At 39.9% G+C, this 288,358-nt stretch overlaps 6 protein-coding genes and 1 non-coding gene across 13 annotated transcripts; 4 read left to right on the top strand and 3 right to left on the bottom strand.

Moving 5' to 3' along the window:
* The first annotated feature begins 2,588 nt into the window (after positions 1 to 2,588).
* On the top strand, positions 2,589 to 8,994 carry ZNF396 (zinc finger protein 396). 4 transcript variants are annotated; one of them, XM_033087503.1, is made up of 4 exons: positions 2,589 to 2,675; positions 4,676 to 5,166; positions 5,421 to 5,583; positions 7,844 to 8,994. In XM_033087503.1, exons 2-4 carry the CDS (start codon positions 4,747 to 4,749, stop codon positions 8,314 to 8,316), a joined length of 1,056 nt encoding a protein of 351 aa, XP_032943394.1. In that variant the 5' UTR covers positions 2,589 to 2,675; positions 4,676 to 4,746; the 3' UTR covers positions 8,317 to 8,994. The 4 variants fall into 4 exon arrangements, with proteins under 4 accessions (XP_032943394.1, XP_032943396.1, XP_032943397.1 ...); XM_033087505.1 differs by lacking the exon at positions 2,589 to 2,675 and adding an exon at positions 2,913 to 3,178; XM_033087506.1 differs by lacking the exon at positions 2,589 to 2,675 and having other exon boundaries at positions 3,240 to 5,166; positions 7,844 to 8,275; positions 8,478 to 8,994.
* On the top strand, positions 8,278 to 8,351 carry TRNAM-CAU (transfer RNA methionine (anticodon CAU)). The gene has a single exon. It is a non-coding gene; the product is annotated as a tRNA-Met (tRNA).
* A 6,451-nt stretch (positions 8,995 to 15,445) lies between the features above and the next one.
* ZNF24 (zinc finger protein 24) lies at positions 15,446 to 22,345 on the top strand. Its single transcript, XM_033087502.1, has 4 exons — positions 15,446 to 15,594; positions 17,461 to 17,959; positions 18,137 to 18,284; positions 20,512 to 22,345. The coding sequence occupies exons 2-4, from the start codon at positions 17,540 to 17,542 to the stop codon at positions 21,045 to 21,047; spliced, it is 1,104 nt and encodes a 367-aa protein (XP_032943393.1). The 5' UTR covers positions 15,446 to 15,594; positions 17,461 to 17,539; the 3' UTR covers positions 21,048 to 22,345.
* Positions 22,346 to 30,493: 8,148 nt separating this feature from the next.
* Positions 30,494 to 41,759, bottom strand: LOC117011804 (zinc finger protein 271-like). The gene is given in 4 exon segments (XM_033087499.1): positions 30,494 to 31,916; positions 31,919 to 33,778; positions 40,443 to 40,674; positions 41,363 to 41,759. Coding segments are annotated over 3 exon segments (2,001 nt in total). The 5' UTR covers positions 40,543 to 40,674; positions 41,363 to 41,759; the 3' UTR covers positions 30,494 to 31,875.
* A 10,723-nt stretch (positions 41,760 to 52,482) lies between these two features.
* Positions 52,483 to 59,684, top strand: LOC117011675 (zinc finger and SCAN domain-containing protein 30-like). Its single transcript, XM_033087179.1, is given in 4 exon segments — positions 52,483 to 52,633; positions 52,636 to 52,889; positions 53,168 to 53,341; positions 59,235 to 59,684. Coding segments are annotated over 4 exon segments (1,029 nt in total).
* A 3,399-nt stretch (positions 59,685 to 63,083) lies between these two features.
* ZNF397 (zinc finger protein 397) lies at positions 63,084 to 71,900 on the bottom strand. 2 transcript variants are annotated; one of them, XM_033087500.1, is made up of 4 exons: positions 71,823 to 71,900; positions 70,071 to 70,565; positions 69,676 to 69,814; positions 63,084 to 66,589 (listed from the first exon to the last, which is right to left on the bottom strand). In XM_033087500.1, the coding sequence occupies exons 2-4, from the start codon at positions 70,482 to 70,484 to the stop codon at positions 65,544 to 65,546; spliced, it is 1,599 nt and encodes a 532-aa protein (XP_032943391.1). In that variant the 5' UTR covers positions 70,485 to 70,565; positions 71,823 to 71,900; the 3' UTR covers positions 63,084 to 65,543. The 2 variants fall into 2 exon arrangements, with proteins under 2 accessions (XP_032943391.1, XP_032943392.1); XM_033087501.1 differs by lacking the exon at positions 71,823 to 71,900 and adding an exon at positions 71,255 to 71,806.
* Positions 71,901 to 144,893: 72,993 nt separating this feature from the next.
* Positions 144,894 to 287,042, bottom strand: MAPRE2 (microtubule associated protein RP/EB family member 2). Of its 3 annotated transcripts, none has more exons than XM_033087320.1 (8): positions 286,975 to 287,042; positions 268,001 to 268,062; positions 203,916 to 204,043; positions 179,145 to 179,290; positions 175,739 to 175,952; positions 153,728 to 153,867; positions 149,363 to 149,521; positions 144,894 to 146,869 (listed from the first exon to the last, which is right to left on the bottom strand). In XM_033087320.1, the coding sequence occupies exons 3-8, from the start codon at positions 204,034 to 204,036 to the stop codon at positions 146,795 to 146,797; spliced, it is 855 nt and encodes a 284-aa protein (XP_032943211.1). In that variant the 5' UTR covers positions 204,037 to 204,043; positions 268,001 to 268,062; positions 286,975 to 287,042; the 3' UTR covers positions 144,894 to 146,794. The 3 variants fall into 3 exon arrangements, with proteins under 3 accessions (XP_032943211.1, XP_032943210.1, XP_032943209.1); XM_033087319.1 differs by lacking the exon at positions 286,975 to 287,042 and adding an exon at positions 285,480 to 285,724; XM_033087318.1 differs by lacking the exons at positions 268,001 to 268,062; positions 286,975 to 287,042 and adding an exon at positions 233,722 to 233,983.
* Positions 287,043 to 288,358: the final 1,316 nt, after the last annotated feature.

The raw sequence follows: 288,358 nt of genomic DNA, 5'->3' as shown, positions 1-288,358 counted from the left end.
TAAAAGTACCATAATTAATAAAGTGAAATGCTGAGAAAATAAGGACTAAAATATGTGAATTAGATTTAGCAATAGGGAAGGCAAGTGAAGGGGTGGGGGTGGAAGCCTCAATATAGAAGTCTTAAAGGGGAATGGAGGTGCAGGTATAGTTTACTCTCTGTAAGTGATGCTATAATATGCATAATTTTTAAGTCAAATGGACCTAGAATGGACAAGAGCAGTCCCTCCCCCATCCTACCACCAAGTCCTGCTCCCCAGGGCTGTATCCACATCCCTAAAAGCTTCTAATTAAGGGAAGGAATATAGTGATGAAGGAGAATCGAAAGTGGAGGAGTGACTGTCTCTATAATGCCATTATAGAGTGCTTGCCCTCCTCCTTCACTGTGTTTATAAATGGTTTATGAAATTCATAAGGAGTTTAAATACTCACATAGGGGAAGCATTTAGATATAGAGCATGTTTGATTGATTTTCACATAATCTCACAAAATGTCCAGTTAAGTACAGGGTATTGATTATAGAATCTTATTCAGCCTCAGATTCAATCTATCAAAAAAATCCCCTCAAGTGTCCATATAAGCCACTATCAAACTTACTCATAGTTTTTTTTTTTTATATACTTCTCTGAAATGACACACTATCTACCCAATCAACTATCAGTATATCATCCAAGCAAGCACCAGCCTCCCTGAATCTGCCTTTATCCTTGCTCCCTCTGCATTAGTTCAGACCTCCATCCATTACAGACTGGATCCTCGCAATAGCTTCAAAGCTGGTCACCCTGCCTTAAGTTTTGTCTCCCATCAAACCCGTCCTTCTTGCTGCCAACAGAGAATTTTATCTGAATTACAGATATGCTTGTGCCACTTCCTCAAGACCCTGCTTAATATTTTAGTTCACAGCCATTCACCCAGCCAAATCTTTTAAAACTAGACTCTTGTTTACTTCTTCATTCTCATCCTCAGCCACTCAAGGCTTGCCATCTCTCAATCCAGCAAACTAAACATTCCACACTGGTCCCTCAGTTAGAAATGCATCAACACTCAGTTTTCCCCATCACCTCCAGTTCCAGCCTATCCACCCCTATCACCAACACCTCTCTTTCTTTGGGCTTTTATAGCATCCTGCAGACAGCTCTATCAGATCATCTGCTACTTTGTTTAGAATAGTCAATTTATACACCCTCCTCCTTAATTAATCTATCCTAAAGTTCCTAAAGAGCAAGTATCTTACATTTGAATTCCCTGTGTTTACCATGCATCTGGTATATAGCAGGTGCTAACTCTACTGGGACTCTGTCCCTGCAAATTTCTTTCCAATCTACCCTCAAACATTAATAAAAAGCAAACAAACAAAAAACCTGCCCTTTAAACTCACTGTGAAATTTTTATAAGCAACCTTTTACATTTGCTCCCTTTTTTAAAAAAAAAAACTTTAGTTTCTTGGATCTGGCTATTTGGTGGATCAGAATCCATGAATTCACCTCTTGCCAAATCCTATGGGTTTTCACAGTTCCTTATTCTCCTTGCAGCTTTCAACTGCAGTCCATTTTCTCCTTAAACCACCTTCTAAGATTTCACACCGTTGTCAGTCAGCACTGCCCTTGAAGAATTGTTTCCATTCCTCATTGCCTTGAATCATTTAACCTACTATCAACGTAAACACATTCCTTCTGCAATTTGTGTTAGCACTTGCCTCAGCAACATGTCTTATCCAGTGAAAGCCCCTGTTGAAATAAGAATTTCTTCAAATTTAATGTCATCGTAAGTTCATTAAGATGCAAGATTCTCCCCTAAACCCCTAGGTCTAGTATAGATTGACTAAACCAGCCCTTTTTCTTATTACTTCAGACTCCAGTACTAACATACTTTTTTTTGGTCATACCAGAAGAGTTTTTTCTTGTTATTATTGTTTATTAATTAGCAAGTGGTTTTCAAGCATCTCCGTCCTCTCCCTATCTAATTCCTCACTTCCCTCTACAAGTATATTTCCAAGAGTCCCTGGGGAACGTGGGTGGAGAAGGAAGACAATATGTGCCTGTGGCCTTTAGCTCATTTAGCCTCAAATTTATTTTTAAATTTTCTTAAGAGTCTGAGGAAATATATACCTATATATTAGTCCCAAAATGTGCGTGAGCAGGTTCTCACGTTTTGAAAGGGCCTTAGGTTCTCTTGTGAAAACACGGGGGGCGGGGCGAGGGTTAAACCTGTTACTTAAAACTTCTATACGTACTTGGAGCATACCCCACCTCAGTAGCAGGGATGGTAGGTACTACAGGGAAGTTGTGCTTAGCGGTAGCAAGCACAGGAGTCTCCCCTCTCTGTGACCACGGGCAAGTCACAGAATCCTTGGTTTTATTTCCGGTGAAATAGGAATAGCCTTACTGGATGACTGAAAGAGTAAAGTTAACAACGTAAAGGTACTCCGAGAACTAACAATGCTGGTTTATTTGAACCGGGACGCGGAACACGTGGATGCCCACCCATCGAGGTTATACCCTTCCCCTAGCTCAGGAGCTGCCTCTCCGAAAGCCGGAGGTGGCGGCAGTTCGTCTCCTTGGCAACCGCGCTCGTCCCAGGCCCCGCCCCTAACACGCCGCGAGGACCGGAAGCAGCTTCCAGCTTGGCGCTTCCCGGGCTTCTCCCAGACACCGCGGTCGTCTTTCCCGGCCCCGAGGTGAGAGCCGAGACCTCTTCTCCGCCGCTAGGCCGCGGTGAGAAGCGTCCGTCACCCCGGAGGTGCGGCATCGCTTGGTGACAGCCCTCCCCTCCCTCCGCGCACCCCCTCTTTACACGCCCGCTCCCCGCCCGGCGCTTCTCGGCGGTCCCCACTGTCCTCGCGTGTCTCTGCCTCTCACCGCACGTCCGCGCAGCCCCTCCCCTTGTCCTCCCTCGCGGCGCCTGCCCCCTCGGCGGAACCCACTCCCATCCCCCACCCCCCGCGCGCGCTGACCAGCTTCCGCGCACCCTCCCCTGATGGCCGCACGCCTCCTGCTGTCTCGCGGAGTTTGGACCCTGCCGGGGAGGGGAGCGGCGCGGTCGTGGGGCCCGGCCGGGGACTACTGTTAGGGGCCGGAGGTCACCAGCCATCCCCGAGGGGTTTCGAAGTGAGAGTCGGTTCTTTCCTCAAAGAGACCCCGGATCCGGAGCTCTAGGCGAAGCCCGCCCTGCGGGAGCCCGGTTCGTTACAGGCCCTCGTGGGGGTGTTGGGGGTATAGTTCCCTGGTCTCTTGTGTAAAGCTGAGCGCAACTGTGGAGACTGCACAGGTTCGAAGGCTGCTATCTCTCCTGAGACTTCCCGAGGTTGCTTTACCTTAGGGGCGCTCAATGTAACGCCCCAGAAAGCACTAAATCCTTGACCTCAACTCTTCCCGCCTCCCCTCGCGCCCTCCCACCGCGTCTCTATTCAAGACTATTCTGGCCCAGGGTCTGCTGCTGCTTTGAGCTTGAACTCCTGCCTCCAGCCTCTTGACCACGCAGCATGGTGGATAAGTGTGGACGGCCGGGGTTTAGACCCCAGCCAGCCCGGATTTCTCATCTACAACATGGGGATGGAAATAACTGTACAGGGCTTTTGTGAGAATTTAAATGCGTTTCTGTTTAAGGTGTTCAGAACAGTGCTTGGCACATGTTAAATCCTCTGCGTCAGCTGTTATCATTTGCAGGGTGTCACATCACTGTGTAAGTTGTATGAAGCCACACGCTTTGCTCAGGTCCCCGCTGTATCTTCAGTGCCTAGAACAGTACTTGGTGAAGTGGGGGGAAAATAGGCTACACAAAGGAAAAATAGGGGCATGTATAAGAGATTTTAGTTATCATTTAACTGCTGACTAATTAAAATGGTACTCAGTAAAATGTTATTCTAATAAAAGTGTCTTTCCACCCACTTCCTGCAAACATCTAATGATACTTGGAGAAATTGCTGCCCTTTGTACATCATTATGTTGCTGGTAGCATTGTGAATTGATAGTCTTTTCTGTAATGTATGTGACAACTCATAGCAAGATAGAATTTGCCACTCTCCTTTGGCCTCAATACCGTAAAGGCCTTGGGACATGCTTGAAGAAAATAATTTGAAAGGAAAAAAGTAGTATGTTCATGAAGATGTGCCTCCCACCATTATTTATAATAGTAAAAATTAGAAACAACCTAATGTTCTACAATAGAGATAGAGTTAAGTAAATAACATACATGTTATGAATGGGAAGTGGAAGTGAGTATGAAAAAATGGAAATACATTAGGATGGAGGAATTTGCTGTTACGTTTGTTTAATGGTTCCTTTAATGTCAAAATAATATTGTTTTTAAAATTAGTAAACATTGAAAAAAATCCACACAAAAATACTTCTCTCATTAAGACTTTCTTAGAGCTCTTAGCAGCAGGGTAGAAAAAAATTAATTGGTTTCCCAATTTCTGTGTTCCAGGAGCTCCTATGCAATCCTGGTTGGTCTCTTATTGTGATATTTGGCTTCGTGGGCATGATTTTCAGAATAATTGGGAATTACACGTATGAATTAATGGCTCATAGCTTTTTTATTCTTTTAAAGAAGGAAGTATTCTTTGAAAGCATGGTTTATGTTAAGATTAAGAGCAGTACTTTCTTGTTTCTAATCTTAGTTGTATTGTTCTAAGAAATGTTTGTCTTGTTTCCACTTGTTTCTTTAATCATATTTAAGGAGTATCCATAAGGAGAGCTTTGCCTCCTTGAAAATTAAAGCCTAGTGGTTCTGAGCTATTCCCAATTCAAATGTCTGCAAAATTGAAACAGTCATCATCACTCCTTTCACACACTTCAGAAGAGCCTGACAGCATTCTGGTAGTGAAGATGGAAAAGACAAAGGAGGCCTGTAATCTGGAATCCAGCCTCCACTGGAGAAGCTACTATTGCCCAGAGACTTTCCGCCAGCGGTTTAGGCAGTTTGGCTACCAAGAGTCACCTGGGCCCCGGGAGGCTCTGAACCGGCTCCGGGAGCTTTGCTGTCAGTGGCTGAGGCCTGAGGTGTACACCAAGAAGCAGATCCTGGAGTTGCTGGTGCTGGAGCAGTTCCTGGCCATCCTGCCAAAGGAGCTGCAGGCCTGGCTGCGAGAGCACCGACCAGAGAATGGAGAGGAAGCTGTGATTATGTTGGAGGAGCTGGAAAAAGAGCTTGATGGACCGACTGAGCAGGTAAGAGGGCATCTGTGAGAATGAGTGAGTGGGCTGAGTTAGGACCTCTGGCATATCATTGTGGGAGAGCTCTCAAATCGTACTTCCACGCAGCACATTTGTTTGTGCAGCGGGGTGAAATGTTCTCCCAGCTGTGCCAGAAAATAGAACATGGCTCTGCTCTTTTTCCTCCCTTTTCCTGTGCCCCAGGATATTGTCTACATAGTTTCTTCTCTCACTTGATCCTGAAATCCCAATCTGATTCCCTTCGTCAGCCTCAGGTAACCTGTTTCCAGATCTCTGGACAGAATGAGGACATGCTTGCAGAGAAGCTAGCACCTTGGGAAATCACTACGGAGTCACCAAGTGGCCAGCTCAAGCCTGCGAAGCAGCAGCTACAGTGTACATCCATGGAGCTTCAGTCCTCAAGACAAAATGGTGAGGGGCAGGATTTAGTTCATGGTGTAGGGCAAAGGTGGCCTCTCAGCCCACTACATGCATCTTGGCTGCTTTCTGCAAGAGGTCTCAAATCACCCCTTCTGCTTCCATTTCATTGTAGGAACTTCCACCACTGTATGCCGTGCTAATGAACATTCTCAGTGTTTTGTTGTTTCTCTTAGATTCTTATAAAATCTGCAGATTTTAAAAATTCTTGACATCCTCTCCATCAGGGTTTTCAAACTTTTTTAAGCAGCACGACACTTTTCTCAAATGAAATTTTATGTGGACTTCCAATATATAAAACAGAGAAAAACACTCTGAAGCAGGAGCAAGTAGTCTCAGCCCACAAGAGCTCCAACTCGGCTTTGTTCCCACCTCTTTTATTTTCAGGAGCCCCTGAGGCCCTTCTGAAGGACCCCAAGGTCAGTCTAAAGACCACTGATCTACATCATCATTTTCTGTGTAACTTCTTGCTCAGTTACTGGTGGGATCTAGTATCAAAATCGCCATATTGCTGCTAAGATGACTTTGCTCTCTTGCAGTGCTTTGCATATACATTTCTCTGCTCCCTCCCATTTTAAACTAGTCTCTGTTGCTCTTTGCTTCACTTTTTACAGAAGCACTCCAAAATGGCTGGCATAGCAATCTGTTCTTCCACTGCAGGTACTAAAATAATAATAATAATAAATATAATAATAAGTGCTATAGGGAAACCATGAAGCAGAATAAGGGGGATACATGAAGTGGGGACAGGGTCTTATTAAATAGAATAATAAGAAGAATAAGAAGAATAAGAAGAATAATGGAGAAGGCCTGTTTGATGAAGTGACAGTTGAGGGGCCCTCCTAGGTGATCATCCTGGATAAAATGGGAGGTGGAGATGAAGAGGGAAACCCCAGTTAAAGGAAGCTCCTCCCCCTCCCCTTCTGTATTCCAGGGGTGGCTGATCGGCTAAGCAAAAATAATTTTTTTCAAGGGGATTTGATAAGGAAACTACAGGTGAAACAAAGAGTATATAAGAATTTAGAGAGACATTTAGAAAAGATTTCTCACTCTTACTTGACAAGTATATGCTCCAGAAGGCTTGTCCTGGGCACTTACCATCTCCAGTCTAGCGATTGCCTTGGCTTCCCTAGGTGAAGTGTCTTTTCACACTCCATCAGGATAGGGCTGGAAACCACCCCAGGCTCAGTGGCTTTGTGTGGTGATGACCAAAGAAGTGATTTGCGACAAAGCCAGGTCCTGGGCTCTTGTTGGCAAGAACCATGTTCTTCCTGGGACTATCCTCACAGAGGCCTTTCCTACATTTCTTTTAGATACATAGAACTTTGAAACCAAAAGCAAAAGCCCCAGGATCTTGCAATTCAAGGCAGAAAGAACCAGAATCATGATAGGCTAACGAAACCATTTCTTAAGGCTGCTCACTACATGGTTTCTGTGGTACAGTCATGTCTTATCAAAGCTTCTGCAGATGACCTTGGTCTCCATGCTAGCAAGTGCTAACTTGCCAAGAATTTGATAATAGAGACTAGACATTGAGATCACTTTGGATTTTGAGCTATAAAAAGTGAATTTGAGACAAAATCATTACCATTAATAAGATGATTTCTATTTAAATAGTGCCATTCAACTAGTACTATAAAATACATATAAAAGCAGAGGTTTTTCATAGACGGACACTGTACTACCCTTCATTTCTTGAGATGTCAGTTATCCTAGTCTAGATTCCCTGCCAGCATCCCCCCTTTTTTTTTGCCTAACTTGTATTTTCTGACCTTATTTTCCATATTCTTTTTTGACTGTTGGCTTTCTTCATCTCCTTTCTTTGCTTAATTAGTGATTCATTTATCATTATTAAACTTGTTGATTGACACTCTTATTATTACTGCCACATTTGAGTTCTCTCTTGCAGTTGCTCCTGTTTCTCTAATAATTCCTCTTCTTTTAGGCTGTTTCTTTTCTTCCAGACTTTCCTCAGTCTGACATATCTTTTTACCCCTACTCACCAGTCTGTCGTTTGCATAAAGGTTTTTAGCTTTCTATTTGACTGCCTCCTCAGACTATAAACCTTAATCTTTTGCCTTACGATCTTCTCAGCATTTTCTGTCTTACTTTCCCATCCTCCACATCGTGATGCTATTGTACAAACATGCTAGCTAATAAATAATTCATATATATTTCATTTGGATTAGACTATATTTCTTTCTTTCTTTCTGAACAGAACTGGTGACATTTGCTTTTCTCCGTATTATTTCAGATAAAGACATCAGAACTATAAATGTGAAATCAGCTTCAAGGCAAAAGACTTCTTCAGGCACAGAACTGCATTACGATGTTTCCAACACTGTTCATATGAATACTTCTCCCAGTTTCACATCTAGAGGAACCTGTGAACAAGATGGCAGGTTTGAAAGAAGACATAGAAACCCTTCTCGAAAAAAACAACACAAGTGTGATGAATGTGGCAAAACCTTTAGTCGGAGCACAGCTGTTATCCTACATCAGAGAATCCACAGTGGAGAGAAGCCATATGCATGTGATGTGTGTGCAAAGGCTTTCAGCCGAAATGCAGCCCTAATTCAGCATCGAAGAATCCACACTGGGGAAAAACCCTACAAGTGTCCTGAATGTGGGAAAGCCTTTAGTAAGAACTCGAATCTTTTTAGACATAGGAAAAGTCACACACGGGGTGGCCGGTTGGCTCAGTTGGTTAGAGTGCAGTGCTCATAACACCGAGGTCGCTGGTTCGATTCCCACATGGGCCAGTGAGCTACACCCTCCACAACTAGATTGAAAAGTGACCTGACTTGGAGCTGATGGGTCCTGGAAAAAAACACTGTTCCCCAAAATTCCCCCATAAAAAATAGAAAAAAGAAAAAGTCACACTAGAGGAAAAAGTCCCATCAGTATCGTGAGGGAATCAAAGCATTCACTCAGAACTTTTTCAACAGAGGAAGAAGACACAAAACACAAACACCTTCTTAGTATTGATCAGTGGTTTTAATGGGCACCAGTTTCCTTTCAAAAGTCATAAAAGCCACAGGAAAGAATATGGACTCTTATGTCAGCATTACTTGCCTTTCTGCTTACCAGTACAGTGTCAGTTCAGATGTTTGAGGTGCTAAAGCTTAATTCAGATTTCCATCCTTAGGGTAGCTCTTGAAAACACATTCTCAGATATGTTCTATTTCCACTGTTAACACAAATAATGAAATAGTACCTTTGACCCTTGGACAACATGACAAGAGACATCCCATGGCAAGAGACATCCCTGACCCTCCTTACGGCTATGGTTTTTATTAGTTAAGCTTTTTAATATGGGAATAAGGAGGAATATTATTAGTTCTCGAAAGAATGGGTTTTCCCAGGAATTTGGAATGCAGCCCTAATTTTTTGTCCTCCTTTTTTGTCCTTATGTGGTCCTCTCCAGAAGTGTCATGGCACTAGTGGGTGTGTCATTTAGCATGGAGATGTATTACAACTATAGTTTAATGCGGCTGGAGGTTACTTGGAGGTGAATCTTGTTGCCATTTTGGTCTTGGCTGGTTCTGGCTGGTTTCCTTGTTTCATCTTGATTTACTGACCGTTTTTCGTTGATTGGCTGTTAATGGTTTTTCTCGGAGGCCCTGTCCCAGCCCTATCTCATTCCCCCCTCAGCGATTTTACTCCCGTATTCTTTATGGGAGATCGAGGGGCAGTGGTCCGTCTTCTGGAGCTGCTTCATAGCTGGCGAGGGACATTGACCCTGCCTGGCATGGGAGTGAAAATTTCTGGATCCCTGACTCAGGTCCCAGGGGCAGGATCTCTCAGATGGTGTCTTCAACCAGGATGGGTCAGAAACCTTGCATGAGCATCATCTTTACATGGAATAGTTGTAATCTGGAAGATACAAACTTTACTAAAATGTAAAATATGCAGGGCCAAATACTAGAATGAAGATTACGAGCGGCACTACAATGTGCAACGGGCTCAAGAGATGTCTGAACCAACCAGTAAGGGTATTAAAGATCTCTCCTAAGAATAATGTTTTGAGTCCATCTGTCTTTTCTAAAATTTCTATATTGTTTTTCAGGATCGAGATGTTTTCTTCTATCCCAGAGGTATTGACATAAAAACAGCATTCCTCCCCAAGCATAGCACAGGTCCCACCTTCTACAGTGAGGACGTCAAGGGCCCTCCTGTTTTGTAACACAAGGGACTTAAGGGATTTTGTTGTGCATCAAAGATAATAACTGGCCTTCCATGATTGTTGGATAATGATGGATATATTTCGAATGGATTGTTCTACCAGAGTGATACCCGAAAACCAAAAGAGTCCACAGAACATGGTGAGGCCTATGCCCCCATGAGAGAGAATGGGGTTATCGGTGGCCAGGATTCTGAAGTTGAGAACCTTGAAAACAATACTATCAGTCTGAAGATTCAGAGCTTTTATTCTGTGTCCTCTCACTGCTTGGACCAAGATACAGGCATAGTTGAGAGAAGTAAACAGTAGAGCAGGGAAACTACAACCCCCGTTTTCTAGCTGGAGGATTAGTAAGAGAGGCCTCAGGGAGCCAGAAAGTGTTGGATTTGTTGCAAAGAGGAAAGAGATCAAGTGTGATCCCTAAAAGTAGTGTGAACTCCTTATGCTCACCTTTAAACTGCACTTGCATGGATCTGACTAAACAGCATAAAACAAGTATTGAGAACCAAGCAGCAGAGTAAACTACCACCCAGGATCCAGACTGGTTACTGGTCACAAAGGGCAGATCCAAATTGCACTGGAAGTGTTTGAAAACTGAGCTGACATTGGAACTGTAGCCCACACAATGTATATCAGAACTTGTGGTCTGACCCTAACTAAGGCAATTGCCTGCGAAAACAAATCAACCTTCTCCTTACGGTTTATATGATACTCAGAGTCTGATAACATAACTTTCAAAATGTACAGGATAAAATGTACAATTACTAGGCATAGAAAGAATGGAATTATCTCAATTTGCAAGGAAAAAGAAAATCAAATTGGGGCAATGCCTAGATGATAAAGATGTTAGGATTATCAAAAGAGACTTTAAATCAGGTATAACCATGCTTAGGAAGTAAAAGTGAATTAATGGAAAGATAGAAAATCTCAGGAAATAAATATGATATAAATAAGAACCAAATGAAAATTTAAGAGCTGAAAAATACAACAGCCAAAATGAAATGTTCACTGTATGAGCTTAAGCTCATACAGGTGAGAACAGGTGACAAAGGAAATAGCTATAGATCAATAGATATTATCCTATTTAAACAGCACAAAGAATAAAATATTGGGGAAAAAAAAGACACTACAAAAAAACTACAATCCAAAATCCTTAATGAATTTAGGTGGAAAAAAAAAATCCTCAAAAAAATATTATCAAATTGAATCCAGCAATGTGTAAAGAGAATAAAATACCTGCATCAAGTGGGGTTTATCCCAAGACTATAAGTTTGGCTCAGTATTTAAAATCAAAGTAATCCACCAGATTAGTAGTTTCAAAAGGAAAACCACATGGTCATATCAATTGATGCAGGAAAGTATTTGACAAAATTCAAAAGAGAACACCAAGTTCTGGTGAAGGTGTGGAGCATCTGGAACACTGGTTGATGGGAATGTAAAATGGTACAGTCACTCTGGAAGACAGTCCAGCAGTTTCACATAAAAATAAGCCTGTACTTACCATATATATTACTGACTTCCAGCTGCTATAACAAAATAGCATGTACTGAGTGGCTTAAATAACAGGAATTTTTTTTTACAGTACTGGAGGTTGAGAAGTCCAAGATCAAGATACAAGCTGATTTGGTTCCCAAGTTAGGGCTTTCTTCCTGGTTTGCAGATGACCGTCTCCTGTGTCCTCACATGGAGAGAGAGAGAAGCAAACTTTCTATGTCTCTTCTTATAAGGGCACGAATGCCATCATACAGGACCTACTCTCATGACCTTATCTAAACCTAATTACCTCCCAAAAGGCCCATCTACAAATACTATCATATTTGGGGGTTAGGGCTTCAACATGGGAATTTGGGGGGCAGGAACAAACATTTAGTCTATAACACTATATGACCCAGCAATCCTACTTTTAGATGTTTAGAGAAATAACTTATGTTCACACAAAACCCTGTCTGTTAGTATTTAAATGGCTCTCCTCATAATTACCCAAATCCAGAAACAACCCAAAAGTTGTTTAATGGTTGAATGGGTGAACAAATTGTGATACCTGGAGTGAGATACTACTCAGCAATACTCAGCAATATGAACTATTGAGACATGCAACAACCTAGATGAATCTTAAAGTCATTATGCTGAAAGATTAGAGGCATTATGCTAAACGAAAGGTTTGTGAAAGGTTATGTACTTTATGATTCCATTTATATTACATTCTGGAAAAGTCAAAACTATGTGTGATGGATAATAAGTCAGTGGTTGCCATGGGTTAAGGATGTAGGAAAATTATGAGTACATCCTGAGGGAGTTTTATGGAATGATGGAAATATTCTGTATCATGATCTTGGTAGCAGTTTCACAAATCTATACATGTGTTAAAACTCACAGAATATATGCCCAAAAGAGCCAATTTTACTGTATATTAGTGTTTTAAAAGGAGTAGCCCTCCATGAAATAGCAAACAAATAACAGAGCAAATAAAGCCAAAAGTTGATTCTCTGCAAGATTAATAAAATTTGTAAACTTTAAACAAAATTGATAAAAAAGAAAACCAGAAATCACCAATTTCAGAAATGAAAGAGGGACATCATTACTGGTCTTATAGACATTAAAAGGATATTAAGGAAATATTGTGAGCAACTTTATGCCAATAAATTTGACAATGTATATGAACTAGATAAATTTCTTGAAAGACCCAAACTACTTCCCCTTACATCCCATTGACCATTCCTAGCTTCCAGTGAGGCAAAGTATCTGGCAAATGTAATAGTCATAGATGGCTTAGTTCAATCACAACTTATTATCTATGGCTGGGCACAGTGTTGCACCCTCCCAATTCAAAAAAATCAGGGGTGTATCAGAAGTTAGGGGAGTGTTTTGTGTAGGAAAGTAACAATGCCTACCACAGTTAGGTTTTTGTCACTTGCAATCAAGACTCCTGGTGCAGTGCATTTATCAGCTAAAATGAAATCTTTAACCAGCGTACTTAAAGTGCATACTTTTGAGCTGAAGGGAGGGACTGAGAGCGCCACGATAATTGTTAGAGAAAAGCCTAGAAAAGATTATTCTTAGAAAAAAATCTGATAACACCAAATCTGAAGGTCTGTGCTGCTTTTCCAAAGTGAAAACTTTTCTTCCCTCCCTCCATCTCAGGTTGTCTCCATTCCCCCTCAGTGCAAGAGCTCATTTAAGTGCCCCTACTGGTATTTTGTTCTTCTCTACTGAAGCATTTCTCCACTGTCTTGTAAATACTTGTTTTCTTGTCTATCTCCTTAATGAGATGGTGATGCTAAAAAAAGGAATCATGACTTCATTTTAGTCATCTTTAGTTCTCTGGAACCTACGTAGTATCTGTTTTTTGCTTGTTTATTTGTTGTTGTTGTTTTCCATTAATGAATAAGATGCTTTTAAGGCAAGGTTGAAAATTTTGGCTAGTAAAGAAACAATGAGTCCTTTTTAGATTTAGACAGATTATTGCTTACACAGACAGTGAAAGCAAGAGTAGCCATAAGTACCAGTTCCTCATGAGCTTTTGTCATACAACAAAGCAAAAGGAGCTGGATGATTGCAACATGAGTTGTGGAATGCCTCGGTGCTGAGGGGCTAATGCCGAGCTGCAGCTAAGCCTTTTTATAGTCTGCAGCTGTACTGTAGTGGGAGTGAAGCAGAAAGCCTTATCACAGGAAGCAATAAGAAACTGTCTCATGACACCCTCCTTGGAGGACAGGGAACTAAGTGCAAATGGCCTTGTAGCAGCTCCTTACAAGCCATTCATGCTCTCATGTTCCAGAAGGTATTCTGCCAAGACTCAGATTCGCCTTGCCTATGTAGCCTATGTAGATATATGCAAGGTTATCCAGCACTGGCATGAAGCTATTCCCTACACTCAGGTTGCCCAGGGGAACAAGAAGCTCTATCTTGACTAGATCTTGAAGATGGCAACGAGGACCACCTTTCTGGAAAGAGTCCACATAGGGGGGCTCAGAACTATAGTGTTTCAAAGTGGGTGTTGGTCCCTGTCTTCAAAAGAGTAAATTAGAGAGGAAAACCTCATTGTAGTATTTACTCTCTTAGAAAAAAATAGGAATTACAGAAAGGAATCCCAGGCAAGGGCTTTGTAAAAGTTTGCAACATTTAAAATTTCCTTAAGTATTTCTATTTGATTTTTTAAATCTTTCCTGTTTTCCAACATTAATTAGATGTAAAAACTCTTAATGTAAAACAAAACAAAATAAAAATGCCTTGAGCTAGCCATTAGGGTGACAAAAGAGGAAAAGGTAGAAGAGTACCTTTCTCTTCTTTCAAAGGTGGGTTGGTGGCAGTAGCCAAGTAGGAGAGTGAAGCCTGGATTTCTGAAGCCTCCTAAATGATCAAAGAAAGAAGAGGATGAGAGTTAGCAGGGGATCTGTGGAGAGGAAGTTCCAGTCAAAGTGTAAAGTAGCATTTTATCATCAGCTGCTTGCTGACTTGTTCTCTCATTCACAAATCCATCAGATGCTGAGGGTACTTTGCAGAGGTCACTGTCCTGAACGAGGCAGAAAGCCAAAGCCTGCAGATCTTGCACTGTCTGGAAGGCTGGACCTACACTTCTAACATAGACCTTAACAGGGATCTTTTGTGTGGTTTCTGATGCCTGACATGTGACCGAGCAAAGGCAGGAATGTAGCCAGCCCACAATTCACTCATTCAACAAACATCCATTGAGTTCTCTATGTACCTGGCAGTCAGCATCCTAGGATTAGGTGGGGATACTGCAGTGAACAAGACACAAGTTCTCTGCCCTTATGGGACTTACAGACAAAAACAAAAGAAAACGAAACAAAACACAGGGTGAGATGATGCTGCAAAGGATGCCGGGAGGAAAGGTGGGCAGTGAGACTGAGGACGCTGGGCCATGGTGAGCCTAAGCTGAGGTCAGATAGGGAAGGTAGGGAACAGACCACAGGGGGCCATGCAGGTGGATGTAGAGTTTTTATGTCATACTTAAGGCAGCGGGGATCCATTGAAGGCGTTTAAATAGGGAATGAAGTAGTTTGATTTACGTTATTAAATGATCACTCAGCAACTGTTTTATGGCATAAAATGTCCAGCCTGAAGTCAGAAGATGACCGTGCATTCTGCAAATTCAATGTTAGATCATTGCCAAAGCTCTAACATGTCTCATCTTGTTTCCCTAATAGATAAATTGGTTAAAATAAAGCTCTGTAGCTTAGCCAGTGGGAGCCAAAGGCTGGAGTCATGCTTTGGTTTCAAATTCTGCTTCCCATTTAATAGTTAATGAGCTCTTGGCAGGTTATTTACTTCTGCCTTAGTTATTTCAGCTGTGAAATGGGGATAATAAGTGGCTCCATCATAGGTTTTTGTGAAGATTAGTAACAATACACGTAAAGCATGGTGATGGTGCATGGCACAATGTAGTAAGCATTCATAAATATTACCTTTTATTACTTCTTTCAGAGGATTACTGTGAAGACGACATGAGAAAATGCATGTGAAAGGGTTTGTGAAACCGAACAGACTATCCTAACGGCAGAATTCTCTTTCTTTTCCTTGCCTTTTAAGCGGAACACAGAACATTGGGCTATCTGAGGAGAGAGGCACGAGGCCAAGCCAAACCTCAAAGCGGTCATTGTCGTTAGGCAGCCCCTCCCCCACCCGGAGCGCATCTCCATGGCAACGTGGGGCTTCGCCTCTCCCCGCCTCCTGGGGCCCGCAGACCGGAAGCAGCCCGCGCAGGGGGCTTCTGGGAAACTGCTTGTGAGCGGCGTTTCTGCGTCTGCCCTGGACAGCGAAGCTGCTAAGGTTCCTGAGCCGGAGGTTTGCGCCAGACTGAGGTAAAACCGTGACGGGGACGCTGGGCTAGGGGTTGCGGGCTGCTTGGCAGCAGCCAGCGAAGAAACCTGGCAGGTACCTTCCTCGGGTCCCCGGGAGGTGCGGCGCACAGGCCACGGTCTCGGCGCCCAGCAGTTGCGGGGCGTGAAGGGGCAGACGAAAGGCCAGCTCGGGCTTTGGGCACCCTCGGAGAGTTCTCCATCCTGTGTCCTCCGCGACCCTCGCCTTCCCCCTCCCCCATCTGCCGGTTTTGTTCTATTTCGAGGCGCTGGCGTCTCGCGGAGAGTTCTGGGACTCGTTTCGGGAGGAGGTGGGAGAGGGCGGGCCCTGCGCGGGAGCTGCCGGAACTTGTAGTTCCCCGGGCTGCGGACGGAAGTGCAGTGTCCCCGACGTTGTTGTGGCAGGGTGGCCTTTGGTCATCTGAAATACTCCGCCGCTACTGCGGAGAAGAGAGTTCGGGGGACGTCGGGGCGGGGACAGAGTTCGCAGCGGAACTCTGCAGGAGTGAGGTGGGGAGATGTGGAACGAGGCTGCCCACCCAAACACTGTCAGGACCGCGGGCCTGCCCTCCCGGCACCTCCTTCCCGTCCTTTGATCAGAGTGCGGGATAAGAACATAGAAGAGATTTCTTTCATATAGAATGCTTGAGCCATTGCGAAGGTAGCGTTCTGGAATAGGAAGGAACGAATCTGTTGGCTGAATCCTATTTGTAAGGCCACATTCCAGAGTAACCTTGTATGTGATACCTGCCTGATAAGATCTTTTCTGATCCCTGGTCTTCATCTGGATAGGATTACAGTTAAGTTTTTTTGAAATTAGTGGTTTTCACATTCTGGGCCCTGAACAGATAAATTGAGTAGCTGCATGTCTCATTCTTAATATGTGTTGTAAACAGTGCCACTGGCATGACTGTGCAAATAACTAAGGGAAGCATCAGAAGTAGCACAAGGTTTTCCCTGAAGGTAGAAGCTGGGAAAACTGTGAGTCATCTAGTATAAGGACAAGATTCAGGTCCACTGTAAGAAGTTACGGTGGTTGTGAGAGTCTCTTTTCTACGTAGAATTTGTGGTCATTAATGCCTGTAATGATAAGTTTAAATGTAGTTAAGGTGTGGGTGACTATAATATTTGCATTGTATGGCTCCGGGAGGCTAATTTTTTCCAACATTATGTTATCTTTTCCTGAGCAAGTGAATACTTTTTCACATATATTTTAAGTCTAGGGAGTTCTTAAACATTTAAAAATATCTTTCCACTTTAAAAAACACATTTGGTCTTAAAAATGTTTTCCTTAAGCAGATAATAAAAAAGTGTCCTTGTTTTTGAGTTGACCTAAGGTTGGCTGGGAACGCCAGTCTTGAATTGCAAATAAGGTGTTCCAGGGTCGAATGCATTTAGAAAACTCTGAGGTGGGCTGGTTCTTAACTTGGATTCTTTTGGTTATTGAAATAAGGTTTATTGCTTTTGTAGGTCAAACTTTAAAGGGCCAGATAGTAAATATTAGGTTTTTTAGGCCAGATAGTCTCTGTTACAACTACACAACTCTGCCACTGTGGTGTGAATTGTGAACAAATAAATAAAATTATTTGTGGACATTTTAATTTCATATTTTCACATGTCATGAAGTATTCTTTTGATTTTGTTTTCAACCATGTAAAAATGAGAAAACTATTCTTAATACAAGCATTGTACAAAAACAGGCAGCAGGCCAGATTTGGCCATGGGCTGTAGTTTGCCAACTTCTGGTGTAGGTTATTGATTGGAATTTTTAAACCAGTAAAAGAAGAAATATTTTTACTTCCTTTATTAGCATGTATCCAAATTCTTAGGATATTTGGTCATTTATAAATATATGTTTTTGTACCTCAGGAGAGACTGTGAAGAAAAGGAGTTATTTCCCAGAAGCCTGTATCCTGCCTTATCTTTTTTTGAAGTGTTATAAATCAGGATGTCTGCACAGTCAGTGGAAGAAGATTCAATACTTATCATCCCAACACCGGATGAAGATGAAAAAATTCTGAGAGTGAAGTTGGAGGAGGATCCTGATGGCGAAGAGGGATCAAGTATCCCCTGGAACCATCTCCCTGACCCAGAGGTTTTTCGACAGCGATTCAGGCAGTTTGGATACCAGGATTCGCCAGGGCCCCGTGAAGCTGTTAGCCAGCTTCGAGAACTTTGCCGTCTGTGGCTCAGGCCAGAGACCCACACAAAAGAACAAATCCTGGAGCTGGTGGTGCTGGAGCAATTTGTTGCCATCTTGCCCAAGGAGCTGCAGACTTGGGTTCGAGAGCATCATCCAGAGAATGGAGAGGAGGCAGTGACGGTGCTGGAGGACTTAGAGAGTGAACTAGATGACCCTGGACAGCCGGTGAGCCTGCTTGTGTCACTTTTCCTGGGTGAGAAGCACTCACATAGCAGTGGGCAAGGCTGCTTGAAACAACTCCGCTCAACTACAGTATATGTTTTGTATGGTTTCTCTTATGTGTGTTTAGCTCTAATTTTCATAAAATTCCTCATCAACTGAATCAAATCTTGTTATTTCCAGGTTTCCCTCCGTCGACGAAAACGGGAAGTGCTAGTTGAGGAGATTGTATCTCAAGAAGAAGCTCAGGGATTACCAAGTTCTGAGCTCGATGCTGTGGAAAACCAGCTTAAATGGGCATCCTGGGAGCTCCATTCTCTAAGGCACTGTGGTGAGGACCAGAATTCCATGTGGACTAGAGGATGAAAGAGTGTGGGCCTTTTGTCCAGAACCCTTTGTTTATCCGCGCGTGTGTGTGTGGCGGGGGTGGATTATCACCTTCACCTGATTTCTTAGACTAGACACACTGTAGGAGCTTGATTCTTTTCTCATAACAATTGGTCTGTTGGCCTCAGGTTGGTCCCCTCCCACCCCATAAATTAACATCAGCCTTTTCTTTCATTTTACCTCTTTCTTGAAGACCTGCCCATTTCAGGCTGGCATTTGCCTTACTACTGAGCCAGCACCTTCCTATAGAGACCGGGTCTCTATTTTGCATGCAGTATTGCTTTTTTGTCATCCATGTCCTTTGAATTTCCTGCCTAATCTTATTGGTACAGTATTCTTACCTGAAGCTTCTTCAAGTCTATTCTTTTTTCATTTGTTGTTTATCACTGAAGTCTTTGTAAATTTTTAGCTGTTTTTGTTTTTTCTTTAACATCTTATCTAGAGTCATTTTTTCCAAAGAAGGTTCTTTTATAGAAATGATATTTGGGTAAAACTCTTCACCTTTTCTAAGTATACAAAAATAGCCTCTCTAGCTATATTAAACTAAATACAAAAATTAAATAAATAAAAAACTCATAATTCTAATAATTCACTTAGACGGGTTTTTCCCAATATATTGGCGATTAATGCCACATACTTATTTGTATATTTCGATACAGCCCAGCATATTCCTAAAAGTGCTAGATTTCTTTGTCATATGTACCAAAATGAAATTCTGTTTGAGACTCCTTTGGGAGTTACTCCTTGAGGTAGTTGGAGTATCACAGAATGAGGTCTGAGCAGGTTTTCTTCCCGTCTGCGAGGGGCAGTGCTAGTGAATCAGAATTGCTGGGATGGGGCTGAGAATCTGCAGTTTTATGTTTCACGGGACATTCTTCTGTGCAATAAAGCTTGAGAACCACTATCCTTATTCTTTGGAGGTGACGTCTTCTTGGGTGGAAATCTTCTCCCTTGCCTGAATTTTAGAATCCTTTTCACCTATTTTTAAATATCTCATTTCAACAGTCTAGACTCTGCTGAACCTGAGAACTGAACTTCTTTCTGTGCCGTTTGTCTTCACTTAACCTACACACTCACTTCCCTGTTCCTCAAGTCTCCAGGCCTCGCTAGTCCCCTCCACCATTCAGTCTCTCTGTCAGCCATCTTTCCTGACTTTATCCCTTTCTTAATCATTTATTACAGATCTGTTCACTCTTTACCACTTTTCTGAGTGCTGCTACTCACCCTGTAGGAACTGTCTTCATTCTTCAAGGTTTGAAGTTTCAGTATGAGACTTGCTCATACAGCTGCCTACAGATGGGTAATGGTATCTTATGTTGGTAAAGGCTTTTCTTTCACTAGAGACATGTAACTGAGGCTTAGAAATAACAACTCATCTAGGTACTACGATCAGTAGGTGGCATGACCTGACTTAATACAGGATGTCCCCAACTCATCTTTAGCCTCTTCTTATCGGGACTCCACCTGTGTTCTGCTTTTAGTGTAATCTTGGCTGTGACTTGCCTTGTCTTGCTCATTTTAGAAGTAGTCACTTTTGGGTGGCCGGTTAGCTCAGTTAGTTAGAGCGCAGTGCTCTTAACAAAGGTTGCCGGTTTGATCTCTGCATGAGCCACTGTAAGCTGTGCCCTCTACAACTAGATTGAAATAACTACTTGACTTGGAGCTGATGGGTCCTGGAAAAACACACTTTAAAAAAAAAAAAGTAGTCACTTTCTCATTGTTCATTTTCTACACCATTGTATTTTGATATAGTTTTATCCCTTTTTCGAAGCAAAATATTATGATTTCTTAAGGGCAACTTTATTTTTCTTACAATGTTTCATCCAGATCTAGCTGCATCATTCTCACTGTCTCCCTGACAGGCTTAAGATCTACCATTTCTCTGTTCTTTGTTTTATGATTACCGTTTATAATTCACTCTTGTGTGTTACAACTTTTTTTCAGATAGAACTTTTATCCCTCATGTTATCGTGCCATTACTTCATTAGCCTCCTAATTATTTTATTTTTTTTCTCTGTGAGAGTAGGCAACTTTAATACCAGTTTTCAGAGTGCTGTTTATAGATGTATGCAAGCTGTTTACTTTTACTTCATGAAAAAAATTTTTTTTCTTTAGGTTCCTTTCTCCTAGAATAGGAAATAAGTGATGTTTACAATTTCTGTTTATTTCAGATGATGATGCTAGGACTGAAAATGGAGCGTTGGCTCCAAAGCAGGAGATCCCTTCAGTAGCGTCTCATGAAGTTCCTGGCACTCTCAATATAGGTGTTCCTCAGATTTTTAAATACGGAGAAGCCTGTTTCCCTAAGGGCAGATTTGAAAGAAAGAGAAATCCTTCTCGAAAGAAACAACATATATGTGATGAATGTGGAAAACACTTCAGTCAGGGCTCAGCCCTTATTCTTCATCAAAGAATCCACAGTGGAGAGAAGCCCTACGGATGTGTTGAATGTGGGAAGGCATTCAGCAGAAGTTCTATCCTTGTGCAACACCAGAGAGTCCATACTGGAGAAAAACCTTACAAATGTCTTGAATGTGGAAAAGCCTTTAGCCAGAATTCTGGGCTTATTAATCATCAGAGAATCCATACTGGGGAGAAACCTTATGAATGCGTTCAGTGTGGGAAATCCTATAGTCAAAGCTCAAATCTTTTTAGACATCAGCGAAGACACAATGCAGAAAAACTTCTGAATGTTGTGAAAGTTTAAGAAATTAAAAAAAAAAAGTCAGCACTCAGGTCTTTTTTCTTCAGAAATGAAGACAAAATTAAAAACATGGAATGATACGTAATAGTTTTGTTTCCCTATAGACTTAGAAAATGCACTGGGAAATGTAGGAAATTGTCACCCACCATTTTTAATTTTTATCTTGAAAGAAATGGTGTCATACCTGCCTAGAAACGGAAATTTTAAACTTAATTCAGGTGTTAATGCTTAAATCTTCCATGTGGTGTTTATATTCTTACTATTTTTTCCCAAATAATGAACTACCTGATTCTTTGCCCTTTTCTTAAAAGTTTTTTTTAGACGGATTTATTCCTATGTTCATCATTGAAATGTTCTTTACAAGGATACATTCCCTTCTACATTAAAAAGCAACATTGGAATTATAAAACCATCTTTTCAGAATTGACTCTTTTTTACCAAATTTGGATATGCATTTCAGAAAATAGAAGATAAGGGATGACTACAAGCTTCAAAGTAAGATTAGAAGTGATAAAACATCAAAAAGTGAATGGGACACCTAGATTGGAGAAGATAAATGATAACTTTGATCCAAGAATGGAAGTTTATCAAGCATCTATCTAAATGTAATTATCTGCCTGCTGGAAAACTAAAAAATGGAGCATCCTGTCTGTAATTTGGAGGCTTCCCACTAATGAAAATAACATTCTTCTATATATCATTAGAAAGGGGGCAGCCTAAACAATAAAGAGTCGTAAACTATGAAAGAAATAACATTAGGGGAGAATTTGCAGTGCATGGCAGTGATGAAGGGCAAATGTAAAAGGGTAATGGTCTGTCTTGGCTTTTAGGAAAAAAAAAAAGACTTGAAGATCCAATCCATTATTTTGCCTTCATTTTTATTAAGGATACAAAAATCCCTAACAGGCAACAAGTATTAGGTTTGGTATTTTATTCCTTTGGTAAAAAAGGGTTGAACACCAGGCTAACAAAGCAGCCATGCGTTCATTTATTATTAAACATTTTCTACCGACAAGGCACTGTGCTAGGTACTGTAACCCTACCATAAGTAGGTAGGTATTTCTTCCACTGTAAATTATTGGGGATTTGGTACAAAGCTCTTTCATGTGAGTTAGCCTCTTGCTCCCTGTGTTAGCAGTCCTGGGGGAGCTCACCTCTGAAATTCCCAGAGCCATAGTTCTCTTACCAGAGTGTTACACTGGGGGGAAAGGAAGACTCAGCTCAAAGAGCTAGCCATCTCTCCAGGATTCTTCAGAGGTGAGTCCAAAATACTCTGTATCACAGTTTGGAGGTTTGTGGGTCTTTTAAAAAAAAAAACTAATCAATCTCTAGTAGCATTGAGGTTGTACTTACATGTTAGTTGAATGGATTGTTCTATTTAAAAAAATAAACAGCTAGGTTATTAACAACTAGTTTATTAACTATCAGAATTGATTCAACTATTTTTTTTAATTTTAAGTCTTAACACATTTTTAAAAATGTATAAAAGTAATACATTGTAGTAGTAGGATTATATACTCTTTGGCTGAGAATTCCAAGTACTGTGGTTCTACTGTTCAGTGGAAAACTCTGGAAGTTAAAATACAGAATATGAGAACAAGTTTTTCTGTAGTGGGTATCATTGTGTGGAAAATGACCCATGTGAATAAAAATATTTCATAGTTCCAGAGATTTTGGTTACATCTGTTGCTTGGATCAGATTTGAAAGGAAGGTGAGATTTGCATGAGCCTGTTAAAAAGCATAGTAATAAATGCAAGGCCAGCTGGTGGAGAAGGAAGGCAGAATGGAGCTTGTTTATAGATTTTTCTGATAACAGTTAATTATAAGAGATGTGCTTTATAGATTAAGATTTATTGAGGTATAAATATGTAGTAATGATATAATGTATTTTAAGTTATACAAGAAAATGTAGGGACTTTTATTTGGGTCTTTTTCTCTGGCTGAGAGGAAACAAGTCAATGTCCAATAAAGGTATAAACTCCACTCTAAGATAAAACAATCTTGAGTTCATTGATTTATTTATTTATAACTTCTTTCGAAGTAGGCTTTGAGGTGGCATATTTGGAATTCTTAGAGTAGGTAAGAAGGAATCAAGCTCTCGGCTGAAATTTCATGCTTTTTCAGATTTTATGTCTTTCCTGTATGCAAAGAAGCTTCCATGTGGTAGATTTGTCATAAATGCCAAAGATGTTTGGTATAATATGAGAGCTTAGTAAAAGTAGTATTAGAGTTGGCAAATATGTGTTTGTATTGCCAGCTCTGATACCTGTGGGTTGTCTAGAAAAGATTCTGAGACTAAGGCAAGGCTCTGTGGGGAAAATGGCTGGATCCAAAAAGACTGGATGATGGTACACAGCAAAAGGAAGTTGTCTCTACTTGGCAGCTCTGATTAGGCTGAGTCCCCAGTAGGCAAATTGATTTAAAGTAACTAGTGATTTATGATTTCATCTATGCATTCCTTTATACCCTCACAGATAATCATAGCAGTTCTGGGGGCTGCCCATCCTCTGATGAAGTGGTGATCTGGCAGTTGCCAAGCGTTGGCATCTGTTGGTTAACAAATGAGTGCTCAGTGTTAATGGCATGCAGACTGCTGATACCTACCCAATAACCACTGAGCATTTGCTCATTACTGCCAAATTCTCTTCTGGTTTTCTTGGGGTTAAGCTCCCTACATTGACACCCAGTTTGCACTTGATCATTAAGCAGTGATACTGATCATATCACATTTATGTAAGTTGAAGGGATGGTTATATGTATTGAAATAATCTGCATACTAGGCATTGGATTAGACACTAGACATGTCACTTAGATTTGTAGCCTACAAAAGCAAGATTCAGAGATCATGTGACTAGCATGTGGCCAAGTAGAGTTAAAACTCAAATCTAGTTCTGTGAACTTGAGGGACACGACATTTTTCCACAGTGTCATGAGTGGTGGCTGTTAAACCTTGATTTTCGGTTTTATCTTTTATAGCTAAGATGCTTTTATCTTTTATGGTTAACAAATGTGAAAGCTATTAAATATGCTCTGTAGTACAGAAATTTTCTGTAGTACAGAAATGCAAAAAGGACATTTCGTCTCATAGCCCTCAGAAGTAATAATTATTTGGTTTGTTATTCTTTCAGACTTAGGCATATACAAATTTAAGCAAAAATGTGTTAACAGCTGACACTTGTGGTTGCTGTATGCAGGTGTCGTTTGAAGTGCTTTACTGTGATTTAACTCTAAATCCTCACAGCAACTATATGAGGTAGGTACATATCCCCATTTTACATGTACTACACTGAAACTTCCCACTTTCATGTAGACATTGGTTTTCACAGGTACATACTGTTACATTGCATGAATATATTGTAGTTCATTTAACCAATCCCTCTTGGTGGACAGTTTGGTTCTTTCCAATTTTTTTTATTGCAGATAAACATAGGTTAGTGCAAAAGTAATTGCAGTTTAGGTTAAAAATAATTGCAAAAACCGCAGTTACTTTTGCACCAACCTAATAGTTAACATCCTTGTACATATATTTTGCTGCCTGTGTGGGTATTTCTGTAGGATAAATAGAAGTGGATTTTTTGGGTCAGAGAATGTATACATTTAACATTTTAAGAAATGCCACCCAAAAGATTGTACCAATTTACAGCTCCATCAATAGTAAGAGTGTCTGTTTGCCTACACACCCCAACCCTGAATACTTAAATATTTTTTTGCCAATCTGATAGGCAAAATTTATTTCCTTTCTTTGATTATTAAGGAGGAACATCTCTGCATACGTTTATTGGTCATTTGTATTTCCTGTTGTGAATTGCATTTACCCATTTTTTTAAATTATGAAAGTATAAATGATAACCAATTCATTGTACAACACTTAAATGATAACACATGTATAAGAGCAAAGAGATACCCTTTTCTCCAGCACTTCCAATCACATTCCATTGCCCACAGTTTAGTATACATCCATCTAGTCCCTTTTCCATACATTTCCACATGAATATACATAAACTTGTAAAAGCTGTTTTTACATAAATAGGGTCATATATTCTACAGCTTGATTTTTTTTTTGTCTGAAAAACCTATCTGTAGGTCTTTAATGGTTGAATAGGATTCAATACTATGAAAATACCATTATAGAACTATTGCCCCCCCTTTTCCCTCTTGCTATTACATTGCCAAAGTAAATCTTCTTTCATATGTTTTTGTGCATGTGTGTGAATATTTTTTTAGGATGGAGTTGTAAAAGGTGAATTGTTGGATCAAAAGGTGTGCCCTCTGATAGACCCACTTCAGCCCTTCCCAAAGGCCTTCATAATGTTACATTTTTACTAACTGTATGGAAAATGCTCATTTCCCCATATAGCCTTACCTACAGTTGATAGTTTTAATCTGATGGCTAAAAAAAAAAATCTTTAATTACATTTCCCTTGTTAATGCTGTGGTTGAGGTTACTTTGATGTGTTCATGTTTGTTCATGTCCTTTACCTGCTTTCCTGTTGGGTTATGTGTGGATATGTGTTTTTGTTTGTTGAGTATCTCTTTCCCCATCTTCTAGTAACTGAATCCTTATTTATTGTGGGGAACCCATTCATTCCCTGTGGCTTAGGTGAGTATATGACCAGGTCTGGCCTTCCTGAGTCCTGCTGCTCCCTAGCCACAGTGATTAAAGAATGGGCATGTAACTCAAGCCAGGCTAACGAGAGCCCTCAACAGAACTGCTGGAACGATTGGAAAGAAGGCTCTACGGAGATCCCACACGCTAAGGACCATGTAAGCCTGAATTTGTACCACGTGGAGAGAATCTGTCTGAGGAGAAACTCAGAGGCTAGCAGAAAGGAAAGAGAACTAAGTTCTGATGTCATTTTTCTGGAGGCCCTAGATCCAGCTGTGCCTAAAGCCTGCCCTACCTCCGGACTTTAAAGTTTTGTGAGCCAATAAAGTCCCTTTCTTGTTTAAGATAATTGAATTGGGTTTCTGTCCTGATTAATATAGGTTATTTGTATTTTCTTATTGATTTGTAGAAAACCTTTGTAATTTTAAATTCTAGACTTATACTTTATGCACTATATAAATTAATAAAATTAGCATGGCCTTCCATGATTTGGCCTCTGTCAACCTCTGCCATTTGTTACTCCACTCTATACCATGTACCACACACATGATCGCATACTTTACAGTCCAACAATAACATTGGCGTTGGGAATGTCTGTGGTTGAAAAGCTTTTCCCCCAGTCACATCTTTGGCATTTTTCTTCCTATCCTTCATTTACCTGAGACTCTGAGACTGGGGATTACGCTGATGAGTCTATGCTGTACCCACTTCCAGCCATTGCTCTTGAGGCAATCCCCTCAAGTATCTCCTGTATGTGACCCTTGGAGCCCCTCCCCATTACCTCCATTCCCCCTTCCATGGTTCTCCGGGGGCCCCTCATTTTATTCTCAGGACTGGATTTGAAGTTGTTCAAACCCAAAACTCTCCTGGGGTTTACATCTGATTGCTTCTCTGTGTGGAAACTACACATGGCAGTGGAAAAAGAAAAACATTGTATGTCATGAGTGGTAAGGAGAAAATAGGTTGAGAAAGAAGGAATACAAAACATTGAGGAAAGGTATTGCAATTAGATAGGTTGTCCAGGGAAGGTTTCACTGAGAGAGTGAAATTTGATGAAAGATGAATGAGTATAAGGAAACAAGCTGAGTGGGACTAGAGGAAAGGTGTTCCCCGCATCTGAACAGCATGTACAAAGGACTTGATGTGGGAGCAACACCTGATTTCAAGAAATGCAAGGAGGCCAGTGTAGCTGGAGCAGAATGAACATGGGGGGAGGTAGTGGATGAAGCCAGAGAGAAGTGGGGTGAGGGCGGTGGGCAGGGCCAGATAATGGAGGACCTGGTTAGCCATTTGTAGGACTATGAGGGAAGAAATGACATGACGAGGTGCTGAACATTAAGTGTCCAGCTATATAGTTCCTTAAATTGTTAAAAAATTTACATACTTTCTTTTTGAAGGTAATGGGAAAAATTTAGAAATAAGCTAACTTTTAAAGATTAATAAAATTGATAAACTTTAAGCCAGACTGATCGAGAAAAAATATTTAGTATCAGGAATGAGCGGTGTGACATGACATCACATAAATTTCCACGTAAAGAATTGGAATTAAGTTGCTAACCTCCATACTGCTGATTTCAGTACTCATTTATTAGACTTACATTGCTTGATCCATCAGCAGTATTTTGCATAACTGACATACTCATTTGGCTTCAAGAACAACGGTCAGGTTTTTCTCTACTTCATGGGATGCTTCTCAGTCTCCATGCTGGGATTTCCTCATTTTTCTGGACTTCTATGTATTGGAATGCCTGAGAGGTCAGTGTTCAGATCTCTTCTATTTTTTAGCTATATTCACTTCCTAGGTGATCTCATCGGGTCTATGTCTTTAAATACTATCTCCAACTCCAAAATGTATGTCTCAGCCTAGGCTTCTTAACTACAGGCTCATGTATCCCCTTTGCCCCCCAGACTTCACTTTGATGCCAGCTTTAGTCTGGTTTCCAAAGAAAACTGCCTAAGGTAAAACCTTATTGCTGAAACTTGATTGAGATGATACAGTCCCAGAAAAGGATGACCATAAATGGTAGGTGAAGCAGGGAAAGAGAACAAATAACAGGTAGAGGTTACTGAACATTCTACAGCTCCTAAAGAAGCACAGCTGTTTGCTTAGTCTTGACCATCTTTAGAGTGCAAGTGGTATGAATTGCCTCCTCTTCACCTCACCGTGGGTAGGTGGAGGGAGACTTCAGACTGCCCTCTCCCTCTGGTCAGTTCCCACCCCAGCATCAGCTCCAGGTGGCACCTTGCAGCCTCTCCAGTAACAACCACTAGGAAGTCAGGCTCCAAGACAACACAGCAGCACCGTGGCAGGCCAGAGATCAAGTGGGAGTCCATTGCTCCCTCTACCCCCAGCCTCATGGGTCTGCACTCAGGCAGTCTTAGAGGGTAGGGTCATCAGTCTCATAGAACAGAAGCCCTGGCCCTGCAAATAGGAGGCTTATAAATGGCTTAGCACAATGACTAATTGGGCATCTTAAACCTAATATGTCCCCAAACAAACTTAGTTTCTCCCCAGACATGTTCTTAGTGTTCCTCATCTTAGAAAGTAGCAATTTTGTCCTAGTTGCTCAGGACAATAGTCTCCCTGCATTCCTGGTTGTCCTACTTCATTTAGTTCTCAACAGCAGCTAGCTCATATAAGTGAGACGATGTCACCTTTGTTCAAAATCCTCTTCCTTCTTGGTCTATTTAATAAACACCAAAGGGGCATTGTGTCTGCAACTTACTATTCAGAAAAAAAAATGACATACGTATCAAATACATGAGGCAAAGTTTCCACCATGCGTTTACATGGTGGAAAGTTCACGAACTTAATTGTCAGAACTTCGTATAGGTAGATATTTGGCCCAAAATACCAATAGTACCGAGGCTGAGAAACCTTAAAGTAGTTTTTGCCAGGTTTCTCTACTGTAGTTACTGTTTTTTCCCCTTTCATATGCTCTTCCTTGGAAGTGAGTCAACAGGTCCAGTCTCCTCTAGGGGTGGCAGGTTGGGATTAAACTTCACATCCTGGAGGGAGCATTATTTGCAATTATTCCACAAGGAAGATTTGTCTCTTCTCCCGTATTTATATCAGTATAGACTCATGTATATTTATTTGGTCTTGGAAGCTCTTTCAGGTTGACCCCATGTCCCTTTGACATGAATCCATTGTTTTGTTTTTTGAGCTCTTACTTTCTGGTACTAGAAGATGCTCCAGCCTAATCTTATGTTTTCCCTGTCCTAGCCCTAGAATCAGCCATTTCTCAAATGAGCCCTGGTTCCTTTTATTTGTAAAATGGTATTCACAAATCATGATCTGGGTATGCTCGTTGATATTGGAGTGTCATTACTTCTAGGTCCTCTCAGAGAGCACAACTAGATGATAATATGTACATATACTGACCCATGTATAAACATTCTATAATTGTTTTTGTGTCTATCCAACTACACACGTGCTCATGTGTAAGTTCATATTGATGTCTGTGACTGATGATTTTGGTAATTGATTGAACACTGGATATTATGCATGAAAAGTTATAGTACCATTGTCATCCTCCAGATAGGATTCACCCTATGTTCTACCCGGAAGCTAGATTAGGAGCAGATAACTTAATTCATGAAAAGGCTGACCGGAGTTGAGATTGTGTTTCAGACTGTTTTTAGACTTGGTCTGCACAGGTTTCATTCTCAGTTCTAGGGTATAGCCTCCTAATATTTACACTGAAATTGTGGGGTATTTACCAGCCATGTTTTGTACTCCATTTTTTACTCCCTATCATAGTGAGTGTGCTGAGAGCTCCACTTAACCTTCCAGTGTCCTTTGGTTAGATTTCCTAGCCTCTTGCGCTCTACCAGTTTAAGAATCAGAAAATACTTCAGAGAATCAACTGGCATAAAATGTCAGGCGCCATACTCTGTATTTCTCTTCCTTTTTCACTCAATACTTCATTATTGGAATTATTACAGTAAGTAATTCACTTCTAAAACCTAGTGAGCAATCGGATTTCGAAAACTGGGGGAGAGTCAGTCAGGAGTGTAGGATAGCTACATTATTTTATCTGGATAGCAAGGTGTTTAGTAGTGTAATTTACCAAGGTAGGGAATTCAGAAAGAAGACATCATGCATGTGTGTGTGTGTGTGCATGAATTGAGTCTACCTATACGACACAAGACAGATGTGTGTAGTAAGCAGTTGGCTCTTAAAATTTCTCAGGAGAGATGGCTAAACTTCAGATATAAATTTGATCATCCTATTTTTCTTTTTCACTTTTTAAAATTCCCCAAAGAACGATTGTACACTTTTCTTTCTACTCACTTCTCAACCTATCATGTCAATGCCTACAAGCTCCTCTACTTCTGGACCTCATGATTTTATTTCGGCTTCCAAATAGTTTTCCAAATAGTTGTCTCTTTCCTCTTTTTTTTTTTTTTTTTTTTAAAGATTTTATTGGGGAAGGGGAACAGGACTTTATTGGGGAACAGTGTGTATTTCCAGGCCTTTTTTCCAAGTCAAATTGTTGTCCTTTCAGTCTTAGTTGTGGAGGGCGCAGCTCAGCTCCAGGTCCAGTTGCTGTTGCTAGTTGCAGGGGGCACAACCCACCATTCCTTGCGGGAGTCGAACTGGCAAGCTTATGGTTGAGATGCACTCCAACTGAACCATCTGGGAGCTCAGCGGCAGCTCAGCTCAAGGTGCTGTGTTCAATTTTAGTTGCAGGGGGCGCTGCCCACCATCCAGGTCCAGTTGCCGTTGCTAGTTGCAGGGGGCACAACCCACCATCCCTTGCGGCCCACCATCCCTTGAGGGACTCGAGGAATTGAACCGGCAACCTTGTGGTTGAGAGCCCACTGGCCCATGTGGGAATCGAACTGGCAGCCTTCAGAGTTAGGAGCATGGAGCTCTAACCGCCTGAGCCACCGGGCCGGGCCAGTCTCTTTCCTCCTTTTAATCTTAGACTCTTCTTAAAGCAGGGAGATGATCATGTCATTCCCTAGATCAAAGACCCTAATGGCTTTCCATTAGCTTGAGAGCAAAATACAGAAATATAACTACTACAACCATACCTAGTAATCTTCTGTTTTACAGATGACACTAAACCAGAAAGACAATTTGAATTTTTATTTTTTAAAAAGCTTTCTATTTTTCAGTTGAAAACTGCATATAGCTTACTATCAATACGTATGTCAGAAATCAAAAGAGTCTGATGAATGTTGCCACTTAAAATCAATAGGTATGTTTTAGACAGAATATGCTATACAAATTAGTCATGTGGATATTACTTCAGCTATCGTTCAATCTATAGGTGACAAGATAGATAGTAATCTTCACTTTGACATATGGAGTTCATTTTTTAAAAATTGTTTCACATATTTAGAAGATGTGATTAAATGGTAGTATTGGAGAAGTGATTTCAAACCACTAAAGTTTATGGGTTTCATTATTGAGAGCAAAATATATCCATATTTTCTGTGACCATCACAGGAACTTGAAAACTCATTCTCACTATGAAAACCAAAACCAGGCCAAGAAAAAAAAATTCTGAGAAAATGGGCCACTGGAATTATGTAGTTAATAAATTTAGTACCAAAATACCATAGTATGTTCACACACATGGAATTTAATTAGGGTTAGCATAAGGTAGAGCTCTCCAGCTGTGAGGAGATAAGTGTAATATCAGTGTGAATGCCAATTAAAATATGGAAGGGATTTATATTTTCCCCACATTATCTAAAATACTCTGATACACAGTAAGTAATTTGGGCTCGAGTGAAGAGTTCGAGTGAATAGCACTAATATATTTCTGCATTCTGATTGCCCACCCCACAACACTGATTTTTACAATACGTGACAAGGTTCTGCATTAATGTTGTTATATATTTCTTACAGTGATAAAACTCTTTTGGATCGTATTTGAGTAAGACTAGAGCTTTTCTTACATTATAGCAGATAATGAATTTTTTTCCATTGTTGTTGACATTTAATAAAATTTTTATGCACATTGAATGTTTCCCCACAACTCATAGGATTCCTTCTCAGAAATTTTCTTAAGTTTGTAATGTCTGAGCTCTGAGTTAAAATTTCATTATAAAAATGGAATTAATGTTTTCTCTCCAATATGGACTTTGTTTTTAATGTAGCACAAGAGTTTTAATCAATTGAGCATTGATTAAAACCTTTTTCATAATCAATAGCATTCATAAGACTTTTTTCTGGTATAGTGTCTCTGGTACTGAATAAAGTTGGCCTATACACTAAAGGTTTTCCCACATTCATTACATTTATACTTTCTTGGGCAGAATGGTCTTTCTCATGATCAGTAAGATCAGAGAGCTGGGTAAAATTTCTACTGCACTGAACACATCTGTGGGGTTTCTCCCTGGTGTGAATTCTCTGGTGTTCAATAAGATCAGTGCATGTGCTGAAGGCTTTCCCACATGTATCACATTTATATGGCTTTTCGCCAATGTAGATTCTTTGATGATTAATGAGATCGGAGCGCCGGCTAAAGCTTTTGCCACACTGATCACATGGATATGGTTTCTCCCCAGTGTGGATCCTCTGATGTAGGATAAGAGCTGAGCACTGACTGAAGGCCTTTCCACACTCATTACATTTATGTGGTTTTTCCCCAGTATGGATTCTTTGGTGTTTGGTAAGGTCTGAGTTCTGACTGAAACTTTTGCTGCACTGTGTGCATGGGTATGGTTTCTCTCCAGTGTGAATTCTCTGATGAAGAATGAGGTCAGAACTCTGACCGAAGGCTTTCTCACAACTATCACAATGATAGGGCTTTTCCCCAGAGTGGACTCGCTGATGTTTAGTGAGGTCTGAGCTTTGACTAAAACTTTTATTGCACTGATTACATGCATATGGTTTCTCTCCAGTGTGTATTCTTTGATGTTTAACAAGATCTGAACGACGACTAAAACTTTTAGTACAATCACTACATGGATAGGGTTTCTCTCCAGTATGGATTCTCTGATGTAGAATAAGGTTGGAGCTCTGACTAAATGTTTTCCCACATTCATCACATTCATAGGGTTTCTCACCTGTATGAATCCTATGATGTTTAACAAGATCTGATCTTCGACTAAACATTTTACTGCACTGGTTACATGGGTAAGGCTTCTCTCCAGTGTGAATTCGCTGATGATTAATAAGATCTGACAGTCTACTGAAATTTTTGCTACACTGATTACAGGGATAGGGTTTCTCTCCAGTGTGAATTCTCTGGTGCAGAATAAGGACTGAGCTCTGATTAAAAGCTTTCCCACACTCACTACATTTATAAGGTTTCTCTCCAGTGTGGATCCTTCGATGTTTAATAAGGTCTGAGTTCTGACTGAAACTTTTGCTACATTGATTACATGGATATGGTTTCTCCCCAGTGTGAATTCTCTGATGTAGAATAAGATCTGAGCTCTGACTAAAGGCTTTTCCACACACGTCACATTTATATGGTTTCTCACCAGTGTGGATTCTTTGATGTTTTATAACATCAGAACTCTGACTAAAATGTTTGTTACACTGGTTACATGTATAAGGCTTCTCTCCAGTATGGATTCTCTGATGTTTAACCAGGTCTGAGCGCTGGCTAAAACTTTTACTACAATGACTGCACTGATAGGGTTTTTCGCCTGTATGGATCCTCTGATGTATAATAAGATCGGAGCTCTGACTGAAGGCTTTCCCACATTCATCACATTTATAAGGTTTTTCACCAGTGTGGACTCTTTGGTGTTTAATAAGGTCTGAGCTGCGGCTGAAACTTTTAATACACCAATTACAAGGATAGAGTTTCTCCCCAGTATGAATTCTCTGATGCAGAACTAGGGCTGAGCTCATACTAAATGCCTTTCCACACTTACCACATTCAAAGGGTTTCTCCCAATGGGTTCTCTGATGCCTAATAAGGCCTGTACTCCAAGCAAAGCTTTGTCCACATTCATCACAGCTATGCTGTCTTCTTTTAAAGAGGTTCTGATCCTTTTCATTTAATTTATCTACCAATTCACAGAATTCTCTGCATTCAGAATCCTGGAGAACGTTGTCTTTGGGGTTTCCACACTCTTCAGTCAATGGTTTAGGTTTTGCAGTAATTTCCTCCTCTGAAGCCAGCTCTTGAATCTTGGTCTTAGTCTCACCATCTAAAACAATAAAATTCAAATGGAATGTGTTCTCCATATTGTAAGAAAGTTTCAGGTGAAACGGATCAGTATTTATTTATAAAATGTAGTCACAATTTTATGGAAGTGCTCCAAAACACTAAAAATTATCCTCTGAGAGGAAAACTAGGAAGAATCAACAAGTAATGGATCACAATAACCATTTATAGAAGTGGCTTACCAGATATGTTCTGTATATGTTCATCACAGGAGATCTGGGAATACTGAAACCTAATCACAGTGGTTAGGAAAGTTTGAGTAAATTAGAGTTGATACATAAGCAATTGATACATAACCAATTTATTAACACATGTAAAGTAAGCAGTGTGTACAGAGTATGGGGGATGGGGAGAGGGAGGGTAAATGGGGAGAAGGCAGCAGGAGGCCAGAATATCACTGGCAGGGTATACCAACCCGGTTTGTCAGAGGCCATTATGGTAAAGAAAGAAGCATCATACTCAGGAATGGTCAGGACAGAATCCTGAATTTTCAAAAATAGGTCTATATAATTCTCCACCTCTTCTGTCCTGATTATTACCAAGGAACATGATCCCTTCTTGGGAACAGCCAAATTCTTTGGTCAAACTTCTTTACTAAGGTGTGTAAACGGAAAAGGTTTAGAGAGGTGGGGTCAGAACTCTCTTTTGAGTTGGTTTTTGAGGATGCCATTCCTATGCTCAACAATATCAGAAGCCTGCAATGGTAGGAGTGTGAGAGGTCCACTGAATTTCTTGATTGTCAGCCCACTGTTACGTGGTGTTTACTATAAAAGACACACCACTGTCAGACTGCAAATGATCTAGAGAGCTGAGAACATGAAACAGATACATTTCAAGGGCAAAAGTCCAAGTCTCCAAGTGGGAGCTTCTGAAAAAAGTAAAGTTTCTGGGTAAATCTAAATGTGTACTGACTGATTTAAGCAATATGCATGTCTTATAGAATTTATAATATAGAGAGAATTAAAATACATGGCAAAAATAGCACAATGGGAGGGAAGTAAATCCAACTAAAATATTACAAGGTCTTTGAATTATCCTAGAAGTAGTAAATTAAGATAAATTTCTAAGGCAGCCTTTTTAAACCAGAGTTCCATAAGAGAATAAAACATAAAATGATTTGAGTGACTGTTTTCTTAATTCTACCAAAGATGGTACACAGTACCACAACAGATATATAGGAGAGACATTAGTACATTACTTACAATGGAGCCTTAAAGTACTTGGGCTTAATTCTCTCACAGAATCACATCTGACAAAGGCTGCTATGAGGCAACCATTAAATAACAATGAAAAAATGTAAAAACAATAAGCTAATAGGAAAAAAAAAAGGAAAAACAAAAAAACCCAGTAATGTAAAATTAGGTTAAAAAGGAGAAAAAGAAACAAAACATAGGATAAACAAAAACAAATAAGGTGGTATATTTAAATCCAAACATTAACTACATTATATGCAAATTAACTACTCCAATAAAAAGCAAAGAAAAACCAATAGCTAACATCATAATTAATGACTAAAGTTGTTCTTCTAGGAATAAGGGAGCAAAGCAAGGATGCCCTCTCTTACTACCTCTAGTCAACATTGTACAACTTCTATTCACTATCCCTAGCCAATACAGTAAGACATGAAAAATAACTGAAATATGCAAATAAGAAAGAAGTCAAATTGTCTTTACTCATAGACTACAAATCAGTATATAGAAAATCCTATTGTCTCAAAGTTATTAGAACTTGTAAATAAGTTTATTAGAGCAATACAAAAAACAATTATAATTCTGTATACTAGCAATGAACAATTAGAACAAAAATTTAAAACATTTTTATCAACTATATCAAAAATGAAATACTTAGAAACAAATTCAACAAAATATGAGCAATATTTGTATAATAAAAATTATAAAACATTGCTGAGAGAAATTAAAGATGACCTAATAGAAATATATCCATCATTTATGGATAGGAAGATTTAATATTGTTAAGATGGTAGAATTCTTGCCAAATTGATCTAGACACTCAATGTAATCCCAATCAAAATCTCAGCAGGCTTTTTTGTAGAAATTGACAAAATGATTCTAAATTCTATATAGAAAGGCACAGAAGTCTAAACAACTTTGAAAAAGAACAAAATTGGAGAAGTTACACTATTTGACTTCAAGCTCTACAATAAAGTTACAGTAATCAAGGCAATGTGGTATTAGCATAAGGATAGACATGAATTAATGGAATAGGATAGAGTCTATAAACAGGTCCAAACACATATGTAGAAATATCTTCAACAAAGTTGCCAAGATAATCCAGTGGTGAAAGTGTCAGAACAAAAAATGTTAGAACTGGATATAATGACAAAAATTAACCCCAACTCCTTATGTTTCACACAAAAATTAACTAGAAATGTAATATAAACCTAAACATAAAAGCTAAAATTGTAAATGTTCTAGAAGAAAGCACAGATGACCAAAATTAATGCACACAACTGTGAGAAAATAATATATGTTGTTTAAGTCACTCAATTTGTGATTTTCTGTTATGGTAGTCCTAGCAGACAAATATAGCGTGTTTTTGAACTTTATACATTCATGGAATTATACCACACGCCTTCTGTGACATGCTTTTTTGTTCAACATTATGTTTGGAAGATCCATCCTTATGCATGTGTATAGCTGTAGTACATTCATGTTCACTGCTATAGTGTGACACACACCAAAATTTATTTACCCATTCTCCTTCAATGGACAACATCTTCCTATTACAAACCATGCTGATATGAATATGCTGGTGTATCTATCTCATTGCACATATCTAGTTTCTATAGGTTATAGAAACTTAGGATCAGGATTGTGTATCTTGAACTAGATAGTTCCAAAGTAGTTAAACCAATTCACACTTCCATCAGGAGTGTATGAGTTCACACTGCTCTATATTCTAACCAACATTAAGTCTATTCTTTTTTATAACCTATTGCAATCAGGCTTTTATCTCTATAATATTGAAACTATATTTATTAAAGTCTCTAATAAACTCTATCATGACAAATCCAATGGTCAATTCTCAATCTTATTCTTGATTTATTTGACATAGTTGATTACTCTCAAAACATTTGCTTTAGGGTGGCTGGATGGCTCAGTTGGTTAGGGCGCAAGCTCTTAACAACAGGGTTGCTGGTTCGATTCCCACATGGGCCAGTGAGCTATGCCCTCCACAGCTAGATCGAAGACAACGAGCTGCCACTGAGCTTCCGGAGGGGTGACCAGATGGCTCAGTTGGTTAGAGCGTGAGCTCTCAACAACAAGGTTGCCGGTTCAATTCTCCATCCATGGGATGGTGGCCTGCGCCCCCTGCAACTAAGATTGAAAATGGCGACTGGACTTGGAGTTGAGCTGCGCCCTCTACAACTACATTGAAGGACAACAACTTGGAGCTGATGGGCCCTGGAGAAACACACTGTTCCCCAATATTCCCCAATAAAAAAACAAAAAACAAAACAAAACAAAAACATCTGCTTTCTTCTTGCTAACTTACCTTTCTCTTATTCTCCATATAACAGTCAGAGCAATCTTTACATATTATTATATTGTGTAAAATGTTCCAATGCTTCCCATTACACTGGAAATAAATTCCAAATCCTTACTATGGCTTAGATGGTTCCACATGATCTGGTCCCTTTCTCTCTGCTCTCATTTCATTCCATCACGCCTATGACCTGTCTACGCCAGGCTCACTCTGTTCCTGCTACATTCAGGGACCTCTGGCATTAGCTATTCCCTCTGCCTGGAACACTCTTCTCTCAAATAGTCACAAGGCTTGTTCTCTCGCTTCAATCTCCAACCATTTTTCACCACCGCAGAGAGGCACAATGCTTGGTGGGCCCACATTTTTGAGGCGATACCACAGTTCAGTGTACTGAAATGAGCAATTTGAATAACTTATAAGATTGCTACTTTTGAGTGAGACTCAGAGTAAAAAAAAAAGGTTCTGCAGTAGGTTCAGGTTGCAATTCAAGCAGTCCTATCACATAACCTTATTAACCAGGATAATCAAAGGTATTGGAAGTATCTGCAGCTGTCAGAGATGCTGTGTGCAGCCTTTCGTAATCCTCTGTAAGAGAACCACAGTGAAGTAAGGACATCCTCTCTTCTGCCAACAACAATTTTCTATGTGAAAAGCAGATCTTAGGTTGCTCTTGGGTACTAATAGAGACTTCATGCTTCACCACAGAGTACCACGTGACTACTACAAACTGATCATTGTATGCTAGTTGTTCTTTGGTCCTCCAAGTCATAAAATTGGATGTACAAAGCAGCATTCCACTGTAAAAGCAAGCCTGGAAGACAAGTAAATTCCATGTGCTAGTGATTCGGATTCTCATAGTTACCTGTCCCTGTTTCTACTCTTTCTTTTTCTCAACCTATATTCAGGGCCTCATGGGAATTCCCTATTACCAATCAGCAGACAAAAAGAAAGTATAGAACTGGTTTACAGCTGGGCCTGCCCAGTGTGTGGGCATAAGCTGAAAGTGGAATAGCTTTCACTTATACTCAGGTGTGGCCTCAAACACACCAGTGAAGGTAAATCTTCCCAGTGGGCAGAATTTCAGATATATACCTAGTTGTCCACTTTCCATGGAAGGTTTCTTTTAGCAAAGGCCACATCACCTATTGGGCATACATTCTCTAGGATCTGGTCATCAATCTCTCCCCTTGTAACTTAAGGCCTAAAGGTAGTAACTGCTTGTCACTGTTGTTTGCCCAAGGCTGTTCTCTAGTCCTTGTTGACCTGTGTAATCCTGTCCAACCTCTTCATGAGACTTTGAATTACACCATTTGAAAGAGCCAACTGTTTCCTGCTAGAATACTGACTGACAGATACATCCTGGGTTAGTTTCTCCATAACCATTATCCCTATATGATACTATACTGCTTATTTATGTATTTCCAGTTTCCCCCATAGAAGGTAAGCTCCTCGAGGGCAAAGCCTTATCTGTTCAGTTCACTGCTATATCCCCCACACTTAGAGCAGTACCTGGCACAGAGTAAACCCTCAATAACTAAAAAAATATTATATGGTTAATAATAAGCGATTAATAAAATTTATAACAATAAGTATTTATTGAATAGTTAAATAAATGATCTGAAGGATACATTAATGTTAGCAGTGACTATCTCTGGATGGTGGAGTTGCAGGTTATTTAAACTTTCTGTTTTGTGCCTTTCTACACTTATATTACTCTATAATAGTTATTTTATACACACTCTATGAGAGACAAACATGCAATATGTATATCAATTTATATAAAACTGCAAAGGAAGAGGCCCACTTCTGCAGTGATTCTCAGGAAAGATGACAGCTAGATGCCTTAGAACAGATTCTTAAGGAAAGACAAATTCTAAATACAGGAGAGAGAAACTAAATAAAATAAAATAAAATATGCTCCAAAACTAAAAAGAGGCAGAAGATTTAGACTAAAAGGAAGGGATAACAGAAGTTGAATTCGTAGGCAAAACAGCAGCAATAGAGAACGAAAATAAAAATAACAGCAAAATATGATGTGGAAATTAGACCCTACTGAACATCTGAACCAAGTTGGGATCAAAATGATTTTACTAAAAATAACAGGGCTACCATTTATAAAGAATTTACTATCAGCCAGGTCTGTTCTCAGAGTTTTATAGACAGGATCTCATTTAGTGCTTGTAGTAACAGACCTCAATGAACCCTATCTCTCAACATCTATATTCTTGAATAGTTCTTGCTCACTATAATTCTGGAACTGGTCATGTGACTTGCTTTGGTCAATGAGATATTAACAAATGTAACGCAAACATAGGTTAGAAAAGTGCTTATGCATCCCAGGCTTGTCGTCTATCTCTCTGATTTTTGGAAATTACCTGCTCTGAGAAAAAGTCTAGGCTAGCCTGCTGGAGATATGTGACCCAAGTCATAGACAGCACCAAGAGTCAGACCTACATGATTGATTCCAGCTTAGGTCCTAGCTGAGCTACTAGATGACTGTATGAGTTATCCCAGACAAGACCAGAAGATTAAAAAACTGCCCAGCTGAACCCAGTCCAAGGTGATGACCTAGAGAACCATAAGAAAATAATATCATTTAAACATGTCTGATGTTTTAGGTCACTAAATTTTGGGGTCCTTTATTATGGAGTAATAGACACAATCCTCAACATAACCTCTAAGATATGAATTATTATACACTTACAAAGTGAGGAAACAGAATCATAAAAAAAAGTAAGTAACTTACTGAAGCTAGTAAATGACAAAACTAGTATTTGAATCCAGGCTGTCAGACTACAAAACTTTTAACTACTCCCTTATAGTAAATGAGAACTATAACTTGAAATGATTTTCAAGTGGGACATACTAAACACTGACAGACTGGTGATAAGGTGATTATAATGGGGGAAAAATGGATAATTTGGGGGACTTAAAGGAGAAGAATTCCATGAGAATTTGATTGCCAGAATTCACAATAAAGTCATATGACTGTGCTTGCAGCACTAAAGAGATAGTACTGCCTAATAGAGTGAGGGGAAGGCAATGAAGAATACCAACAGTACTTGAAGACACTAACATATCAAAAGTAATATCCCCCCTTTGCCCCCACTTCCTGAAACCAAAAAAGATATACTGCTCACCTGACAGAAGGTGGTGTTCTTGAGATTCATAATTGAACTGGATCTCCATGGGCTGCAACTGGATGCTTGACACCTCAGGGAGCAACTGGAGAATTACCATTTCCTCAGTAAGCTTTTGTTGTCCAGGTAGGGGTCTGAGACCTGGAGGTAATCGGGCACCACTGGGCTTGGAAGGGAATCATTGCTGTGACTGGAGATATAACTTCTGACACTAGACCACCAAAAACATCCTCTAAATATAAAGGAAGTAAAGGAGAAAACAAACTCTCATTTACTTTCAAAGTTCTTTTCTCTCAGAATTTTTTTTTTTAAATTTAAGCAAATGCTACACTTTAATAATAAAAAACACAACCACAGAAAAGCACTGTATTTTCCCTCTGTTATATTAGCAAATACACAGAAGAGCAATTTAAAAAATGGATTAAAGCAGTGGTTCTTACACCCACGAATATATAACAGAATTACTTGTGCAAGTCTTTAAACATAGTTATGTCTAGACCTCACTCTTAAGCAGATATTCTTTTTTTTTTTTTTTCCTAAGGAGGATGCAGCTCACAGTGGCCCATGTGGGGATTGAACTGGCAACCTTGGTGTTACCAGAACCGAGCTCTAACCAACTGAGCTAACCAGCCACCCCCATCTCTCAGGATTTATTAAGCTTCCTCTCATCATCCAGGAGTCAGGCATTACCCCTCTTGGGCACACATTCTCCATTACAAGTCTAGAGATCGTCAAACATCTTGGGGGTTAATGCTACCAAAATGAAGATGTAACTGGAAAAATAAAGCAGGGGAGGGAATCTTAGAATTTTGTCTTTGTGGTTAACACCGTGTGATTCGCTTCCCTTCCTATACCAAAGTGACACTGCTGATCCACCATCACCACCTGTCTTTCCCTCTTTCCCTTCTACTAGCACTCACACATTTAGGTTGCTCTTTCCCTGCACCGTCGGCTGATTGGCGTGGATGCGTCCACGCTCCTGATTCCACCCGTTCCCAGTTTCCGGTGCTCATTCAGTTGAACCCAAGGCCCAGCCAGGATCGACCGGGTACCGACGACACACTAGGCCAATAGCCGCCTAGCTCGCCATTGCCAGGGGCCGCGCCCACGGGCGACCCCGGAGGCTTTGACTCTCCATGGTCTCGAGAAACCGCACACGACTCCCTGGCAGCGTCGCGAGGCCGCTAGAGAGGCGAGGTCACCTAAGTTCCTCGGCCTTCCGAGAGCCAACATCATCCATACCTCGACGTGTTCTCCAGGGCTCTGTCAAGCCTCACGCGCGGCGAACCCGCGCTTGCCCGCTCCGCTCTAGGAATCTGGGAGGATCGCGCCGCTCTATGGAGCGTGGCCTTGCACGTGCGCACGCGCGGGCGGCCGGGCAGGGCTGCGGGTGGGTGGGGGAAGCGGAGAGTCGGCGCGATTTAACTCCTCCACGTCCGCGGAGCTGTTCCCAGGCGAGCCGCTACGAGGGAGCTGGGTGGCCGGCGATAGGTCCCTTGCTGTCCAATCTGCGGTTCTTGTGAATGTTGGAAATCATCTTTCAGGAAAGCTCTCTGGGGCAGGGTAGGTTTTCTGACTACATAATGAGTTCTTCCTTAGTTTCCCCCCCCCCCCCAACCCCTTTCTTTCAATCACATTTTCCGGTGTACTTCCATTCTAACTTTCTTCCTGCCCCCTTAGGTTTTCTCCCCAGAACAGTGCCTCCGAATACCCTGGAGGCCTGTTGAAATCCTGATTGTTGGGCCCCACGGACTCTGTAGGTCTGGGGTGGGAGCCCAGGTTCTCAGGTGATCCTGATGCTGTTGGCCCTGGGACCCCATTTGAGAATCACTGCCGTAAAAATAAGTAATGCTCAAAAGGTAATCCCTGACTTACTGAGAGGAAGCTGGTTTTCATCTACTCCATCATCAAGAAAGGGCACAAGATGCCTTTCTTAGAAGTTTGCTTGCCAGTACATGGTGACTAAAGGATCAGGATGAGAAGAAGGACCTGAAATGGGGGGTGGGGGTGGGGGATTGGCAGCAGGTCATCTAGGTAGGAAAGGATATTACTGTTTTCTTGGAAATATCTTGGGAAATAAGGGAGGAAGTAGAAGAAAGACAGACAGGTGAAACATGGGATGTGGGTTAAAATGCTTAGAAGCAAAGGTACAGGTATGATAAAGTAGTGGCTGGCTGAAGTGATGGTTGAAGGAGAGGAAAAGGGCTTCCTGTCCAAGCCCAATGACCTCTTCTAATATATAAAATGTTCAAGATGAATGAATGAGACCCTGATATACCTGTAAGGAACTTGTTTGGGTCCAGCACTCACAAGTAGGGAGTGCAGATGCTTTTTGAAAAACAGTTTTACTGAGATATAAAAGACATATAATAATCAGCAAATATGTAAAGTATACAATTTGGTAAGTTTTGTCACATTTATACAACCGTCAGTCAAAATAGTGAACACATCCGACAACACCCAAATTTTACTCCTTCCCTTGGTAATCCCTCCCTTTGCTCCCACAGCCCCGGACCACTGTTCTGCTTTCTGTTACTACAGATTAGTTTTCATTTTCTAGAGATTTCTTTAAATGGTCTCAGAGAATGCACTCTTTTCTGGTCAGACTTCTTTCACTTATTTTGAGATTTATCTATATTGCTGTGTGTATCAATAGTCCGTCCATTCCATCTTGTTGCTGAATAATATTCCATTGGATGTATATGCCACAATTTGTTTATCTGTTCACCAGTTGATGGATATTTGGGTTATTTTCAGTTTTTTACTATTACAAATAAGGCTGCTATGAACATTCAGACATTTGTATACAGCCTGTATATGGACATATGCTTTTTCTTCTTACATGATAGGTTTTGGAGAGTTTTTACATGGAAAGTTTTAACATTTTTAGAAACTGCTACTCTGTTTGTATTGGCTGAACCATTTTGTATTCCCACCAGCAGTGTATGAGAATGCCATAGTCGACATACTACTTTTTAACAAGTTTCTAGTAAAACAAAATGATAAAGTTAATCAAAAGTTAATTATCGTGTACAAAGGTAAAGGGTTTTGTTAATCTTTGACCCAGAAGTGATAATGTGAACATAGATCTTCTGGGTGTTTAACCAAGGAAACCAAACTGTTCTTTCAGATTACACTAGATTTGTTCCTTTGAGGAATCTTATCAGAGATGTTACATTCTGTGTGTGAATCTGAGAAGCCAGTTTAGAGTTTAACAGTTTGTTGGATTGGCCAAAACAAACCTACACCCAGCTGACATCGAAGAGATTCCTCTTAGTGAAGTAAAGGAATTCAGAGGTGTCCAGAAAGATCAGGAATGATAATACAAGGCATGGGAAATGATAGGAGATTCTCAGGAATGAAACTTATAGGCCATCTACCAATATTCTATCCGATTTTTATTTCCTATTCCATTTCCTCTTGGTGGAAACTACGCCAAACTAACATATGTCTGATTTAGATTCTACAGCAGTGGCTAGTAATTTTTTTGAGATAACGTACTCCTTTGAGAATATGATGAAAACTATGGATCTTCCTCAGAAAGTTGAACATAAAGTCCCACATGTGAACTTTTGCTTATCATGTATTGTATTGGAAATAAATTTCATTTGATATTTAAACTATATAAGCAATTTTCACAAAGAAATTTCAATGTAAATATCAATTTCTAGTTCCAGGTAACAAAGGGACATAAATCCAAATTGTGAAACCACATACAATTAACTTTCCTTTTGATCAAAGAAATATTAACAAATAGACTGCTGCTTTTTGTTTTGAACAAGACATATAAATTATGGACAATATGACATCTTCATGTACATGTCCAATTGACTTTGACTTAAAAACAGAACCACTGTTGACAAATCAGATTCGGAAAGGGAAATAATGGCCAATACAATCAGGGTTCCCAAAGTTCACTTTGGTAGAGACAGGTAGGGTTGTATAAAGAAATAGTAGGCCTTTTTTGAGCCGTGCTTTTGCTCAGGGGCCCGCTCCAAACCCTTTGGAGTGTACTTTTTCTTCTAATAAACTACTTTTTCACTACTTAAAAAAAAAAAACCCAAAACAGAAAAGAAACAGCAGACTTCCCCAAGACCTTTAGAATTGAATTCAGATCAGATTATTTCCTTTATCTGCCGTCATTGAGGTCATTGGCATCAGTTTGAAAAGTCTTCAATTCTAAGTAACTGAAAATCAAGTCACAGTAATTTAAACAACTCTTGGTTTGTACTTATCACATTGTTGTGGGTTGAATCATGTCCCCCAAAAGGATGTGTTCAAGTCCTAACCTCTTGTCCCTGCGAATGTGACTTTATTTAGAAATAGGATCTTTGTAATCAAGTTAAGAGAGACCATACTGCATTAAGGTGGGCCCTAATCCAATGACTGGTGTCCTTATAAGAAGAGGTAAATTCAGGCACAGAGGAGACTCACAGAGAGGAGAGGGGACAAGTGAACATGGAGGCAGAGACTGAAGTGATGCACTCACAAGGGAACTAATGCCAAGGATTGCCAGTAACCATTGGAAGTTAGGAGACAGGTATGAAAAAGATCCTTCCCTAGAGCCTTCCAAAGGAGCATAGCCCTGCCAGCACCTTGATTTTGGACCTCTAACCTCCAGAACTGTGAGAGAATAAAAATTTCTATTGTATTAAGCCACTCTGTTTGTGGTGCCAGAAGTGTGGTGCCACAAATACCTAAAAATGTAGATGTGGTTTTGGAATTGGGGCTGGCTCAAGGCTAGAAGAGTTTTGAGACTCGTGATAGAAAAAGTCTAGGATGGCTTCAAGAGATTGTTGGTAGCAATATGGACATTAAAGGTGATTCCAACAAGGGCTCAGAAAGAAGTGAAAAGGACAGGAGAGAAATGTTCTATCATTTTAGAGAATACATATATTGTCATGAACAGAATGTTGCTAGAATAATGAGAATTAACAATATTTCTGGTGAGGACTTGGGCAGAAACAAGGAAAACATTTATTATTGGAAACTGGAGCAAAGGTGATGCTTGTTATAAAGTAGCAGAAACTGGCTGAATCATGTTCTGCTTTTGGCTGGAAAATAAAATTTGTAAGTTATGAACTTGGATATTTAGCAGAGAAGATTTCCAAGCAAAATGTGCAGGGTATGGCCTGGATTTCCCTTGCTGATTATAATAAAATGTGAGAGGGAGGAGATAAATTAAGGAAGGAACTGTTAAGTAAAAATGAATCGGCACTTGATGATTTGGAAATTTGCAGCCTGTCCAGATAGCACGGAGGCAAGGCCATGAGAGTAGCTGGACAGCCTTTTGGTGAAGAGATTAGGTGTGTGATTCATAGATCTATGTAATCAGAAAGCAGGAATGGAAATGGAGTGATCCAGGAAAGATCTTGCAACTGGATCTTCCTTTTGGAAGATCCTTGCAACTAATTGTGTGGCTCCCCTTGATTTGTATGGAAACCCAACATGGTTCTTGAGAATGTTATATCCAGAAACACTGCCGGCTTGGGCTGAATTCGACAGAGACAGAAAGAACTGAAGGAAGGCTATCATATTTCTGGGATTCTACATGTGGGAAATGTGGGGCCACTACTGAGGGCTGAGAGACCAGGGCCACCTCAGCTGACAGTGGCTCAAGGACCAATGGGACCTATGTGGCCTAGAGACTGGAGTTGATGTGGTCTCTGTGGACCCAGAAGCTGTAGCTGATGTGGTTTCCACTGGCCCAGAGGGAAGATTGAGGCACAGAGTAATTTGGGAACTTTACAAGCATTTGGAAATTAAACAACACATTTCTAAATAACTTACAGTTTAAAGAAGAAACCACAAGAAAAATTAAAAAATACTTGAAACTGAATGAAAATGAAATGCAACATAAAACTTTATGGACTGCAGCTAAAGTAGTGACTAGAAGAAAATTTGTAGCTTTAAAATGCCTATACTATATTAGAAAAAGAAATATCGTATCAATAACCTGAGTTTACACCTTAAGAAACTTGAAAAAGGAGAACTTAACAACAACAAAGCAGAAAGAAGGAAGTAACAATGATTAGAGTAATAATCAATGAAATACAAAGCAGAAAAGCAATAGAGAAATATCAAACCAAAAAAAATTGATTCTTTGAAAATACCAACAAAATTTGATAAACCTTTATAGATAACCAAGAAACAAAAAGATATTACCAAAAGCAGAGAATAGGGGACAACACTACCAATCCTATAGAAATTTAGGAGTATAAGGAAATACTATGAATAACTTTATGCCAACACATTACACAGCATAAATGAAATGGACAAATTACTAGAAATATACAAATTACTAAAACTTCCTGGAAAAGAATTAGCAACTGAATAAATGGATGAAAAGTAATGAAATTGAGTTAGTAATACATTTTGTTTTTCTAACAAAGAAAAGCATAGGTCCACATGGCTTCACTAGTGAGTTTTATCAAACACTTTAAGAATGCTACCAATCCTTTACAATTTCTTCCAGAAAATAGAGAGGGCCAGTAATTACTCTGATACCAAAGCCAGACAAAGACATTGCAAGAAAACTACATACTGTGGGGCCGTCCTGGTGGATCAGGCGATTGGAGCTCTGTGCTCCTAACTCCGAAGGCTGCCGGTTCGATTCCCACATGAGCCAGTGGGCTCTCAACCACAAGGTTGCACGTTCAACTCCTGGAGTCCTGCCAAGGGATGGTGGGCTGCGCCCCCTGCAACTAGCAGCAGCAACTGGACCTGGAGCTGAGCTGCACCCTCCACAACTAAGACTGAAAGGACAACAACTTGAAGCTGAACGGCACCCTCCACAACTAAGATTGAAAGGACAACAACTTGACTTGGAAAAAAACAATCCTGGAAGTACACACTGTTCTCCAATAAAGTCCTGTTCCCCTTCCCCAATAAAAATCTTAAAAAAACAAAAACAAAAAAAAACAAACTACAGACTAATATCACTAACAGTACAGACACAAAAATCCTCAATAAAATATTAGCAAATTAAATTCATTAATACATAAAAAAAGGATTATACACCATGACCAAATGGAATTTATCCTAGTAATGCAAGGTTGGCTTAACATCCAAAAATAAATTAATAAATATTTATAAATTTAAATACCTCACTCTTCAATAATATTCACCAATAATAAAATGAATAAATACTGGCATACACACAAAATAATATTAGAAAGGAGATTGTACAGTGTACATCTACACAAAACAATGTGAACAGATTTCATAATATTGAATGAAGCCAGACTTAAAAGAGTAAGTATTGAATTCCATTTATATAAAATACAAAAACAGGCAATGTCAACCTACCATGATCAAAGTTCAGTATGGTGGCAACCTTTCAGGGCTAGAGGAGGGTAGTGAATCAAAGAAAGTATAAGGGGAACTTCTGAGGATTGATAATGTTCTGTTTCTTTATCTAAGTACGAATAACATGAGTGTGTTCAATTTGTGAAAATTCAACAAGTTGATTTTACCCTCCTCTAGCTGGTTGTAAAATCAGCATTACTAACCAATACTGTTTGGCTGTTCTGCATTCAGACCATGACAACACAAGCCAAAATGCACTATTTTTTATTACAATGCTTCATCTTATTTTCTGGGACAACTCCATCGGTTGTCCCATCTCATTCTCTTCCCATCAGCTATTCCTTTTCTTCTATCTTCAATTTCTCTCCCCACTCACACTTCATCCTTTTCTACAAATATAATTAAGTCTACACAATCCTTAAAAAACAAACACCTTTGAATCCTATTGCTTCTTGCACGACCACATTTCTCAAAAGGAATTATTATGCATTCTCAGTGCTTTCCCATCCACTGTCTTAACCCCTGGTAAGGACATCCCACAGGTAACATCTCTCTCTGGCCCTTCTTCTTCTGCCCCTCCCCCCAATTCCAGCTTCACCTGAGTTCTCACCCTCCTCCAGCTCTCTGCTACATCTGCTAGTCAGTCACCTGTTCCCTCTCCTGAAGTGCTCTCTTGGCTTTTATGATGTTTGAACTATTTCCGTCTCTGAGCAGCTCCTCTTCTCTATCTGCTTTTCCTCTTCACACCCCCAAACATCAGTATTTAACAATTCCCTGTTTATTTTCCACTGGATGGCCCTTGGTGATGTCATTCCCTTCCCCATCTTCAGTCTTATTTTCAGATTTATCAAATCTTTTTAGTTCACCTTTCTAATCAGCTGTCCTCATTCTCTCATCTTTTTTGCCCTTTAATCTACTCTACACAATACTGTTAGAGAATACCTCGCGGTACACTTCTGGCCATGTCACATGTAAATGGTCTGCACTGGTCAAGAAATGCATTCCTAACTCCTGAGCCTGGCATTTGAAACTCTCCAAATCTGTCCCCATCCCATCCCTTAGTCTAGGTTCCCACCAACTGAGATGCTGGGCTAATTCCCTGCCATGCCCTGAACTTGCCACTGACGTGCTCTGGTTCCTGCCGCTCCCTAAGTGGGAAACGTTGCGCTTCTCTAAATCGACAGTTTAGTCATTTGTCAGGGCTCAGTTTGAGTAGCGCATTCTACCAGAAAATGATTCTGACCTCCTGCTCCGCCCTGCTCTTGCATTCTAGCCGATCCTGGGCAGGACCCCGTACCCCACGCCCCCTCCCGTAGCTTCTAGGGCGATCCCTGCAGACAGTCAGCCTGTGTGTGGTGTGTGAATGTGCTCTGGTCCCCTCCTCTTCCCAAGAGGTTGAGATTGTAGGTTCTGTTTTTATCTCTTGGCTGCTGTACCAAGCTCAAGTGCTTTCTCTGCCTGTCTTATTTCTTTTGCTTTTAATTTTCCTTTTCCAGTCGCTCGGCAACCCTTTTGACTCGGAGCTGTCCCCACCAGGTCCCACCCAGAGACGCGCTCCTTCTCCGGGACTGCACACCCCTCGTCCCGCACCTGGGAGCCCGCTGCGCCCGCTACAGAGTGGCAGTCCTCCGGGCTTCCTAGACGGGCACCCCTCCACCCCCAACCCCCCACCCCAATACACACTTCCTGCACGCGAAGCTCGAATGGGTCCGGCCCCTTCCCTGGGGTAGGTCACGCATCTGGTGGAGCAAAGGATGAGTGCGGAGGCCCGCAGCGCGGCCCGGATGCTTCCCGAACCATCCTGCCCTGCCTCACCCTCCCTGCCGCCTCGCTTCCCCGCCTCGGCCAGCCTCTGTCACGGGGAGAGCCTGCGGCTGCACAGGTGGCCTCCCTCCTGGACGCTAATACCCGCCCGCCCATCCTTCTGTCAGTCCATTCTTGCATTTGTCCATTTGCCGGCTCATCCACTCGTCTTTGGGTCCTTTGGCTCCCTAAGCACCCAGCGCCTTCTGTGTGCCAGGCCGCAGGCAGAGGAATCCGAGACGCTGTGGAATCTCACGCAGCCAAAACACTCTCTCTCTCTCTCTCTCTCTCTCTCTCTCTCTCTCTCTCTCTCTCTCTCTCTCTCTCTCTCTCTCTCTCTCTCTCTTTCTTAATTTTAATAGATGTTGACAGATAAAGCTCTCCCTTGAGTGAGGTCTCAGCCTTCCCTCTTGACTTTACCAGTCTACCTTAGATTATTTATCAGTCACTCTCAGAGGACTAATTTCCCCTTTGTAGTTCTTATCACTATTAAATTAGGTAATTATGTATGCTTTCTCTTTAACATCTGCACTTCCCTACTATTTTAAAGTCCTATAAGGTCAAAGACACGGTCTTACTTATAACTCTTTGCTCAGCACCTAACACAGTGCCTGCACAAAGTCGGCACTCAATAAATGTTGTTAAAGAAATGTGTGAAAAACAGGCTCACTTCTAAATGATCCTTGGTTTGGTGGGGAAGGCAAATACTATGAAAAGGCAGTCCAGTTCAGCAGAGTACACATCTCTAAGAGTCTGGAGTCAGACCTTTGGGTTTCAAAACAGTCCACACTACATCACTTACAAGCTGTATGATCTGAGGCAAATTACATAACTTATTTGTTTCTCTTCAGTAAAATAGTAGAACGTAGAGTACTGTAAAGATGAAATGAATGAAGACACTTAAACAAGTAGACTATGCTTGAGTCTATGATAAGAGCTCAATTAGTGTTTTCTGTTAAAATTAATAAGTAAACAATGCAGATAACATTATAATAAAAGCTGTGTTACAGCAAGCAGGATTGTTCAAAAGTGCCCTGGAGTTACTTGGACTTAGAGCTAGCTGGAACTATAATAGCAAGGGCTGTATCCAAGCTCAGTGTCCCCCAACCACTCAACTTGTTGGGCAGATGGGTTCCCTAGAACTCTATAAACAACTGACACAAATCTAGACTTCTGGTCCAAAGCTGTTCACTTATGCCCTATTGATAAGCCTGGTGGATTTAGGACTGATCTATGGAACCTGTAGACCAGTGAAGGAGATGGAGAAGGAACAGACAATGCTTTATTATGACAAACTTCCCTTTAGCCACACACAACATAGCAGACAAGTTGGTGAGGCATGATTTGATTTTTATAATATTGAACAATATCACAAACCTCTCCTCTCTTCACTTCCCCTCCCTTTCTCTCCCCTCCCTCTTTCTCCCCTCTTTACCTTTCTTCCTCCTTTCTTTTTCTTTACCCTGGCTGCACATGAGAAGCCTTTGTGGCACTTACTTAAGCCCCATCCATGGAGAATCTGACTCAATAAATCTGTCGTGGGGTCCATGCTCCGTGGATGATTCTGAGCCATAACCAGAGGTTACAACAACTACCTAGTCTGGCCTCCCTAAAGCACCTGCAGTTTCCTCAGTGGGCCACATCCTTTCATACCCACTTTTCTCTTTGCCCGAAAGACCGTCTTCCACATCTTCACCCAGCTCACTCATATCAGACTGCTGACACGTCTTCCCCAGGAAGGCAGCTCTGCCTGGGCCTAGTCAATCGTCTTTCCCAGTGCTACCTTGTTTGCTTCCCTCCATCCTTGATTTATCACAATGTGTTTGCTTGTTTACCTGTTGCTTACCCATACTAAAGTAGGAGTCCTTGAGGACAGACTTTTTAATCCTGAGAATCCTGTTCAGTACACTGCCTAGGACCTAGCACAAGTCTTTTTTGAACTAATGGATGAAGGAATCCATTCCCCTTTTCTTTGTTCTGTCTCAGAACCTGGTGGCTTAAAGTCAAGAATAATTCTTCTTTTTTTGTACGTTTCCCCTGGCCATTTTCCATGACACTTTCCTAACATTTTAACTATCATTCTTAATTTATAATATCAACCAAGAGTGTCCTTGGCCTTAAGCCATTCTGTAATTTAGAAAAAAAGCAAGTGCTTTAGACCTGGGCAACCATAGGTTCATGGCTTGATTTTGCTATTTACCAGTTTGAGACCTTGGGCAAATTACTTGACTTTCAAGGACCTCATGTTTCTCATCTGTAAAATGGGGATGATACTACTTACCTCATAGTGTTATTGTCAATTCTCAATAAAATAGTATTTGTAAAGCTCCTGGTACATCATAAGTGTTTATTAAGTGCAAATTCCCTTCTTTGAGGAAACCCCATGGCATAATACATTGAGAAATTGCTAAATACTCTGGTTGCAGAGTTCAGTCTTACTGCATATTGGCTGTGTATCTTTGTCAGCTTTTGATTCTCTGTGGCCTCATTTGGAAAATGGGCATAATTTTTATTGCCCTTATAGAATTGTTAGGAATATTATATAAATTTTATATTAAGTATCCAGTTAGTGCTTGACATCTAGTAGGTGCTCAATAAAATAGTACTATTTTGAGAAGTAATAATGTGCACAGTGTTTTTCCTGCTTTCCTTAATCTATAAGCATTACTTGTTACCCCTAATGTCCCTAATATTGTTTTTAAGGGTTGAATTGATTTTGGAGATGCTTAAATTTTCTTTTTCACATCCTGAAAAAATCCTGAATCATCTATGAATGTATCATTTATACGGAGCTTCCCTGTGTAGCATTAGCATTGTCTACCTTAGGAACTCCCTGAAGAACTGGAATTTAGAACGAATCTCTCAGACACAGACCTCCATCCCCTCCCTGCCTCAAAAGGGCAGCCTTTTCAGACTATCTCTGCCCAGAATGTCAGGAAAGGCCACCGCCGTGGCCTACCATGCTCCAGAAGAACAAGAAGGACTTATAATTGTGAGGGTTGAAGAAGAGAATTTTGTTTGGGGGCAGGACTTTGGCCTTCAGGGAAACACCTGTAGTCAGGAGACCTCCCGCCAGCGGTTCAGCAGTTTGGTTACTCTGACTCTGCTGGGCCCCGAGAGGCTCTGAACCAGCTCCGGGAGCTTTGCTGTCAGTGGCTGAGGCCCGAGGTGTACACCAAGGAGCAGATCCTGGAGTTGCTGGTGCTGGAGCAGTTCCTGGCCATCCTGCCAAAGAAGCTGCAGGCCTGGCTGCGAGAGCACCAACCAGAGAATGGAGAGGAAGCTGTGGCTATGCTGGAGGAACTGGGGAAAGAGCTCGGTGAACCAAGGCAGCAGGTGAGAAGTAGGTGTTTTTGTTTGCTTGTTTTACCTGTTGCAAGTTAATGGGGAAGCCGTTGTGAGTGGCCTTGACTTAGCTATCATACAATGATACAATTTTTGTGTTTTGGGTTATGTTTGTCCACTGGGATCGAGTCACTAGGGCTTTTAGTCCTGTTGTTTCCTATCTAATCATCTGAATGAGTTTCTGACTCCAGCGGCACTGTCCTGTTATTCTAGGGGTTTTCCTCTTGTATGTCCTTTGAATCATAGTGCTGGTACGTGATTACTTCTAGGACACAGCCCATAGCCAAGGAATGATCTGGAAGGAAATGATATCCATGGGAGCAGTGAAGTCTCTGAGTATCCAGCTCCTGCCCTTGGAGAATCAGAGCAAGAGTGAGACTCAGGAGCCCCGGGCTTGCCACGAGCGAGGAGAGGAGCCAGTCCATTTGGGGATGAGGAGGGAGGTGAGGGCTCTCATCCTGGCGTGGTTCATTTTCGTAACGACAGTTACTTGTGGCATCATTAGTGTTGGCTAAACATGTCTCCCATTGACTCTACCTACAACCTTAAATACCAGAATCATTTCTAACTTTGGGTTAAGAATTAAGGTCTTTAATTAAATTCTCTAGTAATATCCATAATATTCAAAGACCAGTAATCTGGTTTTTTACTATTATGGTCCCACTGGCAAGGCAGTCCCTAAGATGGAGACGAATAATGTATCAGTAACATTATTAATGTTACTGGTCATAATGTATCAGTAACCACATACATTGTAACTTGAACAGGGAAAGTTTAATATTACGAATTATCAACTATAATAGAGGATTAATTACTAAGTGGTAAAAAAAAACCTCTAAAGAATACAGCAATAACACAAATAGGGAGTCTTCCGGCTGAATCAGAGCACCCCAGGAAGGAGCAAATCTGTGAGAGGGTGCCACATCTTCCCCTTCCCCTGCCACAGCTGAGATCCAGATCTTGTTGGAGAGGGCGCAGCTGTGGCCCACTGGATGGAGATGTTCACTGAAGTGCGGTGTTGGTAGAACTTGCTGGGGAGCTGCTCTTTGGGATACCAAGGGAAGCCATTTATGGGGTGCAGGGGGAGGGTGTGTGTTTGGTGGTGCAGAACTCTCTTGAGAAGCCACCCTCTGGGGTGCCAGGCGCCCCCTGGTGGGAGGCACCATGACATGGAACTTGCTGGGAAGCTACCCATAGGGATGGTGCCTCTGAACTAATTGGAGACGAGCACTTCCGGGTGCCCCACGTGGTTCAGGAACAAACAGCACACCGGGATCAGGAAGAAAAGCCCCTTCCTCCTCTAGTGTCCCTCTACTGTTAAAGCTCACACCATGCCAGCTGGCCAAGGAGAAATGTTCCAGTATCACAGGCAGGGCATTGAAGGGTGGGTTTGAAGCTGAGAGGCAATACATTGATAGCTGGCACAGATGTCGAGGATCAGAACCAAAAGGACTTTGGTTATGTTATTGGCAAAATCATCCCTATGGGCAGCAGATACATCAAGCTTATTAACTTGTTCTCATTGAACTTTTGTCACATCCAACTACCCTTCTGGTTTCATCTTCACTAAGCAATCTTACTAACTTCCCGTGGCTTAGCTACATAGGAAAATTTATTAGTTCAGTCTGGTCTGTGTGATGGTCACATTACTCATTAATTCTCAATCTGGTTGTATCGCTCAGTTTCATGAGCTTAGCTAATGAGAGTGTACCCCAAGAGGTAAATCTGTTTACTATAATGATAAAGTTAGGTTTATGGGCTACAAGGTCAAGGGCCAGACTGTGGACCTTGGCAATTCACCAAAAGAATCCATACAGCTATATACTGTGGCCTCCTGGGAAACTCTCTCCCCAGCCTTCCCCCACACGTCATTAGCCAAGTGCCCCTGCATAGATATCGCTGCATCGAGTAGGAACTATAGTTAAATGAATTTAAAAAAATCATCTCTTCAAGTCCCCTGCCTTAAAGCAGGTACATGTCTAAATTATTTAGGGTGGATTATTTCTACTTCCGTCTTTTAAGGTCTTGAGGAACAGAGGTTCTGCTGTAATTTCTTAAGTCTTTCTTGGGCTTTCATTTCTTAAGTCTTTCTTGGGCTTTCTTAAGTCTTTCATATTGTATATTTGTTATGGGCTGAATTGTGTCACCCCAAATTCATATGTTAAAGCCTTAACCCCCAGTACTTCAGAAGGTGGCTGTTTTTGGAGATAGCGCCTTTGAAGAGGTAATTAAGTTAAAATGGGTTTGTTAGGGTGAGCCCTAATCCAGTATGACTGGTGTCCTTATAAGAAGAGATTAGCACACAGACCAAGGGACAGCCGTGAAAGGATGCAGTGAGAAGAAGGTGGCATCTGCAAACCAAGGAGAGACAGGCCTCAGAAGAAACTAAACCTGTTGACACCTTGATCTTGGACTTTCAGACTCCAGAATTGTGAGAAAATACATTTCTGTGGTTTAATCCACCCAGTCTGTGGTATTTTGTCATGGCAGCCCTGGCAAAATAGTCCAGTGTTCAAGTTTTCCCCTGTGTCCATATGAAATATTCCCTACTTTAATTCCATTTCTGTTTATTTGTTTAGCAGAGTTCTCGTAAAACTCAACCTGTACCTGCAGGTAATAGGTACAGAGTTCTTTCACCTTGTTTTAACTAAGCATCTCACTACCTCTGACTCCATATTTCATCTCTCTGGTCATCGTAGTACAGGTCCCTGGACATGCTTCTGTTTCGCCACATGCATTTGAAGCACAGGGATAAAAAAATACTCTAATGAGGATCTGATTACTTTAAAATACAAGGTAGCTTTACTCCTCAACTCTTATCTGTTGCACTCCATATTTTTATTTGTTTGTTCTTTCACAGTGGCTTTATGTTGTTGCCTCAGTACACTTATGACAACAGTGATTCCATCTTTCAGCCTTCCTGGGCTTTAGCAAAATGTCGTCATCCTCCATTTATGCCTGATCCCTAAGTATATGGTCTTGAATGGCCTTGGATAGGTTCCTGATAAAGCTCATTATGCTGGTCTATTTTTAGTCTTGAGGGTCTTAGCCCTACCCCTGAAGAATTAATGTGGATCATTTCACATCTTTCACCTAGGTCATAATGTTTAAATCACTGGAGGGATCCACCTTGATAGGATTACAAGAGTCCCCATGTCATTTTTATAGCCTCACACCCTTGTTTCTTCACGAGTCTAACAGTATGTCTTGCTAGAAGAACCTGAGATGAAGATTTGAGTGCAGGTGATCTATTGAGGTCATGTGCTTCAGGAGAAATCTGTACTGGAGTGAGAGAAGCAGGATTAGGAAGGGAAAAGATCAAGCAATGATGTGGTCTTGGGCAAACCTAGCCTTGGCCTAATCCATGGGGGTTTGGGGGACCCCCTGGAGCATAATTGCACTGCCAAGTTGTACCTTCTTGAGGTGGGGTGGGGGAGGAGGTGAAGGTGAGAGTAACTTTCTGGGCCAGGTGGCTCTCATCAGCCAGGGGGAATCTCCAGAGAAGAGGGCAGTTGCGGATAGCTAGGAACCAACACTTACAGCAGATGGGGGAAGAAGGCACCATATTGGTAAAGGTGGGGGGTGGGCAGTGGAGTAATATCTACGTAGTATTAAGACCAAAGGCATATTTGTCAATGTGCAGTTAAAGGCCATCTGCAAAGTTAAAAGGATTTTAGACCATACAAGTCACTGAACAGGTAGGAAAATAGCTGGTATGTGTGGGGGTGCCGTGTTATAGAGAGGATCTCCTCTACAGAGAAACCTATTGCTTATTTCTCTGCCAAAGTGCCTCCAATAATCTCCAGCCTCCGTTCTGTAGGCTTCATTGTGAATTAGCATCCATCCTTGGAAGACATTAATTAGGTTATTTGGATTGTTTCTGTCCCACTATTTCTAAATACTCAAGTGACCATTTCTTATTCTACTGTTAATTTCTATTTGTCATTCCTAGGAATTACTCCAGTTAACTGTTTAATATTTTTATATAATATAAATATATAGTTGAAAAAATAGAAATCTTGCTGTTTTCTTGATCTATACATCTAAGGTCAAGGTTTTTCTCTGGTCTCATAATTTGATTTCATGTTGTTACAGAATTTGAAGAGGTATTTTATTTTATTTTTTTTACTTTTGGGGCAACTTTTTAAATTGATATATATATATGTTATATAATATATATATATATATATATTAATTTTATATATTAATTTTATTGGGGAATATTGGGGAACAACAGTGTTTCTCCAGGGCCGATCAGCTCCAAGTTGTTGTCCTTCAATCTAGTTGTGGAGGGTGCAGCTCAATGGCCCATGTAGTTCGGCAACCCTGTTGTTCAGAGCTCGTGCTCTAACCAACTGAGCCCCTGGCTGCCCCAGAAGAGGTATTTTAAATCCTATAAGTTACATTACTGTTCTAATTTTCACTGCTCTTTGTCCCTACACAATTTTATTGCCACTTTATACCCCTTATAATTTATAGTCTTTATAATTTTACCTATTTACTACTTTTAGAAACTTCCTCATTAGGTTGTTATGTCTTGGACTATAACCAATTTGGTGCTTCTTATTCTTCTGCTTTTATTATATGCTAATATATTTCTTCATAAATTTTCCTGTTTTGAACAAGCATAGCCTTGAATAATTTAAGTTTTTACCTAAGCTCCAAGGATGGTGTGTTCCGTCCAAAGCTAAGAGGCGATGCCGTCCGTCTGTAATTGCTGGTACGGAGTGAGAAGAAGGATAGCTCTCAGCTTGGTCAGGTAATCACTGTGAGACTTCATTCTTGTGTTTGAAGTGTTGTGAACTCAAAGAATATCAGGAAGAAATATTTCCTTTCATGTAAAAACGTAAGACTTTCCCCAAACCAAATAAAATTGATTTTAAAATTATCTCGTTTCAGTCCAACGACCGTCCTGCTTCCTCCCAATAGGGAAGGCAGATGACGTATGGGAAAACCGCAGGCCTTGACGTGAAGCATCTGTTTGAATTCTGACTCTACCAATTATGAATTCGATGGCCTTATATAGGTGATGTAGACTCTCTGAGCTTCAGTTTCCTGATCTGTAAAATGCATATGAGTTTAGGGGACTTTTAGGAGGGTGAAAGTAGCTTGACATTTTTTTCAGATTTTTCTCACCTCAAAATGATTCAAGTTACCTCAGCCATCATCTAGTAGTCTCCTGTTCTGAATTGCTAAAAATCTAGAAACGAGAGGGGCAAGTTGTGTGAGAGCTGAAGATTTGGCTCCAGGCAGCCACATCTGCCTCTTGTTTCCATCCACCTTCTTTGACTATTTACACATAAAAATGTGAACACATAAGACTCCCATGTGACCCCACAATGAATTAGGAACCCACAATATTCCTTTTCTCATGCTCTGTATGTCTTACTCTGTTTATCTGCTTATAATCATTTGATCAACTTAGAACCTGCCAGAATACGCAATTGCCTTAGTGTGTTTTAGTTCCTGCCCACCTACTTCTGTCCAATTCTAATCCCAAAAGCATTTTCTAAATTTATCTTTGGTCTTCTACTTTTTTACTGATTGAAGACTCTTAGACATTTTCTGTATCATAATTGCTCCCTATCACTTTTTTCTTTGCCTCATTACCTAAAAATGCATCTTCTCTTCTAACCTAGGATTGTCTCCTAGCTCCTGCTACTCCTATTCATTACCATCTCCTCTAACTAATGTATTTCCCTGTTCGCCATCCCTCCTCTCCAATGATAACTCATTCTATGTCCACCTTCATCTCTGAGGGTGCCACCTCTCACTACCCTAGGTCACTTTTCTAAATATGAGATTGGTGAAGCTAGTTTTAATGAGTTTTCCTCCTAATAGGTAAATACTTATTTCATTTGGTTTATTTTCTGTTCCTGCTATAATAGATTCCTTTCTTCTAACATGGGGAGCAAATAATACTTGCATTTTCTATTCACATTTTTAGGTGGCAAGCTGGTGCAAAGTATTGACAACAAAGCAAGAAATTATTGACTGTATAGCATCAGTGGCCATGATAACCCCAGGAAGACTCCCTGGGGAAACTCCTTCAGGACAGATAGTCGAAGAAGCTTTGGGAGGTCTGAAAAACTTAAAGAAGCCAAAAGGAAATGCTGCAAGAAACAAAATGAGTCAGCTTCCTTCCCAGAAAAGACATTTTAGTCTGGCAACGTTCAAGAAGAAAATCTCCACAGAAGAGAATGTCCTTGAATGTGATGAAAGTGAAGGAAGTTTTAGTCTGAACTCAAATGTAACACGGCAGAGAATTCACAGTGGGGGAAAACTCTATGAGTGCTTTGGCTCAAAAGCCTTTTGCTAGAGCTCAAAGCTGATTAGACATCAGAGATTCATACTGGAGAGAGACCTTATGCATGTAAAGAATGTGGCAAATCCTTTAATTTGAGCTCAGACCTTGTTAGACATCAGAGAATTCAAAATGGAGAAAAACCCTATGAATGCTGTGAACATGGAAAAGCTTTCAGGGGCAGCTCAGAGCTCATCAAGCATTGGAGAGTTCACACTGGAGAGAAGCCTTATGAATGTGGGAAAGCTTTCAGCCAGAGCTCAGCCCTTATTCAGCATAAGAAAATTCACACTGGAGACAAAGGCTATGAATGTATTGAATGTGGTAAGGCTTTTGATAGAAGCTCTATCCTTACTGAACATCAGAGAATTCATACTGGAGAGGAACCTTATGAATGTAATGAATGTGGAAGATCCTTCAATCAGAGCTCAGCCCTCACCCAGCACCAGAGAATCCACACTGGGAAGAAGCCTTCAAAATGAAGTGAATGTAGGAAAACATTTAGGCATAGGTCAGGCCTTATGCAACATGAGAGAACTCACACTAGAGTTGTTGGTAAGAGTTGTGCGATTGTAAAATACAAGGAATTTGCTTTGGTGTGAGACTACAGAAGATAGAAGTTTCCTAAGAGCAGAGCTCCTGTCCTCCCAGCCAAGTTCTATACTTTAAGAGTAGATCCACACAAAGATGTCTGTTGAAGTGTTAAATGGGTCCCTTCACAGTAAGTCCAGGACTGGGGCAGAGATCCTGGAAGGACTTGTGAGATGGACCATGAGCGGATGCCTCCAATGTCCAGGATCCCTTCCCAGCAAGAGCACTGGTGATGCACCTGGCAGTTGAGGCATGTGGCTGAGAGTTACTCAGTTACTGAAATGTTGAAGTGTGAGATTGCGAAGTGTTGAATTATGTGCTGGATGAGTGTAGCAGCAGCTGGAGAATGGTAGCTCATTCTGCCATCTCTCCAGTTCTCCCCTCAGCCCTGAGCTTGCTGCAGCCAACTGAGGTCTAATTTATTGAGCATCTGCTGTGCGCCAGCCATCAGGGGTAGACATGGCTGTTGCCCTGTCAGAGTTAAGGGCTAATGGGACATACATATTTATTAAACAAATCATTAAATTGTGGTAAGTGCTTCGGTAGGATACATCCAGGATTCTGTTGAAATACAGGGCAGGGGTACCTAACGTGGTCTGTGAGTCACCAAAGGCTTCCTGGGTGTGAAGAAATCTCAGTTGAGACATAAAAGGTGGGTAGAAGTTAGCCAGGGCAAGGCAAGAGGGATGTGAAGACTATCACAGGTGGAAGTTACAGCACGTGCGATGGCATGGAGAGGATCCGGGGCATCCTTTCACCAGGACTCTTCTCTCTGGAGGGGATCGCTTCTTACAAGACCGTGGTTCAGAAGCCAGGACATGTGCTAGTTCCTCTCCTCGTGTTTATGATCACTCTGTTGTGTAGCCTATCCCAGACCAGAGTGACCTAAGAGACCTTGAAATACTCAGAATCAGTGTGATGGAAGACTGGTTAGTTGTCTGGAAGCAGGCGTGTATGCACACCAAGGAAAGAATACGTTATTAGAGGCTGGGGGTGGGGGCAGTCAGGACTGGAGTCTGTCCCATGCCCCTGAGCCCAGGAATGGGACATCTGCCTTCCCAGGCTCCACTATTCCTTATTCCCTGTTCTGTCCCCTCGTCGCCAGGCTTTCAGATGCTGGGCTACTTGAGGGCAATGAATATTTGTTGAATTACCCTCTCAGAGTCCTCAGAACCCTACTCTGCTAGTTTTTATTTTGATAGTTTTAATTAACCCATCAATTGCTGAAGGCAATTAATACCTAAGAAAATTTGATTCCTCTTCTAAGATGTCCTGATTTCCCTTCCAGATACTGCCACTTCTGAAGACGACTTGGTGATCAAAGCTGTTTTGGGTAAGAGGTGAGGTGAAATTGGGGGCGCAGGGGGCGGGGAGTCTTTGTATCCACAGGTTGTGGGATTATCACTGAGTGAGGTCAATCAGAAGTCTGAAGAGACCCCTCAGATGGAGACTTGCCTTTTCCTACAGGTGACAGTCAGATAATTTCATGCTTTTAATAGTTTTTTCCTGACTGTAACTTATTTGTAAATGTCAATACAGAAAATAAGAAAGTGTAAATCACCCACAATCCTACTACCCATAGAAACATTTTGAACATTTTGGAGTACTTTCTGTTAGTGTTTTTCTCCTAACCCTAATATTTTTTTGAAAGTCTTGTTTGGTAAATCATTTTTAGTAACTGATTTTAACATTTATTCTTTGCATATATACTTCAACTGTTTAGTATTAGAATGTAATGCAAGTGTAATAAAATTTGAGTTTTAAGTTTTGCTTTGAAATTATTCATTCAGGAGTAGGGAGCACCATGAGTGAAGATGTGCTAGGAGAATGGGTGAAGGAGTTGTGGGAAGAAGTCAGGGAATTGGTGTTCTTAGCTTTTATTCCCTGGGCCAAAAAATGCCTGAAAACTGACAGTCCCTGGGGTTGCAGTTCACCAGGTGAAGTCACAAAATTGAGAAAACGTCTGGGGCTGCATCGTGGTTGAAAGACCATGGTTATGAGAACAAGTAGCTTCTTTAAATACACCTGTGTCCACCAGATTTAGGACGCTTCCCCACCTTCGGGAGCAAGAGCCCGGTAGACTGCCATGGCCTTCTCCTCTTCTCACAGGTCCTCAATAGAAACACCTGTGCAGAAAAACTCATGACGTTTTAGATCTGTGATCATTGTGACAGCCAGTAAGACAGCTGCCAGTGGTCAAATTACTGAGTAGCAATGTCTGGTACTGGCCCATCAGAAAGCAGGAGGGTCGGTGTAGTGGGCTCTGCCCATGGGGCTCACTCTTCCTCTAGACTTTGCAGACATGCTCCCCAGGTCAGTTCCTTCTGCATGGGAAATTATTCTAACTGGCAATCCCCCTTGCTCTGAGTATTCACCTTATGGGGCAAGTGAAGCAAAGGAGAGTTCACAAGGGAGTTTGGAGAAACCAAGGTCAGAATTGCTTTCATTTCCAATCCTCCCAGCTGGACAACCTATGGAAATGAGGAAGGAACGGTAGGAAACTGATAGAAAGTACCTTGTCTAAATTGTACATTATCTTTTTAAGTCTCTGAATCTGTGCAAGATGCATTTAAGGTAAACACTGTCCTCCCCCCCCCCCGCCACACACACAGACTGCCACCATACAAGAGAAACAAGAGGGCCCCGCGCAGACCATGAATTACTTTTCCTCCAGCAGGGCGGGTGAAGGGAAAAACAATTACCTCGGACACCAACCTTCTATCAGTGCCTCCTGTTTCATAAACACAGAGAATGTTGAAGCTTTAAGAGATCATCTACTTCAGCTTCTTTAAATTGGGGGTCCAGAATTGTGACTTGCTTGCAGTCGCAGAATTCATGGAAAAAAACTAGCAAGAACAAAGGTCTCCAATTCAAGGCTACTGCTTTTCTTGACTATAAATCACCTTCATGCAAACAGCTTATTTTTGCAGATCTTTAATTTGCAGAAGGCCTTTTCTGTACACTAGAGTGAGATGGGCATGTCTGCCACTGTCATTTACCAATGAGGAAGTCACAGATTAGAGTTAACAAGTTAGCTAACCTCCTAGGACTTGGAAGAGACAGAGATGCTATGGAGAAAGCATGTGCTTTTCTTAATATTTCTCTGCTATCCTGGGCTTCTGATCCCTTTTAAACCTTTCTTCTATTAGAAGTTTTAGATATTTACTGTGAGAAAATTAGGAAGACACAGAAAAGCACAAGAAAAAACTAAATCACCTGTAAACTCATTACCCAAAGATAACTAGTATAGCACTTTGAGATTATACATTTCCAGTATTTTTAATGCATAAATATATTTTTACATATCATATTGTGCATTGTTATTTTTACTTAAGATATGAATGCTTTGTCATTTATTATTAGTCAACATCACTTTTAACAGCTTTTGAGACTTTTTATACATTCATGATGATTTCTGAAGCATACATTTCCAGGTAGAATTTGAAAGTCAAAAGGCAATGTTTAAGGCTTCTGGTATTGCCAGACAGTATCTATTCACATCTCATTGACAATATTAGAGTCCCAATTTCCCTGAATTTTTGTTAATTTCATGAAGGAAAAAAGTGCCTTCTCAACTCTTGCTTTAATACACTTTTAATTCTAGCAAAGCTGAACACATATTGTCCATTGGCATGTATTCTTTTGTGATTTGCCTATTTAAGAACCACTTTTTTTATTGGGACTTTTTCATGGGGAGACAGTATAGAGAAGTGGCTCCACAGAAGGATTCTAAATTCCTACTGCCTGGGTTCAAAGTCTAACCTCACACTTTTTAGCTATGACACTGAGGAAACCATGATTCTAAACCTTCATTTCTTCAGCTGCAAAATACGGGCTGTCTGAGAAATAACTAATACATACATACAAGCCCTAATAAGTACCCAGTATGATTCTTACCATTTAAGAATTCTCTAAAGAATATCTCCCTTTTGTAACATATATCAATTCCTACTTAACATTTGTCCTACCCTTGTTAGTGTGGGTCTCTGTGGAAGAGGAAAGTAAGAGTTGAAAGGCTCTAACCATTTATTTTTGTTACATAGGCATTTAGCCCTCCTGCCCCTCTTACTGGGTAGTACATGCTCATCTGTATATGCCCAGCAGAAGTGCTACTTTTCTATCCTTATGAAGGCTCTTTTCCTATGCACAGGATTCTAGATTCCCATAGATTTGTATTGCTGGTGTGTTGTAATTCCGACCTATTAGGTAGTTTGAGTAATGTTTTTCTGTTGTTGACTAGCCTATATACCTTTCCACGTTGCACTGAGACGCTAGTCTAGGGATACTTTTTCTGCTGGATCCCTCAGAAGAGAGAAGTCTCTGGATGGACCATGATTATTACTTCTGTTGTCACTTCCCTTTAGCACTGTCTTTAACAAAATTCACAAGATTATGAAATACTGCTGCTAAGAGACAAAACTGAATATGTACGAGATGCCTGAATAAGTTACAGACCAAGCAACTGACGAATATTTTTTAGCACCTGAGCCCAAGGGGTGCACTAGAACGGTGGGATACAGCCCCAGAAACCAAAGCAACTTCTGACCCAGAGCCTTGGGAGTTAGGAGCAAGCTGACAGCTGTTCTGATTGTCTTAAGAACCAGCCCTGTCTGGGAGAGGGAGATTTAGAACTCACTCTTAACCTCTAGGCTGGGCTCCTTCTGACCCCCTATCCCCACGGAAGGTCTAGCCTAGCCTACAGGGTGGGCAAGACTACGTATTAACCCTCTCCCAGGGGTGACGCCAGACCAAGACAAAACGCCTCACCACCCCATGGTCCAAGGACTCCAGGTTTCGTCTATTATCAGAACCCGCTCCACTGGCTAGTATTTTACTATAGGCACTGCTTGAGATTCTGGCTACATCCATGCTTCTCAGACATGATTCCACTTCAGAAGGTACTCTACAGGAATGCTCCCCACGAAGCGGCCTTTTAATTTCTCAGATGTGCCAGACTTTCTTCCTGGCCGTTGTCTATTGTTCCCTCTACTGGGAATGGTGTTCCCTGGCCAGCCTGCCTCCCACTCATCCTTCTTCTCAGAAGCCTTCCCTTACCCAGGGCTGGGTCAGGTTCTCCTTAATGCCACATAGCATTGACCATACCAGGGTCACTGCCTGTTTGCCCTGTCCTTTAAACTGTAAGATTGTCTTTATTTTTTCATTGTATCCCTAGTTTTTGGCACAGAGCAGGCAATCAAAAAAATAACTGTTGGATAAATTAATTTGTATTTTTCTATCTCATTTCTGGCCTGCCCTGGGCTCAGTTCAGTCACTGATGAAACCATTTCCACATCTGTCTTGCTGGCTTGTCACTGTTCTTAATTGATCAGTAAAATTCTTGAATTCCTCAAAATGTCCCTCGTCCTGTCCACACCATCCCCCAAACCTGGCATACCAGCCATCAGATGCAGCATCAGAGCCTGGGTTGCTGGACCCTCTTCATGCCATTCTCATGGAAAATGAGGTTTCATTGTTATAGTCCCATGTTTCCGTATTTCCTGAGTATTTCTAACGGTGAGAGAAAAGCTGGAGGCAACGGTTCTTCCATTTGCTGTTCTGACTAGTGACAGGAAGAACTTTCAAAGAACAACTTGCACGAGCACAGGGAAAGTGCTGCATAAAGTTAGACTGACTGCAGACCTAGTAGTTGACAACCTTCAAGGAGTCTTGCTCACTCCAAAGTAAACCCTTTTGACTAACAAAGATATAAATCTGACTGAAGTATTTACAATATTCATTGTATTCACAAGTTACTTCACAGTGTGGACTCTCTGATGGCGCATCAGGACTGATCTGTGCCTGAAAGCTTTCCCACAGTCATTACATATATAAGCTTCATCCCCAGAATGGATTCTTTGATGCTGAACAAGGGCTGAGCTCCTTTTGAACGTTTTGCCACATTCATTACACTGATAAGGTTCCTCTCCACTATGAATTCTCTGATGTCTGATGAGGTTTGAGCTCAAACTGAAGGCTTTTCCACACTCATTACATTCATAGGGCTTCTCTCCACTGTGTATTCTCTGATGGGTTATCAGCTCTGAGCTCTGCCTGAAAGCTTTTCCACATTCGTTGCACTCATAAGGTCTCTCTCCTGTATGAATTCGCTGGTGTCTAATAAGCTTTGAGCTTTGGCTAAAGGTTTTCCCACACTCATTACACTCATAGGGTTTCTCACCAGTGTGAATTCTTTGATGGATAATGAGATAGGAACTCTGACTGAATGCTTTGCCACATTCATTACACTTACAAGCTTTCTCACCAGTATGAATTTTCCGATGTCTAATGAGGGCTGAGCTCTGATTGAAGGCTTTCCCACATTCACTACATTCATATGCTTTCTCACCACTATGAATTCTCTGATGAATAATAAGATAAGACCTTAAACTAAAGGCCTTCCCGCACTGGTTACATTTATAAGGCTTTTCTCCGGTATGGATTCTCTGATGTTGTGTAAGAGAGGAATGCTGTTTGAAGTTGTGCCCACATACGTCACATCTATAAGGTCTCTCTTCTCTAGGAACTTTCTGATATGTTATAGAGTTTGTACTTAGAATCAAGCTTCTCTGAGGCTCATGATGGTCTGTCTTCCCTAGAGATTTGTGTGTAAAGATGACTTGACTAAAACTGCTTCCTTGGGGAGGCGATCCTCCTAATTTCTCCTCTGCAGCACTTCCTTGCTGCCACTCTGAACTGCTTTTGTGTTCACTGACTCCTCTGAATGAAGGTTCCTGGGGAAGTCCTGATTTTTCTCCGGAAATGTGCTTCTTTGTCGCTGAGTCACTATTCTTGCAATCTGAAATAACAGCAAAAAGCAGGTTTTTTATTCTCCAGTCACTCTCAATGCCCACTTTCTATGTTAGAGAAAACAGATGCTTCTACCCACAAGATGTCACTGTCCACATGTATCTGTTCTTCAGGGTCCCTTCTCCTTTCTACTACGGAGGCCTACGTACATCTACACTTTGCAGTTTACCCCTTCCTGCCTCCTCTGAGATTTCAACTGATCAATGACCTACTATTCCTTTCCTATTATGTTTCACTTCTTTCTCCACTGACTCCTTCGTGTTCATCAGCATTTAAATAAGCTCAAGTCTCTCATCTTTTTAAATCAAGCTCCTTGCCTACTCATCTCCCTCATACAACCTCATTCCCATTCAGAGTAAAGCTCCTTGAAAGGGTTGTCAGTACTCATCTCCACTGTGCAATCTGGTTTCTGCCCAACGCGTGCCCCTTTCCCACCCCTATACTATTCTCTCCCAAGGTCACCAACTTCATAGCTGCTTCATCTAATGGATACTTTCTGGATTTTACTTAATTGGCCTCTCTGGAGCATTGACACTGGGGACACCACCTTCCTTCTAGAAACAATCTTTTCCAGCTATATTAGCCTGACTGCGGTAGTTGTTCCTTCTTAGATTCAAGACCAATCACTCAAACATGACTTCTTTCAGATTCTGTTCTGGGCTGTTATGTATCCTCACTCTATAAACTGTCTACCTCTTAGGCATCAATTACTAACATACTTACGTTATAAGCCAGTAAGATCCCCAATTTAGGGAGGCCGGTTTGCTCAGTGGTTAGAGCACAGTGCTCATAACACCAAGGTCGCAGGTTCGATTTCCTGGGCCAGTGAGCTGTGCCCTCCACAACTAAATTGAAGACAATGACTTGACCTGGACCTGAGCTGTAACCCCGACAACTAGACTGAAAACAACGACTTGACATGAAGCTGATGGGTCCTGGAAAAACAAAATGTTCCCCAATATAAAAAATAAAATAAAATAAAAAATCCCCAATTCTATTCCAGTTCTCACTGTTAAGCTCTAGACTCTCATATCCAATGATCCAGTGCTAACTGGGCATATTACTTGTGAATATTTCACAAGTACGAAAATGTCCCAAAGTAAATCATTAGATGTATTTTTTTCCTTTATATTTTCCATTTATATGAATAGCACTACCATTATTCAAGGTGTTCAAGACTTAAACCTGAGTATCATTCTCAACTCCTCTCCACATGCTCCACTTTTAATAATGACCAGCTACTGTAATGCAATTTAAATGCTGGTAAGATAAGCAGGAGTCAGCTTTGATCTTCCCTACCTCTCACCATACTACATCTTGATTTATTCACTGTGGCCAGTTGGTTTACAAGTCTCTAAAAAGGCCCTACTCTTGCCTTCCTCAAATATATTCTCCACTCCGCAACTAAATTCTAAAATGCATATCCAATCATGTCACTCCCTTGTGCAAAACCCTTCAACTGTACCCCACTGTACTGTACAAATTAATTAGGATGACATACAAGTTTTCACAATCTGGGTCCCATTTTCCTCTATAGTTTCTCTTACCACCTCTCTCTTATGAATTCTTTATTCAAGTTAATTGAATTACCTGCAGTTCCCAGAATGGGTTGTATTCTCTCACCTTCATAACTTTGTGGCCTTTGCTTGTGTGATATTGTAATATAGGAAAGACATACAAAGGGTGCCAAAAAATGTATACACATTTTAAGAAAGGAAAAAAACTATATTAAAATTGTAACTCAATATATACTGATCACAAAAGATGAATATAAGTCATTTGTATACATTTTTTTGGCACCGCTGGTATTTGGTCTTCATCCCCAGTTCCTGGCATAGAGCTTTTAAAATCCTTGAAATTTCCTAAGTGATAGAGGTGAGAGGAGTGTCTTCCATTATTCATAATAAGCTCCTATCAACCATACCTGGGTTTATGCTAATGAACTGACTCTTGGAGGGAGGGGCTGATTGACAAAGGAACCAACCAAGTGATAGGGCTGGAACTTTCAGCCCCACCCTCTGACCTCCAGGGAGAAGGGCTGGAGATTGAGTTAACTAATCACCAACAGCCACTGATTTAATCAATCAAACCCAGTAATGAAACCTCCGTAAAAACCTTAAAGGGGTTCAGAGAGTTCCCAGGATGGTGAATGCATTCAAGTGTAAGGAGGGTGGCACACTCCAAACTCCACAGCAACAGAAGCTCCTGCATTCAATACCCTTTTGGACCTCACCCTATGTACTGCTGTTCATTTGTATCCTTTATAATAAACCAATAACAGTAAATAAGGTGTTTCCCTGAGTTCTGTGAATCATTATAGCACATTATGAAACCCAAGGAGGGGGTTGTGGAATCGCTGAAGTGCAGCAAATCAGAAGTGTGGATACCCTGGGGACTGATCACATGCAGCTGGCATCTGAAGTAGGGGGCCAGTCTTATGGGGCTGAAACCTTAACCTATGGGGTCTGTGCTAATTCTGGGTAGTGTCAGAACTGCTTAATGTGAGGGAAAATCCCATATATCCGGTGTCAGAAGTGTTGAGAAAGTGTGGAAAAACACTTTAGCTTAGGACACGCCTCCTTCCACCTATTTACCTAGCTTTTTCCTATTCACCGTTCAAGTATTAGCTTAGATGTCTCTTCCTTCAAGTATTTCTTGAACCTCTAAGGTTGGGTTAGGTACCTCTGTATGTACCTCTATAGTACCAGGTGCCTACTTTTATTCTATAATTTACTGCGCTATACTGCCATTGCCTTTTTGCTTGTCCACAACCCCACGTAGACCTGAAAGTTCCTTGAAGACAAAGACCCAGTGCCTATCATTGTACCAGACATGTATCAGTACCCTATTTATATAATGAAGGAATAAGTGAATAAATGGCAGGGAAACTGACACAAGGAGGCCTGACTGTAATTTGTGAGGGTTGCCAAATACAAAGCTGCCAAAGTGAGCACCCTGGTCTAGAGAAATAAAGGTGAGGCTTATACATGGCATGTTTGTAAAACAATTAATTTTGTATCCTCAAAACCAGAGTCCTAACTGATAGGAGTTGCCAGATAGGTTTCTATTTCTTACCACTCTGGGAGGAAATGCAAGGTTCCCAGGGTTTCAGCTGTTTCTTTAAAGGTTGGAATTGGATGTTTAACTCTTGAGATGCTCCAAGACCTGTCAAATCCTTCCATGGTACTGCTGGTCCTTGTGGACTAGCTGGGACCTGAAATCAGTAAAATATGGTTAGCTTTGTGAGCAAATCCCTAGGGAAAATGCTTAGTTAAAATCTGAGGTCAACAAAGAGATCTGCAGGGATAGGGAAAAAAGAACTATTTAAGGACAGAGACGGGAGATGGCCCTAATAGTCACTTCAGGGTTATGGTTCAGTAGAGACAATTTTTCATCCTACTGTGATGATGTCACACACTCCAGTTTGTAAATTCCTTTTCCCACAACATATTACATCTCCCTGTTCCCACCTGCTGCCCTGGATCATCAAATTCCCTCTCCAAATCCTCCAACAGAGTCACAGCTTCCTCGCCGCTTTTTGGACTATGTTGCTGAACCCAGATCTGCAGCTCCTCAGGCAGGATGCTCAGGAACTGCTCCAGCACCAGCAGTTCCAGGATCTGCTCCTTCGTGTGCATCTCTGGCATGAGCCACTGATAGCAAAGCTCTTGGAGTCGGCTCAGGGCCTCCCGGGGCCCAGGGGTCTCCTGGTAGCAAAACTTTCTGAATTGCTGGCGAAACAATTCTTGGCAGGATCGGGTACTCCCATTTTGCTTTAATTTCTGACCCCAGGAAAGGCTTTCTTCTACTTTCACTAGTATCAGTTCTTGCTCCTGAGGATTCTGAAGTACCAGGGTTGAAACTGCTCTGTTTTCCACAGCCATTCTGGGCTGAAACAGCTTATCAAAAAGTTCACTATGACTGGGTATTGTCCTTCAGAGTTTCTTTGAGTAATCTTTTCTTTCCTGAAGGATACAAAAGCATTGTTAACTTCTAGCAGTGAAATAAATCTCGAAGAACTAATAATGACATATGTCAGTCATCTGAGTAACATATTGAAAGGGAACTGGCTTGAGACTGTAATAATCATGTGACAAACTAAAAATCACTCATTGTCTTCAGTGTCTCCTATTTTGTAGAATTCCTAATGCAAATGCTGAAATTATTTTGCAAGCAAAAGAATGCAATATTAACATGACTTACATACTGAGGAACTTAATTATCTTTCAATCCTGATTTATCAAGGAGAAAAATCTGTCTTTAACGTGTCTGTAAAACTTGCAGAACTTCCTTTTGAATAAAGTGATAAGCCTCAGATTTCCAAGGGTACTAATATCTATCCAGGATTTAATGATGCTGATTTTTAAAAATTTATTTTTAGTGACCTAGCTATGGCAAAAAATGTTGATTTTCATTTAAGGTAGTAATAAAACATTTTTTAAAATACATGTTAAACATGAGTTGATTTAAGTAAAATACTATTGGATATTTGCCATTTGATCAATTTTGGTATTCACTGAATTTCTTCAACAAACACTAAGGCGCTTACTGTGGGGCTCTATTGTGAGCAGGGTATTAGGATATAAAGGTTTTTGCTCGTGAAAAAAACGAGCCTACTGAGGAATTAACCAAGAAGTATTTGTTAAATGCTTACCATGTGCTCAAAAACATGTCAGACAGCAGACACACAAAAGAAGCGAAAAGATCAATTTCAGCTCTCAAAACGCTCAGAATATACTGCGATAAACATTTTTAAAAAGGGAAATATGGCCAACAATGTGTATTCAATTTTATGATACAGATCAAACATGATCTGATTGTAGGACGGGGGAATAATGATAGGAGGGTATATGCCCTTGAATTAACAGATCAATAAAATTTAACCCTAACACTACCATTAACTTTAGAGATTAGAATACTCAGGCTACAAATCTGGTTTATTAACCGGCTCGGCCGCACTAGGCTTTCTATTTTTATATCCCGGTTAAACCACAGAATTTGCAAACTGAGGGGGGTTGGTGAATAACTGCCCTTTCCGCTAGAAAACAGGGGCTTGAATGCTGGCCTCCTCTGCGACCTCAGGACACACACAGACGCCGTCCGGAGAAGGGGCCGCGACCCGGGGTTGGGCAGGCCGAGGAGAGGGGCTCTTCCACCCTGCGCCCGTCGTGCGGGTTGCACACCCTGTGCCCTCCCTCCGCCTCGGGGCCCGCATCCCTCACCGCGAAGCCCAGAAGAGGCCAGGGAGCAAACCACCGATCCAGAACCGCGAGCCACAAAGACCGGAAGTGCACGCCCGCGGCTTTCCGCTCTTGATTACTCCGGAGCCTCCGTCCGCCCCGCCCCGTGCGCACAGGCAGCCAATCAGCGCCGTGGCTCCTACTGATCCCATTGCCTTCCTCTCTGGTCGCTGACCCCGCCGAGCTTGAAGTCGCGGCGGGGGTGCGCTGAGAGGTGGGGTCCTTCTGAGAGGCCGCCCCTCCCAGGAGGTCACCGCTGCCAGCCTTAGCCCCCTCCTCCCCTGGCCTTCTTCCACGGCCACCCACCATACCTGGTGTTTCGTCACTCCAGATTCCTTCCACTTACAATGTTTTAGAAAAGTACTCCTATTTTCATGTATTTCCAGTATCTCTGACAAAAGTAAACACATGGATAAACAGGCTGAACCAAAAGGAACAACTACGTATATTGGTCGTTCGTACCACAGCTCTGTGAAGTAGCTACGTTATTCCCATGTCACAGCTGTAGACACTGTCCAAAGTCAAGCCGCTTGTGATCAGAGACGCCAAAGTCCCCATAGTTCAAGGACACTGTGGTCCCCAGACTCTGCCCCTCTAAATTAGGGTTTTCCGATTTCCCCCTGGAACCTAAGCTGGCATGAACAATATTAGTATTTAAATTTGTGTGTGGCCATTTAGTAGGTGAAAAATGATCTGTCATGGTTAACACGAGTTAGCTTGAGGTTAAGGTATTTCCCAATCGTGTTTATTGACCATTTTGGTTCTTCAAAGAAATGGCTTTTCCCATTTTAATAATTGAGGTGTCACTATTTTTCTTTTATATTTGTGAGAGTTTTTTACTTGCTAAAGATATCAACTCTCATATTACAAACATTTCCCCTTTTATTTGCATTTCATTAGTTTTGAAATGTTGGTACAAATTCTCCTTTGTGAGCTAAGACAATTAAAATACACATATTTGGGAAAAAATTCAGTAGCATGCAGGGCTATTAGTGACATTAAATAGTTCTTAATCATTTGAAATGACAATAGCAATTTTACATGAGGAAATCACATGAAATAAAAGATAGGCTTCCTCACTCACTGCATTTACCACTTATAATTTCTAGAGTATAAATTCCAGAAAAGCAGGGCTTTTGTTTTTCCATGGTTGTTTCTCCAATATGGCCTAGCATACCTATATACGAGAGAGAATACTGGTGCTCTTAATTTTAAAAGGTGGCCATTAGATGGTGATGGTTCTTATATTTTAGCAGCCTGCTAAGCAAACCAAACCTAAGCCACAGTTGATATCTGTAAATGCTTCAAGGTTAGGAAGTCGAAATTTAAGAACAACACATCACAAATAGCCAACTGGGCTTTCTCAAATAAGGCAACCACTTAAGCTACAGTCAATCAAAAAATTCCCTTGCTCTGCGCTATGAAGCCTTTCCCTGAGCTCCTTGCAGCTGGTAGAGTGCCTGCAGCCATTTTCAGTTTAGTGCTGCCTGATTCTCCCAGATGTTTGCTCAAATAAACTCTTCAAAATTTTCATGTACCTCAGTTTACCTTTCAGCAGTGCTAAAACTAGTGATAGTATTTGAAGGATTCAAAGAAATGGAGTGTTGAGAAAGGAAAATTTTGAATAATATGCTTAGACTATTTATCTTAACCTGAGATTTTTTTAAATTAGGTATAATAAGAAGACAGACACAGAGACAACTGCCTTTGAAAGAAGTTCCCCAGACGGTGGGAGGCATCGTATACCACACAGGATCACGTGGGGTCACTCATGGAGAAAGAGAGAGAGAGCGCGAGAGAACTGGGACCAAACCTTTTATTATAGTGCCAGGAAGTAAGTAGATGGGGATGTCCCCTATTGAGCAGGAAGCGAAACACAGTTGAGGCTTGTGGTTGGAGGGTTTGTGATAGATTTCCAAGTGCCTAATAGTGGTGTGTTTGTTAAAAAAACACAAACAAAAACAAAAGCCTTGGGCCATTAGCATGGCCCAGTGACTTCAAGATGCCAAATCATCAATTACAGAATATCAAGAATAGTTATTACACTATTCCATTACTATTACCATGATGTCACCAATTTAGCGTTGAATTTTTTAGAGACAGATAATAGATGTATTAAGAGAATGAGACAATGTGTATTTGTGGTATCTAAGACAATAAACACAGGCCTTATTTACTAAGAAGTTGTTTCTCTTTGCTTCAATGTCAAAGAAAGCCCTTGAGGTTGCTCAACAAGTGCATTCTTGCATTTATCACGCCTAGAACAGAGTTAAAGCTACAGGTAGGCTCTAATTATTCTTTCACTTTTCCCCTCCCTTTGCAGGTTAACCGCAATGACAAATCCCGTCCTAGCACTTAATCCTGTCAGCCACTTTAGAAAGATCTTTCACTAGGATTCTGTTCTGTTTCAGGTGTGATTCAACAGATACATTCTAAGATTAGGGAACAGGCAATACTTTTCTCAATGCATGGAGTATGAATAATGAAAAGAACAACTCACCTAAAGAAGCTGAGTAAGACTGACCTACAGTGTATTGGGTTTAGCAAAATAAGTCAGACTGAGAAAGACAAATACCACATGATCTCACTTATGCATGGAATCTAAAGAACAAAATAAATGAACAAAAAAAATAGAAACAGACCCATAGATACAGAGAACAAACTGATGGTTACTAGGTGGGAGGGAGGGTTGGGGGGTTGGGTGAGAAAGGTGAAGGGATTAAGAAGTACAAATTGATATTTACAGGAAAGTGAGTCACAGTATTATAAAAATTATGCATAGTATCAGTTGGGTAGTAGACCTTTTGGCGGGATCATTTCATAAATTATATAATGTCTAACCACTACACTGTACACCTGAAACTCATATAAAATGATATTGAATGTCAACTATAATTAAAAAAAAATAGTCACAGTGATGTGTAGTACAGCATGGGGAACATAGTTTCTAATAACTAGGTAGAGTGTTGGGTGGATAGTAGACTTGTTGGGGTTAACACTTTGTGAGTTATGTAAATGTCTGATCACTATATTGTTCTGTGTACATGAAACTAGTAAAAATGCTGAGTAAAACATTTCTTAATGGTTTTGTGGGCAGGAAACATGAGAGTCTGGAGAGAAAGCTTTTTTAAAAAGACTGTAGGACTTGAATGGTAAAAGACACTCACCTCATTTCATTGCACGTATTATTTGTGGTAAACTGGATATGTTTAAACATCTAATTTGGTTGCCTTGAGCTTGTATTATCTGTCAAAATTCTTTTGTTGTAGCAATCTAGAAGATTTAGGTTTCAACTGAATTTTTTACAGAACAGTGAATTTATTGAATACTCAGTGTGTTTTTGTTTGATGGTGCCTAATGAGAAAGTAATTTCTTTTAATCTTGTTAGGCAGCATGGTGGTAAATGACTGACTAATTTATACACTGCGCAATATTACCTTTAGCCCTCCTGAATGCCAAATATACTTTATTTTAAATATTTTTTGTGCAACCTAATTTGTTTACCTTTTCTGGATTTGTATTGCTTTAAAAATTCATTATTTCATATTATATTTTTATAACTGGGATTATACTGTGGAGGTACTAGCACATCCCTTATAAATGGCTACTTCTTTTGGTTATATTAAAAAGATTCAATTGAATATCTTTTGGTGGAACTTCCTTTATTTATGTAATCTATCAGTTTGAGATTTGTGATCATGTATGCAGAGTACAAGTTGTATTTCATTATCAGGAGTGGAAATGAGTACCCAAAGGGAACATTTGGTGTCAGCACTTTGGGGAAAAATGGGACAAGTGGATCTGGACAGAATAATATGATGGCTACAAGTTCAGGTTTTGGAGCAAGACTGGTTTCAAATCACTGCTTTCTTAATAATTAGCTCTGTAAGCTTGTGTTAAATTTGCTGAAAAATGAGGATAGTTATAGTACCTAACTCACAAGGTTGTTCTGAACATCAAGTGAATTAATACACTTAGTACAGTGCTCAGTGAATGTATGTTGTTGGTATTTGGGGGAGGAGGCATTGAGTTGGTGAGGAGAGTAAGGAGGCTGGAAGAAGGAACATTTCTGTGGGTCTGGATTTGCCTGATGGTAAGAATTATTTAGGGTCTATTAAGTACACATTTCTAGTCCTTCAATCAGAACACCTAAGAAAGGTTCTAGGAATTTCTTTTTTGACAAGTATCCTCAAATGATTCTTATTATCAAATTAGTTTGGGAAACTGTGATGTAGTAAATAGAGTATAGACTTCAGAATCTGACAGATGTGGTTTCCGATCCATTCTTTAAACAATTATGTCAGATATCCATACGTACCAGGACTATTTAGGTGCTGGGCATACAGCAGAGACTAAAACTGACCAAAAAAAAGCTCTCTCATTTTTGTGCTTATAGACCTCATAGTTTATTGAGATTCCTGCTTTAAGATGCCTCCCTGAGTGACTTGAATGAACTATTTAAACAAACAAACAAAAATAAGCATAGCTCTCATGTCGAAGAGGGAAAACCTCAAAAGCCCAGAGGCCTGACGTTCATATTAAGTGAAATAATTTAGAATAGAAAAAAGAGTGGTGGGTTTGGTGGTGGCGAAGATGTCTAACGGATTTTACCTTTAAATGAGAAATTCAGCCACTTGACCACAGAAAAGCAAATCTGACCAGATTTTAGTTTCTTTGGGTTTTCGGTTTCTGTATTTGTCTGATTGGCTAGTTGCCAAGCCTAATAGGTTGTGTTGACAAATCGCTTCAAAATTACCTTTTGGAAAGGAAATTATGGCAGCTGTATTTTAGTATTCTCTTCCCCCAGGAAGATAGGGTCAAATACAGGAATATTTTCACTTTGTTGGTGGTTTCACTTTGTTGATATGTAAATTTACCTTTGAAAATGGTTTTGCTGTTCTCTTGTCAGGGGATACCAAAAATTATTTGACAATAGTTTGCACTGGGGTTCATGAGTGATGTCCTATCTACTTCTAGGGTCAAAGTGAGAGGGGTAACTCTAATTTTTTTGTTGTTTTTAGCAGATGAATTAAAGAACACTAGAATTAAGAATAATATAGGAATTCCATTTAATTTAATTCTGAAAAAATATGTACGAAGTCTGACAATTAAGTTTGCGAACTTGCCACTGTGCGCTTATGTTGGCAGCACTGTACAAACTGCTTGGTGAGGTTTCATAACCTTGGTATTTCAGTGTCTCACAGCTTTGTTCATGTCGACGTGTGGTGGTGGCTTGTTGAGTGGCATTCATTATTGTTGTTGCATGTTTCTGTGTGCTGTCACAAGAATGTCTGAACTTGAATTAGAGCAATGAGCAAACATTAAATTTCTTGTTAAATTTGGCAAGAGTAGAAGTGAAATCAGGGGCACGTTAGTCCAAGTTTATGGGGATAATGCCATGAAGAAAATGGCAGTATACAAATGGATTAAACGTTTTTCTGAGGGGAGAGAACGTGTCACTGATGAAGAGAGGTCAGGGCAGCCAGTAACGAGCAAACTGATGAAAACTTTGCAAAAATTCGTCAAATTGTGCGTCAAAATCGTAGGTTGACTGTGAGAAGCATAGCAGATCAAGTAAACAGAAATAGAAAAACAGTTAGGAAAACCTTACCTGAAAATCTTGGCATGAGAAAGGTATGTGCAAAAATGGTACCGAAGGAGCTCACTGATGAACAAAGCAAAGGAGAGTCGAAGTGTGCCAAGACCTTTTGGAGAGGCAAGACGATATTTTTGGTCATGTTATCTCTGGTGATGAAACATGAATGTACCAATATGACCCTGAAACAAAGCGTCAAAGTGCACAATGGAAGTCAGCCAATAATCCACAACCAAAAAAGTTCCGTCAGTCCAAATCAAGAGTCCAGACTATGTTGCCAACCTTTTTTGATATCAGAGGGACTATTCATTGTGAATTTGTACCAACTGGACAAACAGTTAACCAAATTTACTATTTGGAAGTGCTGAAAAGGCTGTGTGAAAAAGATGAAAACGACCTGAACTTTTCACCAACAATTCATGCTCTTGCATGACGACAATGCACCAGCTCACACGGCACTGTCTGTGAGGGAGTTTTTAGTCAGTAAACAAATAACTGTATTGGAACACCCTCCCTACTCACCCGATCTGGCCCCCAAAGGCTTCTTTCTTTACCTGAAGATAAAGGAAATATTGAAAGGAAGATCTTTGGATGACATTCTGGAAATCAAGGGTAATACGATGACAGCTTTGATGGTCATTCCAGAAAAAAAGTTCCAAAATTGCTTTGAAAGGTGGACTAGATGCTGGCATTGGATGAGTTCACGAATTTAATTGTCAGACCACGTACTAAAAATAAGGTACTGTTTTCTTTGAGACTTTTGAGTATCTCAGTTTTTATTTATTTTTATTATTTTTTTAAAGGGGGGCACAGCTCACGGTGGCCCATGGCGGGGATTGAACCGGCACCCTTGGTGTTATTAGCACCATGCTGTAACCATCTGAGCTAACCAGCCACCCCGAGTATCTCAGTTTTTATCTCTTGATTTATAGGTTCTGTATTTATTTCACACTGGGCGTGGTGGTTTACTACTCTCTATACTTTTTGTTCTTATGTTTTAAGTACACTATAAAAAACAAACATCAAAAACAAAACTATGTTTTGGACATTGTTGTAGAGGGCGGGTGCCTGTAAGGCACCATCACATGACTGAGAAGCATGAGATAGAGGAAGTTACTTGGGTCTTTAGATAACACCCACATTCTGTAGGGTATGTCCAGATGGCTTAAGACCATCAGCCTGCGGCAACCCTGCTTACGTTAATGCCCCTCCACCCAGCAAAAAAATGTATATAACCCATGATTGAGCTGCAATAAAGAGAGACTTGATCAGAACTCCTGTCTTGTCTCTGGTCTTTGTGTCTCCCATTTTCCTCCCTTCTAGGTGCTTCGGGGTCCCTCGTGTAGTGTCCCGCGGGTCGGGACAACTGGCGCCCAACGTGAGGCCTAAAGTCTCCTAGAAGACGAGACACCTGAGTTCGTCCGGTCTAAGGAGCTGCAGCATATTTCTTCTTTGATCACCATAAGACTACCCAACTTGTGGGAGATCTGTACAGGTAAGCGGACGACTCCTTCAAAAAACGGGACATATATTTGTGTTCTAGATTTATGTATAGTCTACAGGCTTCCCCTCAGACACTTAGACTAGGGTTCCCCTAACCTGTTGTCCCAGTCTCTCTTTTTATCTGCTCTCAGCTCACTTTGGGTTTTAGTCGTTCACCAACGAGACAGTTTTCTAGGTGTTGGGGACCGTTTGAGCGAGATTTTGCCTGCTTACTTTGAGCTCCAATCGTCCACCCAGAGGATTTCCCGACCGGTTGAGTCCCGACTGGCTTTCGCCTGAGGGTCGTTACCAGCCGTGTTGCCTCTCGGGATCCGTGTTGGCGGATTATACCAACCGATTGCTCACGTAAGGGCTTTTTCTCCTCTCACTCCAACACCCCCGTCGCTCTGGCCGGGTGAGTCCCAAAAGACATTCGTCTGCGGGTCGTTACCATCCGTGCCGTCTCGTTTGGGTCCGTATTGGCTGATTGTACCAACCGACTGCCTACGAGAGGAGAGTCTTTATTCCTTATCATAATGGGACAAGAGGTTAGTGTTCATGACAAGTTTATCTCAGGACTAAAAGAGTCCTTACAAATAAGGAGAGTTAAAGTCAAGAAAAAAGATTTAGTTATCTTTTTTAATTTCTTAAAAGATGTTTGCCCTTGGCTCCCTCAGGAAGGAACCATAGACCACAAAAGATGGAAAAGGGTTGGAGATGCCCTTAATGACTTTTATAAAACTTTTGGCCCTGAAAAAATCCCCATCACTGCTTTCACTTATTGGCATTGCATTAATGAGCTACTTATGGCAGATCGCTACCCCCCTGACATCGACCGCGTGTTACAAGAAGGAAACACATTCTTACAAAACGCTTCCCGCCCCTCCTCCTCCTTACAGGACCCCTCTTCTAAGTCCTCCCACGATTCAGATTCTATTTCTATTTCAATGCCTCCTGAAGATCCTGAGACCACCAAAAAAGATCCTAGTAAGCCCTTATATCCTCCCCTACCACCTAATTGTCCTGATCTTAATGTAAATTCTAGCCCACCTGAGGACGATCAGTTAAGCCCTGAGGACGAGGCTGATTTAGAGGAAGCTGCCGCTAAATATCATAATCCTGACTGGCAGTTTCTGGCCTCTAATCAATTGCCCCCTCCCTATAATCCCCAAATGCCTTTAGCTTCTATCCACGATCCTGATCAAACTCTCCTCTCCCACCAAGTCCAACAATTACAAAGAACCGTTCAACTCAAAAAACATCTAACTCTCCTTAAACAACTTCAGCAGTTAGATTTACAACTCTCCTCTGCTGCTACTCAAAAAATTCCCCCCCTTTCCATAAATCCTACAAAAAAATTTCCCATCTCAAATAAAAAACCCCCTCTTAATCTTTTCCCCATTATTGAATTCCCCCCAATAAAAACTAAAGGAGGCAGTGCAGATAGTGATGAAGACCCCAACAGAGACAATAAAGAACCCGCCAGACACTATAAACGCCTTGACTTAAAAACCACAAAAGAACTCAAAAAAGCGGTGGACGAATATGGCCCCACGGCCCCCTTTACACTCTCAATTTTACAATCCCTAGATGACCTCTGGTTAACCACCCACGATTGGCACTATTTGGCCCATGCCACCCTATCGGGGGTCGATTATGTTCTCTGGAAATCTGAGTTTTCTGAGGCCTGTAAAGAAACTGCACGCCGCAACGCAGAAGCGGGAGGCGAGTGCACTGATTGGACCTATGATAAGCTCAGGGGCTTTAAGCCCTACGATACAAATAAAGCTCAACTACAATATCCATCTGGCCTTTTTTCTCAAATTCACCTTGCCGCTACTAAGGCATGGAAAAAACTTCTCCCTAAGGGGCCGGCCACAACTCAACTCACTAGTATTAGACAGAGGCCAGATGAACCTTATGCTGACTTCATCAGTCGCCTAACCAACGCCACTGAAAGACTCCTTGGTAGCACAGAAACGGATAGTGATTTTTTCAAACAATTAGCTTTTAAAAATGCCAATTCTGCCTGTCAGGCAGCCATCCGCCCTAGAAAAAAGGGTTCACTCTCTGATTACATTCGCCTATGCACTGATATTGGTCCTGGTCACCAAATGGGCCTCGCTATCGGGGCAGCTTTAAAAGATTTATTTAATCCGTCTAAAGGCAAAAACAATTGTTTTTCATGTGGCCAGCCCGGACATTTCGCCAAACAATGCCCAACCCCTTGCCAGACACCATTAGGCCAACCCACTCCCACACCCATATTGCCCCCGCGAGTATGTCCCAGATGCAAGAGAGGCAAACATTGGGCCAATCAATGTAGATCAAAAATAGATGCCCACGGCAATCCTCTCCTGACCCAGCAGGGAAACTTCCTGAGGGGCCAGCCCCAGGCCCCTACAGAGAATCCAAACCTTGGGGCGACTCGGTTTGCTCATCCACAACAAAACTTTGTCCCGTCTCAAGTCTCCTCCGAGCAACCCCCGGCAGTGCAGGACTGGACCTCAGTCCCTCCTCCAAATCAATATTAATTCCTGACATGGGACCTCAGAAACTACCTACGGGTGTCACTGGACCCCTACCACCAAACACTTTTGGTCTAATAATCAGAAGAGGTAGTTCGAGCCTACAAGGCCTATATATTTACCCTGGTGTTATAGATAATGATTTTACGGGAGAAATAAAGATTGTAGCCTCCTCCACTTCCTCTCTCATTTCTATACAACCTGGACAGAGAATAGCTCAACTACTACTCCTCCCACTCCAGACCACCCATAAATCTGCCAACAATGAGCCTAGAAACAACAAAAATTTTGGATCCTCAGATGCTTATTGGATTCAAAATCTCTCCCCCAATAAGCCCATGCTAGATTTAAAACTTGATGGAAAAACCTTTAAAGGCCTTATTGACACTGGTGCTGATACAACCATTATTAGACAAGAAGACTGGCCGCTTCCTTGGCCCCTTTCTGACACACTTACTCACCTACAAGGCATAGGACAAACAACTAACCCCAGACAAAGTGCCAAGTTCCTAACATGGCTAGATAAAGAAAATAACTCTGGCACAGTACAACCTTACGTTGTACCCAACCTCCCAGTAAATCTGTGGGGCCGTGACATATTATCCCAAATGGGAGTAATCATGTTCAGCCCCAATTCCAAGATAACCACCCAGATGTTAAAACAAGGGTTTCTCCCAGGTCAGGGATTAGGAAAACAAGGACAGGGAATTAAAAAACCCCTGTCTACTGCCCAGTGCCCGCCTCGATTAGGCTTAGGACATTTTCACTAGTGGCCTCTGACCAACCTGCACCCCATGCTGACCCTATATCCTGGAAAGACAACTTGCCCATATGGGTGGATCAGTGGCCACTAAGTTCAGAAAAACTAAATGCTGCCAATCAGTTAGTGCAGGAACAATTGGCGGCAGGGCATCTAGAGCCCAGTAACTCCCCCTGGAACACACCTATCTTTGTCATAAAAAAGAAATCTGGAAATTGGAGACTTCTCCAAGACCTTAGGGAAGTCAATAAAACAATGATAATTATGGGCGCCCTTCAACCAGGCCTACCTACCCCTGTAGCTATTCCCTCGGGATCCTTAAAAATCATTATTGATCTCAAAGACTGCTTCTTCACTATCCCTCTACACCCTCAAGATAGACAACGTTTTGCTTTCAGCATACCTATAACTAATTTCCAAGGGCCCATGCAGAGATTTCAGTGGAAGGTCTTACCTCAGGGCATGGCCAACAGCCCGACACTCTTGTCAAAAATTTGTTGCTCTGGCCATCGATCCCATTCGAACTCAGTGGCCCTCTCTTTATATTATTCATTATATGGATGATATCTTAATAGCTGGCAAGAATGAGTCTGACCTCCTTTTATGCTGTGACGCTCTTGTCAATAGCCTACAAAACAAAGGCTTACAAATAGCTCCCAATAAAATTCAGTTAAAAGATCCCTACACCTATCTTGGTTTTGAACTCCAGGGTAAATATATTAAAACTCAAAAAATTCAACTCAAAACCACCCATTTAAACTCTTTAAACGATTTCCAAAAATTATTAGGTGATATAAATTGGATCCGTCCATACTTAAAACTTACTACAGGAGAACTAAAACCTCTCTTTGATATATTACAAGGAGACTCAAACCCAACCTCCCCACGCAAGCTAACTAAGGAAGGTCTGCTTGCGATAAAAAGAGTAGAAGAGGCCATCAGTCAACAATTTATCACCTTTATTGACTGCACGCAGCCCCTTAGGTTTACCATCTGTGCCACGCCACACACACCCACCGGTGTCTTTTGGCAAACAGCACCTTTGGTGTGGTCGCATCTCCCTGCCTCCCCCGAACAAACTATAATACCATATTATTTGTTAGTTGCAAAACTTATCACAATTGGCAGAGAAAACGGACGCCGATACTTCGGTAAGGAGCCCGACATAAACATTCAACCTTATACAAAAACAGAAATTAATTGGCTCTTACAAACAACAGACCAGTGGTTATTAGTCTGCGCCTCTTTCTTAGGGCACATTGACAACCATTATCCCTCTAATAAGCTCTTACATTTTCTTAGGCTTCATCCTTTTATATTTCCAAAAAATACTTCTCAAAAACCATTACCAAATGCTCTTATAGTTTTTACTGATGGATTTTCTACAGGCATAGCTGCCTTCACTGTTAACAATCAAACTCAGGCCATTCAAACCCCTTATAAATCAGCCCAGATTGTGGAGCTTTTCGCTGTCCTCTCAGTTATGCAAAAATTCTCTAACGATCCAATTAATATTTACACAGACAGCGCTTACATTGCACAGTCACTTCCTTTACTAGAAACTACTGCATTCATTAAACCCACCTCCACCGCCATACACCTTTTCTTATGGGTTCAAAAGGCCATCCATGCCCGATCTTATCCATTTTTTATAGGTCATCTTAGAGCCCACACCGGGCTTCCAGGCCCCCTTTCTACAGAAAATCTATTATCAGATATAGCCACCCACAAAGCAACTGTTTCCTTTGTCTCCACTGTTGATCAGGCTCAACAAGTTCACTCTATACACCACCTCAATGCTCAGACATTACGATTAATGTTTAAGATCACACATGAACAAGCCCGACAAATAGTAAAACAATGCCCTGCTTGTGTCACACATCTACCTACCCCTCACTTAGGAGTAAACCCTAGAGGTCTTGTTCCCAGTGAATTCTGGCAAATGGACATTACCCATGTCTCTGAATTTGGCAAACTTAAATATCTTCATGTTACAGTTGATACCTTCAGCGGATTTATTTTTGCATCCACACAAACAGGTGAAGCCAGCAAACATGTTATTTCTCATGTCCTCACTTGCCTATCAGTAATGGACAAGCCTAAGACTATCAAAACAGACAATGGTCCAGGCTACACAGAAAAATTTCCAGTCCTTTTGCTCCACTTTACAGATCCATCACGTTACAGGCATCCCTTATAATCCTCAGGGCCAAGGCATTGTTGAACGCGCTCACCAAACACTCAAAATCACTATAAATAAGTTAAAAAGTGGAGAATTGTACACTATAAAAAATTCCCCCAAAAATGTTGTTGCTCATGCGCTTTTTATTCTAAACTTCCTGCAACTCGACCAAAACTCAAAAACTGCCGCTGACCGCCTCTGGCATCCAACCACAGCTGATAATTTCGCCTCTGTTTTGTGGCGAGACCCCATAACAAATCGATGGTCAGGCCCAGATCCCGTCCTCATTTGGGGACGAGGATCAGTCTGCATTTTCGATAATAAAACCCAAGCTGCCCGGTGGCTTCCCGAGAGACTTACAAAACAAATAGATGTTAACCCCCATTCCAGGGACGCCCCGCTCCCTGAGAAGCCATCTTTCGCGACAGGCACAAAAATGACTGCTACACCCTGGCTCCTGCTACTGGTCTTGCCTCTCGTCCGTTCTGGTCTTGACCCTGGAAAAGTTAACATCAACAAGCTCAGACAGCTAATGGGACAACGACCCCCATGTGACTGCGACGGAGGTAACCTTCGGGGGGCACCATCTTCCTCGGTCCTCAAAACCGTAAGTTGTCAAGACAAAATAGCATACCTCATCACATCTGAGACTGTATCCACGACCAAATGGGTCTGTACTTCCTCTCCCCAATATAAACAAGAAAAACCTCAGCCTTGTCCCGCTGAATGCTCTACTATTTACCCTATTATTCATAGTTCTTGTTACAATACCTATAAAACATGTACAAAAGATAACTCCTCTTATTATACGGCTGTCATGACAAGCACTGCTCCTGCTGTCCCTCATTCTGACTGGTCTAACACCCCTGCTGCGGTTGGCATTGGCTCCTATAAACCCGCACCCTGCGCGGCATCTAATATGTTAGGAAAAAATATTTGCTGGCAGATCGAATCCCCTATACCATATGTTTCTGACGGCGGGGGTCCAGCCGATCTCCAATCCAATGAAAAACGCATTAAAAAATTTGCTAAAATACAAAAGACCCTTAACCCTAAACTTACCTATCACCCTTTGGCCCACTCTAAAAAAACCGGGTCACGTGGACATTGATCCTCAGACTTTTGACATTCTTAGTTCTACCCACAAGTTATTGCTTTCTGTTAATTCATCCTACGCCACAGACTGCTGGCTGTGTTTACTACAAGGCACCCCTTTACCATTAGCTATACCCTACCCCTTTGTCACCTCTACTACCAATAATTCATGCAACATAGCTCTCCCTTTTTTAGTCCAACCCCTTGGCTTTAACAATACCCCGTGCATCCTCTCCCACTCAAAACGATACTACAGAGGTTAATTTAGGAAGCCTCTCATTTACAATTTGCTCCTCCTTCATTAATGTATCCTCTCCTATATGTGCACCCAATGGATCGGTATATATTTGTGGAAATAATTATGCCTACACCTATTTACCACAAAACTGGACAGGAGTTTGTACCCTAGGCTCCCTCCTCCCAGATGTATCCATCATTCCAGGAGATGAGCCAGTCCTATCCCGACTTTCGAACATATTGCAGGATGCACTAAACGTACAGTCCATTTTATTCCCTTATTAGCGGGTCTGGGCATCACCACTGCACTTGCCACCGGGTCCGCGGGGATAGGACATTCCCTAGTACAATACCATAAATTATCTGGACAACTCATATCAGATGTCCAGGTACTCTCAGAAACTATCCAAGATCTTCAAGATCAGGTTGATTCCCTAGCAGAAGTTGTCCTCCAAAACAGGAGGGGATTAGATTTACTTACTGCAGAAAAAGGGGGCATCTGTCTGGCCCTCGGAGAAAAATGCTGTTTTTATGCTAACAAATCTGGAATTGTTCATGACAGAGTCAAAAAATTACAAGAAGACCTTGAAAAAAGAAGAAGAGACCTCCTTTCCAACCCTCTCTGGACCGGATTCAATGGACTTTTACCCTATTTACTACCCCTGCTTGGCCCCATACTCGGGTGCTTTATCCTACTATCACTGGGACCCATCCTCCTCAATAAACTCATGCGCTTTCTCAGACAACAAATAGAGGCCTTGCAGGCCAAGCCCATACAGGTCCATTACACTTGACTGGAGATGCAAGAGCGAGGAGATCCCTATCTCCAATAACAGGAGTCATAAAACAGGACTCCTCCCCTGTGAGATGAACTGGATAGCCAATGACGGGTAAGAGGACAGCTCTCTAAGTAACATAAAAAATCAAAAACCTGTCGCTGTACCAGGTTTCACAGAGATGGACTGTCCCAACCTAAGACAGGCACAGTTCCCTAGGGGCTCAAAGCTCTTTTTTATAAAACAGAAAAGGGGGACCTGTAGAGGGCGGGTGCCTGTAAGGCACCATCACATGACTGAGAAGCATGAGATAGAGGAAGTTACTTGGGTCTTTAGATAACACCCACATTCTGTAGGGTATGTCCAGATGGCTTAAGACCATCAGCCTGCGGCAACCCTGCTTACGTTAATGCCCCTCCACCCAGCACAAAAATGTATATAACCCATGATTGAGCTGCAATAAAGAGAGGCTTGATCAGAACTCCTGTCTTGTCTCCAGTCTTTGTGTCTCCCATTTTCCTCCCTTCTAGGTGCTTCGGGGTCCCTCGTGTAGTGTCCCGCGGGTCGGGACACATTGTTGTTGGGGAAATGAGGTGTTCTTTTCAGTGACATTTTAGACAGCTGATGTTTGCCTCTTTGAGATCCAGAGTCATCATATTTTGTACACTCTAAATGTGCTGCACCATTACCATCCCCTGTGAAAGAGAATATATTGAAAAAATTTTAAGCTATAATTTACTTTTATACTAACATATAATATTTGGAAATTTTCACAATATGGAGATAATATACTCACTTCTTCTTTATTACTCAATCTGATACAACCCAGTTTCCCCTTAACTATTCCACTGAAATGAAACCTTTGAAGACAGTGACCTTGTTGCTAAATCCAGTGTCCTCTTCTCAACACTTATCCTTTGTGAACTCTAGCATTAGTCACTGTTGACAACCTATCCATTAAAAAAAAAAAAAATTAGCTTCTAGAGCACTATTTTTTTTTCTACAACTGTCTTCGCCCATCTAGCTCCTCTACTACCTACTTTCTTAAATAGTCTCCTGCTGAGCTCATCGTCAACACTCTTCTCCATGTAGGTATCTCCTCTCAGGCAGTGCCACTCATACATAAATGATCCTTACATTTGTATTTCCATTCCTGACTTGTCTACTAAAAGAAAATTGTTTCTCTACTCATAACACTTTCAACGTCAAATGTGTGGGTTCTCCACACCAAGCACTCCTTCAGATTTTGGCAGACACCAACTGAGGGTCCTACAATTTAACTCAATTCTGACATTAACTACCCAGAGTTAGCGCAGACCCTCACAGTTTAAGGGCTCAGTCTGTGCCAGAACTGGGGATGAAGATCAAATATGTATTTCTTTTTTTTTTAATTTGTTTTTTTAATTGGGGAAGGGGAACAGGACTTTATTGGGGAACAGTGTGTACTTTCGGGACTTTTCCAAGTCAAGCAAATATGCATTTTTTATTATATCACAACATTACATCTACCAAGCCCCAAATCTTAATATCCAAAGTGTGTGAACATCTAACCTGGATAGTCCACTAGTGCTTCAACATTTACACAGTCAAATCCGATTCGATTACCTTTCTCCATTTTTAATCTTATTAATAATAAATCATTATTATGGAATTATTATAATAGAATAATTGTCTTCATTAGCTTGTCTTTTTTGGCTCACACTGTCATGACTAAGAAATTTTAAGGTCAGGGTAAGAGACCAGGAAAAATTAATCATTTAAAAACCCTGGTCTTTAGGAGTCATCATCTAAACTAGCTCAAATTTGTCTTCTTTTTCCCCCTACTATTCCATTCTGGCCTTTTTTTGGTCTTTCTTGTAATATTTTGTTCTCCTTGCTTGCTATCTGCCCTCTTATTCCTGTGCATCTTTCAGATTGCGGCCAGAGTGTTAATATGAATCTGATTATGTAATCATCTATTTATATACTTTGCCGCCTTGCTGTATCCTCAGAATATGAGGTGCACAGCCTTACATGCTATTCAACATCTTTCTCCTTCTCACCCATAGCTATCATCCCCCTGTGTACTCGAGCACCAAAGCTGTTGTGCCACTTTTCTCATGCTACTTTATTCAACTTCCTTATCTTTGCTCTGACTACTGTCTTTAAGGACATTTTTGCTGTTGGTTGAAATCCTCAGCATCCTTCAAGGCCAGTTTATATATTATTTTCCCTGTGAAACCTTCCTCAGCTACGCAGAGCTCTGCTAGGACTTGCTCCTCTTGACTTATTCATGTTTGTATTCCTTGGACCTAGCAAACTATTGAGCATACCATTCATTTCTTTTTAACATTAAAAGGACTTATTTTTAGAAATTATCCTTAAAACATAGTTTTTATTACCATTTAGTTCTTCATCTGGTAAATTTTCTTTATTCAGTTTCTTGGCAAACCGAACTAATATCATCACTGTCGTCATCACTTTGACAAACATTTAACAAATGTCTAGACTGGTCGCATACAACTGGGGTACAGAAATATCTAACAATTAGTCCTGTATTCACCAACTCACTGAACTCGAGTAGACCTGGAGCGATGTTAAGTGATTCCACTTCTTCCAGTGCTGTGCTGCCAGAGCCAACAGTTAGTCCTAGCTGAGACGGCGCATGAGAACATGATATGCTACAAAAGTCTCCATGTTTCATTTGAAATTCAAGGTCATAATCTGACTAATACTTGACACATTTCTAAGTTTACTGGCTACTCCCCTATGTCATTTTAAACAAGTCTCAAGTCAATTATTTGCAGTTAAACATGTATAGTCAGGTTAGTTTTTTGTTTAAATAGCAACTGATTTCTCAGTTTCTTAGGAAACTGAGAAACCCTTTAAATAGAGAGCATGTCAAGATCTCATAAAGCTTTAAAATTAAAGACGCTATTAATAGTTTTTGTAGGTAAGCATGACAACATAGCAGAATAAAATAAAATTAGGAAAACAATCAATGCATTCTGCTAATGACTGAATCTAAACAAATTCAATAAACTCAAAGTAATTATTTTTTAAATCAAACTTGCCTAACATTTTGTCATAATTTTATTAGTCTGTAAAAGGATCACATGCTAGTAACATCCTATAGGTATAATACAATATATGAAGATGTTGAATATCAGTCAAAACAGAAGTACCTATGCCATGGGATAAATTCTATTTTTACTGAAGCATTTTCTTGTACAAAGAATGAGTAAATTAATTGACCTTAATGACTACTTTTTGTAGTTGTATTATTGTTAGTATCTGTTAATAATATTGTTATAAAGCGTTAGTATTATAAATAGTAAAAATATCTCACATATTAATCATTTAATATTAGACTGAAAGATTATTAAATGTACATTTGAGAGGTGATCCAGATTACTTAAGCATATTTCAATTTATTTCCCTGTTCCTTTACCTTCTCTTCTCTGGCTTGGCAGAAACCTAGTTTGTGTTGTGTTATACCTGTTGTGAATGAACAAGCAGGTGGTAATTCTCAACAGTGGTGACACCAGATCTCTGTAAAATGGTTGAAACCAGACGATGACCTCTACTGCTTTGGAAATAGTTTGGCTGGAAGCAACAGAATAAACAGATTTTTGTTTACCCTGTATTCCACAGTTCAACAGTTCTTAGGCAGTTCTGAATACTCATAAGGAAAGTCACAAGGTTCTTGAGATATTTCCCCGGAGCCTGCTGCCACCTGTTGGCCAGATAAAGCAAGGCAGCTGCCATAGGATCCCAGGGGAGGTAACGGGCCGCATTAATTTCTCAATCCCAGCAACATTAACACTTTCTGAACACAGAAAATTTGGATTTTTCAACATCTAAAGGATTCATAAATATTTGAATTATAAATAAAAAATCATATAACAGCTTAAGCAACCAAATAGTCTGCAATACTTTCCACAGAATTACATGAAGACAAAGATGCTGTAAAAGAGTAAAACTCTATTATATTATTTTGTGTTGTAGAAATAGAAAGAAAATTAGGCTTGGAAAATTTTATAGTGAAACTCTTAAGGTTCAATTTCTCTTTTGCTTATTCAGTCTTGTAAATTTGTCATTGCTTTTTAAAAGTGGTGGCATATATGAAAACTAAATAACATTGGCCTAAATGAAAAAGTTGGGTATTTAAAATGTCATTAATATATAAAATGTGTGCTACAGCACCTAAAGTTTTTGACATTTCATTAAATAAACAATGTTTATTAAGCACTACTGAGCCAAGCACTCTGTTGGTTCTGTGACTACTACATTGACCAAAAGACACAGGGTCCTGCCTTCTGGAAACTTGTCTAGAGGGTGACATGGAAACAGCAACAGAATTCTAGAGCAGAATAAGGTATAGTATATGCAGATTGCTCTGGGAACTTGGAGGAGGAGCTCCAAACCCCACTGCATTATGGAAAACAAAAGACAAAGCAGATTAATGTAAATGTTGTTTAATAGGCATACTAGTTTATAGCTGAAAATACAGACTTAAATTTATGTCTCCCATAACAAACACTTAAACTCGTTTTATATTGTTAGCTTTCTGTTGAAAGTACATTATTCATTATAAATTTTCCTCCTTCTTTCTCCCAAAGAAAAAGACTTAAATTTAGAAAAATTGTTTACTGTTTCCATAGTTAAGATGTAAATTATTTAACGTAATAGCTAAAGCTTAGACAGAAATGACTAGAAGCTACGAAACTATATATTTATAATTTCTCTGGTTTAATATTCAGTGTCTTAGGAATGATCACTTTTGCTTTTCACGATCACTTACCAATACTGTAAACATGCTGTCCCCCTCTTATAATTTAGGTTAGTGATCTGTAATGGACTGCTTTTTCAAAATGATTTTCATTTCTTAGGTCCATAAATTTTGAGAATTAATTCTCTTCTATTTTTTAATTTATTTTGTTTGAAATGAGAGGGCAAGTTGCCAGCCTGGAATGAATGAATGAATGAATGAATAAAATAAATGAACAAATAAGTAAATAAACACATAATTAAGTGAATAAATGCACACACACACACACACACACACTCACTCACTCAGACACACAGACGAGGAGCTGTTGGAATGTTTCTGTTAAGCTTTAGGTTACTGCTGTAATAAACTGTAGATCTTTGATATTTTCTACTAGTCACCCTCCTACTGTAAAAGCCACATTCTCCCCCTTGCCAATTGCTCACTTTCATTGTTTTTTTTGTTTGTTATATTTTATGTGCCTTTAAAATAGTGTGGCATTTCTAGATCTCAGAATTCCATAAGATTCTGTTGTTAATGCCCTTAACATTTGCCAAAATATTTGACCATTGTTCCTATCTTAAAGTAAATTTTAACTAATTTCTTAGACTGTTGACTAGGAAGTCATCTTTTAGCATTTTGACTCAGGGGTCTTCGTAGCTTTTAAAACTTCCAGTCTCTGATTGAAAGGTGTTTACCAGAATATTTTCGGTCTAAATAAAATTGCTTGGGTGCCTTTTTTTTTTTTTAAAACAGTACAGAGGTCTTTTATTTATTTTAAATTTGTTTTGCAATTATCATGCCATGAATTCATAGGGAATGGGTTCCAGCAGTTCAGGCTCCTTTCCATTGGTTCTACAAAGTGTGCTTCTCTGGGTGGGGCTGGCTGGCGTTTCAATTGAACCTAGGTACCTTTCTCTTTGGCTTCCTTCTTTTTGTGATCATTTTCCTTCACTCATTTCAGGAAGCTATCTTGGCTCTTAGAGTGCTTAATATGCTCAGTGTGTATATTCAGTCTCTCAGCAAGAACCTTGCCCTTAACTTGTTTGTTTACAACAATGCCAAATGCATGCAGGGTAACATTGTAGACCCTTCCAGTTTTGCCATGGTAACGTTGGTAGGGCATTCCTTTTTGAACAGTGCCCATCCCTTTGATGTCCACAATATCACCACCTTTCTTGTAGATATGCATGTATGCAGCCAAAGGAACAACTTCATGTTTTCTAAAAGACCTAGAGAGCATATAGCCAGCCCCTCTCCTCTTTCCTTTTGTGTTGGTCATTTTGACGAATTATTGGAAGATGGCGGTTCTGGCCAAAAAGGAGTAGGATGCCTTTTAATAGAGGTTAAAATGAATAAAATAGTGTTTTCCTAATCTGCTTGAAAGTTGTTTTTAACCCAAGTTTTTTAACAGATAAATCTTTGAAAGTTTTAAAAAATAGGTTTAAAATGAAAAATTTTCTTTATCTACTCAGTTCCACCTACCTGCCTACTCTCTGGATAGCCATTATAAGTGGTTGTTATGTATCATTCCAGAGTTCCTTTGTGCATATATAAGCAAGTCAAATATATTTTCTTTTTTTAACCCAAAAGGTAGCGTACTATATACTGTTTTTACTTTGTTTTTTTTTTAAACTAATAACATACCTAGAGATCGTTCCGTGTTATTTACTTAAAGAGCTTTTTCTGCATAATATTCTACCATGTAAAACTAATTAAACTATAATATTCAATCAGTCAGCCTTCTACTGATACACATTTAGGTTACTTTCAATTTTTTGTTGCTATAAATAATGCTACCAAGAATAACTATATACATTTAAAAATAAAATATTGATGTTTTCTTATTGTTTTTTGTGAATATTTTCCCCTCATTTATTCTGTGTGTGTGTGTGTGTGTGTGTGTGTGCGTGTGTGTGTTTTGTGGGTTTTTGTTTTTTTCCATCCAGAACTTTTTGATTTTTATATAGCCAATTTTGTCAATTGTTTCTTCTATGGTTTCTTCATTTTGTATTATGGTTAGAAAAGCCTTCCTTACTTCCAGGTTATAGAAGAAATTTCTATTTCTTTTAGTACTTTTATTGCTTTATTTTCACATCTAAGTCATTGTTCCATTTAGAATTTGTCCTGATGTAGACTGTGGATCTAACATTCTTTTTTCCAGGTGGCTATTCAATTGTTACCACACAATTTATTGACTAGTCCATCTCTTCCTGACTAATTTCAGATGATATCCTTTTCATATTCTAAATCCTCATATGTATTTGATTTATTTCTCTGCTTCTTATTCTGTTCCTCTCGGTTTATCCTGCTACACATGTGTCCATTTTCCTAATTGGCTTTTGATTTTTTTGAACATTGATATGCTTTTTGTTTGTTTTGAACAATAAATAACATAGGGTTGTAAACATCCTGTGTTTTGGGAGACATACTTTGATTGTCAAGGTAAAGTGTGAATAAAGTCAGACGATTGGGCTGCCCATGGCGGCACCTTGCTATACTCAGTGTCTAGTCCTTTTGTGTTCATCTTTCAGGTCAACATTTTCTTAGATGTGTTAGATGCGTAAACATTTATTAGTCACATAGGCTTCCAGAAAATACTGTACAATTTGGATATGAACTAGATCATGCAAGAGATCAAAGGTAGAAAGAGGACTTGATCTTGCTCAGCTCTACAACACGGAACAATCAGAAACAGGAGAAATCACTTAGTACTCACAGAACAGTTTTTCTTTTTATGTATTATTTCAGTTATTTCTTACCATAACTTGGTAGATACTGTTATTTTATTTTATGGATGACAAAACCAAGGCACAGATTGATTAAGTGAGCCCAAGTTCACACAGGGGGTGGTAGAGCCTGAATTTGAATTTAGGCAGGGTATTTTTTTGTTTGTTTTTCTTTTTGAGATTACTACAGATTCACAAGAAGCTGCAAAAATTGTACAAAGAGGTCCTGTGTACCCTTTACCCAGTTTTTCCCAGTGATTACGTAAGATGTAACATAACCATTGGGGAAACTGGGTAAAGGGTTATGTCTTATCTTATGTAACTGTACTACAATATTAAAACTAGAAAATTGACGTTGGTACAATATGTGTGTGTAGTTCTGTGCCCTTATATAACGTGCAGATTTGTGTAATCACCACTGCAGTTAAAATACAGGACTATCCCTTCAACACAAAGATCTCCCTCACGCTATCCCTTTGCAATCACTTCCCTCGTTATCGCTAACCCCTGGCAACCACTAGTCTATTCTCCATATTTATAATTTTGTCATTTTGAGAATGTTATATATAAATGGAATAATACCCTGTGTATCCTTATGAGAAGGGCTTTTTTTCACCCAGCGTCATGCCCTTGAGTGCCATCCAACTTGTGTGCTATAGATAGCAAATAGTTAGGTTATGATTTTTATCCACTTTGCCAATCTCTGATTGGTAAATTTAGACTACTTCCATTTTACGTAATTATTGGTATGTTTAGCCTTAAATATTTATTTTTATTTAAATATTTGTTTATTTTCTGTTTCTCCATTTTGCTTTTCTGAGGGTTAGTAAAACAGTTTTTAGAATTTCATTTTAACTTATTTGTGGTGTTTTTAGTGTATGTCTTTGTATAGCTTTCTTAGTGGTTGTTCTAGGCATTATATTACATAGACATAACTTATCACAATCTGATGTTGACATTTACCAGTTGAAATAAAGTATAGAAGCCTTACCTTTTTTTTACATCCCTTTGTTCCCCCAGTTATAATGTAATTATTTAAAATATTTCCTCTCCATACATTAAGAACCATATCAAACAATGTTATAATTTTTTGCTTCTACCATCAAACACAGTTTAGAAAACTCAAGCAGTAAAGGAACGTCTATTGTATTTACTCTTTTTGTTCTTTCTTTCTTCTGGATGTTCCAAGATTCCTTTTTTCATCGCTTCCTTTCTTATTCAAGGACTTCTTGTAGTCATTCTTTTAGGACAGGTCTGCTGGCAACAAAAATCTTACTTTTCTTTCATCTGAGAATGTCTGATTTCTCCTTCATTCTCGAAGGATATTTTCACTGGGTATAGAGTTCTTTTTTTCAGAAACTGAAAAATATTCCAAGTCTTCTTATATGTGTTTTCTGTATAATGTCCAGGGATTTTAGCTGTACTTAGCAGGAGGGATAGGGAGAAATACAGTTATGCCATCTTGTTCTGGAACCAGAAACCCATGGAACAGTTTTTAATATTTAATATTATTTTATTCAAATTGGAAAATGGAGACTCCAGGAGTTCTCCAAACTATAGTTGATTTTTTTCAAGTATTCTAGAATTGTCATCAGTGGTATTAAAATCACATATCCTACAGTCACCAAATTATGATGTCAAGAACAAAGCTTAAGGTAGTGGATGCGAAATCTAGATGCATTTCTAGGAAGTGTATTATTATTTACCAAAAGAAAAAGACTAATTAGAGTATAAATAAAAATGCCAGCTGAATGTATGCAGTGTTTGTAACTCATTGTTTTTAGACTGATTGCTTTCTGGGAGCCTAAATGAAATACCCCTTTGTGAAAGGAGAAGACCTTAGAATCATTTAGGACTCCTTTCCAAAATTACACCTGCAGGGTTTCAGTGACACACACACTCATTAGTGTTGATTGGAGTTATGTAACTCATGTTACCCAGGGTATTATAGCTCACTTTGTTAGTGTCTAATCTAGTGCCAGACTCCCAAAAGACTCTGAATCTGGCAAGGCCACAGTAAGATGAAATGCATAGCTCTTTCTTTAAAAAAAAAAAAAAAAAAAAAAAAGCAATCCAAGCTGTTCTCTGTAAGATTTAAGCTTAGATTTAATCAAGTCCAGCCAAAATTATTCCACCCAGGAGTTATTATCACATTCTTCCTTTTGAAAGCAGCTAAAACCACGGAATTGTTGGCAGTCACAGCCAATCCTTTAGAAATGAAAAATTCTTATAGCCTCCCAATTCCTAACTCCAACTTCCTTTTCCTGTTTAACATGTTTGTGAAGTTACTTGGGGAAGAAAAAAGGTGTGAGTTATAAATTTTCAATTTAATGCAAAATAACTTTCTCCTAGTGAAAAGGGTACTGAATCTGGGAGAAATAGTAACTGGAAAACTGATTTGTAAGGGGATTAATACAGAGAAATAAATAAATATATGTACATATTTTAGCTAGAAAAGGATAACATAAAACAAAAACAAAACCCAAGTGGTAATGGCAGTAAACTCAGACTGACATTTAAAAACAACCAGTTTTTATTCATTTAAGTGTTTGAGCTGCAATTCCTTGAAAAATTCAAAGCTGGAGCCAAAATTCGAGCCATAATCCTCTGTCCACATCTGTTTCTTCACCTTGTTTTTATAGATGTTTACATGAAAAAGAACATACTTAAAGATGTACGTATTCTACTTGTCAGAAATACCTATGTTTTGTTTGGAATTTCTTTCTGTTATATATGATAGCTGCTTGCAATTTAATAAACAGACATTTTTTGATTTGGATGGACAGTTCACACTAGGGAGGGCCCCTTATGGCTGATCATGAGTGGTATGGGATGTGCTTGTTCTAAGTAGGATTGAGAAATACACGGAAGCATGCTTTTGGCTCCTTCCTGTTTCTCTTCACTGAGTTTACCCATTTCCACCTTCTCTTGGGCTCTATCCTGAGGCCTGATTCTACTTTCACATGGCAACAAATTCTTGCTAATGTTGCCTTAAGGTGTATATAGAAAATGATGTAAGTAAGGTACAATTCCTTCCAATCTTTTTTGCTTTTTAAATGGATCTTTGGAAGATAAAAAAGTGCTTTTTTCCCCCCTCTTCCAGTCTGCCTGTCTGAGGCTGGAAGTAAAGAGTTAGCATGCGGTCTTGAAGGAGTGCGGACCTCTGGTCTGTGCTTGCTTGATATAAACCTTAAGGTTTTTATGAATCATGGAGGCCACTTCTGGGAGGAGAAAGGCTCTAACCTGAACAAATCACTGGAGTCCAGCCATCCAGGGCTCTCAAGGGAAGAGCTTAAGCTAAAGACCTCCCCTAGTTGGGCCATCCATCCAAATTAAAAAGTGCCTGTTCATTAAATTGCAAGTGGCCATCTGCTTGCTTGATCACGTGCTGCTTTTTTCCTTTGGGTTAGTAATCACTATCTGGTCTGACTTTTTTTTTTTACTAATTAGCCTAAGCTTGATCTTTAGGTGAACCCCAAGTTCATTTTATCCTGAATGGAATATAGGTTTATTTACTCTTCCATTGGATACACTATTTGACAGAAAACTTAAAAAAAAAAAAATGTTGTTGTTCTAAAGTTTACAAAAACAGGTTATTTAGAATCTGGGTTGATATTCGCTTTTGCTGAGTACATTTGAATACTCCCAAATGAACCATTTTACTTTATTTCTTTTCTCAGCTTGGCAGTGAAGATGACAATGTTTACATTTAGTGCGGTTTTTTTGTTTGTTTGTTTTTTTTAGAACTAAACAGTATTTGATGTTTCTTTATAAAGTAATACATATATATTGTAGAGGATCTAGTTATATAGCGTAACGGACAAGTTTAGATAACTAGTGCTAACAGTTTGGTATGCATCCTTTTGCTATGTTTGTACAAACAAATACACTTGTGTGGGATAGACTGCAGATCTGAACGTAGCAGATAAAGCTATAAAAGAATCCCGTATTTCTATAATATGGTGGAATGGACTGTGGGAGTGAGGGAGGGGAGCTTCTTAAGCAAGATGAAAAATCCGGAAGCTTAGAGTTAGATTTGAACTACGTTAAAAGTTTAAATTTTCTGAAAATGATAACCAGTTTGGGAATTTTTTTTATTTTATAATTCCCAAACAATTGAATGTTGATTTCACTAAGCAGGTTTTCAGGGTCCATCCAGGTTGTAGCATATGTCATGCCACTTCAGCAAGAAATTCCAGGGTCATGGGGATCTGGAACCTTTATGTGAAGAAGAGAGCAATGAGAAGAGGACCAGAGTGGGGGCCCAGGCAAGATCCAGTGCACGGAGAAAGATATTGCATTATTCATTGAAGCAAGTACTTAGAAATGTTGAGCTGCTTAACAATAGAGGAAAGGTTGAGTACATAAACTATGAACCACTAAAAACGTGAATCTTGGAAGTTATATGGCAAAGTGAAAAATATTTGCTCTGTGCTACATTCAATGTGAAATATCCAGGCCTCAAAGCTCAACACTATGACTTTAACTACATAAAATATCAACTAAAGAAGATCCACTTCTAGGAATTTACCCCACCAATATATTTGCATATCTGCATACAAATATAAATAACAATGCTTGTTGTGGTATTATTTGTAATAGCAAAAAAATTGCAAATGAGTTATTTGGTATTCTGTAGGGACAGGGTAAATAAACCAAAAAGAATGAGGCAGCTCTAAATACTAATAAGAAAGCATCCCCAAGAAATATTTTAGGAGAAAGAAAAGAAGGTGCATATAATATATTCCTACTGGTGTAATATAAAGTATTTTGTACATGTGAAAAAATAAGACTAGATGGGAATTCTACAAGTGATAATGGTTTGAAGGTGGCAGGGATATGGGTGATGATTTTTCTTTATTTTCCAAACATTCTTTAGTGCTTATGTAACTTAAAAAGGAAGATTAAGGGGGAAAAAAATGCCTAAGCAGCCATGAGAGGAGGTTTCTTGACCTCTAATCACCTCTTTCTATGTCGTTGAATTCTGACACTACTTAAATTTAAGTACACTTGTCTATATCACAAGTCTTCATTGCCCCTGTTATGTTTCAGAGGCAGAGTGCTATAATTTGCTTTATGTTAATACACTCATTTTAACACTGAGCATGTCTATGCATTATAAAATGATGAAAAATAGGGTTTCTGAACTTCATTATTGGGTTGCATGATATAGCTACTCTTGAGGAAAAGCTCACTTCTAGAGAATTCTTTGGCTTTGGCTGAGATTTCCCGGCTGGTTCTTTTTTGTTAATGATTTCTGGCACAGTCTCATGAATAAAACAAGGCATCTGGATGCTTTTTTTGGCTTTTCTAGCTGAGCCTTAACTGACGTTATTTTACCTTCATACATTGTTCTTCCTTTTGTACCTACACTTCTAATTCTGGATAATAATTTGGTTCTAACAGAAAAATTAAGACAGTTAACTGATACAAAAAATGACCTGGTAGTATTTTTGAGAAGCCTGGAACACTGAGGTGATAAAATTAACGAAACCTACTGAATTTCTTCATTCTCTGTATTTTGTGAGACTTAGCAAACTCATAAATCTCTTTCATTCACCTGCTTGGCTATACAGGTAGCATTTCAAGGGCTAAGCTGGTACCTATCTCTTATTAACAACACCTACGGAAGTGCCTGAATTATTAGTTGACGTTAGATTGGCAGTTGATGCTGAATTTCTACCCTAGTCCTTGAATTATAATACTTTTAAAAAATTCTTCTTGGTAATAATTACATAAAGAAGTTACTACTTTTTTTTTTATTTGTACAGATGAAAAGGATCCTAGATTGATTAAATTTTATTCCAGACACAGGCAAATTGTTTATGATTACAGCTTTTTTAATTGGCATATAAACTCACTTTTAACTGTGGCTTATCTTCTAAAAGATATGATTCATTAAAATTGGAGAAATTCTCAGGGGCCGGCCCGGTGGCTCAGGCGGTTGGAGCTTCGTGCTCCTAACTCTGAAGGCTGCCAATTCGATTCCCACCTGGGCCAGTGGGCCCTCAGCCAGAGGGTTGCCGGTTCAACTCCTCGAGTCCCGCAAGGGGTGGTGGGCTGCGCCCCCTGCAACTAGCAACGGCGACTGGACCTGGAGCTGAGCTGCGCCCTCCACAACTAAGACTGAAAGGACAACAACTTGAAGCTGAATGGCACCCTCCACAACTAAGATTGAAGGGACAACAACTTGACTTGGAAAAAAATCCTGGAGGTACACACTGTTTCCCAATAAAGTCCTGTTCCCCTTTCCCAATAAAATCTTTAAAAAAAAATTGGAGAAATTCTCTTGATTTATGCATATAGTTTTCATATGCACTTTGTGATGCTTCATTCAAATTAATAAGTAATCAAATTACCAAGTTATGCTTGCAACTGGTGTTCTAATTAGTTTGGGATGGCAGCTCATTCATACGAACCTGCATAATAAGCTGGAAAAAAGGGTGTTATATTTTTGAATTGTTGTTTCAGATGAGAGTTCTTCATTTTTTACCTTCTTTTTGTATTTGAAATCTATTTATTCAAGACATAGCACATTGTGTATATCCTGTAAACTTTGTCATCCCCCGCTCCCCAGGTTATCAGATGTGATAATGGAGATAGTAAGACGTTTCATAAGCAGAGTTCCTGACTGGTTTGAAAATTAAATTTTTCATTGTAAAATTTGGCAGTCAGTGGAGTATGGTAAAAACAACATGGGTTTTGAAATCAGGCCAAGGTTGGAATGCTGATGTACTAATTACTAGTTACTTTACACAACTTACTAAATGTTTACATTGGCAAATTAAGCTTTCTAACACACAGTTGCTTCAAACAAAAGTAGGCCTATACTCTTGTCCTGCTAGGGAGTTGTGAGACATAATAAGAAAGAATACCTAAAGGTCTGGCATCTTTGTTTTTCAATTTGGCCTTTATTCAATGAGCTTTCACTGAGTACCAACTACATTCTCAATATCTTTTGAAACTAAATCTTCCAGATGACTTCTTAATAAAAGGATACATCACAGAATATTGTACTATAGTAAAAGAATAATTGATAGCTTATTATCTGGAAACCTCCCTTACTTTGTATTTCTGAATATCTATTGTATAATAGTGATGATTAATATTTATTAGTGTAACCCTGAGCCCAGAAGATCGTTCAAATGATTAAAGATAGGGCAACTCATATGATTTCATCTTCAAGCATTTTTATTATGTTCTAGTTCTTTAAAAATCAATAATCCAATTGATTGAGTTTCCTTTTGGGTATAGGCAAAAAGTCCATAGTTTAATCCTACATATTTTCTCCAAAAAAATGTATACACATTTTAAGAAACGAAAAAAACTTTATTAAAATTGTAATACAATGAATGATGCTAGCACTCATTTGATTAATGCCATCTTTTGAATGAATGTCATACTACATATATACTGTCACTTGATGAAAATATAATTTTTATAATCATGCCAGACAACCAGTCCATTGATAATTACTAAGAATAATATAATAATAATACCATCCATTATCCAGTGCTTACTATGTGTCAAATTCTGTGTTTCTCTCATCTAATCTCAACATCTAATCTTAGCATTAACTTGAACCATGCAGGATCTGTAGTATTATCCCATTTCACAGATTAAGAAAGTCAGAGAGTGGAAGGAGATTTGACTTCGGGTAGTGAGCACACAATGCACTGTACAAATGATGTATTATAAATTGTGCACTTGAAACTTATATAATTTTATTGACCAGTGTTACCCTAATAAATTTAATAAAATTTGAAAAAATAATAACATATCTATTCTACCCATATTAAAAAAAGGAAAGAGAGGTTAAATAAATCGCTCAAGGTCACATAGGAAGTAGGTGGCAGAACCCAGACCAGAACCTATACCTGTCTTACTTAGCTGCCTTACTCCAAAACTTGGGCTCTTAACCTCCATGCAATTCTAGACTGCCTTTTATATCTAGCTTCTCCTAAGTATTTTTCTTATGCCCTGTGGTTAAACCCTTTCTTTTTGAGTAGTTCCATGCTAGGAGAATGAATTGTGCCTTATTATTATATGTGTTCCAAAATACAAGTCAAGACTATTTCAACAGGAGGGAAAATGGTACTGACAGTAGCAAAACAACACCATATATCTGAGGTTGATGGGGTAGAAAGGTCACACAGTCTTTAACATCATTGTTGAAGATACGGAGATTCAGCCATGTGAAAAGTCCATTCATTGTGAGTCATTTCCATACATCATGGCCAGAATGTAGTAATGGAAACAGTACATTTTGCTTCAATAGAAAATAAAAGCAAGGAATGGGAGGGTTTTCCGGTAATATGTGCAAGAGATGACCTGATAACAGCCTGTGACTGAGAAGGATTCTAATGTTACTGGAGACATCCTTAAAGCTGGCAGCCTTCTAGACTGTTGAATGGGTGGCATGTGCCTTTTATCTGGGTGGAGGGATCACAGCATTGTCAAATTCACTATGGCACCCAGAACTAAAATATTATTAAGAACCAGCTCATATAAGTTTAACTTTACAAAAATGATTTTTAAAAAGATATAGTTGAAGATAACTTCTGAAGATGTAATTATATGAGGCTTTACGTTAACCACTCCAGATAAAGAGAACGCTATGGGCAGTACTGCCTGATGGGTAAGAACCATAGGTTTTGGAAGTCAGTAATCGGGTTTGAATTATTAATCACTCTCCTACCCATTTCTAACTTAATTTCAGAGGCTCAACTTCCTCTTCTGTAAAATAAGGATAGTAATATATTCCTCACTGAATTGTTATGGAGATTATATGAAAAGATTTGAATTATCTGTGCAAACAAAATATAATTATCTAAATAGAGCAAACAATATGACACTGGGTTTATAGGTACTCAGTAACTGATTATAGTCAGAGCCCCATAGCCTTTATTTTAAAACTTAAAATGGCTAAGCTAATCTAGTTACAGAAAACGTAACTAAAAGACTAAATTAGTTTAAGTCAAGGAAAGTGAGTTTTCAGCAAAATTGAGGCAGAAAGCATGAGAAGGCAGCTAGTTTGTTGTGTGTGAAGTAGCTCTCCAGGTTATCATGGGACAGCTTGGTGGAAAAGCGAGGATTTAGGAGTGATCTGACTGGACAGGGGTAGGAAGTATATGATGCTGCTTTGGAGTTACCTCACATGCAAGAGTGGGTCACTGTCACGCAGGGTGGCCTGCAGGGTCTCAGCTCCCACTCCCCACATAAGAATGCAGGACATGGTGAGGCCAAAAAGGAACAGCCACGGAGCCATAAGTAGAGGAGTCACACCACTATACTCTCGCTGACGGCTGGGTTGGAGACACAGGAAACAGGAGCCACACAATTCTCAACCCTCACTGCGCCGTTTGCAGGCTCAGCCACCATCTTCTTGCTAGCCCCCATTTTTCTGCTAGCCTAGCCACAGCAGTTATATTAGTGCCCAATGGATCACTGGTTATAGCTGACGGCCAACTAGCCACATCTGATGGCCATTTGATCACAGTCGAGGGCAATTTACTACCTGAGCCAGCACCTTTCTATGTGAGGCCGAGAGCCTGGAAACTGCTTTTTGGGACTCTGTCCTCACACTCCACCCCTACAGTGTCTCACCTCACAATCTACGTGACAAGCATCTTCCGTGAGGGGCCCTGTGCGAGGAGCCTGGAGGTGAATGCTATTTCCTGGACACAGCCAAGCTCTCTGGTCACAGCCAGTGTTTCTCAGAGCACCACCAGTACTTCTGGGCACAGCCAGACTTCCTGGACTTCTTAGGGTACCACTAGTCTCCCCGGGCACAGCCAGGGTTTCTCAGGGCACCACCAGTACTTCTGGGCACAGCCAGACTTCCTGGACTTCTTAGGGTACCACTAGTCTCCCCGGGCACATGAGGGCCTCTCAGCGCACTGCCACTCTCTGTGGACACAGCCAGACTTCCTGGACTCAGCCAGGGCTCTCAGGGCACTGCCACGCTCTCTGGGCCTCTCAGGGTACCGTGCTGGAACAACAGCGGCTCACAGTCAAGGTGCTTACATATTCTCAATGGTGGCCGGTCAAGACACAAAAGCAAACATCCGCCAGTTCCACTACATGGTGGTATGTTCCCAAACAAATAGTCAAGCTGTCCATTAAATTAGGGAAGGAAGGCAATTCCCCATAGTCCATAGTCATTCGCCAGGGCTGTCCTGGGGGTGAGGGATGACCTTGACCTCACCCTCAGCTCCCACAGAGGACTCAGCAAGCGTTTCCTCCTGGGACTACAAGTCCTGCATCCGGGCTGTCTCAGCAAGCACTTCCCAGCTCACAGGGCCGCAACGACCTTCGCTTTCTCCGGCCTCTGCTGGTTGGAGAACCGTCCACGTCTTCCCACCCCTCCACGGCGTCCAGCTCTCCGGCAGCTGCTCCTCCTGGTTTTCCTGAGACTGAGTGTTCATAGGCACAAACTGCTCCATGCCTTTCAGAGAGCTTTGGCCAGCACCATACCCTGCTCACTGCGCCATGTGTCATGCGGGGCGGCCTGCGGGGGATCCTGCCGACTACGACAAGTGTCACGCAGGGCGGCCTGCAGGGTCTCAGCTCCCACTCCCCACATAAGAATGCAGGACATAGTGAGGCCAAAAAGGAACACCCACGGAGCCATAGGTAGGGGAGTCACACCACTATACTCTCGCTGGCGGCTGGGTTGGAGACACAGGAAACAGGAGCCACACAATTCTCAACCCTCACTCCTCCACTTGCAGGCTCAGCCACCATCTTCTTGCTAGCCCCCATTTTTTTGCTAGCCTAGCCACGGCAGTTATATTAGTGGCCAATGGCTCACTGGTTACAGCTGACGGCCAACTAGCCACAGCTGCTGGCCATTTGATCACAGTCGACGGCCATTTTACTACCTGAGCCAGCACCTTTCTATGTGAGGCCGAGAGCCTGGAAAGTGCTTTTTTGGGCTCACAGTCACACACTGTACCATGTTCAGATGTTCCAACATTTAATGATGCAAATGACTTCTCAAGGGGCTGTTCCAGCTGCTTGCAAAGCTATGCCTCATCTATTACAGTTGTGAACACACAAGAGTCCTCATATTGAAAAATATATTCATTTATAATGAGGGGGTAGGAGGTGAAAAAGAAGGGCTTGATAACAAAAAGTGCTCTTATGACAGTCAAAAAATGGGCAGGTACAACCCTTCGCTTCAAGCAGGACAGTGACTGCTTTACAGGTATGTCTTCCTTGGCCTGCTTTAAATGAAATGTTAGTGTAAAAGAAAGAAGTGTTTGCATAATAAAATGAAAGTTTCCAAACAGCAGTTGAAACAGGAGAAAATCTTTTATTCAATTTTTTTTGTATTGAGACATAATTGACACATACCATATTAGTTTCAGCTGTGCAATATAATCATTTGATATTTGTATATACAGTTGACCCTGAACAACATGGGGGTCAGAAGCGCCAACCTCTTGCCCAGCTGAAAATTCTGCATATAACTTTTGACTTCCCCCAAAACTTAATCATAGTCAGTTGTCCTTTAGTATCCATGGGGGATTGGTTCCAGGACCCCCCTACAGATGCCAAAATCCTCGGATGTTGAAGGCCCTTATATAAAATGGTGTAGAACAATGCATTCAGTTGACCTTCCACATCCCTGGATTCCCAACCATGGATTGAAAATATTGGTTTTGACTCACATGGGTTGAATCCACAGATGCAAAACCCAGGGATACAGAGGACAAACTGTATGTATATTTATTAAAAAATCCTCATACAAATGGACCTATGCGGTTCAAACCCATGTTTTTCATCGGGCAACTATATTGCAAAATGATCACAATAGGTCTGGTTAACATCCATCACCACACATAGTTACAAATAAGAGAAAATATTTTAAATGGTAATCAATCAGCAATCTTCAAAAATTGAAGACAGAAGCTGACATTTTAAATGAGCTAGTTCCTTGATGTAACTATGTTAAATTTCTTAGAATGGAGCCTGGCACATAGTAGGCCTCACATGTTTTTTCCTCCCCTGCCCTTTCATGTCTCTCCTGTTCAATGAAAATTACTGAGCTTATTAGGGACCCAGGTCACAATACCACAGTGATGGTTCCTAAAGAATGACAAGAGACATTTACATGATAAAATACCTTTTCTTTTTTTATCTTACAAAAATTCTCTGTTCTCCTAGAGTCAAACATTCTCTTTTCTCCCAGGATATGAAAGCTGAAGGCTTTTAACAAATAAAAACAGTGGGTTTTATTTTCTCTGCAGTAAAGCCATAGAAAGTTTATGGACTCGTCCTTGGCTTTTATGAATGGGACATAAAAACAACCACTTCCTTTTCCCAGAGGCTGCTTCAGAGCTGACCTTTCTTATTCTCCTTTCATGCTAAATCCTTGCACAAAGCTATTAATTTATAATTGCTGATTTGACTGAATGTATAATCTTAGTCTTAAAGCATTTCAAGTTCTTTTTGGCAACCATACAAAGTTTCCATGTTCCGAAAGGGAATGTTCAGTTTACTTTCTTCTTTAATTCGATGGGATGGTGGTTTTAACCCTATCGAAAGAGGAAAGTTTTGATCAAAAGAAAAATCTAGAGTGTATAATGGGGTGGGGAAAGAAGATCACATCATGAAGAATGTTAGGGAAGCAGAAACTCAAATTTGAACTGTCCTTTGCACTGTCAGAGCACCAACAGTCAGGATTTGTTTACTTTAGTCAGACTTACAAGAGAGAAATTCCAAACCTCATGCTAGTAAGTATCCCATTATTTACAGTGACAGTCATCATCTCTTTTCATCCAGATGACCCATAATTTTGCGTTATAGGAGAACTTGGAGCTAAATTTTTATTTCTGTAGTCCTTAATTTTACATGAACCATGGCAATTTTCTAATGCCTTCTCTTGTTTCTTAAATAGCATATTTTAGTAGCACAGTATTGTCCCAAATTATTTCTTGGGGGACACAGTAACTTCCGGGTTTATGGAAAACTGGGGGAAAAGTGCTGAATGAAGCTCTAGACGCCTTGAACAAGACTTAAGACTGTGAGGATCTCTCTGTGTTTCCCTTGTTAGAACTCTAACATAGAACTAGAATTAACCCCTTTGGATGAACGGCAGGGAAAATAATCTGCTTTGGGTACAAGCCAGATTTGGAGAGCTTGAGGAATCCTTGGAGGATAGATGAATTTTTGAGAGCTCTTAGCACATTTAAACCTTCACAGGAGTGGGTGGCACGCTGTGGTGTCTGGTCAGATTGCCTGCGTTCAAGTTCCGGTTCTGTCCTTAATGGGTTGTACAATCCTGGGAAGTTATTCAACCTTTCTGTGCCTTAGTTTTCTCATCTATAAAATGGGAAGATAATAATAGCAGAATTGTTTTCAGGATTCAGTAAGTTACGTTTTTTAAAACGCTGAACAGGGCCTGACACATAGTAAAGATTGAAAAAGAAACTAAACTTTGAAAAAGAAACTACCAGAAAAGGGGAAGCTCAATATAGTCTAGAGCAGGGGTTGGTAAACTATGGCCCATAGGCCAAATCTGTCCTGCCACATGTTTTTTGTAAATGAAGTTTTATTGGAACGCTGCTGCACCTATTCATTTATGTATTGTCCATGGTTGCTTTCATGACATAACAGCAGAGTTTAGTAGTTGCAACAGAGACATAATGGGCTACAAAACTTAAAATATTTATTATTTGGCCCTTTACAGAGAAAGTCTGCAGGCTCCGAACTATAGTCTTCATTCTTTTGCATTGGTATAATATTTCCTTTAATAGTAATGTTTTTGCCACAGATCCAGCAAAAATGCTTCCAGCTACTCTTTCCCTCTCCAAGTGTGTGAGAGTCTGTAGGTCATGAAACTCCCACGACGCAGCACATTGTACCAAGCTGACAGGCCGCCCATGTCACAGAATGAATTGTGACTGGGTCTTTTGTGGTGGTACTGTGGACCATTGAAACTAATATGAAAATTACCTTCTGAGTATTTATATGAGATAATTTAATTTTAGAGCTCATAAACAAGATCAGAGTTATGTGGTTTAACAAAAGGTCTCCTTATGTGTAAACACTCTTGCCAAAAACATGATGAAATCCTGAAACATGGAAAACTTAATGTGCACTTTTAGATCTACATGTGGCAAACAGAATTGACTGGTGTATCTGTTCATAAATATTTCTGCTGCTATTAGGAAAATAGGCACTTAGGAAACCTAGATTGTTCTATTAAATATGAATATGATTTCCTCCCTTACTATGGGGCCCTCTCCCACTAAATGCACTCATACCAAAGTCCTGCAGCAATGTTTCTTTTTGAAGCTTTATGTTCCATAGCAAGCATACTCATCTTTCCCCAGAATCTTGCTATTCAGTTGTCCTTCAAACTGCCTATTCATTCTGGTAGGAACTCCTATTTTGAGGCTTCCCTGGTGCCAGGTCTTCCAGAGGCCCCCAAAGCATAGTGATGTACAAAGAAAGTTAAGTCTGCACTAGTTCCAGGTTAAAAATTAGGTGTGATTTATTTACCAAACGTTTTTAGGTAATTTTCAAATTAAAGACAACCTTTTTCTTTCAACATAATTTGAAAACACCAGGCTAAGTCATACATACGTATTAACTGGAAAAGAATTCATAGAGGAAAATGTCTTCAAATTAATTAAAAGTTATTGAGAGACACACAACCACTCAGCAATGGATTGATGATTAGGGGCTGGTTTTATCACCGTTGATGGATAGCAGATGCCATCAGTGATCAATTTCATTCAGAAAGTTCTTATTTAGAACAGACTCTAAGCAAAGCATATGTGGCCATACTTCTTTAAATTGGATTAGATATATTGGAATTAATGTTCAATTACCTGAGTATAGATTTAAATAAAGCCATTTTAGCAATTTTGATTCCCTAAAATAATATATATACCAGGTTGCCAAAAAATGTATACAAGTGGACACTTTGGTCAACGTTGCCCAAGCAGTAGTTTGCCGTAATCAGAAGTATCTGGACACTGATGGTAACCACTTTGAGCACCTCTTGTAATTGCAGAAGTCAAACGTGACTTGTATTCATCTTTTGTTATCAGTACATATTATTACAATTTTAATAGTTTTTTTTCCTTCTTAAAATGTGTATACATTTTTATGGCATCCTCTGTATAAGCATTTAATCACTATAAATATAATAGCATGTATGGAAAAGGAACAGTAGTCATCTTGTTATAAAAAATGCATACAGCATTCATATAATGAAGTACTATGTAGTTTCAGCATAAGGTATAGTATCCTCCCATTTATTGGATTAAAATAATTTTAAAAAGATATACTATGGTATGCTTATATGTCCATAAACATTTTGTGGTTGCTTTGGGGAGAGTCCTGGTAGTGGAACTTGGGAGTAGGTAAGGGAGACTTATTTTTCATTATATACCATTTTGTATTGTTCAAATGTTCGTAAGAGTTTATAGGTTTTATAATGATAAAGCATTAGTTAAAATAAAGGCAATATAACGTTGTGCCTAGAATATAAATATTATTTGACAGGTATGGGATGGAATATAGCCCCCACCAGTGTACCTACTTATAGATTAGTGTTTGTTTTATTGTTGCTTTTTCCTATTTAAGTTCAGCATTGAGGAATTTATCCTAAGGAAATGACAAGAGATAGGTAAAATGATAGATGTTTAGAGATGCCCATTGCGGCTTTGTTTATGAGAATGGGATATTGCAAACTTAAAAAACAGGATGTGGCGTAAAGACCAAGAATTAAGGTTCCATACTATGTGCTGCCTTGACATCTAAAACCAGTTGTGGACGGGACTTGAATGGCCTAACTGCAAGTTCCCTTCCCCATTCTGCTCCTGTGGATATGATACCCCAAACCCTCCTCCTCCAAAGGACCAGGAACAGTGCTGCTTATCCCTGGGTAGTAGACTTCAATTCCCTGCCAGCCTGTGGAATTCTTCAAACAAAGCCAATCACATTCTCCCGCAGTCACCTCACCCTCTTGTTACTACAAAGCCTGCCACCTACAGACCCTGCTTATTTACTCTGTTACCAGGTGTAATCCCCATGTGGCTCTGTATGGCATTCACTGTCCTTCCCTGTACTGTGAGTATATGTGACTAATAAACGGCTGTCAGTCTAATTTGTCCAGTGTTGGGTGTCATGTGTCCAGCCGTCCCCCTAACCCTAGGGCAGAAATTCCTCCCTCACCAATGGGGTGAAGATGAGATGAATAAAACACAGGGCATTGGTGGATAAAATTACAATGTATCTAAAAGCCAAAAGGCTATGCAGTCATAAAAAAATCTTGTAAAATATTTAATAATGCACAAAAATGCCTATAATGTATTAGGCTGAATAAGTGTTCAGTCATGAACCACTTAACAACAGGGACAGGTGTTGTTAGGCGATTTGGTCATTGTGTGAACATCATAGAGTGCACTTACACAAACCTAGATGGTCTAGCCTATTACACAGCGATAATGGTACAGCCTAGTGCTCTTAGGCTACACGCCTGTACAGCACGTGACTGTACAAAACAACATGAGATAAAATCAAGGATGAGAGAAAATGATGCAATCAAGAGTCGTAGTAAACACGAGATGTATGAGGCTGCAGCTGGTGTAACTCAGCATACTGTTTTACAGCAAACCTTTTTTTGTAAGTAGAAAGAGTACACTCTAAAATAATGATTGAAAGTAGAGTATAGTAAATACACAAGCCAGTCACACAGTCGTTTATTGTCATTATTAAGTATTATGTACTGTACACAATTGTATGTGCTGTACTTTTATACGACTGGAGGAGTAGTAGGTTTGTTACACCAGCATCACCACAAACACGTGAGGAATGCACTAAACTATGATATTAGGGCAGGATGTCCCCAGGCAAAAGCAATTTCTCAGCTCATTATAACCTTATGGGTCCCCAGTCATGTGCGTGGTCCGTTGTTGACAAAAACGTCGTTATGTGGCACATGACTGTATTTTGGGCCATTGTGTAATCTGTCAATCTCTGGGTGGTTTTGAGGCCTAAATGGGATAGTAGGTAACAGACACAGGAGGTAGTCTGCAGGAGCAACAGAAAGCCCCTTAGGACTCTGAGAGTTCTTGCCTTGATGCTTTGACTCATCTGAAAAATGAAGGGGTTGGATATCTCCATGTTTTATCACTAAGATCAGTTCTAACTGCAGCATTGTGTTTCTGTAAGATTGTTTTCAAGGGAAATGGCATTCCAAGCTGCAGTGTTGGAGTCACATTACAGTCCGTTGGGTGTAATGACAGTACTTCTTGCAGAGATACAGGGACGGAGGCCTCTTTCAGGACTGTTTGTGTATGTAAACACACACACACACATGCACACAAGCGCGTGCACCCACACACTCATACACTACAGGCTCTCTTTGTCCAACAGAATATAGGGCCTGCATACCAATATTCCTTGTCAAAAATTGGCTTTTGGGTATCATGAAATCCCAGGACCACTGTTATAATGTATCAGAGCATTACAAAGTATTGGTTGGGAAATGTAACTCTAGGTATGGTGACTTTGAAAATAAGGCTGGTCCTCTTTTCCTCCACCATTTTTGCCTTTCAATATTCTAAAGAACTTGAACAGAAACATTCATAGCACTCTTTATTTTACTGCTTAGATTCTCATAAAAGAAAGACTAAGTCCTAGACAGTTGAGACCTAGAAAGAAAGAGCATGCAATTTTTTGAGATCAAATTTCTTTGGAAATGATTAATTTCATAAGTATTAATATTTATACTTATAATTCCATACCCTAATATAACATGTAATATGACATATGAGTAGAAGGGAATAAAGTAGTAAAGGGAAGGTATAAGAAAACTATTTAACAGAGACTTGGATTCCAGGAGACCTCACAGAGTTCAGAACTATACTAAGATAATACTGGAGTCCAGTTAGGTTTATCCCAGAGTGTCTGAGACTCTCAAATAATTTAGTAGGTCGTTTTTAATGTGGTGGCCGAGAGCATAATTTTTGGAGTCAGACTATAATAAGGTCTCAATAAGAATCAAATGATACATTCAAATTAGCTTAATTTATGGGGGATTTAATTCAGACGTGATTTACAAGGATAGAGAGAAATCACCTTGGATGGTACGTGCCTCGGAGCTAGTAACAACCTGTTATCGCCACTGGCGTGAAGGGACGAAGAGGTGGGGGTGACTGGTTCCTGGAACCCTGAGGGAGAGTTGTGGAGAGGTCAGTGATCTTCACTGGAAGGACACAGACGCTTGAGATGATTCCACATGGGAATAAGCACCCTAGCCTTAGTCCCCTTCCTCCCTCTGACCTACTGCCATGGCTCCCATTGGCAGAAACAACTGCAGTCTAGAAGGCAAGGGAGCCACTGATGCAATCCATAGAGGTCAACAACCTGGTTATAAAATTGGCACAATATATAAAATTGGTGCAGAGATTAATGTGGAAAGTGGATCCAGAGGGGCAAATGGAGAGGAGAGGTCCCGCACACAGACCCATCTTGAATTTGAGTCATAGCCTTGCTATTTCTTAGCCATATAACTCTGAGCAAGGTATTCAGTTATCCTCAGCTTATTTTCCCATATGAACAATGGGGTTGATACCACTATCCCAGAGAGTTGTAAGGATTGAATGAGCTAATGTAGAGAAAGCCCTTGGTGTGATGCTTCGCGTGTGGAAATGAACGATAAATGCTAGCTATTTCATTGTAATCACCGTATCATTCTCTTCACCCTCCTGCTCCTCCTCCAAAGATCGGGTTTTTGATGTATGCCTACCCTGGGCTTCATCTTGCAAAGATCTATTGACTGAGACAAGGATCCCTTAAGGGTTGTTTTGATCCCCTGATGAGGGGAATGAGCATCTCGTGCTGTCACTTGCCCCATTCATCTAGATCTCGGAATCCTCAATTTGATTTTTATCAGAAGTCTGACAATTATAACGATCCTATCACAAAATGGCATTTCTCATCTTTAAAAAAAATTAGTGATTAGAAAGAGGAGGACTGGACTTTCTATGAATCCCAGCATAGTACATAAATCCTTCCAGGAAAAAAGATTTTTATTTCCTCTCAAACCAGAGCAACAGATTTATTGTAGAATAAATAATTCTGATATTTTAGTTACAGAATTTTTTTCTTGTGATAAGAACTTTTATGATCTATTCTCTCAGTAACTTTCAAATATACAATACAGTATTATTAACTATGCTGTGTTACAGCCTCATGACTTATTTTTTTTATAACTGGAAATTTGTACCTTCGACCCCCTTCACCTTATTTTCATTTTTAATTTTTTTTTTGTTTTTAACGAATACATTATGTTGCCAGAGGGTGATAAAGTTAACGTCTACTGTCTGGTAATAACTCTGGAAAGGCCATGAGACAAAATGCCACCAGGTGGGAAAAGGACAATCATTTTAACACAGTAACTGCCAGGATCCTTGGAATAGTTTCTGAAAAACTGTGTGTGTGAACTTTTCTGGAGCCTAACTCTGGGAAATTCGTTTTATTTTTGTTTAAAAGTGTAATGCTTTAAAAATGTCTTTGGAAAAGACATCTGGGCGTCTCATAATAAAACAGAGTGAGTAGAACATGAAATTTCTTTGAATGGGAAAACATTACCTCTTGACAGTGTATACAGCTTAATTCATCATAGAAAGAAGATGTGTAAGAGAATTTCTTAGAGTAACATGTCTTTATAAGTATGATTTCTTGACTTGTGTTCTTTTTATTATACCAACTATATACTGAAACCTCAGTCTTGCAACCTGTGAGACGAGCCAGTGAATAATGTTGGGTTTTAATGTCAAGTTTCTGAGTCTGTTGGTTTTGCCTCCATCTGAGCTGTCCTCCATTCAGGGGTTGGCCAGTCAAGTTCTTGATATGTAATCCCAACTTCTGTGGCAAAAACATCCTATGGTCTATTCATACTCCCTCATATCATCAAAAGGTTACTATAACATGTGGCAGTCGGGATTAACATGTATCCACAAGTTCCCTGCTTTGAGGAGGGCAATTAAGGGGAAAGTCTTTTCATTTTATTTTATTCTTTGTTGTTGTTGTTGTTGAGAGTACTAGTTATCCCACTGCCTTTATTAAAACTGCTTAAGGGATACACTGTCTTTTTCTTTTTCACCTTAAACAGTTCATGTCAGAATGATATGAGGAAGAAAATAAAGTTTAAAAAATGAGAGTGTGTGTCGATATTACAAATTTCTTTTTTTAAGAACTCAAAACACTTTTCATAATGTATAATAATTTCATATACTATCAGATTTTAAGTAAAATCCATGTCAATTGTGTGTCCTCACCCCTGAAACACACACACACACACACACACACACACACACACACACACACCATGTGTCAAAGGGGAAATCAACCGTTAAACTTACAAATGGTGGTAATTTGGTTAACTAAGAACCTGAGTACATCCCAGAACTCATTGTGTCAAAGCACAAGTGTTGTGGAAAAATCAACTCCAGAAGAATATGGGAGATATTTCCTAATTTCACCAGATGTTTTTGTAATGGAAATCTATAGTAGTGATTCCAACATTTCTAAATTGTGAATTGATTTTGTTCCAGAAGTTCACTTGTAAGTCAGTTGTCATCTCACACATCTGATTTTTCCTTATAAGCAGCGTTGTAGTGTTATTTCCGTTCCCACGCTGGCCCCTAATAGCTAATTTAACACGTGTGCAATTGAACAAATGCTGCTCTAGACTCACAGTCTATTAGTACCTAGGTCTTCAGAGAGCTTCAAGTTCAGTAAAAGCATGAAATCATACAGAGGATCAGAAACGTTAAATGACTGGTTTAGGGTTATCCAGCAGAGCACAGACTGGATCCACATCTCCTGAATGTCAGGCCGTGACTTTCCAGTGTACTAAGTATAATTTATAAAATTGGACCACCATTTACCACCTTGTATCTCTAAAAAGGTTGCTTCTGAATAAGTATACATCATTCCAGTACTTAGAAAATGCTTTTCCATGTAGGAGGCTCTTCACAAAATCTTCACAACAATCCCATGAAGATGAGAGAGCAGATCCTCTCCCTATTTTAAGAGTACAGATATGGAAGCTCCAAGAGGTTAATAAAATTGTCCACAGCCACGTAATTGGTGAGTGGAGGACTTGAGACTCAAACCCAGCTCCTCTGAGTCTGAGACCAGTGTCCGCTCCTCCACTGACTTCATAGCAGTAATACAGCCCTTGGGGCTCGCACCCCAGGGCATCCCATGCAGGGACCAGAGAGCAGAGGCTGTGCAGGCAGGAGGCTGGGTCAGTCCTGGAGATGGGTGGGACCTGCCAGGAGACTGCAGTGCTGATGGGGCAGCAGAGGTGAGAAAGGGCATGGGGAGGGGGGATCAAGAGTTCTGGTGATAGTTCCCAGCCATGGTGGGAGGTTTCGGTTGGCGCCTGGTGGTTTTCATGGTAGGAGGTTGAATTAATAGCAGAGTGAGTGAGTTGTGTTTGCTGTTGATAGATTCAGGTCACTTTTCTTTAGGAACTGCTTATATGTAGAGGTTCCCTTTACATTAATAGATCATCTAGCATATATGGTCAATGTTTTAATTATAATGTTGCATGGATTAGGACATAGCTCCTAATGAGTAGGTTTTCGTGAGGGATTGGACCTAAAGCCTTATTGAATTAACCTAACTGGAATTAGCTTCAAATTTCTCTATAAACAGATGAAATGGCTAAAAAATAACCTTAAAAAACCACAAATCTCCATTTGAAGAACAAGTGCTTAATTGGGCAATAGAAGCTAATATTTTTGCTAATTCTCCCTCTACAGCTTTATGCATTTTCATCTCTGCCTTTTTAGAAGGAAATGTTTACCTACAAAAAGGAACCTACTGAATCTGGAAGAAAAATTGATTACAGCTGCAGGTTTAAAAAGGCTCTGACATTGTTTGCACATTGTGAATGTGATTTTAAAAATTCCCTGGGAGAGAGAGACCAAAAAAAAAAAAAAAAAAAAAAAAACAGAGAGAGAGAGAGAGATTCAGGAGAATGTACATTTTCCCTGGTGTGTGTCACTGCTGCTTGCGGCTCAGCCCGTCGTCGTGCTGGTTAAAGGTGTTCGTAGGAGTGGGTGTGGGTATGGGGACATGTTCACGAAGATTTCTCCTGCTTGTTCGATAGTAAAGATGGAGTCAGATTCCATTGTGCAGTTTGGTGGACTGCGGCGGGGGCGGGGGGGGGGCTGGGGGGGGGGGGTAGCAAGAAATAAAATCGGTAACAGGAGCCTGCGGTTGGGAGGCTCGCTGCAGAATTGAAAACGGTTCCAGAACAACATCATGTTTCTGTGCCACGTGCCATATTTCTAAGTATTATGTCATGTCGGAATTTAATTTGCATTCCTCAGTGCTTAATTTTCATTGCGAGGGGTCTGTTTGCTCACTGATGCTTTCAATTTATTACCCTGCTCTTGCAAAACATATCACTCAAAGTTGTGCATCCTGTTAATGTCAGAAAAGGGAGGGGGCTTAAAGCCACATTGCAGGACATGGAACTAATTTATGATATCGCTGGAAGGCTGCCTCTGCCTTCCCCGTTATTTCATTCATTTTACCCCTCTGTTTCTTTGTCCCTCTCTTTCCTCCAATTTTTAATTCTTGTTCTGCACTCCTTTTATCTCCTCTAACTCTTGTCTTTCTCTGCCTCTAGGTTTCACCTCATCTCCTGCCCCTTTTTATATACCTGCTGTCTTTATATAATAATTCCTCTCCCCCTCTCCTTCTTATCCTTTGAGTCTCAGGATTCCTTCCTCTTCCTCTTGCAGAACTCACTTGCAGTTACCTCCTACCCACCTACTCTCTTTACTTTACTCATTTTTCTTTCTTTGTCCATATTTTTTCAGTTTAGTGCTCCTTATTTTTAATTATGTCTTGGACAGTAAGAAAGAGAGGCTGGTTCTGATCTTGTGGGTTACATCCTAGGATGTTATTTGGGAATACGGGACAATTTTTACAGTTTCCCGAATCATCTCAATAGGGGACAATTTTTATAATTTCCCGAATCACTGATCGTGTTATTTGTCACATTTGCAGCATTATTCCTGCTAATAATAACTTACTTAATGATGAGTTACACCAACCTTGCAGGTCTTCCATCTTGGTTATACACTAGTTCAAGCAAATGTAATCGTTTCCATTGGAGAGGCAGCACAATATTGTGGGGAAATAACATAGACTTTTATGTCAAACAGATGTGGATTTAAATCTGGGATCTGCCCTTAATTAACACTGTAATATGGACAAATTATTGCCATTGTTTATTGATTTATTTTTTTATTATAAAATATCTCAAGTTCACAAAGAAGTAAACAATAACTGTTAACTTACCATTGAACTTTTTCAAATCATATCATTTTGCCATATTAATCTCAGATTTCTTTCTTTTTGTTAAGAAATAAAATGTTACAGCAATTACTTGGTTGCTCTGATTTGCAGTTTCTTCTACGCTGAAATGGGGCTAATCATATCTAGATCCCAGAGTCATGAGAATTAAACAGCATGACATATCTAAAGTGTCTGCCACATGGTAAGTGCTTAAAAACATTAGCATTCTTATGTAGACAGTCATGAATAAATCACGTTAGTGGTCTTTTAAAACTTCCATATGAACTTTTGAAAAAGATAACCTAGTTTTTTTGACGAGGGGTAGCCTCTCACCTTGATTTTGTTATTATAAAAATAAAGATGATTTTTCTCTACCACTGACTTTGAAAAGTAATTGAATATTTCCCGAAACTAAGTTTTTTAAATGTTAAATTTTCACAGGCATTTGAAATGTTAAGCACCAACTAGTTCCTCATTAAATGCATTTTGAAAATAATGTATAACTTGGTTACTTTGTAAAAAATGAAAAAGTTATTTTTTATGGGGCATGAGGGTTGAAACCTTTCTAAGTGAATTTTCAGATGTGGGGGTAGGAAGTGTTTCCTTTGGTAGCTGGTTCTGCTGCAGCAACAGCTGCCCTAGAACAAGCTGATGTCCAGACAAATGAGGAGAATGTGTCCAAGAGGGTGGCACATAGCCGAGGTGTGATTGCTAGGGGACCTGGGAGGACCATTGACTAGCTAATGCCATGGCTTTGGAACCCCGCTAAGCTATGGAAGCTTGTCATTTGTTTGTGTTTTTATTAAGTGCCTACTGAATGCCAGGCACTATTCTACCCCCTTGGGATTCAGGGCAAACCAACAGTCAAAAATAGCTTTTGTCATGGAGCTTACATTCGGTGGTGTTTGGGGGGTTGTTGAGGACAAAGAGATAAATAAAATAAATTTATAGCCTATTAGAGGTAATCAGCGCTATTGAGGAAGAAAAAAAGGAGGGAAAGGGGTTAGGAAGTGCTGGGTGGAAGGCACAATTTACAATGGGTGTATTTAATTTGTTTGTTCATGTATTTATTCAACAAACGTGTCCTCTCGGCAGTGTAGTAAGACACAGTACGGGATCTGAAGTTACTTAAGGTCTAGTGGGGCAGCACGAGTCTGGCAGGGTCTGATATGGGAAGATGGGAGAGGGGCATTTCAACTCTTCAGAGTCAGGGAAGGGTTTCTGGGAAGAGGAGACACTGTCCAGTGATCCCAAAGAAGTGGACTCGCCAGGACATTGCTGGCATTGGGGTTGCCCGTGATGAGGTATCTCCACAGGCCTGGTTCCTGCCTGCCCAGCTCGGTGGTGGTGGTTCTGTTGTGTGGACGCAGGAGGGGCACGGTGGTTTGGGCACGGTGATGAGCTCCGTTTGACGGGCAGTGGGGCAGATGAGCTCAGAGCTGAGAGGTCTGTCCCAGAGAAGCTTCGCGGTGCAGTTGGAGATTCCTGGGCATGTTGTCCAGAACGTATATGTTCATAGGCAGCTCCCTCCTATGAACAGAATGACTTAGAAGCAGAAAGGGGTCCGCAGACGGGTGCTCTCTTGCACAAGGGACAACCACAGCTGTTTCTGTCCCTGCCAGGTATTCCGTTCTTGTGGGCTTACGCCCCAGGCTTTAGGATTACTCTCTGGAGGAAACTAAGGAACTGTCGTTGGAGAGCTCAGGCAGGTCAGCCTTGGGTCAGTCATCCTTAGAACCTCAGCACTGACCATCTGCTGAGGACCTAGACCACCACACAATTTAGTAACTGGGCCTTTACTTTTCTGGGTTCTAAATCCTGTCCGGATACCCTGCCCTTGTCTTCTATTCCCTTAGGAATGGTTTCCTGCTTTGACATTGAGAGTTCAGTTCCACTTATTCATGAGCACTTGCTGAGTGCGAGGGACCAAAGGCACCACGCACGGGGCTGAGATTCGAAACGAATTAAACATGTTCACTGCCCTTATAGAGCACGTTGGTTTAGTAGGAGAGCCGGTCACATAAGCATGCAATGACGGTTCTGTAGGATTTGATGCAATAATAGCAGAATGTGTGCTGTCCAGAGGAAGTATAATTTCTGCCCAGGTCCAGGGGTACCAGAACCGAATCCTGGCCTCCAAGCCATCTGCTGCCTGCTGTAACTTTTCCCCGTTGGTGGCCGCTGGCCTGCCCACCACTATTCTCTACTCTGCTTTTACAGGATTGACCTATCGGGCCGCTCTCAGTGTGCTTCGTGGAGTCTAGATACTGTGTTTTGCCTGGTGGCTCTACTGCTTGCAGCCGCCTCCCTCCCCTCTCCGTCCTCTCCTGTCCCACTTTGACCTTATCTGTTTCTAGTCCGCGTTCTTAACATGGAAAATCAGCACCCATATCAGAGTCTCAAATCTGTAGCAGAATTTGAATCCAGCTTCCCAGAGTCCCAATGCTGTGCTCCTTTCATGAAAGTTCCTGGCCACGTATTTGAAAGACACAGTGAGGAATGTGCATTTTCGATAAGCATAAGTATGGTGGTTTTAAAACACATCTGCAAATTCTTTGACATTTCTCCTATTCAAAGGTGGAATCTAATCCCTCCCTCTTTGAATATGGACTGCCCTTTGTTGTTTGATTTTAGAGAACAGGATGAGGCAGAATGACCCTGTGTGACTTAAAAGGCTAGGTTAGAAGAGGTGACACAGCTTCAGGCTGGCTCTCTCTTGGATGTCACATGTGGGACCCGGCCACCAGGTTGTAAGGAAGCATAACTACAGGGAGAGGCTTTGTTTGTGGCTCTGGCCCAGCTAAGATTCCAGCCGACATCCTGCTTCAACCATAGGACTTGTGAATCAATGAGGCTTCAGACGCTTGCAGCTTGCAGCCTTTGTGCTGTCTGAGTTGGCTCTGAGTGAAGCAGAGATGAGCTGTTCCTGCTGAGGTCTGCCCAGACTGCATTTAAAACATGAACGTTTGCAGTGGTTTTTGAGACAGCAATAGATCTTCGAAACACATAATAAACAAAATTACTGATCGTGTTAAAATTTGTTTGTAAGATATTTGAAACCTTGATTTTGCATAAGGCAGGCAAAGAAAGATAGCAAAACTGTACCTTCTTGGACTGGGATTGGTTGATCATCTATGAATCAGAGTCGTTTACAACATTCTTTTAAAGAGCTGTTTCCTTCTCAACTTTTATACAGGACTGACTTGTTTATTTACAGTTTGCTATGCCTGTCTGTAAAAGCAATATATCAATTGATCTGAGCAGGGGGAGGTCAGTCTCTAGTTTTCTTATGTATTATTTAAAAAACCCCACAAAAACAGCTTTATTGAGGTGTAATTGACATACAATAAATTACACATGTTTAAAGTATGTGCAGATAGCATTGATACATTTTGACATACGTACACTCTGGTGAAACCATCACCACGTTAGGATAATGAACCCCGCCATGCCCCAATTTTCTTATTTGCCACTGGTAGATCTTCTTTGATGGTATCTGTTCATATCTTTAACCCATGTATTTATTGGATTGTTGGTGTTCTTATTTTAGAATTTTGAGAATTCTTTACATATTCTGGATACCCATCTTTTATAAGATACATGCTTTTCAGATATTTTCTCTCAGTCTGTGCCTTGTCTTTAATCTTTTAATAGTTTTTAGTTTTTTTATAAACATGGTACATGTTTATTTTAGTTTTTTTAAATAAACATGTTACCTGTTTATTTTCTTTTTCTTTCTCTCTCTTTCTCTCTTTCTTTCTTTCTTTTTTAAAGGAGGGCGCCACTCACAGTGGCCCATGAGGGGATCGAACCAGCAACCTTGGTGCTACCAGCACCACTGAGCTAACCGGCCACCCCAATAGTTTTTAGTTTTCATGAAGTCTAACTTATCAATATATTCTTTTCTGGATCATGCTTTTGTGGTGTAGCTAAGAAATCCTTGCCTAACAAAAGGTCATAAAGATTTTCATCTATATTTTGTTCCAGAAGTTTTATAGTTTTAGGTTTTACATTTAGGCCTATGGTACATCTTAAATTAATCTTGTATCATCTGAACCATTGCTCTAAGTTCACTTATGCATATTCCAGCACCATTTGTTGAAAAGATTATACTTTCTCTACTGAATTGCCTTTGCATCTTTGTTGAAAATCAGTTGTCCATATATGTGTGGGCCTATTTATAAACTCTTTAGTCATTTCTACCAATGCATTTGTCTGTTTTCATGACAATACTACGCTATCTTGATTACTGTAGCTTTATGACACCTCTTGAAATCAGGTAGTGTTAGTCCTTTCACTGTGTTCTTTTAAAAAATGTTTTTCTTTTGTTATTCTAGGTCCTTTGCAGTTCCATATGAATTTTAGAATCAGCTTGTCCTTGTTTACAAAAAGCCAGCGGAGATTTTGATAGGAATTATGCTGAATCTATAGATCATTTTGGGGGAGAACTGCCATCTTAACAGTATTGAGTCTTTTGACCCATAAACAATGAGTAGATCTCCAATTATTTAAGTGGTCTCTAATTTTTTCCCAGCAGTGTTTTTTAGTTTCAGTATACATTCTTGTACATCTTTTGTCAGATTTATCACATTTTTGATGATATTGTAAATGATAGTTCAATTTCTAATTCATCACTAGTATATAAGTATACAGAAATAAGATTGATTTTGTATCTTGCTTGTATCCCACAAGCTTATTAAATTCACTTATCAGTTCTAGTAGCTTTTAAAAATATTCTGTAGGATTTTCTACATAGACAATTATGTCATACAAATGAGGACAATTTTGCTTGTTGCTTTTTAATACAGATGTCTTTTATTCCGTTTCTTGCCTTATTGAACTGGCCAGAATCTCCTCCATGATGTTGAATTGAAACGTTGAGAGTGGAAATCCTTGTCTTGTTTTTGATTTTGGGGGAAGGTGTTTAGTCTTTTACCTTTAAGTAAAAGGTTAACTGTAGAGCTTTTATAGATGCCTTTGATGAGAAAGTTCCCCTCTATTTTCAGTTTGCTGAGAATTTTTATCAGAAATCAATGTTGGATTTTGTCAAATGCTTTTTCTGTGCCTATTGAGATGACTGTATGGTTTTTCTTTTTTTAGTTTGCTAATATGGTGCATTACATTGATTGATTTTTTTTTTTTTGATTTTTTAATATCAAACCAACCTGGCAGTCTGGGATAGTCCCCACTTGGTCACGATGTAGAAATATTGTTGGATTTCATTTGCTAAGGTTTTTAAAAAAGAATGTTTGCATCTCTGTTTATGAGGGATATTCATTCTATATTTTTCTTTTTTTAATTTTTTTATTGTCTCCTTCTGGTTTTTGTATCAGGATAATGGTGGTCTCATATAATGAGTTGGAAAGTATTTTTTTTTCCTTCCATTTCTCGGAAGAATTTGCATAGAATTGCTACTATTTTTTCCTTAAATGTCTGATAGAATTTATCAGTGAAACCAAATGGGCTTGGAAGTTTGTTGTTGTTGTTTTCCCAGTGGTTTTAAACTACGAATTCAATTTCTTTAGTAGTTATAGGGCTATTCAGATTATCTATTTTTTTTTAGAGTGAGCTTTGGTAATTTATATTGAAAAAGTAGTGTGTCCATTTCATCTAAGTTGTTGAATTTATTGGCACAAAGTTGTTCAGAATATTCCCTTATTATTCTCTGAATATATGTAGACTCTGTAGGAATGTTCTCTCTCATTCCTGATATTGGTAATTTGATTCCTCTCTCTTTGTTTCCTGATCAGCCTGGTTAGTGATTTATCCATCTTATTGATCTTCTCAAAGAACAAGCTTTTTGTTTCATTGATTTTTCTTTATTATTATTCTATTTTCTATTTATTAATTTCAGCTCTGATCTTTATGATTTCCTTTATTCAGCTTACTTTGAGGTTAATTTGCTCTTTGTTTTTTAGTTTCTTAAGGTAGAAGTTGAAGTCATTGATCTGAGAACTTTTTCCTTTTCTATTAGAGACGGTTAGAGCTATACATTTCCTTTTCAGAATTGATTTAGGAGCGTCTCCCAGAGGGGGTCCATTTCAGTTCCTTCTCCTTGCACCATGGCCTGGGATTTCTCTCAGGTCAGTAAGCTGGGTAAGTCATAGGGCTTACCTCATTTATTTCCTGTTTTTCAGGAATTACTGTTACTCCATTGTCTGATATTTAGTATCTTGAAAACCATATATTGTTTCATATCTTTTGTGTGTGTTTTGCTTTGGTTTTTGAACCTTTTAGACAGAAGAATAAACCTTATCCTTGTTACTCCATGATGCTTGGAAGTAGAAGTCCTTATGTAGTCTTAAAAAACAAAAAGTGTCATAGGCAATGTGGTGATTATGGAGTTTACGATTCAGTTTATTTATCCTAAAATTTCTCTTCTCTTTCACCCTTCAGACACCAGATCTGGCATTGCTTTCACTAAGAGACAGTATGGTATAATAGTGAAAAGCTCAGATTTTATTCCTCTTTGTAGGACTTATCAACCTTCTGATATACTATATAATTTGGTTATTTTACTTATTTGCCTTCTGTTCCTCCTCCTTCCCACAAGTGCTGTGACAGAAAGGATATTTTGTTTGATTTCTGCTGAGATTCAGATTCTGCCTTTGCCATGTTACCAGACAGACAATATATTTAACCCCTCTGTGCCCAGATCCATCATTTATAAAGTGGTAATAATAGTTTCCATCTCAATGTGTTGTTGTGAGGATTAAACGTGGTGTGTTATGGAAAGCACTTAGAACAGTGCCTGGTGCATAGTAAATCGTTGTTCTTAGAGACGTTACTGAATTTTCTTCACTGGAGACTGGTAACAGGGCAGGGTAACAAGAGATGATAAATGCAAGCTCAGTCTTCTCAGATCAGCCACAGCAAGTAGCACTTAAAATAGTTTGGATACGGGTGTACAGGGAAATGATCCACTTAAATACGACTATTAGATTACATGCAAACATAATAGTTATACTTTTCTGAATTAAAAAAATAGAGCATTGGCTATTAAATTAGTCAAAGGGCTCTGGTGACCTAGAGGAAATATGTAATAAAATTGCATTCTTTGTGAATCTCTGTTTCTCATCAGGAAAGTGGAGATAATCTGAAATCCTTGTGGCTGGATGTGTTTTGGAATTCAGATACTTTCGAATTTTAGAAAGAAAAAGGTATATAATCTGTATTACATAGTATGTTACATCCCAGCAGAGCTCAAGGCAGTGCCCCAAACCCCAACACATTAACCCATTTTGCACCAAAATGTATGAACGTTCACACTAAGGGGATAAATAAAGACTATAAAAAAAACGCCAGTGTTGGTTCAGATTAGGTGTTGCCACCAAAATAGGTTCCTGTGTGTTTAGGAAAAAAACATTTGGGTTTTTAGAACTTTTGTATTTTAGAATTGTGGATAAGGACTGTGGATTGTTTATCATAGGGTTTTAGAGAGGATTAAATATGTACAGCCCCTGAAAGATAACAGGAACTCAATAAATTATTATTACCACTATTATTCATTGCATCAGTATTACTCTTCGTATAATGCTGCAGTAGCATAGTATAGTAGTAGTAATTATTGTGAGACTGTCGAAGCTAAAGTTCTGTCAGAAATGTTCCTCCATTTCCCTGATCACTCAGGCCTGGTTGAAACTATGGATGACGTTCTAGGGAGAGTTTAGGCAGAAATAAAGGGCCTGGGAGGCCCATCCTCTGAGGTTTTTCATGTGTTCACTGAGGGAGGAAGTGCAGAGGCTGGTGAGAAGTGTACCTGGTGGTGGTAGGTGGAGCCATGGGTAGCGTCGGTTCCCCAAATACTAGGAACTGCCTTTTTCCTCCCCTGTACCTCCTTCTTTTCCTTTTCTTCTTTTCCCTCCTCCTCTTTCTAGAATTATCACTTGAAGATTCTTTATAGGTAAAAAAATGATGAATTGAAATGATTGTATTATTCTGGAAGGTGACGTTGATGAAGGGGGAGGCTATACCTGTGTGGTGACAGAGGGTACATGGGAACTTTCTGTACTTTCTGCTCAATTTTGCTGTGAACCCAAAACTGCTCTAAAAAAGAAAGCCTGTCAAAAATAATAAAAAAGCTATGATGATGTGGTCACTGCAATAGCAGCTCTGGAGGTAGTCAGCATTGTACAGTAAAACAGATATTTCCTAAGTAACGTAGAACATGATGCCGTTGTGGAAAGAACCTGAAATTTAGCAACAGAATACCTGGCTTGCAGCCTGGGTTTTACTGGTTGTATGATCTTGCACAGATCACTTAATTGGATTTGAGTTTCATTGTTAGTAAAATGAGGAATTTGATGTAGACTTTGTTTACCTCCTAGGGGTGATGTGAAGATCAAATGAGAGAACCTAGTTGGAAGCATTTCATAACACTGTAATATGGCATAGAAATGATATTGTTTTGTAAACCTATGCTTCTGATCCAAGAGTTAATCATAGGGGAATAGTCTGAATTCAAAAGAAACTTCTTCCTCATTTCCTGCCAAACCAACATTTTAGTTAGAGGGAGGTAAATACTATTACTGGAAGCAGTGGGAGAATATAGGCAGGGATGAGTTTAAAAATGAAGTAAAATGAATAAAACATGTAGAAATTCCCTATTTTGGTCTTTCTCATTGATACCTAGCTCATTTCTGGCAATGTATACTTCCCTCTTTCCTCCTGCTGGGGTTACCATTTACGTAAATTTCTCTATTTCCATTTTGTAAATCAAACTAAGAGCGTAATTATTTGGAAAATAGAGAATGCTTGGTGGTCTGTGCATTGACAAGGCAAATTTTGCTGTTGCAACCTCAGATCATATTTTTAATTCCTGTTATTTTTGTCAGGTTGCTTCTCTTCAATCCTTTGTCCTATCCCAAGTGGACTCCTTTCTATATAACAGGCTCTTGAAAGTCAGCCTACTGTTTTTGTGACATGGCTTGCTTAGCGGACATTTGGTCTGTGCTGAAAGGTCCTTGATATTTGGCCCTGTCCCAAAATGTGCACAGAGACATTTGGTTCACGCTGAGAGGTCCTTGAAGTGTGAAAAGATGAACAGCCGAGCCATGAACAACTTATCCCCCAGGTTCTTGGTGGTCACACACAAATACAGCTGCCTACCTCACAAGATACCAATAGAATCCAATCCGTATCACTAAAACTGTTCACAGAGGAAGGAATACAATGCTGATAATCAGGTCAATATATACTCAAGAGCAATTGCTCATCAACTTCAGAGTAACACTTGCCAAACTTCATAATGAGAAAGAACAAGAATCAATGCGAAATCCAAGATTCCTCGAGAATTACAAGAAAAATAACATCCATCCAATTTGAATGAGGTTCAATAGTTGTATCCTGTAACGAATCAGGGACCAAATGTCTCCGTGGACATTTTGTACAGGGTCAAATGTCCTGCAACACACTGGCTTGATTACTAAAGGAGCCTGGCATAGTGGCAGGAGCCTGGGCCAGGCTTCTTTAGCCTCTGGTAGCCTCAGGCATTCCTTGGATCATAGATCCATCATTCCAATCCCCTGTCTTCACAAAGCTCTATCACTTGATGGCTTTGTGACATGAAAAGTCAAATCATCGCGCTGAACCTCACCTTCCTCGTGTGGAGAAGGAGGCTGACACTTCTCTGCCTTTTAGGGTGGTTTATAATGGTTATAAATAGCTCAGGACAGTACTCAGTACAGGGAAGTTTTTTTTTGTTATTAGGAAAGGAAAGGTTTTTGAAGTTGAATCCAGTTCCAGTGCCTACTAGCTGCGGGCTGGTGGGCAAGTCACTTAACCTTACTGAGTACAAGTCCACTCAGATGTGACACGGGAATCACATAGCAATATCTCACTATGAAGGGTATTTGAAAAGTAATGGTAATATAAGAACAATTCTGGCAAGTAGTGGGAACTGTCTCTTTGTAATGCTACTTGTTCAGCAGTTGAGTTTGTAGCAGGGAAGATCTGGGTTTAAACGCTAATTCTGCCACTTAGCCCTTTTGAGCTTTGTTTTCTCTTTAGTAAAATGAAGGATAACATCTTCCTTGTGTAGTTTTTGTGATGATTAGAGATAATGTATAGAAAACATCTGGCACTTTAGTAATTTGCAGTATTAGAAAATGATTTCGTGTCCAATTTGCTATTATAATTGTGATTCTTTGTTTATTGGAAAATATCCAACTGACAGGAATGTTTAAACTTTAATGATACTCTTAGATCTGCAAGCATTGTGGCAATGGAAAAAGCGAGTTCTTGACATTTAGCTCAGGAAGAAATGAGGCTGGACAAATGTCATCTGATCCGAAGGGACCTCAGGGGAAACACAATTCAGTCCTTCAGGTTCACAGGGGACGGCGGGCTCAGTTCTCTCCCTCACACCTAGGACAGGTCTAAGAACCTGAGTCTCAGCCTGCAAGGGAGCTGAGCTGGGGTTATACCTGAAGTCAAAACTTTAAAAGACTGGCTGTGATGTTTTCCCTTATAGAATATAGTTTGGAACCTGCTGCTAAAGCTAAAAGTTGCAATGTCTTGTATATTGAGCCAGAAAGCAAGGCAATGTTGACTGTTGGTCCAGGTAACTCAAAGCAGACATCTTTCTAAAATCTGAACCAATGAAATTAAATGTTGTTATATCATTTGAATGATTTTCCAAATTGTCTCCCCCCCTCCCCGTGTCCATCCAGTTCAAACACATAATTGCCAATTAGTAGAGCAGAATGTTTTCTGACTTTCCGCTTTGTAGACCAGCTTGCCTGTATGAATTATAAGGGCATTGAGTGATCCTCCTTGAGTATCCTTGTATTCACACGAAAGAGTCTTTTTGATACTAGAGTAGAAGATAGTACCCTTATCCCCAATTAAAAATTTTATTAGTGAAATGATTGTAAAATAATAATTAAAAAGTCACTCTGGAATTGAGACAATCCGTTGAAGGACTTCAGTTGCAGGGCACAGGTTGCAATGTGAATAATTTGGAAGTGTGGTTATCTAACCAGGGCTTAGCTCAATCCACTGTACCCAAGTAATGGATGTATTGGTTTCCTAGGGCCGCTGTAACAATGTACCACAAACTGGATGGCTTCAAACAACAGAAATGATTGTCTCATAGTTCTGGAGGCCAGAAGTCTGAAGTGTTGGCAACATCGTGCTCTTTCTGAAGGCGCTAGGGAAGGGTTTGTTCTAGGCCTCTCCCCTAGTTTCTGGTAGCCTCAGGCATTCCTTGGCTCATAGATCCATCATTCCAATCCCCTGTCTTCACATGGTGTTCTCCCTGTATGTCTTCATAACATCTTCCCTCTGTGGATGTCTGTTTCTGTGTCAGAATGTCCCCCTTTTATAAAGGCGCCATTCACATTGGATTAGGGCCCACCCTAATGACTTTGTTTTAACTTGATCACCCTGGGAAAGACCCTATTTCTAAAAGAGGCGACATTCTGAGGTACTGGGGGTTAGGACTGTGTTTCTTGGGAGACACAATTCAACCCATAACGATGAGTTTGGATTCCTCACCAAAGAAGCCTTGTGAACTTTTCAGTATTTACCCTATGCCCAAGGAAATCTCTGATAATCTCTCTTTCTCTTCCTCAGATGTGTCTCTTAAAGGCGTAAAACACTCACCAATAATTCTTCTAAGTCTGAGAATGTCCTTGACATTTTGTACATATTTTGTTTGTTTTATAATCTGTAGAGATAAGTAACTGAACACGGACACTGCACCCATGATTTAAGTGATATTGTCATGTTCTTAAAGGACCCAAATCATTCGTTAAAAAAATGAAATTTATTGTATGCTAAAGACCTGAGAGTTTAGTCGTGTGCATGCGTGACTTAAGATTTACAGAGTCTGCGAACAAAGACGTTAATGCAAATTTTTTTGTTGGCTAAGTGTATAAAAGTCCATGGTCAATAGAGCAGAACTAATGTGGAAAAGATTTCCGAGGAGGAGGTTTAAAATTGGAGTTTGTGGGAAGCAAAAGCTGTATTTATATTGCTAGAGAGGTTGGGGAAAGTCAGTCTGAAAAGGGAAAGATGACACATATAAAACTTCAGGCAGTAGAATGGGTAGGGTGGTGGGCTATGTCCGTACAATCTAGGCATTGATTGGTACTATCTCAGAGAACAAAACAAAAATCACTGTCCTCATGGAGCTTACATTGTGTCTGTATGTGTGTGTGTGTGTGTGTGTGTGTGTGTGTGTGTGTGTGTGTGGTGGGAGGAAACAAAATAAATAGATGAATATTAGAAAGCAATAAATACTTTAGAGAAAGAAAAAATTGTATGGTAGGGGAAAGAGGATTCAGAGCGCAAGAGCGGGAGGGTGGTTGCAATTTTAAACAGGAGTTCAGAGCAGGACTCACTAAGAAGGGAATTTATGAGCAAAGACTTAAACAAGGGGAGGGAACTGTGTGGCTATTTGAGGGAAGAGCATTCTAGAAAGAGAAACGCCAGTGCAGGAAGCCTAAGGGAGGAACGTGCTGAGAGGTTTAAGGAACAGCCAGGAGGCCACTATGATTGGAGCAGGCTGAGCAAGGGGGAGAGGTAGGAAACAAACCCATTGTGAGGACTTTGGTTTTTACATGAGTGAAACAGGTTGTCATTGTAGAGCTGAATCGGAGGAATGAAATGATATGACTGATGTTTAAAGAGGATTTCCTTGGCTCTCTGAGAGGCAGGGTTAGAAGCAGAGAGACCATTCAGGAGGCCATTGCGGTGATCCAGGTAAGAAACTAATATAAAATAATAGTGAATATCAACTGTAACCGAAAAAAAAAAAAGAAGAAAGAAAGAATGGAACCTGGATCAGGGTAGTAGCTATGAAAGTGATGAGGGAATGGACTGGATTCCGGATATACTGTTTTCTTGATGGCTTTCTTGTAGCCAATAGCATTTTCTGACAGATTGAATGTGGAGAGTAAGAATCTAGTGTGACACTAAGACTTGTCTTGAGCAACTGGAAGGATGGAGTTGTCATCAGCTGACAACAGGAAGCCTTGTAGGGGCAGTATGTTTGTGGGATGGGGTAGAGGGAAATTGGGAGTTCAATTTGGCACATATAAGCTTGAGATGTCTATTAGATATCCAAAAGGAGATATTAAAAAGACAGTTGTGTATATCTGGCGGATTCATGCATTAGCTGTAGTGCGCTGGAATAAAGCCACTGATGCAGATGTTTGAGGGGTACACCTGCTGGGCAGTATTTCTCTCCAGTTACCCCTCCTCCCCCCCTTTTTCTTTCCCAAAGAAAACCACCTGAATTCTGCTAAATTTCATTTGGAAATAAAAGGAAAGTATCCATGTGCTTAAAACAAAACAAAAAAAACCCCCAAAAACCAAAAACCAAAAAAATACACAGTTGTGTATATAAAGTATGGAGTTCAGCAGAGAGGTTTGAGTTGAAAATATAAATTTGAAAGTCACTGACATATGTAGATTAAATGAGCTCTCCAAGGGTGGACGGGATAATAGAAAAGAGAACCAAGGACTGAGCTCTGAGACCTTCCAACAGTAAGGGAAGAAACCAGAGAGACTGAAAAGGAATAACCAGTGATGCAGAAAACACAGCAATAAGCTTTGTTTAGCTATAGTAGAGGGTTACTAACCTGTTGAGACAGGACAAGGGATAAATTGGTAAGAGGTCTTGAAGACCAAGCATAGAATCTATATTTCTTAGATGCTGAAACTTAGGCACAAATTGATATAAGATTTGTCTAAAATGACTTCATGATAAGTTTCTCCTTCTAATCCCAGTTCCTTGATTCAATCAGAACTTTGTGGTTGAGAAAAATGTTCTAATGTTCAAGGCTTAGAGATATGTACCTCACTATACCATAAAATTTGGTATGAGAGCCTGTTTCGACAATAGTTTAGTGGTTACCAGAGGGTAAGGGGGGAGGAGGGTAGTAGAAGAGGATAAAGGAAGTCAAATATATGGTGATGGAAGGAGAACTGACTCTGGGTGGTGAGCACACAATGTAATATACAGATGATGTATTACAGAATTGTACACCTGAAATCTATGTAACTTTACTAACCATCGTCACCCCAATCAATTTCATAAAACAAAGAGCCTGTTTCATTCTGAGTTGTTCAGAGTAACCATTCTTCATCTACGTGTGTGTGTATGTGAGCGTGTGTGTACTTCTGATCAATTGCATTTTAGAAATGCTTCCACAGAGCCATCAAAGCCAATAGGTCAGCATTACTTTCTCAAAACTTACTTTTACTCACTAGCTTGATAAAGGAGAGGATGCAGGCTTGAAAGCCAGACTTAAAGAGAGAGTTTTCAGAATCCTTCTTCTGGCCTCATGCTGTTTAATTTTTGCTGAGGTAATTTGTCTTGCTTGTTGACCCTCGACTCGGGAGTTTGGGTTTTCCTTTTTGCAGTATGAAATTAAAGACCAGTAGATTCCAAAGGAGGCTGAAATAATACCACTTGGAAATTCAAGTGTGATGTAAGAATATACTAGAGAAGAAGATGTAAAAATACAACATCCCTCATGAGAGATGAAGAATCAGACATGGTGGTTTGGCATCTCCTCTGACATACAGATCCCAGGTGTATCATCCTTAACTTGGAAAAAGACTTGAGATAGTGCATCATTTTCATTGATTTTTGTTCGTGGCTATTGAGTAATTAATTGCAGACTATATTGGTGCTTCGAAGAAGTAAATAAGTGTTGGCATTTAACTGCATTTGAAAGTTAAGCTTTAAGACATTTTTGGTCTCATTTTCTTTGTTGCCTTTTTATCTAAACTCTCAAACTCTTTCAGAACTGCTGCAGGAAATTTAGATTTAACCTCAAGAGTCAATGTTTTGTCTTGTGTCTCCTCTAATATAATACAGATGTTAGGATGACTATATTTTACTTGAACACTTATTGAATTTCTGCCTTATTCTTTTCTCTTTTTAATGGGAAACAGTCTAACTCTAGTCATCATTAAACTCAGAGAATCCAAGTTGTAATCTTGAGAATGTACATGAAGAGAAGATATATTTAGGCTATTTACTTAGATTACAAACCCTTAAACTGTTTCACTATTTGAGGAGAAAACCTTCCATCCCAGAAAAAAGATACTGAAAAACAAACAAAAAATATTAAAGATTAAAAAAGTATTAGTTTAGGAACTGAAAGTGGCCCTCTGAAATGCTCTTTTTTTACTAGAATGTGTGTCAGTTTATTACCCGGCAGTCTGTAATGTGGGTGAGATGTCACTTTTTAACACTCTACATTCTAAGTTTACAATGCCTCTATTTTCTAGAGAAAGCTACTTCTAGATTGTGCTATTACATTGAATTGTACAAACCATCTGAATATTTCAGCAACATAGAGATTGCTATTTAAGCTCCATGCTGCATGTGCCCTCTCTAGGTCAGCTGTCAGAGAAGGACTCAACGTATTCAGTGACTCTCAGATACAAACAGTGAAACCCGGGTCCTTTGGCCAAAATTCTGCATTTACCTATCAGTACTGAACCAACAAGCTGCAATTGTGTTCAGGTCGGTGGCAAATTTATTTGAGTTAAAAAACATTCCATAACATACACGTATAATGGAAGCATATTCATATGGTTTAGGTACCGTTTCTTCACTGGCCTAGTGAGTGACCTGATCAGCTTCAACTAGTCTAAACATATGTGTCGCTATTATATTTGTATCCTTTTTTGATTTATTCAATTAAGACTTTCTTGTTGACGTGTGTTATGGAAGAAAATAAACATGCATCCATGTCCTCAGATGAATCACTGATTTGTTTACTCTAATAGTTACAACTAATCAGGAACTAGAGCTGTCCAAAGATGGAATGGGATGTAGTGAGTTCTCAGTCAGCGTAGCCAGGTGTGACAGGCAAGACTCTGGCACGCAACCAGGTAACTACATGGCGGGTGTCTTCTCAAGAGACTCATGCACTCAATGAGCAGTTGGTATAATGACTTCCACAGTCCCCTGTCACTCAGAGATGCTTTTTGATCTGTGCACTTGATGCAGTGCTTTCAGGACTGACGGTGTCTGGAGAGCTTGGTTATTAAGTGAGCAGCTTAGGTTCATGTTCACATCTGGTCCACTGGGTGCCAGTGAACCTGCTAATAATTACATGTGTATACTTGGCCATGGTATGTAGAATCAGCATTCTGTGGGAGGCACATTTAAAATCATTTGTTGTTTTGCCATTGACATTTTCTTCAAAATTTAAATGTCTATCACGTTAATTAGGAATGCTGGGCGTCTGGTTTAAAAAAACCCCAAACAACGTGTGTTAGCTGGCACTTCTCAAATAATATATATGTAAGATCACAACAACACCAGTTATTATGTGAGTCATATTACTGTGGCAGGCAGCAATTTGTGTATCTGGTCAAGAATTCTTTTATTTTCTAATGAGATAGTAAAGTTTGTCTATTGTTATCACTATGGTATACCTTGTCGTTGTGGAATTAGAACACATTTTCATTTATAAATGTCTGTTCCCACTTTCCCATCCTGCCATGTGGTTCTCACTTTTTCACAGACTTTGCATAACGTTTACATGTAACTTTAAACGTAACAACGTAAACTAGAAGGCACTAGAGGAAAGAGTAAGGAGCTGTTTGTTGGTTCCGATTGGCTTGGGTTCGAAACTCAGCCACGAAACTCACTGTGTCTCAGTTTCCAACTTCTTAGAGTCTCTGGAAAAAGGCCCTGGGCTTTGTGACATTCTGTTTGATGTAGCTCCTGCGTCCAGAGAGAGACATCTTTCATGAGAGACGCCATTGTTCCCAGGTGAGCCTGGGGCATTAGTAGGAACAAGGAACAGTGTAGAAAATAAAAGGCAACATCAGAACTTCTTGGTCCTTTTCTCACCTGTATTATTGGCTTGTACCTCGTTCTGCAGTTGATACGAGATCAAATGTGGAAGGGAAAGCGCAGTGAGGCAGTGCAACCAGGGTATGCTTGACAGGGAGCATCTTCATTTTCTTGAAGTATTTAGCTCAAATACTGCCGTGTGGCCAAGATGAAAGCATACTAGACTTCGGAGAGTTCTCGTGATGAATGTCTTCTAATAGGTATTTGTGTGTTTTTCTTTATGGGGAATATCTAAAGAAAATCCTACAGATAGTTTTTATGAAGCTTTGCTTCCCATGGTGTCTCCTGCTTTGTTAACCCTCCTTACTCTCTGGGCAGCCTTACTCCATGTGACATGTTGGCCAGGCAACACGTCTGCTGTTACCTTCTCCAGTGTTCCTGGAAGGATCTCAAGGCCCCACTAGTGTGGATTCTCTGGCAAAGGCTCTTCCAAAGTAGAGGTGTGAGTCCTTGAACCAAGCTTGCTCTGATAAATCCAGACAGTGTATACATTGCACATTTAGTAACCGTCTAGGTTTTGAAAAGAGTGCTTCAGGCCTTCAGGTGCTGGATCTGGTGAAAGTTATTTCAGGATTCCCTTCTCATGTTTGATGATCCTATATAAAGATGTGGAGTTTATATGTGTTTGTATATATCAGATTCTTAAAACGAAAGTACCTGGATGCAAAGAACTGGAATTTAAATCAGGATACTTCTATTTTGACATTTGTACCTGCTAACAATTACAAATTATTATGTAAGTTTACTTATGGACAATTAGTAAACTATACTGTGAATATGGAGACATTAATGTTCTAATTTATAATTAATTTACCATGGTATGACTGACATTTTAATTAGCTTGGTTAATACAGGGGATAATAAGCCATAGAGTTCAACAGCAGCCTCAGAAGGACTGCCAGGTATGTGATTGTTTTTGTCAGGCACACCAAATCATTGAATCGCTTTCCTTCTTTTTGGAAAGGTGTTGAACTTGGGTGACATGGGAGGAAGTTCAGTGCTCTTGGAGAACACCTGTAGTTAGAATTGATCCAGGTCCAAATCACTCCACTTGACAGGCAAGTGGCTCAGAGTTGCAACGGATTGGGGTTCCTGGAACTGGAGCTGGGTTCAGGGGAAGGGCAGGGCTGGCCTGGTCATTGGACTGCAGAGAACAGAGATTGAATGACAGCATACAGGCCAGAGCTCGAGTGGGTGCCAGGCTAGATGAAGGAGCAAGCCAGAACAGAGAGAGAAAACCTGGGCATGAGGCTATTGCAAGGTATCTGAGGACACTAGAAGGAGGAAGTGAGAATACAAGGGCAGACGGGAGGCAGAACACTACAAGTCCCTGGGCAGGGTCAGACAGCTGGGCTAACCAGGGAGCTGTATGTAACCAGCATACTTATGTGGCAATGAAAATGTCTTAAGGCAAATACACTATGCAAAAGATCAAATCTCTGGATATCCTAACTGAATCCTGCGGGTCCCTGGGCTTGCAGATCTGATTGTTCTAGTTTCAAGAGCGTGAGCTCCAGAAAGTAATAGATTATCCCAAGAGAAGCTGGTGATATCTGACCCTGCCCTACTCTACCTTCCCTCACCAGTCATATATGTAGCAAACCTCATGGCAGGTCTCAGGGATTGTCATGGTTAAAGGAAAATGCTGGAGAAGTGGTAGGAAACTGGTCCTACCAAAGCTTCAAATTGATTTGAAGCTTTACCTCCTGGTAGCTAAAGATGTATTGATTCCACATTCCCTATTACCTGCTTTTACTATTTGGCTTGCAATATAATGCATTTACTTCACATCTACTCTTTACTTTTTAAAAGTGTGGTACTTTAAATAATGGAAGGGGACAGAGGCACCTTAGTTGAATAGGTCATTAGATGGTCTTGTTTCCAGTTTCCTTTCATTAGATGATGGTCTGTTCATTTTAACTTGTAATACAAAGAAGCTATTGAAATGGAGGAATATTTTCATGTTCTCATCAGAGCCAAACGAGCAAAACGTTAAAGACTAGTCGTTGAAATTGTTTCCAAATCAGAAAAAGTCACATTTCTCTATAATTTTCGCATTCTAGTTCCTATTTATATTTGCTATGGAGGCTGAGTTGTGGTTGTCATAGCAATTCCTTTTTATACATGAAACTCTGATATTTGAAATTTTACTATTTGTACCTCATAGCAAGTCAAGACCTATTCAAATCTAAATATTTCCTTTAAAATAATATCTGACCAGAATAGGTCTTTTAACCTTTACCTCATTACCCTAATGCTTTTTGACCTCTGAACTACAGGATTTCTTAGGATTCTATTTTTATGAACCTGGAAATTGTTCATGGGCAGGGTGGTTTGAGGATGATGAAATTCTGTAAGTCCTGGTACCCACCACACTTGTCTTTGCGTTTAGCACCTTCTGTGACTTGGAGGCGATTGGGTCTTTCCAACATGGCTGTACACAGGTGGTCCTGTTTTAAATACCAAAGTCTTTGCTGGATTTTGTTCCATTTTCTTTCTCCCATTCTTTTTATTTCCTTCCTTTGGCTTTCAGATTTTTTTTTCCATGCAGTTTTCATGTACTGTTTTGAGCCCACTCCTCTACTGAAAATTTTCGTCTGAGGCTGACAATCACCTGATTCTTGTCAACTCCATTAGATTCTCAGAATTTACCATTTGTATCGTTTCTGTGGCTTTGATTTTGTTGACCAGTCAATCCTCCTTGAAACTGTTCACTCTGGTTTTTTTCTTATTCCCTTTTTTGTCCTTCCTTCCATCTTCCCACCCACCCACTGGCTATGTCCTGCCAGAATACCAGTCAGGGCCCTGCATTTTCCTGGTCTCTGAGTGGACCTTTCCCAACATCTCCTCGGCTCTTCTTTAACTTCTACTGTAAAATGTAGCCCCTCGCCCCAGGTTCTGCCTTGAACAGCTCCACGTTCCATTCACTTCCTTGCCTGCTTATTCACTCTTGGGAGGCCACCTGTCACGAACGAGGGTTAATCCTCAAGTCCTTATCATTGGTTCTGACCGCTTACCGCCACTGCAGTTTTTTGTCTCCAAAGAGAGATCCAGGCAGTGTAGACAGCTCCACTTTCAGGAGCTGCCATCTATTCTGGGTTCAGCACTGTCTCCCCTTGTTCCAACCTTGCTATTCTCAGCTGCTGGAGGCACTACTCTTCCCAGTTGCCTCGCCTAAAAACTTTTGAATCTTTGATTCTTCCTTCTTCTGTATTTCCTCTATCCAGTTTCTCACAAATGCCTCGCTTTTAAGGTAGGAAAGATATGCCTACCTCAGGGAACTATCCCTTTGGGGCCATATATATATATTTTTTTCTTCTTCCTATGTGTTATTTGTTGGGAATCAGAGTTTTTAAGAACCAGAAGGGATCTCAAAAATCATGTAGTCTAATTCTCTCATTTTACATTTTCACTCTATGAAACTGAAAAAAGTGATGTGCCAAATTATTTTACAGCTGTTACAGTGGAAATTGACTGAAATCACATTTTCTTTGCATGATGCCGGCTCAAAGTAACAGGATAAAATTCGTCCTTCACTATCATCTACATTGTTCCAATTCTCGGTTGCTGTATAACAGGCCACCCTGTTTAAGTCACTTAGTGACTTAAACCAGTTTATTACTATTTCTGTGGTTCCAGGGGTTAGCCGGGCAGTTCTTGCTTGGGGTCTGTCCTCTGAGCATGCATGCTCAGAGGCATCTGAAAGCTCAACGGGATTGGCGTCCAGGATGGTTTCTTCATGCACCTTGCTGCCTGGTGATGCTGGCTGTTGGCTGGGAGCTGAGGTGCGCTGGGGATTGGATTGTCTTAAAGGTCCCTTCTGTCCTACAAAGTGCGTAAGTTCTTCCCTCTTAAGAGCGTCACCTCATGAGACCGTCTTAGATTGCAAAGAAGAAATTCATTTAAGTTATCTTTAACTTACTTTATTGACACAGATGTGTTGTCAATAAAACCAATCAACCAGATTTCAGAAAAAAACAGGTGGGTGGTTCTGGATTCAAGGAAGCAGTAGATGTTTGTGGATCTTAGCTAAAACGTTCCCTGGTTTCTTCCTGCCTGCTCACTACTCCTTTAGCGTCTCCCATTTTCTGCTTCAGAGCAATTGCTTATGTCTAACATCAGCTCACCGTGATCCTTCCTCATGGCTCCCTTTACTCTGTCTGCATCCTTTCAAACTGTAGCTCCTAATGCTAAGGTCCCGGATCCTTAGTACAAATGAGAGGGGAAGATCTGATTGGCCAGGCACATAGAGTCAGGCCATGTGGTCACTGGCAACCCTAGATTGACTGCCCCTGGGTTAGATGTCCACTCTGAACTTAGCTGTGGCAGGGTGGGCCCAGGATTCTGTGGCAGGGCACAGGGCTGCCAAAGGGCTGCTCCTTCTGCAGGGGTGGTGGGAGCAGTGGGCAGTCCTGAAACAACTAGTACCAGGTAGTGTTAGTATTATAACATCTATATTACCTCCCTCACAGGAGTATCAAAACCAACATTAGTAATACGAGCTACCACTTAGTAAATGTCTACTATGTGCAAGGCCCTTTACCAACATTATCTCATTTATTCTTCAAAACAAGTTTGGGAGGAAGATTTAATCTCCATATTCAGATGAGGAAATGGCTGCTAAGAGATGATGTGTAATTTGCTCATCATCACACCGCTACCAATGGAGTGGCTGGGATTTGACTCCAGGGCAGGGCATCTTACAAAGCCCACTCCTTCTGCTCCATGGTTATTTGTGAAGCCATTTTGCAACGTGTAAAGAGTTTTACAACTGTAGTAAGATCTTCATTAAAATATCTTTTTTCCCTACAGACTTAGGTTTGACCTTAGTCCACTGACAAATGGTACGTTTTCTATCTCTAGGATAATGTTGAGGGTTATGGGAGTACGTAACAGACAATATTTCATATTTGTAAGCTACAGTGACAATTGCCCTATCAGTAAATTGCCAAGGATAATTGAAAACACAAAAATAAGTCAGACCCTAGCACAAGTCAGTGCATCTGGGGAAAACTGTGACCCTGCCAGTGGGTCTCCTCCCATCTCTGCGGGGAGTGGGGTGGCCTCTCGAGGCCTGTTCTGGCTCCTTACCATTCAGCATGAGGGCAGCCCCACCCCAAGTATGCTGTTAGGGAAGGCCTGGGTCTTGGTCAGCAGCATTCAGTACGTGCCCTCTAATGCCAGTCAGTGAGTAGAAAGTCACACTCTCTGCCCTTCAGTGTTTCCCCAAAGCTATGCTGCAAGGAGTAGTGGCTGTAATGGTCCCCTACCATGCCTCGAAATACTCTGCTTCATCCTGGGATGCGATCTGAAGCTCTGGGAGCTATCTGCATGCCGACAGTTTTGGTTCCTGATAGATTGGTTTTTACTGACCTGCATCTAGGCATTATGTCATCAGGGATAGTCCTGATGACGAATCAGGACAGCCTGTTAGGCTGTTACTGTATTTGCTGTGAGATGCTCTGAAGGCCAGGCTCCCTACATCGTTTAATTTCTTCCTAGGAGGAGCCACAGAAAAATTTCTCGTAGGCCTAAGTATCTGTATTCATAAGCGACCGATTTGTTTCAGCTTATGGACGCTTTGAACTGAGTGACGATTACCTCCCTGTGTTGACAAGTACAATGCTCAGAGGTAACTTTTTCCGTGGGTCCTAGAAAAGTCTAGAGCCCTCAGGGCATGTGTGAGGCTCCTGACCGCACCTACGACTTCCTTTTCTCCCTCCCTCCTCACTTTCCCTTCATTCTGATTTCTTCACTTACATGCTTTATATATATATTAGCTTAAAACTTTCTTTCGGCTCTTTCTGAGTTTGTATTAGCAGTTTGCTTGGTTATATGTTTTAAATTTAAAGAGCGGATAGATTTGGTAATTTTTCCCTTTATTTCTTCTTGGGGAGACAGTTGAGTCAACATTTGAAAACACATCTTTTCAGTGAAAAAACATGACCAGGAATAAACACCCTTTCTGTGAACCGCAGCCATTTCCTTCTCTAGTTTCCAGGGCACAGTTTATCCAGAGGAGTAACGTTAATGGGCCAAATAACCAAAGACCTTTCATGGACAAGATACCTGGAGCTTCTCTTGTGCTGTAGCCGCAGCCTTGGTGCGATCTTCTTGCCCACACCTGCCTCTGCTGGCCACCCCTCCCCCACCTCCCCAGGGCCTCGGTTCTTACCTTACCTGTCCTATGAAGCAAGCACACAGCTCCTGCCTCAAGCTGATCTGTTCTTGTTGGGTGGCTTCTGGGCTGATGACGTGATCAAGTCCCTTACCAGGCTATTCTCAGAACAGGAACAAGTGTGTTGAAGGATACAGGCTTCTTCTTAGATGGCTTAGAAGGCAAGAGGAATCACATCACTCCTCATACTGTTGTCCCCTTTCCAGTCTTCCCTCCTCCTTCCTTCAGTAGGAAACTGATATCACGGACTCCCACTGAGGAGGAAGAACTAGGGGAGCTCCCAGGGAGTGAAGGCCCTTTTAGGCACAGGTTTGAGAGGTACAATTGTTTAGGAGCACTCTTTCTAGGCTTTCAAAAGCCTACAAGAAGTTTAGCTCCAAAGCACATCTATATCGAGTTTGGGGGCACTTCTACACATAAATTCACCACTTTTTGTTTTCTTTGTGGAATTTAGCATCGTCACCTAAGAAAATAGGAGAGGCATTTCACAGCAGGCTGGAAACCAGTTTGGGTAACAGAATATCACAGTGACGTGTGTCAGAGTATGACAATCATTCTCATCAGTTAGGATGTTAAGGAGTTAAGTGAAGTTATTGCATAATGTTATGTTTGGGTGTGTAATTGTGATTGTCCAAGCTGTCATTTTTAAGTTGTATAGAAACTGGCTGAGTGTTTTCAAATCAAATATGTTTGGGTCCTCTTTTAAAAACTCAGTGGCTAATACAATCCTGTGCTCTAACTAGGTATTAGCTACACTGTCAATACAGTATTTGTTTAGAAAATATGGTGGAGATATAACCAGGTGTCTGTCAATTTCCAACATTATATTCTCAGGAGAGAAAAAGTATTACATTTAAGCCTTTTTAGATCTACTATGGGTATGACAAATACAACCAGTCTGTGCCTATTCAATCTTTGCTTTAAAAGGAATATGTTTTCCATCCCTAAGTAAATGGTACCGAAATTTAAAAAAGGAAAACTAGATAAGCTATGTAAGACTGCTCAGTATCTTGCGATATTAATTTCAAAACCATTCCCTTAAGAAAAAATGAAAATGTTCTGGTAAAATTCACATTTGCCTACTTTCACCCCCACCCTGCTTTTTAAGCTCAGCTGACCGTGTCTGTGTCTAAGACACAGGAAGGTCCCTAAGTCTCTCTGAGAAAACTTAGCCTGACATTTAAAGTGATTTTCTGTGGCCTTTAAGGTATGAGAGCAGCCACATTTGAACAAAACATTTTAATGAATAAGATAACCATGACTTAAAACAATTTTTTAAGAAGTTATATTATACCGATAACGTTCAAAACCTAAAGAAATACTATAGTGTAAAAATACGAGGGATGTTTGCTACACAGAAGGCCGTGTGTGCTTAACTTTTTTATTCTCTGAGAAAGAACACATTTAGGTACCTACGGACTATCACAAATTCAAAGGGATGTTAACATGTTATTTAACATCTGTCTGCTTCTCCCACTGTGTATTTGCCCGGCCCTTTAAAAACAATTTACACCGTCTTGACAAAATAGTTACAAAATACCACAAGGAACCTGTTTAAGAAATGAAAACTTGGCAAGCATTTTTCTATCAGTGGAGAGAAAAAGGCATTCAACAAATTAGTTTTGGCCGGGTCTTATCTTTTTGTGACAGTCCTAAACCCAACATAGGAGGCAAGGCCCTAAATGCACTGTCTGTGTAAACCTTCCCTCTACCAGGTGTGGGGTCCAGGTCGGAGATTGGAGAGGGGGTGTCTGCCCTGGAGCAGTCTTGTGATCTGAAGTCCTGATGCCATCTGACGGTTCTCTAGGGCTCAATGGCTTTTAAGCTTTGCCTTCCTTTAGGCAGTAAGGCCAGAGCTCTTCCAATGAATGGAGAATGTCTGAGTTTCCAGTTCAGCAAAACAAGAACTGTCAGACACCCAGGAAGATGCTCTCACAGGTGTGCTGCTTGACAACACTGTGTGAGTGCTGAGAAGTTGGGTCAGTGAATGTTTCCCAGTGCTAACAGCCACAAGGATCACAGCAGCTGTGTTCTAGAAGTTTAGAGGAAGAACAACAAAGGTCAGAGTGAAGCTGTGTGCTTCATTTTAAAGAATGTCATTTTATAACTCGAATTCCGAGCAATTATATTGCCCACCCACCCCCAGTCAAGGGCCTCCCCATGATAGCAGTAGGAGCACATTACATTTTCAGAGAGGATCTCAGGTTTTAATAAACTGAAGCAGACACGGTAGTATTTCGCCACTTTTGAACCACGAACGATGGGTCTGCCACAGTCCACCAGTGTGCCTTTTAAGTGAGATGAATCACACGTATTGCTGATTATGCACAGATGTCTTAAGTGCATTATCCAGTGTTCAAAACCCCAGGGTTGGTGAATTAAATGGAAACATGCTTTGAGCATGACATGGCACAGCCCAGGTCACAGATCACAGACTTCTGTCACAAGCGCACCCCGTGGAGAAATGAATCTTGGTGGAGAAGAGTGGTAGTATTTCTGTTTTCTGTTATTTTTCCCACTTCTCTGTTCTTAGGGTAAAGGCACGTGAATGGAAAATAGGGGCCAAAAGATATTATAGAAACAAAACTGGCCTCTAGGTGGTGCTTGAAAGCAGTATCAGGAAGGCCAGCATCCGTCAGGGTGAATGGGTACTGGTTGAACCTCAGTAACCTGCAGGCCTCTGGGCGTCTTCAGCAGGCTGACCTCACGGTTTCCTCAGTTCCTACAGGCGGCTCATTGGCCCAGTTCTAATACACTGATTTTTTCACCTGTGCCTCTGCCTCGAACAAACTTTTAAGCTGGTATTAATTAAAAAAAAAAAAATGTCCCATTGGTAGCAGGTCATATTTTATCTGCATAATAAATAGACTGGAAGAATATCCTAGTAGTAAGCTGTGAATTTGCATCAGATTAAAATACATTTTAAATTTAATTTATGAGAAGTTTTGTATTCCATTTATGTCTATAACTCATTCCTAGTAAAGTCAACAAACCAGAGGAAGGAAATACACTGAATCAAAGAGCTTTTGCCAGTCACAGGTCGTTTTGCACGAAGCTTTACTTTGAAACATTTGCCTGCTTTTCCCAGTCTCCTAGTCGGTTAGCCCTGTCCCATGCAGATGGAGCAGGCTGGACCTGCAGGAGCTTGGCTTGGCTTTGCTTTGCTTGCAAGTGGAATGTTTCCTAAGGGGATGGTTTATCTTTATTTTTGGTAAATTTTTAAAAAAGGTTACAGCTGTAACCTTTAAAAAAGGTTACATTTGATATCAAATACTAATCTGTAATTCTGTTAAAACATTTGTCATCAAGAAAAACAAAGACCCCACCCCCCACCCCACTGTGTGGATCATAATAAAACATAGGTAAGTGTGTGAATCCACATAAGTAGCCACTCATATACATGCTCACTCAAATGGCAGCCTTTAGTGTAAAAATGTAAGAATCTATAGATCCAAGCCGATTTTAACATATACTTTTTTTTATTAAATATGTAAAAAGATAACCGCAAGTCAAGTTATTCACATATTCAGAGACAAAAAGCTATTCTACCATGCGACAGTAGGTGGGTAATGTAAAATGAATGTGATACATCTGAATAAGACCTTTTCATCTATTATGTCATTACTTATCTATATTTATAATTAACAATACATATGTTTACATTCCTTTCAGTTTACATTTAATATATAACAAAAGCTTTATGGTGTACTATTTAGTAAAAGTAATTTGAATGCATATTAAACCTTAACGGAATAATGGAAATACTCACCAGGGAAGGGAGGAGTTCTTGGTTCCCTTCTGGAATTTACTTCTCTCAGGTCAACAGGGTGTTTGTCTTTTCTTTTTCTGCTTTTCTGCTTAGAAGACAGGCTCTCTCTTTGCCCCCTGCTTCGATCACTTCCCATCTGACATGAGCAGCGGAAGTGCTATAACCAGCCACAGTGGGTATGAGGGGGAGACTAAGAATGAAGTCCGGCTTCTGAGAGGAGGAGCAGGGCACACACTAAGGGATGACTTCTCAGCCCAGCAATGATGCATCCTGGGAAGGCATGGAGGAAAGCGTGCCCTGGATGCTGAGATGAGGGAACGAATGGGGTATAGTCATCAGGGAGAAAGTAGCAGGTCTGGCAAATGAGAGGTGTCTGCACAGAAGATCTGCAGCCAAAGAGGACTGAGAAACTTGGCTGTTTAAGATTCCCCAAGGTATCAGTGCTGTCACATGTGATACAGCGCAATGGAAAATGTCTCAGGTGGGGACAGCAAGAGGAATTTATAGATCTTCTCTACATAAATTGTCTGCCCCAAGATTCTGGGAAGGAGAATGAAGTATGATGACCGAGGAACGTCATCTTTGGAAGCTATCTGACCAGTATGTTTACAGCTGAGAAGGTTGGAGATTTGGGGGGAAATGGAGTGGCTGAGTGGCTGTCACTGGTGAGGCTTATGCAAGTTATACAGTAATCGTGTACACGTACGTGACAGGAGTTTGGTTCATGTGCACCTGGCACTGGGTATTACTGAGCGGTCCTGGGAAGGCAAAGAACTGTGTAGGAACCACCGAAGTATAAGCTGCATGGAATTATTTATTGTGCCTCTTCATAAAAGCTATTTTTTTAAAAAAAGGGAACTCAGTGAGTGCAACAGATGTGGGGGAACACACCGTTACGCATGATGCTGTATATAGCACAACCACTACCTGAAACCAGGTGTGGGAGGATGTCACTGCTGAGAGCCAGGCTTTCCAGCCTGAGAGAAAGGAGCTACTACTATAGCGCAGAGCAAGCAGGAGAGAGAAGAGAGGGAAACCAAACACCACGGAACATCTGTCCAATTCTGCACAGTGTGTTGTAATAACCTCAAAAATACAAGCAATCTTTTTCACATATAACTCAAATACCACTTTGCTGTAAAAGATTTATTTTGAGAAGACTTCTTTTGGTGGAAAGCTTCAATGCTAGAATTTAGAATCAGTATTTCATCAATTAATAAAGAAATGTCAAAGCTGCATGATACAGAATTCAGAAATTTATTTTAAGCTTTTCAGTTAAGAAGAAAGTGGGGTGGGCACAGTTGTTTGTTGTTTTGGTGGCACCTGCTAAGTCAAATAACAAGTGAAGGTAAATTTAAAGTTAGAAACCAAGTGAAATGAATTGATCCAGGAAGGAATCCCATCTGTCAAAGGAAAAAAATAAAATAAAGAGGCAAAGATTTGGAAAGATACTAAGAAAATGTGCAAATATTAGTTAAAAAAATAAGGAATGCTTTTAATTCATTAATGTATCCTCGATTTATGAATTGCCACGGTTTAGCAAAGGTCAATGACAAGGAGGGCCGCAGTATAAAGAGGGGAAATTCCTCATTCCAGAAGGTACTGGGAGTCATAGATTATTCTGTGCTGTTATTCCAGTGTCAACACCAGACTTCAGAACCATGATTCTCCCTTGGAATTATACTCCTAGGAATCAGGTCTTCACTTCCAGCAAGTGTACAGCATGAGGCAGAACTCTGACACTCGGGGCTTCACAGCCCGCAGTGATTCTTTAGTCCCCTAGTTGGATGACAGGGTTGGCGCGGAACCTCACACAAGGAGGCAGGAAGACCTGTACCTATGCAGATCCCCTCTGGACTGCAGATAACTGATGACAGCTTCCTGGGGAGAGTGGTTGCCCACCAAAGAGGACCCTGAGAAAGAAAACAGCGTGGAAACCTGGGTGGGGGAGGGGAGGGGCAAGCAGTTAGAGGGCCAAGTTGAGATGGTGTTTTCCTTGAGTGAATGTCTTTAAAAACTAACAACACACTGTGTGGTTGTCTAACATGCTGACGTATGAACACTGCTGGGCCCTGAAGTCCTAATTTTGATTCCATTCTTTTTTTCCCTTTAGTGTTACAAGTAGAGGGAGAAACTGACTCTGTTTTTCCCTATGAAACAAGTCACTGTCATTATGGCTTTCATATCAAGTATCTCTTTCCCTTTGTTCCAATTTATTATTTGAACCAAATTTATGTTCAGAGGTTAGACTTGCAAAAACATCAAAGCACCACAAATGTGTGTGACATCTAGTGACACTGGGTTGAGAAATGCCAATATAAATACCATATATCAAATTACCATTGTTTCACACCAGGATAAAAAGGGGGTGTTGGTGGTGGTAGTGGGGTGGGTGGGGAGAGCTGTTCTGGAAAGAAATGAAAAGAGCAGAACCAATTTCACGCAGCCAGGTGGCGAAGTTGAAGGTTTGTGACCCCATGATCTCTCAGGGGGGCCGCCAAACGGCCGGCTGCTAATGTGTCTTGGCAAAGGAAATGGGAACTGAGTGCGGTGGCTGGCATATGCGACAGCGCGGTGATGTTACCGGCAGACTGGGAACAACTGGTTTCTGTTGAGCTTGAGGCCACACGTGTTCCAATTTTCCAGAAGAAAAGTTCCCACACAAAATGGAAGTGTCGAGAGCTGCCAAGACGGTTCAGTACTCTTCCTGCTGCTGGGGCTGCTGTTCGTGGACTTGTTCCTCTGCTTCCGGCTCTTCTGGGTGGCCTTCCTGCGGGGCAGGGGGAGAAGTTGCGGTTGAAACAATTTACTGTGTCAGGGGCTCTGCAGTGCCCCCAACCCCGTGATCACTGCCTGGCACGGCGTCGCCAGGCGGTGGGGAATACGGACCAAGGGACAAGTCGCCACACAAGTGCCTCCTCCTCTCCTGAGCCGATGCACACACTTGGGGATGCCTTCGCTTCCCTGCTCCATCACAGAACAGATCATTCTAGAGCACAGTCATCAGGCTTTATGCACCAAATTTTCCTTCTGTTTTGGAAGGAAATCTTCACAGAACCTACTACTTATTTTCCTACCCTCTGTAGAAGAGTATACCAAACGCAATGACTGACAAACATCATGAGAACTGGGAATGAATCTGCTGTGACACAGCACGGAGCCCCAGGCCCCTGCAGTGTGTCACATGGTCACCCTGACACTAACTGCCCGTGATGTGGAGCTTCTGATCTGCTTCCTGTGTCCTGTCCTGCTGACATGCTTCTCGCATCCTTCTCGCGTCCTTCAAGCATGCCGGCTTGAAGTAGACCCCTTGTTATAATCTATGACTCATCCGATATAGGGTTAGCTTGTCAGAGAAGCAACTTGTTAGAGTGGTTAGGTGAGGAGAAGATAATAACCAAGTGTTGAGGAGAGGACCTGCTAAACGCATGATTCAGTCTTAATGACTGACAATGCTTTAAAGTATTGCTTCTGCTTGGGGTTTCTGCATTCATTGCCCAGACACTGAAAGAATGGCTCTCTGAATCCAGAATGCAGCAAGTTGGGGTGTGTGGGGTTGGGGTGGGGGTGCTGATGGTCATGCGAAGGGTAGAAGAGAAGCTGAGTATAGTTTCTAGGCAGGCCCAAGAGGCAAGAACTCTTGCCTAAGGTGAGTCCTGCCTGCCAGTAGCTAGGACTTCATGGTCCATGTCAACTGTTACTTTGGGGTTCATCTGCTGGTGTTCCTACACAAGGACTCCCTTTTGGGATAAGATCTGGCTCCAAGTTAGAACCAGGCCTTCTCACCCATTGGAAGCACAGGGCTGGGAAGATTTAATCCTGCATGCTGCCTTCCTCCTGGTTAACGGACACCGTGATGGACAGATGGCAGCACCGTTGACTCAGGCTCACAGTGCTATGCATCCCTCAGAGGCTTTTGCTTCTAACAAGCTTGTGGAGAGAATAACCGTAATTCATCTGTTGTTACCAGACTACAAAGCACTGTCTACATATGGAACTTCATGTCCATCCCACTTTGGGTGGTACACACACACACGACAAGCCAAGCCAACCTTTGGTTTCTTCCATCGGATCTGAACATTTTGAGAACCATATTTTGTGAGGCCATCACTGTTTCTGGGCCTTGACCAGACAGATTCTCAGGGCTTCAAAAATCTATAGTCTGAGCTAATGATAACCAAGAGAGAAGTTGAAAAACTATCCGGGGAAAATGAAAAGAGGGGTGGAGCATCCCCAAACCCCAGATGGTTTCTTATACTTGAGGAAAAATTCATAGTTAGGATTTTAATCTTACATGGAGTAAACATTTGCCTGGTATTCGGCTGGAATAAGACAAAGTAAACTTGCCAGTGGCTTGTTGCGTTCTGTGGAAACACTAACACACATGCAGCTTAACCACAGAACCCACAGAGCATCCATAGGACACCCGGACAAACAGACACAAGCACTTCTCCCAGCTTCAACCTGGTGTGAGGAGAAGCTCGAAAGCCCAGCCCGTCCTCTCTCACCTTCCAGCGCGGCCCTGTGGGAGGTGAAGCCCCATCAGGCTCCCACTCCTGCTGCCAGCTGCTGGGGCCTTTCCCTCCCGGCCCCGGCAGACGGGGGGTGATCTGCCTGCTTGCTTCTCTTGTTCCTCCACTGATCCTCACATCTGCTTTCCATCACTGGATGGAGCCACACTCGGGGTCTCCTTCCGCACACTCACTCATGAGTAGCAACCCCAGTGGTAAGGACCTCCCCACAGAGGAGGCCTTCTAGAAGTATTTTCAACAAAGGGTTGTCCCACAGGGCTGGTCTGTCCGGGCAATGAGTAACCAAGACAACCAGCTATGAAATAAAAACAGACAGTCGTGGGGCTTATGGGGATGAAAAAAGTGTCTAGATCAATTTCTCCTTTAACTACGCTCTGATCTTTCACGAAGAAATAATCCTTACACACACTGTTACTTTCATTTGCTCAGACAGCTGAAAATCACTTGAGATTTGGCTGCACAAGCCTACTTTTCTCAATCAAAGTCCCTGTACACCCTCCCCACTCCATGTCCACCCATCTCTTCCCAGATTAATTTATGGATGCATGTCCCATAGGCATGGGTCAGTGGATCAGATGACATTGCTGTTTATTCCTCCAGGAATCTCAAATGCACTGGCTGAGCTGTCATTCCCACGGAGGTCCCAGGCCAGTATCCTAAGGCACATCGGCCATGGCACTCTGACCACGAGTGTCACTTCAGAACACGCGCGAAGGGCGCCTCATACTTACGTGCTCGTCCGAAGCATAGAGAACTTCCATTAGTCGCTGCACGAGATCATCGTTTTCCTGCCCGTGTTCTTGGCAGAGTAGTTCAATCTCTCTCAACTTTCCGAAGTAGAAATCCCTTTCCTTTTCCACGCCTTCGAGGGCAAGTTTTAATGAATGTACCTGCAAGGGGGTGAGGGTGGAAAAGAAAAACCCCCAAATACAGTATAAGAAATAAACTATGAACTATGCCTGCGTATAAAGACCCAAAACATGAAAAGACAGATATGCAACAATAACCGATGTGCAAGTCTGAGGGAGAAACAAGGGGCTGTTGTTTGGAGCTTGAGCCTGGGCCAGAACGTCCAACCTCAACAGCACACTAGTCATTCCCCTCCGTCAGCGGAGTGTTTATTAACCAGGGTCAGAGGGATCGTTCTGCTGGAGCCAGTTCTATCCAGGCTCTGAGTAAGCTTTCCTCTCCTGCTAATACGGGCCAGAGTACCTCTTTCTCCTGCCTTGTCCATCCTCATAGGAGGAGGGAGAAGAGGGAAAGGAGAGAGGCCCTCACTGTGGTTACTTTAGATGTATTTTGAGGACACTTCTGGCTTCAGATCACTTGCATTAACAGTCACCCTTAGATCATACACATTCTGAGCTAAACTAGACAAATGCTGTCTCCTGAGAAATTGGGTCCTGGCCACATAAGGAAACCTGGCTAAGACTAAAAAGCCTGGCTGCATCTGTCTTAATTTCTCTCTCTAGTTCTGGCTTTGTGGAAGGTTTTCACTGGAAAGGCGGGAAGAGATGGAAGCTCCATTCCCACAGCAAACTAGCCTTCGTTTCCTGTTTTCTCCCCCTTAATGCTGGTTCGAGGACCTTCCAGGGTTGTGCAGCCTCTCACAGTGGCTACAGAGACAGTGCTAGTGAAAGGAAGGAGGCAATGGTGAGGCAGAGCCCGACAGAGCTGTCACCTGGGCTCGGGCTGAGGAAACACCGAAGGGCGTGTAAACCGATCTGCGCTCAAATCCCAGGCAGCTGCACTCAGTCCCAAACCATCACCGGGTCCTGCTCTCTGAGAATCCCTCAGGTTTCTTTTACCCTTTATGCATTTTCTATTTATACAGACGATATTCTTTAGATGGTAAAGTAAGCCTTTCATGGCTCTCCTCAGGTAAAATCTCTTCCAGTATATTAAAAATCACCCTTAACTGAATTTCCAAAATTTACTTTTGGAATGGAAAATTTTCTTCTTTCTAGTCACTCTGGACCTTTGTACATGCTATTTATCGGTCTGGAATCAGTGATTTATTGAAATATATACTGAGCACACGCAGTGTCCATTCAGAATTTCCTGCACACCTGGCACACGGGTATCCATCCTGTGAGACTCAGGGATACAGTCTCTGAGTTCATCTCCCTGACACCCTCTGGTAGCTGCACACCAAGCAGCGGAGCACAAGTTTGCTAACATTTAATTCTTATTTCTGATAATACCATGGCTTGGACATTGGTAAAAACTGAAGGCAACCTGCAGCCTGAATTCCAGGGAAAAGAAAACTCCCTTTGTTGTAGAAATCCTTTCTTGCTTTCATATAAACAAACCCCCTGCCCAGGCTCGGCCACAGAATCCACCTGAAGCCTGAACTGGTACCAGCAGATGGATCCGTGGCAGGTTAGGTATCTGCCAGCTCCCCCTGAACAGGAAAGGAGGGTCTCTGGACGCATCTGACCCACAAACACTGTTTGTCTGCCTCCAGAGTGCCTTGGGCTGCACGATGAGCAAAGAGCTGAGGCTTTTGTAGAAATACCCAGCCCAAGCCAGCCTTTGGTGGTATTCCAGATGCATTAGGTAATAGATGCACAGCTATAAACACTCTCTAGTAAAAGCCCACAGGAGCTAAATTATATGATGAAAGATCAATTGGCAACCAAAATTCCATTTTCACAGTCTCACTCATAAAGACTGATGCCTTCCTGGTCCCTCACATGTCACAGCGGAAGCCTACGCAGTGGGAGGGGGAGAGATCCTGGGGAGAGACGAGAAGTTTTCTTCTTCTGATTCTCCCCACCCTCTCAGTGTCCACCCACTTCAGGTCCTCCAGGCCTCAGTGGCTGCCCGGGCTAACAATGCCCACTCTCTGGCCCCACAGCAGTGACTCCAGGCCTGTTTGCTAACCCGCTCTCCAGAAACTGTCCCTAATTATTGTAGTGATGCCTTTTTCTCCCCGAAGTCTTTCGAGTCATTGCTATCCTTGGAATTGTCTAGCGCAGTAGTACTTTTATAGTATGTCATGAGAGACTGTCTGAATAAAGGCATGAGGCCAAGTAAATGAGAATTCTTAGTTTATGGCACTTGTCACTTTCTCTATTACTACTGTAATTCACTCTTCAGCCTAGGCATTTTCGCTCAGCCATTCCTTGTCCTAGTGGCCTCAGTTCGAACATAGTGATGCCTGTGTGGCTCCCCACCAGCTTCAGGGGACACCCTGCAGGCTTCAGGGACAGGAAATAGAGGGAGCCGTCACAGATAACCACTGAAATGGATCTGGAGTAAGCGCTCTCTAAATAGTTGTTGAATGAAGGCTCCAAATTTAGGATGCGTATGACCTTCCCTCTGAGGGCAGAGGGTAGGGGACAGGCACACTCTTCCTCGAAGTGAATGCATCAGGGGGCAGGAGGGGTGTGAAGCCTTTTGGAAGTAACAAAGGAATTAACACAAGAAGAAGGAAGACCACTGGAGTGTCCCTCTTTTCTCACTCTGTCCTCTCCAAAGTGGCATTTTGGATGGTAGGACAAGGTCTGGGTGCCCAGGGGTTGTGGCGTTCTTTGTATGACTGGAAAGGTCATGGGAGCCTAGAGCCAATGCAAGGAGAGGGAGCGGGGCTCCTTGGCTAAGGCTGTAAGGGAGAGAGGGGCAGGATGGACCACGTGGTCACACTTTGGGTGGGAGGCTTGGGAACCTGGGTGGGGTAGAGCAGGACGACAGGGAGCAGTGAAATCATGAAGAAATATGAGATAATAAAGATACCAAAAGAATCTGAGCTCCTAAGGAGAAAAGAGTTATAGATTCAGAGTATTACAGACCCACGCCTGATGCTTTTTATGTCCACCCCATTTGTTTAAAGCATGAGGCATGTGGCCCAGGGTGCATTCCGGCTGTCCTAACGGCCTGTCATCTGAGAAGAACTCGTTACTAGAAATTCTATATGGGCTCAAACTGAGACTCAGCAGGTAATGAGAATAGTCCACAGTTTCTAAATCAGAGTCCTACCCACCGGGTGACTTAAGGTGTCACCTTTTTCATTACAAGAACCAGAATTGTAAAGCTCTGCTAGAAACACCCTAGCTAAGCAACTGCCTGCTTTTAGAACTAGGTTCTTGATTGCAAACATACAATGAGATCAAAAACTGTTTCCAGACTCTTGCTGGCTCATCAAGAATCAGATTAATCATGGGGAATGGCCCAGTGAGGGGGCCTGGGAACAGTCTGAGGACCTCAAATACAGGCTCCTCTGTCAGGGGTAGGAGAAGTCAGGATAAAAGGCCCTGCTCCTAACTCAGGGCCAGCGTAGGTGGCTTTTGCAGTGGGCCCTTCCCTACCAACTGTTTTATTACTTTTAAAACTATGTACAATTTTAGGCAAAATCAGCTATTGTTAGCTAGAAAGCATACCTAAGCTTTTATATAGAACATTTCAAAGGCAGCAGAGCTAGATTGACTGTAATGGTGAAGAATATTAAATCAAAAGGAAAGTTCTACTGAAAACACAGCTGTGGACTTTCTGATCACCCCAATATTAGGTTCAGTGCTCCTGTGGTAATAGACTTCAGCTGTTGTGGAAAGTGTTAGATTTTTTGGTTTTGCTTGCGTCATTGCCCACCTTGTACAATTGTTGTCTGTAAGTAAGTTCTATGAGGGGAGAGAAGCTAGCTGTCTTGCTACCATTATGTTATTAGCATCAAGCCCAGTGTCTGTTACATAGAACAAGCTTAACAAATATTTGCTGAAGGAAAGATGGAGGAAGGGAACTAACCGTAAAACCCTTAACACCATCTAGACTGGCCAGAAGTGAGCAGATAGGCCAGGGTCTAGCCCGGAGCTCATGACAAGCACTGATGTGTGGAAGGGGAGGTTGGCCTGCATTTACCTGGGGCTGAGTCATTTGTCCTTCTGTCTCCACGTTTAGCTTTGAGATTTGTGACTAACATCTTTCATTCAGAATGGGCCACTGATTTTATCTGCCCGAACAACTCCTTCTATTCTTACTTGCTTGCAGCCACCAATTCGGCCTCCCCTTCCCTCATCACAGGCCGATAAGGGGTTTGCTTCCTCCCCGCCTCACACCTGTCACTGCTCCCAGAGACACGGCCAGGGCTGATGCGTTACCTGTTCATTAAGCTGTATGACCTGTGTTTCCAAATCTTTATCAGATTTGGATGCTGAGCTGCTGGACGAAGCCCTTTTGGCTGATGAGGGCCGAGAAGGTGTGGAACCTGGTTTAGAGGCTGGACTTGATTTAGCCGCACCTGAAAGTAACCAGAATAAATGATAAATATTGGCAACAGTGAAAATGCTTTTTAGACATATAGCAAATGCAGATGTCTATAAGGGGGTTTGCTAAAATGTATAGGAGACAGTGCCAGAAATCCCTTTCCGTAACAGAAGTGGCACAAATACACATAGAAGGAGTGCACACAATAAAACGACAGTGTCATCTTGGACAATTTATTTAATTTTTCTGAGCACTGTCTTTTTATTCCGGCAAGTTACGTGATTAATGCAGTTGTCCTTTCTCCCTCCAGAGAGGTAAGAGTAACAGATACAAAGGGATTTTAAGTTCTTTTAAAGAGGAAAGGCTCTTAGATAAGCTCCAAGCATCACCATAGTTGAGTTTCTAACAAGAAAAGAAAGATCTTATAATAAATACTTCAGAAGAAATATCAAAACAAATGTATGTTTTTTGTTGTTAATATATTGCCTGGCTTTAGCTACTGAACGAGCCTGGGAACAATGACCTCTCCATAGCAGTGAACACTCCTGCTGGCCAAGTCCTGGTTTCTCAATTTTATTCTGCAATAAAATGGCTACTCCAAAAATGGCTGATTGCAGGGGTGGGTGCAGGGAGAATACAAGGTGAGCCTGGAACACCGTGTTGTGTCCAAAGCAAGGATGTGTTCAAGGATTAGTGTAAAAGGATACAGGGGCCAGCTTGAAGGGGCTCCCAAATAGCCACACTTGGGACAGTTTGCATACCAAAAAGAATAAAGGCTGTAAGGATTATAATGCATTAATTACATAAAAGTCTAGTCCATTTTATTGAGGGGGAGGACAGGAGGGGGATAAAGATCTTTACAGAACACTGACAGTAGAAAAAATGTTAGAACTAGAAAAATCACAATTTTGCAACACTCTTGACTGACTCAGGAAAGGCTCATTGATGGACTCTGAAACATTAATTGAGAGGTTTTTGGGGAACAAGAAATTCACATGTATCAAGATTATTGGCCTATAAATGACTGATTATACAGGGAAAAGATACGCCTTTACAATGGGGAAGTCTGGGGAGCAGCATCTTGACCAAGTGATTCAACAGTGTCACTAATAATGATAAAAACTGGAAAAAAACCAAAAACCAGTGATTTCAGGTAAGACCTCACCTACCTGGAGCTTGGCTCATGATAGGCTCTCTCATTGTCTAGAACATGGCACGACATAGGAAATGGCCTCAGCGGCCAAAACAGAAGGTATAAGGTCTATGCAGTGAAGTTTATGTACGTCATGAATTAAGAAATTCAGGGTCATTACCGGGGCCTACCCATTCCCTTTTTCTGACCAGGCGGCAGCTCTGTCTACTGTGGGTGCTCCTCCTGTGTGCTCCCATTGGCCAAATCTCCACCACGACCCCCCATACTCTGCTCCTCTAGAAGGCTCTTGGACAGCAAGGAACGTGCCATATTCAGCTTTGTAACACCAGTGCTTAGCACAATGCTTGGCTGAACATATATTTGTTGAAAGAACAAATGTTTAAATAAATACATGAACAAGCAAATAGAAGCTGCTTAGATGGTTTGCAGTTTTACAATTTCCAACTTATTAACCAGTTTATCAGTACCAAACAGATGAGAACGAGGCAAGGGGTTATGAAGGCTAAGAGTGCTGACAGCTGTGACACATTTCAAACACTCTCCTAATCACAAAGTAGCAAACAGGAAGACTATAAAATTTAGATTTGTATGTTTTCAGGTACCTGGAGTCATCAGTTATAGACGCGAAGTCAAACACACACTCAAGAAGCACTGACAGCATACTCTTAAAATAAGAGAAACACCGAACACATTCGAACATATTTTAAAACGGGAGCAATGAAATCGGGACTGATGTAAAATAGTTTGAATATTCCAAGGGTGCTCTTCAGTGACCTGGAAATCTCACTTATGCAGAAGAACTTCCCAAGGATTCTAGAAGCTGATGCTCTGCTTTATTTGTGACTGACATACAGGGAGGGGCGAGGCTCCTTCATCTCGGTAGAAGCCCATACAAAAACACTCCTGGAACACTATGTCCATGTCCCATTGGCCAGGTTCTCTAATTAAAGGACAAGCCAACAGGGAAAGAAAACAGTGTGGAGAACAGCAGGAGGGGCAGGGTGAGAATATGTTGACCTGGCAAAAAGCCTTCTCTAAGGACAGCCACCAGGCAGCCTAGCTGGGGAAGCAGCTTTTGAAAAATCAAGTTACTTCAGACCTTTTTATAAGCAATACGTCATCTTTTAATACAAAGAAAGTCTAACACAGAGCAGATCAAAGACTGTCTGATCAACGTCTTATTTACTAAGTATATATTAATGAAGTGCCTGCCATGAGCTATATAGTAGAAATCCCTGCTCTCCAGGAGCTCATGGTCTTGTGGGAGTGACAGTCATTGAGCTAAGAATCCTCAGGCACAGCCATGTTCAACATTCTCCGTGTACATGATCATAGAATACGATTTGGGCTGTATTCCCTCTGCCTCAAACACTCTTCCTCCCCCCCTTTGAGTGACAAAGGCTGCCATCCTTCAGGTCTTGGCTTAGATGCTACAGCTCCGGGAGGCCATAGCATAGCAGCTATCAGCTGTAATGGTATACAGCACTCCCCCATTATCCGCGGTTTTGCTTGCTGCAGTTCCAACGCGTGGTCAACCACTGTCTGAAATAGTAAATGGGAAAATTCCAGAAATAAACAATTTATAAGTTTGAAACTGCACGCTGACTGAGCAGCATGATGAAATCCTGCGCCGTCCTGCCCTGTCCCACCTGGGATGTGTACCATTCCTTTGTCCAGTGCACACACTGTCCATGCTCCCAGCCCATTAGTCACTGAGCAGCTGCCTCAGCTATCTGACTGTCGCAGTATCTCAGTGCCTGTGTTCAAGGAACCTTTATTTTACTTAACGCCATATTCACATAACTAACCTTTATTTTACTAAACACCATATTCACATAATTTTTATTACAGTATATCGTTAGAATTGTTCTATTTTATTATTATTGTTGTTGTCAATCCCTTACTGTGCCTGATTTACAAATTATACCTTATCATAGTATGTATGTATGTATAGGAAAAAACGTAGTATATACAGGGTTTGGTACTATCCACGGTTTCGGGCATCCACTGGGGGTCTTGGAAGTATCCCCTGTGGATTTAAGGAACTACTGTAGTTATTTATTTAATGCCTACTTCTCCTGTTAGACAAACTCCAGGAGGTAGGAATTGTGTCTGTTTTGTTTACCACTTTATGTTCCCACACCAATCACAGTGACTGACCCAGAGGATACACTCAAAAAGTCTTTATAACTCATTAAACAACTGCTAGGAGTGAACTGCCACAGTGAAGATACCAGAGAAAGCTCGAGAGCAGATGCTAACATCCAAGTCACTGACAGGAAGAGCCAGCAGTACACGAAGGAAACCAAACAAAAACCACCAGCCTTCCCAGAAAGAGATCTCTTACCTGGTTTCCTCTCAAGATCACCTTCCCTGATTACTTAGGTCCTTTATCTATGGAATCAGGACAATAGTTCAAGTGGGTAAATTCAGTCAGTAAATGGTTAACTCTGAGTAGGGAGGAGCAAGGTTGTGCCCGGGCTGTCCAAGCCTCTGCTATGTTTACTGGTCTTTCTGAAGGAAACAGCCCTGCAGAAGGGACTTCCCTAGGGAACACGTGAACCCCTCACCCCCACCCCCAAAGGCGGTCCTTCCTAAGCAACTCAGCAACTACGATGGGGCTGGTTGTAATAACAGAGTAGGTTCATCAGACACACTCATGTTCTTATAATTGTATTTTCGGGACATCATCAAATGCAGCTTGAAAAAAAGCCTGAAAAGTTTGGTATGAAGTAAAAGTAGAAGGGGTCATGGCAAGCTGAAGACCCATACAAGGCCTGGTTATCAGAGCAAGGAAATTATAAACAAGCAGAAGAAGCTGGCCGGGAGTGACACAGGGCCACGGGAGACGTGGCTCATGGCAGAGGTCGGAGCGACTGCAGTTACTGACAGCAGTTACTGCTGTCCCAGGCTCGGCTGCATGTAGCCTCACCGGAAAACCTGTTTCTTCTTGAGGAAACACATCCGTTGTTACTTAAATATGCTTGTGGGAGGACGGTCTTGCCAAACTGTGGTTCAGTCTCAGACTTAAAGTGGCATCTGTGTTTCACGGGTCCTGTGAAGGTCAGGTGGAGCTCAGAGCCCAGGTTTCTCACTGTGGCATACACGCAGGCAGCCTGTGGCTCAATGTGAGGTGAGAAAGATGGAGGCAACGGAAATCAGACTTGGTGTCCCCTGCTGCGGGCAGGGCGGGGCTGGTGGGGTAGAGGTAGCTTGGTCCATGCTCTACCACCTGTACAGGCTACAAGAGGGATGAAAGAATAGCTTCTGCCCCACCCCTGACAGTCCCTGAGACTGGGGGTGCGGTGCAGGCTGGAGAAAGAAAGGAATGGAAAACACATTTGGAAAATTTAATAACAGATCCACTAAGTAATCAGTATTTGAGATTTAAAATGAGAGAGGTTTTGAAATTCTGTTTGGAAAGAAACTGATAATAGAGGGAAGTAAACATCTGATGAGTGAGGGTATGAGAGAGTACACTTATACCTTGTGATGGATAAATGCAAAGAAATTAAAGAACAGGAAAGATATGAGGCAGAAGTTTAGAGTTTTGAAAAACATGCAATTAAGGCTTAAACTAAAAAGCTCATTTTCAAAAGAATGTAAAGTGAGCTCTTCAAACCATCACAAGCTGCAATTTGATATGGAAGTAATTTACGTCTCACAGCTATCACATGATTAACAGACATTAAGAAATACTCAATACTAAAATTTATAGAAATGAAAATTAAACCATTTGTTCAATGTTTAATGATTTCATGGTTTACTTTTTAGAATAAATAACAATATTTTACAGTAGATCACCCTCACTAGACAATTAACCATGATGTTTTTTATTTGCTTTAAAAGTCTTCCTGTCTTCTTTCTCTAAAGCGTAAGACCACCAGCTTTTGGGGGTGTCAAATACTCTTTTACCACTTACCTGGGTTGCTATAATAAGGATGCTATCAGAAAACTGTATAGTTATCAATGTCAGTAAATTTAACATTGATATAATACTTTTACGTAAATACCATTTGTATTCCAACTTTGTGAAGTGACCCAATAATGCCCTTGATGTTAGGTACTGGGGTCCTCAATAGCTGTCTTCCTGCTTCCTAGAATGCCCCCAAGTCCACTGGTGATGCCACTCTGCCTTCCCATAACTCTTGGCCCAATGATGATTGTGTGAAAAATACCTACATAATGGTTTTCAAAAAGAGTGCAGCTACTTTGGCTGTAATACAGGTATAGATTCTTTTCTGGCAACTATCAAACATTTCAATTTTTTTTTTCCAAGCTGCATTTGATGATGTCCCGAAAACGTAATTAGTGGTAGCCCTGTTTTACAAGAATCATTTCTCCCTCAAGCTTTCCTCTCCCTCCCTAATTTTCCCTTTCAAAATGAAAAGGAGTTTCAGAAGCAGAGGAAAATAGACATAAATTCTGTGTACGTCCCTGTAATTCTCTGACTTTACCCACTGGATATGGAGATGATTTACAATGCTAGTCTTTGAGCAGTTGTGTCTTAATTAATGCCTTAAAGATTTGGGGCATAAATATGATTCTAAGACATTTTAACCATAGTTGTAAAAAACAAAGCGTAGCCTGATTCATTGCCTTGCTGAAGCCAGAGCTCCACTGTGTCTAATGTCAATAATTAGCAGCTTGCGTAATGTCTATGGAACATTAGACATTTGGGGTATATGAGGCCCAATGAATTCAGAATGATGAAGCAAATAAAAGCACTGTACTTGGTTTATCCTTCATGGTCAGAGCGCTGATGGAATTTAGAAATTCTTCTCCCATAATCTGCCATATTCTGTCTGCCAAAATCATAAACAGAAGAGCTAAAAATATGACATTAATACTGTTGACAAGAACCACAGAGACATTAAAAACATGTGCGTGTGTGCGCACGCACGCGTGCGCACACACACACACACAGGAAGCAACCACTTTGCTGATCATCCTTTACTTTGAGAGAATATTCCTTGCACCCCTGGGTCCTCAGTCAATTAAAAACCCCAAAGAGGTGGGGAGTGGGCGAAATGGGTGAAGGCAGTCAAAGGTACAAACTTGCAGTTATAAAATGAATGTCATGGGGATGTATTGTACAGCATGGTGTCTACAATGAATAATACTGCATTGTATGAAAGCTGCAAAAAGAGTAGATCTGAAAAGTTCTCATCACAAGATTAAAATGTGTCTGTGCAGTGATGGATGTTTTAGACTTACTTTGAGGTTCAGTTTGTAATAAATACAAATGCCAAATCACGGAGCTGTACACCTGAAATGTGTTATATGTCAATAAAAAGCAAACCAAACCCCAAAGAACTGAAACATAGCAGAAGATATATCCCATCTACTTCGATTAGCTGTTTGGAATGGATCTGACATTATTTCCTTGTCTCCTTTACCTTGACAAATAGATTTTATTTTTTAATGGAGGTAATGAGCTTGGTTAAATAAATAAGTATGTAAGGCCAGTGCTGGGGGAAAGAAAATGGGGCTGCACTGACGTCAGCAGAAAAATCCCACGAAAGAGGGTCTTCTAAGTGACTACATGGACATGTGAGCTATCACACTGCAACATGACAAACACCTCCCACACAATTCTGATCACTGCAAATGGAAGAGCGAATCCTTTCCATCAAAAGTGGCTTCATTCCTTCACTTTGTACACTCTGTAATCTTCTCTGAAGGGGGAAAAAAACAAAAAGAAAACTTGGTGGCCAGAGTTCAGTCCAAATGGAGTTTTCATAGGGTTCCAGGATGCCCTGCCTCATGTAATCACTAAGAAGTTGGTTCTTTTATTCTGAAATTAGTAGTTCATTGCCCTTAGGGTGCCTGTCCTATGAGTGCAGCCAGCAGCAACGTCTGGAGTCTGGATTTTCCTTTTCGTTACTTCAGTGTCAGCTCATAAAGTAGGCAGGCTCCTCTTTTGAAGAGCTTGGGGGCACTCCAAACAGTCAAGCATGAAGCATTAACCTTGTGGGAACGAAGACCTGGTGAGGAGTTGGTTATCCTTCACTTTGCCCTTGGGAGGCAGGAAGAGTGGGGGCCCTGCAGCCAGGTGGACTTCATAGGAATCCCGGCTCGGCTACTTGCTGGGTGGTGTGACTTTTGCTGCCACCTGGACTTCTTTATGTTTAAGAAGGAATAGCCGTGCCTACTTTCCAGAGTTGGGAAGACTACATGATTCAATGCACGAAAAGCTATTATACAAGAGCTTGGCACATAGTAAATGCTCAATAAATGTTAGCTTACATTATTATTACTCAGCAAATGAGAACTGACTCAACAAATGATGAAAAAGTACACAGGTTTTCCATTATTAGACATTAGCAAAATAAAACTAAACTGCTGAAATAAGGAAATGAGACTCCTTTAAAGAAAATCTTTCCAAAATGTATTAACTAATAACCTATCAATGGGCTCCAAGGCATAGATTCCCGCCATTCCAAGCACTGTCTCTTTTGAAAATGCATCTCCTGTAGCTCAAGTCTCTGTGCTCCTTCTAAAATTACTCCAGTTCATTCATTCATTCACTCATTCATTCATATGACAAATATTTATTAACCCCCTACTGTATACTTGGCAAGCCACAGGTACTTGGATAAAACAACAAATCAAACACAGAAGATGCCTGTCCTTGTGGAATTTCCATTCGAATGGGGGAATTAAATAATAAGCAATAACATGATGAATTAGTAAGTGACCTAGTAAACTCGAAGGTAAATGCTGTGGAAAAGAGAAAAGTAGGGCAGGGGTAAGAAGGGCCGGGCAGGGGGTGGGTGGTGGCAGTTTTAAATAGAACTTTGGGGAAAGTCTAACCGTGGGTCCTGTCCAGTCTCAACTCTTCACTCAGACCCACAGGACTTCCGGGGGCCACACAACCCGAGGCCACTCACTGGGACAGGGTCAGGAACACCAAGCCCTATTGGCGGGAGCCCAGCAAGGACACAGGGGGCCAGATCCACACCAGGCATGTAGGGCTCCTGGCTCACAAGGCTCATTCCTCACAGAAGCTAACATCTCTTGTAACCACTCCACAGTTACGACTCCCAGGAGCCCCACATGGGACCTGCCCGTTGCAGGAGTCACTTTTACTTCTTCAAGGGCTCCTTGAGAAAGTTACATCTGAGCCAAGCCCTGAGGGAGGTGAGGATGTCGGCCCTCTGGATAGCAGAAGCAGGGTATGCCAGGCAGAGGTAAGGCCGAGGGCCAGCGCAAAGGCCTGTTCAGCAGCCAGGCTGGACTCTGGAGCAGAGGAGCATGGGTACTGCGGGGGGACAGAAGGTCGGACAGGTACTGGAGGAGGCAGGTCATGCAGGACCACACAGGCTACTGTCAGGAAGCCAGCTTTCCTTCTGAGGGAAAAGGCAAGTCGCTGCAGGGTCTTGAGCAAAGGAGTGACATGATCTGACTTGGGTTATAAGAGGCTCACTCTGCCTGCTGTGCGGAGAATGGCCAGTGAGGGGGCTGCTGCAGTCATTCCCCTGGGTAGAAAGATGAGTGCTCAAGGTGAGTTCTGTTTTGTTGTTGGCAAAGCATATGCAATGCTCTGGTTTAGAAAACCCTATTATATGCCGTCTGTATAGAACAGGCACCACAAGTCCAGCCATTTTACACCACCGACATTTTGTAATGTTAACAGCAATAAAGACAGGGTGTGATCAACAGCATCAGCTATTGAGTCCAAGGAAAGGGCTGCAGGAAAAGTAGGCAGTGACAGGAGCTGTGAGTCAGTTGGTGTCCCTCCCAATCCACTGCTCAAAGGTCGTTACACAGTGTGATAACTGGCTCTGTCCCGGGAAGTCAGGGGCCTCGTGAGGGTGTGGCTGCCGTTGCACAGAGAGCACTGGTGCCTGACCGGCGGTCACAAAGCAGGCCCCTGCGATGGGCAAGAGGGCCTGACTCCACCAAGCATGTCCAGCGAGGGTGAGCATTCACGGGCTGAGTTACTTCTGCCCTGGTTACTGTCTCTGCTGGAGACGATGTACTTATTTTTAGCCATCATGTGATTCTCCAGTATTTTCCAGGCTCTGCTTGAGTCACTCTGGTTTCAGAGAATTTTTCATAGTGGAAAAAAAAAAATGCAGGAAAGAACTCTTCATCTTGAAATGGCTCAAGTATTAAAATTTCTAACTTTTAAATAGTTATTTGAACACGGTGTATATTTCTTTCAATAAACTTCTGACTTTTCACACCTCTCAGGTCTCGGTAGAAAATTAAGTGTGCTTGAAACACATTAGATGCCAACCAATCACCATTTTAGTTCAAAATTCCTGTTTTTAAATTGTTCTCAGAGCAATTTCTCTCTAGAAATTGTGAGGATCCCTCACCCCCATGAATACAATGCACACGAGAATCCCAACAATAATTTAGAGGTGCACCCCCCTTGCCTGTTTACTGCCGCAATGAGGAAAGCTGGGGCTGGAAAGAGCCTAACAAACTGAGCCAGCCCACTGGGAATAAAGACACAGAGGCGTAACCACGACAATGACATCACAGGTGTCACTGCACTCCTAGCATACAGCATTCAGACAAAAAGCTTATAAACTTAGATGGCCATTTTGGGGGAACACAAGTTCTTAATTACTTTATGATGTCCAGTCAGAGTCACTATTGACTTATCATTGGGAAGAACAGTGCTTTAGGTTGTTTTTCTGATGGTGGTTAAATCTGTTGTCTCCCATTAACACTGTTTTACCCAGACTTCCCTGCAAAGAGAGCCGAGGTCTGAGGCCACAGAGGTCGGACCTCAGACAAGTGAGACGTGGAGCAAAGCCCCACTGGAATCATCCATTTTCCTTTACTCCAATCCGTTCCTGCTTGAGAGTTCTCTACTTCCACCATCCAACCTCCAAACCAGAAAGTTGTTTATCGTTTAGCCTTGACTTCCACTCTCTTTTACTTCTCATATCCAAACATCATCAAATTTTGTTGATTGTACCTCCTAAAAGTTGCTATAAACCCACATGGCCACAACCTTTGTTTAGGCCACCCTCCTCTTCACCTTCCAGAGGTGAAGGCACCAGTCCTCCAGGGCTCTCAGCCCCAGAAGTCCCCTAAGGCAGGATTTCTTCAATCCTCACAACAGCTTCTAAGCTAGTCTCCTGGATTATAACTGTACCCCTTCCATGTATTCTTTATACCACAGAACAAACCTGTGCTTAAAACCTTTCAATGACTACCCACAGTCCCCATTATAAAGCATAAACCTGTGACTAACAGATCCAACATGACCCCACACACATGTAATGATCTCTACCTCCTGGTGCTCCCACCTTTGTGTGGTCCCCTCGCTTAGAATGTGGGTGGGACCTGTGACTTGCTTTTAACCAACAGAATATGGCAAAAGTGATGGGATGTCACACCTATGATTACAGTACCATGTATAACTGTTTTGTTGGCATTTAAACCAGAGAGACTCTCCCCTGCTGGCCTTGAAGAAGTAAGCTGCCGTGTAGTAAGCTCCCATGTTGGAAAAACCCACACGGCAAGGAACTGCAGGTAGTCTCTAGGAACTGAGAGCAGCTGCCAGTAAGAAATGAGAGCCTCAATCCTGCAGCCTTAAGAAAACCGCCAACAACCTAAGGGAGCTTTCCTCACTTGAGCCTCTGATTATACCACAGTCCCAGCGATGCCTGGATTGCAGCCTGGTGAAACCCGAAAGCAGAGAACATGGCTAAGCTGTGCCTGGACTTTTGAAGCTGTAGACAGTACATGTGTGATGTTTTAAGCTGCTAAATTAGCAGTAATTTTTTTCAGCAACAGAACTTGCATACAATCTCTTAACCCATTATACAAGGGTCCTCACCTCTGCAATCTCACATCTCGACGTTCAGACAGAACAAAATACACTTCCCTGAAGACAGCATGTTCTCTCCCAAGTTCAACACTTTGTTCTTTCTGCTTGCAATGCTCTTTTCCATACCCTTTACCTGGCCAACTTCTACTCATTCATTAAGTCTTGATCAAACCCCACTTTTCCAAAAAAGCCTTTCTAGAATACACAAGACCAGCTCAGGTGGTCTTCCTACATGCCCTGACAGCAGTTACCTCACTATACTGTTAGTGTCTATTTATTGTCAGGTTTCCTCCTTAGGCTAGAACTTTCTTGAATGACTGTGTTTCTCCAAAACCTCTGAGTGTGGCTTAACAAACATTTATTGAAAGACTAAATGAATGAGAATTCAAGTAAAGCTTTCACAAAAAGGGCAAGGAATCCAAGACAGAGGAAATGTTTAAGAAATATTTTCTGAGCTCCTGTGTAGTGCACCATGTTATTTTCTGAGCAGGGGGCTGCTCAGGTGTTGGAGATGATTGGAGAAAACTTCAAAAACAGCCATGTGTCGGCTTACGTACTGCATTTTCCTTGATCCAAATGGACACTGAAGTGATCCAATTTAAATCAATTCAATAGCTACTAAGTAGGAACCTTCTATGTTTCAGGCAGTGGAGAACAATGATTGAACAAGACAGAATTGGTTGATAGTTCAGCTCACCCAGTTCAAAGGCAGTCTAGAAAATTATTCAAGTCAAAACTGTTTTCTATTCCCAACCAACATACCAAGTGACCAAGAAAGGCCCTAATGATAAAATTAGGCTCACTGGTGATCTGTGCTATTCTGCTTATGGAAACAGAATAAATGTGAAGTCACTGCCTTTTGAGGCCTGAAAAGTTTGATTGTGAGGCTGAGAAGCCAAACACCAAGTTATTATACCTATGAAGAGAGAAGGGATGATCCATCGGAATAACGCATGAGATGTACCTGCAGAGCCAATTAATATCACAACAGACAAAGGGAGAAGCTGTATGAGAATGACCCAGTGCTGCGTATAAAAGGACCCAACGCAAGAATGGTTGGCTTCCCAGGTGCAGGTGGGACAAGTGGGACAACAAAGAAGGCCATCGGCCCTCTTCTGTGTGAGGTGATAGAGTATGGCTTGCTTAAATACGTGCCAGTTTTGTCTGAGGGGCATGCTCTTCACTTTGAAATCACTCAGACCATCTCCTCAGAGAATTATGTGAATTGCAGGATTAAGAAATCATAGGTTAGTAATTCTTCTAATCTAGGGCTGAGTATTCTGGGCTTTATACACATTTCTGCTTTGGAGCTGAGAAGAGGCCTGGTACAAGAGGCTTTTCCCCCCCTGCATTTAAAAATGTGGATAAAATATAGTAACTCTCATCCAAGAGCCTGTGGCAAGGATGAATGGGAATGTTTTTGAATTTTAAAAAAATTATAACCATTTAAAAAAACAAATGCATCCAAACAGAATAGCACGTGTTCTGTTTTAAGCCTTTACACTACTGCAGAGCCTTTTATGTCCTCCATACACTATGCAATTTGAACTGGTCTGTTGTTCAGTATAGTGTGGGGAGGAGAAAAGAACATAAAACCAGACCATACCCATGATATTTGAGAGAGGCAATCTAATATAATGGTTACAGAGTCTGGGCTCTGGAATCACAAGGTCAAGCTTCAAATCTTGGGTCCCCTACTTCACACGTGTGACCCTGGCAAGTTATTGAACCTCTCTGTGCTTCAGCTTCCTTATGTCTAAAGTAGAGGTAATGATACCATCTACCATTTAGGATTGTGGTGAAGCTAAATTGAGCTAATCTATTTTAAGTGCTTAGAGCAATGGCTGGCACTTAGTATGTCCTCAATAAATATTTGCTAACTCCCTCCATATCTGATGACTCCTTCTACATTTTAAATGTCTTTCCTTTCCTTAACTTTCATGAAAAAGTTCTATTCATACTAAATTTAAAGAGGTATACATTAATAGCACCACAACAGTTTGCAAGTTTTGATCTTTAAGCTTTAAAAAAAAATTCAGTTTTAAAGAAAACTATGACACACTTTCTTTCGAAGAAGCCCAAATCATTACAGATTACAAACTGAATTAGTGAATCATCTGTCAAGGATGCTGCATTGGTAAGCAAAAGAATTAGGATGGAAATGAAAAATGCATGGCTGTTCCTAGGAAGGCGCCCTTGGGCTCTTCCACAGACACTGCCAGAAGATTCCTATCTGAGGCTCCTGAATTCTTTATGACTCTTTGCTCCTGTCTGTGCCCACATTCCAAACTCATGGATATTCAGTATCCTGTCAGGCCGAGCACTGCTCGCATTTTATCCTGTGGTGTTATCATTGCTATAGGTAGGGAAATGCAGTTTCAATTATTCTTTAAGGAAAAAAGTATCCTAATGCCTAGAAATGTATCCTATATATCTTACATATGGTAGATGTGTAACTGGAGGAACAAAACCACCAATATTCCTCTCCTTCCAGAGAGTAGAGGATGTCCTCTAAAAAGTTAGTTGGGCCATTGTAAGTGTTTCTTTCTATTTTCTGCAGGTCTAGATGTAGCCAGGAGAATAGCCATTAAACTGGTGTGTACCTTAGCCATGGGATGGTTTCTTAATATAAACAGGCGAAGGGGGTGCAATGTGGCTATAGGGTAGGGATTGAGCGAAAGATACAAACACCACTGTTCACGTATTAATGAGAAGTGTTAACATCTATTTGAAAAGAAGTCTTGCTAATTATTGAGACTGATAAGAAAAATGCATGTCTTCTTTGTTCTGAGTTGATATTGCATGATCTCTTAAAATTAACATTTGATCCTGAGAGAACTAAGTAGGTATGTGGATAGTACAGTATGTGATTTGTGAGATACCAGTATCAAGCAGGTACACCCCCAGAAGTTGTAAGGATAAGTAGGCATGACTCGTCTTGATAGGGAGACCATGAAGTGACAAGAAGGGTGCCTGTGCCTACCCTACAGGGTTCTGGGAAGTCAAATGCCATCATGGACTGTGCTAATCTAAAGAGAAGACATGGGAAAATGCATTTCTTGGAGTAAATGATGGCTTTGGGGTGACAACAACATTTGTGTTTAAAGGGTGGAGTTTCTCCAAAGGCAAATGAAGACTTGCATTTTGACGATCATAAGGAAAAGGAAATCCTGCATAAAGGCACAGGCCTGAGACCAAGATTAGGACCCCTTGAGTGGAATGTGACTTCTTGCATACTTTTTACTTGGACTCTAATTGAGTTAAGTGCCTGTTAAATAAAAAACATCAACACTCCGTGGAGTAATGTAACAAAATCCAGAGTCCCCACAACATGACATCACAATGTCTAGGATAAAATCCAAAATTACTCAACATATGAAGAGCCAGGAAAATGTGACATATTCTCAAAGGAAAAGCTAATCAACAGATGACAACTGTGAGATGGTCCGAATGGTGGAATTAGCAGACAAGAACTTTAAAGCAGCTATCATAACTATGTTCAGTGAAGTAAAGTATGCTCACAATAAATGAAAGGTAGGCAATGTGAGCAGAGAACACAGGAAAATTTACAAGTGGAAAAAAACACAATAGTTGCAAGTAGTAAAATGGAAATGACAGAGGAAAAAGAGGGTAAACTTGAAGATATATTAATAGAAACCATCTAATCTAAAGAAGAGAGAGAGTACTGGAAAAGTGCCTCAGGAACCTGTGGAATAACTGCAAAAGCTCTAACATGGATAATGGAGTCCTAGAAAGATAAAATAGAGAGAATGGAGCTGAAAAAATATTAGAAAAAATAATGGCTGAAAACCTCCCAAATATGGTTAAGGGATAAGATTTAAGAAGTTTAATAAGCTCCAAAACAAGAAAAATTAAAAGAGAACCATGATTAGGCACATCACAGCAACACTACTGAAAACCAAAGATAAAGAGAGAGAACCTTGACTGCATCTGGGGAAAAACAACGTATTATATAAAAGGCAAGAATGATTAGAATGAGCGTGCACTTCTTATCTTTGGAGGTCACAGACAGTGGAACAACATTTTTAAAGTGTATAAAGACAAAAGATCAGCCTGAATTCTTTACCTGGGGAAATATTCTTCAAGAATGAAGGTATAATAAAGACATTTACAGAAAAAGTAAAAAAGAATCTGTTGCCATTGGACCTGCTCTATAAGAAATGCTAAACAAAATTCTTTGGGTCTGAAGAAAAAATGAAACCAGCAGGGAACTCAGATGTTCAGGAATGAATGAAGAATATTAGAAATGATAAAAATATGAGAAACAAAACACTTTTTCTCTTAATTTATTTAAAATACATATGACTGTTTAAAGCAGCATTGCCTAGTAGAAACATAATGTAAGCCATGTAATTTAAAATTTTCTAGTAGCAACATTAAAAAACATTTTAAAGAAATTAATTTTAACATATGCAAAATATACACAAAGTATAATTCCTACATGTAATCAATACAAAAATTATTAGATGTTTTATATTCCTTTTTTCATGCTAGGTCTTCTAAAGCCAGCATGCATGTTACATATGCAGCACATTTCAATGTAGAATAAGCATATCTCAAGTGCTCAAAAGCCATTGATTGTATTGGACAGTGTTGGTTTACAATAAAAGTTTTGACATTTTTCTTGTGGGGTTTATAATGTATGTAGATGTAATACATATGCCAGCTATAACAAAGGACAGAGAGAGAAGGGTTGCCAGGGTTCCACATTTTTGTATCAAACAGTGTATTAATTTTAAGTACACTGTGAGAAGAATGTATATTGTAATCCTTAGAGCAACCAATAAAAAAATTAATGGAAAGAGGTATAGTTAAAAAGGTAATAGATAAATTAATATGAAATGCTGAAAATATTTTTAAAATCCAGAAGACAACAGGTAGAATAAAATAGAAGGAACAAACAGAAAACAAATGATAATACGGTAGAGCTCTAAATCCAACCAAATCAATAATTAAATTAAGTTGTAATGGACTGGATATTCTAATGTCCAGAGATTATCAGAATGAATAAAAATACAAGACCCAGTTATATGCTATTTGAAGAGACATACTTGAAATATAAAGAAAAAGATAGGTGGAAATTTAACCTATCATGGAGAAAGATGCACCAGGCAAACAGTAAGCATAAGAAAGTTGGAGTGGCTGTATTAAATCAGATAAAATAAACTTCAAGACAAAGAGTATTACCAAAGACAAAGAGGGACACCTCATCAAATACAAAGGTCAATTCATCAGGATGATATAACTATCATAAAAATGTATATACCTAATAACAGAGCCTTAAATACAGAAAACAAAAAAATGAGAGAATTAAGGAGAAACAGACCATTCCATAATCAATGCTAACACCGTCTTCACAGCAATTGTCTGAACTAGACAACAACAACAACAAAATCAGTAAAAACACAGAGGATCTGAACAACACTATCCACTACCTTGATCTGCTTGATATTTCTAAAACACCTTACAACCAACAACTGCAGAATTCATATTCTTTTCAAGAACAATGTGGTATATTGACCAAGAATGACCATACTCTGGGCCATAAAATCAAGATGAAAACAAAGATAAAAACCACTACAAAGATAAAAACCACTACAAACTGCTACACTTCACTGTCTCTCCTAAAAAAACGAAACAAAACAAGCCTTTTTGGAAAGTAAAAGCAACTCCTTTTTTCCCAGAGCAGGTGACAAGTGATGCTTACTTTGATTACAGGTGCTCAACAAATGCACAAACACTGCTAAACAAATAAATCAATAAACATGGTCACCTTGTTAAGGTTGCATGAACAGCCTTAGAGAACCCCAAATAAAGATAATTGAGAGGGAGAGTATTTACATATTCAACACAGTTTTTGAAAAACACTGTTAGGATTTATTTAGATCTACATTTAGGGATTTAATTATGATTGTTCAAATACTTTATTCTATTATACATTTTAGGTTGTTTCCTTTTTCAAAACATTTTTCTAGTATTTCTATTAATTTGATTTGAAGTCTGGCACACTGAAGTCCCTAAGGAAAAGAGAAAGCTTAGATTCAATTTCCATAGCAACTCTAAACCCATCACACTATATTTGTATATGGGAGTTTGATTTAAATACATTAATATATGTGAATCTGCAATGTGTCTAAGCTGTGGTTGCTATAGGAACCGCAACTTCAAATTTCCTTTTAAGTTTAGTAAGTGCTCACACACAAAAATTGATCCCCCCGCCCCACAGCTATCTCTAGTTGCAGATATAGCTCATAGCAATAAATTTACAAGCATCACGACTCATGATGATATATGCACTTAATAGATATCTACAATTATGAAAATGTGTATTTTAATACACATCCCTCGTTGGTCGACCAAAGCAAGTCAAGACGCGATTCCTCAGAATGTAGATAGAATAGGACTCGCCAGGCAGCCACCTGCCCTAACAGGACAGCCTCTGCTTATGCGGAAGCTTGTTACAGTCCAAGGAAGTCACGCAGCTACTCACAGACACCGATGGGCTCTATGGCTTCTCTGAATCCACAGAACATCTTGTGCCTGCACTGAAATGGCAGAAAAATCTAGCACATTCTCACAAAAACAGAATGTACCAAATATGTGGAGTGCATTCATTTCATACACAGACATCCGACTGTGCATGAATATGTAAGTAGTCTGTATGACACGGAAACAATTTTCTTGCCAATGCAGACAGTCCTTTCTTAGTTATCGTCACGTGGATAATCCACTCCATGGTCAATTTCCCACTCTAATATGGCCCTTTTGCCACAAGATTCTAAGGAGCTTCCATTTACTGCTCTTCATGAATTATTGTCAGGACATGTAAATTAATTGTAATATTAGTCTAAGAAATATTTGGGGTGAGATAAATCCAAGGCAAAACGAATCAAGTATTCCAAAGCCAAAACAAATGAAAATAATTAAAGACCATCTCATCTCCTGTTTTTGATGTGTACCAGCCATTGCTTGTTTCCACTAATGCAGACAATTAAGAAATGACCAAGCTTAGAGGTGGGAACAGAAATTGCTCCTGAATGCTACTGACCCGGGATCACTATGACATCACTGTGATATAGAGATGTGAATTTCCCAGACACCTGATCCTCACCTCATCAAGCACTTTCATTTGTCTTAAATTTTGGATGGACAAAAATCAGACTTGTGGATGAAGAGGATGGCCTTGAATGGTTTCCGAACAGAGGCAGGGAGGCCAGGTTAGAGACTGTAAAGTAGTTCATGGGGTGCGGGTGAGGATGATTATAAACAGAAAATTAAACAGACTCTTAAGAATCGGTAGGGAACTCTGGGTGCACAGTTGTGTTATACAGACCCTGGAGACTGCTGAGCTATTAGATTCTGTAATAAAGATCTCAGTCTTCTGGGGTGTTTAGTAAGGTTTGGTAAGTTTTTTTTGGCTCCTCTTTTACTGATGCTTGTACTTTCTACTGATATCAGTGTACTCCTTGTCCCAAAACATTACGTGCTTCATCTCCATATTTGTTATAATTAGGTCTAAATTAAGAAAGAGCAAATAGACTCTAGATACGTATCATAGGAATTCGCTCACATGTAAAGAGTAAAGTGCATGAATTCATAGCAGAGACTTTACAACACCTAGTCTGACTCTTAGAAGACATTCTGGGTTACATTTTCTTGACTATATTCCCAAGAGGTGAACAAATGACCTCTAGAAAAATGAAGTCTTTCTGTACTTAGAGGAGCCTTTCTCTTATTACAGCTTTTAAAAAAATGTTCTACATGTGATATATATATATCTTGCTGTAATTTTTTCCACAGTATAGTTTTACTCCCCAAAAAAGTCCAAGACTCGTGACATTTTATTTAAAAAGGTTTGACTTCTGAAAATATCCTTTCTGCATCGTTAAGACCAATAAGGTAAACACGGTCAAAGTATTAGGAACACACATCTCAGGAATTCCCGTCTTCCGGGACATTAAAAACCAAGTTTATTACCATGTTTCCCCCAAAATAAGACAAGGTCTTATATTAATTTGTGCTCCAAAAGACACCTTATGGCTTATGTTCAGGGGATGTCATCCTGAAAAATCATGCAAGGCTTATTTTCCGGTTAGGTCTTATAATCGGGGAAACATGGTATCTGTTGATTTTAATGTATTTCCTGAGCTTTGTCACCGGAGAGGCTAAGTTTTGGAAAAAATATATTTCTCTTTCAGGTTCATGGACATTCTATCGAAATGGCACAGTCTCTCTGTGGCTTTTGTGACAGACAGATGAGGGAACTCCTAGAAAAAAATGAGGCCAGGGCAGTCTAATAACAGTTCTGTTTGAGGGAGTAAAAATGCTGGTGCCAGGTTAAGGACACCTTATGATGGTGGAAAAAAAATATTCTGAGACCTGTCCAGTTTCACTACTAAAAACTTGGAAAAGTGGCAGGTGAGTTTGAAGATGCATCACTAACATCATTAACAGTTCTAGAAGAAGGCCTGCCTATGAGAAATAGCAACCACTCTTCCTTTTCTCACCTTGTTGTCCTCCCACTTCATCTGCCTGCCAAATCCCCACCTTGGGCGAAAACACACCACTCTTCCTAGATCCCAGACTAATGAAAGTTTCTGACAGAAATTGCAGGCTAATTTGAACCGCCATAAATTTTTGTTCCCCAAACTCTTCGTGGCTTAATTTTTATCCAACTTCTCTCCAGTGCTTCTGTTCCAAAAAAGTAAATACCTCCTCTCCTCTCTAAACCTCTACTGATGCCCTTGACCTAATTTTCTCCCTCCATGTTTAGGGTCATACTCCACCAATTTTCCTGCCTTAGTCCTACTGTCAATTATTCCTACTCCATGAACCTTTCTCCCATCTTACAAATCTGCTGTTGTGCCTTGTCCTAAAAGCAAACAAAAACAGATCAAGGACGATACCATTCTCCTCGCAACCTTACTTCCTAATGGTATTGTTGGCTTTTTCCCAACGTCAACTAAATGTTTTTATTTTCCTTAACTTTTTTCCTGAAAAATGTGGTGAAGGTAGAATTTACTCTTACCACATCACTTTCACACTTGTCATGTCATGCCCTTGTTAAGTCACTGCAATCTAAGCGTATACACTCAGCATTTTAACAGACCAATTCTCTAAAGGACTATTAATCACCTACTAGGAGTCAGATTTCTTTGGCTGGTTTTCAGGCCTCATCTTATTTGATCTCCCCACAATTAATATTCAGCACTGTTGGTGATCCCTCTTTCCAGAAATTTCCTACTGTTTGTTCTCTGATGCTGAGCTTTCCTGTTTTGTTTTTTTCCCCCCCGATGTTCATCTTTTTCTCTGCTTCCTCTTTTTCCTCTTGTCCCTTAATTGTATGTATTCCCACGGATCTGTGCTTAGTTTATTTTATGAAAGTTCATTCATCCTATGGCTTCAAAGCTGCAATTTTATGCTGTCTCAATTTCCTTCTTCCAATTCTTCAATCCACCCCTGGTCCCATCGTTCCACTGAGTGACCCCCAAGTCGAGAAATCCAACAGACTCTCCCAGTCCTCATTTTACTTGACTCCTTGGCAGATTTAGATGCTCCTGACCATTCTGCTCCCTTCCTTCTGCTTCCCGGACATGTCATTGCCTCATTTCCTTCAATCTTTCCGGAATCTTCCCTGCTCCTATGCAAGCCCTTCCTTTTCTACTCAAATATTGTTAGAGTTCCTCAAGGCATTTTCTCCTTCTCACTCAGTACTCACTTCCAGCTTCAATTACGTGGACACGTGGCAGACCCACATATGCTTACACTGTTTTGAGTTCCAGACATGTGCACCCATTGTTTAATATTAGGTTGGTGCAAAAGTAATTGCACTTTTTGCAATTGTTTTTAACCTTTTAAACCACAATTACTTTTGCACCAACCTAATAGTATTGTCATAACCACTTCTCATCCATTCTGATTGGAGGGTGGGCATAAATTAGAAATTCTTATTATTTACAAAATTAGCGTTATTGATTTAACAAGTGTGAACACTGATTTTCGGGATGGAAACCAATGGTTTCTGAGAATTTCATTTTTCAACTGTCCAGTACCACGAACCAGTATTTATAATGACTGTAATTTTACAAGAACAATTCTATTTGGTAAAGTCCATTTTTTTATGGCAAAGATGTTTAGAATATATTTCAGAAAGGTTTTTATCCACAAAACTGTTAAAAACTTTAAGGTTCTAGGTATTTTTCCTCAATGACTTCACTTTTGGACAAAGCTGCATAAATGAAGACTTGCTGAACATCACCACATAAAAACTGGCACTGCCCCTTACAGGAGATAGGATGTAGATGTCACGAATTTCCTTTGAAGGATTATAGATGATTTCTACTTAAAAGTATCAATTGGTTCATATCCTGGTTTGTACTGCCAGCAATTACACAGTAAAAAATATTTCAGTCCAAATCTAAACAGAAATTTCTCAGAAAAAAATAGAAGGGAAATGAAAGATACCCCTGAAGTATTATTTTAACATACGGCTTCAGTGACTTTATTACCCTGTTTCCCTGAAAATAAGACCTAGCCAGACAATCAGCTCTAATGCATCTTTTGGAGCAAAAATTAATATAAGACCCGGTATATCATATATCATATCATATCATATCATATCATATAGGTCCCAGTGTTATAGGAAAATAAGACCAGGTCTTATATTAATTTTTGCTCCAAAAGATGCATTAGAGCTGATTGTCTGGCTAGGTCTTATTTTTGGGGAAACACGGTAATAGTTAAATCATGATTGTTAGACTTATTATAGATAGGTCACTGCTTGGAAAATAAGTGTGGTCAAACAAACAATAAAAATCATCCAAAGGCATTAAGATACTGACTGCTGGGGGGAATCAATTAAATATTGATTTAAGCAGAGAAAGGCCTGAGACATTTTCTAAAATGAAAGTGACTCTGATTTCGCTGTTACGATACCTGCTGTGGGGGAGTTTGCGTGGTGAGACTTTTTTGGCAGGTTGAAGATCTGTTCTCCAGGGTCGGGAGGAGGAATTGCATCTTGCCCTTGTCGTGCTTCTACAGGATCATATTCCTTCCCATCGTAGTTAGCATCATAGAATTTCTTAAACCACTGAATAAAATCCAGGTTGTCCTGGAAACGCCCTTTCACTAGCTTCTCCACTGGAATTACCTGCAATATAAAATCACCATGTGAGTCACAAAACCTCAGGTTTGTTTGTCTTTAACAGAACTGAAGTGTTCCCGAAATATAACTATTTCCTGCATGTCTGCAAATCATCACTACTGGTTTTTCCCCCAGCTTCTTAGCCAGTTGTACTCTGGAATTCACATAATTTTTTCACCATATTAAAGAAAAATGAAAATGTAACTAGTTCTCTTAGAATATTTAATACTTCTGAACAAACCAGACAGAATAAGGAATAACCTTATCTGTCAATAGGGGCTGCTCCTCTTTACAGTATGTTTATGGCCAAAGTGTCTCCCCCCAAAACATGAGCCTGGGTTGTTGTGCTGTTTCAAGATTGATGGGTTGTCCTTATTTCTTTGTAACCCTTACTACTAGAAAGTGAGATTGAATAAGATTCAAATCAATGTAAACATATACCAATCCAAAGATTCTTAGGAAACAAAATGAGCTTTCGTGGAACTTATTTACAATGTAGAGAGAGGAGCACCAAAACAACTAACCACAATAATACAGGGCCCAGTATTTCGTGGGCTACACAGGAGTACAAGGGAGTGCTGAGGAAAAGAAATGGAGGCTGATTAGGGGAGTCATGGAAGGCACCCTGGAGAAGGAGGTGCACAGCATCCACCTCAACTTCTAAGTGGAATCTCAGCTTTTGCTTTCCCATTGGCAATGTAAAGAGCCAATCAACATTCTCTTTAGAGGTCTTACAGGAACCTTCAGAATTATGACAGAAAAATACGTGGTGTGATTGCTTAGCTTTAATTCAGTGGGCAGCTATTTTTGAAGGAAAACGGAAAGGTGCCTAGCTATCCAAATTGCACCATTACCAGATTCTTACTTCCTCATCTTTGAGTTGGAATACTACTTGACTGTGAGCCACGAGAGTTACAAGGTGAGGGAGGAAGTCAGATCATGTGTAGGCGACTGTGTATGAACGTGAGATTCAGACAAGAGACCCAAGGTTCCAAGAACGCAGCTTCATTGTGTAATGATATGAACGGAAACTATAAATGAAATTTTCATCAAGGCTTTGCCACCTTTTGAGCTGTATACTATTGATATCCTAAAATGGGTCACCAGGACCACTTTAAAAAAGTGGAAAGACCTCAAATATCAGTGACAACTTGAAAGAAAAAAACAACAACAACAAAAAAAACGGAAGCATTTTAGGTCACCCATTAAACTATAGCATTAGCAATACATTTTTCAAAATTGTTTGTTTATGAAGCTAAAATTGAAACTAAGTCAACTGTACAACGAAATAAAGAGAAGCAAACTTTTGGAGGAGACCACATTTTTCATGAATACTCTTTCAGTAAAGACTTGGGTGCTGAAACCTTTTCTCCTCTCACTCTCCTAAACTTCAGGGATGTCTGCCCAACAGAAAGAATTCCTTCCATATGTGCACTTAATTGACTTCATTTTACTATTCAAATATTTTCATGTCTTCTGATTTATAGTTTTTGTTTATGCTGATAGTGATTGTTTAAGAAAGTACCTTCTTAGAGCGTAACGCCCTTTAATGAACAGACTACTTACTATACTTTGCTTCCTGCCAAACATGAAAATTTACGAACAGTTTTAGATGATGGTGCTACATTAGCTGTTCAACGTAGGCACTTCTGTTGACTTGATTTTGCATTCCCTATCAAAATGAAAGTTCTAGGGGCATAAGTTCAAAATCTGAGGTGGCAAGCAAATCTTTGCACAGAAGCTTCCCATGTGCTGTCAGGCGATGACAAATACGAACAGGGACCATGTCTCTATCCAAGGACTTGTGAGTAGAATCATAGCATATTAAGCTAGAAAGGCCAACAAAGGTCACCAAGGCCAATCTCCCTCCACGACAAGAATTTTATCTTCAATATTCTTAACATTGGCTCATCCCCTCTGTGTGTGTATACTTCCAGAGAGATATGGAGCTCTCTAATTTGTTGTATAGCAAGTTCCCAATAAACATGTGAATGGCTGTTTCTGTTTCTTTTCAGTTTAGAAGCATGTATTGAAAAATGGATGAAAACGCCATAAGTGATGCTGCTTGTAAGTAAGGAGAACCTGTAGAGCTCTGGGTTTGAAGGAGCTAACTGAAAATTAACCACAGCAAAGAATGTAAAGTTGAAAATAATTAAAAGGGTTAAGATGTTAAAGAGCATATGTTTTGAAATAAAAATTCTAAGAAAACAAGATTTTAATGATATTTTGATAAGAATGTTTTCATTTAGGAAGACATTAACTGCATTAAATTAAAAGTATATACAGCTTACCAAACTTTTCTCTTTTCCTTTAACCTCTATCTCTTAATAACCCAGGATTTTATTTTTTATTTCCATAGCCTATTTATTGCTATTATCTATGCAAAGAAAAGTTTTCCATTTCTTCCCTGCTGGTTTGTTTCTTTTCTCTTATTCAAAATTCATTTCTTTCCAAGACTATTCCCTCTAAGAGATATATCCTAAAGAAATAATATGAATTAAGTATGTATCTGAATAGCAGGAAACATGCAGATTGAGTGGACTTTCGCAATGGCCCATTACTGGAGTAGAGGGAGGACTCCAGTCTAACTCCATTTGTATCACTCGAGGACAAAATTATAAAATTCAAAGCGAGAAAAAAAGGACAATTTTTGGACACTGAGAATCTGAGTGTATACATGATGTCGGACACTTTCACATGAATTCCCTCACTATAACTTCATAACCACAGGGAAGGGGGTTTTTGTCCTGTTTTATAGATAGTTAAAACTTGGACTCAAGGAATTTAAATAATTTGCTCAAGTCATGGAGCTGGGATTCAAACCCATGCTGCTTCCACTGTAACATGCTGATTCTCCAAAGGAACAAAGAACCAGAGTGGCATCTGGCAAATACAAAAATTTGTCATTTACAATGCTAAAACAGAATAACAACATTTTAACATTTGTAATTCCTGGTAGGGTTTTTAGTCTAATGGCTACAAGTTTAGAAATCTCCTTAAATAAAAACCTCATACAAATATGGGGAGTTAGGCTTGATGCCTTATGCTTTGTACAGACTCCAACCTACTGTAGAGATATCAAGATATACCCCATTGATATACTTCTTTTTTTTTTTTTTTTGATTTTTGCATTTCTGCACAAAAACAATTTTAAGGAAAGAAAACGGCATTTAATGGAGGTACAAGTTAGTCTCCTACCTTATCAACATTCATTCGCTTAAATGACGCTTGCAGAAGTTTAAAATTGTGAATATACTCATGCTCCAACTTTGCTTGAAATTTTACTTTCTTCAAACTAATGCAGCCTGGAAAGAGCATGTCCATGAACTGGCAATAGGCCGCTCCTGGAAAGAGAAAAGAAAAGTACTGGCGTGAGTCTGACTGTCCCAGGGTATGAACGACGATTGCTAGGCAGGAAGGAGCTGTACTCAGTCAGAGCCCGCCAGGCCACGTGTGACCCTCTCCTCTCCACACTCACACCTCCTTGTCCACCGGGGCTGGGTGCTGGAGGGAGGGGACAGTGCTTCAGTGCAGCTCCTGCCACGTCCCCATTCCTAACTACTGCAGTACTGACGTTGCATTCACCAAAGAGCGTCACCGGATTCCACGAACAATGAACAGAATCTCAGACATTAATGTCAAGGAAACTGGGGTAAACTAAACTCTGCCTACCTTCTACCAGAAAAAAAAAGAAATGTGTTTTTTCTCTTCCATTTAGCTGCTCCTTGCTCCAAGTCATCAAAATATATAAATGTAAGATAAAAATAGAAAACTGCAACATGAGAAAACTAAAGTTCTCACGAAATGTGTAGCTCAAAAAATACACATATGCCCAGGCTGTTTTTTTTTTTTAATTCCATCTTACAAAATGGCTTAGGTGAAACTATAACTATACCATCTAATACCAAAATACAGCTGTATACAAATTTAATTCCAGTCCAAAGCAATGGGGTTCCCATACTACCATGAAGAATGGAGACACAGAGACTCTGAAATTTACAGAAATTCAGAGTCATGCTGTTTATGACTGAGAAATAAAATTACAGAAATGATCAATGAGTCCCCTGGGGAAATAGTCACAGAATAAAGGGTTTATTAGTTAAGTCTTTGATTTTTTTATGAAGAACTCTTAGGTCATGACAGTTTCAAGTAAAACTCCCAGGTAGACCATGTTTGCTGACTTCATATCTTCTTTATATTACGGTCTAAAGGCATTTAGAAAAAGAAACTCAAAGCCAGAATGATTATTTTTCTTTTACAAGGAGGGAGAACAACTGAGTGGCAAAAAGTGGAATAGGAGACCATTTTTGTGTTCTCTCTTCTTTGCTTCTTCAGATCTCTTGGTCCATTCCTATAATGTGCCAATGACGCCTTTCTGGAATATGAAGGGCTCCTTTCATCCTTTGGTGTCAAGGTTTCTATGAGAAACTTTTCATTCCATTCCAGTGACTCAACTTTACATAGGAAGAACCTACTTGGTCTCTTATGTCAAATTGATGTTGAGCATCCTTTACTGAGATAGGAATCCAAGATAAGAGGCAATCAGTTATCAGGGATCTAAGGGTTGCTAGAGCAGGAAATGGTGGGGTAACTCATTCATAGATAAGAGCATAAAGTGATGAAATATAGGCCACAAGTATGTCCTGCAGAATCTTTGTATCTGATGCTTCACCTTAGATGCCAGTACCCTGAATAATAACTAGTCTATCTCTAGTCAAGCGGATGGGTTCTCTTAAAAACAAGACAAAATAAAACAAACAAAAACAAAAAACATCAGAGGATGTAAGAGAAACATCATGAACTCAGGGGTGGGGGGTGGGGCTGGGGAATGTTCTTATAGTCATTGTCTAATTATTCAGCTCTTCCTTTTGAAGAGCCACCAGATGGAGCAAATTCCAATAACCACCTTAACATTATTTTCATAGAAATGGCTGTATCTAAATACAATGGTCTCATTACCTGCTCTCTCAAGAGTTACTTTCAACTTTTGTAGAGTTTAGCACAAAATTTACCTATGGAGACCCAGGAATCTATGTGTTCTTACAAAGCAACCAACCAAATCACTCACTTTCCAAATGTAAAAATTATAGCTTTGGGGGAAAAAAACCCATCAAACACCCAACTTCAATAGAAGGAGGAAGGAAAGGAGAGAGGCAAGGAGGGTATATGTGAAGTAGAGAAGGCAGGCAGGCTTGTCTCTAGTTTTCATCCAGAGAAAGCCACTGTTTATGTTCTCGTATGTACTTTTTTCTTTTTCTTTTTCTTTTTAATGTAACAGACGATGATTCCCTTTCTGAGTCATATAATATTCTCTGACATTTTTAATGGCTTTCTGCTCTTTACATCATGGTTAGCAACTTTCCTAAACCAAGATTACATAAATATTCACATGTATTTTCTTCAAAGACTTTTATGATCTCAAGTTTTACATTTCCATTCTGAATCCATGTGGAGTTTATTTTGGTCTATGATATACAGGATGGTTCTAATGTTAGTTATTGCAAATGTTAGGGGAAATCTGTCATTTTTGACTCCCCAGCATTTGGACCTTCCTGTTGGAGTTGATGCTACCGAGCCCTGCCTCCCACCACTGTAAAATGGGCAGACACCCCTTTCTCCATACCCAGCAGAAAAGATCCAAGCTTGTGACCTAGGCTCTGCATTTGGATGTTCCTGCCTGGGTCTCGGAGTCTTGAGTCAACACACAGGGACCATGAGAATTTAGTCTCGGCGGCAGGGGTGGGGTCTGGAGTTCTGAAGCCGCGACAGCAGCGAAGTGGCATCCTAGCCATCATAGCCCAGTGGTACAAGGCAGGCCCCATTCCCAGCTCCTCAGCATCTTTTGGTTGCTGTCATCTTCTGACCTTGCTTGGTTTCCCACTGATGCTGAGTTACCCAATATCCTTCCTTTAAATTCAACTTCTACCCAGCTTGCCAGGATTATTTTCTGCTATTCCCAAAATACCAACTGATAAAGTTAGCAAAGGGTTAAACACCATTATTTCACCAATGAGCTATATATACTTTTCCCATGGAGAAGAAGTATCTTTACTACATATTACTTTCCTAATATATGCACTTAGGATTTTTTTCTAGACTTGAATTCTTTTTGTCTGTCCCTGTGATAGTTACACACTCTTCATTATTTAAATATTATTATGTATTACTATCTCTGGAATAATTTCCCTCTTCTTTTTCTCAGACATTTCTCAAGTTTTATCCTGCATTTATTCTTTCCATTATATTTAAAATTTGTCATTCATGGCATATAGAAAATAGATTTGCTTTAAAAATTAGTCACTTACTATTTAATAACAGAGCTTTACTAAGGTATAATTCACATATTATAAAATTCAACCTTTAAAAGTATATTTAGTGGTTTTTATTATAATATACTCACAGAATTATGCATCCATCACCACTAATTCCAGAAGATTTTAAATTACCCCCAATAGAAACTCCATACCTACTAGCAGCCATTCTCTATTTTCTCCTACCCCCACATTCTGGTAACCACTAATCTATTTTCTGTCTCTATGGATTTGTCTAATCTGGACATTTAATATAAATGAAATCATGAAACATGTGGTCTTTGTGTCAGGTTTCTTTCCCTTAGCAAAACCTTTCAAGGTTCATTCATGTTGTGGTGTGTATCAGAACTTTATATTCCTTATGTTTGAATAATACTCCATCGTAGGAATACACCACTTTATTTATCCACTCGATGTTTGGGTTGTTTTCACTTTTGGGCTATTAGGAACAATGCTGCTACCGTGTTTCCCCAAAAACAAGACCAAGCCAGACCATCAGCTCTAATGCATCTTTTGGAGCAAAAATTAATGTAAGACCCGGTATTACATTATATTACATAAAACCCGGTATTATATTATACCCAGTATTATATTATATTATACCCGGTATTATATTATAGTATATTATATTGTATTACATTACATTATATAAGACCCGGTCTTATAGTAAAATAAAACCGGGTCTTATATTAATTTTAATTTTTGCTCCAAAAGACGCATTAGAGCTGATGGTCCGGCTAGCTCTTATTTTCGGGGAAACATGGTATGAACATTTGTGTACAATGTTTTACATGGACATAAGTTTTTAATTCTTTTGGGACATACGGTAACTATGTTTAACATTTTGAGGAACTGCCAAACTGTATTCCACAGCAGGTACACCATTTTATATGCCTACCAGCAATGTATGATGGTTCCCATTTTTCTTCATCTTCTTACTGTCTTTTTTATTCTAGTCACCCTAGCAGGCGTAAAGTGGTATCTCATCATGGTTTTCATTTGTTTTCCCTAGTAACTAATAATGTTTAACATCTTTTTCATATGCTTTTTGGCCATTTGTATATCTTCTTTGTTTATGTAAGTCCTTTGCATAATTGTGAGAAATGTTTATGCAATTCCTTTGCCCATTTTAAAACTGGATTATTTATCACTTTATTGGTAAGTTGTAAGAGTTCTTTATACATTTCTATGTCTTTTAATCAGATATCTGATTTGCAAATGCTTTCCCCTAGTCTGTGGATTGTCTTTTCATTTCTTTATGATATCCTGTGAACCGCAAAAGTTTTAAATTTTGATGACATACAGTTTATCATTTTCTTTTGTCACATTTAAGAAACCATTGCCTAATCCAAGGTCATGATGATTTACACCTACATTTCTTTTAAAAGTTGTATAGTTCTAGTGCTTACATTTAGGTCATGATCCATTTTGAATTAATTCTTGTATATGGTATGAGGTTTGGGTCCAACTTCATTATTTTGCATTTGACTATTCAGTTGTCCCAGCACCATTTGTTGAAAAGACAATTCTTTCCACTGTTTAATTGTCTTGGCACTCTTATTGAAAATCAATTAATTACAAATGTACAGGTTTATTTATGGGCTCTCAACTCTATTCCATTATGTCTATCCTTATGCCTGTAATATGTCTTGATAACTAACTATAGCTTTGTAGTCAGTTTTGAAATAAAAAATAGAAGTCCTCCAACTTTGTTCTTCCTTTTCAAGATTGTTTCAGCTATTCTGGGCCCCTTGTATTTCAACATTAATAATAGTATTAGCTCATTGATTTCTGTAAAAAGGCAGCTGAGATTTTAATAGAAACTGCACTGATCTAGAAATTAATTTGGGGAATACTGTCATCTTCACAATATTAAGTCTTCCAATCCATGAACACGGGGTATCTTTCCACTTATTTAATTTCTTTCAATGATGTTTTAAAATTTTCAGTATATAAGTCTTGTATTTTTGTCTAATTTATTACTACTTTATTCTCTTTAATACTATTGTAAGTGGAATAGTATTATTTTCAGATTGTTCACTGTTAATGTACAGAAATATGATTGATTTTTAGATATTCATTTATCCAACAACCTTGCTTAACTCATTTATATTAGTTACAGTAGTATTTTTGGATTTCTTAGGATTTTTCTACATACAAGATCATGACAAATATAGTTTTACTTCTTTTCTAAACGGAATGCTTCTTATTTCTTTCTCTTGTCTAATTGCCCTGGCTAGAACCTGTAGTACAATGGTGAATAGAAGGTCTAAGTGTGAACATTCTTGTCTTATTCCTGGTCTTAGGGGGAAATAATTATCTAGTTTTTCTCTGCCTAGCATGATGTCAGCTGTGGATATTTCATAGATAACATTATCAGACTGAGGAAGTTCCCTTGTATTCCTACTTTGTTTAGTATTGTCATGAAAGGGTGCTGAATTTTGTCAAATGCTTTTTCTGCATCTACTGAGATTACCATGTGGCTTTTGTCCTTTATTCTATTAATATGGTTTATTAATAGAATAATATGGTTGCTCTTCATATGTTAAAACAAGCTTGCATTAATTCCATTTGATCATGGTATATAATCCTTTTAATATGTTGCTAGATTTAGTCTGCTAGTATTTTGTTGAGGATTTTTGTGTCTATATTCATAAGAGATGTTAGTCTGTAGTTTTCATATACATCTTTATTTGGTTTTGGTATCAGGGTAACACTGGCCTCACAGAAGAGTTGGAAAGTGTTCCCTCTTCTTATTTTCTGGAAAAGTCTGTGAAGGATTGGTGTTAATTTTTCTTTAAACATTTGGTACAATTTACCATTGAAGTCATCTGGGCCTGGACTTTTCTTTGTGGGACTTAAAAAAATTACTAATTCAATCTCTTGTTATATAGGTCTATTCAGAATTTCTTTTTTTTCTTAAGTTGCAGTATTTTATATTTTTCTGGGTGGTTATCCATTTCATTTAGGTTATTGAAAGTTATTGATTTTTAAACATTTATTTCATAACTCATGAGTTATAATAAATTTTCAGTTGTTTCTTTTTGGTTTCCTAGGGAGAAAGCATAATGCATAAAATGATACATTTGTTGTACTATATATGTATATATATTTATATATACACTTCTTTTTCTTTAATGAGAATACCTCATGTTTGTCCTCTTAGTCTGTTAATGACCACTGATTTATGACACTAAGGAAATATTCTTCTATTTTAAGTTTTACCGAGAGTTTTTTATCAGGAAGGGATACTGAGTTTTATCAATTACCTGTTCAACCACCATGGAGATAACAAAAATGTTTTCCTCCTTTGATCTATTAATATGATTAATCATATTCATCAATTTTCTAATGCTGAATCACCTTTGCATTCCTGGAATAAGTCCTACTTGGTGATGTTTACTAAGCTTTCATGGTGCTCGTTTAGATTCAAAAATACTTTATGATGTTTGCACCTGTACTTATGAGAGTGTCTGCAACTGTTTTTGTGTGCTTTTGTCTTATTTTCTTATCATGGTTCTTCAAAGTTTAAAAAATAAATTGGGAAACTCGCCATATTTTTTGAGAGTCTAAAAGCTTGATTACTATAGTAAAAAAAATTCTGGGGGGGTTAGAATCCTAACTGCACAATTTACTACTTGTAAGCTCTGGGCTTTTCACACCTTCCCTGTGCATTTCAGAACCACATGAGAGTCACATAAGAGGACTAATTTTTTCAATAAGCTATGTAGAAAGGGTAGATCATATTAGTCTTTCCAGTAAATGGTATATTACATGATCTTTTAGGTATAACATCACATGTTTTATTTTCTAGAATCAAAGGAGCCCCTGAGAATTTTCAAGAAACATCTCATTGACTTTGGGAACTATGCCGAAGGTTTATTGCTAATGCCCCTGGGTATGTCCATTTGAGCATTTTCAACTCTGCTTCTCCAAATCTCTAACCCTTGAGAGACATCATGAAAAGGACACCCTGAAGTTACTTTTTGCTGGTAAGAACATCACCAAGGGTTTCGCTGGGGCAGGGAACCACACTAAGGCATCAACACCTGAACGAGGCTGTTGTCTTCCGATTCCTAGCAAAGGCCAACCTCAAGCCTCCATTTGTACTCGGGATCACCTCTCCGCTCTCCTCATGGATGTCACTCCGGCAACTATCCTCACTCTCTTTTGCAGTGTCCATTTTTCGTCAGATGGATTACTCGGAAAGCATGCAAACATGTTCTCGTATCATCTGATTCTGATACAAATCAAATTAAAAAAACCTTCCGTAAGTCCACATCATTCTTTAGCTACTGTACCATTTATTCCCTCCTATACACAGCAGAACTTGACAAAATTGTCCCTATTTCCCCTGAAACCAATTCAATTGTCTTGCAATCTGACCACGTTCTGGTCAAGGCCATCAAGAGCTTCTCTGTTACAGAATCTAAGTCACTTTTCTTTCTTCATCCAACTCAACCACTGAATAGTATTTGGCCCCATTACCCACTCCCTCCTTCTTGAAATTCTGTACTTTCTTCCTTAATCAGATAAACTGGGCACTAATTAACTGGAAAGTTCAGGAATCATTGCCATTGTCCTGGAAGTCTAGCCAGCCAAAAACTAGAATGTTCCTCATTGACAGGTGTACAGATTTTGGGGTCATTTCATTAACCTTGTAATAACGTGGTCTATATTTTGCACCAATTCCACTCATCAAAAAGATGCCAGGGTTACCATTATTGGGATCCTGTACCACCCCTTGCTAAAGATACTACATTGGTTCCCCATGAAATCACTGTTAACACCCAAACTCCTTCCTTGGCCTATAATCCTTTGTCCATCTCTCCCTTGCCTAACCTCCCTTTAGGAAGCTCCTTTCACACTGGCTTCCTTGTTGTTCCTAGAACACTTGAGGTTTGTTTCTGCCTTTACACAGGCTGGTTCCTCTCAAACTTCACATTCTTTTCGCCATTCGTATCAAAGGTTAGATGTCACCTCATCAGAGAGGTCCTCCCTTACCAGGTCATCTGAAATGACTGTACCGTCACTCTTTATCATCTCATCCTGTTTTATGTCTGGTATTTGTTAATTCATATGTTGACTTGTGGTTTAGCTTCCCTTACTGGAATGCAGGTTTTAAGAGAGCTTGAACCTTATCTGTCTTGGTCCCATCTATATCCAAGCTTGGTACCTGGCATAGCGTGGGCTTTAATGAATACCTGCTATAATGAATGAAGGCTACAGGTTGTGGCAGTTGAACCACAATAAGGGCTGGTAAATAACAGAATTCTAATGTTACCAAAGTCCCAAATAAGAGGTATTACTTGAAGGGTTTCTATATATTTTTTAAAAAAATTGATGGAGTATAAATAAATTCACACACACACACACACACACACACAATCTAATGAAAACAAGAACCACTCTGGAAATCAAGTTCTACATAAAAGAAAGATAAACTTCAAAAGGCTAAATATAAAACACTTAGGTAAAAGCAATCCTAATTGTACAATGCTGTGCTCACCAACAGATTAATTATGATGGGTTATGCTCTGAACCCATTAACTCAAGGTGCTACTGCAGTTATGAAGGTCAACAGAATTCTAGAAATGATCAGGAAGTAAGTATCAAAAAGAAACACATTCTGCCTTTGTACAGTGCCATGCTATGTCTACACTTATAGCCCCAAGAATGGCTTTAGTTCTTATACATCAAAAGCGACATAGTGGAGCTGAAAAGTTTGGGGAAAGGAATTCAAATCAAACAGGTAGGGCACTGTATGAAGGCAGAATTCTAAAGGGTATATCCAGACTCAGATGATGGATAAATAAAGGGGGTTTATGACTTAAGTCTATGAAATCATGAAAAGCATAAGACAATCTCATTTTTTATCAGATCTCAGGACTTCAACATAATATCAGGATAAATGGACATTTTTCAACGGAAATTTTCATGTAACAAAAAGGAAATATTAGTAATAATAAATTTATAGAATATATTATGCCAAGAGATACAAGAAATGAAAACACCCATATTTGTGTAAAATCTGTGAATGCTTTCATATCTATTTTTAGTATTCTGAACCCCACAGAGGTATTTTTATTATTATCACCTATTTTACAGATATGGGAACAAGGCTCAGCTAAATACATAACAGAAGTAGAATTTAAACTCTGATTTGAACTTCAATTTTTTAAAAAAATGCTCCTCTTCTCTATGCTGCTCCTAGGAAATAAGAAGCTTGAAAATTCAAAGGTTCAAAGAAAGTTTAGAAAAATTTCTAGATTATAAGGAATTACAAAGGAAACTGGAAAAGAACATATAAACCTTTCAAACTGGTATCAGGGGCATCAGCTTTATCTTTCCTGTTCATAAGAGAATCTGGAGCTGGATAGATCCTTTATCTGTCCCAATGTCATTGTTTTATATTTTAGTATATATACTTAAAGAATTTCATTTTATATACAGAGGGCACCAAAAATATAAACATTTTAAGAAAGGAAAAACTGTATTAAAATTACACTGATGGTAACCACTTTGAGCACCTCTTGTAATTACAGAAGTCAAACGTGACTTGTATTCATCTTTTATTATTGGTATACATTGAGTATTACAATTTTAATAGTTTTTTCCTTTCTTAAAATGTGTATATATATATATTATTTACACCCTCTGTATGTATATAATGTGTGTGTGTATTCATATATATATAAAATAAGCATTTCATCTCCATCTACACACACACACACACACACACACACTATATATTATTGCTGTCAAAATCTCACAGCAACTTTCCCAGTAATGTGATATAATCTGTGGAGAACACATGAAGCTATATTAGGTTCTGCCACAAACAGCTACTCAAATTGCCCATCTGAATTTTTCACAGGCAAAGGAACTATTATACAGAAATGCTTATATCACTGAGGGACTTAAGTTACAACTTTCCACAATCTTATTTGGTATTGATGAAGGGTCAGAAGAAAAGGAGGACAACCTTAATGTACTGGATGCATCTATGAAATTATATCTTTCATTACAGGAATCATTACACGTAAATATGATTTATAAAAAAGCTATACTCTCAAGCTAATATCAATGAGGGCCAGCGAGGGGGTAGGAGGGAGGCGAAGGATAGTGAACCCGAATGTTGTTTCTTGGATCTAAGTCGTAATCATCCTGAATGAACTGTGACACATCATTGCACCCCTCTAAGTCAATAGTTTTCCTCTCTGCAAAATATCAGGTTTGCATAGATCTCTGAGCTCTACAATGAGATGATTCTCTAATTCTCAATCTTTCACCAACTTCTCTTTTAAGGAACGCATGATATTTCTGCTAATGTGGAGATAATGCTTCACCTTCATATGACTAAGACTTTTGCCCATGCTCTTGCTTCTCGCCATGACCATCTCATCATAGTTCCTATAAGAGACACGAGCACACAGCTATCTGTGGAGAGAGACACCAAGGAGCACCCACCCACTCACGCTCTTTCCAGATTACAGGTCTGGTGATCCTGTCTTCCAAGTACTCTTCTTTGAGCTCTTGATATTTATATATTCAGCAACACAACCATATTTTCTGTCATCTTCAGTAGTTGAATATTAAGTATCTTTCACGTTAGAAATATCTTTCATATTAGAATTAGAATTTAACTGAATATTAAATAGCTTTTCTATTAATCACAAAATCTTCCAGCTCTATTTTCGCTTTCAGCCCTGTCTTTCCTTGAAGTGATCTTACTGCAGATACATGTCTGTTACCAAGGCCCAAACCTCATGGTGAAGGCAGTATTCCCCTTTGGGAAATCAGGGCTTCCTAACAAGGAAAGTAAGACTGCAAAACACAGGGTTACCCATTTCCAACACATCAGCAGAAATCTCTCTACCTATACAAACACAAGGCTTGAAGATCTTAATGGCAATTCTGAAATAGTGCCTTGAAACATTAATATTTTAAAGGATTTTAAAACACCAAAGTGCAACTGCATTTTTCTAATCCAACAAAAATATGATGAAGTTAGAGGTAGCTCTGTGTTGTTTTTACAGGCATCTTTCACATTCCTGGCATGAACAGAAGCTTGATAGCTTCAGTTACCACAGTATTATTTAACTCTGTTCAAGTGAACTTAGGACACTGTCTACTTCACCTGCCCTGAGTCACAAAAGCAAAAAAGAAAGATCTTGAGTTCAGAAATCTGGTTTCAACTGATCTCGTTCCCTGCAATTCCCACGGTCCTCAACTCAGCTTCCTGCTTCTTCCACACTGCTTGGAGTTCTGTCAGAAACTTTTTATTCTTATTTTAAATAAGTCCCAAAGACAAGTAGCTTTCAAACTGATTCCATGAAGAGGAAAAGGAGTAATAACCAGCGGGAAGATTTCAACTCCCGCAGACACAGACAGAGAAGGCTTCTGTGAGCTGTGCAGAGCGCTGAAAAGCACCCCATCCTTTCCCTTCTCCACACAGAGTAAGCTGTCAAAGGACATTTTCATCTCTTTTCCTTTATAGAAAAAGAAATAAGCCAGCAATCATTATTCAGGGAGATGGATTTTTAAGAGTATCAGCAGATATATTAAAAGCCCTTGTCACTCCCTGTATTTGGGCTTTCATCTGATATATGCCCTCAAGTTCTTACTGACTCATATGATATAAAACCTGTCTAAGAATCTTATAAGGCTGCAGCAAATTACGGTTCAAGGTACCAACATTCTTTGTTCACAACCTGCCTTCAAGAACCAAGAATACTTTTTAAAAAATAATATTGCCTTTAAACCAGATTTTTATGAAGAAACTTGGAGAACAATGCTAAAAGTGAGACCTGCCATAGAGAAAATTGATCAGATATGAAGATCAATGTACTGAGTTGATTTAAAAGTGCTTTTTCATCAAAAGATCACAGAAGAATGAAGACTATTTTCCTCTATCTTTCTAAAGGAAATTTCAACATTGTAAAAATCTGGATATCAATAGCCCTTGATTACAATTTAGGTACCAATATTTTTATTAAAAAGTAAATTTTAGAGAAACAACTGGATTATGACAGAAATGCATAATACTCAGAAGAGAGCTGATATATTAAGAGAGGTATTTGTGAAAATAATTTTTATAGAAATGACTATAACTCTGAGTAGAAAACTAGAATGTAAAGAACACTGAAGTATAAATGGACTATTTACAATTGTTTTATTCAATTAAATCATAATTACCCTATAACTTGTCATCTTGTGTTTTAATGCTTTAGGACAAAAATACAAAACTTCAAGTCTGCCTGTTGATACAAAAAGATTAAGCCAATTGAAAGATTAAAGAAAGGGCAGGTGAAGAATTATCTTGTTGTTTTGGAAGATTTCATCTACTAATTGATGACCCAGTGCTGGGTGCTCAGTTTCACTTCTAGTTAGTTTCTAACATCGGTGATTTCCTTTAGGGTAATGTGCTCATCAAATTTTACCAAAACAAACTCTGACGTACCCAGCTTTGCATAATAAGATTTGGTTTCTACATGGGAATCAAGAATGAAGTAAGTGGGAGAGGCACTTGGAGCACAGGCAGGAACGGTGTGCAGGACAAAATGTCACTGGCTTCCAGGGAGTCTGATACTGAAACTGGCAGCGAGATGTCCCAAAGGTTGACGTCTGAGAACAGGGCTAAAGTTAGAATCTGGCATTCCAGATAAAGGAGAAAAGGAGGCACAAAAAGCCTTTATTACAAATGAAAAACAAGTTAGAAAGGTACATATGAAACCCATTTTGAAGGGGTCAGTTTTCTCATTAGGGTCATCAAAATAGAAAGTTCTGGAAAGCTGCAATATCGGGGGATACAGTTTCTCTGTGTGTACTCATGTATTTTCACACAGTTGTTTGTAATACCTCCTCTACTTTAATGGACAAAGTGTTTTTGTTTTTTTTGTTTTTTGAATTGCTGAAATCACACGACTGACTATGTAAAAATGGAAGATTTAAATTAAGAAAAGCTTGAGTAGAAGGCGAGAATCTGAAAAGATAGATTTCCTATCTAATTTTTGTGGTTATAGGTCACTACTAAAGAAATGCCTATCTGTAGGAGTTATAGAAGGACATCACTTTGTTTATTAATCAATGAAAAACCAATAAACCAACAAATACTTACTGAGGAATATGATTTTACTCTTAAAGAACCCAGGAATTTAGTTTTGAAAGACTAGAGAAACATATATGGGAAAACAAACAAAAGTATAAAACAACTGTAAGTGCTAAATATATGGCAAAGACACATAAATACTAAAGGAGTTAGTTCAAAAATTTTGCCCAATTAGAAAAAAATTGCCCAATTAAAAACCCAAGAAAGAGTTATCAGTATTATCAAACAGATAAAATTGCATGGTTATTTCCAGTCCTCAAGGAGCTTAACCTCTACTGCTGAGGTTATAAGTATTCAATGCCCCTAAAACCTTGCAGAACTCTGAAAATTCAAAAGAGGGAGAGCTCACATCTTGAAGATGATCAGGAAGAATAAAGTGAAAGGTGGCATTGGAGACGGCCCTTAAGAGGAGGCATTCCAAGCAAAGATAGAGAATTAGGACATTTGGTGAAAGATGAGTTTGGGAAAATGTAGGCTACGGGTACGGGAGTAATGGGCGTAGATGTTGGAAAGAAGGGTTACAGCCAGACTTCTCATGACTTTAAAAACCGGGAAAAGAAGAAGCTTAATTTAATTTGGTTGGTAGTAGGGAACCATGGTTATTTCGGGGCAGAAGTATGTTTGGTGAGAGTGCCTAAACTATGACACTTTGAAGCTCCAATTTTGAGACCATATCTATTTCAAGGGCAATTGTGATTTAGGGTAAGAAACCTAAAGCTTATACACTTTTTCCAGTTTCTCGGAGAATTTCTACTGAATCATTACCTATATCACTCTACCAACAGTTCTATGTACCAGGCCACTATATACATTCCAAGCATTGCAGCTGACGAAGAGGCTTTTTTTTTTTTTTAGTACAGTGTTAAGATGCAATGATATGAACTGACCAGCACAAATCCACAGTTCATTACTTCACAATGGACCACGCTCTCAGGTTGCTCTTTTTGTGGAGGAGTTAACTGTCCCTGAGACTGGGGACTGGGAGCTCCAAGGTTCTTCCCAGATCTAAGCCACTTCACCTGCTCTCCAAAACTTGCAGGTGAGGGCTCCTTACTTAGCACCACTCTCTACCTAAATCCAGCTCTCACCTATAACAATAACCTCGTCTGCTTTCCCGAGGGAAGCACTGTGTCCCCACAGCTCCCTGAGAAGAGGTCTAGTGGCCAGATCAAGCCCAGAAGGCCAGGGGTAGTTCCAAAGGAAGCCCCCAGAGGAACTACCACATAACATTCATGCAAACTGTGATACGTAAGAGAGTATATTTCTATAATGAATTGCTTTTTTTGTATTTCACAGGTTAATCTAAGCATTATTTTAGTATTAGGAGGAACCCAAATTAGTATGAAGAACGTACAAGTATTTACCTCAGGGCTTTAATTATATGACTACAGGAGAAATAAAAGAAGAATGGAATTTTAGTTAAAAAGAAAAAGAAAGCAGGACAGTTTTTTTAAAAAACAGTAGATTTAAACATAATTATGTGTAATTTTAAAGTTGACATACATGTTTTCATTAAAATTTGGCTCTTTCTTTAGTGTTCTATTGTTTTCCCATGAATTGAAAGTGGAGAATGATCCTCCTTAAGGAGAACATTGAGAAACTGCAGGAAATTGTACTGGCATGAGTTTTACATTTACATGCTTCTTATTGTCAAATAATTTGGTCATAAAAGCTTATGAGTGTTAATACTTGGGTAAGAAGAAACCCTTGGAAGGGAGAGAACAAAAAAAGAGGTACCTTGAGATCTGCCAGAATTATGTAATGGTGACAGGGCAGGAAAAAAAACAATCTGCAGAGTGATGGTTATTTTAAGAGTTGCCAAGCAATTCAATTATTCTGTTTCCAGCTATGAAATTCTAACATGCCTAAGCATTTGACAAGTGACTTCTGACACTCTTATTTTATAGTCTACATGGCTGATAAACTGTAAATTTAAAAACACAATTCAGGAAAAAAAAACAGGTTAGGAAAAATGGTTTCCTTTGAAGAACAGCAGAACTTGAAGATCTTGGCTTAATCGTCTTAGTTGTGTAGAAACTGGATGGCCTACTAATGTTTCCGATATTCCCATGCACAGATATCTATTAGTGTTATGTGCTGTCTGACAGTGAGACATGTTAGGCATCGACTTTTGTCCAGCGGCCTTGTTCCACCTTTGCTTTGTACCTGGGTAACCTCAGAAAACGAAAACAAAACAAAAAAACCCCACAAAACTTGAATGCTCTGGATACAAATGTGTCAAGAACTTTGGTAGTAAAAGAATGGGTCCTAACTGGGTATTATCTGTATTATTTTTGAATATAGCTATAGCCCAGATCCTAGGCCACCATCTGACATACGGTAGGCACTCAATAAATAACTGCTGACTGCAGGAATATATAAAACAATATGCTAAACATCAAATCGATATCTGAATGGCAACTTTACTCAAAATCTCCATCTTCCTCTTCTTGACCCGAATCCTATCCTAGTTTGAACAGCATTTCAATTAAATCCCACTTCATAAGTATTTATTGCCCATTCACTAAATTTGCGTGGCTGCTTGGCCAAAGACCCAAACAAGGCTAACACAAGAATCTTTTCTAGACTGAAATAACCTGTCCTTTCTTTGAATACTACAGCTTTTGTTACCCAAAACATCACTGTCCTCCTGCTGTCTTCCATCCGAGTATGTTTCAGTCGTATGTATGCCTGTACATGCAGAAAACACTGCACCCTCCCTCCGCCTTGATCAAACATTTTCTGCCTTGAGTGTCCTCTGCCGCCTTTTACACTTTAATAGAAACTTCTCTTTCTTTGAAGTTTAGCCCAAACATCATCTCCTCTATGAAGTTTTTCTGTTCCCAGCATAGAATTAACTGTTTCACTTATACTGGCTATGGAAGCCCAACAGCAGTTTGACTTGCCTTTTAATTAGTTGATTGCTACGTAACTCTAAGACTGGGGATGGTGTCCAATTCATCTTTCTACTGTGCTAGCACAGTGTCTAGTATGACTATAAACCATTGGCTGCTCTAGAATTTCGATATGGAAAAGGTTTAGGAACTGCCACCTGGCTGGATTTGGGAAACAAATACGGGAACAACAGGACAGAACCGGGTGGGAAATGGCTGACTGTTCTTAAATGTTGCAGCATTAGCTTGTTCCGTTATATAAGACTAAGAAAACATCAACTTTTCATTTTAAAAAGGAGTTGTAGAAGTAGTGACAGAGGCTCTTAGCATAGCTACTGCAATACAGGTTCACTGAACTGAATTCAATACGTGGAGGACAGTGATACCTTGAGGCACACATCCTTTGGGGAACCACGCTCGTAATAAAACTGTTCTAGAAGATGCTTTATTTTTCTCAATAGCACAGGAAGGAGGCAATGAAGATGTGAAGTCCTCTCAGATACAAGCTTGTTAAAGGAAGCCTGGGTTCAGCATGAGGAAAGGACCACATTCTTGGGATTCAAATGGTAGACTACGCACACAACTACACGTGTGCATCTATCATAAGGAGGCACTGTCCTGTTTATTGTTTCACTTGCCAGTAATTATTGTGATAAAGCCGAATAGCTCTTCCCAGACAGGTGGTGAAATCTCAGCGCCACCTCATCCTGCGTGGAGGGAGAGTTTGGAGCAGGAGAGGGAGCAAGGAGAACAGGCACAGAGAAGGGAAGGCTCTTTCCCTACTCCTAGGTAGGGCAAGGAAGAGTTTTCTAAGACTGGGAACAAATGCCTGTGTGTTTCTACTAGTGTCTCACTACCTTTGGTAAGAAAGGTAGTGATGATGATGATGATGATGGTACCACTGGGTCACAGACTTGTCATTCATAGAAGAATTACCAGGCATGTCCCATTTCTTTAATTAGAATGTAATTTAATGGGTGGTGACATGGACTTCTTTTCTAACTTCTGTTTCTAAAGGTGATGTTCAATGGGTTCCTGATAATGGATATGGAAAATATCAGAAACACACACATACGCATACATTGTACCCTTCATCACAGCCACAGCTACCATTCGCAGGACAAGGAGAACACAGGATCCAAGAAGACCCCCATTCTAGCGTCAGCTATGAACAGTTGGCTCCTCTGAGCTTTTATCCTCTTTTACAAAATAGGAATAAAGAAACTCCTTCTTCTGCATAGGGTTGTTATAAGAATTCAAGTAAATAACACTATAAAAGCACGCTGCAAATGGCCAAGACAGATATGTAAAGGTTGAGGCACTGTGACATGATTATGCCTCTAAAATGTAAGACCATGTATTATGTGCCTGGTTAAAATAATCAGAGCTGTAAAAATGAATAGGATTGAACTAGATTGTTTCAAATATGAATTTCCAAAATACGTGTTTTAGATTCAAAGGGCAAAGAATCAAAGAACAAAATGAGGTCTTTGGCCTCCCACTGCAAAGAAAGGGTATTATGAACACATTCCTAAGGTCCTCCACTTTGTCTGCTGAAAAACATTTGAGGGTTTCTCCAGTTCTTAAGTCTTTCCCCAGATAAACATCCGAGGTGCTTAAGTAATCACAAATTCATTTATAAAAGGAAATGACTATTTTGCCCCAATTTTATACTCTTTCTGTTAAAGTCTTTAGATGATCAAAACGGAGGAGAAAAGGGAAAGAAAAAAATAGCAATATGAATACAAAATAATGTTTTATAGGGAACATATCCATCATGTAAAATAACTGACATCTTTAGAAAAATCAAAATAACTTACAATATGTTAGAACATGAATTTTTTTTCTTGTTAAGATACTGGTTTTTATAGATGTCGGTGAAAGACTTCAAAATAAATATATCATCATATGCTTTAAAAGGAAGCATCTTATTATAAAACAAAGACAAAGTCAGAAGAGAAAGGGCTCTAGGTTTCTGAAATTAGAATTGTGAATTACAAATGAGACTTCAATCCACCACGTCCTTGGGCTCCAGCCCTGTTTCCTACACGCTTCCCTGAGATTTCTGGGCCAAGGAGTCAGGGCTGCAGGCAGCAAAGCTGATGGAGGTGATACTGGGGCTTCAGAGGTTCATCCATTGGTCGAAGCCCTCCACCCTCATCAGCATCACTTTCATCACTTAGACCCACCCTGTACTGGTTTGATGACCTGCCCATGGTACAAAACAGTTCTCATCTCTAGATTCACAACCACAAATCCACTCATGGTTTTTGAGCAGGTAAAACTCAGCAGAGTCTTACTACAGTAGACTAGAAGAAAAAGAACCTGAACCCAAGAGGAAATTGTGTGATACAGAGTTTGTAAATTAGTGATATACTTACTAAGAACCCTGAAGTTTGAGAATTTTCCCAGCTAAGAGAAAATAATACTAAGAGATGGAAGGCTAGGACTTAACTAAGAGTATTTATTGTTTTGTATAAATTCCTACAATTATTAAATTTCCTATGATCTTATTGAGAATTCTCAAAGATAATTATTAGTGTAAATTTCTAATAATATGTCATCATTTGCTGCATTTACCCCAAAGAAACGAGCAATTCTGTAGTTTCCTGAGAATACCCCATGTGTGCATAGTTGCTTCAAACAAACAGAGTAAAAATGATTTTCACATACTCATATGATGAGATCATCAGGAAAAACTCTTTACATTTCTCTTAGAGAAGAGAACACGCTTCATGCATTTAAGGGCCGTATCTAATAAAACAGGCTATCCTCAGTACGATCACCCTATCTGACTCATGAGGGAGGATTTCTGAGGTATTCCCCAAACTATGGCCATCCTAAGTCATCCAGGCAGTACTCAGCCACTCCCAAAGAATCGGAATGAAAATCTTTCTCTACAGGTTCCCTGTGTCTCCACACCCCTCCCTCCTTTGTATGCTCCAAGATTTTGCAAAATAGCACTGACCACAGTGTGGTCTCTAGTTTTTTCTTGTTGCACAGTACCCTGCTGTACTGAGTACCCTGCTGTACTGAGCTCTGAGGACAATGACCAGTCTTATTTACCTGGGTCCTCAGGACCTAGCTCAAAGAAGGCCTCAAAACATGTGTGTTAAATAACACGAAGTTGATTATCAGAACTGACTACAGTAATGAGGTAGATGAAGACGTGACTGATGGCTTTCAAAGATGTATCATCCACATGTGTAAAAAAAATTTATAGGGGCAATTTGGTAAATGAGGGTGAACACATACACATCTTTCCCCAGTGGTATTTAGCATTACAAAATGCAGTAAAAACAAGCAAGCAAACAAACAAAAAACACCAATTTATGTTTACTTTCAGCAACAAAGCATCAACTATATGTAAATATATAAATGTAAAAGGAGAAATGACTGTATTCTATATTCTGCTCGAAAAATAAACTCCCAACTAGCACATTAGTTGAGACCCTGGAGTATTCTGCCCACTGCAGCAATTGAACCTGTGTCTGGACCCCTTTTTTCCCCATGATACAACTCATTTTTCTTCCCTTTGCTCTGCAATTAGTTGCTATGCTGAGATCAAGTAAACTGATTTTAAAATGAGAGAGAAAAACTGTCAGCAAGAAACAAACAAAAAAAAAACCCTCTGCATAATACATCACAAGCATAAATATTCTATTACAATACAATTACATCTCTAACAATAGTAACACAATCCAAGATGACTTAACTTTCATACAGCAAATCACAATCTATGATTTTATAAAGCTAAGTACATAAGCTCTTGAGCTTACAGATACTGATGAAATATCCTTACTTGGTTTTAGTTCAAGAGAGCCAGCGAGAAAAGGTCTACTAAATTTAGACTCTGAGCTGATTTCATCACTAACCTGTCCTCCTGACAGAGGTCTCTGAAGGCAGAAAAAAGAAGGCATAGGGACACCATGCTAGGATGGGATCAACCTATTTAACAGGCCCAGATTGCAATAAAAATGGTGACAAGAATGCTCTGCTCAGCCAGAGCACCTGTATTACAAGTCCCCAGCACGGCTGATGGCCACGCTTTTTTGAGTCTTAGATAATCATTGTAAAACCTAGACCCTTTCAGGGAGCCATCAAAGACCCAGAATTGTAAATGTGACTATAGTGACTACAACACAGATTCGGAAGTTTTCTTGGAAGAAAATACCAGAAACTTGATCTAAGACAAAGCTTGAAACAATCTAGGGAAGCACAGATTGAAATTGAATCAAATACTGATCATTTTGCTGTGGGTTTTTTTTTGTTTTGTTTTAAAGGTAATCAACAAAATACCTACCACCTAAAAAATGATTTAATTTGAATTACATTTTATTAAAACACTAAAATGCTCAGGAAAATAACCGAGCTATTAACCAGCATAGTGATAACACAGGCAGTGCCCACCTCACATGTGGACTGTATCTCAGTACCTGTAAGAAGTCAGTTGTTTGCTTCGCCTGTGGAATGAGTTGGAAGGAGAAAGGGAAGCCTGCACAGAGAGGGAAGGGCGTTCTGAACTAGCCTTTTGAGGTATGGGGGAATAACTAGTCAGGTGCTCAGCTGGCCAAGTGCTGGCAGGGACACGGGACTGGGCCGAATAGCTCTGCTGCTTAGATCCCAGCCTAGGGGAGAGGACTGGGACACAGAAAAACAGACATGGGAAACAAGTTTCAAAGGAGACTGGCTATGTTAGGGCAGGGGTGAGGGGTTAAGAGGAAAAGGAAATGATATGTTTCTTCCACTCCCATCACACTCCCCTCTCCCCATTTCTTTTTCTTCTTCCTCTCCATGTAACCCACTCTATTTCCTATCACTTCCCAAATAGTATCTTAGGTTGCTAAAGCTGTTTTTAGGGGTATTTTTAGCACCTACCTGCCCATCCTCCCTCTGGAATACCTTATAAAATATCCAGTAAACTGATTTAAGCTGGTACTAAAGTGAAAACAAAACATCTCCTCACTCTGCAAAAAGTCCTATAAATTTTATAAACAACTGAGAACATAAAATATGTTTAAGCAGAACTAATCTGATATTTTATGTGGTTCGACCTCCCGTTCCATTATGGGAAATCTACAAATTTTACTTATTTTCAAAAGAGATTTAGGTAAGTAGCATACTGTTGTATTATAGGTAGTAGTCAGATCCATTGATAACCTACTCTCTATTTATACAACCCCATATTTTTTCACTTGATTTTGCTTTTCACAATAAATTGAATGAATGCAAACCAAATACAAATATGATTACATGACCCAGATTTAATGTTCAAAGAAAATTTTCATACGGTTACATCCTTGGGATAAAGGTTACATCCTTGTTATTTGAACAGGAGGTAAGAGTGAGTGAATCATTTTCATTGTTTTACAATTTACTGCAATGTATTTCCAAGTGATATACTTTCTCACACCATTTTTTGCTTTAAAGAGCTTTTAAAATGCTCATGTAAAAACAAACGAGATGTGACATAAAGGCAGAAAATTCTGAAGAAAATGGAACACAAATGTGAAACAGTATTCAGCATTTACAAGCTAAAGAAAAGCTGAACTAGTTTTCATATTAGCTGAAGGGAGATCTCTTAGCTGGAAATAAAAAAATAAATAGGAAATAATGCAAATAGAAAAACAAAAAAAGCTAAAGGGGGACTGCCAGGATTAGAGCGTCAAGTCTTTAGGAAAGAGAGTAAAATAATTTTATTGAACAGCAACAAAAACATCAGTTTAAATATGTGAAGATGTTTTGTGTGTGTTTTTCCACAGCAGACTACTAAGATAAAATTTAAAGGAATTAAAATAAAGTTGAAGAAAAAAATTATCCAAGAAACCTGACTATTCATAAGTATAACGATATTTAGTTTTGTTCTTATTCGAACAACACTGTCCTAGCTGCTGTAAATGTCTTCCAGAACAATGAAAGGTATAAATAATTTCATAAATAAATAAATAGAAAGATAGCATTCTCCCGCTAAATGCCAATGCTGAAGATAAAAGTCAGTGACTAAATTATGAATAAGGAAACTGTGCCAGATAGATTTTTGGATAATTTAACTACACTTTCAGTGGTTTGGGGCTTCTTGAAAATGCACTGCAAGCTCTGGCAGCAGCACAAAAGCACTAGGGGTACTTGTTATGCAGATTTGGGGCTTCACATCTAGAGATACTGTTTCAGAAGGTCAAGGATCCTAATAATCTGCATTTTCAAGCAGCTCCCCAGATTACAAACGCACATGGTCCTAAATTTATATTTGAAAAAACTATTGCCTAAAATAAAAGACCTGTCTCTCTACTATGGAGATTAACATATATATGTATTTTTTTCCCCAGCAAAAACACAGGTTTCCGAGCAGAAACAAACCTTTAAATCTAACCTTTATTCTTCTGAACCATACATCTTCTAACCATAGGTAGCCAGTGGGTTATCCTAATGGAAGTTACCTGTTTAGCAGTGATCAGAATTCTTTCTACATGTTTCATCAAGCCACACTTGATAGCAGTGTAGCTACGAATGGCTGCAAAATGCACAGCAATGCTTTTTTTTAAGATAACTGAGCAAGAATCCTTTACCAACGCTGCTTACAATTTTGTTGAATTTGCTTTGTGAGAAATTTGAAAGATCTGCAAATAAATGATATATATTACTAAAAAATTTATACTGTATCTAAAAAACAAACCCTCTGATTTGTTCTCATTTTGTTTGCTGGCAAAAACTCTTCGAATGTATTGCACAGGAAGCTCCTCATGGATTCTTGCAACATTTAATAACCATGACTGGGAATTTTCTCTATGACTCTCTTCCTTATCCTCGTCCGTCCTGTGTCTCTTTTTCTTGATAACCAAACCCATCCTTCTTATCCACATGTGCATACATCCACTTTGTGGGTCAGATATACATTAGTTACAATATGAAGTGGTATGTGCTATTAAGACATGGAGGGCTAATAACAGAGAAGCTTGTTTTAAGCAGGGCTTATTTTTTTTGGAGCGTATTCAAAATAAAATATGAGCTCCAGAATGTACAGCAAGAACAGCACAATAAAAATTTGATCAAGTGGAGATTTGAAATTGAGTCAGATGCCATAGCGATTGTTTCTGGCAGTAGCTGTTCGAGCCATTTCAGGAGGCCAACAATATGTACCTGTTACACCATCAAAGTTTCAGTAGGCTTTTCCCTAGCTTGTAATGAAGGGCAAAGAACTGGCTAGTTAGCACCCACTACTGACCTCGGAAACCTGACTTCACGTTTGAGGCCTAAGCACAGAAAGGGTGGGTGAGGCAATGCCTCGGTTCTGGCCAATCTCACTGTCTTCCTCATGGGAAAAAAGGTCATGAGAGAAGAGGTGTCAGTAGCATTGCAAGTTAGTCCTTCATTCTGATCAAATCCAGACCTGGCAAAGGGAGAGCCTAGTCACTGGTGGGCACGGCACTTACCACGGCACTCTCAAGCATACCTGAGAGGGACCACTGAGGGTCTACCAAATTCTGACTACACTGCTCAAGTCTTTTGTACACATAACTCACTGGGAAAGACAGCAGAACACCCCAAACCACTGCACCAGATAAACCCAATGACTCCTTTGTATCTATCATGTCTCATGGAATTTCACGTGAGTACGTTTCAGTAATATTTTCTATTTTCTAATACCATTTTCATGTCAGAGCCAGAGAGGAAATCTCTTACCAATTAGTTCACAAGAAGAAAATACTTCCTGTTTCCAAAGGAAGATTATTTCTCTGATAGATACACTAACCTACGAATGAATGACTTTATTAGTGGCACATTTTTATAACATGCCTCTACTTTATCATTGAAGTTGAAACTTTCATTTTTTAAACAAGTGCAACTCAATATTCATTCCCTACAGACCTACTTTATACCAGGCGTGGTATCATGGCAGGCATTTGAAAAAAGTATACATATATATATATATATATATATATATATATATATATATATATATAGTCTTGTCCTCAAGGACTCTTGGTGCCTTCAGGGGAGTAGGAGTTAGACCTTCTAACACTGTATCCCAAGTGTTATTCTGGAAGGGTGGGCACAGTGTTTCAGGAAAGCTGGATCCTGGGAGTCTTGGGAACCCTTCACAGAGGAAGCGACAACTGAGTCAGATTTTCAAGTGTGAATGGGATTTTACCATAAATGAAAAGGAAAGACCTCACCAAAGGGAGCATAGGAAAAGCTATGGGATGGAAAAGGGAAGGAGCCTTTAGGGAAAAAAGTATTTTGTGGGGCTGAGGCAGAGGGGAGAGACGTGGACAGTGAAACCGAGGAGGCGGATTGCCGCTAGAACAGAAAGGACCTCACCACGCACGTAGAAGAGTTTGAATTTTACCCTATAGGAAGGACAACATGGAGCCCTGAACGTTTTTAAGACGACAGTTGCAAGACTCAATCTGTAGCTTAGCAAGAGTAGTGTGGTGGCTGACAGGGGATGATAGAGAAGAGGCTGGAAGACCAGTTAGAAGGGATTACAGAGCTCAAGCAAGACTTTTCATAATATGCACTGAGATGACACTATGCTCTTAGATACGATTCGTATTTTTTCCTACGCCAAATATATCATCTGTGGTTCATAAAATCACATTCCACATGATAGACAGTAAACATTTAGGTAAATACTTAAAAGATAATCTCTTACCTGAACAAAGCTGTTCCACTTTTGTGTAGTTTAAAGATACTATGTCATTAACCCATGCAATGATGTCATGTCTGCTCATAGTCTCTTGGGTTATCGAGGTAGAATACACATTGACTGCCATTCCCCAACTAGAAAAAAAATAAAGAAGTTTATTTACCTACAGGAAAAAAATTAACTCAGAAACAAAAGACACCTATTCAAGGTCGTGATCCCAGGCAGAACTCTAAGGGATGTAAAAGTCCTACTTTGGGTAAGCCCTTTCTTCTCTCTCTCTTTATTCTACACATTTGCCATGATATGATTAAATTTCAAATATTGCTCATGCAGTACCATGTTACATCTCCCTCAACTGGACTCAAATGTTCTTCAGTTTCTGAGATTCCTAATTTCTCCTGCAATTTAGTCTCACTTTTGTCTTTAAGTCTATGTGTGACTTTAAGAAGTTATCAGGTCTGTAACAGTACACACTAGAGTAAGCCTGTAGCTTTACACACGATTTCACAGTACTTTCATTACTTGCATCAGTGATCTACTCATCTTTGGAGATATAAATGGCAGCTCCATTGTATCCAGTTACTCAGGCTAAAAATGCTATCATTCTTGCCTCTTTTCTTTCCCTCACCACTACATCTAACCCAGCAGCAAATTCTACTGGCTCTACCTTCAAAGTGTTTCCGGAGGCTGCTGCCTGGACCCAAACTTCCGTTAACTCTCACCTGGTGTTTTGCAATAGCTCTTCATGCTCTCTCATCTTGCACCCTCACCCCCTCATCTTGCACCCTAGTTTCAACACAACAGGCACAGTGATCCTATTGGCATAAATCAGATCCTTTCTCTCCTTAGGTGAAAACCCTCCAATGGCTGCTCATCTCACCAGGCTGTGTAAGGAAGGCCTCATTTATTCTGCTCCTTGAAATCTCCTACCACCCGCCCCCTTCACTCCACTCTATCATCACCACGTAGGGTATATATATCAAACCATAGATCACATATATGGTATATACACCACCATGTGTATGTATACATATGTGTGTCTGTGTACACACACACACACGCACGCTTTTATTTTGGACATTTTCTGATACATACAAAAGAAGAGAGAACAGAACAACGAATCAGTTGTGTTTACTTCTTGGCTTCAACACTTATCAGTACTTGGCCAATCTTATTTCATTTATAGTCCCACCAACACTCCCTCCCCCCAATCCTCTATTCCCCAAGCCAGATTATTTTAAAGTAAATGCCAAGCATCACATCATTTCACCTATAAATATTTTAGTATGTCTCTAAAAGATAAGGACATAAAAAAACATGATAGTATTATCACACCTAAAAATAAAAACAATTTCTTAATATCACCAACTATGTATTATAATTATCTTATAATTTTGTTTCAGTTTGTTTGAATCTGGATTCAAATAAGGTTCATATACTGTGATTCTTTGATAGGTACTTTCAGTTTCTTTCATCTGTAGGTTACTTCTCTATTTCTAATATTTCCCCTGTAATTTTTATTGCTGTTAAAGGAACTGGGTTGTCTTGTAGAGTTTCCACAATCTGGATTCTGCTCACTGCATCCCTTTGGTGTGCTTTAATATATTCCTCCGTCCCTTGTATTCCTACACAGTGGTAATTTTTTTGGCGGGGGGGAATACTGGGGAACAGTGTTTTTCCAGGGCCCATCAGCTCCAAGTCGTTGTCCTTCAATCTAGTTGTGGAGGGCACAGCTCAGCTCCAAGTCCAGTCGTGGTTTTCAATCTTTAGTTGCAGAGAGCGCAGCCCACCATCCCATGTGGGTTGGGAATTGAACTGGCAACGTTGTTGAGAGCTCACGCTCTAACCACTGAGCCATCTGGCCGCAGCTCAGCAGCAGCTCGTTGTCTTCAATCTAGTTGTGGAGGGCGCAGCTCAATGGCCCCTGTGGGAATCGAACCGGCAGCCCTGTTGTTCAGGGCTTGTGCTTTAACCAGTTGAGCCATCTGGCCGCCACCAACACTGGTAATTTGATCCACAAGCTGGATCCAAACCAGTTCTAATGTGGGGAGGGGGCAAGACAACTTCCTTCAGTGTTTGAACTTCCATCGGGAGTTACATCATGTCTGATGGACTCCTTTTGTGATTTGTTAGCCATTGGTGGTATTTGCCTAGATCCAAAAATTCTTTAGAGACCTCAAAGTAATATTCTGTTATTTATTCTTGATTTCTTAGCTGGAATAATTCTATAAAGAGAAATTTCCCTGGAGGTACCAATCATATAAGAAAGGCAGGATAGATGCCTGATTCTTTCCCTTTATTTACCAGTTTTCAAAATAAAGAGGTAGTTCCTTAATATTTTGCAAACATGACCAAGAGAGTTTTATTTCTGAAGAATAACAATGAACTCAGGGATTTCAACATATTTGATATGTTTCAATTGACTGCAGTTTATATCTCTGTTGATATAAGCTGGGAGAGAGCTTACTCAAGATAGGTTCTGAGTTCTTTTGACTAGGTCCTGGTAGTCTTCAATAAGTTTCTTGCTTTCTGGTATGATAAAGTGTTCCAGGCTCAACTCGTACATTTCCTGCTTTGGACCTAAAACCAGTCATTTCTCCAACGGTTCTTTAGTCCTCTTAGGAGCAAATGGTATTTAGATATAAATAATATTTTTAAGTACAATAATAAACAACAGAAAAAATCTGTAGCTTCATAGGTTTTACACAAAATTCTATGTATTTATGAAACAGTTGTGTATGGAGTCCTTAACTCTAAAGAAAGCAATAAAAAGCTGTTTTCTACTTAAAGTGCTAAATGAAGATTTTATTTATTCATAAGTAAATACACATCAATCCATCCTCAAAAGTATCCTCATCTCTAAATTCTCTTCACTGAAGATCTGAAAAAATTCATGGTACTGGCATCTCAGATAATGTGACAATAATTACTGCTTTTCTACATTATCAAAAGCTGTTTATTTTTTGGTTAATAACTTCTATTGTTTTCTTCAGTGTACCAGTTATTAAACAAAACCATTGACTTTTAATACAGTCAAAATTTTTAATCAACTATGTAAATTATACATAATCTTGAAAGATAAATTATTCAATATTTAAAATACTTTGGACTGTTTGATGTAATTTTCAAATACTGGCATAACCTTGGGCAGTTGGTATACTTTTCTAATGGTTTCTTCTTTGGGAGGTGCTGAAAAGCTTTGGCGTTACCAGGCAATGTATCGATGGAGGATGAGTTGTCGAGGCCAAGAATTGTGCTAGGTGGCCCCAAACCAAACTGGGATGAAATTTTTGCTCCAGATGATTTAAAAACAAAACTAAACACAATGTAGGAGAGACACAATCAGATCTGTGCTTTAGAAAGATAAGCCATCGACAAGCGAGTAAAAACGTTCTGTGGTTACGAAACAGAAAGAAGGGCTACAGAACTGGACAGGTAAAAGATTTATGACAGCTTTTAAAAAAATCTATGAGTACAAGGAAGCAAGTCATTTGCTGCAGATTCTGTCAATGAATTACACTTTTCTCCGGGTCTTTACTGATAATGTTCACCTAAGGACTTATCTAAATAGACATTCAGCTCACAAAGACAAGTAAAGCACTGTCTGCCTTCAAGGAGCTCATTAAGATGACCAGGTGAACAATGAAAGAGCACCGGGTTTTTGCTTTAGAAAAACTTCAATTTATTTGTTACTAGACTCACCACTCTAACCTCTACCACATCCCCTCTGTAACCAGTACAGCTGCCGTCCCCAGAAAGCCTGCAGTTAAGAACAACCATGTGTTAACGGACCTGTGGGAAAACTAGGATAGAGGACAGACCAAGAGTAAGGGTGAATCAGTGAAGGTTAGGAATATTGTTTTATGTTTTCTAAAATAAAACAATGACAACACAGTATACAGATTTCCATACCTACTTCTAATTAATAGCAATGGAATCAACATAGTCAATTTCTATTTACCACCCATGCTGAGTAGAATATTCTTATAATTCCAACTCCAAATCTCACCAAGATACTTCTAAATTCACTTCACTTGTGGTTGCCTTTTGCTCCCTTTGTCAGTTCCCCATCCAACTGGGTGGTGCCTTCTGAATTTTAGGCGGGAGAGCTGTGGGTCCGGACTCCCTCTCTGCAGAAGGGGAAGTGTTCTTCCTACCCTCTAGTAAGTCAGGTGGTAGCCAACGTGGAAAAACAACTTTATTCGTGTTCCGCCATCCACTCTTTCTCTTCCTTGTTCCTTTAGCTTGCACTGTTTCTACAGATGCAACTCCAATACATTCTAAGCTAAGTTACTGAGGTGAGTAAACAGTTCACAGAAGAAAATTTGCATCTGTACAAATGTTAAATTCAGGGCTGGTGAGACAGTACTTACTAGTCTCAGCTCTTCTGTGGATACCCTCTAAAACCCTAAGGTTTCATTATGATTTCTTGGGTGTCTATCTATCTTACAGTATAAAGCTAAAAGTACCTGCCCTTGCTTATTCTTCAGAAATGTGTGGATAACAAGGATTTCTCTATCATTTTAAAGTGATTCCATGCACCCATTTTGATCCTTGAAAGAATCCCATGATTCTTTCATGGGAGAATCATGAAAGGGCATGATTCTTTCATGAGGGAATCATGAAAGAGGGAAGAAGGACAGGAATTATACTCTTCCCCAGCAAAGGTAAATGCCTCGTACTTTTGGAGGTTAGAATTAAAACAATTCAAAATACTAATTTTTTAATTTGAGTAATTTCCAGAATCAGTCAGAAAGAAAAAAATGGTTAAGAAAGGTGAAGTAATTTCAAATGCTACAGAATAAAGAGCCAAAGGACCACGTAGGGTTTATTCTCCTCTTTGGATTTTCAGCATGTCTTTTACACGGAAACAACAGTTTATTCTTAGCTGACCTGCCATCTGGTCCCTGGGACATAAGCATTTCTCTCTGTGCCATCCTTATAAAAGAAAGAAGTCGAAGCACTGTCTTTCAACTTGTGGCTTTCAGCCAGAATCTAATCAGATCTCTGTGTTTACTGTGTTTCCCCTAAAATAAGACCTAGCCAGACAATCAGCTCTAATGCATATTTTGGAGCAAAAATTAATGTAAGACCGGTCTTATTTTACTATAAGACCGGTTATGATATGATATGATATGATATAATATGACATGACATGATATGATATGATATGATACTGGGTCTTATATTAATGTTTGCTCCAGAAGATGCATTACAGCTGATTGTCCAGCTAGGTCTTATTTTCAGGGAAACGCGGTGAAATCCTTTAAGTACAAAAGCTCTGAAAGTAGTTGATAAGGCACTCTAACCTAGCATTACTGTCTCTAGGTCACCGTATTTTGATATGGCATTTAAAATTTATTTTGAAATGAATTTTCATTCACTGCTTCTACTTGAAAATAAAGCAATAATCACAATATATGTTTAAACACTACGTTCGTGAATAAATGCCATTCTGGGAAGCTGGCAATATACACACTTTTTGCAAATAGGAGAAAGAAAAACAGAAAAACAAAAATCCCTTCATACCTCCCACAGGCAAAGTCACGATTCTGGCTCGTCTGTGCATAGTGACCACTGACACATGTGACTTCAGAAAAAGGACAGCCTCAGCCTGAGAGTCAATGTGTTGATTTTGCCCCATTTCACCCTGTATTCAACATGTGGTAGTGGCGGTGAGAAGAGGTATGGCAAGTTTATGCTATGCAGCAGTGACTCAGCCACACAGATCAGAAACTGCACATCTGCTTACTGAAGCAAAAGGGATTTTATGTGACTAAGTGACACCTGAGTTAGCCCACTGAGCAAAGCCTGGATAAAAGCTCGGCCAGTCCCGCACTGTGGAAACCAAAATATGAATTCTACCACCTTACCAGTCATGGGCCCCAAAACCAATGTCAAAATAGTCTACAATTTTGTCCAAGGACAGATTTGGCAAGATTTGTGGATTATTCCAGAAGAGAGTCTGTTAAAAATTAGACAAATATATAAAATGTCATAGCTAGCATTACATGTGGCCATTAAATGAAATTATTTTTTATATGTAACTCATTTTGTCTCTCTGCCCCACCCTAACCCTTACAAATAGATCACAGTCATACTGGAGGGGTGAGGGGAGAGAGAGAGAGAGAGAGAGAGAGAGAGAGAGAGAGAGAGAAGGAGAGAGAGAGAGAGAGAGAGAGACAGAGAGAGAGCGACAGAGAGAGAGAGAGAAGGAGAGAGAGAGAGAATTGGAGGAAGAGGCCACTTTTTCTTATTTCCTCCCTTCACATTTTGATCACTCCTGTAGGAAAATGCATTGCTACCCCCCACCCCCACCCCCAAGGCTCACGACAGGCCATGTGTCCCAGGATACTGGCTCTAGTCTTGTTTTGGATATGTGGATCTAAGGAGAGGGGGTTGAGAAATTAATTTTGGGAATGAGGCATGTGGAACCTATTTTGATTTTAGTTTTTTTTCACAACTAACGTCTGAGTTTGTCAGGCTTCCCAAGTTTAGACACAAGCATCTGCAGAAGAACAGCCCTCCGTAGTGGTTGACTACTGTCTGCAGCTCTGTAAGGAGGCTCCATTTGGCTTAGATTTACCCCAAACCCATTTTGAAGCTGAACCTTTAAAAGCCCTTCCTGACTTAAGTTACCATCTTTATGCCACTCCCTAAAGAAATCCAAACGCAACTGGAAATTCCACCTTCAATATAAAATATTCCGAAAATTCAACCGACCCCATGCCAGTGAACTCCATTCAAACATTTTACCCTGACAAGTGACAATTACACCACCTATAGTGATGAGTATCTTTCTTCTCTCTCAGAATAATTTCTGTTTTCAACATGTTCCGTCATCACTCGGAGAAGTAATCCACCTCCAACAGTCGAAGATAAATACATGCAATTCACCCTTCACCCAGTTTCACATACAGGAAAACAAAGAACAGGCTGGAAAAGAGGTATAAAGAACATGGCTATTTTTCGTTTACCTGGGGAACTTATTTCTTTGAACTTGGGCACATACAGATTTCTGAAACCCTTATAATAATCTATAACCTAACTGGTTTCTTAAGTAATTAAAATTATTAATGCTTCATAGGAAGTCATATCCCGCTGGCCAGGAGTTACTTTCAAAGTGTCAAAAGCCATTGTTTGTATTAGTCTCCATATATGCCAAGGCGGGAATAGTACCTATGAAACAGAAGAACACCTTTCTTTACGAATTATTGGATTTATATTTGGCCCAGTTCAAGGTCTCACCTTTAATTCCCATCTCACAAGGTGATCTTTGGTTCAAGTTTTTAGGGTCCTCAAGGTTGGCCTTTTCCTACTAGCAGGTAAGGGGAGATGCATTATTTAAAACATACTCGTAAACACAGCATTTTAGTCAGAAGAATTTTGTCTTTTTCACAGAAATAGCCATTTTGTAAACACTTCTAAGCATCCAAAAATATTATGAAAGCGTTTAAAGATTTAGCCAATCATTGGTATAATAATGAATATTTCCTTCTTTTACAAGCAACACCTTTCTAAAACAACCTGTACTCGTAAATATTTGGAAGAAAAAAAATCTTACATTTATACCTGCAGATCAAATACTGAGGCAAATGAAGAAATCCCAAAAGTTGTTCTCAAGACCACTTCTGCACTAGAATATGTACCATCAACCTGAGAGGGAATGAAGAGATTCAGTCCCACAGCAGACATTCCCTTAAATGTGCGAGTCCTCCTCTGAAAAGCCTCATACCACCACCAATAGATTCTGCCTGAGTGCCTCGTCCTGGCTTCCTCCTAACAAAAGGCTGATGTGAAATTCCCCAAGGCTGTCCCTAATAATGAACTGGGCATCAGGAGGGAGTGACACATCAATGTGTCCCCTGAACCAGAAACTTCCCTGCTTTTCAGCTGTGCATAATTCATTCTCTAGATTCAATACCGCGAGGGGTAGGATTTAAACACTTCACCAAGGAAAGAATATCTCCAGATAATTCTCGATTCATCACTTTCTCTTTATTGGTGACCTGAAAGGTGGGGGCAGAGAGACGGTATTTGTCTGAGAAGAAGGACCAGGATGGAATGAAGTGGGAGTCAAAGAGCGTATCTTTGAAAGACAGACCTTGACAAGATGAAATTCCTTGGAGAGACATTACGGAAACTGTATTGAGTTTCATTTAAAATTGGGTATTAAAGCTCCCGTTGAACTTGTACAAAAATGGATGCATGCATGGATTCTACGGCTGGGATGGGAATTTAAGAGATCATTTACTGTCTTCAGGTAATAACAACACACTTGAGCTGCCGTGGGAAGATGTGCATCTGTTTTATTTTTGCAGGGCTCTATGACTCTGGTATGCGATTAGGCAGACAATGCAAGACTAACTCCTCCAGGCATGACGTTCCCCATAGAGCTGCCACAGGAGAGTTGAAGGGCCTCCTAGGGTAGCAGAGGTCTGAGTGCCGTGCTGACTTCCGACAAGGATGGCAGAGAAACATCAGGACATGCCCACAATTATAAAATACATATATTTTACTAAAACACAGGTATTGATAATGCTATTTTTTTCCTCAAAATTGGGCTATTCACAATTTCAAGCCAGTGAAGAAAACCAACGTAAAGAACTTTAATACTAAGCTGCTTAGAGAAGCATTGACTAAGACAGGAGTTTTATCAGAGGGTAGACTTTGCCTGCTCTTTATTCCAGGCTTTTCTAGGTGGCCTACCATTGCAATTATTAATGTGCTCTTCATTGTCATTCGCTGCTTAACGATCATGTTTTTAAAATGGGCATAAAGTTCCATTTAGGTCTTGCAACCAGAAGTCCTAACTTCAGCTAATAACTGTCACCTCCCAGAGAGAATGAACAGAAAACAATATTCTTTTTTAGGATGACCACCCCTTTTACCATTAACTGTTATTCTTTAAAACAGAAAGATGAAGCTCTTTCTTGCTGTATCACCAAGTAGTCCAAGAACCATTTTTAAAAATTAGAATATGATTAAAATACACAGATTTCTCCAACTGCCTGCAAAAGGAAGATTCCATAACTAGCCCTGAAAATCCACCTCCATTTTAATAGCTTTGTCATTATCTGCATTAATCCCATCAGATATTAATCAGTAGGTGGCTTCACTTGACTACCCACAATATTGTCAGTAAATGCAACCGAAATGCAACTTTCAAAACAACGCATATAGGTTTGGGTTTATTTTTTTTTTTAAACTCAGAATTATTCTAACAAGTTAATAGCAATCGCCCTGAAATGACTTGGAAACTTGGCTCTTATCCAAGAAATGAAGAAATTTTGGAATTCTATAAAAGTTCTTTGTGGCATTCATAATGTTCACTGATATGAACGAAACTCAGCTGCATGTAATGAAACAGTAAAAGGCTAAGGCCACACACACACACACACACACACACACACACACACACACAACGAGCCTACCTTTCTTCATAGGGTCAGAAATGCAGCTGATTATATTGGCCTAAATGTCCATCTGTTTCAAACAGTGGGTGGCTTGGTATCCATGCTCTGAAAATAATTTCGTTGACCCGGAGCTCATTCCCATGCCATAGAGCTTGGCTGGTCTCCGCGGGCACCAGCTTTGCTCAGAGCTCCCCCCACAACTTGGCTCGGAGTACGTCTACTCCCTCTTGACCATATGCCTTCTGTTTACTTTCCCAGCCCTACTTGGCCCTGTTCCCTCTCACCCTGACCTTAGCTCTCTCCCATGATCCCAAGTCATTTCCAGTCAGGCCCCGAGCCTCCCCCAACTCCCACATGACCCTCAGTCAACCTTTCAGGGCACGAGAGCTGCTACCACCATGATGAGTGGTCATGTCAGCTGTTAATCCGCCTCGCATAAAACGGGGTGCGACACGGAAACCACCAAAGTGTCCTTCGATAGATGACTGGATAAAGAAGTTGTGGTATACATACACAATGGAATACTATTCTGCCATAGAAAGGATGAAATAGTGCCATTTGCAACAACATGGATGGATCTTGAGATTATGATGCTAGGGGAAATAAGTCAGACAGAAACAGTCGAGAACCGTATGATTTCACTGATATGTGGTATATAAAACTGAAAACAACAAAAGAACAAGACAAACAAATGAAGAAACAAAAATTCATAGACACAGACAATAATTTCGTGGTTACCAGAGGGTAAGGGGGGAGGGGGTGGTAGATGAGGGTAAAGGGGATCCAATATATGGTGATGGAAGGAGAACTGACTCTGGGAGGTAAACACACAATGTGATATATCAATGATGTATTACAGAATTGTACACCTGAAATCTATGTAATTTTACTAACAATTGTCACCCCAATAAACTTTAATTTAAAAAACTGTGTGCATAAAATATAGCAGAAGTGTGGCAACTGAACAAACATGCCACCACTAGGCAAAGACCTGTGGTGGGTAAATTTTGTTGGGAGTGCTCTCCACCTCCTGGTTCTGGGCTATTTTGTACTCTTGCTGGTGTTGGTTCCTCCTCGGGTACTTAACTACTTCAGTTGTTCAGAACTACCTTCTCTAAACCTTCTTATAGTGAAAAAACAAACGGAGAATGACAGCTTCAAAGTTAATCCTTAGGGATAATCAGGCTCCAGTCCTTATGCAAAGGAAGAGGTCATGCCCAGCACTTGGCACCGTTGACTGCACCTCATGCTTCGGGTTGAGTTCAAATGTAAACTCCTGAGCTGGTGCTCCCTGATCACACTCTGAAGAGGTCTTCTCCAGTTGCTCCCACATCATACTGTTGGTGATACTAACACAATCTGTAATGACCTCATTTGTTTATTGTCTACTACCTGCTGCTCCCATAATGTAAGTTCTATGAAAGCAGGTACTTTGGAGATTATATTTTGTTTACTGCTGTACCTCCTGTGTCTAGAGCGGTGCCTGGCACATTAGTGGGTACGCAGGTAAATAAATGCCAAATGAATGTATGTGTGGGAGTTTTGTGTGCAGGGGAAATTCACAGCGTTCCTGAAATCACACCACATAAGGAATTGCAGGTATGTGTCTCTAGTGCTATGTGAGATGGTTGGGAGGGAATACATTAGGGTTGAATAAACTGAAGAACTTTGTCCTCTACGTCTAAAAAAAGAAGTACAGAAATGTGTCATTCTTCATGTCTCCAACACTGACGTGAGGAGGTCACTGGCTGTATTTTGGATTCATGAGAGCACTGATCTACGAGTCGGGGCACTAGCTCCAGAGTTACCATCAGCTGGGGCTCCAGAGTTACCATCAGCTGGTTGGGTAAACCTGGGCACAAGGGACTCACCTCTCTGGTCTCTATTTCTTCAGAGTAATAAGTAGTTACTATGCATTTTCTCATTTAGTCTTCACAACTATGTCATAGCTACTACTTTTATGCCATTATGTAGGAAAAGAGAGGGACACTTACCCAGTCGCAATTATTAAGTGGAACAGCTGGGATTTAGACCTAGGAATGATTCTAGGATTCTTACTCTCAACCAAGTCCCTTTTTGCTCTTGGTTTTTATTATGTGATGAAAGCAAGTAGGAAGAAAAAAGAACTCCAAATGAGGACACAATTGTGGTCTTCAATAAAACCATTTTCCTTTTTTAGTTCTATCAATGCCCCATTTTGCATTTTCACTTTAACCAAGATGATTTGGTCATTGCTAGCATTCGTTTGGAAGAAGAGCTTGAAATGTAGAGATTTGGGTGACTAGTTTTTTGGCTCAAAAATCTGCAGCTGTAACATATAAGCCATGCTAATATTTTAGGAATCACCACATTTTTACATTTCCAGTTACTACATATTTTGGACTTAAATCTCAATTTGCTTTTTGTGTTACTTTAGTCAAAATGCACAAAGATCACATTCATTACTGCTTATAATTTTTTCAACACTAATAAAAGACTTCAGATTGGTATCTTGTCCTATGTATTTAGAAAAATCTATTTCTTTAAAAATAAATAAACAAATCTCCTGGTATCTCATGCTTACAGATTGCTGCCTATCCAAAGTTCTGTATTTACATTATGGTAAAATTCATTTTTAAACTCATGAAAACATTTTGAAATGGAAATGGAAAGTGAAGTATTAAAAAAATTAAGCCTGAAAGGATGAGTGAAGTGCAGGCCAGTGTTAAAATTTATTCGAGTGAATTTAACTCTAAAATGGGTAATGTAAATGCATATCCCGCTAGCCCTGTTGGTGCTATCTCCTCTTAAATCTTTCCATAGCAGACTCTGAAACAAAATGGCCAATTTCAAATTGTAACACTGTAACACTGAACTTCTTAAATACTAGCTTTAGTTGACAAGATACTGATCAACTTCTACTTCAAACCCCCACCCCAACCCAGAGCACATCCTGCAAAAGACATACAAGATGGCTGTACATTGTGAGAACAGGAAATGAAATTTCGGTTATTGCTATAGCTGAGCTAAGATTAGCAATGTTCAGCCAAATTAGTGTAGCAATGGGGAAATGCTATCCAAACCAGGAGTACTATCTCATCACCAGTTCCCCAGGCTACTGTCCCCAAAACTTCCTTTCCTAGCTGAAATGATTCATTTTGGCAAGAGAATGGATTTCCCTCTATCTTCCTATAATTTCACCCTACAGTGGAGTTCATCCTTCTGTCCCCTTTCGTAGTTTCTTGCTATTTTTGTTTGAACAACCATATACCAGTCCTATCTTCCTTGTATATTGGATTGGAAGAAGAGGGGTTTTTTATTGTTGTTTTGTTTTGCTTTGTTAAACCAGTAGACTCATTTACCATTTTTTTACTGGAATGAAGGATGAAGAAGGGACTGATAGACTTCTGCATCAGAAGTACTCAACAGCCCCCAACAAAAGTCAACTTACACACACACACACACACACACACACACTTAACTTGCTGTACCTGTCTGTTGTCTTATCTACTGCCTTGTTACATATCAAAAGTTAAGTTGAAGCTTCCTTCTTTGACTATGCAGGTCTCTGTTATGAGGACTTACAGGAGCAAAAGTCAATGTAATACACTGTTGTAGTTTAACAACTGTGGGGGACTGTAGTCACTACAGAATTGAGAATGCTTTGTTAAGCTTGGGATACTCAAAGACAGGAAAATAACTGATTAATGAGTATTCAGCAATAATTAAGGGAAATGAAATTATTTATGAGAAGACCTTATAAACTATTTGACTAAATAACTAGAGATGTTACCATAGACAAAAATGTCCAAAGAATAAGAAGGGTCAGAATTTCCAGTCAAGATGGCAGAGTAGGTAATCGCTGTCCTTGCTTCCTCTCATGAACACATCAAAATTACAATGAAACTACACAACCATCATTGAGAATCGCCTGAAGTCTAGCTGAACAGAAGTCCTATACCTAGGGACATACAGAAGAAGCCACATCAGGACTAGTAGGAGGGCGGAGACATGGAATAGGTTGATTGCACAACCGCGTGTGGCAGTTAAAACTCGGGAGGGATATTTTGGCTGCAGAGGTGCCCCCTGAGGAGCAAGGGGTCTCAGCTCCACACCAGGCTCCCCAGCTCAGGGTTCAAGTGCCGGGGAGAGAAGACCTTAGACCTTCTGGCTGTGAAAACCAGCAGAGATTGTGGCTGAGTAAAGCGATGTCAGCTGGAGTCCCAGGCGCTCCTTTTAAAGGGCCTACACGGACTTACTCATTGACACACTCACTTTCTCTGAGTTACAGCACTAGGGCAGCAGCTCCAATGGTGACAGGGACATACAGGGAGGAACTGAATTATCTGGCTTTAGGGCAAGAGCTGGAGGGGCAGCTTTCTCCCGACAGATGCTGGGAGATGCCACAGTTTCTTTATTGAGCCCTCCCTCCTCCCAGTGTGCACACTTAGGGGGATGCCATATCTGAGTCACCATCAACCTGGCTAACACTGTTCACCCCACCCTGATGATTCACTGAGACCCTGGCCCACCCAACTTGTGGGCCCACTCAAGCCTCTTCCAGTGGGTTTTCCATAAAAATGGCCTGTCTTGGCTCATGCTGTGGACTTTTTTCATAAAATCTCTCACAAGTTTACAAACCCCAAACAAGGAGCATCTGGCCTCTTTGCTATGCAGTCCTGAGCTAGCACTAGTGGCAGCTGACCTTGGTTCACAGCTTAGCCTCTCCCAGCCACCTCCAAGCCTAGCACAGGTGGCAGCCATCTGTGGATTGCTTTGTGGCTCCATTCCAGGAAGCTTTGGGGGCCAGCATGGAATGGCTTTGGACTGAGTTGGATGGCTTTGGACTGAGTTGGAGCACCACCTGGCTTCCGCCACGGATGGCACATGAAAAACACAAACTGAGCAGGCACCAGAGTCTTGCTAAAGCAAATCCTGTTCCCCAGGGTCAGCTCCCGAACAAAAGCTCCTCCACTGTAGTCACAGCCAGTCCTTACAACCAATTGGCCTGAAGGTAATTCCCTCCCATTGCCGTACAAACAGCAACCAAAGCTCAACTACAACAGGAGGCACACACAACCCACACAAGGGACATACCTGCGGCAACTGGCTCAGGTGACAAGGGAGACTGTGCCACTGGGCCTCACAGGACACCTACTACATAAGGCCACTCTACTAAGACCAGAAGACATAGCAGCCCTACATAATACATTGAAACAAACACAGGGAGGCAGCCAAAATGGGGAGACAAAGAAACATGTCCCAAATAAAAGAATAAAACACAGCTCCAGAAAAAAGAACAAAATGGAGACAAGCAATCAACCAGACGCAGAGTTCCAAACACTGGTTATAAGAATGCTCAATGATCTCAGGGAGACCATCAACAGAGAAATAGGAAGCATAAAATGGAGATGGAAACCATGAAAAAGAACCCGTCAGAAATAAAGGATACAATAACGGAAATGAAGAATATATTACAGGGAATCGACAGTAGATTAGATGAAGCAGAGGATCCAACCAGCAGTGTAGAAGGTATCAGAAAACACCCAATTAGAACAGCAAAAAAAATAAAAGAATCCAAAAAAATGAGGAGCGTTTAAAGGGCCTCTGGGACAACATCAAGCATAAAAACATTCAAATCATAGGGGTACCAGAAGGAAAAGAGAGAGATCAAGGAATTGAAAACCTATTTGAAGAAATAATGACAGGATATGTCACTAACCTGGCAAAGGATATAGACATACAAGCCCCGAAAGCACAGAGTCCCAAACAAGATGAACCCAAAGAGGCCAACACCAAAACACATCATAACTGAAATGCCACAACCTAAAGACAAAGAGAAAATCTTAAAAGCAGCAGAAGAAAGGCAGTTAGTTACCTACAAGGGAATTCCCATAAGACAATCAGCTGATTTCTTAACAGAAACTTTGCAGGCCAGAAGGGATTGTCAGACAATATTCAAAGTGATGAAAAGTAAGAATCTACAACCAAGATTACTCTACCCAGCAAAGCTATATTTAGAATCAAAGGACAGATAAAGAGCTTCCCAGATAAGGAAAAGCTAAAGGAGTTCATCACCATCAAACCAGTAATACAAGAAATGTTAAAAAATAAAAAAGAAAGAAATGTTAAAAGGACTTCCTTAAGATGAAAAAGATCAAAAATATAAATAATAAAATGGCAGTAACTACATATCTATCAACAATTACTTTCAATTTAAATGGATTATATGCTCTAATCAAAAACACAGGGTGGCTAAATGGATAAGAAAACAAAACCCTTACATATGCTGCCTACGAGAGACTCACACACAGACTGAAAGTAAAGGGATGGCAAAGTTATTTCATGAAAATGGAAACAAACAAAAAGCTGGCGTAGCAATACTTATACCAGACAAAATAGACTTCAAAACAAAGTTTGTAACAGAAGACAAAGAAGGCCCAGTGATTCCACTTCTGGGTATTTATCTGAAGAAACCCAAAACGCTCCTTCGAGGGAATGTGTGTATCCATATGATCATTGCAGCATTGTTTACAATGGCCAAGATGTGGAAGAAGCCTGGTTGTCTGTCGATGGATGAATGGATACTTATATACAATGGAGTATTACTAAGCCATAAAAAAGAAAGAAATCTTGCCATCTGCAACAACATGAATGGACCTAGAAGGCACGATGCTGAGTGGAGTTAAGTCAGACAGAGAAAGGCAAATGCCATATGATTTTACTTATGTGTGGAATCTGGAGAAAAGAGTAAAAGAACAAACAAATCAGAAACAAACTCACAGATACAGGGAATATTTTGAGGGTTGCCAGATGGGAGGGGTTTTGGGGGGAATGGATGAAAAAGGGGAAAAGATTAATAAGTACAAATTGGTAGTTACAAAATAGTCATGGGGATGTAAAGTATAGCATAAGGAATATAGTCAATAATATTGTAATAACCATGTATGGTGTCAGATGGGTACCAGATTTATCGGGGTGATCATCTCATAAGTTATATTAATGTCTAATCACTATGTTGTACACCTGAAACTAATAGAATATTATATGTCAACTGTAATTGACAAATAAAAAATATTTTTAAAAAATAATAAGAAGAGTGAGTGGATGAAGGTTAGTTCAAGAGTGGACATGTGTTAAAAATTACCCAGTATTTCAACCGATTTGATGAAATTTGGTAAAGTGCCTCCCCATTCTGCCCCAGTGCCTCGTTTCCAGGTTCCTAGAATTAATTTGACTTAGAGACTAAAACATATTTAAAAATTAGATCTGAATTCAGCAATTGAGTATGATTATAACATTTTTTTTTTGGCTCCCCAGACTTAAACCAAAGGCCTTACTGGTTGACCTATGTCTCAGAGACCTATTTTATTTTACATTACTTCAACTGTAGCTATTGTTATAATTAATATAAGCCTAATAAACCATACCATAAAAACTGACTTGTTATGTATATTTATGTGTGTATAAATGCTACAAAGGATTATTTTAAATTAAGAATAAAATAGAATAGTTTGATGAAACAAAGAAAACAAATGCAAGGTAGGCTGCTAGTTAAAAAATAACCTACTATTTTTTAAAAAGGAAATGTCAAAGAGCTATCTTTTATTTTTAAAACTATTTTTATATTAATAAAATGGTAAATTTTCACTACAGAAAAAGTGAAAAATAAAGATAAAGACCTCTTTAATGTGTGTGGGGGGGGTATATGTATATGAATTTTATACACACATGCTTATATGTATAAATGGGTTTATACATACACAGAGGATTTAATACGTAGTGTCCCCCCCTGAATTCATGTCCACCCAAAACCTCAGAATGTGTTCTTGTTAAGAAATAGGGTCTCTGGAGATGTAATTAGTTAAGATGAGGTCATACTGGATGAGGGCCCTAATCCAATGACTAGTGTCCTTATAAGAAGGCCATGTGGAGACACAGAGAGACACAGATACAGGGAAGAAGGCCACGTGATAATAGAGGTAGAGAATGGAGCAATGTAGCTACAAGCCAAGGAATGCATGGGGCCACCAGAAGTAGGAAGAAGCAAAGACTGATCCCCTCCTAAAGCTCTCGGAGGGCCCACAGCCCTGCCAACACCTGCATTTTCAGACTTCTAGCCTCCACAACTGTGACAATAAATTTCAGGCCACCTAATTTGTGGTAATTTGTTATGGCAAGCCTAGGAAACCAATACAATACATATACATGTTAGTACTAATCAGCTTGTTTCTCTTAACATATTGTGCACATTTTTCATTTCTTCTTCATGTGTAACATTTGCACTACATTTCATTATGTAGGTATACCATAATATACTTGATGTCAGAATTTTATGTTAATAATGTTTAATTCCAAGAACTTCTAGTTTGGTCATTTCCCCTCTTTTTCAGTTAATTATCATTTCAAAGCAACAGAACTGATAGTCACTTGAATGCTAAGAATGACCCAAATCATTGTTGGCTTACATAAAAAGACATGGACATTTTTCCATGTCCTACAATTCTTCAGGTGGTTTTGCAGGGAGGTTTAGTTGTTTACTAGTTAGAGTCATTAAAGCCAAATGGACATCATCAGTTCTGAGCTCCCTTGTTAACGGGAAAGCAAGCAATCATCTTATTAAAAAAAGCAAAACACATCGTGTCCTTGGCCATCATAAACTAAGGGAATCACAGGATGTCCGGTCTAACGGTATTTGGCTTCCTTTCACGGAACAACCTCAATTAAAACAAAAAGAACACTCTTAACTCTCAACTGATACTCCAGTGGCAGCGACCTGCTCAGTCCCAACCAGAAAATAATCAGAAAATAATCACCTATAACCTAGATAGCAAGAGATTACTGCCATCATGGAAACAGTAACTCAGCTGAAATTTGGCCTGAAGGTTTTGCAATAAATGGTAGATGAAATAAGTTGCACTCTCAAAATCTACTAGTAAGTAAGCCTAGGGCATTTGTGAAATCATTAATACCTTGTATTGTGTAATATCTTTGGATTTTGAACATATGTGGCTAAGAAATTTGGCTTTTACCTGGAAAGATTCTGGAAGCCACGCATCCCCACCTTCTCAAAACTCACATGGTCCCGCAGCAGATCCTTTTAGGTAAACGCAAGACTTTACTGGGCTTTTGTTTCTCAGTTTCTAAATTATGCTTAAGGCAATTTCTCTAAGGGAGAAATTGTCAGGAGTCAAACTGGCAAATAATAATACAGCCAAATTAGAAAGAAAGATACTAGAGAGAGGAAGAGTTGGGAAGAGTGCCTCAGAATTTTTTTTTAAAAAGGAAGGTAGGGCATCCAATGCTGTAATTATTATGGGCAAAATTTTGAAAGCTTGGAAATGATCCTTTGCTGCCTTTAAAAAAAAGAAAGCATTTCTACACACATTTTCATCTTAAATTTAATAGTGGAAAATCTGATCTAGCGTTAAGGTGACACTAAATACAAAGAAAAGAATGTCTACATAATTACAGGGCTGTTCTCCATAGAAATAAAAGAGTATCTCCTATCTATCAAGAACCCAAAGAAAATCTAGCTACCAAATTTAACTGTTTCATATCAAACTTTTAAAGTAGGTTTGGTGTTGTTTTGTGTGTGACCTAAAATAATGATCCTGTTATTACTGGACAGTCTATTCTTAATATAACCATTTTATATGTACTTTCTGAGAGCTGGACCTAATTGCTAGGAAAGGCACTGTGGACAAAGACCAGGGAGAAATAACTATTCTTTTTCTTGAGGGGTTTATATTTAGGTTAAGAACACAAGATAAAATCTAAGTCAAGACGATATTATAGTATCCAGGATATATTTTTTATAATCTTCTTATAACAATAAGATAAACCACTTGATTTTTAAAAAATGGGCAAAAGATGTGAACAGATGCTTCACTAAAGAAGATACACAAAAGACCAATAAGCACATGAAAAGATACCTAACATTTTAATCATCAGGAAAATATAAATTAAAATCTCAATGAGATATTGCTACACATCTGTAAGGATGGACAAAATTTAGAAGACTGACAATACCAAGTGTTGCCAGGGATATGAAACAACTGGTACTCTCATATTCTGCTGGTAGGAATTTAAATGGTACAACCACTTCGGACAATTATTAGCAGTTTTTTAAGTTTCTTTTTTAATTTTCTAAAATATAAAAATAATTATTTATTTAAGTATAGTTGGTATACATTATATCAGTTAAACAAACAGCAACTATATTACCAAAACATTCCACTACTAGGTATTTACCCCACAGAAATGAAAACATATGCTCCCACAAAGACTTGTACATGAATATTCATAGACTTTATTCATAATTGTTAAGAATTGGAAACAACTCAAATGTCCATCAACTGGTGAATGATAAACAAAATATGGTCTAGCCATACAATGGAATACTACTCAGTGATAACGAATATTGAACTGCTGATAAACCAAATATGGACGAATCTCAAAATCATAATGCTGGAGTAAAAGAAGTCAGACACAGAAGAGTACAATCTGTATGATTCCATTTACATAAAATGTAATCTAGACTATGGTGACAGAAAGCAGAGCAGTCGTTGCCTGGAGCTGTGGACAGATGAGATATGAACTTCAAACGGTACCAGGAATCTTTTGGGAGTAATGGCTTCAAGGGCATATACACTACCAAGACTCTCTGAATCATACACTTTAAATGGATGCAGTTTACTGTATGCAGATTAATTTTTAATTAAGTTGATGGGAGACTAAAGTATAATTTGTTTGAATTTTTTCCACATTCAATTTGGACTTTTAATGAACATCTGCTATGTTCCAGGTACTTTCCTGAAGACACAAAGATCACAGATTATTACAAAAATAGGGTAAAAGAGTAGATTGAAACTACAAGCAATGATACTAGCTAACATTTTTGAAGGCATTTGCTTTGCACCAGTCACTGCTTGGTATACCTTACATTCCGTATCTCATTTAAATCCTCATTAAGAACTCTGTGAGGTTGATGCTTTTATTAATATTATTCCTATTTGCACTTTAGGAAAATGAGCTTTGAGAAGCTAAAAAATTTGCCCTAGATCACACAGTTAGAAAAGGGTGGAGCTGGGATAGAAAAGCCTCACACCAGAGCTCAGGCTTTGCCATTACACTGCACGGCCTCCCCAAGTAGCAATCTGAGGCTTGAAGAATCCCAGTTGGCCCTAATGTGGGTAGGAATGGAGGGCTGCTGCAGGCTCCAGGCCATATTTTCGGGGTAAGCCAAGTTTTGAACTGGAGTTGAGATAGCAGTGACATACTCATCACACAAGCTGGAAACAGTCACTGCTGACATCTTAAAGTCCCTAGTATGGCAATGCTACCTGCCTGTCAGAAATTCCAGTGAGAGAAAAACTGGCTTCCCAAACACCAAAACTGCTTTTGAATTTATTATGTGCTGCTAGCCTCCCTGAGGGATTTTGGAAAGACTTACAGGTGCTCACTCTCTCCCGTGGTTCGGGCCCAGCCTAGCTGGTGGATGATTCATCTCTTTCTCCTTTCCCCAGGAGAACAAATATTGGAGGGACAGATTTACTCTGACCCCAGAAGGAGAAAGAGAGGGAGAGAAAAGGGAGGAGCAAGGGGCTGGCACATCCACCCCAAGAAGCCCTCACCCTGTGCGGGGCTCATCCCCCTCCATGCTGCATACACCAATCACCCTTTCTTCCGCTTCCTCCTCTTCTAACAGACACGGTCAGCTCACAAACTCCACAAGCTTTCTGTTTCATGGGTATTGATGGTGAGCAGGTCCCTATAGCTGGGATAATGTATTCAAAGCTCTCCTTTTGTTGATTCTTAATTGTTGAGTCTCCATGGGGATTCACTCAGCCTTCACCCAAACCAGTGGGTGAGGGGGCTGGAATAGAGGGTATGGTGAATGCGGATGGCTTGTTTCCTGGCCAGTGATGCACTAGCACTATCTGCAGCAGTCACAGGAAGGCCAGATATTGCTTAGTAACTTCCATAAGGTGGAGGTTAGGTGAAGACTTAGGGGAGGCCAGAGGACTGCAGTAGAGTGGCTAAAAAAAATGGCAATAACCTGTCACCTCACTGTTTTAGGGCCCCACACAGTACTCGAGACACAGAATGTACTCAAAAAACAAAAAGAAAGAAAGAAAGAAAGAAGAAAAGGAAGAAAGAAAACAAAAATTCAAAGATATCGAAAAAGAATCCTCACAGAGGATTATTTTGCAGTTTAGTGCAAGATTCATGGTGCATACTAAGCAGGCTGGACACCTCTCTCTCTCTCTCTGTCTCTCTCTCTCTCTCACATACACACACACACACAAACCACACAGAGGAGGCAGCTCCAACGTAGTATGGAGAGAATGAAACAAAATAAGGACTATGGATTGCGATACGTGAAACCTCAAAGAGCAGATGCTATAGAAGCATATTTCATTTGTGATTTCCGATGTTGGTTTAATGTAAGAGTGGTACTTGAATTAGGCAAATTTTTAATATCATCCATGTGACTTTAGTAAAGTCCATGAATATTTGGAGATGCTTTCCAATATACTTCAGCATGTAAAACTCGTTTTTAAAATTAAGACTCTATGAAAAGGTACACTGGACTTATCCAGTTCCCACCATTATTATTAGTTTATAACCTTTCAGTTTCTCCAGGCACATCAAGTAAATATGAATACATACTCTCATTTTCCTCACTTTTTACATAAAAGTAAGTATACTGCATACATATTATTTTTTACCTAGTGATGGTCAATACAAATATAAAAAATTGCGGGATCATAAAAGATCAGCTTTTGGGCCGGCCCGGTGGCTCAGGCGGTTAGAGCTCCATGCTCCTAACTCCGAAGGCTGCCGGTTCGATTCCCACATGGGCCAGTGGGCTCTCAACCACAAGGCTGCCAGTTCAACTCCTCAAGTCCCACAAGGGATGGTGGGCTCTGCCCCCTGCAACTAAGATTGAACACGGCACCTTGAGCTGAGCTGCCTCCCGGATGGCTCAGTTGGTTGGAGCGCATCCTCTCAACCACAAGGTTGCTGGTTTGACTCCCGCAAGGGATGGTGGGCTACGCCCCCTGCAACTAGCAACGGCAACTGGACCTGGAGCTGAGCTGCGCCCTCCACAACTAAGACTGAAAGGACAACAACTTGACTTGGAAAAAAGTCCTAGAAGTACACACTGTTCCCCAATAAAGTCCTGTTCCCCTTCCCAGCTTTTTACTTTTTTCCTCAAGTGACTTTTTGTAAGAAAGAAGTAAACTTCCCACCATGTAGGTCACTCAATAATGCTCAAACTGGTGCCTCAAGGCTATATTAAAACTTATACCCAGAGGTCACAGTTAGGGACACACACTCAAATGTTTTTTATTCACATGCTGCATTTCTGAAAGCTTTTGAAAATTACAGGAGTGATAATTTTGCCTCTGCCAGGTATCAGCACAGTAACCACAAAATTACTTTACTGGGGTCAGATGTGGGTACCTCTCCATCTCGGATGCCTCCCATCAAGCACTCCTCCTTCCCTGCCTGTTGTCCCGGACACTAGAGGCTTTTCAAGGAGAGGCTGTACATTATTTTTCTTTGTATTCCAAGTGCCCAGCATGGAGTTTGGCATATAGAAGCAAGACAGTAAGTTTACTGAAAGAATAGATTCTTAAGTGCTTAAGTGACTGCCAAAATTGTGGCTTAAATTTTAATATAACAATAATTGTGTAATTATTTAAAGAGTGGGAATTAAAAACATTTTCTTTTTTATTGTAAGCAGCCTGAAAACATGTGTTGGCATTCTAAAATCATGAAAAGGAAGTAGATTGGGGTGGGGGAGAGGAGCCCATTTTTGAAACTTCAATTTCTCCTGATTTGCTGAGCACCAAATGCAAACCTTGCAGGAAATCATGGTGGGCTCTTAAAGGAAGGGATACTGTGGTTGATAATCAAAGTAAAACTGAACATAAGAATGCTTCTCTGAGTTGTTAATGCATTTTTTGACAAATTACCTCTTAGGACTTTGCCCAGTAGGCTGACTCTAAAGAACAAGGAATTAATGGATTTATAACAAAACAAAAATATTACTTCTAAGAAGAGTAAAACAAGAATACAGAAATCTAAGGTGTACCTCATGTGAAAAGCACTGTTATTTTAGGATTATGGAACGGCGAACACACACTGGCCATAAACTTCAGGACCAATCCTGTATGCAAGATCACAAATTTTATAGACTTCCACCAATGCACACTATATTATTTATAACATGTACTCTTTTCTCTCAAATCTCTTACCCTATTCCACTTCGTTTTCAAGTCATGGCCCAAATCTGGTTCTTTTGGCACATTTTACCTGTCTGAAACAAATGAGGTCTAGAAATAACAGGAAGACGGAAGACTGAGCTCTAGCCGTATTTTCTGTACCAGATAAATTACACAAAAGGACACCATCACTAAAAGCAGCCATCAACTTGACCATGATATGTATGTGTATGTGTATATATATATATATATATATATATATATATATATATATATATATATCTCAACATCTTTTGCCCCTTTAGAAAAAAATGCTTTCAGTAAGAAAGTTTGCCCTGATTCAAGTGAGTAAAATCCTAATTAGCCTGGGAGAGTTGACACTGAAAATGCACAAGATTTTTTTTTTTTTTTGTAACCTACTAAGATACTAAGAAGTTATTTCTTGGTGGCCTATAAAACTGTTTAATCTTTATCTTACTAATGATTTATTTTCATTAAAATCAATGAGCATTTTGAGAATGCATTTAACAAAAACATTTAGGAGAAATTTCTTTGTCATGCTATAAGGAGAAAGTTGTATAATTTCAATTTTGGCCTATTATATGAATTGTAAGTTTCCACTTTGAAAGAATTCTCTCCACATGATATAAATCCCAAGGGCCCAAAAGACCAAGATAAACAACCAGTGTTTTAAAATGAACTAAGAAACAAAGTTCAGATGATACCAATGGGTTGTGCGTGCAAAAAGGGCCGCTGGAATAGTGCTTGAGATGTGAGATGAGTATGACATATCCAATTTGGTATTACAGAGGCTGACTGCTGAAAGATAGCCTGAAGTCAGGAACACGAAACCATTCTAACATAGATGTATATTCTAACATATTTCATTGTGGAAAAAGTTCCTTTCAACAGGAAAGGAACAAATCAATTTTTCCTTTAAAGTGAAACTGACAAAACTCGAAAGTAAACAAACCCACACAATCCAAGTTAAACTCTCAGTCCACTCCAGAGCCTGCCATCAAGGTGATCACCTTCCAGCTGTCACAGAAACTGGCACTGGACCCACAAAGAGCACCCTGAGCGGTCTCATCAGTCATGTCTGCATGTTTAATGGCATTAAGTGACTCAGGAGAATCCTTCACAATGAAGTACCAGACACCCTGCTTTTGAGTTTGGAAGGATTAGACTAGGGTACAGACGAGCCACCCCTTGAAGTTATGCTGCTAGCTATGAAGTGGGCTTCTGCAAGTTTAGAAGCCAAGTACTGTCTGAGCCAAGTACCAGTCCTGGTATGGGGTGAAGAAGCACTGATTGCTTCCGCTTGGTGAAAGATGCCTTGAGCCAGGGAAAATCTATCTATCTTGTCTTGATCCTTCCACTGAGGCTTGAAAGAGTTCTCTCATGGTGAATTAAGGATTCTCTAGTACTTCTGGACTCTGCAGGGTAGGGCACTGTTGGAACTCCATTTTCCTTTTAATTCTCATTTCAAAACAGGAGATCAATTCCAGCGTGCACACTTCTGTTTATATTACGCTATTTTTCAATTAATGAGCTTTCAATGGCTTTCTACTTTCAAATTCTGACCACCCTGCCTGCCTTTCAATGCTCCTGCCTTATTTTCCACTACTGCCCAAAGTGCACTTTGCCAGGACAATGACAGATAATTTCTGATTTTAAGACTACACTCTTTTCACCAAAATGTTTGGTCTTCCACTGTGTCCTTTAGCTTCCTACAGTATACTGGCCTTGAGGGTATCTTTTTCTACTTTGAGTCACTGTGGGCTCAGGAAATGCAAACCGCTTTTGTTATCAGACCAAGCCAAATAGTCACGAGGTAAATTTCTTACAAAATGAGCAGCTCACACATCTGACTTTGCTAGAATTCGAGGACCCGGAGCGGCATCTAGCAGAGAGAAAGCTTGCCCAGAACAGAGCCTTAAGTATTTGTCGAACCAATTCTCCAAACCAAATGGAGTATTTAGGTTAGTACCAGTATTTCCCCGTCCATTACTCTAAGGGATTATTCATCGCAGCTTCAAGAGGTCCCCATAAATATAGAAAAGATACCACCTATGGAAATCAACCTCCTACATTCACAGGACCATCTCAAACCAGTTTTGGGCTAAGATAATACTCCGTAGACAGATACCGGTGACAGCCACTGCGGAGCAGGGGTGAGCTCACCAGGGGCACTAAGAAGACCATCCCCTTAACAGAAACTCTGACAAAGAACCCCGAAAAGACATTAAAAAATATTGGGTACCTAATAATCAAAGGATCAAGTAACCCTTTGTTGTTTTTTTTTTTTAAATACTAAGAAAAATTAAGGACAAAAGTCACTATCTTCAAAAACCTCCTAGGACAGTAGTAAACCCAGATGATACTAATACAAACATAACGGAGGCATATGAAGCTAGATTTTTGCTGTCTACAGCTACTGTTTTGGGGAGTATGATCTGAAATCAACTTTCTGGTTTAAAGTGAGCCATGTTACAATAGCTTCTATTAAATGGAACACATTTTCAAGACTCTCTTACTCATACACATACACACATGCACAATTTTTCTTTTTGTTTTTCTTGACAGAAGTTCATTTTTCAAAGTTTGATGTCAGAGCCAACGTTGTAGGCTTAAGTTCTCGTTTTGCTTTTCTTTACAGTCCATTTCCTGGGGCCAAGTAAATTTTTTTTTAAAAATATTCAGAAACATACGCTACTGTAGTTGCATGTTCAAACACCCACGTGGAAACAGTCCTCTGGACTTATACATTCATTCTTAAAAGCCTAGAGTATGCAAACAAAGATGCGGTGGGCAGAGGGCCAGTTAATAAATCTCATTTCCTACTAGCATCTGCATGAAACAGCCATAGGGAGTAACCTCTCAAGGGAGAGCCAGAGCAGGACTCACTCACTCTGTGAATTAAACAGTGTCACCTCAAACGGCCCACACTACATTTATATTATTTTAAGCGGCTCTTAACATGTATGGATTTCCAGGGCTCATAAATGCAACGAGGAAGCTGGGGCTGAGGAGGCAGGCCATCACACAGTAGTGGACATGAGCCATGGAAACATCCGCATGGCTCTGCTGAGCCATTTTTACACTTGCTCCTTTCAACTGAATTAATGACTAATGGAAGGGTAATTTTCTAAAGGAAACTTGCTCTTCTAACCAAAGTGCACACTGGTTTCAATAATGATTTACTATCCACTCTACTCCAGGCTGGAAAAACGGGCTCTGTTTACACTCAGAGATACCTGGGTTAAGATATCTGGGTCATGAATCATATTTGACCCTTATTTATAAACAATCTGGTGCAAACGTTATAGCAATAATGTCTCCTGCTGGGAAGAGTGACTGATTGCTCAGTGACAGTGCTCGGAAGCAATGGCTAGTTCTCCAGCTGTACTCTCCCCTCCTCTCAGCTGTACTACCAGCCAGGTGAGGGGTGTTCTTGTTCTGGAGTTCCTAAAAGAGGACCCCTTTCAATAATTACAGCAGTCTTCTTATATTTACATAGTTTTTCTTTTAAGAAAGTCTTTGTTTTAAATGTTTGAAGTTAAGTTCACAAAAATTTTCTGAGAATGAAATGAGATATCTTACATGTAATGAGCAAATGTAGATTTCTCTAAAAAGATAAAGGACTTGCTGGAGGGCCTACCTAGAAGTCAGTAAAGGAACCAGAAAGAGAATTCACTCTGATCATCCCAGGGCTCCGGGCTTACCCAGGCTCTCCATGGTCCTCAAACAGAACTCTCAGACACATCTCATTGGTGGGGAATATACTGAACCTACCGCTGAAGTAAAACTCACTTGGTTATACCTCTACTCTGGCTTTCAAATTGCCTTCCAAGTTTGCTCAGCAATTAAATGGCAATATTGTTCCAGCCTCAGGATGCCAAAATAATTACAGAACAGTTCCTGGATAGAAAAATGTGTCACGTTTTCCCTTCCCTATACCCTACGAAAAAATAAGTGGTAGTTATGAGACACTGGTCATCCACTTTGGAAGAAGGGCAGACGGAGGAAAAGATCAACTGTGTCTGTTTCCATGTGCACCCTGTGTATAATATAATACGAATGTAATTTTGGAGGCTTCCCTCTTCATTTAACCGATGACATGTCTCACTATAGTGTCCAGTAATCCTATTAGATAAAGTAGGAATACAATGATGCTCATAGTGACTTAAGAATTTGTCCAGTCAGTTCTTTATTCAAATTCAGTTGTTTTTCACATAATTTCAGGTACCATCATAGGGACTAAGAGAGCACTGGAAATAATTCAGGAAATGGAAATAACTTGGAATGAATTAAAAAGGTAAATAAAATTTCATTTTAAAGCAGTAATTCATCATCAAAAGGTAACATTTAACCTTTCCACAAGTGATTTTCCACTGCCATTTCAGTTAGTTCATATGACTAATAAAACCCAAGTGGGCCATATCCTTTAGCTCACATGGTAAAATTCGAACTCCATCTTAAAAGCAACTGCTACCTACATGGCAGAGATTAAATTATTTAAGAAATGAGGGCTTCAAATGTATTACTATAAGAATAGTTCAAATAAGTGAGGTTTAAAAGCAACTCAGGGTTGTTGTTTTTAATTCTATTATAGGCCTCAGAATGTTCACAGAGATAGGTGGAGGAGTCAGGGAGAGAAGGGACAGAACTTTCCCAATCACAAGAGTCTCCAAAATGAGAGTCCCAAAACTGTGGACCAATTTTGGTGTATGTTAAGTGAATAACAAGGTTTTTGGACTCTGTAAGGATGCCATGCCAACATATTAGTTGCAACCACAAGGCATGAGATTTTGGTGACCTCATGGGTACAGCCAAAATTAACTCCAAGTATTTGTGTAACTGCCAGAGATGACAGAGTAAAGGTTGCTTATCACTTTTTTTTTTTTTAAATTCAACAAATAGTGGTTCTTTGGTCAAAGAGAGAGGAAGTGGAAGCAGAGTACTTTTAGTCTTATTTTATAAACATACAACATTTATACTCATAGAATATTCTACCCATAATACCATCTGAATGTTTAGATGAAGGCATTAAAAAAAAAAGTTATTTCCTGTTGCTCACTGGCTGAGAGGATGCGCTTTAGAGGTATGTGTGCTCTGCCTCAAAGCAAAAGCATTGTTAGTGGTTATCAAGGTAACATTTAAAAATAACTACCCCAGTACAAAAGAACTTCAGAGGAAATATGAGTGAAGCTATCAGTCTCCCTTCAAGTCTGGCCTTGAGCTGCATTAGACTCCAGCGGCATTCTCAATTACATTGTTATCCTTATCAAACAATGCAAACAATTTTAATGAGCTTATCTACTAGAACATATTGCCAGATATGCTAATGTAAAAATGATGCCAACCATACAGGCTGACTCATTAATCAAAAGTCTCACAATATAATGACCAAGATCAGCCCCATCCTCAAATCAGACCTCAGCAAAATACCAGGAATTACCTTCCTACTGTAAGTAAGAAGGGCGGGCTCCCCTATCCATGCAGAGGCCATAAACTCCTAAGAAAATGCATAACAGCACCCAGTTCTTTTCAGGTCCATTGCAGTCCAGTCTCTTTCTAATAAACCTTGGATTCTGTGGAGAAAATTTTAGTGAACGCCTGACACCATGACCTCTGCTGTCAATCCTTGCACCAATCAGCGAGCAGAATTCTTACAAAGCTCCATCAATCTGGTGGTTTAACATCACAGACTGCAGCTTAATCTAGAGGATTCCATCTTTCCTGCACACACACACCAGGGCAGGCAGAAACATTTTCCTCGCCATCCTCCTGTTCTCTGCCTTTAGGCACAGACTACCTAATGGTTCCTTTAAAATCTAAAAGGGAAGGAGCAGAGGAAGTGCTACAGCCTGTGTCCCTTTGGAGAGGGGGGAAAATTGCTTGCATTTTTATCAATGTGGAAGGAAAGAGATGGAGGGAGATCCCTTGCAGGCAGCAAACCTATTCACAAAATGCTTTCCATCTGCAATCGTGGAGCCTCAGTGCATACCCAACATGACACATGGAAACGGATAGCAAAAAATCACAACCGCCTTTACAAACGCACGTCTGCAGCCTGGTCCGGAGGCAGTGTCTGCTCCATTATATAACGGGCTGGATTTCCGCGCGCCCCCGCCGAGGTCCCCCGCCCAGCGCCGCTCCCAGTGCCAGTCTCATTACCTGTAGGAACGCTCCCCGCGCACGGTGTGCTTCCGGAAAGGAATGATGGTCCCGTTATCCTGGATGATGTCGTTGTTGTTCTCGCCATTTGGGGACAGGGTTTGGGTCGGACCAGGCATTGGCGCACTCCCGAAGAACGGAACAAACAGCTGTGGGCCGGCTGGTGAGGAAGGTGGCTGTGTCTTGCCTTCCCGCTCGCCTGCTCCTCGCGCAGACCGTGCCCGCCGCCTGTAAGCTCCCTCGCCTCTCTGCTCCTGCTCCCACCCCGCCCTCCTGCGTCCCGCCCTCCTGGCTGCTGACGTCAAAGCGCAGGCAGCAGCACCCTGGTCACGTGTCCAGGCCTGTCACCATAGCAACTCGCTAACTCATCATCTCGGCTCAGTTCGCACAGGGCCGCGGCGTGACCACGCCAGCAGCTCCAGGCAGGCACCGGGGCAGGCCTACATCTGGTATGTAAAAGCCCAGGCCACCCCCAGTCCCCCTCCAGACTCGCCTGGTCTGAAAACCAGCTCTTCCTCTAACCATTTCCTTTCTGACCCATGCTCCAACTGCAGCTGTGTACACAAAAGAACGATTCAGGCAGAGGGGTGTGGGAGACCCTTTAACTCTTTCAATACCAAGTCCTTATGCCGTTAAAATTAAATTCAGTCAGGTTTCAGAAAAATATAGTTAAGACCTGGTGGCCTGCTTCTAGAAAACGTATCAGACTCAGGGTTTAGAATTTCCAGTTTCCTCCCCCATTCTCCAAACAGTAGCAACGTTCTCCCCAAAGGACGCCCCAAACCTGAAAACCTGAAAGGAAGCTGTATATTCCTTTTAATCAATGTAGACTTGACTTTAATAATGTAAAGATTACAGATTGCAAATGAAGAGATTTGCTGTACAAAAGAATCCCCAAAGAGGGTTTGTAAAAAAGACAACTACCATCTTAGAACATCATGGTTACCCAAGACTCTCTAATTCAAATTCTTATATTGCCTCCTGATACAAATAATTAACTCTTTGTCATTTATTTCATTTTTATTTGAATTAAACAAGTGAACACCCAATTTAGTATTTGGAAGCTCTCAATATTCACGATGTCCTAGTCTACCATTGCAATGCAGTTTTCAAATACACTGGCTATGAGACAGGTACTATTATTATCCCTATTTTAAAGATGAGGAAACTAGTGAGATTAACTTGCTCAAGGTCACACAGCTAGAAAGTGTAAACTGGAACTTCAAAAGAACATGCTTTATCAATGTGATTGGACAGCGGTGATCTATATTTAATGTGAGCTCATAAATATTGTATTCAAAGAATCAAGTACTTTATGTACACTCTCAACATGACCACTGTGAAAAGAGAGCTGTAAATAGAATTGCCATTACTGTGCAAAGTCTATGGATTAGATTGTAAAGTCTAAACAGACCCCAGATGTGTCCAGTGCTTTCCTCGAGAGAGGAGAAGAGAATTTGAAGGATTCTTTGCTTATCAAAAGTGGTCTCTGACCTTTTGTGGGGTGGGAAGGGAAGAGAAATTGGGGTGTAAAAGATAGCATAAATATATGTAGCAGAGAGTACTAGGCTATCTGGCTCACCCCTTCAAATCATTGTGTGGTTCATAAGCTTTATCATTTTATGATACAGATATTAAAAAGAAGTAAAAATTTTGTCATTCCTGACAATTCTCCAGCATTTCTCCCTGGTAATAAGTTATTTCTGGCATCAAGCTACTAGAATTAGAATCAAACGGTTTACAACCCAGATGGTAATGATATTCTCAAACAAGGGGGCATTTTTTTCTTATACAAGGGGGCATTTTTTTCTCATTTTGGGCTATATTTTAATAATTTTATTTTCTGCTTCTCCAGTGAATTCACATTATACAAATCACATTATATGGATTTCTTCATCCATATCTCAGTTTACACAAGAATTTTTTCTCATACAATCAGGATCCAATTCTGACCTAAGACTTACAAAGTACACAGCTAGATCTAAGAGATTCATTCACACCATGCCTCACATTGCACAGTGAGCTGCAGGGTCTTGAGAGTGTAGTCATTGCTAAAAGGAACCATGCTTCCTCTTACTATTTCTGGTGCTGGATCCATAGTTGTCAATTTCCTTACTAATTTGTTCTCTTTCACAAAAGCTTCCCCTTTCTTTGGGGACAGTCTGAAGATGAAAGGCACAGTCTACAAATCAAATATTTGATATTTTCAGAGTACGCCCTCTCATTTTGGGTTCTTTAGCATAGCTTACTTTTCCATGATCCCATATTTAAGTAATAGGTTAGACAATGATTTTATCATGGGGACAAAATTTGTCAGAATTTGAATGTATAACTCATTGATTATACCAACTAATTTTGTGGAGCGAATACTACCACAAAATTGTTTCTAGGCTGCTCGTGAACAACAGGATTATGGTCAAGAATTTGGGTTAATGGGCTAAAAGGCGAAGTGTAGTCAGTCAGGTGAAGGAGGTATCTAAGAGCCCTTGTAAATCTTCCTCTAGAACTGCTCTGAGCCACATGACTATAAAGGGACCCAGAGAGCTCCAGAGACCTGTGATTACCATCCGAGATGCAGGGGTAACAGGGGTAATCATTTGAAAATATTAAACAGATGTGTTTTCATTCCTCTTCCCATAAATCAGGTGACCTGGCAGCCATTCCCCAGTTTAGCCCTACAGAGAAGGGGAGGGCAAATTCCACTTTGGAAGGAGGATGCTAGGATATAGGGAAAGTATAGAAAAGGCAGGAAGAGGGTGGGAAGCGTCTACCTTCCCAAGCCCAACCAAGTGTGGGAAGAAGGGGATGGAAGTAGGAAAAAGCAGGCTCCCATCTCCAGGTCCCTGAAGGAAGACAGACTGGCTTTGTTCTCAGCCTAAGGGACTCTTTTGTCTCACTTCCCATTTGAGACTCTGGGGAAAGACCACCTTAAAGAACATTACCGTGACACCTCCCTCCTGAAATAGGTAAAGATTCCATCACTGTAAAGATTGACATCAGTGGCTTGCTATAGTTAGGCAGAGGGGTCAGGGAGAGAGGGAAGGACGTCTAAAAGATTAAACATTCCCCCAGGAGATGGAGCTATTCAAAGACAGTGTAAACTGGAAGAGGTTGTAATACCGTGAATTGGTAGGTTTAAAACCAGTTCTGTTTCCCCACCTCTCAAGCAGGGTGAGCAGAGTCACACAGATTATAGAAAAATATAATTAAGTCAAATGTCTGTGTACATCGACTATGGATTAAAGTTTTCTTATGTACACAGGTATACTTAAAGTATATGCAGAAAACTGTCCTACATCTCCGACTGCCATTTGGAGAAATGGCTCCTCTCATCGAGTATCATGGCTAAAGTTGGGGCTCTGGAGTCAGGCTGATCTGGGTCCCCGACTGGTTTTTACCACCTGCAGGCTGGGTGACTCTAGCAAGTTCCTTTGCATCTCTAAGATTTAGTGTCTTCATTTGTGAAGCGGATTTAAAAATACTGCTTTCACAGTGTTGCTGTGAAGATTAAATTATATAATGTATTTAAACAGTTAACACAGTGTCTGGCAGATAGCAAATGCTCTTTGGTGGTATGTGCTGTTATTTTTTAACAATGTTAGGCATCCCCTAAACTGTTCATTCATTCACTTGACACTTATAACTGGAAGTCTTGTATACTGGAAGCTGGCAAAAGAAGAAAAGTCTCAGGATTGGCCCTTGAGGGACGCGTTGTTGTTGTAGGTTAAGATAAAAATATTGGCAATTGTGATATAACATAATGCTGTAATGTACCACATAGGGCTCATAGAAGATGAGCACCTAACTCAGAATGAAAATTGGTAAGTAGGTAGGTCTGAAAAGTTTCCCTGAGTTGTTATTACCAAAGCCTCGGATGAATAATAATTATAAATTTTTTGTTCACTTCGTATGTGCTAGCCAGACTGTAAGATCCCTTAGGGCAGGGGCTTCAACTCTTTTGTCCATTGCTATATCTACAGTTCCTAGAACAGGGCCTGGCAGGTAGTACCGTGTTTCCTCAAAAATAAGACCTAGCCAGACCATCAGCTCTAATGCGTCTTTTGGAGCAAAAATTAATATAAGACCCGGTATTATATTATATTACATTACATTATGTTATATTAAACCTGGTCTTATATAAGACCCAGTATTTATTATATTATATTATATTATTATATGATATATGATATGATATGATATGATATTATACCCGGTCTTATATTATATTAAAATAAGACCAGGTCTTATATTAATTTTTGCTCCAAAAGACGCATTAGAGCTGATGGTCTGGCTAGGTCTTATTTTTGGGGACACACAGTAGGCACTAAATGAATATGTCAGTCATTCATTTATTCATCAAATGCCAGATTTGATTCTCAAAACAACTCTAATGACAAAATTGAAGTTCCAAGAGAAAAAGCAACTTATCCAGGATTGGACATCAGGCTTTCTGAGCCCCCAAATTCATATGCTTATCTTTTGGGCTGCACTGTCATTTAAAAGAGGAATGGTAGTGTAAAGGGAAGAGAAAGGGCTTCTCAAGCAGATATACTTAGGTATAGAGGTAGGAAAGTATGTGATGTCTCTGGGAGACAGCAAGTTGTTTAGTATGGGCCCAGAATGGAATACACAATGGCAGGATACAGGGCAAGGACCAGGTGCAGAAAGGTGCCAAGGCCAAGCTAAGGAGCTGACTTTCTTCTGAAGGTATTTTGGAACCAAGAAGTGCTTTAGGGAAGCAAATTAATGATGAAATTCACATCAAGAAGGTCTGATGCTGGCAGTAGTATGGAGGATATATTAGAGAAGATTAAAATGAGTCAAACAAGTCATGATGGCCTAAACTCAGAGGTTAAGGAGTTGAAGAAGAAAGCACAGATTTGAGATTTTCAGAGGGGTATAACTGTAAGATTTGCTGTCTAACCAGAGGTGGGCAAGGATGTTGAGTGGGGGTTAAAAGTATGTTGTGAAGGAGAAAGAGATATTTCAAATGAATCCCAAGTTTATGGCTTGCATGACCAAGGGGAAAATAGTATCACTTATCAAGCTAGAAAATACAGGTTGAATTGCCCTTCTGGAAGAAAGGTTCTCGCAATATGTTTTCGACATAGAGAAGTACCTATAAACTTCCCAGTGGTGACAATGAGTGGTCACCCAGCTTCACACATAGTGGGTGTTCTTAAGTATTTGTTAAATAAGGGTATATGCATGTCTTTGAAGTTATGAGATATATTTGACTTGGAGATTTGGAGGAAATTATCTCATAGATGTTAATTGAAGCTGTGTGTGTTGACACCCTCACTCAGGGAGAAAGAGACAGCCTGGGATGGAACTCTTTAGAAGCTGAGCGATAAAAGAGAAGCCTGCAAAAAGAGACTGCCAGGGATTTTTGCGTGGTGGGGCAAATGACAAGGCAGTGGCTTCATTAGGCCCAGGGGAGAAGCTGAGAGGAGGGAGAAGTCTCTAGGGCCAAACGTCACAGAAAGTTTGAATCAGATAAGGCAGAAAAGTGTTCACTACATTTGAGAAAGTGTTCTCAAAGATATTTTTAAAAGGTTGGATTTCAGATCAGACCCATCAATGATTACTGAAGGAAATAAATCTTCAGCAAGTAGGGAAAGCTGCAATTCTTTGCAAAATTACTAATATGCTGACTTAGCAAAGATTTGAAGGAAGGAGGAAATATTAAATCAAAGGTTATATATATATGTATATATGTACATATATACATATATACATATATGTATATATATACATATATATATACACACACATATATATATACATATATATGTGTGTGTATATATATAGTATCAGCAACTAACTAGAATCAACAAGTATTTGCAGTAAAAAACTCCCAGTAATAGAGGGGACCGATATGTAAATTAACAAGAACCTGTTAGGCACCAGATGAATTGATCCTACCTGAGCCCCCATTCTAGTATGGTCAAGAACCCCACCCCCCAAAAAAAGGTAAACAAAAATTTAAAACGCATGTTTTTTTTTGTTTTGTTTTTTTTACCAAGGTGGACCGGAGGACACAGAGCCAGAGCCATGAGCACAACAAGCGTAAAAGTAAGCTAGCAGCACTCCCAGCACGCAGATCCAATCAAGGAAGATGGAACTGGGCACCAACCCAGATTTTAATTGTTCAAGTTCTTAGGTTATAGCACAGTCCCATTTCTCTTGAGACTCTGGCTAGCAAGCACCGATAATTGCATATTGGCAGAAATCATTGTCTCTCTACGTCTCCAGTGTGTGAGGTTAATCTAGATAGAACAGGGATTTAACATTGCCTTGGATTTGAAAAATCCAAAATACAATAGCAGAGATGATACGAAATCATTAGCCAGGATAGCTGTTAATCCTGATTCCATCCCAGAAGCATCTACTCATCACGGATGCCTTTTCCAGGTTAAAATGTTTTGACTGGAGCTGATAAATGCTGCAGTCTTTCAAAGGCATTCACCACTGCCACACCACTTACGTGAGGGTTTCCTTAGATTGTTATCACCTCTGAATGCAGACAGAAGATTCCACTTAGCTGTCACCATCACTGTCCTGGGACAAGTAGTTTCTCCCATGTATATGTCCTAGGATATTTTCCAGTAGGTAATGGCAGGAACAGTTTATCAGTCCATGGCTTAAAATAAGCTTCACACACAAAATGATAGTAATGAATCAATATGTGATTAACCAGCCAGGTGCACTGGCCCTGAAATCACAGAAATGTATCATATTTTGCTGTGTCTAATGCACACCCACGTTTTTGGCCCAAATTTTCAGAGAAAAAAAAATCTTTCGTTTTAATTTTTTAATTCAAATTTTTATTTGTTTACATTTATGCACTTGTTTTTTGTATTATAAAAGAATTTTATCATTTATTTTTCAGTATATTATGGTACAAGAAATTTTATGTAACAAATAATTACAAAACACAAGAACAGATATAAGGTACAAGAAATTTTATGTAAGGTAACATTTACAATATTTACGCATCGTAGAAGGCCAAGAACTCTTCATTGTTCCAAGTTTGTCGTAAATTCAACAAAATCGATTATTGCATTCCAGGGTATTATTTTGCATATGGTATTGTTACTGATTTCTAGAGTTACACTTTTAACTCATAAGCATAAATAAAAAGAATTAAAAACATTTATATAGATACAGAATTGGCACTACCCATGTATAATGCGCATCCTTATTTTCCCCCTTACAAATCTGGGCAAAAAAGTGCGCATGTATACACGGCAAAATATGATATTCAAGAGTAGTTCTTACTAGCTTAACCCTGAGACATAAGAGATTTTATTAGTTCTTAATTTAGATCTGATGAAAACTACATGATATGTATATGCTCTTGGCTTTTAGTAATAGCATTTTCTTTACGAAAAATTGGTGAATAATGTTTTCCCCCAGATGAAGAAGCCCTCTTCAAAGCCAACCTAAACAGGTGTGCTCCTTCAGAACTGACTTTTGAGATTGCCTGTCTGTGCAGATTATTTATTAGCCATATTTGTAGCTAGGCTGATAAGTTCGCAAGACAGCATCTTGCAAGCCTCCTCCCTATTTGCTGGTAAAACAGGGTTTCCACAATGTCAAAACACAGAGCACATCATTGCATGAGATGCCTCTGTGTGTTGGAATCTATTTTCTAATTTGCTTTTTCTTGCATTTTCTCAAGCTTGGACTTAATTTTGGAATAACTCATAGGACATGATGGGAGTGCAATTTCGAAACACTCATAGAGCATTATGAGTTCTGTAATCATTCAATCAAATCTGTGCAATGTGAAGTTTTAGTCTATTAACTTAAAATGTGCTTTTGAATTATACCATCTGGTTAAATTTAAGAGCTTTAAATATGTTTTCCATAAAAATACAATGTGATAAATGTTATAATTGAAGAATGTATTAAATATCACAGGACTACAGGAAAGAAAGGAACCATGTCTGGGGAAATAGGAAAAGCTTCACCAAGGCAGTGATATTTATTTGTATTAGGGCTCAATCATTCATTCAACAAATATTTATTGGGTACCTACTATGTGCTAGGAATAATTCTAGGCACTGAAAATATAGAAATTAACAAAACAGATAAAATTCCCTGCCCTCCAGTGACGAAAAGAAACCAGTGTAGAACTGTGTGCAGAGAATGCCACCTTTTGTGTAGAAAAGAAAAAAGGTGTGTGGGGAAGGGTAGAAGATAAATCATAGGAGGCACCTTGGAGGCAAATTTGACTGTGAATTTATGTCCATGATTATTTTTATGAAGTTGGCCAACAGAAAAACCAAAGCACACAAAAGTAAAAATAAATCCCTCCTCCTACAGATGATCAATGTTAACACTTTTGTGAATTAACTTTGTGTCTTTTTTCCTATACATAAGTTTCTATGTAACTATTTTTATATAAATAGCATCATACTATAAAAAAAAAATTCCCTGCCCTCATGCAACTTACACTTGAGTGTATGAGTGTACATGTTGCGAGGTGGTGGGGAGTCAGAGGAGATGAGGTCAGAAAGATTACAGAGGGACCAGAATGTACAGGGCTTTGAACAGCCATTGTGAATAGCCATTGTAAAGACTTTGGCTTAAAACCAAAGGTAGAAACCGTTCATCTGTAGTAGTCTTAGCAATGTCTGTTGGCACAGATGTGGAATTCTAGTATTAACAACAATGACAACAATAATAGCAAAAGTAATACTTAATATTTATTGAATACTTTTTAAGGACCAAGTGCTATGCTTTAATTGAATAGGTATTTTGATCCTCACAAAAACTTAGGAGGAAGGGGCACCTTTAAATCCCATTTGTCAGAGGAAGTAACTAGTTAAACAGCTTTGCCTGATCACTAGCCAGGAAGTGGCAAGGCTGGGCATTAACATACCTGCCAGGTGTCAAAGCCGTCATTCTTATTCACTAACAGCCTGCCTTCCACTAGGGTCTGATAAAACCAGGGTGTAAGAATGCAGAATATAGGGTTGGTGTAGCAGGGATGAGACAGCAGAAGGACATAGAGGCAAGAGAATGTAGATTGCTGCGGCCCCTAAGGCAGTTTAGCCTAAGAGAGCAAGGAAGTCAAGCCGAAAAAAGGCTGGAGCAAAAAGAATGAGGACAGGATGAGAGACTGTATTTGTGGGAGTAAGAGATTAGAAGAAGTAGGGTAGGGGTTGTAAATTACGGTTCAGGAAAAGGGAAGTGGAGGGAGGAACAGATACCAGGATTTGGGGTTAGCAGTATATGTGATTAATAGAGAAAAAGAATTTTCTTATCCTATTTATTGTGATTAACTATTTTCTTTCTCTGAGTAAGCCTCAACTACCAGTCTATTTCTTTGATATCTTCTGTGGGGTGTGTGGGGGGGAAGAGATCACAGGCATTTTTTTGGTTTTTATTTTCAAAGCTAAAATCTGCTTTCATTTTCACTATGCCAAGACTGTTGTAATTCAGCCATCCAGCTACAAACATGCCTATTTGAATGTTCTCACTGAAATGTGTCCATGGCCAAGTTTATGAAATTCCTTTATTTCCTTCCCCTATTTTGTTTCCATGTTTAAATAAAACACATCTTGAACTGACCGGGTAGGACAACTGAAAATGGATACAAGGCTTCTTGGGCTCAGTTGGATGGCCAGGGAAATGAAAAGACTGGTACCATTAACGAATACTCTTCCAGAAGGCTCAGAAGCTTTCAAGTGATGATTTCCTTAGGGCTCTCAAAAGTCAGCTAACCCATTGAGCTTTGTTTCTGATTTTGCTAAACAGAGTGAAGAGACTCTTTAATATAAACACAAAGCCAGTGGCGGTGGAGGACAATAATTCTAACAGGTACCAGTGGCCTCTAGGGTGTAGCGCCACTCAGAACCCAGGCCGTGACCAATGACAACCAGGGACTTTGGGAGAGAGAGTCTTCCTGAAGCCTGGGGCTTCTCTGTCAAGCCTGGTGTGCATGACGGCAGAGCTATGGCTCATGGATGGCTCCTCAACAGCGTGTCAAGGGAACATAAGGCCAGCAGCTGGGAAGCAGCGTGAGTAATGGAAGAGAAATTCCCCAATTTCTGACCTCATCCAAATAAAATTTTAAAAAAGAAAATTAAAGATGCCTACTTCATTTAAAAAAAGAATACAAATGGAAATCATGAAGTGAGACTAAGTTTCCCTCAGAAATGTTTTAATGAGTGCTTATATTTTGCTTACTCAAGAGCTTGTAATGTCAAGTATCTTCACGAACACGAGGAATCCAACTACAGAATATAGCATATGAAAACATAAAGGGTCACCTTTAAGTAGCTTCCATTTAGTTTCTATATGAAGGAATCAGATTCCCTAGGAAATCCAAAGAGATCCTAGTCTTAACAACATATAAGGGAGCCACAATGAGTTAATAGTTAGCTGATAGAGCTAGATAATTCTTGGGCTTAACTCCCCATACACTGTCTGCCTTTCACCCCCACCCCCAAACCTCCAATTCCAGTCTCTTCAGGGAGGATGCTATCAGCCTTCAAGGATGCAATGGGATCATTATGAATGAGAAGGAATGGCATGTAGTGCAAAGAGCATGTCTAGTGAATTTTTATGATTTTTGTCTTCCCTTCCTTCTTCTGGGAACTATTCCTCTAAACCCTGTGGTTCAAGTAAAAAGCTTGCCAATTATAATATTCTATCCTCCTGGCACTAAGCATTGGTTCAGAGTTAGGCCTGTGACCCAAGCCAGGCCATTAAGAATATTTCTCTAGGATTTTAAACCTTAGAGCTGCAACATGTATGTGTGTTTGGGGTGGGAGGAGATGGTATCTTTCTTATTAAAGATAGCACTTTAGAATTAAGAAAATATAGTACAAATTGCTAGGCAAGAAAAAGAAATAGAGGCATTCAAGTTTAGAAAGAAGTAAAACTACCACTTTTTGCAGATGACATGATATTGTATATAGAAAACCCTAAAGACTCCACCAAAAAAAGTGTTAGAACTAATAAATTCAGTAAAGTTGCAAAAATATGTTGTATTTCTCTACACTAATAATGAACTATCAGAAACAAACTAAGAAAATAGTCCCATTAAAATTAAATAAAAAAGAATACCTAGTATAATAAATTTAACGAAGGAAGTAAAAGATGTGTACATTGAAAACTATAAGACATTAATGAAAAGGAATGAATTAGACACAAATAAATGGAAATATATTCCATGCTCATGGATTAGAAGAATATTGTTAAAATGTCTATGCTACCTGAAGCAATCTACAAATGCAATACAATTCCTATAAAAATTCCAATGGCATTTTTCACAGAAATAAAATAAATAATCCTAAAATTTATATGGAACCACAAAAGTCCCCAAATAACCAAAGCAATGTTTAGAAAGAAGAACAAAGCTGGAGACATCATACTTGCTGATTTCAAATTACATTACAAAGCTATAGTAATCAAAACTATATGGTATTTGGCAAGAAAACAGACTCACAGATCAATGGAACAAAATAGAGCACCCAGAAATAAACCCACACATATATGGTCAACTAATTTATGACAGAGGAGCCAAGAATATACAATGGGAAAAGAAGAATCTCTTTAATAAATGGTGTTGGGAAACTGGACAGCCACATGCAAAAGAATGAAACTGGACCACTACCCTACACCATACACAGACATTAAACCAAAATGGATTGAAGACTTGAACGTAAGACTTGAAACCATAAAACTTCCTAGAAGAAACCCTAAGTGGTAAGCTCCTTAACATCAGTCTCAGCAATGATTTTTTTTTTTTTGATCTGATACCAAAAGCAAAGGCAGCAGAAGCACAAATAAACACGTGGAACCACCTCAAACTATAATGCTTCTGCACAGCAAAGGAAACCATCAACAAAATGAAAAGGCAACACGCTGAATGGGAGAAAATATTTGCAAATCATCTATCTGATAAGGTGTTCACACTATATAAAGAACTCATACAACTCAATAGCAAAAAATCCCCAACAATTTGATTTAAAAAATGGGCAGAGGCTCTGAATAGACACGTCTCCAAAGAAGACACACAGATAGCCAACAGGTACATGAAAAGATGCTCAACTAATCATCAGTGAAATGCAAATCAAAACCACAATGAAATGTGAGATATCACCTCACATCTGTTAGAGTGGCTATTGTCAAAAACACAAGAAGCAAGTGTTGGTGACAATGTGGAAAAAAGAAAACCCTTGTGCATTGTTGGTGGGAATGTAAGTTGTTGCAGTCACTATGGAAAACAGTACGGAGGTTCCTTAAAAAATTTAAAATAGAACTACCACGTGATCCAGCAATTCCACCTCTGTGTTTTTATCTGAAGGAAACAAAAACACTAACATGAAAAAAAAAGTGCACCCCTATGTTCATTGCAGCATTATTTACAATAACGAAGATTGTAAATAATCTTTGGAAGCAATCGAAGTGTCTGTCAACAGATGAATGGATAAAGACAAAGTGGTCCATATATACAATGAATATTATTCAGTCATAAAAGAAGGAAATCTTGCCATTTGCAACAACATGGATGGACCTTGAGGGCATTATGCTAAGTGAAATAAGTCATACTGAGAAAGATAAATACCATGTGATTTCACGTATATGTAGAATCTCAAACTCATAGACAGAGAACAAACTGGTGGTTGCCAGAGGTTGTGGGGTAAGGGGTGGGAAAAATTGGTGAAGGGTGTCAAAATGTACAAACTTCCAGTTATAAAATAAGTAAGTCCTGGGATTAATGTACAGCATCATGCCTATAGTTAATAATACTGTACTGTATATTTGAAAATTGCTAAGAGAGTACATCTTAAAAGTGCTCATCACAAGAAAAAAAAATGTAACTCTGTGATTAACTACCTTATTGTAGTGATGATGTTGCAATATATACAAATATTGAATCATTGTGTTGTATACTGAAACTAATATATCAATTATGTCTCAACTAAAAAAGAAAATGTAGTATAAGTTGTATACTTACTATATTTTGCACAGAAGAGTAAGAGTAGAAGGAGGGCATGGTCTGGATTAATACAGACTTGGATTTGAAGCGAGATGCTGGTATTTACAAGTTGAATAACCTTGGCCAATTACTTCTCCCAGCCTCAGCTTCTTCATCCACAAAATGTGGGTACTAAGATTTACAAGGTAAGATTTTGAGATATAAAGATAGTTTCCCCCTTTGTCCACTGGGGCCATAATTTTTGACACTCTTCCCTTCCAGAGGCTGGATCTATTTCTCTTCCCCTGGAATCTGGACAGGACCTATGTCAGCTTTGAACAATAGATTTTTGTAAAAATTATGCCAACCATTTCCTAGCCTAGACCTAACAATGACTGGCGGCTTTTGCCTCAGTCTCTTGCAAGCCAGGTGCCTTGTAAGATGTTCAGCTATGCTGGGACCACAAGCTGTGAGAAGTACAAGCTATGTGCAGAGATCCTAGAGGATGGGGTCATGGGGAGGAGGGGAAGAGAGGGAATGATATAGGAAGTGAACCCACAGAGTTCCAAGGCTCCAAACATGTGACTGAAGAAGCATCCTGCAGAACGAGCCACCACAGCTGACAGTAATCCACTTTGTGGATCAGAGATAAATTGCTTAGCCAAGACCTGCCTGAATTCCTGGTCCAAGAAACCATGAGCTACAACAAAATGGTTCTTTTAAGTTAACGCGTTTTGGGGTAGTCTGTTAGGCAGTAACCGATAACAGCAACACCCCGTCGGTTCTCAGTCACTGCATAATGAATCACCCCAAAACTCAGTGGGCTAAAACTACAGCAATCATTTTATTATCTCTCATGATTCTGGAAGCTGACTGCACTCAGCTAGGTGATTGTCACTTAAGATCTTATACGCAGTTGTAATTAGAATGTGGCTGACACCAAGGTTGCCGCTTCGATCCCTGCATGAGCCACAATGAGCTGAACCCTCCTTAAAAAAAAAAAAAATGTGGCTGACTGCTAAAGTCATCTTAATAGCTTCCTGTCTCACAACTGGTGGCCGATGTTGCCGTTTGGTTGGGACCTCAGCTGGGGCTCTGGTAGGACACCTACATGGATCTCTCCAGGTGGCATGTGTTCCCTCACACCATGGCGGATAGGTTCCCAGCACTAACATCTCTAAAAGGCACGGCGGTTTTAAAATTCAGTCTTTGGAGCCACAGATCATAACTTCTATTATACTTTACTGGTCAAGACAAGCGCAAAAGTCCACCCAGATGCAAGAGGAAGGGATATTGACTCCACTGATGTGCTACATGGGAGGCATGTCAATATCACACTGTAGGAGAACCATGAGCGATGCTAGTGTGGTAGCCACCTTCGGAAAATACACTCTGTCACACACACCTTACTCTACCTTCTTACTCTCCATTTCCTCAGCATGGGATTGTTGAAGCAGGAATTCGAGAGAAGAAATGAATCAGTGCTCAAGTATTGAGTTTCAGAATAGACGTTTAAGCCCATGGCAGGGAGAGTAACCTGAAGAAAAGTTTGTGCACTTCAAAATTCTGACTTTGAAGTATGTATCAAACGCTTATGATCCTTGAATGACTCAGAACCTAAAGTTCACGCTATGAGTCAGAAGACTACGTGACTAGTTGGAGACTATTGAGGTCTGGGTTGGCGAGGGTTCCCTAGAAGGGATCCTGCCCTTTCTCCGATCCCCAGCCACGCCCCCAAGCTGGCTTGGGAATTTGAGAGTAGAGGGAACCTGTCCTTCGCTTTCTATCTGGAATCCTAAGGGCTGGCAAAGCCACACAGTGGTTCCCGACTCATCACGGCACAGGAACGGGAGGGGCCAGATGCAAGTGATGGATTTAGTGCGATACCGATTTTTCTGAGGAGTTGCAAAATATTTCTGGGAGCTGGGGGTGGGAGAGCACACCTGACCCCATGTAGTTGTGACAGAAACATCAGAAGAAAATAGGCCTCTTCTACTGACCCAGTCGATTTCCCCCAGGGATAGTTGCCGTGAAAGCAATCAAAAAATCAAATCTCCATTATTTCTGGAAGCACCTTGTAAAAACGTGGTGTGGCGTCTGTAGTCATCACCGCATTCTCTCTTACTAAGTCAAAGCAGACCAGAGGCAGAAGCAGAAATTAGGTTGGCGCCATTGGCTGGGACACTTAATGAGGAAGCTTCTCTCCTATGGCTACCTCACTTTCCACCTCTCCTGCTTGAAGTGGACCCACATCCAGCAGTCAGCTGTGAATCCTCAGAACTGCTGCTCTCCCTCTGGTCTCTCTAACTTAGTTACCATACCTGTTTATTTCACAATACTGACATGTAGCTCCCTTTCTTTCCTCTCCCACTCCTAACACCCTGCTGCAGACATACCACCTCATGACGAGCTTATGAGATTCTCTTGAGAGGTTTCTTTGCTTATTGACTTGTCTTTCTTTCTTTCTTTCTTTCTTTCTTTCTTTCTTTCTTTCTTTCTTTCTTTCTTTCTTTCTTTCTTTCTTTCTTTCTTTCTTTCTTTCTTTCTTTCTCTCTTTCTCTCTTTCTCTCTCTCTCTCTCTCTCTCTCTCTCTCTCTCTCTCTCTCTCTCTCTCTCTCTCTTTCCTTTCTTTCTTTCTCTCTCTCTCTCTCTCTCTCTCTCTCTCTCTCTCTTTCTTTCCTTTCTTTCCTTTCTTTCTTTCCTGCGTGATGGTACCTAATGCTCCTACCAAGGTGTTACAGTCTGAAGGACCTGTTACTAAAAGAAGCTATATTTTAATGTTGTCTTAACTCATTAAAACCCATCTAAGAATGAAAGAGGTTTAAGCACCTATAATTTTGGAAGGGCCATTGCTTAATTAGCCTGGTATCTTTGTGCCCCAGAATCTTGACCCAGTTATCAGTTGATGGAGGGGGATGGAAAACGAACATTGTGGAGGACCAACTTTGTGCCTTGCCTTAACTAAGTGATGGTTTCATTGGGCTCTTAGAATTGGACTTGGACTGGTTCAGGTGGGGTTTTTTGTTTGCGGTATCTGCGTGTAGGAAGGCAGACAGGAGTTCGGACAGAGGCAGAGATCATACAGGACTCCAAGAGCAAGGGCCACAGCAGGAGTTAGCATTATGGAGCCTGGAACCACAACATGAGTCATCCCCAGGGACCTCAGCAGAAAGCTCTCTCAATTTTCCTTTAGTGTTCGACCTTCACAGAACACCACCACTCACAGTGTGGCTTACTGAGTCTCCTTTTGCAGGCGCACACATTCTCTCTCTCTGCCCTTTTTCCTTACCCTAACCACATATCTCAGTTTAGTCAAAACTCAGTGCTACTGCTCCCACATACTGGCTTGCTCAGGGTCCCCCATTTACCTCAGGGTCTCTGTGTATGTGTGTTTCTTTCAGCTTCAGCTCTTATATTACCTTCTTGATTGTCTCTAGACTTCTCAAGCCAAGTACCCAAAAGTGAGTTTTCTAGTCTAAGCAATGTCAGAGGTCAAAGACCAACTGTAAATTAGGAATCTATAGATCAAGGGCCTAACCCTGGCCCAATCGGCTGGCACCAGGGTGAAGGAGTTATGGGTTAAATCCTGTGCCCTCAAAATTCACATGTTGAAGTCCTAACCCCAAGTACCTCAGAATGTGCCCTTATTTGGAAACAGGGTCATTGTAGATGTGATTAGTTAAGTTTGGATGAGGTCACACTGGAGTGGGGTGAGCACCTAATCCAATATGACTGATGTCTTTATAAAAAGGGGTAATTTGGATACCAACATGCACACAGGGTGAAAGATATGTGAAAAGACACAGGAAGACACCATCGAAAAGCCAAGGGGAGAAGCCTGAAATAGATCGTTCTCTCATAGCCTCGGAAGAACCGACCCTGCCAATACCTTGACTTCAGACTCCCGTCCCCAGAAGTGTGAGATAACAAATCTCCACTGCTTAAGCCTCCCAGTTCATGGTACCCAGTTATGGCAGCCCTAGGAAACTATCCAAATATTGGGGTGCTGTTGTAACAAATACCTACAAATGTGGAAGTTGGTTTGGAATTAGGTAATGGTTAGAAGCTAAAAGAGTTTTGATGTGCATGATAGTAAAAGTCTAGGTTGCTCTGAAGAGACTGTTGGGAGAAATATGGATGTTAAAGGAGATTCTGGTGAGGATTCAGGAGGAAAAGGGTTATAGAGAAAGGTTTTATTGTCTCAGAGAATGCGTATGTTGTCATGAACAGAATGTTTCCAAAAACATGAATGGTAAAGGTGCCCTTTGTGAGATTGTCTTAGTCGACCTGGGTGGCTATAAAAAAAATCATAAACTAGGGTCTACAAAAAAATAATCACAAACTAGGTGACCCAAACAACAGACTCCCCACAGCTCTGGAGGCTGGAAGTCCAAGACCAGGTGCCAGCAGATTAGATGCCTGGTTGAGAGCCCCTCGCCTCTCTTACAGATGCTGCCCTCTCTCTGTGTCCTCATATGGTGGAGACTACTTACTGACTTTTACTTCTCAATGCTTCTGACATATCACCGTGAAACTGATTTTTCCTCTCTTCTTCAAAAGTCTTCAGTGGTTCCCTATCAGGTTCAGTATAAAAATTCCAAGTTTTACTTTTTACACTTTATGCTTAAAGCCTTATGCAATCAATCTACTTTTAGAAACATATCTCCCACCACATATGAGTATAATTAGGATGGGATTTAAATTGGTTACCTCTTAACCTGGAATGCTAGTTTTGTCTCCTGGTATCAGATAAGAAAAGACTTCCCTTTATGTAATAAACAGAGAAAAGAGCCTGTAATTGTTCCTATTTTGAATCCTTCACATATGCTCTTATAGAAAGAGATTCTTCCATCTGATTATTGTATTGGACTATGTTCAGGGCAACTGCTAGACCTCTAAGCTACCATTTGAAAATAACTTCAGTTGGCTTCATTATAAAGCTAGGAAGAGGACAACAACTTAGTCAAATGAGTTATGATGTAAATGGAACATAATCTGAGCTGTTCTCTCCTTAGGCTCCCTGTTCATCCACGACCAAGCGAGAGAGCCGGGAACATTTAGCTATTGCCATTTGATCTTCACAACTGCTCTGACTAATCAGATTACATCACTAGACTCAGAATCACTATGTTTTCAGCAAATTAAATTATCAGCTTAAAAATTCATTGGTGATTATTGCTTGGAAGAAATCAAGAATCATAGCGTACTGTGATTTCCCATGGCTGGTGAAAACATTCAAAGTTCCTCAGAGGGTAAGGTAAGTTGGGAGACTGGACGACAAGCCCCCAGAAAAGTTTCTCTGGCTGGTCACTTACATTTGAACACAACCAGCTGAACAGCAGCCTCACATTCTGCACGCAAAACACTCAGCTCTGGGTAAAGTAAATCATTCCACAAGTGGCCTCCTCCCACATTCACAATCCTTGAGAAGAGTTCCTGAAGTTTGGACACAGTGCTGTGGCGTGGAGCCAGTAAACTTCACAGTGGTTATGAAACAGCTGCAAATCCATGCTTATGACATGCATGATACAAAAACTATATAAAGGCCACATTCAGATCAAGAGAAGAAATATGGCTGGGCTGGTGCTAATCCAGGTGAGAAGCTAGATTTCACTAAAGAGACTTAACAACTACCCCTAATGTTTCCTAATGACGCAGTTCTACTAGGTTGGTGCAAAGGTAATTGTGGTTTAAAAGGTTAAAAATAAACTGCAAAAACCACAGTTACTTGTGCACCAACATAACACAATGTATAATTAACCTGTATTCCTTTTCCTATTTTATTTTCTCCACTCCCCCTCCTCCAAGCAAAAGAATCCTTTACTTCCATCCTCTAGCCATTCACAACACGGAGTTTAAAAAACCCAACCACAAACCAAAACAAAAAAAATCTGTCTGACCTCTCACAGCTTCTTCCCACTGATTTTACCTGGCAAAAGACAATGACCTAGAGTGATGAGAGATGTCGCCGTCCATAACACTGTCTGTGGTGGAAAGGAAGATACTACATTTACTGAAAAGATCCCATATGGATCCCTCTTGAATATCAATCAGGCAAATGTGAGAGCCAAGTTTCCGCATGATTTTACACATGATTATAATTCTCTCCGAAATGAGAAATGGAAGTTAAGTGAACTTTTGGATCCTGTTCCACAGATCTTGATAAATTTTATTTATCTTGGCATTCTTGTTTCTATTTGCTAAAGAAAAGCACATTTCGTAGTTATCAGTAGAACTGAAATATGTTTATTTGTATAAAACGCGTTATTCTACTGCAGTCTGAAGAAAGTGGCATTCGTAGTCAAAAGGCTTTCAGCAAATAATTGCAAGGGATACTCCATGAGTGAGGGACGGTGTTAGGGTGTGAAAGAAAGGAAGAAGGACCCAGAGAATTCATAATCTACAAAGGGTTTGTAAAGATCTCTGTTCTTCCCAGCTTCAAGTTAGTTTAAAAACTATTTAGTAAATAGGAGGGGGACGTTGCTACAATTCCAGCTCATGGTAGCAGAGCAGGATTAGAAGCTCACTGAAAATTCAACAGATATTCACAGCCCTGGAACTTCGACTTCTTCTAATGCAACAAAACCTGGTCAGTTGCCCCCTGTTATAAATCATATCATTGAAAGATGTCTGAGAGAGCCAGCACACAGTTAGCCTAAAGCATCAGCTCTTTGTTTTTAAATAAAGGTTTTGACCAAAAAATCTTAACTTATTCTTTACTGTGGCCTATGTTGGTTCCTTACTGTAATATATTTGACTCTTATGATTAAATAAAGAATATTTGGATTATCATATTCTTATGCTGACAAATATTCGATCACATTATAAATATCACCTAATAAATGGCTATATTTTCACTTCTCAACCAGCCAGGAGAAATACTACTAGGTAAGAAACATTAAGGCCTCAGTAAATTTAAAAATAGGTATATTGGGGCCGGCCCAGTGGCTCAGGCGGTTAGAGCTCCATGCTCCTAACTCCGAAGGCTGCCGGTTCGATTCCCACATGGGCCAGTGGGCTCTCAACCACAAGGTTGCCAGTTCAATTCCTCGAGTCCTGCAAGGGATGGTGGGCAGCGCCCCCTGCAACTAGCAACGGCAACTGGACCTGGAGCTGAGATGCGCCCTCCACAACTAAGACTGAAAGGACAACAACTTGAAGCTGAACGACACCCTCCACAGTTAAGATCGAAAGGACAACAACTTGACTTGGAAAAAAGTCCTGGAAGTACACACTGTTTCCCAATAAAGTCCTGTTCCCTTTCCCCAATAAATTAAAAAAATAATAATAATAAATAAATAAATAAATAAAAATAGGTATATTATCCTGGGTATCATTTTGGTCAGTATCTTCAGTTTAGATTAGCTAATCAATGAGTCTGAAAATATTATACACCTTTATTCCCCTTGTTAAACCCACCCTGCTCAAATATCTACCCAACCACGAAATCCTATCAATTGCCTCTCTCAATTTTTCTTTCTTGTTTCCACCAAATTCATATCACCTGAAATGTAGACAAATGCAATAACTTCTGTCTTTTCTGCGTTCCTTTCCTTCCAATCTGTTCTTTATATGTGGATAATTTATTGTTTGTAATTTATAGAAAATGCACCTGTTAAGAATTTGAGGAGTACAAAATGTATAATATTAAGAGCAAACATCTCTCTTACTATTTTCCTTTACCTCAGTCCCATTTTCAAGAATTAATATTTTTTAACTATTTCTGATTTTAGTTCTTCTAGGGTTACAATTGTATCTCGAAAGACTAAGATATAGTGTATTGATTTATTAACATAATATAAAAATATAGGTAAAAGTAGTAGCTATTTTCTACTAAGAAATTCAACATACTTTTATTACTTCTCACCTCCCCTCTCAATTATTGCTAATATTTTAAAATTATTCTAGTGGTTACCTTTACAACTTTAAAAAATTTTAAATTCTATTTCTTGACTCATTCCAAGGAATATTATCTATTGATTCTCCATATCTATGATTCTTTTTAACCTTCTCTGCTTTCAATTTGCCTGGTTTTACCAGTATGTTTCCTTTATCCTTTATATTTACATCATGTTTTATGAGTGTAGTTAAGTCTTCCTTGTTTTGGCTATAGATTGCTTCTAACCCTGAAGTCTAGTAAACAGCATTTATGATTATGTAATTTCTTATTCTCTCCAAGATCAAGTGGTATTAGGTTCGATAGAAAAAGAAGTATAATCTCTAAATCTTGCAAACAAAAGAATGGCCTACTGAAAGCATCAAGATCAAATGGATTTTCTTTTTTCACATGCCATTAGTTGTTCAAAAGCATGCCTCATTTTACGATTAAACTTGAATCCTAACCTAGCTATATGTTTGACATATCTGTATCTGTATCTCTAAATAGATTTTTCCTAGAGCTTTTAATTACTTTTTTTTTTGCAGAAGAAATATACCATCATGTATGATAAAAATACTCAGATTCTAGGTGTAAATTTATATAACAGAGTCTGACTTTTTTCAAGACATTCTCCATGAAACCCATTACCTAATTTGGACCAATAGCTTTGATATTACTTCTGACATCCTGGTGTTCATAACATATCTTATAATTGGACTCTTGCATTAGTTCCATTAGATGCTACGTTATACTTATTTTTTTCTCTTTTACATTTTCCTGGACTATATCTTTAAGTTATTTTTTGAGAGGCAACAGGGGTAAATTTTTAAAGCCTTTTCATGTCAAAAAAATGCCTATTTGCTCTCATACTTTGATAGCTGGGCTGAATCTAGAACTATAGCTCAAAAATCACTTCCCTCATAACTTCGAAAGCATAGTTGCCCTGTGTTTCAGCCTCCAGCATTGCTTGTCAAAGCTTATGCCGTTCAGATGATCTCTCCTGGGGGAAATCTTCTCACTGTATGACTTTCTACCCCAGAAGCTCTAAGACTTCTTTTATCTTCAAATTGCAACCAGATAAGTTCAGGTTTTTAAATTTATCCGACTCAACATTCAGTGACTTCATTTAATCTGAATCTTTTTGCCTTTCTTTTTCTCCAGTGTCTTTGATTTTTCTTCTAAAGACACTGCTTAAACATTAATGTTAGACCTTCTAGACCATCCTTCCATATCTCTAATACTTTTCTCATATTTCCCGTCTTCTCATTTTTTGCTTTATTCTCTGGAATACTCTTTTAGCCATACTGAGTAAGTCCTTCTCTTGATTTTTAATTTGATAATCAAAATTTTAATTTGTAAGAACTCTTATGTTTTCTAATTGCTTCTTATTCATAGCAACTCTTTTATTGGAGAAGGGGGCAGTGGAGATTAATAGGTGCAATACTCTTTTGTACTAAGGATAGTAATTAGATTTTTTTCCCTTCTGTTCTCTGAATTATTTCATTTGTTTGTTTGTTGTTAGCTATCAACATAATTCTACCCCCTTTCCTTCTTCTAGAAGTTTGTCAATTTCTGGTCCCATTCATGTTTCTAGAACTGACATGGACTTCTTTTAAAATTGTTATTATTTCAATTTAAGATCTGGAGAGAAGGGAAGCAAAACTGTGCTTAGACTACCATCTTAAAACAAAACGCACTGATTTTTCCAGAGAGTATTTGCATCATGTCAGCATTTCCTACTACCTAAAATGAAACGTTTAAATAATAGTCTGGTATTTGGGACTGCATAGTTTGACCCTAGTTTATCTTTCTCCCCTAATCCTCCATTATTCACACTAATGAATCAGTCATCCCTTTTCCCCCTTGAAATGGTTTATGCTCCATTCCTTGTATCTCCTGATTAGTACCTGGAATGTCCTTTTTCTTCCTCTTCACCTACCCATACTTTACAAAGGTAGGCTTAGTTCAAAGTCTCTTCTGAAGCCTCTATGACCATCTTAGGATAGCCAAAATGCTGTATCATTTAAAAACATTTGAGTTCCAACACACAGACTGAGGGGTGAACATACGAGGACCATATGAGGTGGCCATCTACAAGCCCAGGAGAGAGGCCTCGGAAGAAACCTTGACACGTTGATCTTGGACTTCTAGCCTCCCAAACGGTGAGAAAATACATTTTTGTTGTATAATCCAAAAATAAAAAAATAAAAACATTTGCGTTCCATCTAAACAATTCTTTTCTTTGTGCCAGCAATGTCAATTTTCCAACCAAACTTTTCTCCTTTACCCTTCTCACCCTGAAATCCAAAATAATTTTACCTAAGTGGAATTAAATCTTAAAAAGTAACTGCTTCATGTTTTGATATTTTACTGTACAATAAAAATATCAAAGTTTTAATGAGATGCAACTTTTTGAAGTAATAAAGTAGTGTGCCTGAGTTAGGTAATTATTATTATATGATGTTTTCTCGAGCAAGAGGTGAGAGTGGTTGGATAGTCTTATTTCAAGACCCCTTTGTAGAATTGTTGGAGGCAATAATGTCATTACACAATGTTCCAAGCACTCAATTAATATTTTTGACAAACTAAGCAAAGTTTTCCTCTACGCCAGGCATCAGAAAAGGATACTTATGGTTCAGTCCAGCTTATAAGCCAAAGTAATGTTGCATGAGTGGCATTACCTCACACAGGTCTGAAACATATCACTCCCCAAGAGCAAAAATAAAGTTAGAGACAAGAATCCCATGAGAGAAATTCTACCTAGCAGATATTACATAGCCTAGTCATTGCCTTGAGAAATCATAACAGAAGAACACATCAGCATTTGGAAACACCATGATGCAGTAAAGGCTGAATGCCACACTCCAAAACAGGAGTATGAAGTATTGGAAAATACAAAAACCACACGGCCTAGAATTTAGTCCCCGAGGGGGGCACTCTGAGGCTTATCTTGACCTTTTACTGTTTATGTTTCCTAATGTAGTTTGATATTAACCTGATAATCTGTGATTCATTTGAATTGCTTTCTTGAAGACTGAAACATGACTAACTTTAGAACAGAGACAAACACGTCAGTGCATGCATTTCAAGCAGAATGATATTTGAGGTAAGGGATGCTGAAAATCTGTGTCATCCACAGTACAGGTTGCTGGGCAACCTTCTGCCAAGCCAGTCTTACAGACTGATACAGAACTCAAGCAGCATATATTAAGTGCCTAACGTCTGAGGTAGGGTGGTAACTAAAATAGAATGCATCATCAAATATTGCTCTTGAGAATATTACGTTTTGGAAGTTAAAACTTATGTATGTGACAAAAAATTGAATCCAAGGTAATGTCCAATCAGGAATTCCATAATATAACACTTGCATCCACACAGGTGTGAGCCTGCCACTCAGGGGTACTGTCTAGCCAGTTACGACCTGTAAGTTTAAAGTTTACCAAAGTTTGCTTTGGAAAAAAACTCCATACATCAAACAATGGCAGGTTGGAATAATAATAATGGTATGTCAACTCTATAGGCTATTCTACAGACTTTACAATCACAAATATGTGTGACAGCATGGAGCACTGCTCAACAAAGTTAAAAAGCAGTATGGAAATTTTGGAAATACTACAGAAGTAGAAGAAAATATACATGTAAGAGACATTTGAGAAGGTAGGGAGGCAATAGTTGAATTCTGGGAGATGTTTGATTAAGTGACTGTAGATAACCTAATATACTTCTCATAAATCAGAAATATGGGTAAGTACTAAGTGGCTTAAGCCTTTTACTTAGGTGGTAACTAAGATGCTGGAACAGGTCTTTGTCTCTTGAGTAATTTTAATCCAAATGAGCAACTACACATCTTCTATGACACTAATAGTTGTACTTCCATGAAGGGGTAAACAAATTATAATAATAACTGAAGTGGTGATGGTAGGGAGGGCAGGAGGGAGAGGAGAGGAGGCATACAGGTACAACATCTGAGATAATCAAGATTACACACACGCGCACACACACACACACACACACACACACACACACACACACTGTTTCCAGGAGGGAATTCCCATTGGTTCTTGAGATTTTTTTTTTTTTGCTTTCCCATTCCCGAATCCTGAGAAAAGTTGGTCGGGAAATCGGGAAAATTGGCTCCTTGAACCCAGGTGGTTGGTATTATCGGCCATCACTTTGTGGAAACGATTCATCGTGGAGAAGAGAAAACAGCTTATATCTCGGGATTCCGGAACAGGAAAGCAAAAAGAATTCCTGAGGACGGGCGGGAATTCCTGCGTGGAAACCTTAAACACACACACACACACACACACACACACACACACACACACACACACACAGAATTAAAGTCATTTACCCCCCATTACCGCCACTCTACCTCCAGTCCTAGCTTGAAGCTGTTCTGCTTCGTGGGTAGTTCCAAACGTGTATCTATCTGTGAGTACTGTTTGTGGAAATGACTTTGGATTCACAGCTGCCTGGGGTTCTAATCTTGCCACTACCACTACTAGCTATGTGCCTTGCACAAGGTAGTAATCTCTCTAAAACTCAATTTCCTCATTTGTAAAAAGCATAAACAAGATTGAGACAACGTATGTGAAGTTGCTAACAGAGTACTTGTACACAGTAGTCATTAAAGTTCCTTCTCTCCTCCACAGTTTTTTTCCTTTGTACACAGGATTCTGATGTTTGGGTATTGGAACGAGACAGGGGAAAGGAAGGTGAATCCACCTTGGCTGCAGGTTGTTTTCAGATCTTGCTCTCTCCCCCATACTTAACCTCAGCTATAACCTACTTGATGGCAGGATGAGGCCAGGCCAGACTTGTTTGAACATCAAAGACCATAGCGAGTTTCCTGGGGTGGCTCTATTTGTAAAATGTATTTAAAACTTCAGTTCTAACTAATCTGGCTTCTAGAGGTGGCTGTCCAATACAGTAGCTGCGGGTCACATGTGGCTATTTACATTTAATTAATTAAAATTAAATAACATTTAAAATGCATCTAAAGTGTTCCTCCGTCACATAGTCACATTGCCAAGTATTCCATGGGCACATGTAGCGAGTGGCTACCAAATTAGAGGGCGCAGATACGGAACATTTTTATTGCAAAACATGTAGGACTCTGCTCTAAAGTTCTGGGGCTAACAGTAGGAATAAGAAATGTCATAGGCTTAGTGCCCATCATCTTTGTTCCTTCATTCTTTTATTTTTAATGACTTTCAGACGGGAAAAATAAACTCAGTGAAGCGGGGGTAGAAGAAACACATTTCTTTATTAGGGAGCCTCAATACACACAAGCATTCCAGGCACCGGCCTATGAGACATCAATAGCATTCTTTCCACATACCACAGCCCACTTGTAAAGAAAACTTTGATAAGACGTGTCAACCTTAGAGTAATTTTAGTGACAGTTTTGCCAGCAAAAATGGAAATGCAAAACCAGATTCTGGTACTCAATGTCAAGGCAGGAATCTCCTATAGACACAAGGTATTAAAAGTTTGCTAAGCAGTTGGCGGTTTTATTTTGGAATGCAACGAAGCAGTTGCCACAAGTGCCCAGGCAACACAAATTTGTGAATGGGGGATGTGACACTGAACTACTCAATAAACTGTTCAAGTTTCAGTCTGCATCAATTGAATCAATTATTAAGACTGGTCCCCAATAATCTGTCAATGAGAAGACCTCGTTTGAGTTAGTTACAATCCCTGTACAAATCTCAAACTCATTATAAACCAGGCAGTAGCTCTTAACCCCGTCATTTGGCTCCTACAACATTTTAAAAAGAAAGAATAAATCATCAGCCCACTTTAAAATAAATGTATTGTGTTTGTGATCAATTTAATTGTTTCTGAAAAGAAGCTGTGTCAAGTTTTCCTCCGCCCGGTACAGGTGCTTCCGCTGAGCCCTTGGGGAAAAAAGCACTCTGCCTAGAAAAGCAGCACAACTATAAACTCATGGCCTCCAAACCCTAGTGAGTGTCAATGCTTCCAGATTACCCTTCTGCTTCCCTAGTCAGTGCTCTGTCGTTATTTATATACCAGACTTTTCAATACTTGCCCCATTTCTTTCTATCTCTGACCCTTCCACCTTCCCCTCCCCCTCAGCAAAAGGCCTTGCCTCTGACTTCACGGAGGCTCTTAGTATAACTAATACTGGACAAGAATTAGCCATTAGACAAGAATTTAAGTTTCCTGCTCCTAAACCTTCTCATCTACCTGAAAGGTGGCCATCTTATTCTGCTTCCTGCTGTTGCAATGAAGAGGTCTAATCTGGCCAGTTGCCTCCCGTCTTCTCAAAGGTCTGCTCTGTAACTTTCTACCCGATCCTCACACAGCCTTTCTATTGGCTCCTTCCCGGCAGCATCTGAATGGGTCAAGTCTCTTCCACCTTAAATCAACTGTTCTTCACCACAGGTCCCTCTTTCTCTTCTCATCTTCATACCCAAATATACCCTCTCCACTTCTCCATTTCCCCCTCACTCCTCAGCTTCTTGCAATCCTGGGTTCCACCTTGACTGTGCCATTGAAATTATCCTTATCAAGAATACTAACTACCCGCTCCAGTAAAATACATATAACATAAAATTTACCATTTTAACCATTGACCTGTCCAGTTCAGTGGTAGGAAGTACATTCACACTGTTGTGCAACCATCATCAGCATCCATCTCCAGAACTCTTTTCATCTTATATAACACAATAACTTTCCATATTTCCCTCTCCCCAGCCCTGACAACCACCATTCTACTTTGTATCTATATTTTCACTACTCTAGGTAGCTCATATAAGTGGGCTCATACAGTATTTGTCTTTTTGCGACTGACATTTCACTTAACATGATGTCCTCACGGTTCATCCAGGTTGTCGAATGTAACAGAATTTCCTTCCTTTTTAAGGTGGAATATTATTCCATTGTATGTATATCCCATATTTTGTTTTCCCCTTCTGGCTACTATGAATGCTGCTGCTATAAACAAGGGTGCACTTTTTAAAAATCTACCTCTTAAATATTGGTGAGCTTCAAGGTTCTCCTCTGGACTCCTGTTTCTCATTCTGTACTCTCCTCGGGCAGTTTTACCTGGACTAGCAGCTAGCTTACGGCATGCGTGTTAGTGACTCCAAAAACTATACTTGTGGTTTATTTTTTTAAATTTTAGTTCGGATCCCAAATCCCTATGTAAATCCTCTAGGATATCACGGACACCCTACACTCCACATGTGCAACAGTAAGCTTCTGATTCTTGCCCTCCCACTTACAACATTCCCTCAATGTGCGCTTCCTGCCTCAGTACATAATACCACCAAATTCCCCTCTTCCTTATACCAGGCACCTGGGCATTATCCTCTGCCAACCACAGCACTGGCAGAGTGCCCAGGAAGCCCACTGAACTCCATGGTCACCAGTTGACTAGTTCTCACTTTGGCATCCGTGAAAGGATTGCTGTGTGCTCCTGTGAAAGACCCCTGTCCATTATTCCCCTCTAAATAAAAATAACAAAACCTCACTTGGCACTCCCTACAGCTCTTACCTTACCTTATTTTTCTCAGCACTGAAATTATGCTTACCACACAGCAAGTACTCACTGTGTGTGTCAAAGGACATGAGTTAATCTTTGACCTCTCCCTTACCCAAGCCTGTCTATTTTGTCTTCCATTGTCCTCAAATCCCACCACTTCTCTCTAGACCAGTTGTCGCCACCTGGCCAGATTCTCATCATCTTTCACTTTGTCTCTCTACTTCTTATCTGCTCCTGACCATTTTCCAGACAGCTGCCAGCCAGAGTGACCATTCTAAGACAGCATAAAACAGGTAGTTCAGCTTCTCTACTTAAAACTTTAACCATCACCTTCACGATACAACCCAACATTCTTCATTGGCTTCATAAGGTCCTTCCAGATCTGTCTATCCAGCCCTATCTTTCACTACTCCCATAATGCTGCAACTCATTACTGAACTTCTTTCAGTTTCACTAACATGTCGTATGTTTCTCTTATTGTTCTCCTCTCCAGGTCTTTGAAGATGCTACCCTCTCTGGTCAAATAACCCTCCCTTTTTGCAGCACCCTAATACCTGCTGGCTGTTCCTTTTCCTTCAGGTTTCCGATTAGGTATCACCTCTTGGAAGCCTAGTCTGACTTCTCTGCACTAGTTCTGGCTTCACTGTTGCTGCTAGGGGTCTCACAGCATCTTATACTCCCACCATAGTGCTTAGTGCCCTGTAGTAGAATTGCCTGCTTCATTAACGTCCCTGTAACAGCTCATAGATCCATTCGGGTGAAGGCCTTGACTTTCTTGCCCAAAATGTACCCTCTGCACTTTGCACAGTGATGGAGCTATGGTAGAGGTTTATTTAATACGTGATTCTTCAACAACAACAAAAAATTTGTCCTGGGGATTTTAAACATCCAGAAAAGTTCACACAATGTGATATATAGATGATGTATTACAGAATTGTACACTTGAAACCTCTGTAATTTTACTAACCATTGTCACCCCAATAAATTTTAAAAAAATCCAGAAAAGTAGAAAAAATTGTTAATAGTATAACATACACTCATACCCACCAGCTGTATTCAGTAATTGTTAACATTTAGCCATATTTTTTCATCTAGCCATATTTTCTTTATCATCTCTCTATATTTGACAAATCATTTTAAAGTAAATCACTGACAAAATGAATGAATTCTTAAGTCCCACTAACATGTCCACCAACCATATAAAATAAGCTACTGAAGAAAATAAGAACCAGCAATAAAAACCTCTAGACCTCTACTTAAGCATAGTTAAGGGAAATTCAGAAATGAGAACGTGAAGCCACGTACCAGATACTTTTACGAATGTACTCTCATTCCATCATTGAATTCTCATGAGTTTTATAAGGTCACCTCATTAATAAACAAAAGGAAACCTTTGAAGAACCTGTAGCTCGAGGAGGGAAGGAGAAAGAAAATAAACACTTGCTGAGTGATGTACCCAACATTCATGTTACCTCAAATTATTCTCACAACAAACTCAAGATGTAAAAATTCAGCGAGGTCAACTTAGTTGCCCAGATGATAAAGAAGGTAAATGGCAGATGAAAGAATTTGTTCCAAGTTTGCCTTTCTTTCCACTCACTTATTCACTAATATTTAAAATTTTCATTAAAAATTTTAAATTTAAAAGTTTTTTACTGTGGTCTGAGATGGGTAAAATATAATACATATTACTGTTTATTTGTGCACAAGGAATGCTTAGGCTAATTCTCTCTTTAGTTCTTATTACCCCTATAGTATAGGGGAGGCAGGGGACAAAATTAGAGCAGGAAGTATAGAACAATAAGCATGTGAGAGTCTCAAGCAGGGTTCTGGTGCCCTGGCTTTGTCACCAAATATCTAACAATAGGCTAGTCACTCAACTCTCCTCACCCAAGAGTGTTCATCTATAAAACGAGTGAGTTGGATTAGATCATTATTGAGGTTCCCTCCAGCTGTTTAAAAAACAAAACACAAAAGAACCCCTCTAATTCTTAGTGATTTGCTTCAGTCATCAGCTGGACAGGGCCAAGATAGAGGTCAGTTGATCCCAGCCCTATGCTCTGTGCATTCTCAGTAAATGTACTTTCTGCGGGGGACTAATTGTAAATGTGGGCCATTTTTTATTGGAATGTGTGTCAGTACAACTAGAATAACCCTCCAACTTCCAGCAGCAGATCGCCCACAGATTCTGATAATAACTAATGATAAAGACTGTACCAAAAGAGGAGCCATGAAAACGCTCTTTTTCAAAGGAAACCCTTGTTTCATCGCTACTCCCATGTATCCTCTGCCAGACAAGTTATCCTACTTATCACACTTACAATGATTTTTTAAAGATTCTCTACTCCATTAGATAGTAAGCTCTAAGACCTCTGTCTTGCTCACTTTCATATTCCTAGATTTTAGTATAGAACTTGGCATATATTTGGCAATTAATAAATGTTTATGGAATGAATGGCAAATCTCAACATCTCTGAGTCTCCCAATCCAACATATTACCTTCAACGCTCAGCTCACATGCCATCTCTACCTCCCCCAAACCTCTCAAACTCCCATAATATTTTAACTGTATTTCTCCTATGGCACCTCTCTTTCTCTATATCTGATTATAGTTATTTATGTATATATCTTCACTTCCCAAGTAAAGTCAAACTCTCTGAGACAAAAGCTATCTCTCGCTCCTCACCAAAATCCTACAATACCCAGTTCATAAAGGTTCTCAATAAATGCTTGTGGAATAAGCACATTATTCATATACATGGATATATCAAAGCAATTAGCACAGTTTTTTACATATAAACATTCAGTAAATATTATTGAAATGCTGTTTCTGATAAAGTTGTGGTGAGGCCAGTACCCTCAAACTGCAAATGTTAGGTACCCCAAACACTTTGGGAAAAAATATGGTGAACCAGATTAAAAGTCATAAAAAATGGTCATATCCTTGAATAATAATCCCATTTCTGGGATTTTGTCCTAAGGAAACAGATGGACAACAAAACCAAAAACACAAGTTAAACCAGACCAAACCAAACCAACTAAATCAACAACATCCACACAAAAAATTATTATAGCAATTTTTAGTGAAAAATTGGAAAATATTATGGCACATTGCTATAACAATACTCTTCCACTATGCTAATGATCGTTCTGAGGACCTGTGAAAGAGGCTTGTGTCCACTGCTACGGTGTTTCCCCGAAAATAAGACCGAACCGGAAAACAAGCCCTAGCATGATTTTTCAGGAGGACATCCCCTGAACATAAGCCCTAATGTGTCTTTGGAGCAAACCTTAATAGAGACCCAGTCTTATTTTCAGGGAAACACGGTAAGTAAAATACAAAGTTCATAAGCACTATGATATCTACTGTAGAAAAATAGGAAAACTTATGGGGAAAGCAAATACGCAAAAATAGAAAAACAGTTATTTGGGATGGTGTTATGGGTGATTTTCTTTTTTTCCAAAGATTTTTTTACATTTGTTTTTATAATAAAAATTTTGGCATAGTCAACACGAACCTTTAATGTCTATTTCCCATAGACAATTATTTAGTGAGGTCCGAAGCATAAAATGAAATTGTTTTCTAAATAGCTATTGCTCCAGTACTTAATTCTAGGATTCAGGTGATACTTGACTAGGGGTGCTGTGCTACGTCATGAGGTGTGACACACAGCCATGCTGAATACGGTGCAGAAACAGATTTGAGTGAGAAACAAGCAGACCCAGCAAAGGAAATCTCAGGACACCATACAACTGATGATGAGATTACTCCCTTAAAGAAACTATTAATACTAGTTCCTGAGAGGGTTAAATAAGGAGGCTGCAACCCAGAAGGGAGATGAAGAGGAGAGGAAGTGAGAATGGTTGTCTTCTTGGTTCTCTACCATGTACTACACCCTTACTTTCTTTTCTCTCACAAGGGCCTGTAAACTATAGTCTGTTTCTGCAAATAAAGTTTGATTTGCAGAAAGTTTGACATTCACTTGTCTTATTGTCTATGGCTGTTTTCACACTACAATAAGTTGCATAGTTGTAACAGAGACTATATGGCCCACAAAGCAGAAAATATTTACTAGGTAGCTCTTTATAAGGAAAAAAAAAAAGAAAAGTCATTTGTCCTGTAGCTCCAGATATAAGAGGAGGTTTATGAACAGACACCCAATTTAGGTATTGTACCACCTTTGTCTATTGCTTTTTCTTCATATGTGCCAACCTGGAAGATAGGGTGATCATATCATTTATCATCCAAACTAAGACACTTTTGAGGGTAACGGGGATGCTAAATAGACACTACTCCATGACAACAGAAGTAAACCAGGATTGTCCCAGACACCAGACATATAGGCCCCCCGTTAGAAGGGCTAGTAGCACAAGAGCAGATTTCAAAGGGCACTCGACATCTTTTCAGGAACTGTTTAACATGTATGAAGAAAGTTTAGGTGACTCCTCTTCTTGGTTTTTCCTATTTCTTTTTTTTTTTTAATTTTAATTTTTTTTAAAAATTAAAGTTTATTGGGGGTGAGAATTGTTAGTAAAGTTACATAGATTTCAGGTGTACAATTCTATATTACATCATCTATAAATCACACTGTGTGTTTACCACCCAGAGTCAGTTATCCTTCCATCACCATATATGTGATCCCCTTTACCCTCATCTACTTCCCCCCGCCCCCCAGTTTTTCCTATTTCAATTGCCCTCAGGTACCTTTCCACTTCTCTCTGTCCCAACACTGCCCTTGAGCCAGCTCTGATCCCTGGTGAATCCAGCTGTTTGGACACCACTCAGGGTACAGTATCTCTACTTTCATTATAGCAAAAGGGGAAAAGTTTACTCATCCTATTTAAATAAACCTTAAATAAACCTTAATTATTTCAATTCAATACAAATACTTTTGTACCTGCAAATTTCACTTGGTTTAATATTGAGGTAACTCCTTAAAAAATTTTTTTTTTTTACAAGAAGTATTTTAGGTTTCTCTTCTAAAGTAAATAATTTAAAAACGATCATCAACCATAGCACTTGTTACAAAGAAACCCCATGACAAATATGGTATACTATCCATTGATTTGAGTTTTTAATACTCACCAATACAGTTTGGAGAATTATATAAGAATGAAGTTCTAAGTTTATCATTCCAGAAAGAAAAACAAAATACGTACACTCCATACACCTTTTATTTTCCCCCTTGGAAACATCTTTGATGTTGTGAGGAAAAAAGAAATAAGACAAAAGAGTGTTTACAGCACCTTGGATGAAATCTAGGACGATATACTTTGTGAGATAATTCTCTGTGTGAGCAGTAGTAGCTCATAGCTTTGAAACCACTCTGGATGGCTTTCCAAATATTGCCATCTGGTGGAATTTTAGTTGATTGCTCCTTTGTTCTAGGGAGCTCCTGGAAGTGAACCTTGAAGGCATTATTATACATACACTCAGCAGCGTACCAGTGAAAAACAACTGACGGTCAAATGGTTGTCTCAAATACAGATCCCAAAACTGAAAAAAAAGAGGCTTTCCAGGTTTTCATCTCCTTTTCAAGATACCCGTCTCTCTCTATTATAAAGCCAAGAGAGCAGTTGCCTTGATTTTTCACGAGATAAAATACTCATTTATTCACAATTAGAAATGTCATGAGGTCCTTCGATTATTATCTTGATATTCTTTCCTTTCACTTATCATTAATAAGATCTCCAAAATTAAACTTTAATTGGCTGGACCATTTTTAGAAGAATTGCTGATAGCAGTTAATTAGCCCTTAGTGCATGTGGGAAATGGAATATAGTTTGAAAAATAATGTTTTAACAAAGCATGTTTACTCAAATATTTACTTTTATTGTATAGGGAATTTTGAAAAGAAATCTGTTGCAAAAGCATTAATAGTACTTCCATTTAATCTGTAAACATTAACCTGTAAGTCATACAACATAATTTATATTTAAACCTTACCTTGAGCATCCAGGCTCTCTCCCTGCCTGTCGAGATGAACTGTTCCTCTGAGAATTGGGATGCTGCGACAGTAAAAATGAAAAAAAGAATAACGAGAGCAATTAATATGATGAAAACATTGGAGGAAAGAGTTATAATTTAGTTAATTGGGTGTGGCCAGCAGTGGAAAAGGAAATTAAAGAAAACATGTACACAAAATATCCAAATTCATTTGATTTTACCATGAGAGAGATTAAGTCAGCAAAACAATAAGGTTCTCAAGCTATATTATTAGATTAATTTCTAGGTTGGTTTATTATAGTTGGTGAATATTTAGTACAATATCAGTCCTATGCAGAGAATTTTTTTTTTCACTTTTTTCCCTGATAGTCTGATGCGATGAGAATCGTGTTAGCAGATAACCCCAGGAAGCAGTGCCTCAGTGGTCTCAAATGCCATAAATTAAAGTACGGAGTTCTTCAAATCTAAGTTAATTTGCAGGTTTTATATTCTAGTATTGACACAGGCTCAGTCTTCCAGACAAAAGAGTTATGTTTAATTTTAACAGGATAAGCAATGCCAGGATCAAGCTTCAAAATATATATACCAACAAGTGCAAATTTACTTTCTTTATATGAATAAACTATTTCTCTTCACAACATGGTCTTGCTAAATGATAAGACAGTAAACTGATGAATGGGGCATATCAAATTCTAGAGGCTGAGAAAGGTGTCCGAGCTCCAGGTCTTGAGGGTCCAATGTTAGGGGTGTGGGGAGGATAGTAACTGGGGCAGATGCTGATAAAAAGGACCTAAGATGCATATGCACATAAGCTTTATTGGCCCTCCCACCTCTCCAAGAAACACGTTAGAAGTGACCTCTTTCCACCTTCCAACTAAGCCCTTTCCTGGTACATTGCTTTCTGTGGTTTTTGTATATAGCCCTTTCAGAAATGCCTTTGGTGCTTATTCAGTTTAAAATCAATTATATAAAAATATAATATTGGTGGTAGATCCAACACAAAGTCATTAATCCCAGACATAGTTCTAGAGATGTCATTGGGAGAAGGATTTTAAGAAAGGGAGGAGGAGGCATTTTATACTTTTTCTATAGGGGAAAGAGGCGATGGCGAAAGAAAAAAACGAAAATAAAATGGTAAGTATTGAGAGAATAACAGTAAAAGTGATAGCTGAATTTTCAATGTTACACTATTCAATAAGGGAGCGCAAAAGTAATTTGTAAAAGTAGTAATTTGTTTAAAAATCAGAAAATTTAGCATGAAAGGTTTCAAGAACTGTACTCAGGTAAGCTAACATTTTTCTTTTTCTTCAGATAGAACAGGTAGAATTGCTTTATGTGTTTTATAGCAGAATTTAATTTTATGAATAATTCACATTTTTTCCCTGTAATTTAATGAAAGCCTATAAAACTAAAAAGTCAGATTTAAAGAGAATTTGTTCCCATCCATATCAGTTTCTTTCTCTAAGTTTTCCAATCTTCTAGAAAATGTTAACTGAATCAGAATAATATTTTCATTTGTCCCCTTTGCCTAGTAATGTAGCTACTGGGTACTAGTTAAAGTATTGGCCACCAAGCTGGGAAGCAAGAGCATAGGTTCCTAGTTTAATCTATGAACCTGGTAATTAGCCCTTAGAAAATGCAGGATTGCTGTACACAACTGGCATTTTTCTGTTCTCTGACAACAACCCATTGCTAATTTTCCAACAGCTGCAGTGGATCAGTTTGGAGAAGAATGAGATCATTTATTGAACATGCTTGCACAAGTCATTTCACATATTTTATCTTATTTAATCCTCAAAACCATCTTATGACAATTGAAAAAAACTGAGGCTCAGCGTAGTAGAGCACTTGCCCAATATCATGCAGCTAGATTCTAACTGAATTTGACGGACTCTAGTATCAGCTCTCTCTCATCCACACCATGCTGCCTTAAAAGCCAGGCCTTTGCCATTGATTTGAAACACCTAGAGAACGTTTGCTCCAGGATATAGTAGGTGCTCAATGAGACAAAATCGTGCGAGGGTGGAAGCCTAGGCTCCCCTCCAATGGGGGCGACAGGGGAGGCAACAGTTCTTTCTGTGGTGTTGGGCAGATGTAGAGCAGTTAAAGAGTTTCACACTTTATATAAAGATTAACTCAAAATGAATCACTACATAAATGTAAAACTATGAAACATTTAGAAAAAAATAGAAGAAAATCTTTGGAATCTAGGGCGTTGGAAAAAGCTTTGTAGCCTTGACACCAAAAACACAATCCATAAAAGAGAAAATTGATAAATTAGACCTCATCAAAATTAAGACCTTTTGCCCATGTGATGTGGATGTAAATAAAAGGTATAAACTAGAAGAAAATATCTGCAAACTACCTAAGGACTAGTATCTAAAATTATGAAATCTCAAAACTCAGCAGTAAAAACACAAAACAATTGGAAAATGGGCAAAAGATGAGCAGACATTTAACTGAGGACGATGTACAGAGGGCAAATAAGCACATGAACTGATATTCAACCTCATTAGCCACTAGGTAAGCAAAAATTAAAAACCATAATGAGATATCACTATGTACTTATCAGAATGGCTAAATAAAGTGACAGCATGAAATGTTGGTGAGGATGAGAAGAAACTCATTCATTCATATATTGCTTGTTAGATTTTTTTGTTTTTTTTTAAATAAAATGCAACTACCTATACAACCTACCAATTATACTTCTAGGCACTTTTCCAGAGAAGCTAAAACGTATTTTTATAGCAGATTTATTCATAATGGCCAAAAACTGGAGACAACCCAGATATCCTTTGACAGGTTAATGGTTCAACAAACTGTGGCACATCCATACCATGGACTACTACTCAGAAATAAAAAGGAACCAACTATTGACATATGCAAAAAACTGGATAAATTTCCAGAGAATTATGCTGAGTGAAAAAAGCCAGTCCAATAGGCTATACGCTGTATGATTCCATTTATCTAACATTTTTGAAAAGAGAAAACTGTAGAAATGGAACAGAGATTAGTGGTTGCCAGGGATAAGGAGGGAGTGAGGGCTGGAGGGAAGAGGGTTTGGTCATAAAAGGGCAACATGAGGGATCCTCATGGTGATGAAAATATTCTGTATCTTGAAAATGTATCATTGTCAATATCCTGCTTGTGACATTGTGCTATAGATTTTCAAGACATTAACATCAAGGAGGAAACTGAGGAACATGCGATATCTCTGTATTGTTTCTTACAACTACATGTTAATGTACAATTGTCTCAAAATAAAAATTTAATTTAACAAACCAGGAGGTCGGACAGCAACTAAAATTGAACAAGATAACTCCCTTCTTTTATTCTCTTACTGTTTTGCCAGAGAAGAACAAAGCCCCAAAGCATTAGGCAAGTTGGGGTGGAAAATTTGCTTCACTTTGCAGATTCAAGCAAAAAAATCTCACCCACAATTTTAGCACTCAGAAACCATCGCCAACATTCTGCTGTCCAAGTTTGCCTATCTTTCTCCTACATTTACCTTCTCAACCCTGCATTAAAATTCAAAATATTGATATGAACAAAAACACTCAAAAGCAGAAGTGATTCCTAAGGAGCAGTTTGATGCAGTCTGCATTTTGGAAATGACCTCTCATACCTTCCAGTTCATGCTAGGCAAGAATTTCCAAAATTCCCACATCTTATTATTTGCACAGGAATAGAATTTCATCCTTGGTGGTTTTTTTGGGTGACAAGGCAGGTGTCCCGTATTCTAACATGGGCCACATACTAAGTGAGGGCATACCCTTAATCACCCCCACCTAAAGAGGAGCTTGCAGAATCTCCCTTCATGCCAGCAGCCATAAACCAGATGCTTTCTCTGGGCTTGTTGGTTTTGTTTTCACTTGAAAGACTAAATATCTTTGTTAGGACAAGAGTCATGACAGCGCCAAACTCTTTAACAAAGCACATTCTCTGTATTCACAAAAGTCCATTTTCCCTCATTTTCTAGAAATTTCAAATCTTCTTTCTTTAAACAAACTCAGAGTTCTAGCATCCCATGTGTGAGGCATAGGAGCAGAACATCAGCTAGAGAGTCCCCCACACCCCAAAAGACTGTTTCCTTGTCTGACCATAAAGCCACAGGCACATGAGAGGGATATCAGAGTGAAAAAAAAGGGTTGTAAAAATATTTCCAGTCATGCCATGCCATTGAAAAACTTAAGAGCTTTCTTTAGTGCAATGTATGTAGCCAACGAGGATTCTGGTCAACACAGATTAAAACATTCTCCTCACAAAGAGACAAGAATTCCCGCCTCCCCAGCTGCTCCCAGCTTTTCCAAGAAGAGAACACTGCTGGGACCCGAACCCAAGTTTTCCTCTCAGGAGTTGACTAAGCTCTCTCTGGAGTTTTAGAATGAGCTGTAGCCTAAATTCCAAACTCCCCTTGGCTACTTAGAGATTTCGAATCACTCCAGTTGTATGTCACATTCTTTAGTGTGGGAGGTCCGCAGCTTTCTAGGAATAAAGCAGCTTGTAACCATGAACAGAAGGTCACAGGCTATTAATCCTTAGGCTGATCCTACTCGATAACAGCTTTCCAGAGAGCTCCGCCTCCACCAGCGCCTCCTCAATTAGTGGTCTCCAGTCAGGTTAAGGGCCTTCCCAGGGGCAGCAGGGGGGGCCGAGAGCCTGCCCAGTTCAACTCCCCCACGGGACTAGAGGCATGACTGCCGGGAAGCTCAGAGCTGAGCACACACCAGGGAAACCAAAACCAAATGAGATTATCTGGCAAGTAAAGGAGGTCAAATTACACTGAATCTTGGGTATTGTGAGAATGGTACAAAACATTCCTCTCCTTCAGAAAGGCAAAACTACCAATGACCCACATTGTGCATTTAAGGGTTTTTGAAAAATTATAGCTGGTTGATAATGGGATTCTGGTGGTGTATGTTCAGAATAGCAATGATGTCATAAACTTACGGCTGTGTGATTTGGACTTCTGTAAAAATAAAAGATAATCCCCAGAAACCATCTAATGTGAAAGCTATAATAAAAGAGAAATTCAGTTCTTTTCATACAAAGTGAGCCTAACCCTCCCTTCTTAGAATCCTCCTTTACCCATCTGCTACTTCCCATAGTAGGCATAGATTGCCCTTTCTATTCTAGATTAGAATATTCATAGTGCTAAATGTACAAAAGTAAAATTCTTAAAGAAGGAAAAAAAACGAGACAAACTACACACATAAGAAATACCACCTTCATGATAATTCTGTGAAATTTTTGACAATTATTTTCACTTGTGCTTTTATCCATCTTAATCAGATATCCTTGAAAATAAAGTAGTTGGAGTAGAAGAATGGCTCCTCTCCTCCCAAGTGTGATTGATAATGAAAAGGAGCAGAATGTTCATGAGGCAGGAAAGTAGCACAGAGGGAGTGGGGTTAGATTCACTTCCTCAGCCCAGGGTTCAGAGTTAGTATTTGGGTTATTGTGGAAACCATGCTTTATATGTGTCCTGTCTTTATAATCTGTTATTCCTTTGACCATCCAAAGTGACACAGTAACATGTTAAAAATGTTGAAAGGGTACCATGTAAGATCTAATTAAGACTGACAGTGGCCAGAGGGTTGCTATAACCTCCCTCAAAAGACGGACTACCATTGTCCAAGCCCTGTGTTTTAAATCTACTTTTCTTCTTGTCCTTGAATGAGCTGGTGTCTTAGGCAGGTGCCATATTAGTGTCCAGTAACTGTGTAGACACAGGAAATCATAGGATACAGGCCTTTTTGTCGGGGCAGTGCAATACAACTCACTGCTAGACTGGACTAGTAGTTCTGCTTTTTCCATGTCTTCTCTTATCTCTAATAGGATATGATACCTCTTTATATCTCAGCCCAGGCCAACTGATGGAGGGATGACTCAACACTAACAACCATATGCACAGGGAAAAATGAACTCAGGAGGGTTGCTAAGTAAATGCTTAAAAATTCTGCTAGAAATCACACTGCTTTTATATTTTGAGGTGCTATAATGGCATTCTCCATGTGTTAAATGGAAGTTTGAATTTTATCACTACTGCCTATTCCAATTTAACTAAATAATTCAATGTGTTAATAGACTATCAAAACTATATGTTCCTCACGTTTTGAAAAAATTATAGATTGTCCAAAGGAAAAAATATAGTTCCCACTGAATTTTCTATTATATTTTATTCTGAGAAAGATGGATTAAAAACCACTTATCTCATGGAGAAAGGATAGGTAAAGATAAGATACCCTCTTCATTAATGAGGCTAGGGCAACAGGTGAATTGGATTGCACTTTAAGCAGAGGAAGGATGAGAACAAGGCCTCCTGACAATCAGTTTCGATTGGCTTATTGTTAATATAATAAGAACAAAAGAATGGTATTGTGCCTAACTTGCAAAGATTTTAAAAGAAGATCGTTGTTTGAATTAGTGGGGTAGTTAGAGACAACCATTCTTTGTCCTAACTCACGCTTATTTTTCCTTTGAATATCTTGCTAGATGTTGCTGCTTCCTCTTTGACTATGATTTCTCTAACTCTTCATATCTGGAATAATTTTAACTTTCTCTTTTAATTTTTTATCTCTGGAACTTCTACTCATGACCAGTAGTAACAAAATTTGCATAGATTTTCAGAGAGAAAAATCAAAGATATGAAAATCTCTTGATTAAAGTCATACAAAATCATTGAGTAGTACCAAAGCCCAAGGTGAGTAACTATAGAACATTTTAAAACAAACCCCCAAAATGTGAAAAACAAACAAAAATGCACATGGCTCTCAGATTCCAAGGGTAAACCTTAAAACACCACCAAACCTCACAAGAATATGTTGTAAAAATTCTCCTTCCACTGGGATGGGCCACAAGTCCCATGGGAGAATATGACTCAATGGACGTAGGCTCGATGCTACAGTGTATACAACACAACAATTGTTCTACCCATCCCTCATGGCTCACCTCATGTCAGATTGCTCAACACGCTGAAGGTGTCAACTGACTCTTACAAAACTGCACCCAAGGTCCCAGGTCTGGGCAAATTACCCTGCATAGCATCATCACAGACACTCAGATAAGCAGTTCAGGACAGAAAGACAACCTAATACACGTTTCCACAAGACATAGACCTGACTAACTCAGATCCATAATTCCACTGGAGTTGATGTCCATGGTGACGGGTAAGCACAGCAGAAGACGTGAAAGGGTGGAGGAGGGGGAAGCCTCACATCTTGAATATAATGATACTCCTTGCGGTCTGTGTAGCTAATTGTGAGAGCTGTTGGTAAGCAGTACCAGGAGCCTCTTGTTCCTTTCACAGAAGACAAACAACAGCCCCGCAGGACAGATGTGTTGGGTTCTGTACAATTTGATTCCAAAGCCCTCATAAGTCTCCTGCTACTTCCTAACAGCAGCCTCTAGGCTGAGTCTCTCTCCATCAGCTTGTCCATCCCTGAGGTCACAAAACATTCCGTCCACAATGAAAAGACCAAGTGGTTTGCTCCCCAGAGTTCAGTTGTTGTTTAGTTTCAATGTGAGTTTAGAAACATCAGTGTAGAAGTACCTGCACTTTTCTGCAATTTTAAAACAAATATCTGAAAAAAAAAAATCCCCAGGGTATCAGTAGTTTGTTTTAAATGAAGGGCTGGCTAAAAGGCAGGATGGGGGGAAAATCCCATTCTGAGATGTATAGATAAGAAATGTGATTTTTTTTTTAATGAAAAAGTGACCTATGATATGAGTCAAGATAAAAAATATTCTAACATCTGTCAGAATTAGTTGTTTTGGAGCATCCCACCATTTTTATTTTTTATTTTTTATAGCATTTACTAGTATTCCCTATTTTCTCCTGTCAGACAACCATTATCTCTATGTCTCTCTCCAAACACTTACCAAAATCTGCCAGCTGCTCAACCTTCACACCAAACGTTAAGTGCAGTTCCTCCCAGGGATATTGGTGTTTAACAGATATTGACATTTTAAGCAAAAGGGACAAAGTTCCAGCAGTGGACTTTCAGAAATTATTTGCAGAGAAAGAAGCATTCTTGCCCCCGGAATGTTTTCCACAGTAAAGACTGCAACAAAAGGGAACTACAGACCAACGATCAAGAGAGTCCTACCTGAGGACCCCATTTCCCAGCACGGAAGAAAACTGTCATCTGTATTTCTTCAGCTACAAAGCAGTGGTGTTGGGAAATGATGAAACAATACTAAAAAAGGGAACTCTTACAGGTTAAGCACTATGCTAGGCCTGAGAGATGTGAAAATGACTGAGTCCATCCCCCTCTCTAACCAATTTTTATGTGCCGGGGAGGCCCACGTGTCGGGGATTAAAGGCAAACCACCTAACCTAATCTGGATGGGGGTGCCAGTGGGAGCTGGATAGAGGCAATGGGTAGGTGGTTGGGAAAGGCTTTCCAGGACAGTTTCTCAAATGTTAACCCATAACAATGGACACCTGTGGATCTTATTAAACTGCAGATTCTGATTGAGAGTGTCTGAGGTGGGGCTGGAGCTTTGGCATTTGTTAGATGCTCTCAGGCGATGCTGATACCACTGGTCCATGAGCCCCCTCTGAGCAGCAGGAACTTAGAAGAATTAACACCTGAGATAAGACAAGGGCTGAGCTTGATAACTAGGGAAAGATATCTCAGGCAGAAGAATGTGCAAAGACATCAAAGCTAGAAACATTATGTTGGATATGGGAAACAATGTTCAATATAATAAGGAAAAATGTATGTGAAATATTATTGCATGTGAATACAGACAATAAGAGCTTTACAGAAAAATAAAAATAGTTTTTGTAATCGTTGCGTGGAGGTGGTAAGATTAGGAGTGTGTCTCCTCATGCCCCTCCCGCATCTTTTTCAGACTTTCACTAATGAATTTATGCTGTATTTATTAAAACAACAAAAGGATGAATAAGTTTCTCCTCCATGTTCTGGTGTGTGTGTGTGTGTGTGTGCGCGCGCGCGCGCGCGCGCGCGGAGGCGGGGATTCTGCACCTAGGTGTCTTTTAACAAAATGACCATGCAGCTTCTTCCAATTTGGAATTATGTGATTGGATAAGATACAAAGCCACCTAGTAACTTATTACAATTATGTAGTGACATAGTTATGATGGCTACATGAAAACATGTGTTATCAATGGAATAACTGAAGGAATAATATTTTATACCCAGGGCATCATTGGCATAATTTTACTAAAAGAGTTTGAGTAATTCAAAATATTGAAGCATGTTTTATAATCCATTAATGATTTTTCGTGGGGAAAAATGCAGGAGGAATTGTGTAGAATTCTTGCAGAAAAATAAAGAAACCCTTCTGTCTTTTGACTTCGCAGAGCAATAAGTGGCACCCTGATGAGGAATTCATAGTTTGGAGCCCTGGTTCCTTAGCCAGGAGGAGAACTTTACATTTCTAAGGAGCAGAACGGAGAGTTGTGGTTAGCAACCATTGGTTACCGTGGACAGTGAGCCATGAGCTACATGTTGATAAGACATGTGGGCTATGGTTCCTTCCCTGTGTATAAAAATTAACATCACCTTTCTTCCAAATTAGGCATGTTGCAGGAAACCACATCATGTAATATTTAGTGAACTGCCAGGCCTATCTGTAACAGATCACTAAACAAATCGTCACTGTACATGACAGTCATCATGAAGACCCACACACACGTTATCTAATTTGATCCTTACAAGAATCTGGTGAGACAATGCCTGTCTCCATCTGACGATGAGAAAACTGGATTTCGGGGATGCTGATGAAGAATGTTAAGTAATATCTCCGGAGTCACCCAGCCAGGCATCAGTAGAACCAGTTTTAAACATTAGGCCTTCTGACGTTCTTGCTCCAATTTTAGAATTATTTCTATGATACAACACTATAATTTCTAAAAAAAAACACACAAAGAAAACAGGCAGGCTGGCATAAAGAAGTGAGGTTTTTGAACTCAAAAGGAATTAAAATATATGGAACCTTTGAAATGACTTATTAAAACTTAAAATGTCACAGAATAGTTTGGAATTTGCCAAAGGCTCAATCTGCATGCCCTCTGTTCAGTTTTAGAGGAACCTAGGGATAGAAATATATGAATGTGTGGTGTTGACATGTGAATATTATTATGGAAGTTACAATACATGAAATGAAGAAATACAAAAGAGACTTTGCTGGTGATCTGAGGGCCAGGGAATGCATGCCACCTAATTTATAGGTTAATAATCAAGGATAATCCAGACTCTTAATTTATAACAGGCCGTGAAGTTAGTCCATATGAGAACCTTTCTGAAACTTACATTTGTCTTATTTTGTTATATATGCTCATTGTAAAACAATATTAGAAATAATCATTTAGGATTTTCACATGAATAAAATAGAAATACAGTAGTTGCCTATTTGGAAGATATTTGATCAAAAGAAACTATTCCTTCTTAGCTATTGAGTTTGTGAAAGATCATTTCAACATGGTATTAAACAAAAAGACCAATTTCTGTGTGAAAACCTGAATCTTCTCAAACTTTAATGTGCATATGAATCACCTATGATTCTTGTTAAAGTGACCATTCTGATTGAGAAGGTCTGGGGTGCGGCGTGATATTCTGATTTTCAGGAATTCAAACGTGATGCTGATGCTGCAGGTTCTGGGACCACACGTGACTAGCAAGGCATCCTTGTAATCACTTTGGGATTGAACGTCAGTGGGATCATGTAGGATTGAACTTTGATTAGAAACACCCACATGGTTGATGGGTTTCTCAAGATGCTCCACTATGAGCTAACGATTTACCTATTGATGTATCTATTCTATTAAAAGGTCTGTGAAAGAATAGAAAGTACCTTAACATATCTCATGAAATAAAAAGGTTGCTAACTTTTTAGTTCTGGTTTTACTTTTTATTTCCCCTCTTAATAAAGCAAATTGTGCAGAAAACTTCAGATACTGGCTTGAGTTTTTTCTCTAATAGATGAAGGTAGCTCAGACATTTTAATTTATTATCCCAGAAATATAGTCTCAGATCAGATATTTTATGGATGAGGAAAGCTAGCCATTTTGAGGTTTATTATAGGATAAGAGTAGGGTTACAAAATTTAGCAAAAACAAAAAGAGAAAACAAAAATAAAAGTCCAAACGAACAACAATAAAAAATAATGAAATGCCCAGAAATTTAAGAAAAGATTAAATTTTTTTAGTATGAGTATATCTTATTTAATACTAAAAAAAAATTGTTTATCTGAAATTTAGATTTAAAGATTAAATCAGATTGAATTCAGATGAAAAGATTAAATTTTTCAGTATGAGTCTATCCCATGCAATATATGGGATATACTTATACTAAAAAAGAAATTATTTTTTTGAAATTCAAAAAATTCAAAAAATTTGTACTTTTCCTTGCAACTGTAGATAAAAGCATATCCCGAATTTTAACTGACCTTGAAGTGCTAAGAGATAGAGGTGTGCTGGGGTAGTGAATTAACATACCCACTGATGGTGTTGTTTAAACGTTCAAACTGCACAGAAAATTGCTTTCTGGATTTGCCAGTACCATGTAAAGCACTCATTTATAACTGCTGTTGATTTGTGAAAACTCTTTTAGGAGATTTGTGCCCAGAAGGCTACACTTAAAAAAAAAAAAATCATGATAGAGGCCAAGCTGGAAGTTAAGCTAAGGAGAGTGTTATGTTGATAGCTTCCTGTTCAGGGAAGGACCAGGTGGGGCAAAGCAGGAAGGTTTTTTTTTCCAGCTCTCTCCCTTTTCCACTTTTGGAGGGCTGGAGAAGCTCAGTGGGGAAATGTAGATAGTGGTTTCTTGGGTAGAATCATGAAAGGTTCTTAATATATCAGATTTCGGCAAGCTGATTGGATTTAAGATTATCTTTGAAAGAAGGAAGGAAATTGTAACATGGTTGCAGGCACTCTCTCACCTCTTGCTTATCAGTTGTTGAAAGCAGATTTTACCAAACTCTAAAGAAGGTAATCTAGTTTTGATTTCACTTTTATGTATACATCCAATAAACAGTTTCAGATACTTTAGCAAAGCTAAAAGGAACTGCCTCATTTTCCAGCTGCCTTTTCTTGCTTATTTTCCCTTCTACCAATTTCCAATACTAATAGTCATTTCTGTTCTGGTGTTTATAATTAATTCTAAGTTGGAACCAAAATTTGCCTGTTAGCAAAATTCTTTTAAGTGTTTTGCCCCTATTTAAGCAATTAACAATTATGAATCCCCTACTCCATTAGAAATACAGTAAATTCACTTAGTTCCTAACTTAGGAACTACTTTGATAGATAACTACTTGAGAACTACAAATGATATTCGTATGTATGACATGAGCTATATTAAATAAAATGTTTTAGTAAAATGTGAAATCTAAATTATGATAAGGGAGGAAGTTAATTTTTTACCCAGTCCACGTAGGAATTACACAATCTATCTTCAGATGTCCCCTTTCCTCCTCCTCTCCCAATTATGCCAACAGGAACACTAGTGGGTTAAGTTACCTTGGGACTTAGTTATCTACATGTCATCACTACCAACTGTTCTGGGATGGGATTAAATACACTTGCTTGTTTTCAGAAATGATTTAGCTGATCTCAGGTACCTCACACATAGCATTATTAATAGTGCATTGTTTGATTTAGTGAAAAAGGAACTCCTTTTTTTGATTTTTTTGTCTCTAAATTGCAGGTGTGCTATTTCTGGAAAGGATGAAGAAGACACCAGTTATATGCAACCCTTAAAGTTGCTCTATTAATCTAAGTGAAATTCATTTGCAAATGGTCTGTGGCTCTAAGAAGTCATCAAAAAGAGGAAGTTCTCTTAACTGAAGGAAATTTTATGAGAGACAACCATTACAAGAAAAAAATTAAGACCAGTTCCTATCAATGTGGTTATTGTTCTTTCAAATATTCTTCCTAGAATCTTAACAGTAATCTGTTGAGCTTTGGGCAGAAGGCAAATATTTGAATTTCTAGATCATAATCTGATGCATTTTAGAATTTGGAAATTTCAAACTACATTGTACATGGCATTATATCAGACTTTAGTGATGTAAGTGATTATGTGTATATCTGCTTATTATTAAAAGATCACTGCCTTTCTAAGTAGTAAGGTATTTATCTTAAATGTATACTTTAGAAGACTAGTGCTATTTCCAAAAGCAGCAGTATGAAGTGACAGTCAATGAAAATTTTCTAAATCTGAATAAATCCTCCAATTATGCCTTTATATACTAAAACAAACAAGCCCTCACAGGTTAGAGAAAAAGGAAGTTGATACTGCTAAAGAGTTAAGGCAAAGTGTCACCGTGGGTTTGCTGTCAAGGGTGTGTTACCCCATTTTCTAAAGCTCTGGAAACAGTGACATAGCTCAGTGTGAGTTAGTATTGCACTGTTTGGGCTTGTTTAAGGTACAGAAGTTTTACAGTAAAACATATTACTAAAATTCATGTAATATTTAAAAAAGGTACTGCTTTTGCAAAGTGAAATCACACAAAAGGGGGATATGAAATAAACTATCTTTAGTGATTAATTTGAAAACAAAATTTTTTCCCTCTCCTCTAAAGGGAAAAAAAAAAACACTGAAAAAAGACTAAGGCTTTAAGTGAGCAAATTCTCATTTAAAACTGAAGTATGTTGAATTGAAAAAAATCAAGGGTCTGCAAACCTTGTCTGTAAATATTCAGTCAATATTTTAGGCTTTGTGGCCCATATGGTCTTCAGTGCAACTATTCCACTTGGTGGAGGTAGCACAGAGGCAGCCCTAGATGAGATGTAAGCAAACTAGTATGACTGTGTGCAATCAACTTTATTTCGTACACTGAAATTTGAATTTCATGCCATTTTAAGTGTCCCCAAATAGTTTTTTTAAAATATGTTTTCAATCATTAAAAATCATAAAAACCAGTCCTAGTTCGTGGGACAGAGGCCATAGTATGCTGATCCCTGAAATAGTTGGAGCCACAGGTTTCAACGCAACCTGAACTTAATGTCATTGTACAAAGTTTGTCAGTTGTCAATTTTGAACTGTGTAGATGACTAGATTAGGTTTGTGGGAAGCACATTGCCCAATGATTCTATTCTATGAAGCTCTGGTGTAACAAACCATAATTTTGAATACTTCTCTGGAGACTTATGGGTGCAAATTTAGAGCAAAAAATGTGTACAATGAACAGATTTGAAATACTATAGCCATATTTTTTTCCGATGGAGGAGAATAAATTCATTTTAAATGTTTAGGATGGTTGCTGGTGAATATATAAGGGACTTGGATTTAATCTTTGTGATCTCCAGGGAGTAGATGCTGCAGACAGTCTCCCACGCCTGGAATGAATGTACGGTGAGAGAGACGTGGAAGCATTAGTCAGAGGACTACTTACTGGTGAAGATGCTGGACAGAGCATTTAAGATTTTGTTGGCTGGTGAGACTAACTTTTAAGGGCCCTTAAAACAAGAGAGTTTATACTTCTATAACTTGGGCAAAGATTTAAAAACTTCTTACTTTGGTTTTCTAGATATGAAGCTAACCATGGCTCAGCATATTTGAGGTTGGTCTAGTCCAAAGGTTATTTAAGGATAAAGTCTGTGAGAGCATGATATACGTGAATAGTTCCTCCTATTTTAGGGAGGGAGGAGAGAATTAGAACTGAACTTGTCTCGTCAAAGCCTCTAGGCAAGATTACACCAAAACTTACTCAAGAAACAAACAGTATAATAGACCCTGGAAAAGGAATCAGTACCCCAGGCTTCTCACCTTGGCCTTGCCACTTTGGAAGAGCACTTAATTTTTGGACTTTCTTGCGCTATTAGGCATATGGGAATACTATCTACCCAATTATGTGTAGGCCCTTATTTGGTCTTATTAATATATAATTAATTAATAAGACCAAATAAGGGCCTACACATAATTGGTCTTATTATATGTTAATAATTGGTCTTATTATATGTTAATAATAAGATCTTATTTGGTCTTATTGTATGTTAATAAGACCAAATGGTGGTATAAATTTAAAGTAATAAGACTGGGTGGTTCTCATCTGTTCTCAAAAACTTCAGAGCTTCTAAAATTGAGATGACATCCTTTTTTTCTCCCCCACCCCTTTTGTCCTACTTATAATCATTACAGAACTAGGTATACGCCTTCCTTGGAGGAATAGTTTCTGATTCATCTGGATTAGTCCCATTTTACTAGTCTACATTTCAGCCTTCCAATGTCTTATACCTCCTGCCAAAGTGGTTGGAATTTCAGAAGTGCATCCCTAGTCAATTTTCTAAGCTACACAGAAATGAGAATGGATGCATTTACATCATTTTGGCCTTTGGAAATCCTTATTAACATTTAGTAATAACATTTAGTTTGGGTGGTATCGGTCAAAGAATACACCCAACTTCCCACTTTTAAATATGCTGGCTATATAAATGTAGTTATGCTATCTTAAGGAAAGCAGTAGGCAGATGATAATAAAACCTGCTTAACTATTAACCTGCTATTTGTCTTACTTTGAAATAACTCTCCTAGCTTAATGAATTCCTTTAGGCATCCACATAGTTGGATATGTGTTTTTCCCCTAATAATTGGTAGAGAGTGAACTTTTTTGATGTGAATCTTTGACCCATGGAGAGTGTGGTTAGGTATTATAACAATTGTTGGTTATGCTTAGAATGGCAAATTGTTTTGTGTTTAGCACTTTGGCTCCTACATCTTCAGAATGTTTGTCTTGAAAAATAACAAAACTGAAAGTACTCAGGATGCTTTGATACAAATGTTCACCCCACCTTCCCATAATGTTTAGTACATACAAGCAACATCAAGAATATGAAAGGCCTTGTACTCTGTGCTATTGGGGCTGCAGACACGCAGGCCCCTACGAGATGACAGACTACCAAGCAGGGTAAATAAGTGCTTCAAGTGGTTCAAAGTTCTGTAGCTGACAATACTGAAAGTTTGCTCTGTGCCAAGCACTGTTCCTCCTTAAAGAAACTGAGAATGAGTAAGAAAGCATTTAGGAAATGGTTGAGAGTCATGGTGATATAAAGAATAATGAAGAAAGGAGAGGTATAATGACTCAAATAGTAACAAAAATAAGAAAATTAAGTTTTTTATAATAAACTTTGTGTACATTTTAAACAGTTCATCTTATTTAGGCTCGTCCCTTGGGGATAACTTTTTTTAAGCAGGAAAACTTAGGGTAATAGCAAACATAAAATTTCATATAAAATGTTAGTTGTAAGCATTTCTATTTAAATAGATCCTTTAATCCACTCTTGAATGTGTAATCAAACAGCATTTGACTTTTTTGTATTCAAAAATTTATGCATTGAAAATTTATCCTCTCTACTTCAACATACTTGAAATCACCTAAACCAGTTCACTATTTTCCAACAGTTTTTTACATGCCTCAACACCAAAGAAATTACAAGACGTCTGGTTGGCTTTGTGTTTTCCCTTCTCACAGGAGAGAGCATTATTTGAAGCAGGTAGAATGGGAGCTGGAAAAGGGCGCGGCTCATACAAGCAAACAGATCCTGATCAGATATTCAAATATGTTTTCAAAGGAGTGGCGTTTGTGCGCCTCAATAAGCTGCTCCGAGTAATTATTTCCTATTCCCGGGCTCCGCCTTGGAGTGCAGCCTGCTGACTCACCAGACTGCTCTGAGTTAGTTTCTGCTGTGTTTCCCCACTGCCTGCTACACGTGAGTCACTACGGGAATGAAAGTTTCTACCCGTCTCCTTAACAACCAACCGTGCAGCAGCCAGGCACCACAGTGAACTCTGATCTTTCCACTAAGAACCAGACCTAGGCAGAGAGGGTGAAAAACGACGTGCCAGGGGTCACTGCCATCCAAGATGACGGATGACAGTCCCCTGCCCTAGGGCGTTCTTCAGCGGCACCCCAGTTTCAGCATCTTTACTCCCACCCATCCAAGTTGTTAAACTGGCCTCTTGTCTTGCAATGCTTGCAGCTGCTGTCCACTGAACTCTTCCTTTGCGTCGTCAGTGATTCTCAAGCTTTGCGGCACAACGGAATCACCCGGAGTATAAAATAGTAATAATAATAATAATAATAATAATAATAATAATAATAATAATAATAATAATAAAAATACTGATGCCTGGCTCTCATCTCCAAACAGTCTAATTTAAATGGACTGGGATGAGAGATAGGTATCAGGGATTTCCAAAGCTCCCCAGGTGATTCTACTAGGCAACAAAGTTTGGGAACGTTTGCTTTGAGCATCACTCTTCCCATGCGAGGGAAATCTATCAGTTAAGCTTATCTAATGACCAGCCGGTGGGCTCCCAGACCTCCTGTATTGGAGATCTACCGGCCCATGGCCCCTGATATCTTAGTTTGGCAGCAAAGAACCCTAGTAAAGCAATGGGACATTTCCGGTAGGGGCACTGGCTAAAGAAGGACCCGTCCCCCTTTACTAAAAACAGCTAGATTTAGCGCCCAAGAGAAGCATCTTAAAAGTTGCAGTTCTTTCGGTTACCTTTTGATCTCTGTTCTGTTTCATTCCACAATGTCTTGTTCGGCAAAGCTGTAAGCCTTGGGTCCTCTCAGATTAGAAGCAGGTGCTGCGTCCAAACCTCAATCAAGATGGGACTGCACGCTTCACTTCGACAGGGACGGAACCGCCGCCTCGCAGCGCGGCCCGAGGGCAGATACTATGCTAATCAAGAAACTTCTTCCGTCTCCTGGCGGGCGGGAGGGTGCTGGTTTGAACCCTTTAACCCTTGATTTTACATGACTGCGCTACAGTGCGTTTAGTGACCTCCTCTGCCTTCGTGGGTCTGGACCACGTACCATTTTTTGGAAGAGCAAATGATGGAGAAAACCCGCAGGGAGGGGACAGCAGTGTCGGCTGGTTCAGAGATAAAGGGACCGCTAATGTTCGGAATTATTAATTACTCCACGCGCTACTGACCCAGCGAGGACTAGCAGAAAGGGACTGGGGGTTAAGACAAAGGCTCCTCCTGATCAAATGGCTGCAACGCCCCTTCCTCCGAGGTTATGGCTTTGCCCTCTGCACTGGGCAACCATTGGTACGGGGCTGGCAAAGTGACTCAAGGGGTGACCAAATCAATTGGTTCTTTGGGGGTTTGAAAGTCTGTATTTCCGAACGATCCAGGCGCGGGGGCGGGGGTGTCTTTCTGTGCCCACCCCTCTTTCGCCCCTTTGTGGGATTTCTGGCCTCGGTACAGCCCTTCTAAGGGTGAATTGAAGAATTTCGTACGGAAGTAGAGTGGGGGAATCGCTGAGCAACCCTCGCTCCGCGTGCAGGGTGTTCCCTGAAGAAGAACTACTTGTGCTCAAAATAATAACTCCCTGTCTTTCCCACCGACCCAGCTCCGGAGTCCAGGGCGCCCGGAGCACTAGCGGGAGCCGAGTCAGAGTGGGAGTGGTGAGGCTGATTTCCACCAGAGGGGAAGCGGAGGTGGCAGCAGAGCTAGGGGTGCAGGGCTTGCTCCCTCGCCGGCGGGCGCCAGTGCGCTGCACTTCCTGGTCTGCCCCGAAGCGCGCAGCTCCTGTCAGTGCCCCTCGTTCTCAGTCCCGGCGCCCCAACTCTGATGCCTCTAGGTCAGTGCGCTGCGGGCGCGCACCCGCCAGACCCCTTCGTCACCAGCGCCAAGTGTCCCTGTCCTGGACAGCTCCGGCCCTCACCCCCAAGCCAATCCACTTTGCTCCTGCCAGCGTGGCAGCCCCGAATCCCTCCCCTTTCCCGGGGTAAGCATCGCTGGCGCCCCTAGGAGAGATACGGCCCGCGGGAGCGCGGCGGGTGCCCACCGGGGGCCCCGGCGCCGACCCCTGCACAACTTCTTGCTGGGCTCGGAGACCCCCGGTCCCACTGGCTCCGCTACCAGTTGACTGCAGCCCTCCGGCGGCGGGAGGAGGCGAGGCCAGAGCCTGGTCTGGGAGGGACTACGCCAGGGCAGGGGGTGTCGGGGTGCGTCAGGGCGGTACCGCTTTAAATGCACTTGACTCACCTGCTCCAGCGCTGTCGCCTCCTTCTTCTACTGACAGCTGGGGGCTTTGTTTTCTCCACCCACCCCGCCGGTCGCGCTCCGCCCCCACCGCCACACGTGACTCGCTGTCTGCTACGCCGCCGCTCGGCTAGTTCACCCGAGAGAGCCAGGTCATCGCTACCACCCTTCTCAGAAGTGAGGGGTGGGGACCCCAGCGGAGCAGAGGCCCGGCCAGGTCCGGGGTGACCCACCGGCGGGTCAGTTGGAAGGCGGCACACTGGTTAGGACCCTAGGAAGCCACGGTGAGTTGGTAACAGGAATGAAGTGCCAGCTGGGGAAATGCGTTGGGCTCTTAGGCCCCACCCGAGAAGGAGGAGGCCGGTGCGACTTGGAGAAGGGGCTTGAAAAGGCTAACGCCACACACCGAATTAAGGACCTGACGGGGTTCTGCACACCAAGCGACGTGCATCCGCCTTTTACATCAATTGTTTGTCTCTGGGGAACTGATAATCAGGAGTAAACTAGTTTTGTCAGGAACGTTATTAAACAAGGCAATTTTAAACCGAATAATACGATTAACAAGGTAATAATACCAAGTTTTATTGAGGTTTCAAATCTGCTTTTTGGTGCTGTTGATATTTGGATTCTATTTGGCAAATTGAATCCAGGCTGGATAAGCTAACTCCAGATTATTGATGTGGGCACGAGTCCATTTGGAACAGCACCTATTTTGAAGGAAATGAATTGAGAAAATGATCTGGCTTCAAGATGCAGCTCAGTCTCTGCTGCTTTTGGAAGCAGTCCCAAACCTTGCTGATCTCCAGTGTTTGAAACCTCAAGAACCTGTTGTCTCAATCCTTCCTTTTGCCCTTGCAGAATGCATACATACATACCTTTCTCCCCCAAAATTGCAATTCAGGGGAAAAATTGTCTCCATTCCTCCAGCATCCATTCAAATGAAGTCTGCATATTGGAGTGACTTCACCAGTGTTTCCCAAACTTTAATTAAACTCTTCCCTGCTCCCATAAAACTGATACCTCTTTGGTAATAAATAAAGTTGATTATTTGCCTTGGGTGACTCTCAATGCTAATTCAGGGACCTGGCAAGGATGTGAGACACACACTATAATTATCCCAGTTACCTTCCTGCTGCTCCCAGATGTTTCTGTGAGACTTTGCAGACGGATCACCAGGGGTCTTGTTAAAACCAAATCTGATTGGGTGGGTCTGGGGTTGGACCTGAGATTCTGCATGTCTAGCAAACTCCCAGGTAATGTCAGTGCTATTGGTTTGAGGACCACATTTTGAGAAGCAAGGCTTAGAGCACCCAATTTGGCACTGGTCAACCTATTTTAGCTCCTGACTTAATAGCTCTGTGACCTTAGGCAAGTTTCTTAACATTCA

Source organism: Rhinolophus ferrumequinum, chromosome 19, assembly GCF_004115265.2.
Source record: "Rhinolophus ferrumequinum isolate MPI-CBG mRhiFer1 chromosome 19, mRhiFer1_v1.p, whole genome shotgun sequence".
NCBI lineage: Eukaryota > Metazoa > Chordata > Mammalia > Chiroptera > Rhinolophidae > Rhinolophus > Rhinolophus ferrumequinum.
The sequence above is the reverse complement of the archived record's forward strand: the minus strand, read 5'-3'. Positions and strand labels throughout refer to the sequence as shown.

What these genes read in the sequence shown, in the direction of transcription:
- ZNF396 (XM_033087506.1), top strand. Translation starts at nt 4,747, where the DNA reads ATGTCTGCAAAATTGAAACAGTCATCATCACTCCTTTCACACACTTCA. An exon ending in TCAGTCCTCAAGACAAAATG is followed by an intron (nt 5,584 to 7,843) that starts GTGAGGGGCAGG and finishes GTATTATTTCAG; the next exon opens with ATAAAGACATCAGAACTATA. An exon ending in TAGGAAAAGTCACACACGGG is followed by an intron (nt 8,276 to 8,477) that starts GTGGCCGGTTGG and finishes GTCACACTAGAG; the next exon opens with GAAAAAGTCCCATCAGTATC.
- ZNF24 (XM_033087502.1), top strand. Translation starts at nt 17,540, where the DNA reads ATGTCTGCACAGTCAGTGGAAGAAGATTCAATACTTATCATCCCAACA. An exon ending in TAGATGACCCTGGACAGCCG is followed by an intron (nt 17,960 to 18,136) that starts GTGAGCCTGCTT and finishes TGTTATTTCCAG; the next exon opens with GTTTCCCTCCGTCGACGAAA. An exon ending in CCATTCTCTAAGGCACTGTG is followed by an intron (nt 18,285 to 20,511) that starts GTGAGGACCAGA and finishes TGTTTATTTCAG; the next exon opens with ATGATGATGCTAGGACTGAA.
- ZNF397 (XM_033087500.1), bottom strand. Translation starts at nt 70,484, where the DNA reads ATGGCTGTGGAAAACAGAGCAGTTTCAACCCTGGTACTTCAGAATCCT. An exon ending in TTGATGATCCAGGGCAGCAG is followed by an intron (nt 69,815 to 70,070) that starts GTGGGAACAGGG and finishes TACTGATTTCAG; the next exon opens with GTCCCAGCTAGTCCACAAGG. An exon ending in TTGCATTTCCTCCCAGAGTG is followed by an intron (nt 66,590 to 69,675) that starts GTAAGAAATAGA and finishes CTGTTATTTCAG; the next exon opens with ATTGCAAGAATAGTGACTCA.
- MAPRE2 (XM_033087318.1), bottom strand. Translation starts at nt 233,840, where the DNA reads ATGCCTGGTCCGACCCAAACCCTGTCCCCAAATGGCGAGAACAACAAC. An exon ending in AGTGGAACAGCTTTGTTCAG is followed by an intron (nt 179,291 to 203,915) that starts GTAAGAGATTAT and finishes TTCTCTTTCCAG; the next exon opens with GAGCGGCCTATTGCCAGTTC. An exon ending in TCTATGCTTCGGACGAGCAC is followed by an intron (nt 146,870 to 149,362) that starts GTAAGTATGAGG and finishes CCTGCCCCGCAG; the next exon opens with GAAGGCCACCCAGAAGAGCC.